General features: G+C 42.6%; 1 protein-coding gene and 1 long non-coding RNA gene across 2 annotated transcripts; one reads left to right on the plus strand and one right to left on the minus strand.

The window, feature by feature from the left end:
• Positions 1-24,017: 24,017 nt before the first annotated feature.
• On the plus strand, positions 24,018-159,538 carry ST6GAL1 (ST6 beta-galactoside alpha-2,6-sialyltransferase 1). The gene is made up of 10 exons (XM_059920747.1): positions 24,018-24,422; positions 47,323-47,432; positions 48,408-48,546; positions 116,909-117,158; positions 118,354-118,489; positions 128,722-129,343; positions 136,289-136,386; positions 154,909-155,007; positions 156,568-156,742; positions 159,193-159,538. The coding sequence occupies exons 6-10, from the start codon at positions 128,761-128,763 to the stop codon at positions 159,438-159,440; spliced, it is 1,203 nt and encodes a 400-aa protein (XP_059776730.1). The 5' UTR covers positions 24,018-24,422; positions 47,323-47,432; positions 48,408-48,546; positions 116,909-117,158; positions 118,354-118,489; positions 128,722-128,760; the 3' UTR covers positions 159,441-159,538.
• LOC132364711 (uncharacterized) lies at positions 157,784-207,818 on the minus strand. The gene is made up of 3 exons (XR_009502886.1): positions 207,765-207,818; positions 162,197-162,303; positions 157,784-160,274 (listed from the first exon to the last, which is right to left on the minus strand). It is a non-coding gene; the product is annotated as an uncharacterized LOC132364711 (long non-coding RNA).
• Positions 207,819-233,079: the final 25,261 nt, after the last annotated feature.

Here is a 233,079-nt window from a genome sequence, read left to right on the forward strand (position 1 = left end):
CAAAACGATGTTGAATAATAGTGGCGAGAGTGGACATCCTTGTCTTGTTCGTGATCTTAGAGAAAATGCTTTCAGTTTTTCACCATTGAGAACGATGTTTGCTGTGGGTTTGTCATATATGGCCTTTATTATGTTGAGGTAGGTTCTCTCTATGTCCGCTTTCTGGAGAGTTCTTATCATAAATGGGTGTTGAATTTTGTCAAAAGCTTTTCCTGTGTCTATTGAGATGATCATATGGTTTTTCTTCTTCAATTTGTTAATATGGTGTATCACATTGATTGATTTGCGTATACTGAAGAATCCTTGCATCCCTGGGATAAATCCCACATGATCATGGCGTATGATCCTTTTAATGTGTTGTTGGATTCTGTTTGTTAGTATTTTGTTGAGGATTTTTGCATCTATATTCATCAGTGATATTGGTCTGTAATTTTCTTTTTTGGTAGTCTCTATGTCTGGTTTTGGAATCAGCGTGATGGTGGCCTCATAGAATGAGTTTGGGAGTGTTCCTTCCTCCACAATTTTTTGGAAGAGTTTGAGAAAGATAGGTGTTAGCTCTTCTCTAAATGTTTGATAGAATTCACCTGTGAAGCCATCTGGTCCTGGACTTTTGTTTGTTGGAAGATTCTTAATCACAGTTTCAATTTTATTACTTGTAATTGGTCTGTTCATATTTTCTATTTCTTCCTGGTTCAGTCTTGGAAGGTTATACCTTTCTAAGAATTTGTCCATTTCTTCCAGGTTGTCCATTTTATTGGCATAGGGTTGCTTGTAGTAGTTTCTTAGGATGCTTTGTATTTCTGCAGTGTCTGTTGTAACTTCTCCTTTTTCATTTCTAATTTTATTGATTTGAGTCCTCTCCCTCTTTTTCTTGATGAGTCTGGCTAATGGTTTATCAATTTTGTTTATCTTCTCAAAGAACCAGCTTTTAGTGTTATTGATCTTTGCTACTGTTTTCTTTGTTTCTATTTCATTTTTTTCTGCTCTGATCTTTATGATTTCTTTCCTTCTGCTAACTTTGGGTTTTGTTTGTTCTTCTTTCTCTAGTTCCTTTAGGTGTAAGGTTAGATTGTTTATTTGAGATTTTTCTTGTTTCTTGAGGTAGGCTTGTATAGCTATAAACTTCCTGCTTAGAACTGCTTTTGCTGCATCCCATAGGTTTTGGATCCTCGTGTTTTCACTGTCATTTGTCTCTAGGTATTTTTTGATTTCCTCTTTGATTTCTTCAGTGATCTCTTGGTTATTTAGTAACGTATTGTTTAGCCTCCATGTGTTTGTCTTTTTATGTTTTTTTCCCTGTAATTGATTTCTAATCTCATAGCGTTGTGGTCAGAAAAGATGCTTGATATGATTTCAATTTTCTGAAATTTACTGAGGTTTGGTCTGTGACCCAAGATGTGATCTCTCCTGGAGAATGTTCCATGCACACTTGAGAAGAACGTGTAATCTGCGGTTTTTGGATGGAATGTCCTATGAATATCAATTAAATCTATCTGGTCTGTTGTGTCATTTAAAGCTTGTGTTTCCTTATTAATTTTCTGTTTGGATGATCTGTCCATTGGTGTACGTGAGGCGTTAAAGTCCCCCACTATTATTGTGTCACTGTAGATTTCCTCTTTTAGAGCTGTTAGCAGTTGCCTTATGTATTGAGGTGCTCCTATGTTGGGTGCATATATATTTATAATTGTTATATCTTCTTCTTGGATTGATCCCTTGATCATTATATAGTGTCCTTCCTTGTCTCTTGTAACATTCTTTATTTTAAAGTCTATTTTATCTGTTATGAGTATTGCTACTCCAGCTTTCTTTTGATTTCCATTTGCATGGAGTATCTTTTTCTATCCCCTCACTTTCAGTCTGTATGTGTCCCTAGGTCTGAAGTGGGTCTCTTCTAGACAGCATGTATATGGGTCTTGTTTTTGTATCTATTCAGCAAGCCTGTGTCTTTTGGTTGGAGCATTTAATCCATTCACGTTTAAGGTAATTATCGATATGTATGGTCCTATGACCATTTTCTTAATTGTTTTGGGTTTGTTTTTGCAGGTCCTTTTCTTCTCTTGTGTTTCCCACTTAGAGAAGGTCCTTTAGCATTTGCTGTAGAGCTGGTTTGGTGGTGCTGAATTCTCTTAGCTTTTGCTTGTCTGTAAAGCTTTTGATTTCTCCATCGAATCTGAATGAGATCCTTGCTGGGTAGAGTAATCTTTGTTGCAAGTTCTTCCCTTTCATCACTTTAAGTATATCATGGCACTCCCTTCTCGCTTGTAGAGTTTCTGCTGAGAAATCAACTGTTATCCTTATGGGAGTTCCTTCTATGTTATTTGTCATTTTTCCCTTGCTGCTTTCAATAATTTTTCTTTGTCTTTAATTTTTGCCAATTTGATTACTATGTGTCTCGGCGTGTTTCTCCTTGGGTTTATCCTGTATGGCATTCTCTGTGCTTCCTGGACTTGGGTGGCTCTTTCCTTTCCCATGTTAGGGAAGTTTTAGACTATAATCTCTTCAACTATTTTCTCTGGTCCTTTCTCTCTCTCTTCTCCTTCTGGGACCTCTTTAATGCGAATGTTGTTGCATTTAATGTTGTCCCAGAGGTCTCTTAGGCTGTCTTCATTTCCTTTCATTCTTTTTTGTTTATTCTGTTCCACAGCAGTGAATTCCACCATTCTGTCTTCCAGGTCACTTATCCGTTTTTCTGCCTCAGTTATTCTACTATTGATTCCTTCTAGTGTAGTTTTCATTTCAGTTATTGTGTTGTTCACCTCTGTTTGTTTGTTCTTTAATTCTTCTAGATCTTTGTTAAGCATTTCTTGCATCTTCTCGGTCTTTGCCTCCATTCTTTTTCTGAGGTCCTGGATCATCTACACTATCATTATTCTGAATTCTTTTTCTGGAAGGTTGCCTATCTCCACTTAATTAGTTGTTTTACTGGGGTTTTATCTTGTTCCTTCATCTGGTACATAACCCTCTGCCTTTTCATCTTGTCTATCTTTCTGTGAATGTGGTTTTTGTTCCACAGCCTGCAGGATTATAGTTCTTCTTGCTTCTGTTGTCTGCTCTCTGGTGAATGAAGCTATCTAAGAGGCTTGTGAGTTTCCTGCTGGCAGACGGCATTTTAAATTCTATATGTGAATTAGCTCATGTTGTCTTCATAAACAACTCTGTAAGGTACATGCGATTGCTCTCCATATTTTTGGAAGAAGAAGCTAGGACACAGAGTACTTCAGTAGCTTGTTAAGTCCCTTATCTAGTGCCTCAGTTAACTCCTGCTGCTATAACAAAATACCATAGATTGGGTGGCTTAAACAACAGATATTTATTTCTCATTTAGTTCTGAAGCTAGGACGTCCAAGATCGGGTGTTTGCAGATCTGGTGTCTGGTGAGGACCTGTTTCCTGGTTTGCAGACAGCTGTATTCTCCTTGTGTCTTTTCACATGAGAGAGGAAGGGAGGGAGGGAGAGGAGCAACCTCCCTGGTCTCTTCTTAAAAGGACACTAATCCCATCATAAAGGCTCTACCCTCATTCATGATCTAATTATCTCCCCAAAGCCCCACATCCAAATACCATCACATTGGGGATTAGAGGGGATTAGAGTTCCAAGATATAAATTTTGGGAGGACATGCACTTAGCAAATGGCAATAGCAAGACTGAAGCAGACAGTTTAATTCCAAACCCCTTACAGGCTTGCCTTCTATACTCACTGTCTCCTGAGCAAAATCCTACCCTCTGCGGGGGGGGGGGGTCTTGTTCTATGGTTTATACCCCACTTTTCTGGATTTTGAATTACCCCTTCTCCTCTGGCCTTCTTCCCACATAACATGACTCTTCTAACTTCTGCCTGACCTTAAGCTTGTTATTTAAAGAGCAGCCCATTCCTGCTGCCGCTATGGCTTCTCCTCTTTCTCTAGAACTGCTCCCACCCGGTCAGTAATGATCCAGTTGATATCTTTATAGATTTGCTGCTATTGACCACTCTCTTCTTGAAAATTCTGCCTTGCTTCCTTTCTCTGACATCTCTTCCTGTGAGGTTTGTCTTCCCCCTGGATACTCTATCTGACTCTGGTTGTTTTCTAGCCAGCTCTCTTGCTGTGCCTTAATATAGGTGTAACCCTGGATCCCATCCTGAGCATTCTTCTCAGGGCAATTCTCTCCATAGTCCTGTTCTTTCCTGGGCCTTCAATTACTGCAGCTATGGGGACTCTGTATTCAGACAGCTGCACTAAAACCTATAGATCTTTGCTTAATGGTCTGTTCCATCACGGCATCCCTCAGGCAACCTAAACTCAGCATTTCCAACACTGAACACATCATTTCTCCTTAAAAGCCTGTTCTTGACATAATCCCCATCAGGAGAAAACTGTTCTTTCTCTCAACCCCCATTAATCATTCCCCCAATCCTATTGTTTCTACCTCTTAAACTAGTGAAATTTTGGGGTCTCCAAATCTTTTTACACTCTTAAAAATCATTGAGGAGCTCCCAGAGTTGCTATGTATATGTGCTGTATTCAGAGGTATTTTCTGTATTAGAAATTAAAACTAAGACATTTCAAAATATTTATTTAAAATAACAGTAGACTCATCACATATTAACATGAATAAAATATTTTTATGAAAATAACTCAATTTTCCAAAACAAAAAAAAAATTAATGAGAAGAGTTACATTCTGTTAAATTTTTACAAAGCTCTTTAATGTCTGGTGTAATAGAAGACAGCTGGATTCTCATATATGCTTCTGTGTTCAGTCTCTTGCAATATATTATTTTGGTTGAAGTATATGGGAAAATATAGCTTCACACTGATAAGCAGTTGGAAAAGTGAGGGGTGTTTTAATAGCTTTTTCAGATAATTGTAAATAATTTTCTTTGATACTACACCTAAGCACAAGTAGTTTCTTAAAGGTTAGCTGCAATGTGGATTCTGAAACCTTATAGTGAACTTTTTGCTCTGTTTTATGAAAATCTATTGGTTATTTTACACTTTGGATGGCCCTTTCACCCATCCATCATTATGTGACATTATACACTGGGCTTTTGATAATATTGCTTCACTGAGTTATGCACATCTTTCAAATGTTGACACATTTCCTGCTACAATATCAAATAATCACATTTGATGTTATCATCGTTGTATTAGTTTCCTAGGACTGCTGTCACAAAGTACCGCAGACTGGCGGCTTAACAGACATTTCTTGGTTTTTTTGCTGCATTGCTTTAATCTCTGCCTCCGTCTTCACATGGCCTCCTTTCATGTATGTGTCTGTGTCTATTTATCCAAATCTCTTTTTACTTAAGGACACCAGTCATTAGATTTAGGGCTTATCTTTATCCACTATAACCTCCTCTTAACTTAATGACATCTGCAAAAGCTCTCTTTCCAATTAAGGTCACATTCACATGTACCAGGAGTTAGAACTTCAGCATGTCTTCTTGAGGGGACACAATTCAACCCAAAGCAACCACCTCATCAAAAAGATCTTTAAGAACTGGGAAGCTGTCACATTCACAGTCATGGAAACAAGCTTTCCAAAATTCTAATTTTTGCCTGAAAACTCAAATTTCACCATCAGCAACAATTACACCTAGGAACAAATACTACAATAGAAACAAGGAACAGTTGTTTTCTCTAAAGTGGCAGGTTCACATTGTTCATTTTCAAGAAAATGTCTCCCAAATATTCAAGTCTGAATAACCTGAGTTAGTCTTTTTTTTTTTTTTTTTTAGGTGAAAATGGTGTCCCACGAAAAAAGTGGTCAGTCTGACTCCCAACTCACTTGTGAAAGTATTTTTCTTCGAGACAACCATCATATTTCTCTCTTCAACTGAAGTGCTTTATGTATCTTTCCTTTTGCATCATACAGAGTATTAATTAAAAAAGGGTGTACTCAAAGATTAAGAGTTAATGAAATTGATAATTTTTATTGCTTCATCAAGGATATTTAAGAGAGAAATTGACTCGTTTTTCTCTGTGTGTGCATGGTGGTGAAGAATGCAGGACTCTTAGTGGAATTCAGTGCCTTCTTGATTGTGCTAAGACACCAGCAGTTTTACCCATCGTCGTGCTTTTGTATTATCAGTGCAAACGTCAACATAGTGAAAAAGCCAAATATTGCCTTAATATTACTGTGAAAACAGTTTTGACCTCACAGCCCCCCTGAAAGGGCTTTAAGGACCGCTACTGGTCTGCGGACCATACTCTGGACGCACAGTCCTGGACAGCTCTCCCCGAATCTGCCTCTGCCTTAGAGACCATCAGTTCTTAGGAGGACTATCACAGTACCCATAACCAGTGGCTGTCTCTAGAGCTGTCCTCCACATGGCAGCCAGTAAACTCTTAGAGAGGCATATGTCATTGGGACATTCTTCTGTTTCAAACCCTTCAGTGGTTCCCATGGATTTTAAGTTCAAATTCCTTAGCATACCATGGCATCGGAGGTCATCTCTGATCTAACAATGACTTACCTTTACCACCTCTTCTCCAGCCGCATTTCCACATGCTGTTCAATCCAGCCCCACTGGTTATTTTAATCCATCATGCTGTTTCCCTGCCTGGAATGCCCTGCTCTCCTCACCTCTTACCAGGCTAAGTCTTACTCCTTAAAAGTCATCTTCTGTCACCTTTTCCAGGAAGCTTTCCTTGACTACCTTTTTGGATTAGCAGGTTTTTCTCCTCTATGTTTCCATGCCATCATATACTTATTCCATCACAGCATTTCTAATAATGTACTATAGTAGTAGTGAATAATAATAATAATCATAGTTATCATTATTATAACCATGAACATTTATTTACTACTTATTATTTGCTGGACATGGTGTCAAGCTCTTCAAATGCCTCATCATTTGTAGCATATTTATCTATCACTTGCATTAAGACTTAACTCCAGGGTGCAGGAGGTAAGATAACAAAATGGTTAAGTGCGTGGTTCTTAAAGTCTAGGAGATAAGAGTTTACATCTTAGCTTCAAGTGATGTGAAGTTAAGTTTCTCATTTTCTTTTCTTAAAAATCTTTGTTTTTACCAAAGCATGTTCTGTAGAGAAGTACAAGGAAGAAAGCAAAAAAATGACCCCAAATCCCACCATTCAGAAAAGAAAATTACTTGTGAGCATGATTGTAGATATTTCCAAGTGGATCCGTATGTTAGAATGATACACAAATAAACAAAAAAAAGAAGCCATTGGATTGTATTCCATAATCTATTGCTTGAAAGTTAAAAAAATACAACAACAACAATAATAAAAAATGAGTGTAATTCAAAGGATGGCTGACTTTCAGAGAAAAGTTGCTTCACCACGAGGGATATTGGTACATTGGCAGCTCCTTTAAATCCCTCTAAAGCAGGGCCCAGCCTGGGCCCAGCAGGCTGCATATTGACCCACAGAAGGGCTTTACCTGGCTGTGTACAGTTTATTTAAAGAAATAGAAGCTCAGTGCCTTCGTGGGAGCAGGGGTGTACACACTCTCATTCGTGGGATTTCTGCTTATCCCTTGTTATCTCACCCTGGCCACCTCCCATGGTAATGAGCTATAGGAAAGGGTGGGGTGAAGTATATGAGCTGGGGACCCAGACTGTCTGGGTTTGAATTCTGCCTCCATGACTTGCTAGCTTTGGGGCTTTGGGTAGGTAAGTTAACTTCTTCGTGTTTCATTTCCTCTTTTGTAAAATGGGGCTCAAAATAGACTCTACTTTATGGGGTTATGGACAGTATTACATAAATTAATATGTGTAAAGAGCTTAGAGCAGTAAGCATATGGTAAACAGTGAATGTTTGCTATTATTACTTGCTATCTGGCTCTGTGCTAAGTGTAAGGAGAAAAAGGATTATAAAAACCATTAAAAGTTGGAGTTAATTTGCTTTCAAACATCGTATTTTAATTTTGGATATCACCAACTGATGGCCTACTAGAAAATATGAGACCAGCACTATTATACTTCTTCCCACCTCTTTCTCCCCTCCTACTGTTTTTCACTGGTCAGTATTATTTCTTTGCATAGGTTGTGACAGTTTCAATCCATTCTGTCCTGTAACGTCCCCTGTTACTCAACTTTGCTTTGATATTCACATGGGTTTTATGCTCACCACTAGGGTTTTTGCCCCAGCATTTCTATTTCTGAGTGTTTTATTCTGATTCAACTCTTGGTCAGGTAGAGCTTATGTTTTCAAGAAGGGCTCATGCATGCATGCTATATTCCTTGCATATTTGAGAACATCTGCCTTTTGCATTTATACTTGAATGGAATTTTGAAGGGATGTAATATTTTGGGGTCACTTTTTCTTTCCCTTGGAACTTTGTAGACATTGCTCCACTATCCTCTGCCACTGAACACTGCAATAGAAAATCTATTTTTTTCACCCTTATAGGTGATTGGACTTTTCTTCTTGAATACCTAAAGAAACCTTTTTTTTTTTTAAATTCCTTAACTTAAATTAACAAGCGCATGTCTAGATGTCTCTCTCTCTCTCTTTTTTTTAAACCAATATTATTGGAAAACAGCACATCTTTTGGATTAAAAGGTTGAATTCTTACATTTTGGAGAAATTTTCCTCTATTACATTTCTACACAGTTTCTCGACTTAATTATCGTAGCTCTTTACTCCCAGGACACCAAAAATTCTTGTGTTAGATAGTCTTTGTCATCTATTCTTTGTTTTAAATTTCATGTCCTTTCTTCAATATTCATCATGATTATCTCAAGTCTTCCCTCTATGAAAATAATTTGATGTTCAGCTGCATCTATTCTGTTACCTGTTTATTTTTCTAAGTTATTTGTCAGATCCGAAGTAAGATTTTGCTACACACCTTGTCTCTTTGACACTTTAATCTCCTTTGGTTTGATACAGAATCTGGGTGACTTCTCCTTGACACTTATCCTCTCTTATCTAAAACTCAGTTGTCTTCCCATCAGAACTATAGCTCAAGGTTGTGAGTTGCTTGCTGTAGTTTTAGGGCATGGGGAGGGGATAGGGCTGCATCCAGCTTTTGTTATAGGACCCGGAACCTGTGCTTTTCCGAGATCCCATTAAAATCTGTAGTTCCAGTACCCACACCACCCAGCTGGGTGTGTGTACCACTCTTGTGGGCTTGCCCCACCCAGCAGTGATCCGGAAACTGTCCAGCCTTGGGTGTCCTCCTTCACTCCACCACGGTCCCACGGTGTTCAGTGCTGCCTCTCCCAGATGCTTTCTCTTGACTTCTCTCCAACTTGCCTTTTCACCCTTTCAGTCATATTCTTTCCAAATTGGAATAGGGGATGTTGCAATTCCTGAAAATTATCAGGATTTTTCCATTTCATCTCTTTTCCTCCAGACTACTTCTTGGGAAGGTAAGTATGAGATTATGAAGCATGTGACACCACATCAGAACTCTCTTTTCCTTTCTTGGACAACTTCTTTTCAAGATTCATGGCCTAAGGTTGAACCTCTTTCCTTGTTACTGCTGGTGGATTAAAAAAAATGCCTTTACTTGGCCTTTATTTTGGAAGGATATTTTCAATGAACATAGAATTCTGGGTGTCCCCTGTCCCCTCCCCTAGCGCTTTAAAGATGTTCCACTGTCTTCTGGTCTCTATAGTTTCTAACAAGAATTCAGCAGTTATTCAAATGGCTTTTCCACTATGTCATGCATCATTTTTTTCTCTGGTTTCTTTCAAAAACTTCTCCTTATTTTAGTTTCCAAAAGTTTGACTATGATATACCAATGTGTGTCTTTATGTATACTTATGCTGCTCTGGGTTCATTGAAATTCTTGAATCTATAAATTTGTCTTTCAATAAATTGGGAAAAAATTAAGCCATTATTCATTCAAAAACAATTTTCTGGCCTCATTTTCTCTTTTTTCCACCTTGAGAATTCAAATTACATGTATGTAGACATTTTTTATTGCTCCACCAGGTCCCTTAGACTCTGTTTATATTTTTTGATGTCTCTTTTTCTTTCTGTTCTTCAGGTAGAAAATTTCTATTGATTTGTCTTCAAGTTTTTTGACTCTTTTTTTCTTTTTTTAAAAATAAATAAATTTATTTATTTATTTATTTTTGGCTGCGTTGGGTCTTTGTTGCTGTGCGCGGGCTTTCTCTAGTTGTGGCGAGCGGGGGCTACCCTTTGTTGTGGTGCGCGGGCTTCTCCTTGCGGTGGCTTCTCTTGTTGTGGAGCATGGGCTCTAGGCGCGTGGGCTTCAGTAGTTGCAGTGCACGGGCTTCCGTAGTTGTGGCGCACGGGCTTAGCTGCTCCGCAGCATGTGGGATCTTCCCAGACCAGGGCTCGAACCCATGTCCCCTGCATTGGCAGGCAGACTCTCAACCACTGCGCCACCAGGGAAGCCCCGGTAATTTTTTTTTTAATGTTTTGTTGTTTTTTTTCTTCTGCCATTCATTGTGTAAAATGTTGGGTGTTGGGTGAGGCAGATCCTCTAATCTAGAGGCATTTTGCCATTTTTACCCAGAAGTTCTCTTGTGAAAATGTCTTATCCTTCCTTAGCCTCAGCTTTATAATGTATAAAATGGAGGAAACAGTGTCTTCTTGGTAGAGTTATTGTAAGTGTTAAAGGGGACAGTGCAGAGAAAGTGTTTTAACACAGCGCTGGCAGTTAATAGATTATTACCACTATCTTTGGTGTCCATATCTCATCCCTACCATAGTGCCTGGGGAATGGTTAGAGGTTAACAATGATTGTTGAATAAATGAATTAGAATGTAAAAATAGAGAAGGAAGAGAATGGATATAAGAAATGGTGGAATCACAGGAAAACTGAAGAGACACTTCAAGGCTGGCATTTCCCCCTTGGCCCTGGGCACGTAGCAGACACACAGGCCTGTGGCCAGATGGCTCTTCCCTCTGGCCAGGCAGAAGTGTAACAGAAGTTACACAAGGTGTTCTCTCTAACTTGTGTGCTGATTCATCATGCAAGCTGCAGCATGAGGCCAAGCCTTCAGAACTAGGTGAAGAGTCTCCACATTCCTGCTTTTTACACTTTCCAGGAGGTACAAAGGAATTCTGGGGGGATTCTGGAGCCAGAGGGGGGACCCCCCCCCCCCCCAGATTTGTGAGCATGGGAGGCAATACCTGAAAACCGCATTTATGCGGAACAATATCAGAGACAAAATGAAGAGGCTTGGGGATGGAAGAGGCCCCTCATTACCCAGACATGAGAAGCCTGCTAACACTCTACTTTAGGGAGAAATCATTCCCCACACTGGAGGGCCGAAGTGCCAACTCTCAGCAGGCAGTTACATACTCCAGAATCATAATGGTGTTTAGTAGGGCAGAGGGGTGGGAGCGTTTGGGTACCAGCAGTGGCCATGCTTCCACTCAGAGCGCTGGTTGGGCCACCATGGCAGGATGGCAGCATCAGCAAGGTCCTGAGTCTGGGAACCTTCTTCACCTGAGAAAAACACAAGACTTTAAATAAAAAATATTATTAATTGAACTGTATACCTAAAGATGGTCAAAATGGCAGATTTTATGTTATATATTACCACAGTTAAAAACAAACAAAATTATTAAAATAATACATGCCCATTGTAGACAATTTGAAAAATAAAGATTGAAAGAAACAAAATGATCCCTATTCCTTCCTTCTAACATTTTGGTAATTTCCTTTCCTTCTTTTTACATACAAATTGTCTATAATGTGTGTGTTTCTTGGGTAATTTATTATAATCTGAGCATATTTGTTATTAAGTATTGTTTGAAAATATCATTTTAATGGATTCAAAGTGATTCATTGTATGAATTCATGAAATTGTATTTGATTGTCTCAGTGGCTATTTAGGCTATTTCCAATATTTGCAGAAAAAGAACACTACAATAATCATCTTTCAACATATGTCTTTGTTTAATAGATCCTTTGAAAGTGTAAAAATTTTTCGTTTCTTCCTCTCTCATGCTTCTCACATTCTACACTTCCTTAAATGCCGAGATCAGGTCTGACCTCTATGAGGAAAACTTCCCTGAGCACTTCAGCCTGCAAAACTCCCTTCCTTCTCTGACTCCAATTGCATTAATTTGTTCATTCGTTCATTCATCAAATATTATTTGATGGCATACCAAGTATGTATATGTAAATGTTCATCAAATATTAATTTTTTACTCTAATAATATGATTACTTATATAATAATTATGGCTAACGTCCATTGAGTATTTACTCTGTGCTGACTTTTTTTTTTTTGCAGTGGCTTCTCTTTTGCAGAGCACAGGCTCTAGGTGTGAGGGCTTCAGTAGTTGTGGCACGTGGGCTCCGTAGTTGTGGCGCACAGGCTTAGCTGTTCCATGGCATGTGGGATCTTCCCGGACCAGGGCTCGAACCCATGTCCCCTGCATTGGCAGGTGGATTCTTAACCACTGTGCCACCAGGGAAGCCCTGTGTTGACATATTATTTTATTTTATTATTTTATTTTATTTGTCTTAAGTCTTTATTGAATTTGTTACAATATTACTTCTGTTTTATGTTTTGGTTTTTTGGCAGCGAGGCATGTGGGATCCTAGCTCCCCGACCAGGGATCGAACCTGCACCCCCTGCATTGGAAGGTGAAGTCCTAACCACTGGACCACCAGGAAAGTCCTTGTGCTGACATTTAAAAAAATTACTTTATGTTGTATTATCTCATCTTTACAATACTATCTATGCTTTACCTATGGGAAAGTTAAGGCACAGAGAGATTAAGTAACTTGCCCAAGGTTGCTCAGCTATTCTTTGGGTGACCTAGGATTCAATTCCAGATAGTTTGGCACCAGAGTCTATTAACTATGTTAACAGTTATATATGCTGCCTCAGCTGGACTGTTCTAGGGACAAAGCAAGTATACGTCCTGTAGTGTGGAGCTTACTTAGGGCTTTGGTGCCCCACTGAGCTCTGAGTCATGAAGCTGTTCCTTCATGGCTGTCTGAGGGTAACTCTTGCTTCTGCATACTGTGAACTCCTACAGGGCTGGGGCCCTGTCTCCCCCTGCCTTCTACCCCCAAGAAGCACACAGCTAGTACCAAGGGCTGCTCAGTAATGCCTTTAAGCCAATGGATGGGGGTAGCCGACGGAGATCTGAGCACCTAGAGTGCAGGTTTTGCTTTGGGCTCCATCATTGTGCAGGTGGTGTTTCTCTATCACCCTGGAGTCCATTTCCTCATGAGGGACATGAGATAATCTTTGACATCCTATGAGTGTAGAAAAATCTCCCAGTAATACCTTGAGTTTTTCTCACATGGTGATGAGCAACCACTAGCACAAGACCCTACTGTGGCCTCCAGCTCTCTGATTTAGTCCAAGGCCTATAATTTCAGGGTTAAACATGAGAAAATTGTCTCCATGTTGCTTCTTTTTCAATATGCCCAGATGTGAGCAGGCATCTTCAGAAGCCAAAATGAAGTGCTAATTTTCTCACGGACATTTGTCTATTTCATGAAGTAGGTATCTTAGATGTTTGGGCTCCTGTAACAAAATACTATACATTGGGTGACTTATTAAGAACCAAAATTTATTTCTCATAGTTGTGGAGGCTGAGAAGTCCACAATCAAGGCACTGGCAGATTCAGTGTCTGGTGGAGGGTCTGCTTACTCTTCATAGATGCTCATCTTTTCTCTGTGTCCTCGTGTGGTAGAAAGAGGTAAGGGGACTTTCTCAGGCAGCTTTTATAAGGGTGCTAATCCCATTCATGAGGGCTCTACCCTCATGACCTAATCACCTCCCAAAGACCCCACTTCCTAATACCATTTTTTTTTTTTTTTTTTGGCCTCGCCGTGTGGCATGCGGGATCTTAGTTCCCCGACCAGGGATCAAACCTATGCCCCCTGCATTGGAAGCACGGAGTCCTAACCACTGGACTGCCAGGGAATTCCCTAGGTTTTTTTCTCAACGTATGAATTTTGGGGGGACATAAGCATTCAGTCTATAGCAGCAGATAATCATAATTACAATGTTTAATTTTTAATAGGATTAAAGGAAGAAAGAGAAGAAAAAGAAGCAGAGAAGAAGGAGGCTTCTTATGCAAGGTCGTAAGCATTTGTATGTGTGTGTGTGTTTTAATTGGCCCTAAGGTTAAAAAAAGTTAGTTTTTCTTCTTTTTTTGATAGGGTTCACATCTAATAATTACAATAGCTTCCACCTTTTGAGTTCTTATTAGATGCCTCGCACGGCACATAATCACTGATACTTACTGTGGTCCTTCAAGGACTATAGTACCTCCGTTTCATAGGCTCAGAGGGGTTAATGGCCTTTCTCAAAGCCACCTGCCCAGCAAAAAGCAAGGCAGCAATCAAACTCTGTTTTGCTCCATCCCAAAGCCTACTGATGTGCCACTACAACAGAGCTAGCTACCGCCTCATTAGTTATTTAGGGAACGAGCTGTGTCATCAACATGTTGGAGAGGCACACGGCAGAGGTATGACCTTTTTGGAATTTTATTAAAGACCTTGGAGGGGATCAGAGAGGCAAATGTCAGCTAAGAGGAGCAAGTCTGTTTCCTGGCCATGGATGGAGCCAAGAGGGACCCCTACTTCTTTACCCCTGTGATCCTGGATCAAAGTTTGGGGAATGGCTAAGTGAGGAGAAAAAATCCTGAACCAATTCAAATCACCTCTCTGAATGTGTTACGAAAAATGTATCCTGATTTGTAGATTTATTTGTTTAAGACAAAGAGTGCTTCTGTGAAATATCTAATGCATTTTATTTGAAAGAGCACTTAGTTATACATTTAATGAATGAAAAATAAATGACCCCAGGAAATTCTGCAGGTGTTAATAAGACTTTGGAGAAGGAATAGGTCATTTTGGACTCAGGGCTTCCTGGAGCAGCTTAGGGTTGAACTAGACCTTAGAGGACGGGTTGTGTTCGTGCAGGCGGAGGCGAGATGAAGGAGGTATTTCAGAGGAATGAAAAAGTATAAGCAAGTCCTAGGTGGAAAGATAATGGGGAGATGAGTCAAGTCATCCTCACATCACGTTGCCTTCAAGGAAAAACTGATGAGCGTAGTGGTTAAAGAGCGGCTTTGAAGTCATATACATGCTGGTTCAATCCCCAGCTCTGCCAATTACAAGGCATGCGGCCTTCCACCAATTACTTAAACTCCTGAAGCCTCAGTTATCTCGTTTCCAAATGCAGTTAATGATGCACCCTGCACAGGGGCTTTGTGAGGATTTACTACTGCATAGTTTAGTTCCTGGTTCAATAACTTGAGGAATTTATTATCTCTCAGATCATTCTGGAACATGCAGATCCTAATCTTAACATGCTCTATTTCACCTCAGTAATCAATAACTAAGAATTACGATTTCTTCTGCCTCCTGAGATCTAAGAAGCAGTAAAGCCACCTCCCCCTCTATGCCGAAACCCTGGGTGAAGGAAATGTATTATCAGAGGTTCAGCTTCACACAAAGCTATCTCGGATTAGGGACTTCCTTCTTCCCAGCAACAACAGTAACATTACACCAGTCTTCTGGTCATTTCCTACAATCTCTTCTTATCACTTTCTATGTTTTTCTTAGCCTCTTGAAGAGACAGGTTGCAAAGCCAGCCCTGACCACTAAGAAAAGTCAGAAGACAATGAGCAGGTACCGATTCCTCTCAGGGGCCTCGTTACGGGAGGCCCATAGCAATTTCTGCTTTTTCTCAAGTCTTTGGCTCTCTCTATACTCTCTGGGCTGCCCTGTGGCCCCTGATTAGCATCTACAACAGAGTCAGATGTGGACTTTAGTCCAAACTTTTATTAGCTAGGTGCTCTTTGATAGGTCATTTGAGTCTTGTGACCTCAGTTGATTTATCTGCAAAATAGAGATCAATTGAAAGATATGTTAGGCAAGTGCCTTGGACGTTCTCTAAATGAGTAACACATATTTAAGTGGGGAGATTAAAATCAAGCAGGTGCGCTGTGCCCCTTTCTCTTGAACTCAACCATCAGATGAGTCCCAGATTCCGCAAATAAAAATCCCTCCTGAATGTGGTCTTATGACCTTCACATCTTTCTTGGGCAAGGAAATGAGTTTCTTAGTATTCATCCTTCCTGTAAGTTTGAGAAAGACCTCACAGAGGAACTGCCAAAGATATACGAGAGATGATATCCCTTGCTCCCTGGAAATACAGCCTACTTGGTGGGATCCCGAGCTGAAGTTGATACAACCCTTTGAATACAAGTGACTGTAATCCTCATCCCCAAACAGTCACAAACACACACAAATCTTCGGCCTCAGTGGGCCTGCCCTGGTGTCCCTGCCTTCTGGATGGAGTCATTCTGAGGCCTTCAGTTCATGACCTTGCGATGCTCTGAGCCATTTAGGTTAGAGAGTGCAGGCTGTTATTAGCTTTATAGACCCCCCCTGCTTGCTAATTGAACTAGACAGTTGGTGCTTTATTATAGCACCATGTAGTGGATAATGCTTCTTCATTCAGGGGCTACTTCCTGCACTGAACTTTGTCAGTGCTCCCTGAATGCTCATCTAATTGCCCACACACTTAGGCCATAGCAGAGATAGTTACTGGCTAATTCAAATCACCAATCTCCCCACCAGCTCCTGGTAGGTGAACGCTACAGCTCTACACTCGGGTTTCTTGTGGGAAGTTACCAAAGATTTTGTGCTGTACGCTATACAAAGAGGGGTTGGAAAATTAATGTAGCTTTGCAGGAGGCATCTGTACGTTAGAAACTATCCCTGCAGTGGGGAAATACGACCTGGGCAAAGGTCGTTGTCCAGCTGGTTGTGATCAATTAACTATTGGTGATGATGGTTAATAAGATAGCGGTTGAAGCTGCAGCCACGTCTCAGCTGTCTAAAGTTCATAATCCCATGGCAAAGGGTCCCTTACTCGAGGCAGTGCCAGGACAGAAGGCTCCCCTGCTCATGGAGTACCACGTGGTCAGCCATGGTTGGTGGCCTTTTACCCTGTGGAGGAACTTCTCTGGGACAACCTAGAAAGCCTTAGAAGTAACCTAGTGATTTGTCCGCAAATGCTGCTGATCATCGGCATTGCCTGGGGAGAGTGTTAACAATTACAGACACCCAGAATCCGACCCCAGAACCACTGGGGGAGAGACTAAAACTTACATTTTACAGGATTTTTGTAGGTGATTCCAAATGTCAGCCAGGTTTGGAAACAACTTATTTAGTCCAACTGCCCTCGTTTCACAGAAGTAGTGCCTTGGCTGAGGTCTGCATGCTGAATCGTGGGAGCTGGGAGTAAAATGCAGTCTGTTGATTCTTACGTTGGTATCCTGTGTGTTGTGTGGCTTCTCTCAAAAAACATCAGCTGTCTTTGGGGAGAGATGTGTAAGATACATGTGGGTGAAACACAATAAACAATGGCATAATCCTCTGAGTGTCTAAGTCACCAGAAGCTAACACTGGCCATTAGCTCACTGCAAGAAATTAAAACTTGGTTAAGAATCCGGCTTCACCACTTACTGCTTGTGACCCTTGTTAAGTCACTTACCTCTCAGTTTCCTCATCTACAAAATATGAATAATAAAGTCAATAGTAGCTACCTAATAGGGTTGCTGCAAGGGTTCAATGAATGACAGAATGTCTGAAAAGTGCTTGACGGAGCACTTGGCATGTAGGAAGTGCTTAGTAACTGTTAGCTTTAATTTTCGAGCATTTACTATGTGCAAACACACACTAAGAGCTTGATGGCTGTCACTCCCAAGGTCCAGCCCTTCTGTGAAGCAGGCATTCTTGATCAAGCCTTCCCAATGGGCAGCTGGGGGAAGGACTGACTGGGCTTGTACCTTTGGCTGCACTGGTCTTTTGAAATTTGGCATTCTGTGATTGCTGTCCACATAGGTGATATGTAGAAATATGTCATGGTGAAAATATCCTCTTGGAGGTAACAGTTGTGGAATTTTTGTAAATCTGACTAAAGCTCCTTGAGGGTGGAGCCTGTCCCTTGATCATCTTGGTGTCTTCTATTCATCTCGGTGTTCCCTGATCTAGTCTAGACCCTTTCTTGGCCCATAGTGCTCAATAAATGTTTGTCAAGTAGAATTAAATATCATCTCTTCAAGTTAATTCGATGCCTCCTTCCAAGAAATACTCTTCTCGTGGGTCATTTATCTTAACTTGCTTAATTCTTCATGGCTTATCTTGGCATGCTTTCGCAATGGACTTTCAATCCACTTTTCCTCCTGTCATGCATGCTGTAAATGGTTTATTGCAGGACTATTTATAATAGTGGAAAAATTGAAAATGACCTTAATGTCCAGCTGTGGGAAAATGGTTGAATAATTTATGATGCACTCATATATTGCTAATAGCTATCACTTACCCATGCTTACTGTGCCATGTACAGTAATTACACTTTTCGTGTAATTAACTCGTTTAATCTTTAGAACCACTTTGTGAGGTAGATACTACTATTCTCATTTTACAGGTAAGGAAAGAGAGCCAGAGAGGTTAATTAATTTGTCCAATGTCACACAGCTAGGAGGTAGCAGAGTCAGGATTCAAACTCAGGCAGCCTGACTCCAGAGTCAGTATTCTCAGCCATTAAACTAAACCATCTCTCATACTGACAACAAACAGTGCAACAAACCGTTAATAAATTGCCTAAGAATATTTGCCTTGCATCTACTAAGGGCTGAAGTAAATGAATACATTTACTGTTCAATATACAAGGGAAAAGCTTATGATATACTCTAAGTGGGGTAGAAAAGCAGGATATCCTTTGTATACATTATGATCTCAACTATGGAAAGAAAACTGTACAGGAAATAACTGGAAGAAAATAGGCCAAAAGGTTGATTCTGCTTGCGGCTGATGGGATGACAATCTTCCCCACTTGATTCTTTACACTTGTCTGACTTTTCTATTTGTCAATTAAAAAAAATTTCTTTTTGATTTATTTTTGGCTGCGTTGGGTCTTTGTTGCTGCGTGCGGGCTTTCTCCAGCTGTGGAGGGCGGGGGCTATTCTTCGTTGTGGTGCAGTGTGCAGGCTTCTCATTATGGTGGCTTCTCTTGTTGCAGAGCACCAGCTCTAGGTGCATGGGCTTCAGTAGTTGCAGCACATGGGCTCAGTAGTTGTGCCGCACGGGCTTAGTTGCTCTGCGGCATGTGGGATCTTCTGGGACCAGGGATTGAACCCGTGTCCCTTGCATTGGCAGGCGGATTCTGAACCACTGCACCACCAGGGAAGTCCCTGTGTGACTCTTCTAAATTTCCTAAAGCAAACTTTATCTGTAAAACGAGAGGGAAAAAAAACCTGTTAGAAATCGATGTTTAAAAATGTGAGGCCGTACAGAGGCAGGTTTGGGACGAATCACCAATAGGTATCAAACACTTGTTTTCACCGCCCCCCCCACCCACCCCCACCCCGGGCCAAAACCCTTTGTTAATTTCAAAGACGTTTCATTGGCTCACCAGCCCTCTTGCGCCAAGCCTGACCATTCCCGCAGGTTATTCTGACGGTCATCCTCAGGTCATAAATACACAGGAGGCAGCTTCTACTTCGGGTCTGGTAGAAGTCCCTTGGGAAAAGCCAATTTCCTGGATCTTTTTGAGAGAATTTATTACAAGCATCTGCGATTCCTCAGAGCTCCTTTCCCCCTGTATTTCCTGCCATCGCTGGTGCATCTGGTCTCCTGGGCATAGTTTTTGAGTCTTGCCCCCAGGGTAGCAGGGCAGCAGTTTGGGCCGCTGCAGCCTGTGAAGTGTCAGCAACGGTTTGATGGGCTTGTCTGGTCTTTTGCAGCTCTGGGGACAGATGCAGTATGAAGGACAGAGGCCTTGGTTTCAAAGCACAGCTCAACACTCACTAGTGGGCTTTAAGCAACTCACTTTACCTCTGAGCCTCAGTGTTCTCATCTGTAAATGGGGATGATCAAGAGGCAAATCTACCTCACAGGTTATTGTGAGTCTGAAGAGGGCTCAAGTGGGAGAATGTATATGCAGGCCATCAGCAAATATAAAGGTCCATAGTTATGTGAAGTTTTCTTTTCTCCTCCCTCCTTTCCTTCCTTCCTTCCTTCCTTCCTTCCCTCCCTCCCTCCTTCCTTCCTTCCTCTCCCTCTCTCTCTCTTTCATTCTTCCTTTCTTTTTGTAGTTTCCCACTTTCTCATACCTTTTGGAGTCGCTGACAGAGGCTAATTAAAATGAATTAACATTAAAATTAAGGGAGCCTGCTAGAGGGAAGGACCTGGGAAGGGGAAGGGAGCTGGAAGAGCATCACAGCAGGGGGAGGGATGTTGAGGAGGGAGGTGTAAAAATGTGACAGGGTGAATGTCAGGAGTAGAACTCTGGGGAGAGGAATGTTGTAAGCGGATATCTAGGAAGTTTGCCTCAAGATGTTTGGTGTAACACCATTTTGTCTCCTTCAGAAAACTTCTGTAAAGACATCTCTCACTTTTTAATGTTCTTGAAGTGAGATTTTAGACATTCCCCCCCCCCCCCCAACCATGTATTATTCTCTTACTAAGATTGGCCTTAAGGCAAGAATAGGAAAAGGAGCTCAAGAAGACTTAGGCACACTAGGGTTCCAGAATGATTCCCCTCCCCCCAAGTGAGGATTAAATGAGCGCGTGCAACAGAGACTGGCTTGCACACAGGAGATGTTCAGTACATGGCAATTATTATTATTATGAATCAAGAGACATTTTGCTAAAATGTAAGTGACTTAGAAAAGAGACCTGGTTTCTCATTGTATCTTCTAGGCCAGAGCTGGACAGGAGCTGACTGGGTGAAGTGCAGTCCAGCCACACACGTGCCCCCATAGTGTGTCCGTTTCTCTGACCTATCCTGATCACACCGTGCCGATTCCCCACTCTGAGGTTGTGGAGCCATCAGGCCACTGATTGCTGCACCAGCCATTTCCCTGTCCTGCGGCTGCAGTCCTCCCATGAGGCCTATCTCTACTGTCCAGCCTCTGCCCTCTAGTGTTCTTCTCCCCTGGCCCACTCCATGCTCCACTGGACCATCCATGTAGGGACAGCAGGAGCAGTCCTCGGGTGCTTAGTTTACAGATGCTGTTACTCTATTTCTATTTTCTGACTTGGGTTTTAGAGACTTAGCTGTGTCTGGGTATCTTCATCCTTGAAGCTGGCAGCACTGAGGCCCAAGGTAGAGGGCTCAGACAGATCACAGAGCGGTTCTTTTAACCTGGAGCCTACCTTTATGTTGGACAATAGGTGCTGAAAGTGTTGCAGGAAGGGGGACCCCTTCCAGGGCCCGAGAGTGGGCTCTTGTCTAACATTTGGAAATGAATTGTTCGAGGAGACACACGTGCTGACAAAGCAAGAGACTTTATTGAGGAGCGCCTGGGTGGAGAGCAGGAGGGTAAGGGAACCCAGGAGAACTGCTATGCCACATGGCTCACAGTCTCGGGTTTTATGGTGATGGGGTTAGTTTCCGGGTTGTCTCTGGACAATCATTCTGACTCAGGGTCTTTCCTGGTGGTGCGTGCATCGCTCAGCCAAGATGGGTTCCAGCAAGAAGGATTCTGAGAGGTTGGTAGGACATATGGACTGGCGTCTCCTCTCTCCTTTTGACCTTTCCGAATTCTTCCAGTTGGTGGTAGCTTGTTAGTTCTGCGTTCCTTACCAGGACCTCCTGTTGTAAAGATAACGCATGCAAGTGCTTACTATCGGGCCTGACCAGGGTGGGCGGTCTTGGTCAGTGGTACCCCTAACAAAAGCATGCAGAGGAGGGAGAGCTATCTAAGGGCTTGATGAACATCTATAGTGGGGTGAGGAAGAAGAGTTTAGAAGGTTATTTTCAACTGCCTGCGTCTCCTTTCGCCCCCACCCAAGACTTTGTAATAACATTAACCTCCACTTCAAGAGTGCTATGAAAATATTGTTTGCCAGTGGATTGTTGTAAACGAATGTTAAAAAGCAGGGGGGCATTATTTGCATTAGCCAGTAAACTGCCTAAAATGATGACTGAGAAAGGCATGACCTAAAATATTATTCATGGGCAAAGGCTGAGATCAGTGGGGGGCAGGGAGATGAGATGGTGTCCAGAGGGAAAGTAGGTATCTATGCTTCTAAGGAAAACATGCTGTCAATGCAGGGGCTCCAGAGACAATGAGGAATGAAGCCTCATAAATAGGCTCGGGAGGACCGGACCATCCCCCATCCAATGGTCCAGCCTCTTGCTTCTCACTTATGGGTGAGAAGGCCCCAAAGGCTCTGAAGACACAGCAACCTTGAGGGAGCAGCCCCCAAAGGGAATAACCCAGAGCTGCTCCCAGCCTGGAAATTTGCCAGCGGCACTGCTACTTGCCTCCTCATCTGCCTTGGAGCCCCAGGATCTTCCTGGGCTTCTACTGTCATCTCTGGTCATCCTAGTCCTGCAAGCCAAGAATTCAGAGTGAGCCTGTCTCCTGTTTTCTCCATACCTTGGCTGGAGTTCTTCTGGTGATGAGAACCTTCTAGAGAAAACTCTCCCCTGTTTCTTGTTCTTGGTTCCTAAGTAGTGTTGACACAAAAGTGATGCTGAGGACGGAAATGATGAATGCTTTCAATTAATGTGGAGGAGGTTCAAATTCTGGCTCTTCCATTTCCCAGTGACTTGAGTTTCCTCATCCATAAGATAGGGCTAAGGCCACCACGTATCCTATGATGAGGAGAGAGCGCTTTTGCTCCCCAAATGGTAGCCATTGTTTGGATGTCCTTTTCTCATTCCCTCTGTCATTGCTACCACTCCTATTATATCTCCACTGATGTTAACTTCCAAGTTGGTCTCTGTGTTCCGTGCTTTCATCTCTGATCCTGCCATCCATTTTCCAGGAGGCTCACTGCCGGAGGAATCAGTGTAAAACACAAAGAGGTATGTCATGCCCCTGCACAAAGTCTTGTTTCCATTTTTTTCAGAATAAAGTCAATGTATCACCCTCACAGAAATAGTCTTAAGAGTTTGTCTGTTTCAACTCATTCATTTTACTGTGATGCGCACCTTCTCCACACCAGACATAAACAGACTGAGGAGCTTACATAAGAGTGCATAGCTAGTTGGTCATAGAGATTTGAATTCACTCTGCTTGTCACCCTCTCCAGCTGGAGCTCTTTGTACTGAGCAGTAGTGCATCCTCAGCAGCTGGGAAGGGCCAGCAGTGACAGCAGGAGGGGTCCAGGATCTGGGGTGGGGGGGAAGCAGTGTTTGGAAGAAGGATGTTGTTGATGAGATGAGGATGCCACCTCCCCTTTCCCAGGATGGTGGTGGGGAGAGGACAACTCGATTTGGAGACAAAGTTCTGGGCCTGGGCTTCACGCATTCTAGTGTGAACTGGACTCTTGTTCCCAGAGGACCCACACTACCTTCCACTCTCCTTGTCTCCTCTCCCCCACCACTCCTTCCCTCCAAGTACAGAGCCGGGTGCCAAGTGGGCCCTCGATAGACCTTTGGGAGATGATTATTGCCTCTGGTAGTCACGTCTTTTCTACGGGGACTGCATTGGTGGCCAAAGGTCGCTTCCGGCCCTCCTACAGGGTGGTTTTCTGTCTTAGGGAAGTGGTCCCCGGGGTCACCAGGGATGGTCAGTGTTTACTGATGACGCTTGCTCAACAAGTGGTTTCCTCTCACCTCCTCCCGGCAGCCCCAGCTCAGCCCCAGTGAAGGAAGGAGCCTCACTCCCTTTTCCACCCTCCCTGAGGCCTCCTGCCCACCAGCCTGCAGACAGCTTGGCGTGGAAATCTCCACGGGTAGGGACTCGCCGACCCTCCTTCCCTTCTGTATCTGCAGTGTGTGGGAGGTTCTTGTCACACCCTGTGAAATAGATTTTGTTGTTTCATATTCTACATAAGAAGAATTCGAGGCTTCAGAGAGGTTAAGGGACGTGCTCAGGGTCATGTAGCCAGTCAGTAGCAGAGGCAGGATTTATAGTCTCTGCTTGCTAGGAGAGTGCTGGATTCAACCCTCCGCCACCTGTGAGGCTAGGGTAGAGCCAGTATTTGGGAACCTTGCCCTTCCGCGTTGCCCCTCCCCCTCGGCCGTCGGCCCGCCCTCGGGGGAGGGGGGGCGGGCGGGGAAGCCGGATCCTAGCATCACTCGGGGGTTAAGTGCACCACCTAACCAGGCACCCCTAATCCCGAGGCCTGCTCGCTAGCGACCTCCGGAGGGCTGGGCCGGTTTGGGGCGCGGTGTGGCGAGGGGACCCACCCCGTTTTCCCGACTATTTGCATAACGGAGACGGCTAGTTTCCCCCGCCCCTTCGCCGCACTCTTCTTCCCTCCTTCCCGCGTCCGCGCCACCCCTCATCCCGTGTCCCCCCTGCTCCTCCCCAAAGACCCTCCTTCAGGGACTCTTGCATTGGGGCTCCCAGCGCCCGGGCTCTCTGGCCGCCGCCGGGCGAGGAGTCCGGAGGCATCCGGGGGAGGGGAGTCCCGCGCAGGGCCGGGCTGGGGAAGACGCCTGGGGCACTGCCCCGCGCTAACAAAGGGAACCCGCTGCCTGCCGGCTGGGGGCGTGGACCTGGCGGAGCTGCCGCAGCTTCGGCGGCCGAGAGCGCAGCGAGTGAGTAGGGCTGCGGTGGGCGGCGGCGCGGCCCGAGCCCCCCGGGAGGAGTGGAGCGAAGGGGCACAGGATGGGAGCGGAGCGGCGGGGTCCGGGGCGCGCCTAGGGCGCAGGGAATCGGTGTCCAGCACCCCTCAGACGCCTTGGCCGCGCTGACCGGCCACCCTTTGGCTGGGGGTGTCTGTGGATTAATCCGGGCGGAGGGGCCGCCCTGGCTTCTCCCAGGCTCCACTAGCCTGCTGACCCACAACAAACACACGTGCGCGCGGCCGCGGGGAACCCCGCTTTCTCCACTGCACAGTCAGCATGGGAGGGGAATGCCTTGCAGAGTCCAGATTCCTTCACATCTCGCCTGCCGGATTTACAGACGGAGAAACTGAGGCCCGCGGCGGGGGTGGGGGCACAGGTACCATAACAAATGCACGTGCGCCCAGTGCTGTGAGCTTGGCGCGCCGCAAGCCCTTAGGAGCCGCCCTGCGCAACCCGGCCATTGTCTCAGCTGCCGGGGAGGGAGCGGCGCTGGGGGCGTCACTTGCTGGAGGAAGACGACAGACCCGTTTAAAAGGTACCACTTGGGTATCAGACCAAATTGCCAGACTTAAAAAGGGAAACACGAAAAGAGAAGGAAGCTACAAAAGATTACCCCAGGCCGGGAGTGTGTCCCCGGCCGTGGTGCATGAGTTGAGATGACCCGGACCACCCCTCACTTCCACCTCACGGTGGTTTCTTAGGGACAGGGGTTGAATTAAAAGTCTGTGGGTCCCCCTCCAAAAAAAAAGACCATGCCCAGCGCACCACTGTCTCTGCACTGCCTCTGTTGGGGACGGCGAGTGCCTCCTTAGCCTGCAGAAAGAGCAGTTCGATTTAAACGGCGCCCAGCGCAGTCTTGGGTTTCGCTTGCGCTTTGCCTTAGTAGGTCCCTGCGTCTGGCCAGCCCCGGTGTCACTGGCCCCTTTTGGCTTGTTGTGTGTTTGTACAAACAAGGCCAGCCGAGCACTCTTGTTCTAGGTGGGGACGCTATTATTTTCAGTTCTCTCCGAGTTTATTTGAGGGAAATTCCGAGGTCCGGAAAGAGAGGCCTCTTGTTTGTTTTGCTTTTTCTTTGCCTACGTATGCTCAGCTCAGCTTTGCAGATTTTAGTTCATCAGACCTGTTCAGGCAGCAGTGAGGTGGTTGGGAGGCGGGGGAATGCATTGGCTCGGTAGGTGATGGTGTGGGTGCAGAAGGAAGCCCGTCAGGCTGTGGGAGTGGGTGGTGTGCGCGGGAACCTAGGCACCGCCCCCCTTGTGCTTGCGGAGCGGTCGGGCTGAGGCGTCACCTTGGCCAGCTGCGCAGGAGATTAACCTGTCCCTGGGGCGGGGGGGAGGGGGGCGGAACTGGAGGGCCTCCGGCGCTGCGCCCCGGTTTTTGGGAGTCTAGAGAGCATCCAGTGAACCCTCTTATTTTACAGGCCGGGAAACGGAGGCCGGGAGGGTTCAGCTCCTTGTCCAAGTTTAAACCGAGTGAAATCGGCCACCTAGAGAGGACTTGAGTCCGGGTCTGCCAACTCCCACCCTGAACACTGCCGTGCGGTCGACTAAAGGCAGAACCGGGATTCTGTGGTTGGCTGAAAAGGCAGTGGCCTTAGGCAGAATAGAGTTAAACAAAGAACGTAATTCAGATTGAAAGCTGCACCCTTCCATTATCCCTTTCAAGAGTTCTTTACCCATTTGAGAAAAGATAGATTTAGTAATTCCTTACTCTCCTAGCCTTTCATAAGTGTAGTTAGTTTTCTCTTCTGGCTGCCCTTTCCCCTCAAAGTTGGAGCCCGGCCGGCTGTGGAGACTTGGATGTTTTGCCTGTCATCCCTGTGCCAGGAGGCCTTTGTTTGGGCATAAGCACTCCAGGAAGAAAGTGTCTCCTAGGGCGCTACTCCTGAGTCACTTGTGGGAGAACAAAGCATTGTTTTCATTGATTTTATTTAATTAAATTTTTAAAAATGAGAGTCTCACGAAGTAGCTACTTATGTTTGCATTTGGCAGAGGAAAAGTTGGAAAACCAACGAAAACACGCTCAGTCTGGGTTTCCCCAAAGCGAACGTGCTGTTTCACCCTGTCCCTCTTATCTCCTGATTGCACCTGTTTCTTTTCTTAGGGTTTCCAGGCTGTTTCATTTTTGTGGTAATTCCACTTGGCACTTGATTAGAGATCTCATCAGGACTCTCACCCTGTCAGGAACTTACGGAATCACCTGGCCAGTTTTTCTAAACGGAAAAGCTGAAGCTCAGATAGGAGAGATTACACGCCTAAGGACACACAGCAAGATGTCTGCTTTTAGTGCCTCTTTTTACGTGAAAGGGAAACTGTTGCATCAAATGAGTTTTTGTTGGTACCCCAGAGTACAGTCAAAGTTATGATGGTTGTCATAACAACACCCTTTAAGTCACAGAATGAATTCCTTAAGGACTTAAATAGGTTTTGGTTATTAAACAAAGCCCTGGATCCCAATGGTAGATATGGTGAGGAGTATTATATTGGTAGTTATCATTGGGGATCGGTTTTCTTTAGTGTTTACTAACTGGTTCACTTTACTCTTGCCCTGGACTCCTCTGCCTTGTGCTTCCCCAGTAGGGAGCTGTTTTAAACTATGATTGTAAAACGAAAGGCAGCAAGAAGTCAGAAGAGAGACCCCACTTAGCTCTTCATGCTACTTAATTTCTTGGGCTCCGGTGTCCTTCTTTGTACAATGAAAGTCCCTCCTGCCCAGTCTCTGCACAGGCTGTTTGGGGGCAGTGGAAACTGCTTGGCCCTTAGAAGCAGAGGATCGGGTTTGGGTCAACCCTCCTCTCCTGTGTTCGTTGTGGACCAGGCAGTTGCATCTACACGGTATAATGTAAGGGGAAGAACATGTATGCATCTCCTGGGGCTGTGGTGGGTATTAAGTCACGTGACTTATGCTTACACCTTTTCCGACCTCTTGTCAGGGTTGGGTGCTCACCAGCTTTTTAGTGGTAGAGAATGATGGTTGGAGAATAACCCCATTGGGTAAGCCCTGTGCTTAAATGAGAGACCCAACCTAGTCAGTAACTGGGGTGAATGTCTGCCAGACGGTAAAAAGGGCCTTTGGGCGGTTGTGAAGTGTATGTGACTCTAAGGTAAATAAACCTAGTAAAAAACAAATAAAAAAACCGAACCCAGAACTTTCCCACCCAGGTAAGTGCAATCTAAAGTCTTTCTATTCATGCACTCCATATTTACTGACAAGCAGGCAGGTCAGTGTGGGGATGGTTCCTGTACTGGACCTGGAGTTACAAAGGGCCAGATCCACTCATTGGCCACCCACCCCTGCTTGGAACACATTTGGATCTCCCCTCAGAAATTGCCCTCAAACACAGATGTGGAGAACAAACGTATGGACACCAAGGGGGGAAAGCCGCAGGGGGTGTGTGTGTGTGATGAATTGGGCGATTGGGATTGACATGTATACACTGATGTGTATAAAATAGATAACTAATAAGAAGCTGCTGTATAAAAAAATAAATAAAATAAAATTCAAAAATTCAAAAAAAAATAAAAAGAAATTGCCCTAAAGAGCCCACAGAAAATAGATCTAATTTATCTCAAAATTGACCTCTGTGGTGGCGGGGTTGTCCCTTTTCTTCATAAGTTAAACCAAGAGCAGGTGGTCAGCGAGAGAGTGGAAGAGGGAAGGCTTCAAAGAGAATGTGGATCTCTACAAGTGTGAAGATGTGGTTGCATTAAAAAGTGACAGGAATAATTCATTAATGAAATTTGCAGTAATATTCTGGAACATTAGAGTCCTGAGAATTTGCTTAGACTTGGTATCAGTGACTTATTCAGTAAGAACTGAACTGGGGAAAAAAATACCTTTTTTCTTGCTTGTCTGCAGGTATACTGCATATATTCTGACTTGGACAGATGTACTTTTTATAGTTGTACATGTAACAGTAACATAGTAAGCCATGTGGTATCATCACATTAAAATACTGGAGTGACTTTCTAAGTCATTACTAGAAGGGTCAGGTTAGCCTTTAGAATCAACTTGGTGATTTAAATTTTGTTTGTCATTATGATTATAAAAATATAGCATGCCCAATGAGGACAATTTGGAAAGTACAAAAAAGTATAGAGAAACAGCAAAAAAAATTCCATCATTCAAAGGCAACCACTGTTAACAATTGGCAATTTTCCTTCTTGTCTTTTTTTTTTTTTTTTAGTGGATTTGTTTTTTCTAAATGGTAGAGAACATACTGCAAGTACAGTTACTCTTGGCTTTCTTACTTAACCTTTTCACATACCCATGTTACAGTTTATATCCTCATTAAAGCTGCACCTTTTCATTCATCACCATATCAGCATCTCCAAGGTCACATGGTCCCATGGGATCTGATCACTCCAGTGGGCATTTCAGTGAAGGCCTGTAGAGGAAGGAGTCTCCAGCTTCTTTCTCCTTTCCCAACCATGCCTCAAGCATCCAGATACCATTTAAAAAATATATATATTTTTCATGTTAGAAGAACCTAAAGTCTAATGGAAAGAGAAGGGCCCTGCCTGTGGCCTTGGGTTCTAGTCCTGCCCTTGTGACAATTTATTTTTGCACCCTGGTTTTCAGTTTCCATATGTGTTAAAATAAGCAACTCCAGGGTCGTTTATTAATTCATTCCTCCCATCTTCGAGTGCCCACTCTAAACCAAAACTGTATAAGAAGAGTTCATGGTCCAATGGAGAAGATGGGGTGACAAGAGACTAGTTCAGGGTATCCTGGGAATGCAGAGGAGGGGCAACCACCCCAGACTGGAGCGGTGCGGAAGGCTTCCTGGACGAGGGCCACTGTGGGCCTGTCAAACTACTTCTAATTCTTCTCTATTGTAATTGACACCATGATTAATGTTTGTGAATAAATCTCTGTCCATATTCCAGATAATTCCCATAGGATTGTGGGAACAGTAGGAATTAAGAGCGTAATTCAGGATTTGAATTCTTGTTCACCAATTACCACCAATATAGACGAGCTTCAATTTCCTTCTCTGTAAAATGGGCATAACAGCCCTTACCTCACTGGACCATTGTAAGGATTAAACAAAATCATAGTTAAAGGGTCCAGTACAGTGCCAGGTTTACAGGAAGTCCTCTGTAAGTGATAGCTATTAGTGTTATAATTGGGATTTTCACAAGCTGCAGAAACTTTTGGTCCTAATATTTTTTCTTACCATGATAGCAGGCAGAAAGTTAATTAAAGTGGTACCTCCTACCAGGTGACAAATTGAGAGAGAAATGATCACTTGCATGCTGCATTACAGAAGTCTTCTTATGGAAAATTTCCAACACATGAAAGTAAAAAGAATGGTGTAATTACCTCCTTCCCCCCATTTATAATCATTTACCTTCAACAATGATCAAAACTCATGGCTGGTCTATAACCCCACACTCTACCCCACATGACTTTGAAGTACATCCCAGACATCTTTTCAGCTTAGCCATAAATATTTCACTGAGTTGCATGATGCATATTTGAGGCAATGGGTCGTGCTGCTCTTGGAGCCCGTGTCTGCTGTCACTGTTACCTATGGAACCGTGTGTGTGTGTGTGTGTGTGTGTGTGTGTGTGTGTGTGTGTGTTTGTGTTTGTGTGTGTGTGTGAAAGAGACAGAGAGAGAGATAGAAAGTGCCAGTAAAACTTAAGTAGTCTTACTGCTCAAGTGAATTTTCCTGCTGTGTCCTGTGTCCCAAAGAGATGCGATAAAAGGAGCACTGAATTTAGAGTCAGGAGACCTGATTTTGCATAAAGGCCCCACCCTTTACCAGTTGTATGCTTTTAGCAAGTGACTTCTGAATTTCTTTAAACACATTTATAAAAAATTTGGTGAGTACTGAATGAAATAATCCATGTGACAGCCCAAGCAACTCAGCATTAGTTGGCCCTGAATCAGACTTGAACCCAGCCTTCCCTGCCCAGAGGCAGAGTTTCCGTATGGAATGAAGGTCAGAGGCTGACGGCCTGGTGGTACTAGGATGCCTTTAAGTAGAGTTGCTGCCTGTCTCGTTCTGAAGATGAGGTCTTCACTCAGATGAGTAGCTGGCACCCCATGCTTGCGACTCTCCTGTCTTTCACTCAACCCCTTCCCTCTGATTTATGAATGAGGGCAAGGAAGCCCAGAAAAGGTAAGACCCTGCCAGCTGTGCCTGAGAAACAGATCTTCTCTGATGCCTCTTTTCCTCCATGGGAAGACACCAGGCTCCCCTTTCTCCTCCAAGTTTGTTGTCTTGGTCTCTCCTAACTCACTGTTGCTCCCAAGTAGGAATTTTTGACTCAACTAAAAGGAGAAAATTGATTTGATTTAGTAATTAAATTAAAGTCCTCTCTTTAATCCACTGGGACTCCCATTATCTCCGGGCCTGCACCGTGACTTGCGGTCTCCTCCGGCTCTCTCGAGCTAGCTGTGTGGCCTTGGGCAGGACGCCTGCCACCACAGGGATTCGACTCGCAGCTCTCTAGGCCCCTTCCAGCTCTGAGATCATCAAATGGGGAACAAGTATAAAAAGAGGAAACGATACATAAGGTTAGGGACTTCTTCACACAAATAATAAATGTAATGTTTTCTTTTAGAATAGGGTAAAAAAATTAACCACCTTACCTTTTGTCATTTCCCCCAATCCCACTTCTCTGCCAAGTGACTACTGTTTGCAGTTTGTTGTGGGTCCTTCAGCCCCCTTTGGATGTACATATGTATGTATTCGTGGTTATATGCAGATACATTTAAAAAACTCAGTAAATGGATTACATTGTAACTGCAACTTTACGAACTTGCCCTTTTCACTTTACTATAGGTATTGGAGGTCTTTCCATATCAGTATATACAGATTATTTTCTCATAGCTGCATCACAGCCTGTATCATGGATGTGTTTATTTAACCAGTCTTCTGTTGATGGATATTTATCTATTTCCATAAAAATATATTTCTAAGTGTATTTAGACCTTGGACATATGGAACGCTGGTTGTAAATGTTATGGTTAAACGAAGTCAGTCCATCAAGCTCTGGAAAGGGTGGCGAGAGAATGGGTGCAGGAACACTGAGAACCATGCCCTGGAAAGCTGAAATGAAGGGCTCCCGGGAAGCTACTAAGAGCCGGCTGTTTGGATGGAAGGTTATTTTTGGAGTTGGCCTGCCTGATTGGGTGCCCTAGGCTGCAAGTGCAAGAAACTGAACTGCGTCATCACCTTCTCCTCATTCCCCCATCCCTGGCTCTTCCACATTTGTTTCTCTTCTCAGGGTCGGTGGCATCTGGTGGGAGGACTGGAACTTGAGTGATGGGAGGGAGGAGAGAGAAGCGAAGAAGAGGAGGAATTGATCTCAGGCTCTGGAGAAAGGAATGTGCCGGTTCTACTCTACCTTGTTGTTCAGACCCATCTGGAAAGTCATGTTTCGCCGGGTCCTGTACAGATCATGAGAAAATGAAGCACACCCAGAACTGGGCTTACTTGGAAGACAGAGGTTTAGGACACCATATTGGAGGTAGAATAAATGTGGAAACTGGAGTGTTCTAGCCTGCAGGAGATCAAATAAGAGGCAGTTTCTTCATGTGGAAGAATGATTAGAGTTACACTGTGTTGCTGCTGGGGGGAGGAAAACCAGTACAGAGTTGCAGAATGGCAGATAAGGAAGAACTTACTCAGCAGAACTGCCCAACCAGGGAACAGCCTAGGTTGCAAGACAGTGAACTCCCTGCCATGGGAGTATGTAAGCAGAAGTCTCAAGTGAACTTGTTTGCCATCAGAGGATCCCTGCTTTTCAGAGAGGTTGACCTAAATGCCTGGTAAGGCCCCTTCCAACTCTGAGAGTCTATGACTGTGGGGCAAGAAGCAGAGAGATGGAATATAGGACTGAGGGGGTGGGACGAGTTACGGACAACGTGACTGGAGCTTTTTTCACCTGCTCTAAAAAGGTGGAATAAAATGGAAGCCTTCAAAGGAGACTTAGACCATTGTTTCCCCTGGATCTTGGCAACCCTCCTCCTGTTTTGTCCTTGGCTTCAGCTCAACTTGACTTTATATTCATAAATTATTTCCACAGAAATAAATATATCACATACACTTTAGATGACCAGGAAATCTGGCAACCAGAAAAGAACTACATGTCCCAGGAGGATGATTGTAATATTTTTTTTTTATTTTTTTTATTACAGTCTTTCTAAATTTGCATCCATCTCCTGGTTTCCCTAGCACAGGACTGAGACGTCATTCAGCTTTAATTTTAGGAACACTCTCCCCTTTGCAACCTCTCAAAGGTCCTCTGAGCTGGAGTTGAAATGCTTGTCTCTTTCTTTCCTGTGGATGAGGAAGAACCTCTTGGACTTAAGTCTTAGCCAAGTCTTAGTGAGGGAAACATGGCAAGTTTACCATCTTCTAGGCTTTTGCTGTGCTCCTGACCCTGATAAGGCCCTGTTTGTTCCCTTATCCAGTCCTCATAGCCTTGGTGTTTTGGTATCATCAGCTCCATTTTGCAGATGAGAAAGCTGAGCTTCAGAGAGGGCTAGGGAACTACCCCAAGAGTCACTGCTGCTAAGTAGTGATGCTGGCACTGGGTGTAGCTCATTCCCTACATCATGTTACAGGTTTTTCCACTGCTAATCATTCCCAGTCCTTTGGGGCTGAGAAGCCCTTCGTCCTTGTGTTACACTGGGAGCTTGGTTGAATTTCTCCTTATGGGGCTGATGAAAGCTTTCTACCATTCCCCTAAGAACAGATGAATGAAAGAACTCATGGGACAGCCATGTGTGAATAGCTTGACATTCGGATTCAACATACATTTGCTTATTCCCCTTTTTCGTAAGAGTTATTTTCGTCAAGGCTGGTTTGCCTTTTTTTTTTTTTTTCCACCTGCCTTTTAAAGCACCTGTACTCATTATCTGGTTATAACCGGAATAAACACACCCACCGGTAGTGAGCGTGGCTGCAGAATAATGGGTACCATTGCTTGGCTACCTTTGATGCCTTTAGGTGGTAAATGGAACTCAATATTGGCATTGTTAAGGGCTTATCTGCAGCTGTGCTTGTAGGCGCTTGAACAATCTCTTCTCTTGTAAAGTTTATTCAACATTATGTTGTTCACTAAATGTTTATTGTGTGCTAGGCATTATGCTAGGCATTGGGAGCATCTACCCTAAGAACACACATTGTAGATATGCACACACGCATTCAGTGTAACTGGCGGGGCCTTAGAAGTTAGTGGCAGACAAACTTTCTGTATCGCCCTCTTCCTCCTTTCTCAGAGTCCTTGCTTTGTCCATTCGTTCAAGTAACACTAGGTGCCTGCTGTAGCCCGTGCACAATGCTCATTTTTAGAACATAGACCCAAATTGCCCCACAGTTCTCTTCCTTTAAGAGCTTAGTTGGAGGTGGGCATGCAGATGTTAATAACAATATAATGTGATAAATATTATGATTTGGATGTATACAGAGGTTGAGAAGATGGTACAGTGAGATTGGGTAAGCTCTCTGGAGGACCTATGACCTACCTAAGCTGGGTTGTAGAGGGTAGTAGCTGCTAGCCTCTGGGAAAAGAGCATTTGAAGGAGAAAAGGGAGTGCAGGAGTGAAGGGGTGGGGTAGAGAATCGCATGTGCGGGGGAGCCACTAGCAGGTTAGTGTTCCCAGAGGGGAACACATAAGGCAGGAAGTGCTGGGAGATGAAGCTGGAACCGTTATACCCATCATCAAATATAATTTTCTTAACCTCTCTATGGTGGCATATACTATTATCATTTCTGTTTAATAGGTGAGGAAACAAAGGCTGAAGGAGGTTTGGTGACTTGTTCAAAGTCAGACAGCGAGTGAGTTGAGGTGCTTGAACTTGAATGTAGGCCTGCTCAACCCTCACAGCGGTGCCTGCAGGGGCCGAGAAGGTCTGCCTTGAAGACTGAGGTGATCCTTCTGTCTCTGTTAATCTTTCAGAAGTCACACCCTTGCTGAATTCTCTTCCTCCACCTGCCTTATGGTGTTCTCACTAGTGAGTCTGATGTTGAAGGCCTCTTCTGAGTCTCGGTTCTAGTTTTCATCCTCCTTTTCATTCAGAGAATCAGCAGCCCAGAACTCTTCAAAGAAAACCTTTATTGCCCAACCAGGTGTAACAAGGGAGAAGGAGAAGATTCATCCCCTTTCTCAAAAGGTCCAAGTTCATTAAGTAGCCCAGGCATTACCTGTGGATCTTTTAGTTCAGAGAAGCCCTTTGGGGGCTGGAGAGGGAGCAATCTGGGTGGGCTGGAAGAGTCTGGAGCAGGTGGGCTTTGAGCTGTCCCTTGAAGGGTGGGTAGGATCAGGAAGGTGGAAGGCATGGCACGTAAGTAATATTATTCTGTCTCACTCAGTGATAAATGGCTTATTCTACCCATCCCCCAAGATAATTTCTGGGTTGGAGTTGGTTCTTGGGCTGAAGAGGCAGTAGGAAGATTCATTCATTTATTCATTCAAAATAAAGTTTACTGGGGCTTCCCTGGTGGCGCAGTGGTTGAGAGTCTGCCTGCCAATGCAGGGGACACGGGTTCGAGCCCTGGTCGGGGAGGATCCCACATGCCGCGGAGCAACTAGGCCCGTGAGCCACAATTACTGAGCCTGCGCGTCTGGAGAGGCCGCGATAATAAGAGGCCCCGCGCACCGCGATGAAGAGTGGCCCCCACTTGCCACAACTAGAGAAAGCCCTCGCACAGAAACGAAGACCCAACACAGCCATAAATAAATAAAAAATAGTGTTTAAATTAAAAAAAAAAAAATTAAAATAAAAAAGCCAGCTTGTATATCACCTGCTCTTTAAAAAAAAATAAAAAATAAAATAAAAATAAAGTTTACTGAAAACTAATCAATTGAGAGCTCAAAGATGAGATGATGAAACTACAGAATGAAATAAAAAGGGCAATTACAGAGCTAAGGAAAAAAATTGAGGATACAAACTACATCATTAGAGGAAAAGTTAATAAAGGAACAAAGTAGAATCCACTGAAAACTGAATTACTAACAGAGAGAGAAGGCGTGAGGAAAATCACAGTATATGCTGAGAAAAAGGATGAAGAAACTAATCAGAGAAAATCAGAGATCTAAAGGTTGTAAAAAGATTGTAAAAAGATCACTCAGAAGGGTAATTGGGCTATCTGTGGAGGCACAGGTCACTTCTCAGTGCTCCATTGACCAAAACATAATCACGCAGACAAGCCTGGCTGCAAAGGAGCCTGGGAAAACATCTCCAGCTGGGTGGCCATGTACCCTCTTAGAGCTCCGATTTGGAGAAGGCCTTTTATTACTGAAAGGAAGATGAGGAAAATGGATACTGGGAGCAATTCATTTCTGCCCCAGGGGAAAAGTCATGTTGGTCTCAGACTTGATTTGCAGCAGAAGCAAAACTTGAGAACATGGAGAGGAAATATTTACAGAGTTCCAAGGGAAAGGTCGTGTGACTGAAGACTTTTACACTCAATTACATAACTCTGCAAGGATAAGGCAGGTAGCCATTCTCATCTCTTCCTGTAACACATATGAGCCCTTCATGGGAAAACCTACTTGATGATGAAGAAGATTAGTCAAAAGCACCCTTTGGAAGGCATGGTGATAGGTCATTTGGAGAGCCCTTCTTCTACTCAAATAGAGAAAACCTTGGCATGGGTGGGCTGTAAGTCTAAGGAACAGAATGGGAGGAAGTGAAAAGAGTGTAATGGAAATGGAGAGCTGAGGGAGGGAGTGGGAGGACGTTAGGTGATAACTTTCCCTCTCTCACACTGCGTAAGTAGGGTGTTAGTATCATGGCTCCAACCTTTCAATTAATTTTTTAACCCTTTATTTTATTTTTAAAAATTTTATTGGAAAAAGAATCTAAAAAAGAATGAATATATGCACATGTATAACTGAATCACTTTGCTGTACACCTGAAACTAACACAACATTGTAAATCAGTTATTTTTTTTCTCTTAAACTTGGAGGAGTCTTTAAGGAAATTACATCTATTTTGATGTAGAAACATTTATTAAAAGTTCAGCTTTTCCTCTATTTTACTTTTCTGTTTAATTAAATTAAAAAATAAAAACCCCCCAGCTGTTTTATTAAGCAATCCCATCCATTCTTCTTTCATGCATTCTTCCATCCTCCACACTTCTGTCCAAATGTAAATGTAGAGACATGCAACGAAGGCTATTAATCCATTTTTTTTTTCCTGGATGCAGGGATCTTCGGTGATTTTTAGCTCTGTATAATTTTGTGCATTGATTGATTTGAAAAAGTAATGAGCTGGTCTTATTTGTTTTTGTCTTTTTTTTTCAGTTTTTTACTTCTTTAATCTTTTTTCTTCTTTTTTAAATTGAAGTGTAGTTGATTTACAATGTTTCAGGTATACAGCAAAGTGATTCAGTTATATATATATATGTGTATGTATATATATGTGTATATATATATATATATATATTCTTTTTCAGATTCTTTTCATTATAGGTTATCAAAAGATACTGAATATAGTTCCCTGTGCTGTACAGTAGGGCCTTGTTGTTTACCTATTTTATGTATAGTATTGTATATCTGTTAATTCCAAGTTCCTAATTTATCATTCCCCCCCACTGGTCTTATTTGAATCAAACTACTAAGGCTAATTTAAAAGGCATCATTAAACACTAATGCTCAGGGTGTGGGGAGTGAGGTGGGAGATACAAAGAGATGAACAAGGCCTTGTCTTTTCACAGAGAAGTTGGTGAGTCAGTTACGTGAACACTGGACTCTAGGCAGAACAAAATACTTTGTAAATTAGATGGACAGTTGGGGTGTTGGGGTCCCCAGGACAGTGGGGAAGTTTTCACGAAGGAGATAGTGTTTGAACTGGATGTTGAAGGATGAAGAGGGTCCCTATAGGTGGAGGATGGGAGGCAGGGCATTCCTGGCCTGGAGACAGCAGGAGCACCAGCAGGGAGGAGTGAAATTATGTGGTGTGTCTGGGTAACCCTGGGTAATCTATTGTGGTCAGAGAACAGAGGGTGAATGAAGGAATAGCTACTGTTCATTAAGTGCCCACAGCGTTCCAGGTGTGACACACAGATCTCTCTAGGCTGCCCAACAGCCCTACAGAATGGTGATAATTATCCCTACTGTGCCGACGAGGAAACTGAAGCTGAGAGAGACTTATCTGCCCAAAGTCGCTCAAGGGTAAGACTGTGATGGAACCCCCTGAGCTGTCTGTACTCCAAAGCCCATAGTCTCTCTCCTGTGCTGTGATTTGCAGGGCACAGAAGATCTGAACTAGCCACCTTTGTGAAACATAGCATATACAAATACAAATAAATATCAAAACATTTTTATAGGTAAATATGTTTTATGTATTTCCATACACGCAGACCTATGACATAGCCATATATTGGTTGGCCAAAAAGTTCGTTCGGGTTTTTCCGTACCATCTTACCGAAAAACCCAAACGAACTTTTTGGCCAGCCCAATATTTCGCATGTAAATTTTCTAGGTAAATTTTTAGGTAAATATGAATCCTAAATTGTGGTTCGGACTCTACTGTCCAGAAGCTGTGTGGTCGCACGCTACTCAATTCGAACTCCAGTTTCCTGATTCATAAAAGGGAATAATGATGCTGGTGCTGCCTCCCCTCAGATTTGTTTTTGTGTTCCAGTTAGATCATAGATGTGAAAAGATGAGAAAGGATAAAAGAGCCACCCAGAAAGGTTTGTTATTGCTGACACACCCCTCGCTCTTCTGAGAGCTTCCAGACATACTGTTCGAGCACCCACAGGTGTCTGTAAAAACTCTCACAGTCATGGACACGGTCCCTCAGGCTTGCAACAAACAATGTAGTCAGCCAGCCAGAAGCTGTGCTTTCCTGGTTCAGATAACCAGCTGGGGGCTGTGGAGGGAGCTGGGGCGGGCTGTTGGGGGGTGGGGTGGAGGGAGGGGAGCGAGGCAAGCGGTCTGTCTGGCTCTCCCCACTGCAGGGTCGGGGAAGGCTCCTGCCTCCCTTCCTGGTTGCTGGGTAAGTCTGGGCCAGAGTGGAGTCGGGATGGCTGTCAACAGCTTGGTGATTTATACCGGGCAGAGAAGGGTGTTTCAGACATGCCAGGCTGCGGGAAGGAACGTTGGAGCTGCCAGGCGAGCAGGCCCCTGCCACGTCTGTCTGGTAGAGGCTCCTGGTCTGGAAAAGGGACAGGAGGGACAGAGTCATCAGGGGACTCTGGAGCTGGCTTTAGGAGTACTAGGAGCGCTGATGAGGACAAGGCAGGGCCCTGGCCCCAGAGAAACTGGGCTCTGATGCAACACATCAGGGTGGACGGGCAGCCAGCCCTTGGCACTGGGCTAGAGTGGCTCAAGGCAACTTACTTGTGCTCCAGGAAGGATTGGGATTGTTCCAAGGTCTAGGTTGGGGCCTGCTGTGCTCCTGGGGGCCCAAAGCCCTGTTGTGTGTGTCGTGTGTGGGGCGGCAGTGATGGAGGTTTTAGAGAGAGCCAAGCTACGCCTTACTGGCGAAGAGATCACTTCCTTCCTCACCCCCCTGGTCTCTGCTCTGCCCAGACAGGCCTTTTAGCTCAGCCTCAGCTCAGGATGAGTCCCTCAAATTCATGGCACCCAAAGCAAAGAGAAGACCTTTCATCTCCTACACTGTACTTACTAGGTTCTACAAAGTTAGCTATGTTAGACAACGTCTCCCCGACGGCAGGGACGCTGAGGGGGTTCTCTGCACAGCGCCCCGCCCTTAGGAGGCCTGGTGGACTGAGCTCAGTCTTCCCAATGCTCCCCGCCCCCACCCGCCTGCTGAGACCAGGATGCGGTCTGCACGTGCAGGTGCTCTCTAGGTAAAGCCAAGGTGTGAGAGCACATGGCAGGAACACCCTGGGGCTCCCCTGGGCCCTTCTGCCCCACTGAATAGTCCTTTTTCTACCTGTCACTTCCGGCCTTGGGAGTGAGAGACAAGCAACAAGGTGAAGTAGGGAATGCTCTCTGGGCTGATCCGTGGAGCTGAGCCCTGGCCGGGGCAGTCAAGTTTGGGACCTTGCTCTTCCTTTTCTTATCCTGCTGGGAACCAGGGTCATAGGAGTGTGTCCTAGGGGTGAGAGGGAGGAAGGCGGTGAGGGAGCTCTGAAAAAAGTAGTTAGGCTGAATCATCTTGTATCTGAGCAGACTGCAGGATCGCCTTTGTCAATTGTATGCTGTTGGGAGGATGCTGGCCCAGGGCGAGAGTGGGGGTGGTTAATGATGACGGTGTTAGGAATAAATCCCCAGAAGATGTTTCCTGCTGGAGGGTTTGTGGCGGTTCCTTTTCTGCTCTACACAATGAACAGCTTATTCTGGCCTGTAGATTTGGAGGAGAGGAAATAACAGGTAGGGAGGAGACGGATGAAAGCTGCCTCTTAGGGAAATGCTTCTGGGCTCGGAGGGTCCCACCCTTGTCTCCCAGCCAGTCCAGGGGACTCACAGTGGGAGGGCTGGGAGGCAACTCCATCACCATCTGTAGGGTCACCTTTCTCAGAAAGCCCCGACGTTGAGAAAAAAATCATAGGCTTTGCAGCCAGACAGACTTGGGTTTAATTCCAGATGTGCCACTTCTCAGCTATGTGAATTTGGGAATTTAACTTCTCCGACCCTCAGTTTCTCTTCTGCAATCTGTGTTCATCATTCCTGCCTCATAGCATTGGTGTGAGTACGATGTAGTGATTAACCTAGGGCAGCATGTGACTAGTGATGAATAAATGGTCGCTCTTTTTAATATCGCCGCACTTCTTAATAGTTATTCTCAGTTATTGGTCACCAAGCGGGCCAGACACTCTGCTAAGCCCTGGGGATATGAGGATACACGAGACCCAGTCTCTCCCTGGAGGAGCCTCCATCTAGGAGGACAGACAGGCACGTGGGATCAGGGACCAGATGAACAGGAGCTGCACAAGGTGCTTCGGGAGCAGGAGGCAGGGGTGGGGTCAGGGAAGAAGAGGTGAGACCCCAGCAGGAGGCGTTTGCCAGGCAAGTAGAATGTTCTCCCCAGAACTGCAGCAGCAGATAGAAGGAGGTTCACAATTGGGACTTGTCAGTAGATCCACCCATAAGTGGGGGACAAGAGCCAATAGTAGGGGCTCCCCCAGCAGGCGAGCTCACAGGGCTTCTGCCCTCTGCTGGCATTCGAGCCTGGGCAGTCTGGCTCAAGATAGAGTCTGCAGTCTTTTTTTCCAGTGGTGGGGTGAACATGGACAGGGGCCCAGCCTGGCTGGACTGGGGCACTTATCACAGAGATCTCTCCAGGCTCAGGGCTAGGGTCAAGGGGGGACCTCCCTGGAGGGAGCAGAGATGATTACCAGACAAGAATTGCAAACATGGAACCTACTAAAATAGAGGCTCCAGATGGTGTGGACTGGAGGGGCTTCATGAAACGCTGGCACAGAACTGTTTTATTAACACTGGGACACTGGGAGGGTGGGTAGGAGGGGTGACCTGGGATTTCTGCAGTTGTTGGGAAGCCCAGCGACCCCATGTGCAGTGCTCAGTGTCGCATAAAAAGAACCAGAGGAGACCTCCTCGAGCTTCAAGGATATACATTTGTGGTTTGAGTTATTTGCAAATGACTTCAAAACCCTATGATGTACACTGATTGGGTGAATCATTTGGACGAGATAAAAGCAAAATTATGTTTGCTACAAGGATGGTTTATATCACTTAGCTGGTGATATAATAAACATAGCAGCTTTCATTTACTGAGCTCATACCACCATCCTGACTGGTCTCACTCTAATTCATGACCATGACCCTTAAGTGGACTTTGGTGTTGTCAGGTCATCTTACTCTGTTCCTTTGGTCCAGGGGTTCTCAACTCTGGCTTCCGTTGTCATTACCTGGGGAAGATTATAAAAAGTACTGCTGCCTGAATTCCACCCCAAACTAATGAAATCTAAATTCTTGTGGGGTGGATCTGGGCATGAGTATCCTTCTTTAAAGCTCTTCATTTATTCCAGTGGGCAGCCTTGGTTGAGAACCACTGCCATTCTCTCCAATCTCCATGACTGTTTCACACTTTTTTCTCTCTCTTTAAATTTTTAACACCTCCTCTCCCATCTCTATTCTCAGTCGAGAAACTGATTTCCCACTTACCTGAGAAAATAATGGCAAAGGATTGCTTTCATACCTTTCCACCATCAAATCTATGCCCATATATTCTACTTTCTGCCTGTTGCTACAGTTGATGCTCCTTTTTAAGACCACCCCCTCCACTTGTGTATTGCATCTTGTTCCCTTCCTTAGTTAAGGACTTGACTCCGCAGTTCTACCTTCTCTTTCCAATGTTCCTCTCTTTATGGACCACTCCCATCTGCCCCCCGACACCATCTGTCTATCTGTGGCAGTTGTTTCTCCCACTGACCCCACACATATGCACATACACATCTTCTCCTGACCGCATCTACTACCCCTCCAGCTACTGCTTCATTCCTCTGCTCCTTGAAAGAGTCATCTGCCCTTGATCCCTGCAGTTCTCTTTTCTCATTTTCATTCACACTCAGTCTAACCAGTGTTTTGCCTCCATCACTCCACAAAAACTACACCTGTCAGGTTTACCAGTGACCTCGGTGTTGCCAAATCTAATGGTTAAGTCTCAGTCCTTATCTTGATGTGTCAGTAGCATTTTATGTATTTGATCACTCTGTCCACCTTGAAAAAGTTTCTTCTTCTGGTTCTGGAACATCACCCTCTTTGGTTCTCCTCTTCTGTCACTGGCTTCTCCTTCTCAGTTTCTTGTGTTGGCTCATCTTTGCTTGTTCACTTTGGAGCGCTTCAGGGAGCAGCCCTTGGACTTGGCCTCTTCTCTGTCCCCTCACTCCCTGGAGATCTCCTACCATCTGAATGCTGACAACTCTCAATGTATAGCTCCATCCCAGACCTTTCCCCCGAACACCACACTCATGTTTAACCATCTACTCAACAAGCCTCCTTACGTGTCTAACAGACATCTCAGTGATGACAAGTCCATGGCTGAAATGCTGCCATTCTCTCTCAAACAGCCTTCCCCACTTCAGTAAATGACAGCTCCATCTTTGCAGTTGCTTGGGCTTAAAACTATGGAGGTGCCCTTGACTCCGATTCTCTCATGCTGCACCCAATCTGTCAGCAAACCACGCCAGCCATCCTTGCAAAATACACCAAGAAACTGACTGCTTATTTGATCCACCAAATTCACACTGGTCCAAGACAGATCAATCTCTACTTCTAATTTTTAGAATAGTTTCATACCTGGGCCTCCAGTGGTAGTGTGTCATTTTTCCACTTAAAACCAACAAAGGCTTCCTATTGCACTTTGCAAAGCCAGAGTTCCTAGAAGGGCCTCCACGGTTCTGCATGAGCCAGCCCGCAGGTCCTCCCAGGCTAAATTTCCTGCTCTTTTCCACCTCTTAATTCTGCTTCACTTTACTGACCTTACTCCTTAAACATAAAGCACATTTCTACCACAGAGCCTGTTCCCTCCACCTGGAACACCCTTCCTTCATATATTCCCATTGTTTTCTCCATCTCTTCCTTTAGGTTCTATTTCAATGTCACCTTATTAGAAAGGTCGTTCTGATCACCTTACATAAGATAGTAATCTGGTGCCTGTTTCTTCTCCCATCACACCTGGCTCTCTCTTTCCCTTTTATCCTGCTTTGTGTTTCTTCTATGGCACAGATGGTCATCTGACTTATTTATTCTGCCTCTCTTCTCACTAGGAAGTTGTTTTTGTGAGGGCAGGGACTTCATCTCTTTTGTTCATGATTGTTCTCCTAGGGCCCAGAGCAATGCCTTAGGAATAGTAGGCACAATACCTAATTGTTGACTAAATTCAGCTAAATCCACACAACGGCACTTCAAAATTAGTTGGAATAACCCACGATTTACAGATGAGGAAATTGTAGCTCAGAGAGGTTAAGTAACATTTTCAAGGTAACACAGCTTGCTAGCATATAGACTCAAACCTTCCAAGTGACTGTGTCATCAGACTGTCTCCCTGTTAAGCCTGGCCTTCCCCCAGCACCCACAGCTCAACTTACCTCATTTTTTCCACATCTCATTGCAAGCAGGCAGCCCCACAGAGTGACAAAATCCTTGTGAAAATGCCGCAAATGTGCCTGGAGGTGTAGGAGGTGTATAGGAAATGCATACACAATCCCTTATTTGCAATACCCAAATCCCCAAATCTGTGAAAAACTACGTTTTATTCTTAACCCATTTGGTGGCAAAACCTGATCTGGACTAATGTGAGGCTATTTATAAATCCTTGTTTAACGTACTTGGTTAAAATATTTATTGTTTTGTTGCAGAAATATTAATCCATATAATTATGGAGAGTTGCCGTGCCACTGCTGCAGGTCTTTAGGCAACATATTGCTTTTCTAAAATAGGAAGAATTGTGAATTCTGACACTTATCAGGCCCCAAAGATTCCTGATATGTGGTTGTGAACGTGTGTTAATGCTTTCCTAAATGTCTGGCATTTGAAACTATGCCTAAGAAAAAATTAAAAAAATTTTTTCCTGGTAACTACAATTTCTTTTAAGGACCTTTCCAGGAACAGACTCAATTTTACGATCTGATTAAGATCAAGCACAGCAGGCCAAGCTGAGGAGGGCATGCATGAGATGCCATTCTAAAACAGAGGGCATGAATAAAAGTCCACATACTGAACAGTGAGACCACCCCTTCCCCAACCTTCCTTTTTTGTTGTTTCCAACAGTGCTGGCAAGCTCGGGTTATGAGATTTCCCTAGTCATGAGATTAGTCTATGATTAAATTTAACAGCCTAAGAGGAAAGGCCTATAGATATTGATATTTACAGTTCTTCAGATAAAATGGAGAGATTATTTTCAATCCCCCCTGGTAAGACCCACCAGTCCAGCAGCCCTGCCCAAGCACACAGAGCTTCTGGTCAACTTTTTAGTGTATCACTTTTCTTCTTTTTTTTCTTCTCTCTTTTTTTTTTTTTTTGGCCGTGCGGCTTGTGGGATCTTAGTTCCCTGACTAGGGATTGAACCCGCGCCCTTCCCAGTGAAAGCGTGGAGTCCTAACCACTGGACCGCCAGGGAGTTCCCAGTGTCTCACTTTTAAATTTAAGGTAGAGATCAACCGATATCTGAGAAAGTTTGAAACATGAAAGACAGAAACCAAAAGAGACAAATAACAACAACAACAGCAACATAAAAGTATCATAGAGACAAGTGAAGATATTCCATTAATAAAATAAAGACTGTGCAATAAAAGGAGTATTCAGAGAATAAGAGAGAGCTCTTGGAAATTAAAAGTATGTTAGCAGAAATAAATGAATCGGGAGAGGGTTTGGAATATGAAGTTGAAGAAATCGTGTAGGAAGTCAAGTAAAAAAAGGCTATGAAGTAAAAAATAAGAAGGGATCATTCTAAGAAGTTCAACATCTGAATAGTAGGACTTACACGGAATGTACACAAAAGGAATTAATCAAAACACACCACGTGGCTCCATGGTTCAGCTGTGAACAACAATTTATCCGGTCATAATAATGTAACTTCTGATGCTGACTTAATAAAAAAAACAGTCTAAAGCTATTAGGAGAATGTGGGACGGAGAAGAGTTATGTGGGGTGTGGTAAAAGAGAACTAAATCCTCATTTTCTGTAATAGGAAGTCAGTGGATAATATATAACATTGAAAAAACAGAGCCATATAAGCATGCTATTTAGACGCACTGATGTAACCCCAGAAATAGATAAAAGAGTTGAAAGTTGTTGCATTTGAGCAGCAGAAATTAGGGGGGTGGAGGGGTGGGACAGGGCCTGAAATCATGTATGCAGAGGGCTTAGCGTCGCCCCACATATCCACACTGGCACCAGAAATAAGCACAGTCAAAATGGAGTGACTGTTTGCTGCAGACAATATAGTGACAACACAGTCAAAGTTCTCAGCAGGAGCACCGTCCTTTGGATGCTTTGCACATGGCAGTGGCAGAAGAACTTCCCCTTTCTGGTTCTCTGAAAATAACTTCCTACGCCATTTCTCTTTTTGTCAGAACCTGTGTATTCAGTGTTCAATTCAAATTTAATTTCAGCTCTTTTATTGAAAGAGCTGGGCCTAGCTCTCCCCTAACCCACGGAAATAATCCATGAAGTCTGCTGATTTTAGCAGAAGTTCTTACTGTATCTTGGGTGTAGCGTCTTCTGATTGGACTGCAGGGCTCAGCAAACTTGTAGTGACCCAGATCCTGGAATGTTTTAGGCCCAAGGACTGATAAAAGCTCTTAGCTCACTTAGCTTCCAAGTCCAAACACAATCAGAACAATTGCTCACATCTCAGATAATGTGGATTAATGGATCCAGGGTTAACAGGATTATCTTTTTTTTTTTTAAATTAATTAATTAATTTTTGGCTGTGTTGGGTCTTCGTTTCTGTGTGAGGGCTTTCTCTAGTTGTGGCAAGTGGGGGCCACTCTTCATCGCGGTGCACGGGCCTCTCACTATCGCGGCCTCTCTTGTTGCGGAGCACAGGCTCCAGACGCGCAGGCTCAGTAGTTGTGGCTCACGGGCCCAGTTGCTCCGCGGCATGTGGGATCCTCCCAGACCAGGGCTCGAACCCGTGTCCCCTGCATTAGCAGGCAGATTCTCAACCACTGCGCCACCAGGGAAGCCCAACAGGATTATCTTTTACCCCAAGGCTCCTGTGTGCTTGTGGTGATTGCCCATTTAAGCCAGGGACCTGGGGCCAGGGCCCTAACTCTGTGACAAGCTAACCCATTCTCTCACTCAAAACTGAGCCCTTTAGTAATGGTCTTGCCAGGAGGATACTTACCTGTGGGGATGCTAGGGTGTGAAGTTCTTAGTGTGTGTTCTTGGCTCATTTTATGAACTTCTTTGGTTCTGGGTGGGGTCTCTAAATCCTGGCTCTGGTCTGGGGTCAGGGCCTCACACAGTGTGCCTCTGAAGGAAATGCTTGCTGGGGGCATGAGGGAGTTCATGAGGACAAGGCAGCCTCTCATGTGTCTGCTCTCTTCCTTAGAGTCATGTTTGGGTGCTTCTGGGTCTGACTGAGCACAGAGGAGGAAGGGGATTAGCTGAGAAGCTGCCAGCGACTATAAGGTGTGAGGACCGTGTGGGCAGGAGTGATGGCAGGGAGAGATCAAGCAGAGAACACACCCTGAGTATGAGGAAGGAGGTGGGTGAAACTTCGGCTGAGGGAGAGTAGTGAAACTACATCTTGGTGTCAAGCCAGTGCAGGGTAGGAGGGAGGTCAGGGAGCAGAAGTGGTGTCCTGCATTAAATGGGTGCTGTGTTAAAACTACCAGGAAGCACATGAGTCTGTAGGGGGCTCAGGGACAAGGGGGATGCAAGAAGACCCTGGGATCGAATGTGTAACACTCGTAGGGTGATAGGAAGTGTTGGTATAAGCCACTTAATAGAAAATTCTTATAATACAATAGAAAAACCTGAAGTTTCTACAGCTCTGCTATTGTTTATTTCTCATGTTTCTGCAATGCACAAGATACACTTGCAATCCAGAACTGTCCTTTCCCGTTGCCTCATCTATCAAAAGCCCAGCCACAATGTTTGGAAGAACGTTAAAAAAAAAAAAAGGCTTTTGAGCAGCCACAATGGATGGCTAACGCCCTATCACCAAGCCACGCACTGATTCATGGGAGAGCCCCTCTGGTCTCACAGCCCCATACGGCTTTTAGTGAGTCAGAGGCAGCTGGGACCCTTGGGCGGGTCTAAACCAAGCTCTTCAGAGGTCTATTGAAGGGATTCAGGGAATGCTTACAGGAACAAAAATAGGAAGTACAGACGAGCCTCGAAGCCACTGGAAAGTTCCTAACCATCTGCCTTCTCTGGGCTGCACGGTTTCCTGTTTGCCTCTCCACGGGCCTCTGCCCTGTTCTCTGTGTAAGACCAGCTTCCTTTCCTTCTGCAGGGCCTCGCGACCCCATCACCTGATCTTGTGCATGGCATTTGCTTCTCACATTGTGCCCACTACCTTTCCTTCAAGGGAACTGGGTCTACCACCAGTTCCCTTATTTATGGGTGAGTTGCTTTTGTTTGTTTGCTTATTTATATTGACGTATAGTTGATTTACGATGTTGTGTTAGTTTCTGGTGTATAGCAGAGTGATTCATCTATATGTGTGTGTGTGTATATATATATATATATATATATATATATATCCTTTTTCATATTCCTTTCCATTATGGTTTCCTAGAGGATATTGAATATAGTTCCCTATGCTATACAGTAGGACCTTGTTATTTATCTATTTTATATATAGTAGTTTGTAACTGCTAATCCCAAACTCCTAATTTATCCCTCCCTCCCTCACCCCCCTTTCCTCTTTTAACCATAGGTTTGTTTTCTGTGTCTGTGAGTCTATTTCTATATTGTAAATAAGTTCATTTGTATCATTTTACAGATTCCACATACAAGTGATATCTTGATATTTGTCTTTCTCTGTCTGACTTCACTTAGTATGATAATCTCTAGGTCCATCCATGTTGCTGCAAATGGCATTATTTCATTCTTTTAATGGCTGAGTAATATTCCATTGTATATATATACCATCTCTTTAACCATTCATCTGTCGATGAACATTTAGGTCACTTCCATATCTTGGCTATTGTAAATAGTGTTGCCATGAACATTGGGGTGCATGTATCTTTTTGAATTAGAGTTTTCTCTGGGTATATGCCAGAACTGTTGCTTTCTTACCCTTGCTTTTCTTACCAATAATAGCAAGTAGCACAAGGATTAAGTGATTAGTAGAGTTTGCTTTGCTTCATCTGCAGCTCGCTCTGAAATTGCTCAGCCCCAGAGGGGTAGGTCTGGGTGAACAGATGGCCAGGTTGAGCCCTGGGAAGGAGGCTGGAGTTCTGGAAGGGGTTCTGAAGTGGCCGGAGTGACCAGGGGTGGGAGGAGCGAGGGTGTTTACCCTCCTGCGTGTATTAACATATGTGCCTCTGATGCTTAGCTGCCAACTTGGCTTTGTTTTTTTTTAACTTCCTGCAGGCAGAGTAGAGTGAATTGGGTAGAGATCTGCAAAGAGCATCTTAGAGAGAAGCAGTGAAGTCCTGCACCGCAGCTGAAATGAACTGGCCCACTTGAACCTGCCCAAGTCCTGGGGCAAGGCCTCTGTCCCAGCGCTGAGGTAAGAGCACTCGAATCCCAGCTTGGGGACAGAGAGGGCAGAATGCCTCCTGTTGTGGGGTGGTGAAAACCTCCTCTTCTCAGTCTCAGGAAAGAAGGGGCAGTTGTTTCTGGTTCAAACCATCAGCTTCCATCTCAGCCCAATTGGAGGCAAGGTCATTTGGTGGCTGAAGAGGTTTTGATTTTTCAGAGCAGGTCTTTTGGAATCTTAACAGGATGTTGTATTTTCTCAATTGCTGGTGAAATTTGAACTCCAAAGGGAATGAATTTATCCTCCAGGTAAGACTGCACCAGATTCAGGGGAATGCTTAACGTTGGTGCAGCTGCTCTGTTCTGCAAGGGAAGTCAAACTTTCAGGAAACACACACACACACTCTCTCTCTTTCTCTCTCTCCTACCCAAGGAAGACAGAGTGACAGAAATTATGTAGGGAGGTTATTGGAAATCATTCCATTAAGCTCACTAAAAAATGACTTTAAGGGACTTCCCTGGTGGCACAGTGGGTAAGAATCCACCTGCCAATGCAGGGGACATGGGTTTGATCCCTGGTCCGGGAAGATCCCACATGCTGCAGAGCAACTAAGCCCATGCGTCACAACTACTGAGCCTACGCTCTAGAGCCCGCGAGCCACAACTACTGAGCCCTCATGCCACAACTACTGAACCCTGCACGCCTAGAGTCCGTGTTCTGCATCAAGAGAAGCCACCGCAATGAGAAGCATGCGCACTGCAATGAAGAGTAGCCTCAGCTTGCAGCAACTAAAGAAACCCTGCACGCAGCAACGAAGACCCAACACAGCCAAAAATAAATAAATAAAATAGAGGATACAGGGCATGCAGGTCTTCAAGGGCCTGGCTCAGGTTCTTTTCCATGGCCATGGCAGGTTCCTTAACGTCCAGGGTTTTGCCCAGTGCATCTTGGGATGGCTTTTGCATGTCCTGAAAGAGGGCACCGCCACTGTGCTGGTTTTGCGTCTTCAAGAGATGCTGGGTGCCCTCAATCTTCTCCACAGTGGACTCATGGAAGAAGTGACCCACACCCTCCAGAGCTGCATCCCTGAGGGAATATAGAAGCCCAGAGAGAGATGGCAGAGGAGTAAGACATGGAGATCACCTTCCCCCCAACAAATACATCAAAACTACATCAACATATGGAACAACTCCTACAGAACACCTACTGAACCCTGGCAGTAGACCTCAGACTTCCCAAAAGAGCCGTGTGGCTGACAGGGTCTTGGTACTCCAGCCTGGTGTCAGGCCCGAGCCTCTGATGTGGGAGAGCCGAGTTCAGGACATTGGACTACCAGAGACATCCCGGCCCCATGTAATATCAATCAGCAAGAGCTCTCCCAGAGATCTCCGTCTCAATGCTAAGACCCAGCTCCACCTGATGGCCAGCAAGCTGCAGTGCTGGACACCTCATGCCAATCAACTAGGAAGACAGGGACACAACCCCACCCATTAAAAGAGAGGCTGCCTAAAATCATACAAAGTTCACAGACACCCCAAAACACACCACTGGACGCAGCCCTGCCCACTAGAAAGACAAGATCCAGCCCCATCCACCAGAACACAGGCACCAGTCCCCTCCACGAGGAAGCCTACACAACCCACTGAACCAACCGCACCCACTGGGGGCAGACACCAAAACCAATGGGAACTATGATCCTGCAGCCTGCGGAAAGGAGACCCCCAAGCACAGTAAGTTAAACAAAATGAGAAGACAGAGAAATACACAGCAGATGAAGGAGCAAGGTAAAAACCCACCAAACCAAACAAGTGAAGAGGAAATAGGCAGTCTATCTGAAAAAGAATTCAGAGTAATGACAGTATTTTGGATAGTAAATCCAAAATCTTGGAAATAGAATGGAGAAAATAAAAGAAACTTTTAACAAGGACCTAGAAGAACTAAAGAGCAAAGAAACAATGATGAACAACACAATAAATGAAATTAAAAATTCTCTGGATGGAATCAGTAGCAGAATAACTGAGGCAGAAGAACGGATAAGTGACCTGGAAGATAAAATAGTGGAAATAACTACTGCAGAGCAGAATAAAGAAAAAAGAATTAAAAGAATTGAGGACAGGCTCAGAGAGTTCTGGGACAACATTAAATGCACCAACATTCGAATTATAGGGGTCCCAGAAGAAGAAGAGAAAAAGAAAGGGTCTTAGAAAATATTTGAAGACAGTATAATTGAAAACTTCCCTAACATGGGAAAGGAAAGAGTCAATCAAATTCAGGATGCACAGAGAGTCTCATACAGGATAAATCCAAGGAGAAACACACCAAGACACATATTAATCAAACTATCAAAAATTAACTACAAAGAAAAAAATATTAAAAGTAGCAAGGGAAAAGCAACAAATAACATACAAGGGAATCCCTATAAGGTTAACAGGTGATCTTTCAGCAGAAGCTCTGCAGGCCAGAAGGGAGTGGCAGGACATATTTAAAGTGATGAAAGGGAAAAACTTACAACCAAGATTACTCTACACAGCAAGGATCTCATTCAGATTCGACGGAGAAATTAAAACCTTTACAGACAAGCAAAAGTTAAGAGAATTCAGCACCACTAAACCAGCTTTACAACAAATACTAAAGGAAATTCACTAGGCAGGAAACACAAGAGAAGGAAAAGACCTACAAAAACAAACCCAAAACAATTAAGAAAATGGTAATAGTAACACACCTATCGATAACTACCTTAAATGTAAATGGATTAAATGCTCCAACCAAAAGACATAGACTGGCTGAATGGATACAAAAACAAGACCCCTATATATGCTGTCTACAAGAGACCGAGTTCAGACCTAGGGACACGTACAGACTGAAAGTGATGGGATGGAAAAAGATATTCCATGCAAATGGAAATGAAAAGAAAGCTGGAGTAGCAATTCTTATATCAGACAAAATAGACTTTAAAGACTATTACAAGAGACAAAGAAGGACACTACATAATGATCAAGGGATCAATCCAAGAAGAAGATATAACAATTGTAAATATTTATGCACCCAACATAGGAGCACCTCAATACATAAGGCAAATGCTAACAGCCATAAAAGGGGAAATCAACAGTAACACAGTAATAGTAGGGGACTTTAACTCCCCACTTTCACCAATGGACAGATAATCCAAAATGAAGATAAATAAGGAAACAAGCTTTAAATGACACAGTTAAAGAAGATGGACTTAATTGATATTTATAGGACATTCCATCCAAAAACAACAGAATACACTTTCTTCTCAAGTGCTCTATTCTCCAGGATAGATCATATCTTGGGTCTCACATCACGCCTTGGTAAATTTAAGAAAATTGAAATCATATCAAGTATCTTTTCTGACCACAATGATATGAGACTAGATATCAATTACAGGAAAAAAAATGTAAAAGTTACAAACACATGTAGGCTAAACAGTACGCTACTAAATAACCAAGAGATCACTGAAGAAATCAAAGAGGAAATCAAAAAATACCTAGAAACAAATGACAATGAAGACACGAAGACCCAAAACCTATGGGATGCAGCAAAAGCAGTTCTAAGAGGGAAGTTTACAGCAATACAATCCTACCTCAAGAAACAAGAAACATCTCAAAAAAACAACCTAACCTTACACCTAAAGCAATTAGACAAAGAAGAACAAAAAAACCCCTGAAGTTAGCAGAAGGAAAGAAATCATAAAGATCAGATCAGAAATAAATGAAAAAGAAATGAAGGAAACAATAGCAAAGATCAATAAAACTAAAAGCTGGTTCTTTGAGAAGATAAACAAAATCGATAAACCATTAGCCAGACTCATCAAGAAAAAAAGGAAGACTCAAATCAATAGAATTAGAAATGAAAAAGGAGAAGTAACAACTGACACTGCAGAAATACAAAGGATCATGAGAGTTTACTACAAGCAACTATATGCCAATAAAATGGACAACCTGGAAGAAATGGACAAATTCTTAGAAAAGCACAACCTCCCGAGACTGAACCAGGAAGAAATAGAAAATATAAACAGACCAATCACAAGCACTGAAATTGAAACTGTGATTAAAAATCTTCCAACAAGCAAAAGCCCAGGACCAGATGGCTTCACAGGTGAATTCTATCAAACATTTAGAGAAGAGGTAACACCTATCCTTCTCAAACTCTTCCAAAATATAGCAGAGGGAGGAACACTCCCAAACTCATTCTATGAGGCCACCATCACCCTGATACCAAAACCAGACAAAGATATCACACAAAAAGAAAACTACAGGGCAATATCACTGATGAACATAGATGCAAAAATCCTCAACAGAATACTAGCAAACAGAATCCAACAGCACATTAAAAGGATCATACGCCATGATCAAGTGGGGTTTATCCCAGGAATGCAAGGGTTCTTCAATATACACAAATCAATCAATGTGATACACCATATTAAAAAACTGAAGGGTTAAAACCATATGATAATCTCAATAGATGCAGAAAAAGCTTTTGAAAAAATTCAACACCCATTTATGATAAAAACCCTCCAGAAAGTAGGCATAGAGGGAAACTCCCTCAACATAATAAAGGCCGTATATGACAAACCCACAGCCAACATCATTCTCAATGGTGAAAAACTGAAACCATTTTCTCTAAGATCAGGAACAAGACAAGGTTGCCCACTCTCACCACTATTATTCAACATCGTTTTGGAAGTTTTAGCCACAGCACTCAGGGAAGAAAAAGCAATAAAAGGAATTCAAATCTGAAAAGAAGAAGTCAAACTGTCACTGTTTACAGAGGACATGATACTTCACATAGAGAATCCTAAATATGCTACCAGAAAACTACTAGAGCTAATTAATGAATTTGGCAAAGTAGCAGGATACAAAATTAATGCACAGAAATCTCTTGCATTCTTATACACTAATGATGAAAATTCTGAAAGAGAAATTACGGAAACACTCCCATTTACCACTGCAACAGAAAGAATAAAATATCTAGGAATAAACCTACCTAAGGAGACAAAAGACCTGTATGCAGAAAACTATAAGACACTGATGAAAGAAATTAAAGACAATACAAACAAATGGAGAGATATACCATGTTCTTGGATTGGAAGAATCAACATTGTGAAAATGACTATACTACCCAAAGCAATCTACAGATTCAGTGCAGTCCCTATCAAACTACCAATGGCATTTTTCACAGAACTAGAACAAAACATTTCACAATTTGTATGGAGACACAAAAGACCCCGAATAGCCAAAGCATTCTTGAGAAGGAAAAATGGAGCCTGAGGACTCAGGCTCCCTGACTTCAGACTATACTACAAAGCTACAGTAATCAAGACAGTATGGTACTGGCACAAAATAGAAATATAGATCAATGGAACAGGATAGAAAGCCCAGAGATAAACCCATGCACATATGATCACGTTATCTTTGATAAAGGAGGCAAGAATATGCAATGGAGAAAAGACAGCCTCTTCAGTAAGTGGTGCTGGGAAAACTGGACAGCTACATGTAAAAGAATAAGATTAGAATACTCCCTAACACCGTATAAAAAATAAACTCAAAGCGATTAAAGACCTAAATGTAAGGCCAGACAGTATAAAACTCTTAGAGGAAAACGTACGCAGAACACTCTATGATATAAATCACAGCAAGATCCTTTTTGACCCACCTCCTAGAGAAATGGAAATGAAAACAAAAATAAACAAATGGGACCTAATGAAACTTAAAAGCTTTTGCACAGCAAAGGAAACCATAAACAAGACGAAAAGACAACCCTCAGAATGGGAGAAAATATTTGTAAATGAAGCAACTGACAAAGGATTAATCTCCAAAATGTACAAGGGGCTCATGCAGCTCAATATCAGGAAAACAAACAACCCAATCCTGAAATGGGCAGAAGACTTAAATAGATATTTCTCCAAAGAAGATATACAGATTGCCAACAAATGAAAGGATGCTCAACATCACTAATTATTAGAGAAATGCAAATCAAAACTACAATGAGGTATCACCTCACACCAGTTAGAATGGGCATCATCAGAAAATGTACAAACAACAAATGCTGGAGAGGGTGTGGAGAAAACGGAACCCTCTTGCACTGTTGGTGGGAATGTAAACTGATACAGCCACTATGGAGAACAGTATGGAGGTTCCTTAAAAAACTAAAAGTAGAACTACCATACGACCAGCAATCCCACTACTGGGCATATACCCTGAGAAAACCATAATTCAGAAATAGTCATGTACCTCAGTGTTCATTGCAGCACTATTTACAGTAGCCAGGACATGGAAGCAACCTAAGTGTCCATTGACAGATGAATGGGTAAAGAAGATGTGGCACATATATATAATGGAATATTACTTAGCCGTAAAAGAAACGAAATTGAGTTATTTGTAGTGAGGTGGATGGACATAGAGTCTCTCATACAGATTGAAGTAAGTCAGAAAGAGAAAAACAAATACTGTATGGTAACACATATATATGGAATCTAAAAAAAAAAAATGGTTCTGAAGAACCTAGGGGCAGGACAGGCATAACAACCCAGATGTAGAGAATGGACTTGAGGACATGGGGATTGGGAAGGGTAAGTTGGGACGAAGTGAGACAGTAGCATGGATATATATACACTACCAAATGTAAAATAGATAGCTAGTGGGAAGCAGCACAGGGAGATCAGCTTGATGCTTTGTGACCAGCTAGAGGGGTGGGATAGGGAGGGTGGGAGGGAGCCACAAGAGGGAGGAGATATGGGGATATATGTATACATATAGCTGATTCACTTTGTTATACAGCGGCAACTAACACAACAATGTAAAGCAATTATACTCCAATAAAGATGTTAAAAAAAAAATTGTTGGTGACCTGAAATCGGCTCTAGTGGGAAAATTGATACCACAGAAATTAGCCTTTGCTGCAAACCAGGGCTTTTTTGTTTTGGAGATTCAGATTACCAGCACACCTCTGGTTCCAGTGCTCGCTCTACCCCCGACAGGCTGGGAGGCATGGGACAAGTCCCTTCACCTGTGCATCCCTTGCTTTCTCTTCTATGAACAGTAGGTGCTCAATAAGCATTAGTTGAATAAATGAATAAGACTGAGGTTCTGTTCTTATTATCCCATAAGTTAAGGTCCCATAAGACAGTGAAAATGGAATGTTTTGCATATTGTGAATTTCCCTGCCTGTGGAGGGAGGGGGTTTAATTGATTGGTAAGCCTTTTGTTTATTGATGAAGTGAAGTTGGCTGGCATTTCCCTTTTTGGCTCTCGCCTCTTGGGAAATCTGTGAATTACTGACATCCTTTCATAAGGGCAGATGAAAACTCTCCATTTACTGACCGACATCTGGGGCAAATTTCCTTCCTGGAAAAATCAAGAAGTCAAGAGTAGCGTGAAAAGGAAGCCCTGGCCCTGCTGGGTATGAGAGCCAGGGCTGAAATCAGAGCTTTGGACTCACAAGCTTTGATGGTGGGTGGGGGTGGGGTGGGGGTGGGTGGGGGTGGGGTGGGGGTGGGTGGGGGGGGAGGGGCGGGGTTAGAGGAGCAGGGGCACTTCCTGCCAAATGTGAATTTTAAACAAAAGCCTCTTTCTTCAAGGCCCTGCTGTCAGCAGATTAGCGCTAATTAAATTAGCATAATGGAGCCCCAGCCTCTGCCCTCTCCCTCTGCTTTCTGAACCTTCTGGCTCCTTCTCCCAACCTCCTTTAAGTATCTTGAAAGAGGGGATGGGGAGAAGGCAGGGCATCAGTTAAGCACCAGTGTACTGTGTAGAAGTGTAGTTTGTAAAATTACAAAAGTGGAAAGGACTATAGGGGCCACCTGGTGCCACACTTTCATTTTAAGAAGCCAGTTCGCACAGCCATGGTTATCGGTGCCTGAGGTGAAGGTGTGTGCTCCGGGGGAGGGAGGGACATGGGCTGGTGAGACGGGCACTGCTCCTGAGGCCACTTGCTCACTGAACCTTTGCGTGTGCCTGGCAAGGAGACATGTGGGTGTTCTCCAGGTGCCAGCCCTGCGTCCCCCTCCTCAGCCCCTCCCCTGTGTCTGCTGCCCCAGCCCCAGTGCACTTCACGACGTGCCTCTCCAGTGCACTTGGAGTTAAGTCCTCTTCCTCATCAGAGGCTTGGCTTTCTAGGTCAGTGAAACCAGTTGAGAAGATGTTATCTGAGGACCTTTAAAGTATATATACACGAGGAAGGGTAGAGAAGGGCGTTGACTGAGCTCAGGGTGGTTCCAGGATCTGTGCTTGTGCTCTGGTCTCTAATTCCGTAATGACCTAACAAAGTGGGTATTTCTATCCCCATGTGGCAGATGTAGAAACTGAGTCTCAGAGGTGAAAGAGACGTACTTGCCCAAGATTTCACAATTCAAAAGTAACAGGGATGTAAACTAAGCCTGTCTGTGCCCTCTGCAGCTTCTCAAAGTTCGTGAGTGTTCTTTACAGTAAGTACTTGCCCCCCAGTACTTGTTCCCCCAGGCTCCTTTCCCTTGGGGAACATCATTTCATCTCTGAGGCTAGGGGAACAGCTGCAGCTGGAAGTGCTCGGAGCTTTATGAAAAGCTTCACTGTTCCTTTCTAACCCCAATGGCTGTTCCCTGTGCAGTAACACAGCATCAGAGTGAGGGCGCACCCATAGAGCGCTGAAGCCTAGTTCCCTCATCCATGGGATGCCCCAGGCCTCTCCGACAGTGAGAAGCAGGGGCCTTCTTGGCCTCTGTCCTCTCAGTGCTCTTTGCAGGGGGAATGTACCGAGTTAGGTCTGCTGGGTTTTCCTCCATGTTTAAGCAAGAGATTATTCCTCTGGCAACAGGGATTTAATTCAGTTTTATAGATATTTACTGAAAGCCTACTGTGTACCCAGCCAAATATCCTGGCCTGTTTGGGCAAGAGATTCTGGCCCAGCCTTGGGCACATGGATGTGACAAGGGACAGGGGAGGAGCTGCCTTCATCAAGACTGTATATGACGTACCTTAGCCAGTAACCACTCAGCTCCAATCTTTCCTGCAAGAATTCGAAAGGGAGAAATTATGTCTCAAATGGCTCTGTGTGTCCCAGGGTTCCCAGAACCCTGAAAACTGGGAACGAAGCAGCAAAGGGTGGGTCAGGGTCTATGGAAGGTCCTTGCAGAGGGGTCGGGGCAGGGGGAGGAGGTGGAGTGGCTGAGGGAGCGATTTGGGTAGCTGCTAAGTGGGCTGGGTATGTTTGTCTGTGGAGCTGGGGTCTATGGGGGAGCCGAGGGTACAGTTTTGTAGATAATCTAGAATCCTTTTCGTCTGTAGCACATGATCAGTACAGAAGGAGGAAAAGCTCACTTCAGCAGGGCCCTCAGAATATGAATTAGGGCTGAAAGAGTTCCTTGGAGAGCGAGTTGGTTGGCCTTCATGTCTTATATCTGAGGGAGGGGGGCCCAGAAAGGGAAAGGGCCTTGTCTGTGACACAAGTGGAGCTGGGGTCTGTTCTGAATGTCTGGTCAGGGTCTGTCACACCAAACCACTCTGGCTGCAGAGGGAAGAATGTTCTGGGGAGGAGGTACAGCCCACTCTCTGCCTTAGCCTGTCTGGCCCAGTACCTGTGATGGGCTGGTCTTGACCGTTAGAGGAATTTGTGGCAATGGCAACCCAGAAGGGAGAGGGTGTCATCTCAGTGATGCCGGACATCCCCTGGCATCCCAGTGATTCTTTCAGATTCCTCCTTGAGGCCTTTCTTAGGACAGGGGTCTTCACGCTGGAAAGTCACTATTGTGGGAAGGCATCACAATGCAGAGAAGAGTGCCCCAGCTTTGAAGACGTTTGATCTGGGTTTGAGCCTGGCTTGACCGTAGCTGCATGACTACCTCGCCTTTCTGACTCAGTTTCCTCATATGGAAAATGGGCTGAATAATACCTACTTTGAGTGAAGATTAAAAATTATTTTTATAATGTTCTTCCCATAAAGTAGATGCTTATTAAATGATACCCATTTTTTTTTCCATGCAGCTCTATTAAGGTATAATTGAGAGACAAAAACCTGCATATACTTAAATTGTACAATTTGGTGAGTTTCGACATATGTATACACTTATGAAGTTCTCCGCACAAGTCAGGTTAATGAGCATAACCATTAACCCCCCAAGTTTCTTCCTTCACCTAATCCCTCCCTTCTGCGCCTCTCCGTGTCCTGCCTCCCATCCCTAGGCAACCACTAATCTGCTTTATCGCTATAGATTGGTTTGCATTTTCTAGAACTTTACATAAATAGCACAATACAGATATGCTTTTCTTACACTCAGCATAATTATTTTGATATTCATCCGTGTTTGTGTATCAGTAGTTCATTCCTTTATTGCTGAATAGTGTCCCACCATATGGAAATACCAAGATTTGTTTATCCATTCATCTGTTGACAGAGTTTTGGGGTTGTTCCCAATTTTTGGCTGTTAAAATAAAGCCTATATATATATTTGCAGCAACATGGATGGACCTAGAGATTATCATACTAAGTGAAATAAGTCAGGCAGAGAAAGACAAATATCATTTGATATCACTTACATGTGGAATCCAAAAAAATGATACAAATGAACTAATTTACAAAACAGAAATAGACTCACAGGCATAGAAAACAAACTTATGGTTACCAAAGAGGAAAGTGCGTGGGGAGGGATAAATTAGGAGTTTGGGATTAGCAGATACAAACTACTATATATAAAATAGATAAACAACAAGGACCTACTGTATGGCACAGGGAACTATATTCAATATCTTGTAATAACCTATAATGGAAAAGAATCTGAAAAACAATATACATATATATATACATATACATATACATATAACTGAATCACTTTGCTGTACACCTGAAGCTAATACAACATTGTAAATCAACTATACTTCAATGAAAAGTTGTTCGGTTTGAAAAAAAGCCACTATAAGCATTTGTGAAAAATTTTTTGCGGGGGCATATGCATTCTTTTTGGGTGAATACCTAGGAGTAGAATGGCTGGGTCATATGGTAGGTGTATGTTTAGCTTCTTAAGAAGCTGCCAAGCTTTTTTCTAGAGCAGTTGTACTAGTTTATACTTCCACCAGCAGCATATGAGAGTTTCAGGTGCTCCACTTCCTTGTCAACACTTGGTTTGGTCAGTCTTTTTAATTTTAGCTATTCTAATAGGTGGGTAGTGATAGCTCATGGTTTTATTTGCATCTCTCTGAAGATTAATGATGTTGAGCATCTTGTCATGTGCTTATTTGACATCTGCATGTCTCCTTTGATGAAATGTCTGTTCAGATCTTTTGTTCGTTTAAGAAAATTGGATTGTCTTCTTATGATTGGATTGTAAGAGTTCTTTATATATTCTACAGACAAGTTTTTTTATTTGCAATATATTGCAAATATATTTTCCAGTTCTGTGGCTTCCACATGGTAGGAGACAGTAACACATAAACTAAGAATTACAATTCAGTTGACTAGTGCTGTGCTCAGGAAGTACAAAGGAAGATCAGTAATCTTAGTGTGGGAAGTCAGGGAAGCTTCCAGGATGTAAAGGTATGTGACTTGGGTCTTAAAGGAAATTATAAGTTAGCTAGGCAGGGGAAGGGCAGTCTAGGTAGAAGTTTGTATGTGCAAAGGCATGGAGATACAGAATGTCATGGTGCATACCAAATTGTAAGTCATTTGATTGGAGCCCTGGGATTTTTGGAGTAGAAGGATGTGGGCTGGAATCCCAGATGCCCTCTTACTGTTTGTGCCCCTCTTTTATTTATTTATTTTTAACTTTTAATTTGGAAACAATTATAGATTCAGGGGGAGTTGCCAAGATAGTACAGAGAGGTCTGGTGTATCCTTCATTTAGCTTCTTCCACTGGTTTCATCTTATACAATTATGGTACAATATCAAAACTAGGAATCTGAGGTTGGTACAACTGTGTGTAGAGCTCTGTGTCATTTTCTCACATGTTTAGATTAGTGGAACCACCACGGCAATCAAGGTACAGAACTATTCCTCCACACAAAGGTCTCTCTCATGCCACCCATTCATCATCACACCGGCCCGGCCCTTTCTCCCTTTTCTCATCCCTATAATTTTGTCATTTTGAGAGTGTTCTGTAAATAGAGTCATATGATATGCAACCTTCTGAGACTGGCTTGTTTTCACTCATCATAATGCACTCAGGTCCATCCGGGTTGTTGAGTGTACCAATAATTTGCTCTTTTTTACTGATGAGTGGTATTCCGTTGTATGGATGTATCACAGTTTCATTATTGACCTAATGAAGAACATTTTAGTTGTTTCTAGTTTTTGACTATAACAAATAAAGCTGCTATGAACAATTGTGTACAGGTTTTTATGTGAACATAAACTTTTAATTGATTTTTTAAAATAAATTTATTTTATCTATTTATTTTTGCCTGTGTTGGGTCTTCATTGCTGTGTGCAGGCCCTCTCCAGGTGCAGCAAGCGGGGGCCACTCCTTGTGGCAGCGTGCGGGCCTCTCACTGCGGTGGCCTCTCCTGTTGTGGAGCACGGGCTCTAGGCACGTGGGCCTCAGCAGCTGTGGCTCGCGGGCTCGAGCACAGGCCCAGAAGTTGCGGCACGTGGGGCCCAGTTGCTCCGCGGCACATGGGATCCTCCCGGACCAGGGCTCAAACCCGTGTCCCCTGCATTGGCTGGCGGATTCCCAGTTACTGTGCCACCGAGGAAGCCCATATAAATTTAATTTTCCCAAAAAAACAGAAGCCAAAACATTTTTTCTGTATTTTTCCAGGATAAATGCTCAGGAGTGCAATTGCTGAGTTGTATGGCAAGTGTATTTTTAATTTTTTAAGAAACTGCCAGATTGTTTTCTAGAGTGACTGTATAGTTTTCTGCTCCGACCAGCAATGTAGGAAAGATCCACTTTTTCCATCTCCTCAGCAGCATTTGGGGTGTCCTATTTTAATTTTAGCTGTTCTAATAGGTGTGCAGTGGTAGCTCATGGTGGTCTTCATTTCCATTTCTCTAGGGGCTAGTTGTGTGACTCTTACCCTTTCTGCTCTCAGGTCAGGTCTGCTGTATGAGTCTAGACCCCAGCCTGTACTTTTTAAGTGTGAGAAGCAAAAGGACCTACTGCTGATAGCCCCCTCCCACCATTTCTGGAGCTGCCCTGGAAGTCTGGCTTCCCTTGTTTTCTGATCCAGTTAGCCGGCTACAGGATCTTTCTTCATTGTCCTGGGTGGCTCCAGGAAAGTGATATTTTATAGAGCTGAGTATTTTTCCAGGGGAGGTTATTTTTGTTTGTTTCCCATAGATGAGCAAACAACCTGTAAGTGTTGATTTTTTACTGGGCTGTGGGTTAGGTTCTCCTCCACCCTTTCCCTCCCTGGTCCCCATGTGCCAGCATCTGTACTTACTGGCAGCTGAGCTGAAGAAACCTCTGGAGCTGACCCAGGATGACTTTTCTCAGTGTTTGGAGGTCTGAGGTGCCAAGGGAAGCTGCCATGGCCTCAGGCCCTCCCTGTGCTCGCGATCTTCTCTTCTTTTCACTTACAGATGGAGAGGCAACTTTAATGTGCTGGGGAAAATAATAATGGTAGCTGAGAATTATATAGCACTTATGATGTACCAGGTACTAAGTGCTTTATGTATATTTACTCATTTAATTCCCACAACAACCTGACAGATCTGGGTTCCAGGTGCAGAGCCTCAGTTTCCTCACTGTAAACAGGGCAGTAACAATACCTAGTGGATAGATTGGGAGGGCTAAGTAGGGGTGGTGTAGTGAGTTACCCCCCTGGAGAACGCTGGTTCCCTCTCCTCTCCAGGGGCCCTTAACAATCATGAACACCCAGCTGCACTGCCATGCTGCACTGAAAGAAAATGGGGTGTCTGTATCCCTTGTTCCACTTCAGTCAAAGATGAGTGTCCATTCACTCATTCAGCATCCAATCAACTTTAAGAGTGAGCACCTACTGTGTGTTTGCTTCCGTACTAGGCACTGTGAGCACCAGAGCTAGAGTCCTTGACCTCATGCAGCACGTGGTCTACAGAGAGAGACAAATATGAATTTAATAATAACACAACTGAGTGTAAACTCATGAATTGTGGGATTTCTGTAAAGGAAATTCTCTGGTGCTGTGTGAGTGAACCAGTCTGAGATCGGAGGATGCGTCCTCGGGGAAGTGATTCTGGCTTGGAGTCTGATTCCTTAGCCTTGATCTACTGCAGAGGCCCATGTGGAACGTTCTATAGGATCAGCTCACTTTAAGCTGCACCCTGACTGTAGACTGACCCAATGCCTGGCCATCTCAGTGCTCTCCCCACCCTAACAACCCAGACTATTCCGTGAGGTTACCCATCCCCAGCCATTCACAGCTGCCGCTGATCCCATGGGGACCGAGACTAAGCTCAGGGCCACACCTTACAGGGCTGGGTCATCCTTTTTTGTTGTTTCTTTGTTTTTGAATGTGCTCATGACTCAGTCAACTTATTACACAGTGAGCCACCGTGGTAGAGTTATTCATCATACAGATTTTTAAAAAACCATCTTTATTGAGGTATAATTTATATTCCATGAAATTAACTTGCTTTAAGTGTAAATTCAGTGATTTTTAGTAAATTTCCTGGGTTGTGCAACAATTACCAGAATCCAGTTTTAGAACATTTCCATCATTGGTTGGGTCATCTTCAAATGGAAAAGGCAAGGGATTATTTTTCATGGCAATAGCTCCGTAACTATTTTTTATGGAATTAGTTCTGTGCTCCCAGCAGGAGGATCTCATTAATTAATTCAATTAGTATTTACTGAGAGCCTGCTGGAGCCCACAGCTGGGCTAGGTGCAAAAGGCAATAAAGAGAGAAACAAGTGGAGATGGCAGCTTCCCTGTGGCTGACAAGCTTCCTATTGAAGATACATTGTTAAATGTAACCTACCTGCAGCTTACAGTTTACTTGTGGCCCACGCAGGGCAGGTGATTATTTTCTACCTTGTGGCTCGTAATTGATGAGGCAAGGGCCTTGCTTTCGCAATACCTGCTATTGTACTGAAATTATTGGCCAAGCAGAAGGAGGGAAGTGTACTCTCCAACATCTGCAAACCGCTGTAGGCTTTGGCAAGCCTGGATGCAGGATCTGGGAAGAGAGGGGATTGGGTGTGCTGTTTGCAGTGCGAAGATTCGACATGTGGACTTGGGGTGAGTGGTGAGGTGTACTGAAGGAGGAAGAGAGTGCGGGGAAAGTCAGGGAGTTGCGGCTCACCAGGTGGCCTACAGCTTAGGGGTGCCTCTGCATGCAGTGGGGTGTTGCTTGGAGGCGTGGCGGTAAGGCGGGAGTGCAGGCTTGGATGCTAGACTGAGGAATTTGGACTTGGTGGAGCAAACAGGGAAGGTGCTATTTTAAGTCTTGGAGGAGGGCTGTGACTATTCAGAGCTGGGCTTGGGAGAGTAATCTCGCGTGAGCTGAGCGATGGGAAGTGGGCATGGGTTAGGAGGCTATTGAGAGTGTCCTAACGTTAGGTGACGTGGACCTGATGCGAGCAGGGGAAGGGCGGCAAGGAAAAAAGAAGTGGGTGGGAGAGAAGAACCTGCCAGGTAGGGGAGAAAATCTCTCTGTCCCAACTCCTTCTCCCAGGTTCCATACCTGCCTTATGCAGCTGCCTTTTGCACTTCAACCAACCGCTCAGATTCAGCCTGTCCAAAGTCCCCTCCGCATCATGCTTTCCCCTTGCCTGGCGTACTTTTCTCTCCCTGTCCCATTCCTCTTGCCCAGGAGGAAGGAGAGGAGCCAGAAAGAAGCGGAACACTGTCCCTTTGGAAGGCAGCGCCATAGAAGGTAGTGGCGAGAGATTTCCAGGGAGGGCGGTGCCAGATGCAAAGGAGGTGAGTGAGTACCGGCACTGAAGATGGGCCGGGGACTCAGGTACTCGTGTGAGGCGAGTGAGGTGCCTCGGGTTCAAAATTTAAGGAGGCACTGGGTGCCAACCCGGCTTGCACAACCCTGAGAGTGAGGGTCCTGTACTAGGTTCCTGGAGAGAACCGGTAGTTGGGAGGATGCTGGTGACTTTGGAGAAAGCATTAGCTTTCAAAAAGTTAAGGACCAGGTGTGGAACTGTTTCTTCAGAAGAACACCTGCCATAGGAAGCTTCCTGAAGCTGCCTGGGGACCTGCCTGTCTGCTTTCTCCCCACCCCGAGACAGCCCCTCAGTGTCTCCACGGACTCTCTAGGCTTCCTGGAGCACAATGTGAAGACCACTGATTAAGTCTAGCCCCCCATCTTACCAGAGAATTCTGAGACCCAGAGAAGTGCGTGACTTTGTCCAAGGTTACACAGGGAGGGGTGACCTTAGGGGTCTTCTTTACTTTCCTTTGATTTATCACCTTCAGTTGCTTTACCTTCTCTTTTCATTGTTCCTCCCAATCTCCTCCTCCCTCTTCCAACTATGAGAATTGGCAACAGTTGATATTCAAGGACTCATCTATATTGGAGGACTGAGGGCTAATTCTGAGAAGCCTGTTTCTAGAGTGCCTGCTGCCTACCAAGCATTCTTGTAGGGGCTTTTCCATTCATTATTTTATTCTTATAAGAACTTTCAAAGTGCTTGTCATTGTCCCATTTTCCTGATGAGAAGACTGAGGCCCAGAGAGGACAAGGGGCTGGCTTAGATTTGCATGGTTACTAACTGGTGCTGCCGGACCCGGAGCCCGTGTTCTTCCTCCACCACGTATCTCTTTAGTTATTCATACACCTGAGTGCCTTGAGGCCAGGCACTAGTTTGGTGCTGATATGATACAAAGGAGACAAAAGTCCTGCTGAAACTTTCTCCACTTGTCCCACTGCTTGTGCAGGGGATTGACCTGCGCTTCTTAAGGTCCCCTGCCTCGGGGTCTCTGGGCTGCCTGTGGCGGCAGCTGTGTTTGGGGCTGTTGCTGAGATGCTATCCGCGGCCGAATTCATTCCTCAGCCATGTCTCACGGACTCCTTTCTCTGTGCCTCTGGGTCACTGAAACATTCCACTGAAATCACTCATAGGTGACATAGGCAGTTTATTCTGCAAGGAACACAGTTTCCCCTACATTTCTTAGCTTTTATCACCAACCATTTCCTTTGGCCACCACCCGTGAAAAGAGCTCTGACTCAATCCCATGATTTAGCCCTGATAAGGCAAGTTATTTTGGCCTCCTCTGCTCTCAGCCCCAGTGAGGATTTGGACTCAATGTTTTCACTTCTCACTTTAGACTGTTTGCCAGAGTTTGTGGAAAAAGCTATGTATTATTAATGCCTTGGCTGGGAATGGCTGTGCCCTGCCAGGTTGTCATGTGAGCCCTCTGAAAAGCCCTAGGCTGCAAGGCCCCAAGCTCTCCTGGGCCCAGGGGCTCTGGTGGGAAATGTGATCCTATCCTACAGAAACTGCAAACAGCCACCGAGGGCAGAGAGAAACTTGGAAGGGATGGATCAGGGTCTCACCTAGGAATTCGTAACTGCTTAGAGTGTATCTCATGGGGCTGATTCCATTCTGCTTCAGTGGGACCCATGGTTTTTTGAAGGTCTTTTAGTCTGATGTCCTCCTCCCCCATAAGACAAAAATGAGCTGATTTAAAATCAGCTAAGTAATATTAAATATTAAAATCAGTTAAGTAATATTTAGAGATCCATCTTACAGTGGATGATATGCTGGCCACTTGAAATAAGTGATGTAGTTTTAATCCTCAGAACAAGTCTTTGAGGTAGCGTTTGTTATCTCCATGTAATGGATGAGAAAACCGCCTCTGAGATGTCAAATGAATTACACAAGGTCATGCAGGTGGTAAGGAGTAGAGATGGCAGTCGAACCCTGGTCCATCTGGGCCAAAAAGCTCATGTTCCTTTCAGGACATCGTGAGCCAGCAGACATAAAATACTTCCCTGACCTCCTCTGGTTTATCCCTATCGTTGGTCCCAGCTCCTCTGTCTCTCATCTTTGTGGCTTCCCATCGCTCTGTAAAGATCTTCTGGAACTTGTATTCCAGTGGAGACTTGACTAGAGTTTAGTATTAGTTGGGTCAGGGTTTGGTGGGGTAGATGGTGAGGCTGCAGGCCAGCCCAGGGCTGAGGAGAAATGGTCTCTGGCACCTTCTCCTCTGTCAACTGAAATGGCTCCTCTTCATGCCCCATCAAAGCTCCTTTTTAGTGCTAGGTGCTCAACTCGGAGTTTAGAGAAAATAATCTAACAATATCACTTGCTTGCTTAGAAAACCTCCATCAGTCCTAGGTTTTTTTCCAGGATAAACTGGGACTAGATACACTTATGTCTGGAGGAGATAATCCTGTTGAACCCCATTTCCCATCCCTGAAGCTGTCATACCCTCACCCTTCACAGCTTCTCACCATTCCTTAAGTACAACAGGCCCACTTTCATGACTGAGCCTTTGCACTGTGGGTTTTTTAAATTTCTGTTGGGCATACCTTTTTCTGCCTGGTAAGCTCTTATTCATCCTTCAAAACCCAGGATGAACTTTACCTTTTCTGACTTCCTCTAGCAGAGTTGGCACCACCCCAGCTCTTAGTTCTTAATGCCTTACTTGGTCTTTCCACCTATCAGTTTATGGGTCTTCCCCTTTCTCTAAGGCCTCAGGAGTAGGAACTGGACCCTATTTATTTCTATATCACCTGTACTTGGGGCATATTTGTATGGACAAATGAATACGGGCTCCTTAATTAAACTGTTTAAGTATGAGTCACAGGTGACCCCACTTTAACTGAAATGCAAGGTCACGGGACTGTAGAGAAAGAGAAGCGATAGGCTAAGGCTGTGGTGCTATTAACTGATTGACAGGTGAGCCAGGCAGTGTGCTGGGAGCATTCCTGCAAATGGACCCCATTGCAGAGAGAGAGGGTCCCAGAGGAATGAAGCAATAATGCAAAGTCTCGCAGTTGAGGAGCGAAGCACGGCCTGCCCAGCTCCCCAGGACAGCCTCTTCAACTCTGTCCCCAGCCTGACTCCCAGGAGAGCTAGGTACAGACCTGGAGAAAAAGTGGGCATTCTGAATGGTCCCAAAAGGAAGGGGAGGGGGGTGGCATATAGGGGAGAAGCAGAAGCAGAGGCAGGAGGAAGTCCAGGGCAACCTTTCTTTCCTTACTGTGGCGCTGGGGGCGTCTTGCTGGCCAGAGCTCCTGCCCGATGTTGGCTCCTGAAGATGCAATCCGAGCTGAGTCCGAGAGTGAATTTGGAGCCAGGACCTGGTCATTCTGTGCCACTGGGCCTCTTGCCCATTTAACTCCTCCTTCCCCTGCTGCTGGGTGTAGGCACTTAGACTTTAGAGATGGTCAGACCTGAGTTTAAATCCTTGTCTCACCCATTTTAATTGCAAATTTTGTAGCACTCAACAAAAATAACAGGGTTGCTCTGGAGTCAATAGGATCAGTGACGATGACACTATTGGCAGGGTTTGTGCTAAGTGGTTTATGGCGTTTCATTTATTCCTCTGAATACCATAAAGGTAGATGCTGTTATCATTCTGAAGTCACAGATACAGGACTGAAGCTCAGAGAGGCTAAATAACTTGCCCAAGGTCACACAGTGAGTAAATGATGGAATCAGGTAGTGGACCCAGGTTTGCCACACCTGATCCACTAGGCCGCCAGTCTCCAATTTGCCTGATCTTAGTCACCTGGGGCTCTCTGATTTGGCCTGGGTTGGGCCTGGGGAGCAGTGGATATAATAGGTACCCAGGATGATATTAGGATCTGGCAAGTTCAGGAAACACTATATGGTACTTTGCTGCCTGTAAGGTGTGACTTACTGCTGGCCCACAATGAATATTGGCTGTAAGTATTATGACATGAATTGATTGAAAAAATATCATGCAAAGACTTTCATCTTTTAAAAATTCATTACTCTTAGAACTAGATCTTAAAGGTAGAAGTCAAGGGAAGTAGATTCTGGATCAGTGAATCTACAGTCTAAAACTATAAACTCAGAGCTATCTGCAGATGGAATGAGCTGCCTTCAAAGATCCCTGTTGCTCCTGTTCAAGCAATCTGTGATACCACATAGCGGGTGTGCTTTAAGGACTCGGGGCCAGGTGTGTGTCTGCCCTCTGCACGCATGTGCTGGGGAGGACTTGGGTGTGTGAAGGTTCCAGAGGAGGTTGAGTTTAGGAGCTATGCAAAGTCAGAAATGATCCCAACTCTGGGAGGGAAAGCAGAAGCCAAAGCAAGTATATATTTTGGGGCCATAGCTTCCTGTGTTGTGTCCTGGGCAACCTGCACTGGTCTCCTTAGCTTCTGAGCCTCTAGACCCACAGCCCTGCCATCAGGGCACTGAGCACTTCATGTTTCTCAGGGACTGCTGGTGGGCAGATGTCTTTCTATCTCTTCCCAGTATTCCCAGGTCTTCTTGTCTTTGTTTTTAAGTTCTCAAGGCCCATCCTGTGAGCACATACATTACAGTTCATAGTCAGGGAATGTTGTCCCATGAGAGCCTGGAGAAAGGCTTGACCCCTACCCTGGCCCATTGATCTTCTGTTTCCAACCTCAACCTTGATAAAACTCAGCATAAGCTTTCTTATAGACCAAGAGCAGTCGATAAGACCCTGCTAAAAGCTGAAGGAAACCTACTGAATGATTGCCCAGGATACTTCTGTTTCTAAGATCCATGATAATAGCTGCCACCTTGAACACTGATTGTGTGCTGGGTGTTTCTTTTCTCATTTAACTCTCCCCACAACCCTGTGATAGAGGTAACACTATCCCTGTGTACAGACGAATAAACTGAGGCCCAAGAATTCAGCTAAGTTGCCCTAGGTGACAGAGCCAGTAAGCAGTGGAGGTGGACTTCAAACCTAGCTCTATGTGACTCACAAGTTAAAACTTATTATGTATATATAATTTTGCCTTATTGGAATAATAGGAAGTTTTGCTTCTCTTGACGAGGAAACTTAGGGACTGGTTACCCTGACTGGTGACAGAGAGCAAAGCTCTATACAGAGCGTATCACAGGGATGGCAGATCCTTATATTCACATTTGCAATCATCCCTAACCTTTATTAATGTGGACAACCATGACCTTCCTCAAGGCATCTTTTGGTGATTGTGGCAGAGATAGATTTCTGTTACTAGTGACTCTCGGTGAGACTCCATTAATGCTAAGGATGGTGGCCGACTATGCTGGGGAACGCTTGTCTGCAAACGGTTGGGCTCTGCGGCAGGCAAGTACGTTGAGGTCCAGGAATTTGTTCATGAGGAGTGAAAACATGCGGGAAGATGAAGTGAGAAGGTGAGAGGAAGGGAGCGTGAGCTGTGCGTCATTTCATCAACCTTGAGCTTGAACTCAAAGGGAATCTGTGTGTATTAACTTTGATAAGGAGACCATCTGAGCCCCCATCTCTGTCGGCCAACACAAAGAGATTGTATCTTCTGATGTACAGATCTGTTGTGTAAGAAGAACAAAAATCATCCAAGAGTGGCAAAGGAATTTGAGGGCTTTCTCCAACTCAAGTTTTATTTTCTGTAACTGTGAACAGATCTTATTTTTGGTTTTACATCATTTGAGTACTCAAGATGGAGGGTCCTCACCACCCTCTCCTTTCTGATTGACTATCTGCCATTTTTTTCTTCCAACAGCTCCTTTGGGCTCCAGTTTGAGCTGGGCGCCCTTACACACTACCATTTCTCATCTGCTATCCCTGACCACTGATGAAGCCCCCAGGGGTCTGCCTCACTTCTCAATCTTCTATTCAAAAATCCTGCTCACATCTTTCTTCTTGAAGCCTTCTGGTTATAGCCAGCCATTTCAATAACAGCACCTGTCTTCATTTCTAACTCTAGCCAAGATGGTATCTTTTCTTGGGGCTCTTTGTGTAAATATGGTCAATATCATATATAGTTTGCTTTGTCATTAATCTCATTACATTTATTCAGCTATTTTGTTTTCTGCCTCAGGTGCACTAAGTTTGTCTCTCAACTCTTTGAGGGCAGGAAATGTAGTTTATGTGGAGGTGGTGATGACTGTATTTTAATTTCAGTGTCCAGCAGGTAGCCAAAAAAATTGTTTTTTCATCTGTGCAACTGATGTTTATTTGATGATTTCCACGGCCTGGGCATTGGACACAAAGGCACTGGGGCTATGGAGCTAATCATTACTTGATGGTTGAAATGCTTACAGTTTTAAGGGAAGCCAGACATGTAAGCAAATTAAAATTATATTTTAATTTTATTTGAGCTATAATTGAGGTTTAAATAGAATTTATTGGGAGCTCACATGAGAAATAATGAGACGAGAGATGGAGACAGATTTAAGAAATGTTTGAGAGTAGTAATAGTAGAACTTTGTTTCCTATAGAGTTTGACTTAATACCTTTACGGGCTTGTTCTAGGGGCAGTGAGGTACCAGGATGAACACGTGATCTAGGAGCACCCTGAGTAAAGGATGAGTTGAATAGGGGATAAGAAAGAGAGAAAAAAGCTTAGCAAGATAGTAAGTGATGGAGAGACTGAGGGAGAGGATTATAATTACTAACATATATTGAATGCTTATTATCATGTGCAAGGTAATTAATATGAATTGCCTCATTTTTCCCTCATTATAACCTTAAGAGGTAGGTACTGTTAATCTCCATTTTTACAGATGAGGAAACATCATCAGAGCAGTCGAGTAGCCTGTTAAGATCACACAGCTGAGAAGTGGTAGAGTCAAGTTTAAACCTGTGGACTCTTGTTCCAGAGTAAACACCCATATGCTTGGGTAGAGAAAAACTCAACCAGCTGATCAAGAACCTCCAAAGGGCCCTCAGTGCTGATAACTCCCACATTTATACCTCCAGCCTGGACCTTCCTCCTGACCTCTGTAATTTCCTATCAGGCTGCCTATTTACACTCCACTTGAGAGTCTAATCTCAAACTCAGGATGCCCAGAGCTGAACTCCTGATCTGCTCTTCCCACATCTTCTTCTCTTCTGTTGAAAGCAGCACCATCCTTCAGTTGCTTGGACCCCAAACTTTGGAATCATCCTTGCTGTTTTCCTCTCATGCCCACGTCCAATCCATTGGGCTTGATTTTTGAAGCACATCTGAATCATATCCACCTCTCACCACCTCCACTGCAGCCAAGCCACGGGCAGCTGTCACTGGGATCTGCCTGGTGGTCTGCCTGCTTCTGCCCTTGTCCCCTATCCTATCCCCACAGGCAATCCTGGCAACATTGAATCACATTAGGTTGCCCCTCTGATCAAACCCTTACAGTGGCTTCCAATTTTACTTGGAGTAAAACCCAAAGTCCTCACCCTTGTTGCCTCTGTTCCTCTAGGATGCCCTCTCCCTGTGCCCTCCCCTGCTCCTTTCCTTCCAGTCAATACACAACAGTGCATGCCTGCCTTGGGGCTTTGCATGGGTCTTACCCTTGCTTTAAATGGTCTTCCCGAGAGATTGCAGGGCTCACTCCTTTGCCACCTTTGATTCTTTGCTCAAATGTCCATTTCTCAATGAGGCTTACTCTGCCCTTTTAAAAATGGAAACCTGCCTCAATTCAGCACTTGTGGTCCTCCTCTTCCCATACTCTGCTCTGCTTTGTTTCCTATGGCACTTAGCATCTTCCCAGATACTAAATAATTCACTCATTACATTTATGGTTTTCTGTGTCTCACTCTGCTAGAATGTAAAGCTCTAAGGGTAGTGTTCTTCATCTGGTTAAGCATCTTAAGCACTAAGAATTATGCTGAACACATAGTTAGTGGTTAACACATTTTACAAAAATGAGTAAATGTGGGGTGTAAAGTTTCTGTACAGGTGTCTGGTTTAAATTTTGTTTTTAAATGTGGTCTAGAGTCTGGGGGAGGTGCCCATGGGTTTGCGTAAGGGGGTACAGAGTGAGGGGAGACCGTGAGGCTGAGGCTGGACTCCTGGGGATGTGGACACTTCAGGGCTGGCAGGAATCTGGTCACCAGAGGAGGCTGGGTTGGGGAGGGAGGAGGGAAGCTGGGAGGATGCCTGTTAGAGGGAGGGAGTTTGAAGAAAAAGAACCAAGGAGGCCTCACTGAAGTAGGTGCTGGAGAGGAGTCTTTAGATTTTGCAATTAGAAACGCAACTTCAATGGAATGGTGTGGGCTGATTCCAATGATCTGAGGAACAGGTGGAAAGTGGGGGAAATATAAGCATCTCAAGAGGCCCTGCTCTGAGGAAGAAGAGATTAGGTTGTTGCTTGAGGAATTGATTTGTTTGAGGGTGTTTTCTTAATCTGTAAAACAAACAAACAAACAAAAAAAAACACCAACATTTTGAGTGTGGGCCGGTGAGGAAAGGTGAGGAAGTGACACAGGAAGGAGTGGGGAAGTGAAAAGTAAGCTAGTAACATCCAGACTGGCAAATGGGACATCGAGCAAATTATATCTGGTCCTTGCCAAAGAGTTGCTACTGAGTCCAAGCCCCAAGCTCAGGGCCTGGCACATAGTGGGCCCACAATATTTATTATTATTATTTATGAACCACTGACTGTGGGCAAGTGGCATTTCTCTCCTCTTAGCAATGCTCTCCTTAGCGTTTTGAGCAGCTAGCTGTATGCGGTTATGTTTTCGTTTCCTCTTTTCTGCACCATGGTTATGCTTTTAGGAGATAAATCTGTAGGTGACTCACTTGGGTGACTAGAATGACATGTTACCCAAGAGTTCTGTGTGGTTGTAATGGTGACCAAGTCTGTTTGGGCTGCTTATAAACAACAGACATTTATTTCTCACAGTTTTGGGGGCTGGGAAGTCTGAGATCAAGGCGCCAGCATGCTGGCGTTCTGGTGACGGCCTACTTCCTGGTTCATAGCTGGCACCTTCTTGCTGTGTCCTCACATGGTAGAAGGGGTGATGGGGCTTTCCTGGGGCTTTTTTAAAATAAGAGCACTAATCCCATTCATGAGGATTCCACCTTCATGACCTAATCACATTCCAAAGGTTCCACTTCATACCTTCACATCTGGGGATTAGGATGTCAATATATGAATTTGCAGGGGACACAAACATTCAGACCATAGCAAATGGTAAGTCCAGGGAAACAAAGGCGTTGGCCAAGGGTGGCAGAAAGACCATTTGACTCTTGGTCAGTGCCTAGCATTGAACCAGCTCCACCTCACACCAAGTTGTACTACCCCTGGGAGCTGGATTTAAATGATCCAAGTTTGTTTCCTTTGGATTTTTTTAAAAAATAAATTTATTTATTTATTTGTTTTTATTTTTGGCTGTGCTGGGTCTTCGTTGCTGTGCGCGGGCTGTGTAGGGCAAAGGCTCAGTAGTTGTGGCACGTGGGCTTCAGTAGTTGTGGCTCGCAGGCTCTAGAGCGCAGGCTCAGTAGTTGTGGTGCACGGGCTTAGTTGCTCCGCGGCATGTGGGATCTTCCCAGACCAGGGATCGAACCCGTGTCCCCTGAATTGGCAGGCAGATTCTTAACCACTGTGCCACCAGGGAAGTCCTGGACTTCTAAAAAAAATTTAATTAATTAATCTCTTTATTCATTTTTGGCTGCATTGGGTCTTCGTTGCTGCACACAGGCTTTCTCTAGTTGTGGCGAGCGGGGGCTACTCTTCATTGCAGTGCGTGGGCTTCTCATTGCGGTGGCTTCTCTTGTTGTGGAGCATGGGCTCTAGGCACGCGGGCTTCAGTAGTTGTGGCTCGTGGGCTTCAGTAGTTGTGGCTCGTGGGCTCTAGAGCACAGGCTCAGTAGTTGTGGTGCACAGGCTTAGTCGCTCTGTGGCACGTGGGATCTTCCCGGACCAGGGCTTGAACCTGTGTCCCCTGCATTGGCAGGTGGATTCTTAACCACTGCGCCACCAGGGAAGCCCCACCTTTGGATTTTATAAATAGAATAGTGTCAGGAAAAGAAGAAATAAAGGGAAGTATGACTTACAAAATGTATCAAGAACTAAAGTCTTTCTTTTTCCTTCTTAAAAAAATGGTATGCAAAGAATGCAGGTTTAATTCCCTGATGGTGGCAAATGACATAAAGTTCACAGATGTCCAGGGAGAAAGCAGAACAATTAGATTCCTATTTTTGTAAAATATTTATTTATTTGGTTGTGCTGGGTCTTTGTTGTGGCACGTGGGCTCCTTAGTTGTGGCATGTGAACTCTTAGTTGCAGCATGCACGTGGGATCTGGTTCCCTGACCAGGGATCGAACCCAGGCCCCCTGCATTGGGAGCACGGACTCTTAACCACTGAGCCACCAGGGAAGAATTAGACTCCTATTTAATTCCTACTTTCTCTGAAAAGGCATTGGCAGACTGTGTAGGAAAGAATGAAAGAAAAAAATCCCTACTATTTACAAAATATCCTATGTGCCTGGAATTATGCTGGGCACACGTGCACATTACATTCATCCTCATTAGGGAAAGGGCATTATATCAGTGTTCAGTGTAACCTACCCAAGGCCACACAGCCAACAAAGGGAAGAGGGGATTGAAGCCCATGGCTAAAGAGGGATGAATCTAAGAAATGTAGCTACTTGAAGTTAGCCAGAGTCCCTAGTGCCCTGCACAGTGTCTTATTCTCAGGAAAATCTTGAGAAATATTTATCAAAGGATAGTTAGTTGGTTTAATGAATTACCAGAGCCCTGAGAAAACTTGCAAATAGTTTTGCTCAAGTGCTATTGGAAGTCTTCAACATCTTCTAGAGGGTGGGAGAAACCCAGGGAGAGAAAGACATTTGAACTTTCAAAAGGAATAATTACAAACCATCAGCATTAGGCGATCACTAAGATGACCTATGTAAAATGCCTGCACATGGTAGCACTCAATATGTAATAACTGATGCGTAAGGTAATTATTAAATCAGTACATCGCCGCTGCTTCTCCTTACCCCAGGACACAAGACATAGGGTTCCATGACCTGACACTTTCAATTTGGGGTTCATATTGGAAAGCACCATAGCTTTTCTCTGTCCTTAATGTCTTATTATATAAGATAATGTCTTCCCCAGTTGGCAGTCCCAGCATCTTGCCCCTCAGTTTAGCAGCTCTTTGTGGTGTCTGCACAAGGAAACTTGTGTATTGCCCCAGAACCTATATTTTAAAGACCATCCCAAGTACCCACTCAGTGGCCAATCATTTTTGTGTGATACCATAGAGAAACTTTATGTTGATTATGATGATAATTAACTTAGAACTCTTCTATCAGACAGTGAACATATTTGTATCCTTAATAACTGAGGATTTATATTCTCATAAACAAGATGGAAAATGTGGGCTAGATGGTGGTTCATTTGGCTTGAATGTACTGCTTTTATAATCATCACTTAAGATAGTTATAAAACGGACACAGACACAAATGCTAATTTGTGTCTGTTGGGAAGATAGTGCCTATCTAACCCGTGATTTAGAGCAGTACGTAGACAGGGCTTGCTGATCCCACTTATGGATAATTTAAAGCCAGGAGGGGTAGCAAATGTTGGGTGTGCCAGGCTCAAAGTTCTGTAAGCTTCACAGGCTAGAAGAGGGACTGAGTGTGGGAAGATAAAGTGGAGCACCAGGATAAATAGAGGATAAAACGTGAGCTCCAAATACCAATGGCGCACTAAGGCAGCCCAGCTGGGAGGTAGGGAGTAGGGCTTGTAAGAAAGTCTGGTGAGCTTGAGTTCAGTGGATGCTCAACTAACCGAGGGTCATTAGCATGAGGCTGCTAAGAACTAACCAGAAATCCTCCACATTTGCATGGTGGGGTATGGTCGGCCTCCTGTTCCATATTAGTCAGGCCACACCCGGACACTGTGCGGAGTTCAGAAAACGTGTTATTTAAGGAAGGAATGGTTCAAAGAATGAGAATGCTTAGCTCGAAAAAGAAAAGGTTTAGGCGGTGTAATAGTTTTAAAGCATTGTTTTATGGAAAAAAGAACAGACATTTGTTTTCCTCTTGGGAGGAGATGAGTCCAATGTAAGTAAAAAGCTTTTTATAACTAATATTTGGCTGTCTGCAGATGGGCTGCCTTGGAAGAAGAGCTGATCGCTATTACAGGTGTGAAAGCAGATGCTGGCAGGCTGGCCATTTTTTGGGTGCTCTTGAATAGGGAATTCATTCATCAGGTGGTGGGTTGACCACGTGACTGTTCACTAAGGTCATTTCAAACTCTGATGGGCTGCTACACCTCAGAGAGCACTCAGACGCCACACATCATGTACAAGGGAACCCAAATAAGCATGTACCTGATGCGAGGGGCTGGAGTGGAAGGCTTGGGCTCTGGGCAAAGAGCTAATGGAAACCTTCCTATAGTTGACTTTCTCGGCAATTAATGAAAAATTTGAATTCTAAAGTACCCACAGGTAGCATTTCCTATTTAAAAAATGGCGGCATAACTACAGGGCACTGGAATTTGAATCTACATCTGTCACTCTATTTCTGTATTGTAGATAAGTTCATTTGTATCCTTTTTTAGACTCCGCATATAAGCGATAACATATGACATTTGCCTTTCTCTGTCTAACTTCACTCAGCTGACTGATTCCTTTTTTTTCCTTTTGTGGGAAGGGACCTTTCCATTGAAGCTTTTAGTTTATAATATGGGAGAGGTAGGCAGGACCTAGCCAGTCGCCTTCTCGTGGACTTTTTCTGACTTGGCTTTTCAGTCAGGCCAGGCATTTTTTTGCTTTATTTGGGTGGAGTGTGATTCTGGTATAGGCACCTCATTCATGACTCATTCATTCAGGGCATGCAGAAGTCCTTGCTAAGGACCCAGTCTAGACCTAGCAGTGTGGTAGGTGCCCGGGCTTCAGAGAGGACTGGAATGCTTCCTGCACTCTGGAAGGTCACACCCTCTTAGAGAGACAGACGTAGAAACTGAGAGGGTGTTGGGATGGGGTCTTCACAGGGTGCTGTGGGAGCACAGAGGAGGGGCTCCTATCTCAGACTGGGGGTCAGGGAGACTTTGGCTCCTATACTAAATTACCTCATAGTCAGCACACTCTTAAGAACCAATCAGACCCATTGGTTCCTCCCACATGTTCAGTCAAAGGATGCCTGTGGCCCCTCCCTGAATGGCCCAATGTAGACCTTTCACAGTTGTCCCATGTGAGGACTGTCTTCTCTAGCCTCCCCAGGCCTCACCAGTGAAGTGTGTGCTCTTGTGACCTTGGTTCCTTGGAAGCATGAGTTAGTCGCCTGATGGTCTCATCCCATACTGGGCGGGGGTATGAGCTGCCATGGTGCCTTCTATGGTGATCCTTATTCATCTTGCTTCCTTTGCTACTATAGCTCCATTGCTGGGGATGGGGAGGGGGCGTTGAGCTCATGGGCAGAAGCGGGTTCCACTGAGTCACAGAGCTTGGCCTCTGCTCACCTTCCCACAATAGAAGCCAGCATGGACTTCCATTCCCCAGCCACCTCGCCTCCCTTCTGAGATGACAGAGGGTCACTGCCTATAATCTTTTGGGATATCAGTGGATCCCACTGTTTGAGAGGCCTTCTGGGTAGCACTCTACCATCTCCCTCATCTCCAGCTGACCTCCCATACGGCCAAATGGAGTCTGAGGACAGGAATCCAGTTCCTCAAACCAAGCCTTCAGATTCTGCTGTGCACCTGAGAACAGTTTCAGTATTCAACCATAAATATCTTTTAAAATTGTAAACATAGTGCGTGACCATGATCTAGAATATCCACAGCAAATATCTGAGGCCTACTTGTCTGGGAATACAAAAACAAATTAGACATGGTCTTTGCCCACAAGGCATTCACAGCCCACTATCCTATCCAGGTCAGATGGTTCCCATTGCTGGTCATCACTTACGAGGTGAACCTTTTACTAACCCCCTCCAACACCACCCATCTCCTCAAATCCTTCCGGGGATGGTAGAATTTGAGGAGATGGACTCGTGTGACAGAGGATGGCTGTGTTCCCCCCATGCCCACTCCCCATGATGCCTGGAGCTACCTATGGGCTGGGACTCTGACTTGAGTGTCCCTGTCCCCACAGCACCCAGCCTGGGTTGGGGCTTTCTTTGCAGGCATTTGATAAACACTTGAATGAGGAGTTGTTGTATCAAGTTGTATCAAGTAACGAGTTCATAAAGGAATCCATTCCAAGGTCAAACTCCCTGCGGGGTCCCTGTGTCACTGCTTGGCTGGCCCTCGGGCAGAGCACATCCTTTGTCAGTTCACTTTCATGAACAGCCAGTCTAATTCAATTATTAAGTTGCCATAAATAACCCAATGGACTTGAGATTTAAAGAAAAAAATTGTCTTACAGGGCCTGTTTTATGCTGGGGGGAGGGTTATGAGGTCACTGGGACTTCTGTCATTCCAAACAAAAAAGTCATTTCCTGTTTTGTTCTCTCAAGTATGTCACATGGAGCGAAGAGATGCTGGAATAGCAAAGGGAATGCCAGAGAAACTGGAAGTAAAGCTCAACAGGGCTGCAGACTTGCAGAAGTCATCCTGTGAGATCATGGAGTAGGGTTTTTGTCTGCTTTTCAGTTAGGCAACTCAACAGGTTTTGTTTTTTTTTTAATTATTTAAAAAATGTTTTAGAAGATCAAGGGTCCGTGTTAAATAACTGTGCCTTAAAGGCCTCATTTGTAGGCAGGGGTAGCAGCGTGGTAGAAAGGGCTAGACTTGGGGAGTGAGATCTGAATCTTGGTTCTGTCCTTTTCAAGCTGTGTGGCCTTTGGAAACTCACTCAATTGCTCTGAGCTTCAGCCTTCTCATCTGTAAAATAACCCACAGAGTTTTTCAGAAGACTTAAAATAGAGAGTGCCTAGGACATCATAGGGGCTCAGGAAGTGAAACTTACAATAATGGTGATGCATATGGGTAGACATAGCGATGCTTCCTCATCAAAGATGGTCTCTGTGACCTGAATCACTCTGCATGCTCCTTATCGTCCATATGTTCCCATGTGTTAAGATGGGATTATCTTCTTCTCCTAAATATCAACTCTAATACTAGAAGCTTGGTATAGCTTCCTCTCAGGCAGCATATGGGTACCCAGTGGCATGTCAGTTCTACTCAGCACATTTTTAAAAAGGGAGACATTGGGAAAGAGAGAGTAATAGCAATAGTGCCCACAGTTCTGACAGCCACTCAGTCAGCTTAATTTGAGGCTTGCACAAGTGCAGGTAGGGAGACATGAACCAGGGTTCCCTCAGTCTCTGTAGAGTGAGCATCTTGTGCTGGATATGATCCCAGTGTTGAAATAGTTGTCTTCTTCATGCACATGTTACTGAACTCAAGATAATTATTTCTTCTGGTCCCCAGAAAAAGAAATCATAATCTCCTCCAGGGCTGGAGAATAACCCAGTGTGTTGGATTCACTGAGTGAACTTTTATATGAGTGTTCCAGGGTTGTATAAACAGACTATGTATTCTATATTTTATGGGTGATTTAAGATAGGAGGACTTTTTGTCTGTTTCTTTCCTTTACTGCACATGAATGTCCTTACAAAATAAGGGCTTATTTTAATTGACTTCTAATTCAGATTTATTAATTCAAATTTATTTTTTCATTTTATCTATAAATATTTCAACATGTATTTTTAAAAGGGACTTTTTAAAAATAAAAGCAACTTAACTATAATAGACTATTATCACATTTAAATAATGACCAAGTCCTTTGTATCATCAGATATGGAGTCAATATTTAAACTTCCCCAGCTGTCATATGTATGTGGATGTGTGTGTGTACACAGATATGTATGCATATTTATGTGTGTATATATGTACATATATATAATTTTAAAAACAATGTGTTTATTCAAATCAGGATCCAAATAAAGTCACTACATTGCAGTAGGTTCATACGACTTTTAAAATTCTTAAAATGCTTTTAATCAATAGTTTCCCAAGAGAGGGGCATTCTCTAACCTAAGCACTGATTTTGTAACCAACCATTGGGTGACGTGTGGCTCCACCGTCTCTATACGCAGAGATGGATGTGAGGCCCACAGATGTGACCTCTGCTTAGGTGCCTATTTACTTCCATTGCTCAACTGTCCCTTTCAGAAACACCCACTTCCTGATCTTTTATTCATTCTTAAATGAAAAGATGAGCTTTTGCGATTCTTCTTTAAATATCTGAAAACCAATCTGAAGGATGAGTTCAGCTGCCGAAATCTCAACTTCAGATCTTCACCCAAGAAGCTTTTTGTATTTGCTTTTCCTGGGCCATGCAGGTAGAACACCGTGTTTTTGATGAACTGAGAGTTTGCAGTTTAGCTTAACTAGAAGTAATATGCATCTCACCTTGGAATTGGGAAGAAGCAATGCTGTGACGTAGAGAAGGCTGCCTGACCTCCCACACGATGGTGGAGCTTTGTGCTTTTCATGCTTGCTGGCCTCGGGAGGACGTAGATAGAGTGTAGACGGTAAGGAGGTATTTCTGGGTAAAAATAGTAACAGGATGTTTTGAAACAGGGCTCCTGTTCTCGCAAGCCTCTCTCTGCAAATAGCTGAGGTTTCTGCAGTTGCCACCGGTGGAACTTAAGTTCCTAAGAGCTCATTGCACACCTCCTTGAGTGGACCGTAGGGTGAGCTGGGCGAACCTGAAGTAGCCAAGTCAGGAGGGCAATGGTGTTTCCATCTGTAGAAAGGACCTCTCAGCCAGGGACCTCTCACGATCAGACTCATATTGTTAGATGGCCCATTGTACATCCTATGCTGATGTTCACCTTGGATTAAATGCCCTAGCATTCCATGCTCACTCATATCTTTATGCCCTCTTGTTTTGCAAATGCCTCCAAGAGTCCTTCCTGTTGGCCATTTCATACCTCTTCCCCACCTCCACCCTTCTCTGCTTCTCTGCAGAAGTAGCCCATTTCCAAACCACTGTTAAATTTGCTTCTGGAGGTAGCTGAGAGATTCTAGGGAAGTAAGGGGAACCATCGTCTTCAAATGCATATGCCAGAGTTAAGGGAGTCCTTTGAGTAGGTGGAGAGCCTCTCTTCCGGGACATGGGGTCATTAAGGACATTTTCCTTTTAGAAGTTATGTGAAGAGTCCGTTATAATACATAGAGAGAGCTCAGCTAGCCAGGGCTGGGTCATCAGGTACCCAGTACAGTAAGTCCCCTGCACACGAACGAGTTCTGTTCCGAGAGCATGTTCGTAAGTCCAGTTTGTTCCTAAGTCCAACAAAGTTAGCCTAGGTACCCAAGTAACACAATCAGCTATATAGTACTGTACTGTGATAGGTTTATAATAGTTTTAACACAAATAATACATAAAAAGCAAACAAACACAAAAAACAAAGAAACATTTTTAATCTTACAGTACAGTACCTTGAAAAGTACAGTAGTACAGTACAACAGCCGGTGCTTCTTAGCAGTAACAGCTACATCTCTGCTGCTTTTACACTTGCTTCCAGACATCCTGGACTTCAAATAAAGATACTGTACTACTGTACTGTATACAGTACTATACAGTAAAGTACACAAAAGCACAACCACTTGTAGAGGATGCACGCACGTGACAATGTACGCCAGACACGTGAACTAACGTACGTGACTGGACATGCAAACGCACGTTCGCATCACTGAAAGTTCGCATCTTGTAGGTTTGTATGTAGGGGCCTTACTGGAAATGTATTCGCCCTCCCCTGTGCTAAAGCAGAAGATCCTGTGGAGAAGGCCCAGTTTTATCTTTTTTCCAGGAAGACTACCATATCCTAATGCAGGAGAAACTGAATTGGGAGGGCCACGGGCTTCTCCTGTGGGCAACCAAGTTGGTTCTAAGTTTGTTTTTCTTGTTTTATTCATAAACATTACAACAGCAGTAAAGACACACTTTGAAAATCCTGGCATCCTGACACATTGCTATTCATTTTACAGTGTTCCCTTGCAATCATTGTCCTTTTGTGGAAAAAAATAAATTTTTAATATAATTTTAATGTGGACAAAGTTTATTTTATTTCTCCTGTTATCATAAACATTTTTCCATCTTTATAAGGCATGTAGTATGTTAATGGTTTCAGAGAATATGACTAAATTCTATATCACAGTTTGCTTATTCCTGTGGCTAGATATTTGGGTTGTTTCAAAATTTCTTGACATTGTATTTGATGCTACTGCCTGCAGCCTCATGCTTATTTTCTTTTATATCTTTTATAATTAGATTGTGAAATTATAAATTTATAGTTGTCACTATATCTTATTTATAAATATAGATATAATTACAAATTTAAAACTATTTCTTAATAAGAAATTATCCAGCCTTTGAATTCTAAGCCAGAAGGCTTACAAACATTTTAAAATGCATTGGTTCCTCTGGCATATTACTTCTGTTTTCTTGAGGTGTTGCTTCTGTTCCTCCTGCCCCCGCCCCCAGTTTTATTTGAAATGTAACCGACATACAGCATTGTGTAAGTTTAAGATGTACAGCATAAACTTCTGTTTTCTCAGCAACAAGTGACACGTGAGCTCACCAGTTTTGCCACAAAACCACCAGCACTGGGTATGAAAATTTACCTAAAGTTTTGCTAAATTTCGCAAAGGTCAAAATGTGTCAAGTGTTTGTGTGTTCCTCCCCACATGCTTCTTAGAACACCACTGATGTAACTGACCAGAGGAATAGGTGAGGCTACCATCCGTGCAGGGCGCTTCCTTGGAGGAAGGTTGGTTAAACAGTTTTTTTTTTGCGGACTGATGGTGAGGGCCAACCCCAGATACCCACAGCCTTTTTTTTTTTTTTTTAAATTTATTTATTTATGACTGTGTTGGGTCTTTGTTTCTGTGCGAGGGCTTTCTCTAGTTGTGGCAAGCGGGGGCCACTCTTCATCGCGGTGCGCGGGCCTCTCACTATCGCGGCCTCTCTTGTTGCGGAGCACAGGCTCCAGACGCGCAGGCTCAGTAATTGTGGCTCACGGGCCCAGTTGCTCCGCGGCATGTGGGATCTTCCCAGACCAGGGCTCGAACCCGTGTCCCCTGCATTGGCAGGCAGATTCTCAACCACTGCGCCACCAGGGAAGCCTCCCCCTACAACCTTTAAGTCCGGACATGGCACTTCCCCAAAGCTCAGCCTCAACCTCTCACAGCTGCACAAAAGCACAAAGCTCCAGTCCGAACCGCATAGAGCCTGTGGGAAAGGGATGACCTTCCTCTTTTCTTCCACACCCCGGATTGCACATGGATCTATCACAGGCTTTGGAGTCAGGAAGATGTGTGACACTGGGCACATTATTTAATCTCCCTCTCATCTAAAGGCGACAACAGTGGTAGTTCCCTATAAATTTTCTGGAAGGATTAAATGTGTCAGTACTTGAAAAGTACTAAGAACAGGGTCTGACATAATTAGTACTCAATAAAATGTTGTAAATGTGGGTTTGAATCTCAGTTTCAACACATCCTAGATGCCTTCTTCAGGCAAATTACTTAATCTTTCTGGCCTTGAGCTTCCTCATCTGTAAAATGGGATTATAACACCAGCCTCACAGAGATATCAGGGGATTTTAGTGAGATAATGTATAGAGAGCATTTAGCAGAGTCCTGCCCAAAAAGGCCCTCCATGAATGTAATGTTAAGAAAAACATTGCTTTTTAGTTTTATTTTCTGTCCTTACATTGGTCTAAGCAGCAGTTCTATTGTAATTAGCTCAGATTTTGACATATGTGTGGTTACAGTGTATTTTTATTGTCCACGTTGTAGGTTTGGGACCATCCTGAAACAAATGGGAGGCAAACATTTTCATGTCCCTGAAGCTTTTAACAGGTTTTAATGAAATCTTGTTTTTAAGGTTAGCGAGAGCATAATTTCACAGAGAGGGATGATATTTCATATGCTTATTAATTTTGTGGCTTTCCCCTACAGTTGGCATCAAAGGAAACTGTCAGGTTTATGGAAGATATCAAGTGTTTTTTATGCTCAGCAACACAAATCAAGTCTGTCTGAATGATAAGGTAAAAACCCAGCCTTAGGGAAATGCAAAAAATGACCAACGAGGTACTTGAACACAGCACATCCCATTCGCCTTCCTTTTGTCTGTCCCAACTCCTCCTCCTCTTCATGTCTGAGTTGAGATCAAACGTGGGAGGTGATCCCTGGGCTCCTCGAACCATCCAGACTGCGTGGCTGGCTTCTCCGTGTGGCACATGCTCTGCGGCTGTCATTGCTTCTTCCCTGTCTCTCTCCCTCCGGAGGCAGAGACCTCCGCAGTCACCCCTGCATTCTCATTGCCTAGTGCCGGGCCTGACCAGCATAGCACTCCATAAGTATATGTTGGCTAAGTGGAGAAACTGCAAAAATCTGCCTGTGAAGTTAGAAGGTGTGTGTAGAGTAATGACAGGTGCATCTGCGAAGTGAGGCAAGTGGGCTGAGGAAAAGGAACGCAGTAATATTTACGTTTGGAAAATGCAAAGGACTTTTCCCTTGCCTACACTTTCCTGTACCCTGTGAGGCATCAGTGTTCCCTCATCCCAGCTGTTTCTCGCTCCTAAGCAGCTTCTCTCTTTCAACATCTCGCCTACTCCCATCTGTTCCATCCACCCTTGCCAAGGATTTGGAGTGAGGCTGGTTCTGTGCTGTGTTCATGTCCAATTTATATCCTTCCGGTTTTTTGGGCAAAATCTGGACTCCAGGCACACCAGCAGAAAGGAGGAACGTTTCCTTCTTTAATCCTCATGCCCTGTGGGTTTGAGAAGGGCCAGGGCCTCCCTGGCTTTCCTTGGATGGTAGTATCTGGTGGCGTGGGGTGCTAGGCAGGTAGAGGAATAATCTTGGTATGAAACAAGCCTTTGCTATTCAAATGTTGTCTTCAGGGCCTTCTGCTTTGTCACTGCTCATCTGGGAAGTCAAATCTAACCTAGTAACAGTATTCTTTACTGAGCACCTACTATATGGTGGACAGTATACTGAGAGCTTCACAAATACTGGCTCAGGTACTCACATTTGTAAGACCAATGTGAGTCCCCTACAACTTCTGAGAAGCCTGGACAGACACTGAAGCCAGCAGCAAGACACAGACTCAGTGGTAGACGGAGAATTTGTCAGGAAGCCAAGAAATCTGAGTTCCACTTTGGCTCTGTCACAAACCAATACTCTGTAGCAGTGGGCCTCAGTTTTTCCAGCTATGAAAATAGGATGGGGAGGGTTTGATCAGATGTGTTTAAATTTCCTTCTGTTTCATGCCATCAGTGTGTCGACTCCAATCCAACCTGCTCTCTTCTTTGCCTGAGTGAATTTTGGATTGTGGGTTGGAATTATATAGTTTGGTAGTCTGAGTGAGTCTATCTCCTAGTGATACTCTGATCTCCCAGTGACAAAAACCTCGTTCTCGTAAATGCTTCCTAACCCTGGGCCTACCATATTGGTGAGATATGAAGCTTTTCCCCTTGTGTGAGGTCCCGAAACAACTTGGCTGCATGTATTTATCCTGGGACAGTTGTTTCCAGGCCTGGATCTTAAGTCTTTCTCACACTGAAAACTGAAATTAGTTGTCAGGGCCACTTTTAAATAACTTGGCCTTTAAATGTGTTGAAGTTCTTATTATTCTCCCTTTTATTATTAATGCTTTTGTGTCTGGTCTAAGAAATCTTTGCCTACCTCAAGATCATGAAGATATTCTCCTATATTTTCTTCTAGAAAGTTTATAGTTTGAATTTTCACATATATAGGTCTAGGATCCACTTCAGATTAATAGGGTGAAGGACAGTTCAAGATTCATTTTTTCCCCTATATAGATGTCTAGACACTCCAGAACAATTTATTAAGAAGACCTTTCTTTCCTCCATTGAATTTCACTGATACCACGTTAAAAAAATTAAGTTACTGTAAAAAATTAAGTTACTGGTTTTTCCAGATTCTGGTCTTTTTCATTGATCTATTTGTCCTTACATCATTGTCTGGATTACTGTGGTTTTATAACAAGTCTGGTAATTTAAGTTTTTTAACTTTGTTCTTCTCTTCTCAGATTGCCTTTGCTCTTCTAGGTCCTTTGAGTTTTCTTATAAATTTTATAGTTAGCTTGTTAATTTCTACAAAGTGCCTGTTGGGATTTTGACTGAAAATGCACTGAAGCTATAGGTCAATGTAATAGGGTTCTCCAGAGAAACAGAACTAATAGGATATGTGCGCGTTAATCTTATTAACACCCTTACAGACATACCTGGAATAATGTTTGACCAAATAAATATCTGGGCACCTGTGGCCCAGTTAACACATAAAATTAACCATCACAGTCTATTTGGGGGAAAATGAACATTTTAACAAAACGGAACCTTCCAATTCATAAACATGGTATATGTTCCCATTTCTTTAGGTCATCCTTAATTTCTGTCAGTAAAGTTTGTAGTTTTCAGTAAGAAGTCTTATCTATCTTTAATTTAATTTGCTTCTTGGCGTTCAATGTTTTGTTATTATAAATTGTATGTAGATATATTTTCCAATTTTTTGTGTACTCGTACTTTTAAATAATACAGAATTTTTGCAAGAAACATAATTCCCAATTTGTCAGACAGCAGTGATGTTTAGGAGCTATCATTCTGGATGTAACCATAAATCATCACTAAAATATCCTATTCATCTCTATGCTACTTTACCATTTCCAAAGCATTTCCTTCCTTTGGGCCTCACAAGGGCTCTCAGGAAGAGACAGGGGAGCTATTATTATTCCTATTTTCATATAAGAAAATTTGGCCTCAGGGATATTATCTAAAGGTCCTGTGACTGGCAAGTGACAGTGCCAGCCTCAGAACTCAGAACTTTCCTAAGAGAGAGGTCCTGCTCCTGATACTGAAGTCATTCTATATAAAGGTGACCTTTTATTGAGAACACACTGCAAATGCATCTGGCTTTATGGAGTATCTTCTGCCTATGGCCTCCGTGGACAGCGTAGAAGGCAGGGAAGAATTCAGCAGAGGGAGAAAAGCGGACCAAGGTAACTATAAGCCACCAGATCACGGAGGGAGGACAGGGTCACCGTCAGCCCATAGAGCACTTTTTTGTCTATTGGGAAAGATGCCCTTCTACCAGTGCAGCTAGAACGTGAGGGCTATATGCAGTGCACACCTTGCACAGATGTGTGGCATCCCAGAGAGAAAACAGCAAACACAGAAGCCTTAATTAGTCAGGAATTAATTAATGTTGAGGAACCTAATTTAGTGAGTATTTTGTTTTTTTTCTTTTGAGAAGTTCAGCAGAAGTTGATTCACTGAAAGGGAATTCGCTAAAAGGGAAGAGACTCTCTTCCTTTAATTTTCCTTTTACAACCTTTCCAGTTTCCTTCCTTTCTCCCTCCTCCTCTTTCCTCTGTAGTAAGCGCCAGGCCCTGTGAGTGCAGAGATAAATGAGGGGGCATTTCCCCCTGGGAACTTAAAGTCTTACAAACTTTCTGGACTGTCACCAACAATCAGGAACGTAGTTTATGTTATTAGAGTTATTTAAAAAAAAAACTTTATTTTTTTAAAAACGTTTATTTATTTATTTATTTTATTTATTCTTGGCTGCATCGGGTCTTAGTTGCAGCACGTGGGATCTTCGTTGAGGCACGCGGGATCTTTCGTTGCGGCACGTGGGCTCTTCATTGCGGCGCGTGGGCTCTTCGTTGTGGCGTGCAGGCTTCTCTCTAGTTGTGGCGTGCAGGCTCCAGGGCACGTGGGCTCTGTAGTTTGCGGCACATGGGCTCTCGAGTTGAGGCACGCGAGCTCAGTAGCTGTGGTGTGCGGGCTTAGTTGCCTGACAGCATGTGGGATCTTAGTTCCCTGACCAGGGACCAAACCCACGTCCCCTGCATTGGAAGGCGGATTCTTTACCACTGGACCACCAGGGAAGTCCCAAAAGTCTTTATCTTTTAGAAATATATACTGAAATATTTACAAATGAATGCCATGTTATTTGGGATTTGTTTAAAAATAATCTAGGAGGTAGGAATGGGTAGAAATATAAACAAAATAAGATTGGCCATAGTTGATAATTATTGAATCTGGGTCATGGGTCCATGGGAGTTCATTATATGTCATCCATCCATATCCGTCTTTCTAATGATCTATTTCAGACAAAAGTTTCATGAAGCACTGTTATTAACATGCAGTGAATTCAGATACTTTCAAATCTAGTTTACTCTATTTTTAAAAAGCTGGTAGTGATGTTTTAAATTGGTTTTGAGACTCATTAATGTAAAATAATATGTATTTTGAAAAACACTGCTATAGTGTGGGAGAGAAGGACTGTAAAATAAGTGACTACCATCCACCCCGAAGTGGTACTAGGGTGTTTATAGAGAACTATGGGACACAAAGGAGAGGGAGGGACTGACCAAACAGGGTCCTGGAGGGTCCAGGAGAGCCTCAGAGACGTCCTTGAGCAGTTTGCATGGAAGAGGAGGCATTTATGTGTTGACAAGATGGTAAGGAGAGATATTTGAGCTCAAGGATGAGGGCATCGGTGCAAGTGGGAATTGGTGAGGTGGGCTGGGTGAGTCTTAGGTCAGTGCAGCTAGAATGTGTGGGCTGTGGAGGAGTGGCCGGAGATGAGGTTACAGATAGCAGCAGAAAGCACTAAAGGTCTACGGGACAGCTTAAGGAATTTAGAATTTATTCTGTGTGTTTCAGGAAGACATTGGATGGTAAACTGAGAAATGACTCTATACCATTTGCCTTTTACGAAGATCGCTATCAGCTATGTGGAGGTAGACCAGCCTATCTTATACAGTCATGGTTTACAGTAGAAAACACAGACCCAAAGGAGACCCGGTCCTGGAAGCCAAATCTCCCAACGCATCTCATGCAGTTATCTTCCCACTCTACCACATGCTTCTCAGAAGATCCACACAGATACACAAATTGGGCTCTTACAAGTATTTACTAAAGCAAAAATTATAGTCACTTTCAGAACATAGTAAGAGTTGGGAATAGAGCAAGCTCTGTCTGCTCTTTCCTCTTCCCTCTGCAGGGTTCTCTCATCTGCAGAGTAAAGTTATGGTAACTGTGAGAGATTGATAATAATCACTTACACTTACAACATGGAACTTCTCTAGGTGCTTTACAACTATTAACTCAATGTTCATAACAATTCTATGTGGTAATTATTATTATTTCCATATCATAGATGAGGAAACTGAAGTACATAGAAGTAAGTGATGTGCTTATGGTCCCACATCCAGCAATTAGCAAAGCTGGAATTTAAGTGAAGTCCACTCTCTTAACCACCATGATGCTTCTTGGCTAGGTTTGATTTCATTCCTTCAACCCAGATGTTTGAACAAAGATAATCATGAAAAGATTTGGCTGTCAGCTTGATTCTCAATATTGCTAACTCTGAATCTTCCCTAATTCAGAGGAAGGAGAAAGTTTTTCTAGCTGGGAGAAGAAGGATGGCTTCTTGGAAAGAAGTGGTATTTTAATGGAGCTTTGAGAGATGCGTGAAATTTTGAGAAGTAAAAATTGCTGAGAACAAAGGACACAGTACCAGCCAAGGTGAAATAATCCAACTACCACCTCTGTCTACCACTGTTTATAACGAAAAACTGGACTGAATGCAAAAGTCAACTACATGAGAACTTGAAAAGTAATAGGCAGATAAGATACTGGAGTCAAAACTTGAACAGTGACCCATGATGGCCCTTGTCACGTGGAACTGCACAATTGTTTGGGAGGCTAAAACTCTGAGATAACCCCATCTTTCCAGTCAGAGGAACTAGGAAAATGAGCTGCTGGAAGCCAGAGAGTGTGAGGAAATTCCTGAGAGGAAAGAGCTGGAAAAGGGGACCCACTAATTCTGTGTATGGATTGGCACAAGTCCTGGGTGTACTACAAGGTGTGCATGTGTGGAACAGATCCCAGGAAGCACAGCAAAGGTTTTGAGAACCTATCTGTGTTATTAACCACTAGCCGAGTCCCAGATAAATCCTTGAGTTGCCTATGTGACCGGCATACCCAACTGGCTTAGCAAAGCCTTTGAAAACTGAACTGACATCAGAGCTACCAGTCACAAAAGGTAAGACAGAATTTTCTATCTGAACCTAAGTGGGCTACATGCCTGCTAAAACAAATAAACAAAAATATCAACATTTCAGAAGAATTTAACAGAATTCAGAGCCTCACTACATAATATCTAGAAGTCCAGGATGCAATTCAAATTTACTAAATCTAAAAAGTACCAGGAAAATCTGAACAATACTCAAGGGGAAAGACTATCACCAGGTGCTACCCCTGAGATGTCTCAGATGGTAGAACTCTCAGAGACTTAATGTAGCTCTTAGAACCATTCTCCACTCTTGAAAGACATGAAAAGATAGAGGTTTTCAGCAGAAAAATGGAAACGATACAAAATAACCAGATGGAAAATTTAGAATTGAGGAGACAACATCTGAAGAAATGAATTCACTGGATGGGCTCAGTGGCAGAATAGAAAAAAGTCAGTGAACTTGAAGAGGGAACAAAAGAAATAATACAATATTTTAAATATATTTGTAAATATATTTTTTATTGGAAAGAATGGATAGAATCTCAGGATCTGTGGACCAAGATCAAAAAGTTGAAAATTCATGTTATTGAGGTCCCATCCTAGAGGGTGAAAAGAAAGACTTTCATGCAGAAAAAGTATTTGAAGACAGGATGGCTGAAAGTGTCCCATATTTGGTAAAAGACATAGATTTACAAAGTATAGAATCTCTGTGTGAATCCCACACAGAATAAACCCAATGACAACTACTCAGCCGCATCATAATCAAACTGCTGAAAACCAAAAATAAAAAAATACTGAGAGCAGCCAGGGACAGATGATACATTATATAAAAGGAAACCTATTCAAATACTGTGGAACATCTTTAAAGTGGTAGAAAAACAGAACTGTCAACCCACAATTTTATGTGTAGAAAAAATATCCTCTGTGAGTGAAGGGAAAATAAAGATATTCTCAGATGAAGGAAATCCAGGAAACTCATTTCCAGCAGACCTGGTGTTAAACGCTGAAGGAAGTTTTCCTGGCTGAAGGGAAATGATACTGGAGGGAAACGTTGAACGTGAGGAATGAAAGAAGAGCAAGAGAAATAATAAATATCCAACACAGTAGGTACCCCATTAGTGAAAATACACTCAAAAATACAAAAGTGAGCAAAAATAATCTAATCCCATGCCACAGGGGTAACTATAGATTACTGGCAATATTTTGAATATATTTCCTTCAAGTCATTTTTCTTTGTGAATGAGTATTTCTTTCTTTTTTTCTCTCCTTCTTCTCCTCTTTTCCTCTAAGGTCATATAGTTTTATAATATTTTTTATCAATTCACATATATTATGAACACTTTCCTATTTTGTTGAGAAATCTTATTAAAAACTTTTTTTTTTTTTTGGTTTGATAATGGTATTTTGGTTATATTTTTAAAAGGAGTGCATTTTAGAGATCCATAGTGACATAATGGATGCAGTGATATGATGTCTGAGATTTGTTTAAAATACCCAAGATGAAGCACTGGGGTCTTGTGTCAAAGAAACAAAATTGGTCATAAATCAGTCATTGTTGATGCTGGGTAATGAGTACATGATGGTTCATTATACTACTGTCTATAGTTTTCTATACGTACATTTTAAATTAAAAAGCTTTTAAGAAGCCTTCACAAATGTGATTTTTAATTGTTTAATCACATCCTGTCCTGTGGACATTCCATAAAAATTGACTATCCTGCTATTGTTGTGAATTGAGGTTGTTACAGGTTATGAGTGGGCTGAGACTGAACTACAGTCTTTGACAGGTTCTCTGATTATTTCCCTTTTGAAGATGTAATTGCTAAGTTAAAAGAGAAAGGACATTTTTAATGCTTTGATACATTTTGCAAATTGCCCTTCATTTTTGTTCAAGAGATATATGGGAGTGCTGTTTTCAGCTCTAGATTATATGTATTTTTAGCTTCTATTAATTTGATAGAGGGGGAAGGTAGCATCTTGGTTTTTTCTTTTAACATCTTTATTGGAGTATAATTGCTTTACAATGGTGTGTTAGTTTCTGCTCTATAACAAAGTGAATCAGCTATACATAAACATATATCCCCATATCTCCTCCTTCTTGCGTCTCCCTTCCAACCTCCCTATCCCGCCCCTCTAGGTGGACACAAAACACCGAGCTGATCTCCCTGTGCTATGTGGCTGCTTCCCATTAGCTATCTATTTTACATTTGGTAGTGTATATATGTCCATGCCACTCTCTCACTTCGTCCCAACTTACCCTTCCCCCTCCCCGTGTCCTCAAGTCCATTCTCTATGTCTGCGTCTTTATTCCTGTCCTGCCCCTAGGTTCTTCAGAACAATTTTTTTTTTAGATGCCATATATATATGTGTTAGCATATGGTATTTGTTTTTCTCTTTCTGACTTGGTTCACTCTGTATGACAGACTCTAGGTCCATCTACCTCACTACAAATAACTCAATTTCATTTCTTTTTATGGTTGAGTAATCTTCCATTGTATATATGTGCCACATCTTCTTTATCTATTCACCTGTCGATGGACACTTAGGTTGCTTCCATGTCCTGGCTATTGTAAACAGAGCTGCAGTGAACATTGTGGTACATGACTCTTTTTGATTTATGGTTTTCTCAGGGTATATGCCCAGTAGTGGGATTGCTGGGTCGTATGGCAGTTCTATTTTTAGTTTTTTAAGGAACCTCCATACTGTTCTCCATAGTGGCTGTATCAATCTACATTCCCACCAACTGTGCAAGAGGGTTCCCTTTTCTCCACACCCTCTCCAACATTTATTGTTTGTCGATTTTTTGATGATGGCCATTCTGACTGGTGTGAGGTGATACCTCACTGTACTTTTGATTTGCATTTCTGTAATGATTAGTGATGGTGAGCATCCTTTCATGTGTTTGTTGGCAATCTGTATATCTACTTTGGAGACATGTCTATTTAGATCTTCTGCCCATCTTTTGATTGGGTTGTTTGTTTTTCTGATATTGAGCTGCATGAGCTACCTATATATTTTGGAGATTAATCCTGTGTCAGTTGCTTCGTTTGCAAATATTTTCTCCCATTCTGAGGGTTGTCTTTTCATCTTGTTTATGGTTTCCTTTGCTGTGCAAAAGCTTTTAGGTTTCATTAGGTCCCATTTGTTTATTTTTGTTTTTATTTCCATTTCTCTAGGAGGTGGGTCAAAAAGCATCTTGCTGTGAGGTCTGTCATAGAGTGTTCTGCCTATGTTTTCCTCTAAGAGTTTGATAGTGTCTGGCCTTACGTTTAGGTTTTTAATCATTTTGAGTTTATTTTTGTGTATGGTGTTAGGGAGTGTTCTAATTTCATTCTTTTCCATGTAGCTGTCCAGTTTTCCCAGCACCACTTATTGAAGAGGCTGTCTTTTCTCCATTGTATATTCTTGCCTCCTTTATCAAAGATAAGGTGGCCATATATGTGTGGGTTTATCTTTGGGCTTTCTATCCTGTTCCATTGATCTATATTTCTGTTTTTGTGCCAGTACCATACTGTCTTGATTACTGTAGCTTTGTAGTATAGTCTGAATTCAGGGAGCCTGATTCCTCCAGCTCCGTTTTTCTTTCTCAAGATTGCTTTGGCTATTTGGGGTCTTTTGTGTTTCCATACAAACTGTGAAATTTTTTGCTCTAGTTCTGTGAAAACTGCCATTGGTAGTTTGATAAGGATTGCATTGAATCTGTAGATTGATTTGGGTAGTATAGTCATTTTCACAATGTTGATTCTTTCAATCTAAGAACATGGTACATCTCTCCATCTCTTTGTATCGTCTTTAATTTCTCTCATCAGTGTCTTATAGTTTTCTGCATACAGGTCTTTTGTCTCCTTAGGTAGGTTTATTCCTAGGTATTTTATTCTTTTTGTTGCAATGGTAAATGAGAGTGTTTCCTTAATTTCTCATTCAGATTTTTCATCATTAGTGTATAGGAATGCAAGAGATTTCTGTGCATTAATTTTGTATCCTGCTACTTTACCAAATTCATTGATGAGCTCTAGATGCTTTCTGGTAGCATCTTTAGGATTCTCTATGTATAGTATCATGTCATCTGCAAAGAGTGACAGTTTTACTTCTTTTCCGATTTGGATTCGTTTTATTTCTCTCTGATTGCTGTGGCAAAAACTTCCAAAACTATGTTGAATAACAGTGGTGAGAGTGGGCAACCTTGTCATGTTCCTGATCTTAGAGAAAATGCTTTCAGTTTTTCACCATTGAGAACGATATTGGCTGTGGGTTTGTCATTTATGGTCTTTATTATGTTGAGGTAAGTTCCCTCTATGCCTACTTTCTGGAGCGTTTTTATCATAAATGGGTGTTGAATTTTTTCAAAAGCTTTTTCTGCATCTATTGAGATTAGCATATGGTTTTTAATCCTTCAGTTTGTTAATACGGTGTATCACATTGATTGATTTGTGTAGATTGAAGAGTCCTTGCATTCCTGGGATAAACCCCACTTGATCATGGCGTATGATCCTTTTAATGTGCAGTTGGATTCTGTTTGCTAGTATTTTGTCAAGGATTTTTGCATCTATGTTCATCAGTGATGTTGGCCTGTAGTTTTCTTTTTTTGTGCCACCTTTGTCTGGTTTTGGTATCGGGGTGATGGTGGCCTCGTAGAATGAGTTTGGGAGTGTTCCTCCCTCTGCTGTATGTTGGAAGAGTTTGAGAAGGATAGGTGTTAGCTCTTCTGTAAATGTTTGATAGAATTCGCCTATGAAGCCATTTGGTCCTGGGCTTTTGTTTGTTGGAAGATTTTTAACCACAGTGTCAATTTCAGTGCTTGTGACTGGTCTGTTTATATTTTCTATTTCTTCCTGGTTCAGTCTCGGGAGGTTGTGCTTTTCTAAGAATTTGTCCATTTCTTCCAGGTTGTCGATTTTATTGGCATATAGTTGCTTGTAGTAATCTCTCATGATCCTTTGTATTTCTGTAGTGTCAGTTGTTACTTCTCCTTTTTCATTTCTAATTCTATGGATTTGAGTCATCTCCCTTTTTTTCTTGATGAGTCTGGCTAGTGGTTTATCAATTTTGTTTATCTTCTCAAAGAACCAGCTTTTAGTTTTATTGATATTAGGTATTGTTTCCTTCATTTCTTTTTCATTTATTTCTGATCTGATCTTTATGATTTCTTTCCTTCTGCTAACTTTGGGGGTTTTTTTGTTCTTCTTTCTCTAATTGCTTTAGGCATAAGGTTAGGTTTTTTATTTGAGATGTTTCTTGTTTCTTGAGGTAGGATTGTATTGCTATAAACATCCCTCTTAGAACTGCTTTTTGCTGCATCCCATAGGTTTTGGGTCATCGTGTTTTCATTGTCATTTGTTTCCAGGTATTTTTTGATTTCCTCTTTGATTTTTTCTGTGATCTCCTGGTTATTTAGTAGTGTACTGTTTAGCCTCCATGTGTTTGTATTTTTTACAGATTTTTTCCTGTAATTGATATCTAGTCTCATTGCATTGTGGTCAGAAAAGGTACTTGATATGATTTCAATTTTCTTAAATTTACCAAGGCTTGATTTGTGACCCAAGATATGATCTATCCTGGAGAATGTTCCATGGCACTTGAGAAGAATGTGTATTCTGTTGTTTTTGAATGGAATGTCCTATAAATATCAATTAAGTCCATCTTGTTTAATGTATCATTTAAAGCTTGTGTTTCCTTATTTATTTTCATTTTGGATTATCTGTCCATTGGTGAAGGTGGGTTGTTAAAGTCCCTTACTATTATTGTGTTACTGTCTATTTCCCCTTTTATGGCTGTTAGCATTTGCCTTATGTATTGAGGTGCTCCTATGTTGGGTGCATAAATATTTACAATTGTTACATCTTCTTCCTGGATTGATCCCTTGATCATTACGTAGTGTCCTTCTTTGTCTCTTGTAATAGTGTTTATTTTAAAGTCTATTTTGTCTGATATGCAAATTGCTACTCCAGCTTTCTTTTGATTTCCATTTGCATGGAATATCTTTTTCCATCCCCTCACTTTCAGTCTGTATGTGTCCCTAGGTCTGAAGTGGGTCTCTTGTAGACAGCATATATATTGTTCTTGTTTTTGTATCCATTCAGCCAGTCTATGTCTTTTGGTTGGAGCATTTAATCCATTTACATTTAAGGTAGTTATCAATATGTGTGTTCCTATTACCATTTTCTTAATTGTTTTGGGTTTGTTTTTGTAGGTCTTTTCCTTCTCTTGTGTTTCCTGCCTAGAGGAGTTCCTTTAGCATTTGTTGTAAAGCTGCTTTGGTGGTTCTGAATTCTCTTAACTTTTGCTTGTCTGTAAAGGTTTTAATTTCTCCATCAAATCTGAATGAGATCCTTGCCGGGTAGAGTAATCTTGGTTGTAGGTTTTTCTCTTTCATCACTTTAAATATATCCTGCCACTCCCTTCTGGCTTGCAGAGTTTCTGCTGAAAGATCAGCCATTAACCTTATGGGGATTCCCTTGTATGTTATTTGTTGCTTTTCCCTTGCTGCTTTTAATATTTTTTCTTTGTATTTAATTTTTGATAGTTTGATTAATATGTGTCTTGACGTGTTTCTCCTTCGATTTATCCTGTATGAGACTCTTTGTGTATCCTGGACTTGATTGACTATTTCCTTTCCCATATTAGGGAAGTTTTCAACTGTAATCTCTTCAAATATTTTCTCAGTCCCTTTCTTTTGCTCTTTTTCTTCTGGGACCCCAAAATTTGAATGTTGGTGTGTCTAATGTTGTCCCAGGAGTCTCTGAGCCTGTCCTCAATTCTTTGCATTCTTTTTTCTTTATTCTGCTCTGAGGTAGTTATTTCGACTATTTTATCTTCCAGGTCACTTATCCGTTCTTCTGCCTCAGTTATTCTGCTATTGATTCCTTCCAGAGAATTTTAAATTTCATTTATTGTGTTGTTCATCATTGTTTGCTTGCTCTTTAGTTCTTCTCGGTCCTTGTTAAATGTTTCTTGTATTTTCTCCATTCTATTTCCAAGATTTTGCATCATCTTTACTATCATTACTCTATATTCTTTTTCAGGTAGACTGCCTATTTCCTCTTCTTTTGTTTGTTCTGGTGGGTTTTTCCCTTGCTCCTTCATCTGGTGTGTATTTCTCTGTCTTCTCATTTTGCTTAATTTACCGTGTTTGGGGTCTCCTTTTCACAGGCTGCAGGTTCGTAGTTCCCATTGCTTTTGGTGTCTGCCCCCAGTGGCAATGAGTTTGGTTCATTGGGTTGTGTAGGCTTCCTGGTGGAGCAGACTGGGGCCTGTGTTCTGGTGGATGAGGCTGGTCTTGTCTTTCTGGTGGGCAGAACCGCATCTGGTGGTGTGTTTTGGGGTGTCTGTGAACTGAGTATGATTTTAGGCAGCGTTTCTGCTAATGGGTGGGGTTGTGTTCCTGTCTTGCTAGTTGTTTGGCATACGGTGTCCAGCACTGTAGCTTGCTGGTTGTTGAGTGGAGCTGGGTCTTAGCGTTGAGATGGAGATCTCTGAGAGAGCTTTCGCCATTTGATATTATGTGGGGCCGGAGGTCTTTGGTGGACCAATGTCCTGAATTCAGCTCTCCCACCTCAGAGGCTCAGGCCTGACACCTGGCTGGAGCACCAAGACTCTGTCAGCCACCTGGCTGGTCTTCCTAAAGCTGGGCTGCCTGCAGCAGCCTGACCATTGGAATATTCAAATTGGAAATGTTGCCTTTGCACAGGGTGCTAGAGGAGATCTCCATCGCTCCATACCAGAAATAAAAAAGGATGGACAGCTCTTCTTATCCATGATGCGAAGTTAAATTCTGTTCCTCCAGGGAAAATTTCAGGGCACTGCCCCTGCCACCACCAGTGATAGAGACGGTTTGGGAAACATTAGAACCACCTCTAAGTTGGGGTTTTTATGAATCTGAAGTGGCTCCTCCACTGTCTCTTTCCCTTTCTGCCAACTGAAGCAGAAGACTCTGAGGCTTTAGAACAGGGCAGTATTCCTCAACATTGTCGAGGCCATCAGAAATGAGGAAAGTATGAGAAATTGTCACAGCCAAGAGGCGTCTATGGAGACATGAAGACTAAATGTAATGCTTGGTCACCCGCGGCTGCCCAGGTCTGCGTCCCTGGCAAGAATTGGCTCCCGGGCCCGAGCTTGTTATTTTATTTTAATGTGTATTTTTTTGATTTTCAATGACACTGAATCCCCAGCCTGCCACTGAGTTGGTCCCCACCCTTTTAGGGAGAAAGCAGGGGAGAAGAGTAGAAGAAAAGGGATTTATGGCCCCCTCCCCATTCATCGCTTTGAAGATGAGAAGCAAATGCAGACACAGAGAGCTCTGGGTTCAAATCCTATCTCTGCAACTTCCTAGCTACTGACTTTGTGCAACCTTCACCTCTCTGAGCCTCAGATTTTTTCACTGAAGGATAGAGCATTCATACTGTCCTCCATGAGGGTGAGGTAATAGAGATTTATAAAGAAAGAGTCTGGTGTGCAGTCTGGTCAATTTGAAGGTAGTAGCTTTTGTTGTCTGTGGAGAGCTGAAGCTCAGGCTATACAAGCACCTCCTGGTGCACAGAGGCAGCGAGGAACTCAGAGCTGGCTCTCCTGTCCAAGGACGGCCCATGCAGGGACTGCTGCTCGTGTTTAGGTCACCGCCTCTTCCCCTTCATTCTTCGCAACCTCCCTGTGGGGTGGTCTTCTAATCACCTCTGGGCAATGGAGGCAGCTATCCCAAGCCAGGAAATTAATCCTGGGGAATTGGGTGACCTTGGGGGAGTGAATTCTGACCGCTACTGTATTTATCTGGTTCTGCGGGAATCCACCTTTGAACTTGGCTCGGGATCAGGGTGGACTTCAGGTGGGTTTGTTTGGCAGTGTCTCCCCTTATTCTCTGGAGCAGAATTCAGAACAGGAGCATGCTCTTTCCAGGACAGCCCAGCCAAGCTGGGTCTCTGCCTCAATTCATTATCCTTCCCTGACCCCTCATCTAAATTGGACATGTTCTTTTTCTTTTTTTTTAATTTATTTATTTTTGGCTGCATCGGGTCTTCTTTGCTGCGCACGGGCTTTCTCTAGTTGCAGCGAGTGGGTCTACTCTTTGTTGCAGTGTGCAGGCTTCTCATTGCAGTGGCTTCTCTTGTTGCGGAGCACAGGCTCCAGACACGCAGGCTCAGTAGTTGTGGCGCACGGGCTTAGTTGCTCCGCAGCATGTGGGATCTTCCCAGACTAGGGCTTGAACCCGTGTCCCCTGCATTGGCAGGTGGATTCTTAACCACTGTGCCACCAAGGAAATCCTGGACATGTTCTTGTTACACACCTATAGAAGGTTAAGAGCAGCTGATACAGAAGAGGCGGCTGTGGCTAAGCTGTCCGCCCACAGCACAAGAGAGAACCCATGGCACTCTTCTACTACTGCTTTGATCGGTGGTGGGGGGCGCTACTCTTCAGGTTATTTGAACGCCAGATGAGTAGGCCATCTGGACCCAGGCTCACAGTGAGGCCAGAAAACCCTACCACACTCTCAGCTCAGAGCGTGGGTGCAGCTGACTGGGCTGAGAAGTATTTCTCCTGAAATCAAGGTTGGGTGCCTAGGCCCCGGTGCTATCAGCCTACCCTGGTTTTGCTCTGGAAATACCTCATCGATTTCCCGTTTTCTTACTTGGGCACATTCCACTTGCAAGAGACCTAAGGGTCGAGCTGGGAGGTGGAGTGAGTTTGGCTTATTTTCTAAGTTGAAGGAAAATTCAGAAAAAAAGTCAGCAGGCTTTCTTGTGAGAATATGGGTCTACTGACTTTTTCTGTGTCGGGCAGCAAGCCAGCCCTCTACTCTGTGGCTGTGAAAGCAGAACTTCTCCAGGCGTTGGTCTGCAGAAGGCTCTCAGGTGTATCCATGCTTGGAGAGAATTGAACAATTTTGTGTTTTCATTTTGATGATCATCGAGAAATGATTCTTATACCAGTTATAATTCACATCAATTCATAGTTGAATGACCCTTTAGTAGAAGAAACCATTGGTGTCTTAAGTAAAGGTTTGTCAAACAGCAAGCATTTCTTTTTCCTCTTTCAAATGGAAGGGTGCTTGATAAAGCACAAGCTTCATTTCCTATGGCTTTACAGAAGTGGTGAACTCATGCCACTGTCTTGGAGCTTTAAAGCTCCTTTTCATCTCTTATTTCCCTTGTGTTTCCACCACAACCCTGTGAAGTAAGGATTATTAAGCCCCTTTGATCATGAGGAAACAGTGGTTCAGAAAGGATGAGTGACTTCCAAGGATATGCAGTGATTTGGCTGGAGGGCTGGGGGACCTCACATCTGTGTTACGGTTTCGGGCTTTTCCATGAGTTCAGCCTTCCCAGTAACACCCCCTTGTCTCTGACTCCTTTGAGAGTCCCAGATTCTGGTTCCCATTGCTGTGGGGCAGTGTTTGAAATGGTTAATAGTGAAAGAGGCTGATACCAGTTTTGTTGAGATGGACATCAAGGTCCCATGCTTAACCAGACAAATATTGAGTCATGCACTCTCGGACAGTCCATCTCCTCTTCTCAGAAATGAAGACTTCCTCCATCCACAGCAGATAAGCCATGACCAGCCTCCAGTCCCTCCTCCTCGATTCCTGGCAGGTTCAGGTTTACCAGGCATCATTTAATAAGCACCTACTATGTTCTGGGCATGGCAGGATCCTTTTTTCTAACCCTTACAGCAATCCTGTGAGGTAGGTGGCCTTGCACACATTTTACAGATAAGGAAACTGACGCCCAGAGCACTCATGTTATTTGCCTAAGGTCATATGGTGATGACAAATGAAGCTGGGATCCAAATCTAGATTTGTCTGACTCCAAGGCTGGGTTCACAGGAAATTTAGCACCACTCTTCCAAATGGGGCCTTGTGTGGGGTCTTCCTCATCTCAGTCCTGGTCCTCATCTCATCAGTGCGTGGGGTGGAGGAGTAGAGGAGGGGGGCCGCACCTAGGTTTTCTTGGCCTCTGGGCCCTGAGTCATGTCTGAGTTGAGGTCCTGGCTCTGTCTCTTAACAGTGGGGTGATTGTGGGAAAATCCCACAACCTCTCTGAGCCTGTTTTCTCATTTGTAAAATAAGTTCGGCAATCATAGTGTTATTCTGAACACTAAACGGGTGCTTGGCACCGTGCCTGGCCCTAGTAGTTGTGTAAGAAGAAGTGGCTCTTATTTGTTTATTGGTCACGTACTTTCAGGGAGTGGAGAAGGGGGTTGCGGGAGGGCCAAGGCTGCTGAACTCACACAGCCCCCCACCGGCTCTGCAGCACCCTTCTCTGCTCTGGAGCTTTTGATCTGCTCTCCACTACACCCCTGGTGAAGGCCAGACTCTCCCACCTGATACTCACGGTGCCGCACAGTGAGGCCTGAGGCTCCCTCTCAGCTTCGCCTCCCGATGCTTGGCTTTGCGTACCTGCTTGGGCTGACTTGACCCTCTCTGTGCCCCAGTGCCCCACCCTTGCCCACCTCCAGACCATTTCCCTCCCATCTCACAGGTCTTTCCCATCTACTGAAGGCTTCTTTGATCCCAGACTGGATTCAGGCCCATCCTCCTGGGCTAAGATTCTTGAACAACTTCTTTTCAAGAACAAAACATTCACTTATTTGGCAAAGTAAGCGGAGCCACAGGCCCTGACTCAGGTCCTGGGAACACAGAGGTAACTACATGGTTCAGGTGCCCACTGTCTAGTGGGGGGAACAGACAAAGTAAGTAGTGCATTAGGTATTTGGTCCTTGTCTGATTTCTTGTGGTATTTAAGACGATTAGCATCTCGAGGGCAGGGGGAGTACCAGTTACCTCTGGGCCCGCTGTTCTGAGCTCACAGTTACCAATGTCTTGGTTGAATTGATTGATCTGAACAGATGTGGTCAAAGGTAAGCTCACAGTTCTGGCACGCCCAGGCCAGCACCGATGGGGGGCTTAGGGGAAGGTGGGGAGCCCAGGGACAGCCTTCTCCCATCTGTGGCCCTCCCTTCTCCCCCTCCATCCTCCTAAGTCACATTCTGTGATGGAGTCAGCATGCAGGGTTTGGCACGTTGTTTTGGACAATTTGCCATTGGCTTCTAAGGAGGGAAGCACACTGGCTTTAGAGCCAGACATTCCTGGGCAAGTCATATGACCTCCTCCAGCCTCAGTTTCCTCTTGTATAAGATGTTGAAACAACAGACTCGACATTCATATGTGAGTTCTCTGGAGATCTTTGAAAATTCTCCAAATCATCTTCATCATTCTTACCAAGTTCTCATTTATTGACAACGGCCCTAAGGTGAGGCATTTTGCTGTCATTTGACAGATGAAGACATGAGGCACATGCTACAAGAGCACCTAATTTCCCCCATTTATGCAGTCATGCACAATCGAGCTATGTTAAGTGACTTCTGTCCTGTATTGATTTCATGAATATGGAGCTGTAGGCGTTTTGTAAGTCTATTAAAATAAATTCATCACTGGGTATAAACTTTCCTGAACATAGACTAGCAGTCTGGTTTCTTTGGGAGCTGTAGCCCACAAGCAAGTGGTTATTTCTATCACGTCCTTATACATGAAGGGCATGGAACTCCCTGCGCCCTGGGTCATGGCCTGGGGGCGAGCTCTCTCGCAGACTAAGGGACGGGCCCCTGCCAACTTGCTATTGCACATACCTCACTCCTGAGCAAAATCAGGAGACCTTTGGTGTTGTTCTCAAATAGTCAAAATCCCAAATGTTGACTCTGTAAATGCCAAAGGTCAACTGTGAGGACAACAACCGTCCAGGGCTGCTGAAGGATTTGGTGAGATGATATGGCACGAGTCTAGCGCTCTAAGTGTGCCCTGGGCTTAGAACTGCAGCACTGTTGCTTTCCTTTTAACTGAAACCATTTGCTTCTAGCGGCGTTAGTGGGCTCTGCTGTGGCTGAGAGAGTCATAAGTCAAACAAGATGAACCTCTGAGCACAGGCATTAGGAGCACGGTCCTTATATTCAGACAGTTCTGGATTTAAGTCTTGCCGCTGCCACTCACTACCAGAAGCCCTTTAACCTCTTTAAGATTCAGCTTCCTTATCTATGAAATGGAAAGGATAGCAGTGCCAACCTCAGAGGACAGTGAAGGGAGGGAGGTTTAGGGGTGGGATCAAGCAGTGAGTGCTGAGATCTGGCCTCTAAAGAAAAAGATCCAAATTTTCCACCTGCCAACATAGGTGCACATATCAAGTGGTCTTTCTGTATGGGAGGTGGGCAGGGAGGTGGATGTGAAAAACCCCAGAAAACCAGCCCTTGTCTTCTAGAAGGGAATGACTGTGGGGCAAAAGCCGACTGGAGTGTATAATCTCTAGGTCCATCCATGTTGCTGCAAATGGTAATAGTTCATTCTTTTTTTATGGCTGAGTAATATTCCATTGTGTGTGTGTGTGTGTGTGTGTGTGTGTGTGTGTGTACACCACATCTTCTTTATCCATTCATCTGTTGATGGACACATAAGCTGCTTCCACGTTTTGGCTATTGTAAATAGTGCTGCTATGAACATTGGGGTGCATGTAGCTTTTTAAAAAAAATTTATTTATTTTTATACAACAGGTTCTTATTATCTATTTTATACATTAGTGTATATATGTCAATCCCAGTCTCCCAATTCATCGTCCCCTCCCCTCCCGGCTTTCCCCACCTTGGTGTCCATACGTTTGTTCTCTACATCTGTGTCTCTATTTCTGCCTTGCAAACCGGTTCATCTGTACCATTTTTCTAGATTCCACATATATGCATTAATATACGATATTTGTTTTTCTCTTTCTGACTTATTTCACTCTGTATGACAGTCTCTAGGTCCATCCACGTCTCTACAAATGACCCAATTTCCTTCCTTTTTATGGCTGAGTAATATTCCATTGTATATATGTACCACATCTTCTTTATCCATTCATCTGTTGATGGACACATAGGTTGCTTCCATGTCTTGGCTATTGTAAATAGTGCTGCTATGAACATGGGGGTGCATGTATCTTTTTGAATTATAGTTTTGTCTGGATATATGTCCAAGAGTAGGACATATGGTAACTCTATTTTTAGTTTTTACTATTTTCAGTAGTGGCTGCACCAATTTACATTCCTACCAACAGTGTAGGAGGGTTCCCTTTTCTCCACACCCTCTTCAGAATTTATTATTTGTTGACTTTTTGATGATGGCCATTCGAACTGGTATGAGGTGATACCTCATTGCAGTTTTGATTTGTGTTTCTCTAATAATTAACAACGTTGAGCATTTTTTCATGTGCCTGTTGGCCATCTGTATATCTTCTTTGCAGAAATGTCTATTTAGGTCTTCTGCCCATTTTTTGATTGGGTTGTTTGTTATTGAGTTGTATGAGTTGCTTCCATATTTTGGAAATTAAGCCCTTGTTGGTCGCATCATTTGCAAATATTCTCTCCCATTCTGTAGGTTGTCTTTTTGCTTTGTTTGTGGTTTCCTTTGCTGTGCAAAAGCTTATAAGCTTGATTAGGTCCCATTTGTTTATTTTTACTTTTATTTCTATTGCCTTGGGAGACTGACCTAAAAAAACAGTGCTAAGATTTATGTCAGAGAATGTTTTGCCTATGTTCTCTTCTAAAAGTTTTAAGGTGTTATGCCTTATATTTAGGTCTTTAAACCATTTTGAGTTTATTTTTGTGTACTGTATGAGGGTGTGTTCTAACTTCATTGATTTACATGAGGCTGTCCAGCTTTCCCAATACCACTTGCTGAAGAGACTGTCTTTGCCCCATTATATATTCTTGCCTTCTTTGTCAAAGATTAAATGACCCTAAGTGTGTGGGTTTATTTATGGGCTCTCTATTCTGTTCCATTGATCCATAGGTCTGTTTTCATGCCAGTACTGTGCTGTTTTTATTACTGTAGCTTTGTAGTATTGTCTGAAGTCTGGAAGGGTTGTGCCTACAACTCTGTTCTTTTTCCTCAGGATTGCTTTGGCAATTCTGGGTCTTTTGTGGTTCCATATAAGTTTTATGATTATTTATTCTAGTTGTGTGAAAAATATCATGGGTAAGGCATCTATATTTTTAAAATGCTTCCTAAGTGCTGTTAATGCTCAGTCAAGATGGAGAAGCACTGTTGTAAGTGGTTTCCTTCACCTACACTGAACTTCATGGCTATGGGACTAGGGGTGAGGAGCACCTCTGAGGACAGACTTGATCAAACTCTTTCTCTTCTATATTCTCTTCCCTTTTCTCTTTGCATGTGGCCTATTTGGCCTTGGACTGGTTCTAGGAAAGAGATCAGTTTGCTAAGGTGAGAGGGGTAAACAGTTGTCACCTTGGTGACCTTAAGGAGGGGCCAATCACTTCAATGATACTGGTATTTAGGAAGTGTTAAGGAACTCTGGCCCTGATTTCCTCCTGCCCAACAGGTAAAACTACATGGAAGGAAATAACAAACAGCCCCTGACACAATACCCAGCTGAGGAGTTTCTGGAGGAAAATATGTTTAAGACAACATTAGCAGACATCATTGTTCTCACTAAAGATAGTTAAACTGGGGTTTGAAGAGAGAGATGTAGGTCATCAGACTCTTGTTACCAAGATTTTAGAGAAAATTCAGTCTTTGGTCTTTCAATAGAACTCTTTTCCTTCCTGCGTTGTTGCCATTTGGTCCTCCTTTGCTCTTCAGCGCATGAGAATTCTGGGTAGCTAATTACCCTGCCCAGCTAACACAGTGCTGCTATTCTGTCCCCAGGGAGGATCTTTCTGATGTAACTGCTGCTTTGCATTCAACTGCTGAGAGCTGAGATGATGGGGAGGGAGGCTTGTGTCTGTTTGATTTGGCAGTCACTAAAATTCTGCTTTTACATTGCTGTTCTCCTGATTTTTAAGCACTTAGGAGCCAGATTTTTCCGGATAAACTTAAGAGTGCCTTAATTTTGCCTAGTTGGGTGCAGATGGGGGTAGGTTTTTTTTTTTTTTTTTTTTTTTGAAGCATCCTTCCATATCTAGCCAACCAGTAGAACCTGTTTTTTAGGAGGCCAGCTGGGATCAGAAAGTTCTAATTTTATTGGGGTAAGTTTCAGGCCATGGACAAACCAGAATTCCTTGCCCAGGGTTTCCAGAGACCCACCAGACACTTTCAGGATTTCAGAAAGCCAGACAGGAGAAGCACATTTATCCCAACAAACCTGCACAGGCCAAGGAAATCATCAAGTTTCTTTGCATTAAGGCTGAACTTGTATCACCTGATTGTGATAACAATGACAATCTCATGCTGGTCCGAACCTCTTATTGGCAGCAACATCCTTGTCCATTTGATAACAAACGAGAACTCAGATTATTAGTTAAATTTGGCTGACAACACTTTCAAAACTTGGGAATCATAACAGGGGGAAACAAATACAAGATGTACTAGATGTGGAAGAATTTAGGAACCGGTGGCTTTGGCTAAATTAAGGGGCGCTTCTGTTATTTCACTGTGCTAACGTCATGCTGGGATGAAGAGAGAACTGTGTGGATGGTGAAAAATCTATACTGAAAATTCTGATGAATTCTCAGAATCCTACTTAGACCAGTAGCAATAAATATAAAGTCTCTACTTAGTAGCTCATTTAGTTACTGTAAACAAATAGACTCACAACAAATAAACTCACTTCTTACCTTGCCCAGAAGTGACACATGTTACTTTTGCTCACATTTTATTGCTGATAACTAGTCAAACAGTCCCAGTTCCACTTAGATGCAGGGTGTGTGTGTATGCACACTTGCTGAAAAATATAATCCCTGGCTGAGCCACCACTTTAAGCAACAGCTCTATATGGCAGAGAGCGCATCTTCTGTCAGGTGGCCAGCTATCACTGACATGAGGAAACAGGAAGAGGAGTCATTGCAGAATTAAGTGGCAACTCAGGTGACGCAAATTAAGAGTTCATGATCATAAAGAAACAGGAACCCATTACAGGGAGGTTTTTGGAGGCCAGGACACACAGACTGCTTCTTGGAGGTATTATGCTTAGCCAAGGGCAATATGGTGTCAAGGTTTCTAGTCTAGGGACAGAAAGTGTGGGTCCTAAAGTACAGATGAGGGTGAAGTTTGCACACTGAGAGGTTAAGGAGGTGGGGATCGGGGCAAAGTATGGGTTGGCTAAAAAGTTTGGGTTTTTCCATAACATCTTATATATATAAAGCGATGTCACCAGAAGGTCCAAGATGGTCACTGGCAACTCTAGTTGACCTGGTAAAGCAGAGAGGCGCTCAGGGGCCATTTCAGGGGCCCTGAGTAGAGAGATATATGTTGGATAGCTGGACCAGGCTCGCAAGTTAGAACAGTCTGGCTTGCATCCCAGTTTTGACCATTTGTAATATCTTAAGCATATGGTTTAAACTCTCTGAGCCTCAGTTTCTTCACTCATAAAAGAGGATCATTAATACCCCACCCCACTGGGTGGTGGTAAGAATTAAATTTGGTAACATAAAATGCTAGCGCCCAGTAAGAGCTCAGTAAACGGGATCCTGGGCCTTCCTCACCTGAATTGTTGCAATAGTCTCTCGAAAGGTCTTTCTTTTTTAAACCTTCCCCAACCTGCCACCTACCACAGTTGATTCTCAGTGTAGCAGCCAGAATGATCCCTTTCAAACACAAGTCAGCCAAATCTTATTTAGAGTGAGAGATAGAGTTCTCACACCATTCGAAGACCCTCCATGATCTGTACTTACTACTTCCCTGCCCTCCTCTTATGCTGCTCTCCTCCTCACCCTGTCTCCTCCAGGCCCCCGTCTTGTTCTTCAAACAGGTCAGGCATGCCTCTGTCTAGGGATTTTGCTCTTCCCTCCACCTGGAACTCTCTTCCCTCAAAAATCTGCACGAGCCCTCCTTCACCTCCCTCTAATGTTTGCTCAGATGCCTTCTAAGTGAGGCTTTCTCTGAATATCTAATTTAAAATGGATACCCCCAGCCCCGCTGTCCCTCTCCATCCTCCCTGCTTTAAATTTCTGGGTAGCAATTATCCCCTTACAAACACCACATATGTGTTTATTTTGTTTTCCTCTTCACTTACGCTCTCACTGGAAGGCATATTCTGGGGGGGTTAGATTTCTGGCTGGTTTCTGCACTGTCGAAACTTTTTCTGCATCTCCACTTTGGCTCACCATAGAAAATAAGCATTTGCTGGATGAATGAACCTATTATGAGTATCGGAGTATGTTGTTCTTATAAGCTCTGGGGCCAGTGCAACACGGAGTCCTCCCTGTTCATTTCCCCACCCCAAACTTCCTTAGATGACCAAGGCTTAGCTCCTCTTAGATATAAAAACATTGGGAGAACCACTGAACTTGAAACCACTGAATCTCAAGAAGCCTTGAAATCAAACACTAAGTTCACAGGAAACAGAGCAAAGGGAAGTAAGTTAATACCATGAGGAAGTCGTCAGCCAGATTCAGTACATGGCACATTCCACAGGACAAATGACTTAGTTTTTTCAACAAATTTAATATCATGAAAAAGAAAAAATAAGGGAGTGGGGAATTGTTATAGATTAAAAGAGAGTTGAGAGTGGCATATCATCCAAACAAAATGTGCCTACCTTGTTTGGATCCTCATTCAAGAAATTTAGTGTAAAAGACATTTTTGAGAGAATTGGTAAAAATTTGAAAGTGGAGTGGATATTGGGTGATAGTGGCATCATGGTCATGTATGTGGGTGCGTGTGTTTGTGTGTATGTGTTCTCATGTATTCTCTGGCAGAACCCAACATGTGGGAGGTGGGGGGCAGTACTATTATAGAGAATTCAGCTCTGCAGAAAATGATTTTGAGGGCCTATGTTCTCAGTTTTCCCAAGGATGGTACATAGCTAATACTATTCTAGATGCCAGGGAGGTAAGTTAATTCATTACATAAATGGATGTCTTAGGACATTAAGGCTTAATTTTCTCATGGCACCCCAGTCGGGAAGAGCTGGTGGGGGGGAAACTGACATGAAGTCTGGTGTTTGCTTTAAATTATTCCAAGAAAGAAAGGGGGATGGGGGATCAATGAAACGAGATTGGCAAAATGTTGATAATATTTGGAGCTGGGTTATGGAAACATGGAGGTTCATCATGCTATTCTCTGTACCTTTTAATGTTTTTATTTTTTTATTTTTATTTTTTTTTTATAGCTACTTTATTTATTTATTTATTATTTATTTTTGGCTGTGTTGGGTATTCGGTTCGTGCGAGGGCTTTCTCCAGTTGCAGCAAGCGGGGGCCACTCTTCATCGCGGTGCGGGGACCGCTCTTCATCGCGGTGCGCGGGCCTTTCACTATCGCGGCCCCCCCCCCCCCCCCCGTCGCGGGGCACAGGCTCCAGACGCGCAGGCTCAGTAGCTGTGGCTCACGGGCCCAGCCACTCCACGGCATGTGGGATCCTCCCAGACCAGGGCTCGAACCCGTGTCCCCTGCATTGGCAGGCAGATTCTCAACCACTGCGCCACCAGGGAAGCCCCATTTTTTTATTTTTAAAAAAATTTTTGGCTGTGTTGGGTCTTCATTGCTGCACACGGGCTTTCTCTAGTTGCGGCGAGCAGGGGCTACTCTTTAGTTGCGGTGCGCGGGCTTCTCACCGTGGTGGCTTCTCTTGCTGCGGAGAACAGACTCTAAGAGTGCGGACTTCAGTAGTTGTGGCACGTGGGCTCAGTAATTGTGGCTCGCGGGCTCTAGAGCGCAGGCTCAGTAGTTGTGGCTCGTGAGCCTAGTTGCTCCATGGCATGTGGGATCTTCCCAGACCAGGGCTCAAACCTGTGTCCCCTGCGTTGGCAGGCGGATTCCCAACCATTGCGTCACCAGCGAAGCCCTCTGTACCTTTTTGTACGTGTAAAAACTTCCATAATACAAATGTCATTTTTTTCCCCAAGATTAGGAGGAGGTGAAACAGTTCTTTCTGAGGAGGAAAGAGGCCTATTTTCTTTTCTCTCTACGTCTCTGTGGGGTGTGGAGGAGAAAGGTGGGTAGGTCTGTTGCTTGGGAGGAGCATGGTGTTTATTCAGCTCTCCTTATCGGCCCTTTTTTTTCCTTCCTCCTCGGCTTACCCCTGACTGTTGGAGTGCAGCAGAGTGGTCTTAGTTGGTAAGACCGGGGGGATGCCTGCTGGGGCTGGGGCTTCTACTGCTTGTCCTGGGGAGTGGGCATCATACAGAAAGGGAGATGATGGGGTGTGAAGTGCCTGCTTTCCGCTGGGCACCTGTCAAATTGGAAGGCAAAAATCGCTACAAATACGTGTCTGCTAAAGGTGCAAGGTTGAAGACAAAGCACAAGCCAATGGCCTGTGGTTTTCCTTTGCCCTGGCTCCCTTAGTCCTGAGTCCGGAGCTCTCCCTACCTGTTCTGAGTGGCTGGCTCTGATCCAGGACCACGGAGCAGCTGCCCTGTCTGCGGTGGGGACTCAACATCCCACTCAGAAAAAGTTCTGTTCTCCATGTTTTTAGATAACCTCAGGGAAATGTACTCGGCCGTTTCAGTCTTCTCCGTCAGTGCCTGCCTGGCTGGGAAAAGATCTAATCTCTGTTAAGAGACCATTTTTTTTTTTTTTTTTTGCAGCCTGGGTCTGGAACAGCTCTGGCAGGCAGGAATGAAGGCCCCTTTATCTTCAGGGCTCTGATCCGGCAGGATTTCCCCCTCCCTCCCATTAGCCTGGCAGCGAGGCTGGTCCTCAGGTAAACACTTGTCAACGCAGCCACTTAGGCACCTGGCAAAGTCTCTCATGGTTTCCTTTCACTCCCTCCTCAGATTCACCAACTACAGATTGGTTTCCGTTGCTTATCTGACTTTTTCTGTCCTTTTGAGTAAAACTGGGACTTGTCAGAAATGTTTTGATACAACTACTAATGTTTTGACCTACACCGGCTGCCACTGGTAGGTGGCCAGGACCTGGGAGGCTGTTTCCGACAGCAGCCTGGACCAGCTCTGCCGGAGCCCCTGGGAGGTGAGCCAGCGGCACTCACCTCAAGCACTATTGTTGCCGCAGGGATTAAATGAGTTTTACCCAATTACAGGAACTTTACCGTTTGTAAAATACTTAGCACATGGTAAAAGTACAATAATCCTTAGCCAGAACAAAGTGATAAAGTCTATCAGTAAATTGTCAGCACAACCCTGCAGAGGCAAATTTTAAAGTATTATTATCCATACTTCACAGATGAAGACACAGGCTCACAGAAGTTGACCAAACGGGTCTAACATCATGCAACTGACAGATAGAAAAGCCAGGATTTGACTCTGGGCTTTTGAGATGCCAGAGCCTGAGGTCTTTCTCCAAAGCTTGAGCTTCTCAAACTATTGTTGGTAAAGGACTGGATTTCTTCCCCAACCTCTCACACATCAATAATTTTAAAAATACAATAAAAGGGAATTATTAGAATAATGAAATGAAAAAGACATTTAAAATACAAGCCATATTTTTAAAGTTATTAGACTCATCAGGCATAAAATTACTCTTTCAAATTACTATAAAAGTTGATTACACTCAATTTCTATACTTTTCCCATCCTGGATCTAGATAAAGCTTTCTCAGACTAGCACTTCTGATTGCGTCAGAATCACTTGGGGGTGCTTGCTAAATGCTGGTTTCTGAGCCCCATCCCAGACCACTCGGAACAGAATGACTGAGGTAGAATTCAGGAATCTGCATTTTAACAAGTAATTTTAATAATGTGCTCTACATCTGATCATCATTGTTCTCTGCAATGCTGCCTCCCCTCTACAGATTATAGAGGATAATCTAAATAGTGAAGTGAACACAATGTTTTATTCTACTGTCTCCCAACCCCAGCCCTACTATTTTGCTTTTGTTTTTAATTATTAGGGACTTCCTTTCTGTAGAAACTCAGCAACAGAAACTGCTTCCGAACTCATTTTAGTGCACGTCAACAAATGTGTTTTGATTGCAAACTACAGGCTGAGTAAAGGGGGAACAGATCACAAGGTGCCCACATCCAGTAGAAAGCAAGTGTCCCTAGAACGAAGTCCAGAACCTGGGGCACTTTGGTGTATAGAGGTAGGGGAGATGAGGAGGAACCAGCATCAGAGACAGCTGAGGGGGAGTGACCAGTGAGTGGAGAAAAACGAAAAGGGTGTGGGTTTTGGAAGCCAGAAGGGGCAAGTGACCAACTATGTAAATGACCAACTGTGTAAAGTACGGCTGATGGGCTGAATAAGATAAAGACTTAGCCCTGACCATTTGATTGGTAGCATGGAGGTCACGGAGGTCTTTGGGGACATGACAAGAGCAGTTTCATGGAGATGAGGGAGGCTTGATGGAGTTGGTTCAAGTGAGAATGGGAAGAGGGAAATTGGAAACAGTGAGTACAGATAGTTCTTTCAAGGAGTTTTACTGTAAAGGGAAGAAAAAGGGCAGGGGAAGTGAAATGAGGTCAAGAGGTTTTGTTGGAGGGACAGGGAAATGGAGTTTATTTAGACCCCATGCAATGGCTAAATATGTGACTTTTGTAATGTCATGTATCTTTTTCAGTTAATTCCTTCAGTAACACGGGAACATTGTCGACGTAAGTTTTTTCTTCACACTCTTTCAAATGCTCCCTAATCCCAAATGATATTGTCAAGAAGAGTCTGCAAATCACTCTCGTTCTTTACATAGCTTAATTTGAATGTATTTGACAAAAATGACGCTGCATTTTTTTCATATTTGCTTTATTTTTGGCTAAAGTATTTTTAAAGTAAATTTCATCTCTACTTCAAATGCGTAGGACTTTTTTTCTAACATAACCACATATATAATCGTAATATAATAATACTACTGTTAAACCTAACAAAATTAATAGTGATTTCTTAATATCATATATAATACCCAGTCTGTATTCAGATACCCCCATTTCTCCCCAGTGTTGTTCTGTTCAAACCAAAGGTCTGCAGACTGCATGTGATTGTTGTGTTTTTTTGTGGTTTTTAAGTCATTTGTTTTTTGTGCCCATTGACTTGTTGATGAAACTAGTTCAATTGTTCTATAGAATGTTCTGCTTTCTGGATATATCTGGTAAATTAGGGTGTCTTTTAACTTGTTCTTCTTTCTCTTGTATTTCCGAAAAACTGGAATTGCATATAAAGGCTTGATCACTTACAGATTAAACATTTCGGGCAAGAATTTTTCATTCGTGGTGCTATGTGCTTCATACTGTCTCACTTCAGAAGGCAAAAATTGTCTAGGTGTCCCATTGGTAGTGATGCTGAGACTGATCTGGGTCAGGTGGTGACTGCCTCAATCAGGAGAGTTTTTTTGTTTTTGTTTTTAAAGAAAGGAGAAATAATAGCATACCTATATGCTGATGAGCATGATCTTGGAGAGAAAGATACCTATTGATGCGGAAGAAAAAAGGGGGATTTTTAAGAATGTCCTTAAGTAGACAAGAGTGTGTAGGATTTATGGAAAAATGTTGGATATTGCAAGTGTTGGATGCAGCCAATTAATTCATAGTAATGAGATCATTTGGGCATAAGTGCAGGTAAGGTGAGTAGCGGTGGTACAAAAGCATGCGTGTGGAAGTTCTACTCTGGTAGCTTCCTTTTTTTCTATGAGTAAGTAGCAAGTTCATCAGGCGAGGGTGAGGATAAGAGGAGTTTTTAGTGGGGAGGAAGCCATACAGTCCTCTAGGACAGTGGCAGATGAATTGACTGGAAAAGTAGCATATCATTGCTGTGGAGCATTAAGGAGCTATTTGCAGTTAGTGATCATGAACTTGAAGTGACATCATTAAGCATCGTTGCATGATTTTCTCTAGCCATGTTCAGCTGCCTGCTTGCAGGTGTGGAGTAGGACAGAGAGTTGGATTTAACCAGGATTGGGGTTTATCCAAACATGTGTGATGAGAGAGGTCAACTGAATGACTGACCGTGGAATTTAAGCTGGATAGGAAGGGAAAGGATGGCAGGGAGGAAGTGAGAGACAGTGGGAAGGTAGTAGGATCAAACACAGAAGACTGTTAGAGTTGGGTACTGGTTGGACTAAGCTGCAGAGATAGGAGTGGTGATTAGAGAAGGATGCCTGAAATCGAGGCATCCCTTGATGAGTATATTGAAGGGAGTATCCCTTGAAGGGAGTATATTTTTTGGAAATGACAAGATCAAAGCTATGACCTTGGGGGTGAGTTGCTGAGGTCACAGTCATTGGAGTTGACTAGAATAATTCTATAAGTGATTGTTAATGCCACCAAGAGTTATGACAGAAATAGTGTTGGAGAGAATTCTAGGGAGCCGGGAGCTAACATATTCAAGGAATGAGGAAGATTGTCCTGGGTGGAGGAGAAGATACAGCAGCAAGGTGGTCTGCACAGGGTTGCCACAAGGATGAAATGAGTGGGTGCACGTGGAGTTCCCAGCACTGAGCATGGGCTGAGCACGGGCTCAGCAAGTGTTCCTGGTTTTCATTCTGAGTCTATATGGCTCCAGAGAGCTGAGCTTAAACTGCTGGGTTTATTTTTACAGGGAGGTTGATTTCTTTTCATTTTAAGACCTTTCTAAGAGGCAGAGCTGCTCACATAGCCATGTGCAACCTGGGGAGGTGGTGAATTTCCTGTCACTCAGTGTACTCACCAGACGGAATGAATACCTGCCACGGTAGTGCTGTAAAGGGGACTCCGGCAATTGAAGGTGATGGGTGGGTAGGTGGTGGGGGTGATTCTGACAACTGAAGGACATGGGGATGGGAAGGAGTGGTGTCCGAGCTAGCCTCATTCTTTCGTTCAAACATGACTGAGCACTTCCCAGTTATGGCGCAGAGCCTGGCTGGATGCAGGGGACCAGAGATCAATCTTAAAGGTTGGGACAGACCTGCAAACGAGTAAGTGTCATGTGGTCTGATGAGAGCCAGCACAGGCACAGCAGAGCTGTGACGATCTCCGTGGGGGTCAAGAAAGCCTTCAGAGTCCAGGGGCACTTGAACTGGTATAGGAGGCTGAGTGGTCATGGCCCCGTGTGAACAGGGCAGGAAAGGACATTTCAAGCAGAAGGGACTCTACGTGCAGGGCTACAAAGGCATGAAAGAGCATGGGACATTTGGAGTGTCATGAGTGAGTTACTCTGGGCAAATTACTCATCACACCTGTCTCAGTCTCCCATTTGTAAAAATGGGGATAGTAGTGGTATCCACACAGTACGGGATGGCGAGGGGTAAATGAAGTGACGTGGATAATTTTTGTCACAGTTCCTATTGCAATCCCTTTGGGTGTATTATCTAACTTGATTATTTAAATAATCCCATGAGATAGGCTCTGTTATTATTATTCCCATTTTACAGTTAAAGAAACTGAGTCCTAGGGGGTTGAGTAGCTTGTCCAAGGTCATGTAACTGGGGAAAGGCAGAGTTTGGACTCTTGCCCAGCTCAGTCTAATTCCAGAGTTCTTACTCTTAACCCCTAAGCTATAGTCAGTGCTTTGAACATAGCTAGTATTAAATACCTGGTAGCTGTTATTGTCGTGAGTGCTAAAGTTTCTCCCCCAGAGAGTTGAGGATTCTGTTACCACTTGTGTAGCTGGTTGAAGATCACCACTGCTACTATCTCATGAGCAGCAGTGACTATTTTTGGAAGGCCCTCATCATCTACAACAGATGTAGATCAACAGTTATACCACTTGTTTCAATTGGTTGATTTTTGGAAATCAACAGTGGGGAGTGATTTTTAATCTCCTTAGAGGGCAAGTTGTTCCGAGCAGATGTGATGTGTGGGAGGAAGATACGGGTTTGCTGCACTCCTCTGATGTCTGTGCACTGAACCCTAATAAAAGTCTCACGCCCCAGCAGCTCATGCATTGAGGGAATGGCAGTGAAGCAGCATTTACAGGCAAGAGGCGGCATCCAAAGTGCCGATGACTGCCCAAAGTGTTCTCAGTGAGGGTGCTGAGAAAGAACGCTGTCCATCGATGGTGCCTGAGATAAGCATAGACCTCTTAAGGGCTGGCAACACTTCCCTCATTCATTCATTCAACCAATAGCTATTGAGTACCTGCCATATGCCAGACATGCATCTAGCCGCTGAGGGTAGTAGTGAAGAAAGGCCAACACTTACAGAGTTTACATTTTTGGTAGGAGGAGACAAATAGTAATCCTGCTTGCATCATCACAAACCCCCCTGCCTCAAAGGAAAGTTACATGACATGAAAAGAGGGATAGCTTTCAGAGACATTTTTTTTTTTTTTGGACTCTACCAGGAAGCTTCTAGGGAGCCAGTAGAAATTAATTTAACTTTTTAGGAAAGTAATCATGCCATAGAATTAAGAGCTCATGACTATGAACCAAGTTATTGTACTTCCAGGAGATAAAACTGAATAAATAATTCAAAGGGAGAAAAGGTTAATAATTAAGCTTCCAGCAGTAGGGAAATAATATGCTACATCCACCAGATAGAATATATACACAATGGTGTGTGAATTTAAGTAGTGACATGAAATAAAATGCTTAAAATATTATAACAAAAAAGTGAAACACAGAATGTTACCTGTACATATTTAGTCACATTGTGACTAAAAGTTATGCATGTCCAAATATCTAGAAAAAATGTACATGGTTGAGACCTGAAAACAGGTGTTGAGCAAACTGAGAAGAGATAAATTCTCATCTTTCAGTTTGACTTTCTTTATGTTGAGTAATTTAGGCAAAACTGTTGGGGATATTGAATTGGTTATAATATTACTTCTGTTTTATGTTTTAGTGTTTTGGCCATGAGGCATGCGGGATCTCAGCTTCCTGACCAGGGATTGAACCTGCACCCCCCTGCATTGGAAGGCGAAGTTCTGTCTGACCACAGGATCGCCAGGGAAGTCCCTTAACCGTAGATTTTTCACCATTATAAATCATTTTGAAACTGAAAGCTATTTTTCTTTTTGCACATGCATATTGCTTTATAAAACTCATTCTTTACTTCATGAATCTTCTTCCATTTCTCACCACAGCCGTGTAAGGTAAGGAATTATTTTACATATGAGGAAACTGAAATATATAACCTTTTCTCCCTTTGAATTATTTATTCAGTTTTTTTTTTTTTTCCTGGAAGTACAATAACTTGGTTCATAGTCATGAGCTCTTAATTAATTCTATGGCATGATTACTTTCTAAAAAAGTTAAATTAATTTCTACTGCTCTCTTGAAATATACCAACTTTATTACAATCTACCTGGCAATGAGTATTAATCATTTTGAAAACTGCTGGTTAATGTTAATTTTACAAACTAGTATCTTAATGTTCAGTTGCCTCTTTTGAGTTTCTCTCAACAGTAGTCATAATTTCATATGCTCATTAATTGTATTTTCTGTTTTGTGATTTGTCTGTTCATGTTGATTGCCTGTTCATTTCTAGAGGCTTTTACTGTTTGAACCGTTTGCACACCTTGAGTTTATCTTCCTTTTTACTACAGTAATTTTATTGTATACAAGTTGGAATTTTCATGCAACTGACTATTAAACTTTTCCTTTGTTATTTTTCTACATTCCATCAGAAAGAAGAGAGCTAACAAATATAAAGTTCTAGTTTTAGCTTTTAAAAATTATATTTTAATAACTTTTTTCCAACTCTAAGAGTAACACGTGTACACTTTAGAAATTTTGGAATATACAAAAAAATTATAAAAAAATGAAAACTCTCATTACTCCTTATTCTACCATCCAGGGTGTATTTTTTTTTTTTTTTGTCCTTTCTCTTTCTCACATGTGAATTCTAAAAAATGTATTTTTTTCTGAATTTCAGTTAACATTATACTGATAGAACTTTCATGTATCATTAAATATTCTTTGAAAATAATTTTTTTAAAGTTTGTTTAGAGTTCATTTGGGGATGAACTGAATCCTCTCTTCCCCAAATTGCTGTTTATGTATGCCCAAACCAGTGACTAAACAATCCTTTCTTCCCAGATTGGTCTGTGGTGCTTGCTCACGTTCTTATCTAGTATCGGACTATTTCTAGGCTCTCTGTGCTGTTTATGGACCCAGAGCACTGCACCTGTAATTGGCTTTTGTCTCTCTTTTTCTGAGCCCTTGGGGCTTCCAGGGCCCGCACTGGAGTCTAGCAGACGTCCCTGTCTGTCTTGTTAATCTTTAACTCTGCCCCTGCTGGAAAACGGCACTTAACTCATCTTTTTTTTTTTTTTTTCTCCTTTGTAGATGCTTTTTCATCATCCTGAGAAAAATGAGCCTTGGCCTCCAGACCCAATAAAGCAAACATTCCTCCCATGGGGAATAGTGCTGGTTCCTGAGGACCTGGAGGGCCTGCAGCCCCAGGGGGATTAGCCAGAAGCAGGTAAGGAACACCTGGAGGCGTGGGATAGGGAGGCAGCCCTGGGGTCCATTTTCTATTCGGGATCGGCAGGCAGAGTGCGCTGGTGAGAGCCACAGAGGGGCTGAAGGTCTGGCTACAGCTTTGCTGTTTTCTTCTTCTTTCTTTTTTTAGTCCTTAGTCAGTGAGGTGTGGAGATAAGTGATTTGCCTATTTTGCCTATTTCTATAAACTATAAATATAAGATTTAAAGTTATTCTGTAATTCAGTTTACCTTTTTAAAGCACCTACTATGGTCAAGCCCTGCATTTGCTACTGGGCATCCAGTGATGAGTAGCCTAGGGCGGGAGCCCTACCTTGGCTGGGACTTTTCTTTCTATTGGTTCAGTGTTGGCTTGTTCTCTGTAGGTGATAATGCGAGTTGTTACTTATTCTTCTAGACGCCTGGTGGGCTCGTAAGTGTTCGTTGATACGGGCCCATCAATTCAAGACCCCTTTATTGAATACCCACTGTGTTCCAGGCATGGTGCCGGGCACTGGAGTGTCAGAAATGAGCCAGGAGGAGTTTCCCTCTAGCAGGGGGTCAGCATGAAAAGCAAGCATTACTAAACAGGAGGGGCAAGCAGCAGGGAGCAAGAACAGTGCTGCTGTTCTCGCTGGGAGAGCAAGAAGGGGAGGTGGGCTGCACAGGAGGCCAGAAGCAGGAAGGTGATGCTGTCTGGTTGCCAGGCAAATGGACAAGGGGAGAGATTACAGCAGTGCAGAGCCCTAGAGGCTTAAGAAGGCAATCTGGGATGTGATTGGGAAATTAAAAACTTGGACTGATTTCCCAAAGAATCTGGGGAGAAATATTTACTACTCCTTTCCTTCAGTTTGGGCTTCTTAGATGAAACTTCTTCAAGTCCTGTCTCTCTAGAGCAGCTTGAGAGATGAGAGTGAAGCTCTAAGTGCCTATGATCAGAAGCTCCAGCCAGCTGGTAGACTTGGAACCTCAACAGAGGGTGGTGGTCAAGAGAATTGGGAGCCCTGACATGAGGTTTCACATGAGTGCCCTGAGGCACTCACGACAGAGCACTGGCCTTGAAGGCTGAGGCTTTCTTAAAGTTGTAAGACTGTGTTATGGTTGAAGGTTTGGGGAATTCTTCTTTCCTGGGAAACTCAACCTTGGAGAGTAGGTGCTGGCAGGCAGTCGAACACAAACCCTTAGGCTCCACCTCCTTAACTCCTGTCTTATTTCACTCATACACATAAAAGTTAAGTCCCAACTCCATCATTTCCAAATCACTCATGCAGCTTTGAAATTTATTTGTATTTACAAAACCGTAGTTTCTTCAGTTGTAAATGGAACTAATAAAATTTGCTATGCTCATCTCACAGGGTTATACTGGGTCTCATAAACCTAATTGCTGTGAAAGGGTTGCCTGACTGGTAAAACAGTACACATGAGTAGTGTCAGTGCTGATAGTGAGGGTGTTTATTCTGTGACTTTCCAGCAGTTGTGTCACTAGAGATCCTGATTTCTGAGTCCTAGTTGGTCAACACTGACTATTCACTGTGCTTTTTCACAATGCCTGTTCTTTAGTCCAACGACCATGGACTTTTAGTCAGATAGACCTGGGTTGGAATCCTGGTTCTAGCACTGATTAGCTATTGACTTCGGAGAAGCCCTGTATCCTTGCTAAGCCTGTTTCCTCATTTTCTCAAGAGGGGTTGTTAATACCTATCCCATAGTGGTATAGTAAAAATTAAATGAGATAAAGCAGGTAAAGTGCCTACCATATAGTAGGTGCTTCTCCAATGCTACTTTCCCTTCTTTTCTAGTTTTTCCTCAGCTGTCTTAGTGTCCTATGATTAGCTGTGTTGGGTGTCTGGGGAAATTGAATTGCTTAGTTTTCTGATGATGCAACAAGCGCCTCCCCCATTTCACGATCTCATGTTTGAATTCTCCCTCTGTGTACATTTCATCACTTCCAAAACTTTGGCGGCCCAAGGTAAGCACCCATCCTCCCTAGAGTCACTGGTTCCTGAGGTCTGTGGTGGTAGGAAGCACTGTTTGGTGCTTAAATTAGAGTCTCAGTGAGGTGGGATCAAGATGGTGGAGTAGGAGGACCCTGAGCTCACCTCCTCCCACAGACACAGCAAAACTACAACTACATATAGAACAACTTTCTCTGAGAATGACCTGAAGACTAGCAGAATAGCTCTTATACGATTAAGGATATAAAGAAAAAAACACATCAAGGTGGGTAGGAGGGGGTAGAGACACGATCCAGTCAGGACCCACACCTCTGGCAAGTGACCCACAGAGGAAGAGGATATCACAAACTTGGAGGTCCTTCCTAAGAGCAAAGGGTTCAAGCCCCACATTGGGGGCCCCAGCCCTGGGGACCAGCATCAGGAAGATAAGTCCCCTTAACAGGTTTTCAAACTTATGACTGGGCGAGCTGGAGGGCTATAGGAAACTGAGACTATGCTCTTTTTTTTTTTTTTTAATGAAAGACCTGATTTCATAGTTTCTTTTTTTTAAAATTAATTAATTAATTAATTAATTAATTTTTGGCTGTGTTGGGTCTTCGTTTCTGTGCAAGGGCTTTCTCTAGTTGCGGCAAGCAGGGGCCACTCTTCATTGCAGTGCGCAGGCCTTTCACTGTTGCGGCCTCTCTTGTTGCGGGGCACAGGCTCCAGATGCGCAGGCTCAGTAGTTGTGGCTCATGGGCCTAGTTGCTCCGTGGCATGTGGGATCTTCCCAGACCAGGGCTCGAACCTGCGTCCCCTGCACAGGCAGGCAGACTCTCAACCACTGCACCACCAGGGAAGCCCGAGACTATGCTCTTAAAGAGCTTGTGCACAAACTTACTTGCTCCCAGTCCCAGTGCAGAGGCAGTGGATTGAAAAGCACTTGACATTCTAGCCAGCCAGCCAAGACCACACCAGCACACCCCAGCCTACCCTTCAGCCTGTACGTGGCTCCTCCAACTGTCCCCCATTTGCCGAGGTAGCAGCCCCTGGTGCACCCTGGGAGAAGTCCTGACCCACACCAGGCTGTAACTCTAGCCCCTGCAGTTCCAGCACTTCCCAAGATGGCGGCCGCTGGTGCATCCTGGGGACAGAGTAATATGTTCCAAATGAAAAACAAAATAAAACCCCAGAAAAACAAAACAAAACAATGAAACTGACATAAGTAATTGTAATTTACCTCATACACCATACAGAGTTCAAAGCAAGGGTCATAAATATGCTCACCAAACTCAGGAGAAGAATAGAGGAATATGAGAGCTTCAACAAAGAATTAGAAAATATAAAAAATAACCAGTCACAGATGAAGAATACAATAACTGAAATGAAAAAAATACACTAGAGGGAATCAGCAGCAGATTAGGTGATACAGAACACGTAAGTGACCTGGAAGACAGAAGAGTGGAAATCACCCAGTCAGAGCATCAAAAAGAAAAAAGAATTTAAAAAATTGAGAATTGTTTACTGTAGCTCCGGGACAACATCAAGCATACTAACATTTGCATTATAGGGGTCCCAGAAGGATAAGAGAGGTAGAAGGGGTAGAAAAAAAACCATATTTGATGAAATAATGGCTGAAAACTTTACTGACCTGGGGAAAGAAACAGATATCCAGGTCCAGGAAGCATAGAGTCCCAAACAAAATGAACCCAAAAAGATCCATATCACAACATATATTTTTTTCACACTGCAATAGAGATTTATTACTTTTTTAAATTTTTAATTGAAATATAGTTGAAACTAATACAATATTGTAAATCAAGTGTATAGCAAAGTGATTTAGTTAATTTTTTTCAGATTTTATTCCATTATAGGTTACATATCAAGAGGTCATAATTAAAAGGGAAAAATTAAAGACAAAGAGAGAATTTTGAAGGCAGCAAGAGGAAAACAAAGAGTAACATACAAGGGAACCCCCTTAATGCTATCAACTGATTTTTCAGCAGAAACTTTGCAGGCTAGAAGGGAGTGGCATGATATATGTAAAGTGCTGAAAGAAAAAACCCTACAACCAAAGATACTCTACCCAGCAAGGTTGTCATTCAGAATTGGAGAAGAGATAAAGAGTTTCCCAGACAAACAAAAATCTAAAAGGGGTCATCACCACTAAACTGGCCTTACAAGGTATGTTAAGTGAACACCTTCTTTAAGTGAAAAAGTAAGGTTATAGCAAGAAATAAAAAAATATATGAAGGAAGAAAATCTCACTGGTAAAGGCAATATATGGAAAAGGCAATGGATCAACTACTTGAAAATCTAGTATAAAAGTTAAAAGACAAAATTTGTAAAATCAACTGTAACTGCAATAATAGTTAAGGGATACACAAAAGATGTAAAATATGATGTCAAAAATATGAAATATTGGACCATAAAAAACATAGAGCTTTTAGAATATATTGAAAATTAAACGACTACCAGATTAAAACAAATCTATATCTATGTATCTATATGTATATAAATATATGTGAACTTCATGGTAACCATAAAACAAAACTTACAATAGATACACACACACACACACACCACACACACACATGAAAAAAAAAGAGAGAGGAAAAAAAAGAAACAGCACCAAAGAAAAGCATCAAACCACAAGAGAAGAGACTAAAAGAAGAAGAAAAGAACAGAGAAGAACTACAAAAACAACTTGGAACAATAACAATGGAACAGTAACAATGGAAATAAGTACACACCTATCAATAATCACTTTAAGTGTAAATGGACTAAATACCTCAATCAAAAGACATAGGGAAGCCAAATGGATTTTTAAAAAAAGCCCTATATATGCTGCCTACAAGAGACTCACTTCAGAACTAAAGACACACAGACCGAAAATGAAAGGATGGAAAACAATATTCCATGCAAAAGGAAATGGAAAGAAATCTGGGGTAGCAATACTCATATCAGACAAAATAGACTTTAAAACAAAAATTATAACAAAAGACAAAGAAAGGCATTACATAATGATAAAGGGGTCAGTCTAAGAAGAGGACATAACATTTGTAAAGATAAGAACACCTGTATTTTTAAAGCAAATATCAATAAGCATAAAGGGAGAAATTGACAGTAACACAATAATAGTAGGGGGCTTTAATACCCCACTTACATCAATGGATAGATTATCCAGATAGAGAATCAATAAAGAAACATTGGCCTTAAAACACATTAGACCAAACGGGCTTAATAGATATCAATAGAACATTCCATCCCAAAACAGCAGAATACACATTCTTTTAAAGTGCACATGGAACATTCTCCAGGATAGATTACATGCTAGTCCACAGAACAAATTTCAATGAATTTAAGAAGACTGAAATCATATCAAACATCTTTTCAAACAGTGGTATGAAACTGGAAATCAATTGCAGCAAGAAGACTGGAAAAACACAAATATGTAAAGACTGAACAAGATGCTACTAAAAACCAATGGGTCAATGAAGAAATCAAAGAAGAAATAAAAAGGTACCTTGAGATGAGTGTCAATAGAAACATAATAATCCAAAATCTATGGGATGCAGCAAAAGGAGTTCTAAGAGGGAAGTTTATAGTGATACAGGCATACCTCAAGAAATAAGAAACATCTCAAGTAAACAACCTAACTTTACACCCGGAGGAATTACAAAAAGAAGAAAAAACAAAGCTCAAGGTTAGTAGAAGGAAGGAAATAATAAAGATCAGAGGAAAAGTAAATGAAATAGAGACTCAAAAATCATAGAAATGATCAATGAAACTAAGAGCTGGTCCTTTGAAAAGATAAATATAATTGACAAAACTTGAGCTAGGCTTATTAAGAAAAAAGAGAGAGGGCCCAACTGAATAAAATCAGAAATGATAGACAAGTTACAACCAATATCACAAATACAAACAATCAGAATACTTTGAACAATTATATACCAACAAATTGGACAACCTATAGGAGATGTATAAATTCCTAGAAACATATAGTATTCCAAGACTGAATCACGAAGAAATAGAAAATCTGAACAGTTCAATTTCTAGCAAGGAAATTGAATCAGAAATCAATCAAACAAACAAAAAAACCCCCAAAAAACCCAACAAACAGAAGTTCAGGACCAGACAGCTTCACAGGGGAATTACCAAACATTTAAAGAAGAGTTAATACCTATCCTTCTCAAACTATGCAAAAAAAAAAAAAAAAAAAAATAGAAGAGGAGGGAACACTTCCAAATTCCTTCTATGAGGCCAACTTTACCCTGATACACAAACCAAAAAAGACACTACAAAAAAAGAAAAATACAGGCCAATATCCCTGATGCATAGATGCAAAAGTCTTCTTCAAAGTATTAGAAGCCAAATTTAACAATACATTAGAAGAATCATACATCATGATCTAGTGAGATTTATTCCAGGGATTCAAGTATGGTTCAATATCCACAAATCAATGTGATACACCACATGAACAAAATGAAGGCTAAAAATCACATGATTATCTCAATAGATGCAGAAAAAGCATTTGACAAAATTTAACATCCATTCATGATAAAAACTCTCAACAAAGTGGGTATAGAGGGAGCATACCATTTATAATAATAATTATTATTATGATAAAGGCCATTTATGACAAACCCACAGCTAATATCATACTCAACAGTGAAAAGCTGAAAGCATTTCCTCTGTGATCCCCACTCTCATCTCTTTTATTCAGCATAGTACTGGAAGTTTTAGCCACTGCAATCAGAAAAGGAAAAGAAATAAAAGGAATCTAAATTGGAGGGGAAGAAGTAAAACTATCACTATTGGCAGGTGACATGATTTTATGTATAGGAAACCCTAAAGATGCCACCAAAAAACTTAGAACTAATCAATGAGTTCAGTAAAGTTGCAGGCTACAAAATTAATATACAGAAATTTCTTGCATTTCTATACACTAATAATAAATTATCAGAAAGAGAAATCAAGAAAAGAATCCCACTTACAATCATATCACAAGAATAAAATACCTAGGAATAAATTTAACTAAAAGGGTGAAGACCTATACTCTGAAAACTATGACATTGATAAAAGAAATTGAAGACAGCACAAACAAATGGAAAGATATATTGTGCTTGCTCATGGATCAGAAGAATTAATATTGTTAAAATGTCCATGCTACCCAAAGCAATCTACAGATTCAATGTAATCCTTATCAGAATACCCATGACATTTTTCACATATCTAGGACAAGTAATCCTAAAATTTGTATTGAACCACAAAAGAACCCAAATAGCCAAAATAATTTTGAGAAAGAACATAGCTGGAGGTGGTAGGCTCCCTGACTTCAAACTATACTACAAAGCTGCAGTAATCAAAACAGTATGGTACTGGCAAAAAAAAAAAAATCAGACACATAGATCAATGGAACAGAATTGAGAGACTGAAATAAACCCACGCACATATGGTCAGTTAATCTCAGACAAAGAAGACAAGTGCTCACTATCACTAAACATCAGGGAAATGCAAATCAAAACCACAATGAGATAGCACCTCACACCTGTCAGAATGGCTATCATCAAAAGGACAGGAAATAAGTGTTGGCAAGGATGTGGAAAAAGGAAACCCTTGTACACTATTGGTGGGGATGTAAATTTGTGCATCCACTACAGAAAACAGTATGGAGTTTTCTTAAAAAATTAAAAATAGGGCCACCATACAGTCCAGCAATTCCACTCCTGGGTATTTATCCTAGAAGACAAAAACACTAATTCAAAAGATTTATGCACTCCAATGTTCACTGCAGAATTATTTATAATTTGCAATTGCCAAGATATGGAAGCATCCTGAGTGAATGGATAAAGAATATGTGATATATACATACATATATACACACAATGAATATTACTCAGCCATAAAAAAGAATGAAATCTTGCATTTTCAGATATGGATGGGCCTAAGGGATATTATGCTAAGTGAAATAAGTCAGACAGAGAAAGACAAATACTGTATGTTTTCACGTATATGTGGAATCTAAAAAACCAACCAAACAAAACAGAAACAGACTCACAGATACAGAGAACAATCTAGTGGTTGCCAGAGGGAAGGGCAATGGGGGGGATGGGAGAAATAGGTAAAGGATATTTGAGGTACAAATTACCAGTTATAAAATAAATAAGTCACAGGGATGTAATGTACTGCACAGAGATTATAGTCAATAATATTGTAATGGTGGTACATAATCTATAAAAATATTGAATCACTATGTTTCACACCTGTAACTAATATTATAACTGAACTATACTTCAATTATAATTATACTTTAGTTATACTTGATGAAAGACCTGATGTTCAGGTTGATGAGCCATGGCCAGTGCTCCACTCCGCCATCGTTTGCTGTCCCACATTGCCTCAATGTGGCCCTCATGCCTAGGGGCTGCTCTAACCTTCTGTGCCTTTACATTTACCTAGTTCAAAGCCCATGAACACCATTCTCGTTTGGTCTTCCCAGCACTCAGCGAATGAGACAGGGCAGAGATGGTTACTACACAGAAACTTAGGTACAGAGAGGTTAAGAGGCTTGCCTAGGGTCACCAAGAATGGGGACAAGAAGCCAGGTTTTGTGATACCCAGTTCAGTACTCCTACCACCTTATCCTTGATATGCTTAGGAGCAGGCTTCATTGAAATGGACTATAGATTCTTTCTTTTTCCTGAATTTTTTTTTAATTGAAGTATAGTTGATTTACAATGTTGTATTAATTACTGTTGTATAGATTCCTAATCAGTTAGCAAAACCCTGGGGGTGATTGCTTAGACTCATTACGGTAAATAAACCTAGATACTTGGGAAGAATTTAATGTTTTCCAGAAGATACAGACATTGTTTGAGTTCAGAGTACTTCCATTTTCCGTTCAGTTTCACAATAAATTCTGGGAAAACTAAGTAGGTCTTTACCCAGATACAAAGGGGCCTATTCAGGCTCTATTTGCTTAGTGAAATTTTCCAGAACTTCCAGCAGTTCTGTACATGATACAGTGAAAGGGTCATGGATTTAGGGAATCAAGTGCACTTGGATTTGAATCTCAATTCTACTGTTCACTCAGCTCTATGATCCTAGGCATTTCTCTTAATTTCTCAGAGCCTCAGGTGACTTATCTATAAAAATCGAGATTATAGCACCTTCATGGGTGGTAATGGTCAGGGCCTTTCTGCACAGCTCAGGAGATGCCCTTCATATTAGATTATTATAAACACAGTGCGAACTGAAGTTGTACATCACAGTGCCCCCGGTTTATGATGAAATTGAATGAAATAACCTCTTGTGTGCTTAATGCATTTTTGTTTTCATTTCCTTAATTGGTCACTTATCTGCTATTTTACCAGGAGTTCCCATCTTCCACCGTGAGGTGAGTCAGTTTTCTGCCACTTGCTAGTACTCATGCAGAACTCCATAAACCTGAATGTTATATTGTGAAGCTGAACCTTGGCTTTCTTCTCATGCAGGAGTCTAGCACCAGAGCCCTTAGAGCAGTGGTCCCTGACCTTTTTGGCACCAGGGACTGGTTTCGTGGAAGACAATTTTTCCATGGATGGGAGGGGGAGGGCGGGGTGTTGGGGGATGTTTGGTTCAGGCGGTAATGCGAGCCACGGGGAGCGATGGGGAGATGAAGTTTCGCTCGCTTGCCCGCCACTCACCTCCTGCTGTGTGGCCGGTTCCTAGTAGCGGTCCTCGGCCCGGGGGTTGGGGACCCCTGCCTTAGAGAGATGCATCACAAACCTATGACACTGTCTATGGCAAGAGGTCTCTTTCTGGCAATTTTAAAAGGAGGCTGGGCCTTTTCAGGGAGTTTGGCTTCTTGTGATGTAGACCCCTCAGCCTGCTCTGCCTTTTTCTTTTAGTTTTTCAAGCATGTATGCCTTCCTTGAACAAATAGTGTAAGGCCCTACAAACCGAATGTGTAAAATGTGATTCCTGACCTCAAGAAGCTCAGAGAGCAGTCGGGAAGCTAGACCAAGACAACAGGAAACTAAGATTCAGCAAGTACAAAGGAGTGGTGGGAGAGTCCATAACGTGCTCACGGCTCGGAGAGGAAGACAGGAGTGTCTGAGCACTACTTTCTACACTTCAAGCCCAAACTGAGGGTGATTTTTTTTTTTTTTTAAGACTTGCTGAAGGTTGCAGACCTGGTGGGAGATAGACCTGGGCTCGAATTCAATTCTTGTCACTCTAAAGCCATTGCTCAGCCCGTCATTACTTTTAGATATTCTTTACATCATTTTCTGCCTTTTCTCACTTTTTTTTTTTAGGCCTGTTTTCCTGCTCAGGACAGCGTGGCTTCCTTGAACATGTCTTTCATTATGATTCACACTAACTTGAAGAAAAAATTCAGCTGCTGTGTGCTGGTCTTTCTCCTGTTTGCAATCATCTGTGTATGGAAGGAAAAGAAGAAAGGGAGTTACTATGAGTCCCTTAAACTGCAAACCAAGGAATTCCAGGTGTTGAGGTCTGGTTCCCAATCTGTGTCTTCAAGTGGCACCCACAGCCCCCAGAGCGGCAGCCGGGCCCTCAGTGGTCCCAAGGCCAAGCCGGAGGCTACCTTCCAGGTGTGGAACAAGGACAGCTCCACCAAAAACCTTACCCCCAGGCTGCAGAAGATCTGGAAGAATTATCTGAGCATGAACAAGTACAAAGTGTCCTACAAGGGGCCAGGGCCTGGTGTTAAGTGTGGTGCAGAGGCCCTGCTTTGCCGCCTTCGGGACCACGTGAACGCTTCAATGGTAGAGGCCACAGATTTTCCCTTCAACACCTCTGAATGGGAGGGTTACCTGCCTCAGGAGAACATTAGGACCAAGGCTGGGCCGTGGGGCAGGTGTGCTGTCGTCTCATCAGCGGGATCTCTGAAGTCCTCCCAACTGGGTCAAGAAATAGGTGGGTTCTGGGCTGTTAAGACTGTTGTCTGAGCAGCCAGTGCTCACTCATTTGGAGCATCTGGGCATGTGGACAGTACTGGAGGCTAGGAGTCCCAGTATGGCTCCATGCGCTGGTGGAACGGGCCCAGATCAGTGTTTCTCAACCGTCCTTCATGAGTCAGAGGTGGCATGGGGGCAGTGGAGAGGGTGGGGATCCAGTCTTCCAGCACCTTTATCAACTAGAATGGCTTTATTTTGATCTGTCTTAAATATTGGTGTTCTACAGAAGATTTTGTTTGAAAAGAAAGTTCCACTGCTACCAATAAGCAAAACACTATATTGACATTTAAAAATATTTAAAGCATAGATCTCTACTTTTCCTTCAGGTCCTGAAATTCTGTAATTTACTGATTAATTAGCGACTAATTGTCTCTTTTGGCCTCAACTACCTGGGTAATTTTTAGTTTTTCTCTTTGAAAAGAATTAATTGGGGACTCTGGACCAACTTCAGGAGGTCCATGAATCCCTAAAATCATGTGCAAAAATATGTGCTGATTAGGAGTGTATAACATGTGTGTATATGTGTAAATCAGTCTGCATTTTTCCAAAGAGAGAGTCCATAGCTTTCAGTTGTGACCCCAAAAAAGGTTAAAAAATCACTGGTCAGGATATATCAATTTGCTTTTCTTGAAATTCTTCACAGTTAATAAAGATTTAGGGATAAATTAGGAGCTTGGGATTAACATATACACAGTATTATATATAAAACAGATAGCCAACAAGGACCTCCTGTATAGCACAGGGAACTATACTAAATATTTTGTAATAACCTCTAAGGGAAAAGAATATGAAAAAGATTCACTGAATCACTGTGAAATATGGATTTGCCTAAAGCTCCTTAGTTCCCTTATTTTGAGAGAATGTGTTTTCCATGATTGCGAAATGAATCAGGCTAAAGAAAGCAGAGCACAGGAAGCCTAGCTCTTCTGTCAGGCTCTGGAAGGTACTGGAGCAGGTGAGGTCATGTGTCTCCTTTTTTTATTTCCTTTATATGACTGCCAGGAAAAATGGTCTGAAACCAAGCACAGGCTCTCAAAAGAAGAAAAGGAGAAGCAAATTGGATTCTCTAGAGCAGAAAGAAGTGGTGAGGTCATATTTCATAACTCTCCAAATAGGCAGCACTTTGGAAGAAAAGCTGCCAAGATAATCAGTCCCACCCCAACTTCTGCTCCTGCTTTTGCTTTTTTTGGTTTCTTTTGGACTTTGTTTTCTAGAAACTAAATGTAATTGGTTTTTGTTCATCCATAATGGAACTACATTTCTTTCTTTCTTCCCAAGTCATTATAGTCTGCCTGGCTGGAATCATGTTGCAGTTTCAGGCAGAGCCTAATACTCCCATGAATTGGAACTATAATCTTTATTTTTATGGACTCCATAAAACGTTGGAGTTTTATGGATTTAACTAAACATTAATTAAAATAACCTTTTTCTATAGACTGGAGTTATAATTTCAAATATGTATTTCCATGGAAGGACTTTGATCCTGAGATCTAACAAAAATTGCGTGCTACACTTCAAATGTCCTGCCTTTTATAGGGTTATTTCCTTTGGGCATTTAGTCTAACAAATATTTTAAGGAATTCATTCATGTATTCTTTTATTCGGCCATGGACTCATCAACAATACCAAATAGGAACTTAGAATACAAAGAGGAGAGGGAAAGGAAAGGCCCTTTGTTAAAGGCCTCTGAGCTCGACAGGCCCCAGCCTTCCCACTACACCTGGAATTTGTCCAGCTTAGTCCCAACTGTTGAACATATCAAATGGTTTCAAACTGTTTGCTCTTATAAATAGTACTGCTAAAGAGGTTTTGGGGAAGACACCTTAAGTGACTACTGCTGCCCTCCAAAGGGGAAGTATCCTCAGGAGTGGCGGTAGAAGACCAAAGTAAGATATGTTTTATGGCTCTTTTTTTTTTGGTCCATTACAAAATCGTTTACCAGAGGGACTGTAACAATGTGTTGTGCCTCCGGCAGCCCCACAAACCAGCCAATGCTGGGCACAGTCATTTTCAATTGTTTTTGATACGCATACATGTAAAGTGTCTTAGATTTGTTTGAATATTCATTTCAAGCAATAGCACATTTAAAAAATATTAGAATTAATAGGAGTAACATGTATGGTGCACCTGCTGTGTGCATAACAAGCCTTGCTCTTTTAATCCTCCCAGTAATCCTACGCGGTAGGTACGATTATTGCTCCCATTTTACTCAGGAGCTAAGTTTGGACACTCAGAGAGTTTACACAGCTGGTTAACGGTAGACTGGGACTTGAAAATGGGGTGTTTGACTCCAAGGGGCCCACACGTAGCCTCATCTCTGCTCTTGCGCCTCATGGTGATTGTAGATTTATAACAATGAATGAATCCCTTTTCAGGTTAAAATAATCCCTTGATACTCTTCCTGACTTGCTCCCCTGGAAGAGAGGAGAAGAGCATTCTGAACTGAGGCAAAAGCAAGAAGCAAAGGCTGCATGGAAAAATGTGCAGAGTACTTTTAAGCATCACAGATAATCCTGTTTGCCTGGGACGTAGGGCCCCACAGGGTGAAGAGGGCTGAGCAATGAGGTCAGAAAGGTAGCCGGGGGTAAGTTCTTAGAGAATGTTGATGGTCTTAAGGACTTTGGATTTCATTCTTTAAGCCACGAAGAGCCCTAGAAGGTTCTTGAGCAAGCGAGTGATGGGATCATGTGGGTTTTGGAGAGATTTCTCATTTCTCTGAGTCCCCTTCTCCATAGGGACTGCTGTATAGCCTCTCTGCTGTTAGGGACTATCGTCTTATCCAAGTGAGAAGCGCCAGGCCTGTTGAACGGTGGTAGTGGAGGTGGGATGAAATGGTCTGACATGAGAGGCATCATGAGGTAGAAGAGACAGAACTTGGTTCTAACTAGAAATGACCTCGAGTGAGAGGCAGGAACCAGGGTCTCTGGCTTGGGAGCAGGCTATATCGTATCACAGGGGAGCATGCTTCTGGAGGAGGACAGGTTCCATCTTGGACGTGCTGAGTCTGAAGTGTTTGTGGATTTCCCTTCATAGATATCTATGCAGTTGGGTATTTTCTTCCAGGAAAGTGTCAAGGTGGGAGATGAGATTTAGGAGTCATTTGTATCAAGGTGATAGTGGTAGTCCAGGAAAGAGGACTGATGAGAAAACCTAGAAAAGAAGTTTACATTTGAAGGACAAGGAAAGAACAGGGACAAGATAGATAAATAAATAAATACATACATACATACATACAAATTCTGAAGGGCCAGTGAGAAGGGCTGGAAGAGAAGTAGGCAGGTACCATATGATGGAAGGCAAGGGTGGGGGATGGAATTTGGGCATATTTGGGGGCAGATGGAGTTCTTGGGCAGAGTGAAGACTGGGTTGAGCAGCTCAGAGAGCATGACTGTTTATATCAGGGGTGAGCAAACTTTTCCTATAAAGGGCCAGATAGTAAATATTTTTGCTTTTGAGGACATACAGTGTCTCTGACAATGACTCTGCTATTTCAGTGCAAAATCAACCATAGACAGTAATAAATGAATGTACCTGGCTAAGTTCCAATAGAACTTTATTTACAAAAACAAGGCAGGTCAGATTTGGCCTGTGGGCCATAGTTTGCCAAACCTGATCTGTATCATATCTAGTTTTCCTAACCAGAATCAGAATGTAGTCTTCCATAGATGGTTATATGATTCATTAAGCTGACTGGAAAATATAAGAAATGTTTGGTCCAAATAATGATAAAATTTCTTTCACCACAATTTCTAGCTATTTAGAGTTCTTATACCTGGACACAGTAGATTTTGATGTATTTATGAATTTACTAACAAGCTGATTCTATTGAATTTTCTAGGCATGCAGTTATATCACGTGCATATCGTGGTGCATTTATTTCTTCCTTTTCTAATTTGCATCTCTGCTCTCTAATTCTAAGTTACAGAGAAATGGAGGCCCCTGTTTTCTACAGCCTTCCCCCTTCAAGGCTTGTTTTCTGGGATCCCAGTAGCTGTGGATTTTTCCTAGACATTTCCTGGAGACCTATTTGGGGTTGAAAGTCTTTTAGTTTTCAATAGCAATAGCAAAGGACAGTTTGGCAAACAAGGATCTGATCCCTTTTTTTATGAGCTCAAATTTAGTGGTCTGTTTTAAAGTTCTCTTCTTTGATTGATTTTTTTAAAATCTTAGAATAAAATCCATACTTCATACCTGGCCTCCACAGCCTGCATGATCTGCTTCCTGCCAACCTCTTTCATTGCACTTTTTATTTTTTCTTTCCTTCACTCACTTGTCCCCAGCCAAGTCCTTACCCTCCTTGGGGTCTTGACACTGCTGTGTTCTTTGGCTGGAATTTACTTTCCTGGGCCCTTCTCATGCCCTGTGGGTCTCAGCTCAGGCGCAGTCCCTGAACAATCCCTCTATCTAAAGGAGATTCCCTCGGGGTCTCTGTTACACAGCTCAGTTTATTCGTGTCATAGTATTTTTTGTTAATTTTTATTTTTTTATGGAAGTATAGTTGATTTACAATGTTTCAGATGTACAGCAAAGTGATTCAGTTTTACGCGTGTGTGTATATATATATATATATGTGTGTGTGTGTATTCTTTTTCAGATTCTTTTCCATTATAGGTTATTATTTTGTGCCATAGTATTAATCACAATCTGTAATTATCTCGAATGTGGGTTGTTGTGCTTATCTATTGTCTGCCTCCTTGCAGTAGATTTCGAGGTCTCTAAGGGCAAGGACCCTGATTTCATGCTCACAACCATTGTCTCCAGCACCTAGAACTGCGTCTGGCAGAGAGTACGAGCTTAATCAGTATTTATTGAAGGAATAAAAGCATTCTCCTTTCTCATGGTCAACACCAAGGACCTATCTCAAGCCTCCTGTGCTGGGCGTTCTCCATCTGCCCCCCCAAATTCACTCTCCATGCTTTCCTATGACTCTGTGCCCAGGGAAATAGAAATTTGGACTGTGTCAACTGGGTGTCCTTGCTCTCTGGCTTTGATTTGGGACTGGACAGTAGTAATGCTGGTACAAAACTGAGAAGAAAAAGGAGAGTGAGGCCAGGGTGTCTGTCCCCCTCCTCCCCGCCCTCGCAGAAGAAACCTGTAACCACAGGCTCCTTCTCTCCCTTGACTATAAGTTTCAGCCCCTTTCAGGTGGCCCTGTGTCTCCCCTTTTCCCTCCAGGCCTGGAAGTCAGAGGGGAGGAGGAGAGGCTGGGGTAATGATTCCCTTCGCAGTTCCCACCAGGTGGGCTTCCTCAGATGGGGTCTCTGCTCCTCCTGCTGCCTTAGGTGTAGGGGTGGGATTGGTTCCCTGCTGTGGCCAACCCTGGGGTATGGTCCCTTTCCTTGTCCATCTCTACCTTGTTAAACTCGACCTACAACTTTGTAAATAGTCCTTTTATTCGACTCTCAATGACTCCATTTGAGCTTGTCATTCTTGTCTACTGGGACTCTCAGGTTTATTCACCTGTGAAATGGGAAAGTTGACCAAGTGGAGTTTCTGATAAGTCAACATTTCTAGTGTGGTTACTACTGGTCACTTTTGAAATCAGTGACTGATTCTGACAAAACCTGTTGCAATCTGACTTGTGTAAAGATAAACTTCCTGCTCGATTTGCAGTTCTGTGTGCCTGTCCTGTTATCTGATAATGTTTGGACTATGAGCATCTCAGGTAACTTTTAAACCATTTTGATAAAAATTTTGTCCTGGGATTGAGGATAGGGTTGTTTTTGTGAATGAGATGTCTAGATTCCTGAGGTTTGGTATATACGTTAGAATTGAAATAAAGAGGGAGGCTTTCTTCCCTTAATTCTGTGGGTATTTTCCATTAGATCCTCTTACATTGAGCCAAAATCCACTCCTACCCCTCTTCTCCTGATGCCACCTTTTTGCATGAAGAACCACCCAAAATAAACCTGCACAGAGAGAAACAGAACAACAGAGGTTTGGGCTGACCTCCAAATCTTGTGCAGATTTCAGTGGTGAACCGAAGCTTGTTTGATCAAATAAGCTTGAGATGAGCTCTCACAGGATCACAGAGGCTCAGGGTTAGGATGGATCTTAGAAGTCATCAGTTCCCTCCCCCATCAGATTGGTCATTGCCAGGCAGAGAATCTTCTCCAAGTCTTCCAAACCCTGCTTAAACAGCTAGAAGGACAGAGAACCAGAGCTGGGGAGTGCGTAGATCTTTAAAAAGATGGTCTGTTTGATCTTGGCTGGATTTAAGACGTTGTTTCTGACAAAGAGCTTTTTAAATTTTTAATAGAAAATATGGGGTTTAGTCTAGCTCTATGACCTCTTTTCCACCTCTGCCACCACCCAGGTTTGTGACCTTTCCTGGGGCTCGTGTTCCTAAATGGAACACTTCAGGAGCTGTCTTGGATGCCAGAGTGAATCTCTTTCATTTGCTGTGCAATGCAAGCTTTTCAGAATGCCATGGGGCACTTTGCACTTGTGGGTTAGACCCAGCTTATGGTAGGATCTTCATTTTTCTGACAGGAATAGAAGTATGACCTACTGGTAATACCAAGAGAATCTGATTTGCTCCTTTGGTAACTGGAATAGTGATTCCACTATGAGTAGTGCACTGGCCCTGTCCACATTGCCCCTGTGCCCGGGCACACTGGCATCATTGAGTGGATTTCGGGAACACCACCATATGGACCTCTTTAGCCTTCGCAGTGGCTGGGCAGAGAGTTGGTCACCTCTGTCTGGGAACTTTCCCTGATTGCACTATACAAATATGATCATTGTCTCCTGTGTACCAGCAGGAGATAAAGATTAGGATGTGTTATTCTCTTGCCCCTCCCCTTCCTCCTGCCCTCTCTCCCTCCAGACTGCTCTCTCTGCATATTGCTGATGCTCACATCATCATCACTGCTGACGTGTTCTGTTTCCTTGTGGTTTATAGATGATCACGATGCAGTCCTGAGGTTTAATGGGGCACCCACAGCCAACTTCCAACAAGATGTGGGCACGAAAACCACCATTCGCCTGATGAACTCTCAGGTAAAATTTCTTCTGTGCAGAAGTATAGTGAGAGAAGTTTCCTTCCTAACACAATCATGGACGGTGCTGAGTAGAGTGCAGTGGTCAGTACAGAGACTCTGCAGTTAGCTTGCCTGCCGTCTAAACCAGCTTTGCCTCTCTTAGCTAAAAGATCATGCCTAAGTTACTCATGCCTCTGTTTACTCATCTGTAAAGAGGGGAGAATAACAGTACCTTCCTCACAGGGTTGTTGTGAGGAATACACGAGAAAATCCATGGGCTCTGAAGTAGAATGTATTTTACTAGGAGCACATCAAAGCCGCTGGCTTAATTAAGTCCCTTGCCCTTCCTGCGTCCCGGATTCCTCATGGAGAAAGAGAAGACAGTGATTCCATGATGCAGCCTGGTACTGTGGTCATGGGAAAGCCCCTGTGGCATTAGTCTGCATTACTGGAGGTATCCAGTGTCCAGAGAAAGCCGAGTTCTGCTGTCCCTGTGGCCGCAGGTCACATCCAGAGTGTTGCCCGAGGGACAGCAGAGGATATCCAGGGAGAGAGAGGAGTGTCGTGAAAAGTAAATGAACAAATGCACGTGGGTGTGCTTTATATGCTGTAAAACCTTATCCAAGTATTATAAGACAGCATCACAGTGTAATTATGTGTAATACAGCATTACAATTCAGGTATTACCTCATGAATCCCCCTAGACTATTCATTTCCTGAAGTATTTCCAGGTAGCATATGCTGATTTCTCTATACTAATGGGAACTTGAGAAGTACTCTTGCCACAAAGTTCTGCTAATGGATTGAATTAGTGGAAAAAACTGGATTGCACATACATCAAAAATAGCATGATAGGGCTATAAACCCATTTACCTCACTCCCGACCACCAATGTTTGTCTTTTTTCTGAGTATACGTGTAAGCCTTGGGGGGTTTTATGTCAGTGTTTAGACTCTGTACACTTTCCTAGGGCTCGTGGGTGTGGATTGGGTCCTGGAAGTGACCCTAAGTGCTCTTTCAGCACCGTCCCAGCAGAATATGCATTTCTCCTCCCCTCTGCCAGGCCTCCACTTCCCTGTTTCTCTCAGCAATCTCTTCACTGCCTGACCTTCAGGAACTCACCATCTGGGCAGAAGCTGCTTCCTGCATGGCCTGCTTTCCATCTGAGGCCCACAGTCCTAGGAACCTTTTTATGATGGGACTTAACTCCTTTGCAAGAGGCCACCATCTTGTTTTCGATTCTTCTTCTAATACTTCTATTATTATTTGGATGATGATGATGGATGTTGTCACTTTTTAACACTGTAACATCCTCCAGCAGCCTCTCTGTGCTTCTAATACCTGTTTCTGTTCAACCTTGTGTTTGGGGTTTTTACATTACTTTTATGATAAGCTATAAGAGGGCAGGTTAAAAGAAATAGATTGGTCGGCAAGAAACTCTCTGGAGCAAGTGGCACTTGAGCTAGACTTTGAGAGATGGGCAGGATCTAGAGAAACAGTACTAGGAAGGCATCCAAACAGTGGGATTGGCAGGACAGAGCTGCACAGCAGACGAGGGGGCACTCAAACAGCCCTGGCAGGGTGGGGATGGGGTCTGGATTCGTGTTGCACCACAGAGGGAGGTGAGGCTGGAGCTTCATGGCTGCTCAGACTCTGGCAAGTCTAGAAAATCAGGCAGAGGGGTTGGGATGAGCTTTCCCTTCTTTCTCCTGTCCCTTCTTGTGCTGCAGTCACAGAAACCTGGAGCTGGAGGGCTCCCCAGGGAATGCTAATGCCTAACTTCCGCTTCTGTATAAGATGGAACCTAAATACCCAGGAGAAAGGTTTATTTACCCTTGCTTCCTAACACAAACAGGGACGGTGCTGCGTAGAGCGCAGTGGTCAGTACGGAGACTGCAGCCAGCCTGACCGCCGTGGAGACCAGCTCTGCCTCTCTTAGCTAAACGATCACGCCTAAGCTCCTTATGCCTCTGTAAAGAGGGGAGAATAACAGTACCTCCTCACAGGGTGGCGGTGAGGAAGAAGTGAGAAGATCCGCGCAAAGCATTTAGCGGCCGGCACTTACGCATACGCGTTACCTGCTCTGATATTTACGAGTGCGGAACTGAGGTGGGTGTGGAGGGTGCGCTGGTGAGCGAGACAGACCCAGCCCTGTTCTCGCGATACCATCCCACAGTCACACAGACAAATATAAAGTCACAACAGACAGCTACAAAGGAGAGGGTTAAGGTGCTCCCAGAGCCCATAGAGGGGAATCTTCCCTAGACAGGCAAGTCAGGAAGAAGTGAGGAGGTGAGTCTTCACTGCGCGCGAGAAGTAAGGGTAGACGGCGAGAAGTGCGGGAAGAGGCAGCAGCGTGGGTGAGGCCTGTGTGGAAGGGAGCTGGGACGCCCCGGGGCCCGGGAAGAGGTGAGTCTGGCTGGTGGGGATGTAGAGAGGGACAAGGCTGAGGGTGAGAAGGAGCCAGGCCACGGTGCTTGTTTTCTTCTCCGAGGCATGGCCAGACTTGCATTTTGTAAACCCCTCTGGCTTCCATGTGATCAGTGCAGTGGGGGCGGTGGATGGACAGACACACTTCGGGGGCTCTTGCACTCATCTGGACTAGCAATGCTGGCAGTTGCGCCATTGTGGAAACGAAGGTGACTGTGAGAAAAGAATGGATTTGAGAGCTACTCAGCGTGTGCAGTCATCAGGCTCTAGTGTGCGGTTGGGTGTGAGAGGTGAAGGGAGGGGTGGCCACAGGTGCGCCTGGGTTTCTGGCTTGTGTAACTGGCCAGCTAGTCACTGAGACTGAAAGGAGTACTGGGAGATGTTTTGGGTTGTGAGGGGTAGGGTCAGAGAGGGGCGGCAGGGATAAAAACTGTGGTTCTGCATATGGTCGGTCTGAGCTGCCTTTTACGTGTCTGTGAAGAGAGGTCCAGTAGGCAGTTATAGAGATGGGACTGGAGTTCGGTGGAAAGGTCTGGGCTGCAGATGAGGATTTGTGAATCGTCTCTATCTATGTGGCAGTGAAACAGTGGGACCAAATGAGGGCACTAGAGGGAGAGTAGAGAGAGGAAAAGTCCATGCAGGGGGTTTGGGTAATGAGAGCAGCGAGAAAGAGGTCAGAGCCATCAGACGCTGCTGAGAGGCCAATTTAGATGAAGATCGAAAAGCATCGTTCTCTCCTTAGCAAAATGGAGGCCACCGTTGGCCTCAGCGACAGCCGTTGGGGAGAGCGGTGAAGCCAGAAGCCAGATTGGAGAGTGTGGAGGAGTGGGGAGGGAGGAAAATGTGGAGAGTTCTTGCAAGAAGGCTGGCTCCGGCAGGCAGAGAGAAATAGGGCAATAGCTGTAGAGAGTTGAGGGTTCCAGGGCCAGTTTTTGTTCTTTTCATTTTTTAGATTGCAGAGAATTGAGTATGTTTAAAAGTCAATGGGAAGACAGTCACAAAAGGACAATCACTGTATGATTCCACTTATATGAGGTCCCTGGAGTGGTCAAGCTCCTAGAGACAGGAAGTAGAATGGTGGTTACCAGGGCCTGGGATGAAAGAGGAATAGTTGCTTAATGGATCTAGAGTTTCAGTTTCAGAAGATGAAAGAGTTCTAGAGATGGATGGTGGTGATGGTTGTATAACAGCATGAATGTACTTAATGCCACTGAACTGTACACTCAAAAATGGTTAAAAGAGTGCATTTTATGTTATACATATTTTGTCACACACACACACACACACAAATTTAATGAGGAGAAAACCAGTTGATAGAGAAATTGAATATACTAAAAAGAGGAGATAATTAAGTCAGTGGTGGGAGTGGTGGATCCAAAGCCTAGTGGAGGATTAACCCCAGCAGGAGGGGTCAGAAGGGAAGACGGATGCAGGGGGAATAGCTGGAGGCAGTCTCTAGTGGAAGGATGAAGGGGCTTCGATTTTCTCTGCAAAGTAGGGTACAGAGAAAAGGAGGCTTTTCGTAGGGAGGCTGAGAGGAAGAGAGGTTTCAGTAGAGGAGGTTTGAGCCAAGAAGGTTTGAAATTGTCATTGAGGAAAGAGTAAACCAGAGGAATGGAGTAGGGTCTCCAGGCCATGCTAGCCACTTTGAGGTTGGGGAGCATGGATTCAGAGAGAAATCCAGCTCTGTTTGCTCAGGGGTGGTATGATCTGCAGATCAGTAGGAAGCTGCAAGCAAGAGAGGGAGCACAGAGGAGGCCTGAAGATTCTCTCAGATTCGGGAGGCTACTCCCTTCTCGGGCATCTCTTCCAGGTGTTTAATGAAGAACTAACCCTCAGTCCTCAAAGATTCTGAAACTTTAATTTCTAGCAATTGCTCTCCTGGGTATATATCCAAAGAAAACAAAAACAATGCTGAGAAAAGATACATGCACCCCAATGTTCACTGCAGTACTATTTACAATAGCCAAGACATGGAAGAAACCTAAGTGTCCATCAACAGATGAATGGATAAAAAAGATGTGGTACATATATACAATGGAATATTACTCAGCCATAAAAAAGAATGAAATTTTGCCATTTGCAACAACATGGATGGACTTGGATGGTATTATGCTAAGTGAAATAAGTCAGAGAAAGATAAATGTTGTATGATATCACTTATATGTGGAATCTAAAAAATAAAACAAACTAGTGAATGTAACAACAACAACAAAAAAAAAACAGACTCACAGATACAAAGAACAAACTAGTGGTTACCAGTGGAGAGGGGCAAGATAGGGGTAGGGGATTAAGGGGTAGAAAACTACTAGGTACAAAATAAAAAGCTACAAGGATATATTGTACAGCACAGGGAATATATTTTATAATAACTTTAAATGGAGTATAACCTTTAAACATAGTCACTATATTGTGACTGAAACATATAATATTGTTCACCAACTGTATCTCAATAAAAGAAAATAAAGCCAAGGTAAGGTTGCCTGGGAATTAAGAGACAGACCTTGATCAAATTTCTCCCTCAGTACTTACTGCATGAGTGACTTGAGCAAGTTGCCTTATCTTTCTGAGCCTCAGTTCCCTTATTTGTAAAGGGAAATAAGAAAAGTTACCCTGCTGGGTCTTTGTAGGCTCCAGTGAGATTACTGAGCGTGGAGCATGTCACTCAGAGGCCCACATGCTGAAGCAAAGGCTCCGTAAAGGGTGGCCGTCGTCACTAGTGCAGCATGAAGGCCTGCCTGTGTCTGCTGGGCAGGCACCGTGCCCTCCCATTTCCCAGGCAAGTGGGCATCTTGGCTCCCAGCAGGGATGTCAGCCAGCTTGGGGCCTCTTCAGAGGTGCCCAGCAGAAGGGAGAAAATTAAAGGATAATTTTCAGGAAAATGTAAGCTCATGACTATCATACAGACAGTGTCTATTTTATTCATATGAGGAGGGAACCAGGCTGATGTTATAACCGGTTCAGAGGAAAAGTCAAAACAGTACAAAGTTTGAATAAAGGGATGCAACTGTCTTTTGTCACGAGGTGGGCAGGAGGAAGAGGGAATTTAGCTGAAACTCTACTGGGCAAGGTTGAATAAGCGTGTCTGTAGTTCGCTACAACTTACAAAGCGCTGCAAAACAGCTCTCATAGGATCAGAATCTGGTGAGGAGGACGGGACTGCTGCAGACAATGCACAGTTCTCCACTGAGGTACAGCGTTTTCCCTGCGCTTCTGGATGGCTGTGGTCCCTTTGCCAGGGCTGAGAGGGGGTGGCCGACTTCCCAGGGTGCCCAATCCACTCTCAGGAAAGCCCTTCCCATCCTCTTCAGGCACGCTGACCCTCCTTCCTCTCTTTCTGTAAGTGGCACTAAACATCAAGCCTGTAGCTTTAACACTGGTCACGGGCAGCCGCGTGACCTTGCTCCTTGTGATACTGACATGTGACTGATGCCCTTCTATTGTGGCCCTTTCTCATCTTGGTATCCTAGGAAGCTGGCAGTCTGTCTCCTCTATCTTTTGTCCCAGTTGGTTATCCCAGCTGTTTTGTGTCTGTTTCTGGGCAAACTGAGTCCCCACCATCGCACCCAGACAGCACCTGGCACCCCAAAGTTCCTGAGGGAATAGCTGTGGGTTTGGTAAATTGTGCCTTTGTGCATTTTCCTCCCAGAGGGAGAGCTCCTCTGGACGGCAGCTGGGGCCAGTTTTGTTTGTTCAGCTCCCAGCCTCCTCACATGCAGAGGACAGCCTTTTGTGCATCTGGCCTGTGACAAAGCCATGGAAAACAAAGAGGTGGTTTCTTATTGAGAAGATGGCTTTTTAAAGAAAACGGTGTCATACCGTGAAGTTTCAGCAGCTCTACGCAGGCACGTATGTGCCAGGTGTTGTTATGAGATTCAATAGGGAAACCACATATAGCTAAATGTGGGTCTTTAAACAAATTCAATTGTGACTCTAAGTGTAAAGTTTTCGTGAGACTCAGCTGAGCCCCTGCTGGGCCCAGTGGCTTCCTTAGAAGCTCCTGTACAGGTTTGGGAAGAGAAAACCTACACCCTGTGCATAGTGGTACATGCGCTGACTGGACTTCACCCAGGGCATGCCCAGATCACTCAATGGGGCTTATCTTGAGATATTAGCTGGTACCACTTACTAAATACTTCTGTTGTCTAAGGGCCATACCTGTCTTACAATATTTCATGACAACTCTATGAGGTGTGGTCACCAAACACCATTTTACATGGGGACACTAAGGTTCAAAGAGTTGAAGTGAGTTGCTCTGGGTAGCTCAGAAACTAAGCAATAGAGGTGGATTTGGATCTAGGTTTGTTTGCTGGCAGCACATTAACTCCCCTAAGCTTTCTTTAAGCTTTTCTAGGTCGCTGATATTTTTCAGAAACAGAGAAGGGGGCTCGACTTGATGATATTGGACACAGGATGCCTTCTTACTCCAAACCTCCGGGTCATAAGTGGTTTTCCACATGCCGGAGCTGCCCTTGGTCTTCTCTTCCTTGTGTAGCCCATCCATCTGGTGTGCAGCCAGCTACCTAGGTTCCATTCAGTCAATCGAATAAGCTCCCACAAGACCCTGCCTAGTATGGGGGAAGAGCAGGAGAATGCAATGCTCTCCTCCTCATAAGGGCTTCCATTTAGGTGAAGAGAAAAAGACACACCCCGCTCCCCAACATACACACACACAAAGCTAGTAAAGGTGCAGTGCAGAAGCATATTCTTTTTGCATGAGTTTGACTATCTTAGATACCTCACATGAGTGGAATCGTGCAGTATTTGTCCTTCTGTGTCTGGTTTACTTCACTCAGTATAATGTCCTCCAGGTTCATCCATATTGTCATATTTGGTAGAATTTCCTTCTTTTCTGATGCTGAGTAATACTCTATAGAAACAGATTGTTGAATGGTGGTTGCCAGGGGCTGGGGTGAGGGACAGATGGGGAGTTGCTATTCAATGGGTATAAAGTTTCAATTGTGCAAGATAAATAAGTTCTTAGAGATCTGCTCTACCTTGTGCCTATAGTTAACAATACTATATTTTGCACTTAAAAATTTGTTAAGAGGGTAGATCTCATGTTAAGTGTTCTTACTGCAATGAAAAAAAGCAGGGTGTACTCCAGTGTGGGGCTGGTACCCAAGGCCTGGAAGTTTAGACCAGGCAAATCTTTGGCATGGAGTTCTTTCTGTGAGGGCATTACTGAATCTTGAAGGGAACATTCAAAACCTATATGTAGTTTGTGGAAAATAGCTATCTTTAAAATAACCTGCTATCTGACCTCACACCGCATTTCAGCTCAGTCACCATGCACAACCAGTGCTTACGTCGGAATCTCACTCAATCATAAAATGTCTACACTTTGACGTCATTTGCTAGGAATTTTTGCATCTGTGTTCATGAGGGATATAGGTTTGTAATTTTCCTTTCTTGTTATGTCTGTCTGTATTTTTGATATCAGAGTAATGCTGTCATTGTAGAGTGAGCTGCGAATTGTTGTCTAAAATTTTCTGGAAGGGTTTGTGTAGAACTGGTGTTACTTTTTTCCTGAATGTTTGGTAGAGTTCACCAGTAAAGTCATCTGGGCCTAGAATTTACCTTGTGGGAAGGTTTTTAGCTACAAATTCATATTTCTTTAATAGATACAGGGTTATTCATGTTACTTGTTTCTTCTTGACTTCTTGAGCTTTGTTAGTCTATATCTTTCAAGAAATTTGTTCATTTCTTCTATGTTATTGACTTTGTTAGCATAAAGTTGTTCATAATATTTCCTCATTATCCTTCTAATATCTGTGGAATAAGATGTGATGTCTGACGTGACATGACATCCTTTAAGGTGATCCAAATGGTATTGGAAATCCCAGAGCCGAAAAGGACTTTGGAGATCAACTAGCCATTCATTCATTTCAGAATGAATTATCGATCACCTGCTGCATGCCAGACTTTGTGAACAGGGCTAGAACTCAGCTGCCAACAACCGCAGCGAAACAGAAACAGACGTGCTCCCTGCCCTTGTGAAGCCCAGGGTCTTGCCTGATTGTTTCATTTTACAAATGAGATAACTGAGGCCTGAGAGGAGAAGGTGAGCTGTACAATTGCACAGAGGACAATGGCAGGCCCATGAGGCTGAAGCCTTCCTAACGGCCTGTCCAGGGCTCTTTCCTGGCTCTCTGGTGACACGTTCTAAGTCCATGTTTTCTCACTCCCATCATATAATTTATCCATCTCATTTATCGCCTAGCTCTCCCACTATGAGAGGAGGCATTTTGGGCCTGTTTTGTTCATTGATGCCCAATGCCCAAGTGCCCGGGATAGTGCCCATTATGTAGTAGATGTGCAAGAAATATTTGTTGAATGAAGTATAGTCCAAAGAACCTCCTGCTCACTCAGTGGATTGCCTCCAAACTTCCTCGTTTTTTTTGTTTTTTGAACTTTTTATTTGAAAATACTTGAAAACTTCCAGAAAAGTTGCAATAATATGACAAATACAAAGAATGCCTATATACCATTTATCCAGATTCACTTATTATTTTTTCATTTTACCCCGTTGCTATATGATCTGGTCTATCCATCTTTCATAATATTTTTTTTTCATTTGAGAGTAAGTTGTATACATTACAGACATCAAGCCCTAAATATCTGTTACAGACTGAACGTTTACAGCTCTCCCACAAATTTGTATGTTGAAGCCCTAACTATCCAATATGATAGTATTTGGAGGGAGGTGGGGCTTTTGGGAGAGAAATATGTTTAGATGAGGTCCTGAGGGTGGGGCCCCATGACGAAGGGATTAGGATCCTTATAAGAAGAGGAAGAGAGACCAGAGCTCGCTTGCTCTCCGCCATGTAAGGACACAGTGAGAAGGTGGCCATCTGCAAGCCAGGATGAGGGCCCTCACCAGGAACCAAATCTGCTGGCACCTTGACCTTGGACTTCCCAGCCTCCAGAACTACGAGAAGTAAATATCTGTTGTTTAAGCTACCCAGTCTATGGTATTTTGTTATAGCAGCCTGAGCAGACTATGATTTTTTGGTACCGAGAAACAGAGTGCTGCTGTAACAAATACCTGGAAGCGTGCGAGTGGCTTTGGAACGGGGTAACTGGTAGAAGCTGGAGGAGTTCTGAAGGGCATGCTAGAAATACAGACAGAGGGAAGTCCTGGTGAGGACTCAGAAAGAAAAGAGGAGAGCTGGAGAGAACGCCTCTTTTTAGAGAAGACAAATAATCATGAACAGAACGCTGGCAGAAATATGGATGATAAAGGCCATTCTGGTGTGGGCTCTCAGATGGAAATAACATGAGGAACACGTTATTGACCAATGGAGAAAAAGTGATCCTTGTTATAAAGTGGCAAAGAACTTGGCTGAACTGTATTCTAACGTTTCGTGGAAGGTAGAACTTGTGAGTGAAGAAACTGGATATTTAGCTGAGGCAATTTTTAGAAATTGCCTTAGGGAAAGCATTGAAGGAGTGGCTTGGTTCCTCATGACTGCTTTTAGTAAAATGTGAGAGGAGAGAAATGAATTGAAGAAGGAGTTGTTTAGCAAAAAGGAAACAGAACTTAAAGATTTGGAAAATTCTCAGCTTATCTATATTGCAAAAAATGAGAAAGCTTGTTCTGAAAAAAACAGTAAGAGGATGGCCCAACAAGCATTTGATAAAAAGGTCAGTGTGGGAGTGAACCACAGACCTAATCAGCCACCCCAGCAGAAACACTGCTAGTGTGAACTGAATGAGCGTGGATACAGGACAAAATGAAGGCAGGCTGTCAGACTTACATTCTACAGGACCAAACTATAGAGCTCTTTGCCCGCAAACATATACCATTCTTCAAGACAAGGGAAGAATGAACCCAATGGTGATTCAGAGACCATCAGGGCTGCCTCCTTGGTTTCAAAGGGGGCAGGGCACTGCCTTGACCTCAGTAGGCCATATGGCAGCTGCCCAGGGCCTTGGGGGAGTGACTCCTGCCCGGCAGAGCCACGCAGGTGGGACTGATGCCCCACCACGTCCATAAGGCAGAGCATCAAACCAGAGAGGATTATTTTCAAGCCTTAAGATCTAATGGTATGTACTTTTCTAGGCTTAGACTTTCTTGGAACCTGTCACTTCTTTCTTCCTTCTAATTTCTCCCTTTTGGAATGAGAATCTCTACCCTATGCCTGTTCCACCACTGTATTTAGGAAGCACATAATTTATCCAGTTTCACAGGTTCACAGCAGAAGAGTTTTACTTCAGGTTGAATCGTTTCGCTCTCTTCTGGTTTAGATAATATTTAGATAAGACTTTGGACTTCAGCCTTTAGAGTTGATGCTGGAATGAGTTAAAACTTTTGGGGATGTTGGGATGGAATTAATGTGTTTTGTATGTGAGAAGGACATGATTTTGGGGGATGCAGGGGTAGAACGTTATGGACTGAATGGTTCTCCCCCAAATTCATATGTTGAAGTCCTAACCCCCAATGTGATGGTATTTGCAGACGGGGCATATGGGAAATAATTAGGTATAGAAGAGGTCTTGAGGGAGGGGCTTCCACGATGGGATTGCTGTCCTCATAAAAAAAAAGGAGAGAGACTATAGAGCTTGCTCTCTTTTTACCATGTGAGGACACAGGGAGAAAGCAGCCATCTGCAAGCCAGGAAGTGGGCCCTCACCTGGTAACTGAATCTGTTGGTACCTTGATCTTGGACTTCCCAGCCTCCAGAGCTGTGAGAAGTAAATGTCTGTTGTTTAAGGCATCCAGTCTGTGGTATTTTGTTATGGTAGCCTGAACTGACCAAGATAATACTTTAATGTGTACTTCCTAAGAATAAGAGTATTGTCTTATGTAACCAAAATATAGTTATCAACTTCATACATTTACACTGATACCATACTTTAATCTGGCTGCACTGCAGTTCTGTTAATTGACCCAATAATGTCTTTTATGGCATATTTTTTTCTTCTAGCACAAGATCCAGATTAGGGTCACGTGTTGCATCTAGTTGTTACGCCTCTTTAGTCTCCTTCAACCTAGAATATCTCCATATCCTTTGTCATTTAAGACACTGACATTTTTGAAGAATAAAGTCCTTCTTTAAAGTTTTTTAAAATTTAGGGTTTATCTGATGCTTTCTCAGTATTAAATTCAGTTTCTGCATTCCTGGCTGGAAAACTACACAAATGACACTGTATCCTCCTAAGAGCATCGCATCAGGAGGCATCCAGTGTCCATCTGCCCTTCAGCTTGGATATGGTGTTGTTTGATTTGGCCACTGTATAATTACATTTTTCCCTTGCGGTCTATGAGTGAACACTTTAAAACTGTGCCATTATTCTGCTCCAGATCAAAATTCCCTCCTATGTTTAACATTCATTGATCACTTTTGCCTGAGCCAGTCTTTACTATGATGGCTGAAAAATGATGGGTCTTTTAACTTCAGCTCTCCCTTCTCCATGTCATCCAGCTGGCACTCAGAATTTTATTATAAGCAAGAAGCCTCCCTTCTCCTCCTCCATTTATTTCCTTCTTCCCTCCCTCCCTCCTTTCCTCCCTCCCTTTCTTCCTTCTTTCTTTTCTTTTTGTATTTGTTATTGGTAAGAACTCAGAGATTCCTATATTTTCAATGGTTTCTAATTCATTACTGTTCTGAACTACTTAGGTGTTCAACTTGTCCCAGATCTGGCTAGTGGGAGTTCCTTCAAGCTGGCTCTTGTTTCCCCATGACATGCATGCCCTCATCATTTTTTAAAATACTTCTATACTTTCTGGCATAACAAGATGTTCCAGTTCATTTTGTAACCTATCATCTGTTGGGTTTTTAATATTTCATCTTTATTAATTTTATCCTGAATGCACACACCAAGTGTTCTGGATCAGAGACAGATTTCTTATTTAAATACCTTAGAGTAAGTAAGAAGTGCATTAGTCTCTGCTTAAGTTCTTATTCCTAGTGCAATGCAATAAGAGCCAGGCCGATTATCCTACATGAGTAGCCAGGTACCCTATAAGCAAGGGACAAAAAATAAGTGATTTTTTTCCCTCGCTTATAAAAGGCAGGAGGTAGCTGTCCTCTTCCCCTCCTGAAAAAGAGTCCCCTTCTTACTCCAGCCCCTTGGAATATAAATAAACTTACTTAGAGCTGTCCCTAAGTTCCTGGGCTCTTTCCTCCTGCTCCGGTCTTCCTGGTCTCTTAGAATATCTTTGTATTAACCTAGAGATATAGTCTGAGCTATAACCATTTAGCTTCTTGAGGAGACAAGCGAAGTTTTATTATGTTTTGAGTCAGAGAAGAGCAATTAACTAGACAAATAGCTATCGATTTTATTCTCATTGTTTATAAAGAGTCTCAGGAGTCTGGGGCTTTTTGCAGGAGTGCTGAGAGATCCTGGGAAGTTTTATTTCCCCATACTATCCTACCCTAGTTCTGGGATATGCCAGTGTTTCCCAAGGAGCCCTGGTTCCTTTAAGTGAAAAATGGTATTAGAAACCAAGATCTAGGTACTAGATATGTTCATGCCTAACGAGGTTGTCTTTGCTTCTTGGCCCTTTCAGCAGGTAGAGGAAATATATGCATGTACACACACAATACACATACATGTGTATTCATTTACATATATGCATACCTGTGTGTATGTATACACATCTACATAGGCACATGCATATACATGCAAAGATACCTATTTTAGAAATGACAGACTCAAATTGATACCTCAGTCTTTGCACATGAAGGTATTCCTTGCCTTCCCCATTGTGTATTTGTAACCCCCGCTTCTTTCAAAGTGAGAATCCCCCTTCTAACAACATCAGCACACTGATTTATTTGCTCATATCTATAGTACATCTAAAGTAATTTGAAAATTGTTTTGCATATCTCTACATAAAACAAACCTATCAAAGTTTAGGATTTGTTTGCAATTCTCTTTCACACCCCGCCCAAGACTGAGGGTATATGGCCAAATAATGAGGTAACCCTAAGTTACCTCGATTAGTCCTTCTGTTTCTCTTCACTTCGATTATGAATTCATTTGAAATTCAACTGTATTCATTTTGTTCCAGTTCTCTGTTTTTCTTTTCCTTACTTTAAAAAAAATACACAGAATATTAACATGCTTCCAAAATTCAAAACTATCCAAAAAGGTATACTCGGAAAAGTGTTACTCACTCCTGAATTCCTTCCACCCTGTTTCACCACCACCCTCTGTAGGTAACTGACTACTGTTGTGTGATTTATACTTCTATGTTTCTATTTGTAAAGACAAATATATATATAAATATATATATGTTTTAATTCACCTTACTCCTTACAAAAATGTAGTGGACTATATATGCTCTTTTACACTCTGCTTTTTCCCAGTACCTTCTGGAAACTGCTCCGTATCAGTTCTTAGAAATCTTCCTCATTCTTTGTTGCAGCTGCATAGTACTCCTTTGTGGGGGAGTTTCACAGCTTATTCTTTCAATCTCCTTTGCTTGAACATTTAAGTACTTTCCAACATTTACTTCCTCTAATATATTATGGTTCTTTGGATGACCTTTCCTGTGATTCCAGGTAGAATTACGGGCCCCTCTGATTTGGGGTTTGTGGTGGGTTTCAATTTGTGGTGCCCTTCTGTTTAGCACTTCCCTGTCCAGGTCCAGTTTACAATGGTCAGGCCTTCCCTTAAGGCCCAGAGCCTTCATATCATTTTTCAGGTCTACAGAAGACCTTGAAGACCTCTTTGTCTTCCTAGAGCACTAGCTAGCTTTGCAACTGTGGCAAATTTGCAAATCTGGCAGCCAGAACACGAACTTTATTTTATCATCCCTCAACATTTTTGAAAGATTGCCTAGGACAGTGGGAGGTCAGACATACCTTGATTTGCAACCCAGCTCCATCCCTTCCTAGCTGTGTGATCTTGGGCCAGTTTCATAACCTCTCAGAGCTTCCTTTTCAAGCCCTGTTTGGGGCTTGGAAATATTGTGAGGGGTAAACGAGAAGAAATCGAACTGGACTGTTGTCTGAGTTTAACAAAACCACTAAGTCTAAACTTCTACACATACACACACACACGGTGTATTAGTTTCCTAGGCCTGCCATGCCAAAACGCCACAGATGGGGTGGCTGAAACATAGAGATTTTCTCAGTTCTGGAGGCCAGAAGTACTAGATCAAGGTGTCATCAAGGTTGGTTTCTGACAAGGGCTCTTCCTGGCTTATGGATGGCCACCTTCTCTCTATGCCATCACATGTGCATGTGGGTTGGGGGGAGAGAGAGAGATCTCTGCTGTCTCTTCCCTTTCTTATAAGGACATCAGTTTTATTAGATTAGGGCCCCATCCTTATGACCTTGTTTAACCTTAATTACCTCCCCAAAGGCCCTATCTCCAATATAGTTACACTGGGGGTTAGGGCTTCAACATATGAATTTTGGGGGGGACATAATTCAGTTCATAACAGAGGGGAAGAAAGATCTGGTAAGAAAAAAGACTCACATAGTCACAGTGGGAATATCTGAAGAATGCAGTTATGCATGATAATTTTCTTCTATATGTATGTAGATAGATGTGTGTGTGTGTGCGTGTGTGCGTGTGTGTGTGCGTGGATTCCTGTATTTTCTAACTTTCTGCAGTGACTATTTCTTACTTTATGACTGGAAAGTTTACTTTAAACAGGTTTCTAAACAGCAACAGTCCATCTCCCAAGTGTAGTCTTTTCCTGGCATGTGCTCCTTGGGGGCTCCGTTGCTCTGGCAATGATTTGCTTTCCTCATCATGAGGCCCTGGGGATCCCTGAACTCAGGTCAGACTGTGCATGTGGGTGAGTACAGGAGCATTTGAGAAGAGCTTTATTTTTAAGTCACTTGTGCTGCAGTTGGACAAATGACTGAGATGTTGTCCAGATATGGCTGGTCACCCAGGCAGGGACTTACAGGGTGGTCATGTCCTATAAATAAGGCACCTGGGGCCCAGAGAAGGTAAGTGAGTAGGGATAAATCAACTCATGAGTAGGGATAAATCACCTGGTGTCAGGTCCTCTGCACAGAAAGAAGCATAGCTTAAGGCTTAGACTTTCAATATACCGGCAGATTTTTTTTTGAGTGGGGGGTGGAGTGGGATGGGACAGGGAGTGAAATTGTAGAGTTCAGTCTTGAAAGTCATGTATAAAATAGTGTGAGGGTGTCCCGCTTCCCCCTGGGGCCTCCCTGTCACCCGCTCAAACATGTCTACCTTGCAAAGCCCTGTCTGCCAGGATGCGCAGTCTGCCTTTGGACTGTAGCGCTGAATTCCGGTCCTGTGAGTTACCGTGTTCTCCACAGAAAGAGGACAGTGCTTAATGTTGCAAGGTGTGGGGCCCCTCCCAGTTCCTATGGCCTCTCACCTGTGGGACTCTAGGTCAGTTGCCTCATCCTTGAACTTCAAATCCCCACTCCACTCCCAAAGGCACATACCAGCTGCTCTTCTTTCCATGTTCTCATTTTAGGAAATGGCCTGAGGTCCAGGAGTCACCTTGACCCCTTTTTTCTTCACTTTCAACAACCAGTTAGTCTGCAAGTCTACAGCTGACAGTTGTAACTCTTTTTCTTCATTTCCCCATCATTTTTTACTTAGGCTATAGCAGCAGCTTCTATGTGATCTCCTTTTCTGTAAAAACTCTAGTCCAGAACACTGGTCTGTTTGGATTCTTCTCACTTACAAGCCTTCACTGGTCCTGTAATCTACTGAGGAAACCCTAAGCTCCCTGGTGTGGGAGCTTCTCTGACTCCTTCTGGCTCTCCTTTTGTATCTAAGCCACACTGGACAAACTGCAATTCCCAAAAAAGCTATTCACTCTGCTAATTAGAATTAGGTTTGGCTGCTAGTGACAGGAATACTCTGCCCACCTCTCAACACTAGCTTAACAAGATAAAAAAGTATTTTTCATGTAAAAGAAGTCTAGAGTTGGTATGGTGTTCCAGAGAGTCAGGAACGCAAGCTTCTACTCCCTTGTGCATCTGCCGTTCTAACACGTGACTTTCACTTCATGGTCCAATATGGCTGCTCAAGCTCCAGCCATCACATCCACTTTTTGCCAGCAGGAAGGAGGAATGAACAAGGAAGGGCATAACCCTGCCTCTAAGAACAGTTCCTGGAAGTCACACTTGCTTACACACCATTGGCCAACATTTTGTCACATGGCCATACTTAGCTGTAAGAGAGGCTGGGAAATTTCTATTTCAGGTAGTCTTTATTTTAGGTAGCCATGTGTTGAGGTATCTGTTACCAAGGAGGAAAGAGAGGATGGGTATGGGGTGACACCTAGCAGTCTGTGCCATGTATTCTCACATCTAGGGATTTGCACACATCGTTTCTTCTGTCCAGGTCCTCTTCCCTCTCCCTCCTCACTCCCTTGACTTGGCCTAGTCTGATTTGTCCCTTAACATTCACTTACCTCATGGCCATCCTCACTCTGGCACCCTGTGACTGCCTAGGGGCTCCTTAGCACCCATTGCAGCTGCACAATCTCTGGCCAGGGTGGGCCCACCACCCATAGTTCTTGTTTCAAAGATACACTGAGGAAATGAGATTATATTCTTCAGGCTCCCAGGACCTTCCTACATCTGGGGGAAGGTATGGGGACGGGGTAGCTGAATGACCTTAGAGGCTCTTGGCAAATTGCCATTCTTGGTTGTACAGACCACCCATCTTCCCACAGTCATTCTTCAGATACTGCAGGGACACTGATTAGGTCTCAGCCTTCGTGATGGTGAGTGATCGAGGTGGCGAGGGAATTTTTTTGGGGGGGAGCCATGCTGTGTGGCTTGCAGGATCTTAGTTCCCCAACCAGGGATTGAACCTGGGCCCCCAGGCAGTGAGTACGCCGAGTCCTAACCACTGGACCGCCAGGGAATTCCTGGGGAGGGATTATTGTTGTGATTCTTGCTTTCAATTCCAGTCCATTCTTGATTTGATTTCTGCCGTTTGTTCATTTTACACCTGGGCAACATCATCTCCCACCTGCTTTTTAAGGTGACTGACAGCTGATCACACGAAACAACTTTGTCCCTTAAGAGGGACACAGCTTCTTTCATTGCTAAGCCTTCGGGGCCCCTTCTGTCTCTTTCTCACTCACTCCTGTGCCGCATTTGATCCTCAAGACACCTCCTGTTTGAGAGAGCAGGGCAGCGTTACCTGCACTAGGCCTAGGACGACTGTCTGACTTGCTCACGGTCATCAGACAAGTGGCAAAGCCAAGAACTGAGCCAGGTCTTTCTGTAATAAGTCTAGTAGTTTTCACCTTCTGCTGCCACACTGTTCATATTTTGATAAGTACTTTAATTAACATTTCTGTTCATAATTTTTCCCCAAAGTTAGCTTCTCTTAGGATAAATGCCAAAATGTAAAATGACTGAGTCAAAGGGTATACGGTAAATACTTTTTTAAAAGGCTGTTAATGGATTTTGCAAAACCGATCCGTCCCATGGAGTCTTATCACAGTCACATCTTGCCCAGGCCAGCCTGAGAGCGGGGGAGCCCGGGAGCGTGGGGAGGAGGGGAGCAGTGGCTGGTTCCCCAGCAGGGTGCACGCGAGCATTGCCCCAGCCTGGTGAGAGTCTCATGTTTAAGCGTATGTTTTTGCATATGCCATGGTCCCTCCACACGAGCCGACTACTTCATTTGGTGCTCAACCACAGATACTGCCATCTGGTCCAGTGCTGCAGAAACCATGGCCTGTATTAGATTCTGAGATGTCCTGTGTCCGTCTCCATCATGCTTTGTAATAACTACGTGCTGGATTTTTATAGGTGACTGAAGGGCTTTTCAGAGATCATTTTGGTTACATGAGATTCTGACTTTAAACCTCACTCCCCTGACCCCCATATAAGGTATGACTGCAGGAGACTATACCCAGAGCCATATTCACCGTACCCTCGCTCCAACAACCTCAAAAGCCTGAGTGGAACCCTTTCTGCTCCATGGCCGATGAATTATGACAAAATGTCCTTTCAGGTCCACAAGGTTCTGGCTGGCATCTTTGCCTTCTTCTTACTCAAGTTAAGTGCTGCACCAAAACTCAGAAGCTTCATGGGGCTCTGGGGCCTCAGGTGGTACTTAGGATGTGTCAGGTATTCCTACAAGCCAACATTCACATGTAAATGTCCAGGTGACAGCTTGTCTGTTTCTTCCTGCAGTTGGTCACCACAGAAGGGCGCTTCCTCAAAGACAGTTTGTACAATGAAGGAATCCTAATTGTATGGGACCCGTCTGTTTACCATTCAGATATCCCAAAGGTAAGTGGGTGTCCGTGGGAAATTGGGATTGAGTCACCTGTTTGTCTACAGATTTCCCCGAGGTCCTGGGTTTTACAGTCACGGCTGACCTGGGCCACCCTGAGGGCTGGCTATTTCCACGTTAGGGCACCCCGCTTCTGGACTAGTGGTTCAGGAGGACCCCTGTCCTACACCAGTGCTCTCCATTGCCCACCCTGCATTGCCATGTATTCGTCTCCCAACTGTGGTCTGTACCAGGTGTAACAGTGGCTGCATTTCCCTCCGTCTGGGGTGGATTGTGTTCATGTAATACAGCTATTCCTGACGGGCACCAGCAGGAATAGACAGTGGTTACTATCACTTCTATACATAATATTACCACACGCGCCCCACACTTCCAATTTCCGGATGCTTCTCATTTCACTCTCATAGCTAAATAAAGAAGTAGATAGATAGATAGAAGCATGGTTATTCCCATTTTACAGAGGAGGAAAACAGAATATGTGTATGTGGGGGTGGGGGGGGGGTCACCTGCCCTGGGGCTTGATTTGCTAAGCAGAGGGCCCAGATCTGCAACATCAGCTTTTCCAGGGAAGGAGAAAGAGTCTCAGTCCTGCTGGAGTCTAGCTTCTCCAGAACGGCCCTCTCACTGTTACACACGTCATTTGGCCTCTCCCTGATATGGGCTGCAGTGGCCACAGGAGAGTGGCTTTAGGGAGGAGGGACAGAGAGCACTGTTCTTGGGACACTTCATTCTTTTTTTTTTTTTTTAATTAGTTAATTATTTATTTTTGGCTGTGTTGGGTCTTCATTTCTGTGCGAGGGCTTTCTCTAGTTGCGGCAAGCGGGGGCCACTCTTCATCGCGGTGCGCGGGCCTCTCACTATCGCGGCCTCTCTTGTTGCGGAGCACAGGCTCCAGACGCGCAGGCTCAGTAATTGTGGCTCACGGGACTAGATGCTCTGTGGCATGTGGGATCTTCCCAGACCAGGGCTCGAACCCGTGTCCCCTGCATTGGCAGGCAGATTCTCAACCACTGCGCCACCAGGGAAGCCCGGGACACTTCATTCTTATGCTGGACACACCAATAGCTGATGGGCTCTGGTGATCCCTGGCACCATCCCGTCCTCTCACTACCTCAGTTTCCAGTTTTGTACTGATCTCACTTAGAACTGAAATTTGCCTGGGTCAGGTCAAGGACTGTGAATCCACAGATGTGACAAGCTGTGCCCCAGTTTTCACCCCTTTAAAAAAGAGAGGTGGGGTTAGATAGGGCCAAGAGGCCTTCTCAGCTCTGATATCCTTCCCGGATCCTATGATCCTGAAGTCTGAAGCCGTTCCAGGGTCAACAAGCTCAAAGCTTGGTGAGCACAGGCTGTGTGCTGGGCCCCCCACTATCAAGTGAGAGCTGTGATGTGGAGGAGAAGTCCGGAATCTGTTCTGATGAAGGGGCTGTGCCTCAGGAGTCTGCCTTGGTCCTTCCCCACCTCCCCTCAAGTCCTCAGACGAGGATGACCCCCTGGGGGCAGCAGTGGCATTGGCACGTTGCTCTCCTTGAGAAGACCTCTTCCTTCTTTTTCAGTGGTACAAGAATCCCGACTACAGTTTCTTCGATAACTTCAAGAGTTATCGTAAGCTGCATCCTGATCAGCCCTTTTACATCCTCAAGCCCCAGATGCCTTGGGAGCTGTGGGACATCATTCAAGAAATCTCCCCGGAGCAGATTCAGCCAAACCCCCCCTCTTCTGGGATGCTTGGTGAGTCCATGTCTGGGGAAAGACCTCTTGTGCTTGTTTCTAGAATAGATTAGCCTTCTACTGGGGTCTCATTCGTTCATTCGTTTGTTCGTTCACCAAACAGTTGCTAGGTTTTTGCTGTGTTCGTACACAGAGGCAAGTTCCAGCTCAGACACAGAGATCAGTAAGATAGACTCCACCTCCTTAATTTCAGGGTGTCCAGTGGGAGAGTTCAGTCAGGTGTCTGCGGCAACATTCGATTTGTGCCGGGAAAGAGTGACCAGCCCGTTGCCATAGGAGAGAGGACCCCTTCTAGAGGGACAGTCTGAGAACTTTGAGAACTTGGCCCAGGCCTGGGAGAGGGGAGGATCTGGCAGGTGGAGATGGAGAAATGGGAAGCACAGACAAGAGGAGGCAAGAAAACAGGAGGAGCGGGGCTGAGACTCGGATGAGGCCAGCGAAGCACTTGCTTCAGGTGTACGATTTAAGAAGGTGCCAAGAAATTCAGAAACAAATGATATCTTAATACAGTATCTTTAAAAAAATCACAATTAATTCCAAATTTTAAGATAGACAAAATATCAAAATTTTAGATAAAGACAGGGTCAATAATAATGTCATTATTGTCCTGAGCCATATTAGAATCTGTGGAAAAAGGAAGAGTCAATAATATTTTATTCAGAATTTCAAAAATCTGTTCACCCTAGTGACCACCCTAGTCGTGGCCCTGAGAGAAGCCTGAGTGGTGAGGCTTAGCCGGGTTTGGGGGCCACGCATGGAGCTGTGGGTGCCGACACGGGGGTGGGCTGGGGTCAGAGTGCTGGGGGCCCTGCACGCTGGCTACAGACTTTCTTCTTGGACCTACTCCACACCTCTCCACCCTCACGGCCCATCTGCCCTTCCCTCCCTTTCACTTTGAGTTCAGCTGGACCAGGGGCGCTTTCCACGAGCCTCCAGGGCTGCCTACGGCTCCCCGCCCCCCCGCCCACCCCGCGGTCCCCGGCCCGCCCACCTTCCCTACTGGACTGGAAAGTCCCTCAGGGCGGGGACTGCGTTTGCCTCATCCTTGTGGGTCTGGCGCAGGATAGCCCTGAGCTAAATGTTCCTTGAGCAAATGAACAAATAGATGTTTACTATCAGAGGCATTTCCTGATAGAAAGAGATGGAGGCGCTTTCAGCATCCCACCGTCTTCATACCTTTCCCTTCCACTTTTGGATGGGTGCATTAGGGGGCTCTCCCTGGACGCCTTTTGAGCAGAAGTAGATGGAGAGCTTCCTGGGACACTTTCTCATCGCCCTACTGCCTGCCTTTGCCCATGCTATTCCCGCCACCACCAGGCTTTCCCCCTTGCCCACCCCTCATGGCCGGAGCCCCTGCCGGGCCCCATACCAGTGCTCCGGGAGGTGTACCAGAACCCTCTCTCATAGAGGGCTCCCTCCCATCATCTCCAGAAGCACTTCTGCTGTGCCTTCATCAGTTAGTTGCAGAGGTGTCTCTTCTCCCCCATTGAACCAGGAGGCAGCCAGAGGGCAGAGGTGGGGCTTTTCCCATGTCTGATTCTTCTAGAACAGAGTTGCTGCTAGCAGTTTACAGTTTTGCTGTTAGTGAGACCTGTTCATCATAAAGATTCCCTATATTTACGGTTGACAAAGGCAGTCTAGAGCCATGATGTTATTGCATCCTAACGATAGCCTATGTGGTAGGAAGAGTGGGTAGATCACCCCCTCGGGGCAGATGAAGAACCTGAGGCCCCAAGCAGGACGTGTCCGGCAGGAGATGACCAAGCCAGGTGGGGACAAGCGTGGGTGGTGGCAGGCGTCTCCCGCCTCTTGCTGGGTCTGCACCCCGAGTGTTCTGTACCCCTCCCTGAGAGCACAACCTGGCCACACCCTCTCGGCTCCTGTCTCCCGCCTGACTGAGCAGAGCGCATCAGTACAGACCATGGCATGCTCCCGTGCCAACTGTCCCTCCTCCCACCTGAGGCACGAAGCCTTCCCTCCCCACGCTGTTTCTCCAGGTACTGAGGTAAGAAACGCCTCCGAAATTACCATCTAAGAGGCTGATCCAAGATACAGAGATGCTAGAAAGTCACATCTGCAGGGAATGGTTCTGTCTCCTCAGTCACGCTGTCCTCTCTCTTCATATAGCTTTTGGACAGTGATCAGTTCACTGACTGATGATGGAGCCCTTCGACCCGTTAGCGTTTAGGGAGGACCTGCTGTGCACCAGGCCCTGACCTGGGCGCTAAGCAGGGCAGCACGAGCCCTACGAAGGTGCATAGGGCCCTGCGCCCAGAGGAACAGCCTGCTGGACTGGCTTCCCAGAACAACTCAGACTGGGAATCGCACTCAGCAACTCCAGACAGACACCTCCCCAGATCTGGGGGCGCAAGCTGCTGGGCTCCCTGGGCAGAACCCTGGGGAGCTGGGGTGGGTTGTCGGGCAGGACTCACCTCTGCTCGCCTCTCCAGGCATCGTCATCATGATGACACTGTGTGACCAGGTGGATATTTACGAGTTTCTCCCATCCAAGCGCAAGACTGACGTGTGCTACTACTACCAGAAGTTCTTCGACAGCGCCTGCACGATGGGCGCCTACCACCCACTCCTCTTTGAGAAGAACATGGTGAAGCACCTCAACCGGGGCACGGACGACGACATTTACCTGCTTGGAAAAGCCACGCTGCCTGGCTTCCGGAGCATTCGCTGCGGAGCGTAAGCTGCCTGGCCAGGCCCCCTCACCCTTCTCCATTGGGCATTTTACAGCTGGTCTCCTGGCCACCCTGGGCCCAGGAAGGCTGTTCCTGAATGATCACTGCCTGCACTCCAGGCAGCAAGAACCTTCAGGAACCCAAGGGCAGGGACCCAGGCCCAGCCTGCCCTTTTGTCATGGGGGTGTGTGAATCGAGAGCTTCCCGCCACACTCATGCACACACGCCCAGGATTCCTTCCAGAGTCCTCTCTGCCCCTCCCCTGCACAGGTAAATGCAAGATCCACCTTTGCCAGCAGGGCTGCCAAAGCTGGGCTGCTTTCCCCACTGGAATGATGTTATTCTTGCAAACCAGTGCTCTGTCACGCTTGAAATCTATACCTAGACACTGATTCCATGTTTTAAACAAACTCTCCCATATTATGATTGTGCCCATTACAAGGTGCCTCTGAGGGGCAAGTACGTGTCACAAGGCATAGGAAACACAGTCAGTTCCTCCAGAACTAAGCTGCTCCTAAGGTCCATGCCCTGGGAGAGGCAGTGTTCCTATCCTTCCGGCTGGTTTGGCGGCCCTTGGCCTTGGTGCTGGTGAGCAAAGGGTCTTGATGAACCCACAGCCCTCTCCATAAGTGAGGAGATGAGAGTACAGAAAAAAAGGTACTGTCTCCATCCTCAAGTTGCTTACAGCTCAGTGCGAGTGACAGAATGGATTCAGTGTGCCCGGTGCCCGGTGCCCTGTGGGCTTGTAGGGTGGTGGGCTTGCTGTGCTGCTATCTTTGCACCAGGAGGGGCCACACACTTCCTGTGTCAGTGGGTCGCAGAGGGCTTCACGGAGCTGGAGGCTGTGGAGTGGATTGTAGAAGAGGAAAAACATGTCAAGCAGATTCTGTCTGAGTCATCTGAGATGTGTTTGTTTTCCTTTCTGCCTTTATTACCCATATTTATTCGCTAAGATCTGCCTGAATTTACAGGTTCAAGTTATTTTTTGAGGAAGCCCCCTCCCTCATATCTGAGGCAGCAAGTGCAGCCCCATGACAGATGCCAGGCAAGCCAGATGCCAAAACCCTGATTTCCCCAGGCTCGCCTGGTCTGAGCCTAGCCTACCAGCTGGGTGTGCACACCAAATCCCAGTCTTCCTGTTTGATGCCTACCCCCAAACCTCCTCCCACAATCTTGTTTTTCCCTTTAGTCTTCCTCCTCCAAAATTACTTTTAAGCATTTTCCACTTTAAAATGTCCTCACCCATTTTTTTTGACCTTCATGGGCCTTTTGTGAAAGGTCTCTCAGGGACTGGGAATGTGGTTTCCTAGGACTTAAAGTAGCTCTCAGAGGTCAGAACCTTGGAGATCATGACTGATTCTCACCAGGTGTATCAGATTGCTGTACCCTCCACCCCTCCCTGCAAGGGAGCAACACCAGAGTCTCCAGGCAGAGGCCTACCCGCTGTGGTCTGTCTACACACTTCCTGGACCATTGTGCTAAGTCCCCTGCCCTGATGGGGAGCCACACTGGACTGGACCAGGCTTCTGGACTCCCAAAGCTAGCCCTGTGTGCTCAAGGGCCTCGAATGTTTGAGCTCCAGACCAGCTGTTTTGGAGCAGGAGTCCTCATTCGCTGCCAAACCATTGGCTTGAGTAGGCAGTAGAAAGAGCTCTGGAGTGAGAAGCCCTGGGTTTTCAAAGTGATGTTCCCCTATTACTCGCTATGCCACCATGGGCAAATTCTCCTCTCTGAGCCTCTGTTTCCACATCTGTAAAATGGGTGATAAGCCTGCCTCACAGGTGCTGTGAGGGTTACCTGGCATATTGCAGGTGCTCAGTACATGCTGGATTCCTCCCTTCCTTTACTAAGGACCTGCTCTGTGCTCACATCTGGGCAGGACCCTGCTTTGAAGGCCAGAGAGGGGGCCTTGTCCTGAGGGAAGTTAATGTCCTATTGGGAGGCTACACCTACCCTGCTTAGAACACCCTGGAAACCATCCGAGGGAATGGAGGGTGCAGAACGTGCCCCTTCTTCTCCCTGCCTGCAGCTTAGGCCTGATCTGCTCGGGGATGGGCAGAGCACTTGGGCCACTGGCTGCTGTGTAACATGAGTCTTTTCCATGTCTCTGGGCCCATGAATTCCTCACAATCTTTGAATCATGAGCACTGAGTGCAGAGGAAGGTGGCATTCCATCATCAGGAGAGAGATGGTGTGGACACTAAGACTACACTGGGTAGATGCTAGCTTTTAATTGTTATTATTAAGGGATCAAATTAATTTCATTCTGTGCTTTCTCTACATGGAAACTGGTAGAATGCAAATAAGATGTGGATATTATCATTAGTCTGATAAGATGTTTAATATTTGTGACAGGTAATTTAAAAATTATGACCGAGTCCTGTAGGAAAGCCACTGTCTCTAAGGTGTTCTGTCTTCTTCAGTAGCCATCTGTTCATTCTATATCATGAGGTCCTCAAATCCTTCTATCAATCAGATAAGCTATTGATATTGGTTTGGAGTTGGGACATCAATCTCAGAAACTTCTGAATCATGACTAAGCTAATTCTGAATTACCCAAAGATTATGTAAAATTTTAAAATAAATGTTTTTTAAAAAGCTTGTCCCTCTTTTCTTACTTGCTAAGGGAACAACTGCTCATTGTCAATTCTTGTCTCCAAAGAGGACACAACTGGAATTCCAAACCCCCAAATCCTCCCCCACAAGCTCCTCTGGCCTCTTAGCCTCTCTTTTCAACACTCCAGGAAAAGGAATGCTTACTTACATGGCAGGACAGCATCTTTGAGATAGTGACTGGTTTATTTTCTTCCTTTTGCTCTTGCCGGGATTCAAATGATGAAGCTGTCGTTCATCCAACACCTCAGGGAAGGGCTGCAGTAGGGCAGAAAGCGAATGAAAAGAAGGTTGGTTTCAAAAGCCTAAAACCCTTAAAGGAATGATGTCCCAAGGGAATAGCCAAATTGTTTACATACAAATCCTGAGGAGGAGCAGGAGTAAGTGGAGAAAAACATAATTCCTCTTCCCCATGAACTGCCCACCTCCTGTTATGGGCTGGATATGTCCTCCTAAAATTTGTATGTTGAAGTCTTAACCCCCAGTACCTCAGAATGTGACCTTATTTGGAAATAGACAATTGGTTAAGATGAGGTCATACTGGAGCTGGGTGAGCCTCTAATCCAGTATGATTGGTGTGCTTACAAAAGGGGAAATTTAGAGGTAGACATGCACACAGGGAGAACGCCACGTGAAGATAAAGGCAGAAATCAGGGTGATGCTTCTACAAGCCAAAGGTTGCCAGTGAACCACCAGAAACTAGAGGAGAGGCATGGAAGATTTTCCCTCACAGCCCTCAGAAAGAACCAACCCTGCTGACACCTTGATCTCGGACTTCCAGTCTCCAGGACTGTGAGACAAAAATCTCTACTGTTGAAATCACCCGGTTTGTGGTGCTTTGTTATGGCAGCCCTAGCAAACAAATATTTCCCCACCCCTGCTTATAACTCCTTACCTACAACAGAGTCCCCTGGAGTGGGGCTGGAAAGAACACTGAGAGGCACCAGGCTGTCTCAGGACCTGGAGAGAGGGCCCTGTGCCGTGTCCCCAGCCAAAGCTCTAGCAAGGACCAGCAAATCCTTGGAGAGTGAGGCTTTCACGGGTCTCTAGTCCAGGCAGATTGGACCTTAGGCAGCCTTGAAGAGCTCCCATGCCTGGAGAGGCGAAGAAGCAGCTGAGTGATGAGACCGTGAATGAGGGACCCCTGAGTAGTGTTGAGAGGTCAGATAACACGGAAGACTACTCCCCGACCCCTGCACCTAATGCCTTAGCGTTGCAAGTTCCCTGGAACTCAGATGTAACGCCATCTCGACTGAGATTGGGTTTCTGCCTTAATCTCAGGAGAATGGGAGCTCAAAAGAGGAGTGAAAGAAAAATAGATTTCAATTAGTTTGGAAATTGAGATTTGTGCTTGTCAAATTTACAGTGGCCTTAAATCTCTATAAGGTCCTTTCAACTGGTGAGCTGGGCCTTGGGGTGGCACTAGGCTTCTCCGTTTGGGTCTTGGGGGGAGCTTCTGCAACCTCCCCAGGCTGCCTTTCCCCTGGTTCCTACTTTGGTATCTGCTGGTTATTTTGAGGTGTGTATGTTAGGGGTGAAGGAGGAAAAATGGGACCCAGGCTTCTCTTTTCTTCACCAGCCACTTAAGGAGAAGAAAGACACAAGTCACAAAGAGAAAGACCAATAGAGAGATTCGTACCTGCATCCTCCATGCCCACCCCACCCATAGATCCCCTTACTGACTGAAGCCCGACTCCAGGCTCTTTGTTCTTGCAGAACGCTTCACACCTTGGCAAGTGTGCTTTACCCACACCAGTAATGGCTCCACAGCCATAAGCAGGAGGTGGAGAAGCAGTGCACTGGGATTCTGGGACTGCCACCCCCACCCTATTCCCAGCTCCCTGTGTGGCTTTGGTTTCTGCTTCGTCTGTGACTCTCACGGCAGCCTTCGAGGATGTTCTGTGATGTGATGGGGAGTGCATTATGGCCCCAGGGACACTTTCCACTCTAACTGGGGCAGGAACACCCTAACCCAGAATATTCATCCTTATGGGCTTGGGTAATGGCATCAGTTTCAGGAGAGAGGAAAAGGCCTCACCTGCACCCATGAAATCCCATCACCCAATGCATTTATGCTGCCATCCAGTCCTTCTCAGGATTGACTGGAAAACAAGTTTAAAATGGGGAGAGGAATTCTATTCAGTCCAGCAAGTGCACAGTGAGCACCCACTGTGGCTGGCATTGGGAGACAGTGACAAAGACTCCCAGCACCTGCCCTCCAAGAAATCAGAGCCTGGGAGACTAGACCTGCCCTGTCTGTGTGTAGTAGTATCAGGTTCAGGTGAGAGAAGAGAGCTGCCATTTTCTGAAAAGCTAAGCCTGGAAAGTATGGTTATTGTTGTTAGGCATGAATTTATAACTGCATAGAAGAAAAATACTATGCAAATGCCGAATATGAAGGAATATGATCATACAAGGTAAAAGCACAATAATGAAGTTATAGAAGAAAGATTCATTTTGGCTGGGATCTGGGGAGTCTTAGTGGGTGACAGTCTTGAGGGACAGGCAGGATTCCCCCTTTTCTCTTTAAGGAAAATGCTTTTCTTGATTATAAAAGTTACACATATTTACTGTCAAAACACAAAATCATGAAGAGGAAAAAGTCCATCTCCATCCAAAGATAATCCCTACTAGCAGTTCCCAAAGCTACAGTAGTCAAAACAGTATGGTACTGGCACAAAAACAGAAATACAGATCAATGGAACAGGATAGAAAGCCCAGAAATAAACCCACACACCTATGGTCAATTAATCTACAACAAAGGAGGCAAGAATACACAATGGAGAAAAGACAGTGTCTTCAATAAGTAGTGCTGGGAAAACTGGACAGCTACATGTAAAAGAATGAAATTAACCATATACAAAAATAACACCATATACAAAAATAAACTCAAAATGGATTAGAGACCTAAATGTAAGACCAGACACTATAAAACTCTCAGAGGAAAACATAGGAAGAACACTCTTTGACACAAATTGCAGCAATATTTTTTTGATCCACCTCCTAGAGTAATGAAAACAAAAATAAACAAATGGGACCTAATTAAACTTAAAAGCTTCTGCACAGCAAAGGAAACCATAAACAAAATGAAAGACAACCCACAGAATGGGAGAAAATATTTGCAAACGAAGTGACCAACAAGGGCTTAATCTCCCAGATATACAAACAGCTCATGCAGCTCTATGTCAAAAAAAACCCAATCAAAAAATGGGCAGAAGATCTAAATAGACATCTCTCCAAACAAGACATATAGATGGCCAAAAAGCACATGAAAAGAAGCTCAACATCACAAATTATCAGAGAAGTGCAAATCAGAACTACAATGAGGTATCACCTCACACTGGTCAGAATGATCATCATCAAAAAGTCCACAAACGATAAATGCTGGAGAGGGTGTGGAGAAAAGGGAACCCTCCTACACTGTTGGTGGGAATGTAAAATGGTACAACCATGATGGAGAACAGTATGGAGGTTCCTTAAAAAACTAAAAATAGAGCTACCATATGATCCAGCAATCCCACTCCTGGGCATATATCTGGAGAAAACCATAATCCAAAAAGATACATGCACCCCAATGTTCACTGAAGCACTATTTACAATAGCCAAGACAAGGAAGCAACCTAAATGTCCATCAACAGAGGAATGGATAAAGATGTGGTACATATAAACAATGGAATATTACTCAGCCACAAAAAGGAATGAAATAATGCCATTTGCAGCAACATGGATGGACCTAGAGATTATCTTACTAAGTGAAGTAAATCAGACAGAGAAAGAGAAATATCATATGATATCTCTCATATGTGCAATCTAATTTTAAAAAATGATACAAATGCACTTACTTACAATACTGAAATAGACTTGCAGATATCTAAAACAAACTTATGGTTACCAAAGGGGAAACATGGTGGGGAGGGATAAATCAGGAGCTTGGGATGAACATGCATACACTACTATATATAAGATAGATAACCAACAAGGACCTACTGTATGGAACAGAGAACTCTACTCAATATTCTGTGATAACCTATATGAGAAAAGAATCTAAAAAGGAGTTAATATATGTATATGTATAACTGAATCACTTTGTTGTGCATCTGAAACTAACAGCATTGTAAATCAACTATACTCCAGTAAAATTTAAAAATACACACACACACACATATATATGTAGAAAATGCAAAAAAAAGACCATATCCCACTTTTTTTTTTTAATTTAAAAATATATCATAAAAATGCCTCCAGATCATTTAGGCAGCCGGCTGTGCCAGGAATCAGCCCCATCCACCAGCAGATAAACACTAGATCCAGGACCCCCTGGCCCTGCAACCACCTACCCCAGAACCCGGCTCTGCCCACTAGTGGGCCAGCACTAGCCCTGGGACCCCCTGAGGTTCTGCAACCAGCCAGCTCATGACCTGGTCCCGCCTACCAGTGGCCGGCAGCCACGGCACAAGGTAGGGCCTGGCAACCAACTGGACCGGGGACCAGCCACACCTAACAGACTACCAACAGTAGTCAGGAGTTTTCTTTATGTTTCCTATGCTTGGGGTTATTTGAGCTTTTTGGATATGTAAGTTTATAGTTTTAATCAAATTTGGAAAATTTTTGGCCATTATTTCCTCAAACCTTTTTTCACTTCCTCTCTCTTTGTTCCTTTGGAAACTCTAATACAGTAACAGATCGCTTAATGCTCACTGATGCTCTTTCCATTTTTTATAATTCTAATTTTTTCTGTTTCATTTTGTATAGTTTCTGGTGTTACATCTTCAGGTTCACTAAACTTTTCTTCTGCAATGTCAAATCTGCCATTAATCCTATCCAGAGTATTTTTCATCTGAGATATTGCAGTTTTCATCTTTCTGCTACTTTCTTGAAAATATAAAATATACTTTTAGCAACTTTTAATGTTCTTATCTACTAATAATATCAACTTTTATTTCTGGGTCAGTTTTGATAGATTTTGCTCCTCATTATGGGTAGCTTTTTCCAGCTTTTTTGAATGTCCTGGTAATTTTAGACTGGATGCCAGATATAAATATTTTCTTTTTGGGTGTTAGATACTTCTGTAGTCTAATAAATATTCTTGAGTTTTGTTCTGGGGTGCAAGTAAGCTTCCTGGTAACCATTGGTTCTTTTTAGGTACTGCTCCTAAGCTCTGTTGTTTCTCATTTCTCAGGGATCACTGTTCTTTGTTACCTGATTTCCAATGTCTTCAAAACTGTATTTTACATTTTTTGTAGTTCTTTAGCTGTTTCATGCAGGAGGGTAAATCAAGTCTCTTTATCTTGGCCAGAAATTGAAACATCTCTTCATTAAAAGTTGAAGTGAATAAATGTTATAAGAGTTATACTTAAGCTGAATCTGGACTCATTCAACCATTTGGCTCTGTCTCAGAGACTGGAGTAGGGATACTATGGGCCTCTATTTTCCTCATTGGTAAAGAGCCTCCAGAAAAGGGCCTCATCCAAAGGGAAGGGGACGGAGCTGAGGTGAACCTGCCTGGCTTAAGGTCAAGGGGCCACAGTAGGAGGGGGTCGGATGCTGATTGTTCTATAGCCCTGTCCCATGGAATAGGAAGAGAGAACTGTAGTGAAAGTATGAGAAGACCTTATAAGTTCATACTCCCCAAAATATCTATGGGATACTGAAAACGCAGTGTGGCGTGAGCAAGTAAGGAGAAGCAGCCAGAATGGCTGGTGCCTGGCACTGGTGCTCACAGAAGAAAAAAGAAGAGGACAGTGATGGCTGTCATGAAGACATCCACTTCCTCTCAGCCCTGTTTCGGTAGAGATTTGTGGTAGCTGGAGCTTCTATTAAAGGGCCAAGGTCAAAGCATGAAGCGAGATTTTGGGAAGCAAAAATGGCCTCTGACAGAAAAGTTCCACATAAGTGTGTGTGTACATACTCAGGTCAACCAGGAGAGGGGTGGGGGGCAACATGATCGTGGGAACCGCAGAGTAGTGTGGTTGCTTTGAGTAAGTGCATTTTCAAAGACTTTAGCTACAAAAGTGACCCACTCTTTCCAGACATGAGATGTGGTCTATCTTTCTGTGGTGCTGAGGTCTGTGTTTGTCTCTAATGACTACATCTTTGCCCTGGGCAGCCTACAGGTGGGCCTCTCCAGCGGAATAAACAGGGTCAGGGCAGAAAGCCCAAAGCTCTCACTGTGCTTCCTCAGAGGTTTGTTTTTACCACTTGCCAAAAACGATTGAAGGAGTCTTAAAACAGGTGGAAAAAACGTACATTAAGTTCTTTATCGGGAAGCTCTGAAATCCACTTGTCAAAGGTCTATCCCAAGGCATAATTAAATAAATGGAAAAGGACCAGTCTTAGGCACAGCACAAAAATAGCTGAAAGTCTGTTAAATTCTGCAGCTTAGGTTGAGACAAAGGCTGTGAACCTTCTTGAATGTCTGTGGAAGTAGATCAAAAGGGAAATGTGTGCTAGGTCTTTACATGAATACCATTTTTCCAAATAGGAAATATCCCATTCTTGGAACATATTGCACAGCAAAAGTGGGTGGCCCTGAGCAGCACTGAGTAATAAAGTAGTATTCAACTGAGAGTTCTAGGTGAAAGTAAAAACTTAGAGAAACCCTGAGTAGCCACTTTTACAATAAAATAATCCAACTGTAGTAGACCATAATGCTCCAGGCAGCGCTTACCAAGAGAAGGGAGTTAGTGGTTTGGCCTGTGGTGACCATGCTGATCTCACTGTCTGCCATACTTGGCTAGCAGTTAGTAATCTCAGCTTTCTTCCCTTCAGTTTCACTCATGCGAGTTATTTCTCACCAGACCACGGTAAATTCCATCAGAAGCCACACAGCAGTATTTCATGTTTACCAGCTAGAAGAACACCAACAGTGCTAGCCCACTACTCAAGAGTGGTAACACTTTCTAAATTTACCCTTACACTGAAGTTTCTACTATGGCCTAACTCAGCAAGCTTCACTTAGGACACTCTCTAGTCCGGAGCTAAAGTTCACTTAAAACTCTTTGAGCCTAGGGCCTACCAATCCTGCCAGCTATCTCTTTGCACCCTCTTCTTCTAGAACTTAAAAAAACAGTAAATTTGTTCCTTCATTCATCTATCCATCCACCCATCCACTCATCCATTCAACTGATGAATATTGGTGCCTACAATGGGTCCAGTTCTGTGATGGAGTTACAAAGATAACATTGACGACAACAGTGACAAGGAGAGTGATTGGCACCAAAATGGCAATATAGGAGACCCCAAGCTCTATCCCTGCACAGAGACCAATAATTAGACAGCTAGTCATGAAGAAAAATAGCTCTGGGAGAGCTCTGGATTCCACTTAAGAAATTTTAGCACATAGTGGAACAAAAACCCTGAGAATAAGTGCACAAGAAGAGAAGAAAATTAGTTTCATCGTGCCTGCATCATCCCATCCCTCAAGCTGGCACTTCTTAGTGCCAAGAGGGAACTTCCCAGCTAGAAAGAATCCTCCTTTCTAGGAAAGAAACAGTTAGGTGAGCAGCTTCTCCAGCCTTTCTGGGTGCCACACAAAGGATCTGCTTAGGTTTCACCCCACAGACAGGAAAAGCTGAGATGTACAGAGATGGCTAGGAACAAAAAGAAAAGCGGTCACAGAGTGGGAGCCATCACAGTTCACAGTGACCTGCTCTATAGACAAACCCAGCAGCCTTTGCCACTGAAGAAGAATCAATGGCTAACACAGCTGCCACAGACCCCCTGCAGATTTCACCAGCTTTTGCCCTATAGGTACTTGTGCTCGCTGAGGCCAGCTGCCTGAGTCCCTCCCTGATCCATCACCTTCCCCACCCCCATATCCCGTCTCCCTCCAGAGCCTGGGAACTGCACTGGCAGCTAGCTCAGGCCTCTGAGGCTGCACCAGTGTGAAACACCAGCTTAGACCCCTGCGGATGACCCCTACTGCTGTGCGTGCACTCACAGCTAGCCCCTCCAGCTCACTTTTATGCTGCCAGCCTGACATCCATCACTAGCCTTCACCCAGCTGCACACCTGGGGGGAGATTGTACAGCCACTAGGAGAGCATGCTGACAGCCAGGGCTCCTATAGCTCCTTGTGGGCCCAGATCAGGCCCTGTGTTATGTCACTTGCCTGAACGACTGTACTTCCCTATAGCTAGAGTTCCTCCAGCTGTGCACCTGTGCACCTCCAGCCCAATCCCCCTCACCGTGAAGTTCACACAGCCAGGGGAGGACTGTACAGCCATGGGAGAGCATGCTGATAGCCGGGGCTCCAGTAGCGGCCAGTGAGCTTACAGTTGTCCCTGGCCCTTGCTGCCTACACTGGCCCCCAGCATGTTGTGTGTGCCTGCAACTGGCACCTGCCATGATACAGGCACCTGCAGCTGGCCCCTACAGCCAAGTGTGTGCATACTATCGCCACTGCCTGCCCTGGTCCCTAGCTGCTGGACCTGCAGACACCACTGAGGACCCCAGCAGCTCTTGCAACCACTGCAGACTCCCCACAGTCCTTGCCAAGGACATACAGTTGTTGACGCTGGGAACCCCAGTGGCCTGAGCTGAAGAGACATGATGCCCCTGATGGACCTCTGTGCTGCCACATGCCACCAAACTTGGCACCCTGCACCACTAGACCTGACATCACAGCATGCTCTAGTGTGCACCCACCCACAGGTGAAGGTCTTCCCTTACCAAAGTCAGTCCACAAAGTTTGGAAGAGGCAACTGCTTCTTTAAATGCACAGACACCTAAACAAGGCTACCAGAATTATGAAGACTCAGAAAAACATGACTCCATCAAAGGAATATAGTAAACCTACAGTAACTGGCCCCAAAGAGATGGAGTTCCAGGAATTGTCTGATGAAGAATTCAAAATAATATTTCTACAGATGCTCAACGAGTCAAAAGAGAACATGGATTAAAAATTTAATGATAGGGGAGGACCCTCAAGATGGCAGAGGAGTAAGACACGGAGATCACCTTCCTCCCCACAAATACATCAGAAATACATCTACATGTGGAACAACTCCTACAGAACACCTACTGAATGCTGGCAGAAGACTTCAGACTTCCCAAAAGGCAAGAAACTCCCCACGTACCTGGGTAGGGCAAAAGAAAAAAGAAAAAACAGAGACAAAAGAATAGGGACGGGACCTGCCCCTCTGGGAGGGAGCTGTGAAGGAGGAAAGGTTTCCACACACCAGGAAGCCCCTTCACGGGCGGAGACTGCGGGTGGCAGAGACGGGAAGCTTCGGAGCCACGGAGGAGAGCGCAGCAACAGGGGTGCGGAGGGCAAAGCGGAGAGATTCCCGCACAGAGGCTCGGCGCCGAGCAGCGCTCACCAGCCCGAGAGGCTTGTCTGCTCACCCGCCGGGGCGGGCGGGGGCTGGGAGCTGAGGCTCGGGCTTTGGAGGTCAGATCCCAGGGAGAGGACTGGGGTTGGTTGTGTGAGCACAGCCTGAAGGGGGCTAGTGTGCCACTGCTAGCCGGGAGGGATCCTGGGAAAAACTCTGGACCTGCCTAAGAGGCAAGAGACCATTGTTTAGGGGTGCACGAGCAGAGGGGATTCAGAGTACCGCCTAAACGAGCTCCAGAGTCGGGCGCGAGCCCCGGCTATCACCGTGCACACCAGAGATGGGCATGAGACGCTAAGACTGCTGCTGCAGCCACCAAGCAGCCTGTGTGCAAGCACAGGTCACTATCCACACCGCCCCTCCCGGGAGCCTGTGCAGCCCGCCACTGCCAGGATCCGGTGATCCAGGGACAACTTCCCTGGGAGAACACATGGCATGCCTCAGGCTGTTGCAATGTCACACCAGCCTCTGCCGCCACAGGCTCACCCTGCATTCTGTACCCCTCCCTCCCCCCCCCCCCTGGCCTGAAAAGAGCCCCCTAATCAGCTGCTCCTTTAACCCCATCCTGTCTGAGCGAAGAACAGACGCCCTCAGGTGACCTACATGCAGGGGTGGGTCCAAATCCAAAGCTGAACCCCAGAGCTGTGCAAACAAAGAAGAGAAAGGGAAATCTCTCCCAGCAGCCTCAGGAGCAGCGGATTAAATCTCCACAATCAACTTGATGTACCCTGCATCTGCGGAATACCTGAATAGACAATGAATCATCCCAAAATTGAGGCAGTGGACTTTGGGAGCAACTGTAGACTTGGGGTTTGCTGTATGCAACTGACTAGTTTCTGATTTATATGTTTATCTTAGTTTAGTTTTTAGCGCTTGTTATCATTGGTGGATTTGTTTATTGGTTCAGTTGCTCTGTTCTTTTTTTAAAATACTTTCTTATATTTTTATTTTAATAATTTTAAAATTTATTTTAATAACTTTACTTATTTATTCATTTATTTATTTATTCTTTCTTTCTTTTTCTCTCTTTTCTTCTGAGCCATGTGGCTGACAGGGTCTCGGTGTTCCAGCCAGGTGTCAGGTCTGAGCCTCTGAGGTGGGAGAGCTGAGTTCAGGACATTGGACCACCAGAGACCTCCCAGCCCCAAGTAATATCAGTTGACGAGAGCTCTCCCAGAGATATCCATCTCAATGCTAAGACCCAGCTCCACTCAACGACCAGCAAGCTCCAGTGCTGGACACCCCATGCCAAACAACTAGCAAGACAGGAACACAACCCCACCCATTAGCAGAGAGGCAGCCTAAAATCATAAGTTCACAGACACCCCAAAACACACCACCAGACTCAGTCCTGCCCACCAGAAAAACCAGATCCAGCCTCACCCACCAGAACACAGGCACAGTCCCTTCTTCCAGGAAGCCTACACAACCCACTGAACCAAACTTACGCACTGCGGGCAGACACCAAAAACAACGGGAACTATGAACACGCAGCCTGTGAAAAGGAGACCCCAAACACATTAAGTTAAGCAAAATGAGAAGACAGAGAAACACACAGCAGATGAAGGAGCAAGGTAAAAACCCACCAAACCAAACAAATGAAGAGGAAATAGGCAGTCTACCTGAAAAAGAATTCAGAGTAATGATAATAAAGTTGATCCAAAATCTTGGAAATAGAATGGAGAAAATACAAGAAATGTTTAACAAGGACCGAGAAGAACTAAACAGCATACAAACAATGAAGATGAACAACACAATAAATGAAATTAAAAATTCTCTAGAAGGAATCAATAGAAGAATAACTGAGGCAGAAGAACGGATAAGTGACCTGGAAGATAAAATAGTGGAAATAACTACTGCAGAGCAGAATAAAGAAAAAAGAATGAAAAGAATTGAGGACAGTCTCAGAGAGCTCTGGGACAACATTAAATGCACCAACATTCGAATTATAGGGGTCCCAGAAGGAGAGAAAAAGAAAGGGACTGAAAAAATATTTGAAGAGATTATAGTTGGAAACTTCCCTAATATGGAAAAGGAAATAGTCAATCAAGTCCAGGAAGTGCAGAGAGTCCCATACAGGATAAATCCAAGGAGAAACATGCCAAGACACATATTAATCAAACTATCAAAAATTAAATACAAAGAAAAAATAATAAAAGCAGCAAGGGAAAAGCAACAAATAACATACAAGGGAATCCCCATAAGGTTAATGGCTGATCTTTCAGCAGAAACTCTGCAAGCCAGAGGGAGTGGCAGGATATATTTAAAATGATGAAAGGGAAAAACCTATAACCAAGATTACTCTACCCAGCAAGGATCTCATTCAGATTCAACAGAGAATTTAAAACCTTTACAGACAAGCAAGAGCTAAGAGAATTCAGCACCACCAAGCCAGCTTTACAACAAATGCTAAAGGAACTTCTTTAGGCAGGAAACACAAGAGAAGGAAAAGACCTACAAAAACAAACCCAAAACAATTAAGAAAATGGGAACATACATATCGATAATTACCTTAAATGTAAATGGATTAAATGCTCCATCCAAAAGAAATAGACTGGCTGAATGGATACCAAAACAAGACCTGTATATATGCTGTCTACAAGAGACCCACTTCAGACCTAGGGACACATACAGACTGAAAGTGAGGGGATGGAAAAAGATATTCCATGCAAATGGAAATCAAAAGAAAGCTGAAGTGGCAATTCTCATATCAGACAAAATAGACTTTAAAATAAGGACTATTACAAGAGACAAAGAAGGACACTACATAATGATCAATATGGATTGATCATAGGGATCAATCCAAGAAGAAGATATAATAATTGTAAATATTTATGCACCCAACATAGGAGCACCTCAATACATAAGGCAAATGCTAACAGCCATAAAAGGGGAAATCGACAGTAACACAATAATAGTAGGGGACTTTAACACCCCACTTTCACCAATGGACAGATCAACCAAAATGAAAAAATAAGGAAACAAGCTTTAAATAATGCATTAAAGAAAATGGATTTAATTGATATTTATAGGACATTCCATCCAAAAACAACAGAATACACATTCTTCTCAGGTGCTCGTGGAACATTCTCCAGGATAGATCATATCTTGGGTCACAAATCAAGCCTTGGTAAATTTAAGAAAACTGAAATCATAACAAGCATCTTTTCCGACCACAACATTATGAGACTAGATATCAATTACAGGAAAAAAACCATAAAAAATACAAACACATGGAGGCTAAACAATATGCTACTAAATAACCAAGAGATCTCTGAAGAAATCAAAGAGGAAATAAAAAAATACCTAGAAACAAACGACAATGAAAACACGACAACCCAAAACCTATGGGATGCAGCAAAAGCAGTTCTAAGAGGGAAGTTTATAGCAGTACAATCCTACCTCAAGAAACAAACATCTCAAATAAACAACCTAACCTTACACCTAAAGCAATTAGACAAAGAAGAACAAAAAACCCACCAAAGTTAGCAGAAGGAAAGAAATCATAAAGATCAGATCAGAAATAAATGAAAAAGAAATGAAGGAAACAACAGCAAAGATCAATAAAACTAAAAGCTGGTTCTTTGAGAAGATAAACAAAATTGATAAACCATTAGCCAGACTCATCAAGAAAAAAAGGAAGACTCAAATCAACAGAATTAGAAATGTAAAAGGACACGTAACAACTGACACTGCAGAAACAGAAAGGATCATGAGAGATTACTACAAGCAACTCTATGCCAATAAAATGGACAACCTGGAAGAAATGGACAAATTCTTAGAAAAGCACAACCTCCCGAGACTGAACCAGGAAGAAATAGAAAATATAAACAGACCAATCACAAGCACTGAAATTGAAACTGTGACTTAAAATCTTCAAACAAACAAAAGCCCAGGACCAGATGGCTTCACAGGCAAATTCTATCAAACATTTACAGAAGAGCTAACACCTATCCTTCTCAAACTCTTCCAAAATATAGCAAAGGAGGAACACTCCCAAACTCATTCTACGAGGCCACCATCACCCTGATACCAAAACCAGACAAAGATGTGACAAAAAAAAAAACAACAAAAAACTACAGGCCAATATCACTGATGAACAGAGATGTAAAAATCCTCAACAAAATACCAGCAAACAGAATCCAACAGCACATTAAAAGGATCATACACCATGATCAAGTGGGTTTATCCCAGGAATACAAGGATTCTTCAATATATGCAAATCAATCAATGTGATACACCATATTAACAAACTGAAGGATAAAAACCAGATCATAATCTCAATAGATGCAGAAAAAGCTGTCGACAATATTCAAGTCCCATTTATGATAAAAACTCTCCAGAAAGCAGGCATAGAGGGAACTTACCTCAACATAATAAAGGCCATATATGACAAACCCACAGCCAACATCGTTCTCAATGGTGAAAAACTGAAACCATTTCCACTAAGATCCGGAAGAAGACAAGGTTGCCCAGTCTCACTGCTATTATTCAACATAGTTTTGGAAGTTTTAGCCATGGAAATCAGAGAAGAAAAAGCAATAAAAGGAATCCAAATCAGAAAAGAAGTGAAACTGTCACTGTTTGCAGATGACATGATACTATACATAGAGAATCCTAAAGATGCTACCAGAAAACTGCTAGCGCTAATTAATGAAGTTGGTAAAGTAGCAGGATACAAAATTAATGCACAGAAATCTCTTGCATCCCTGTACACTAATGACGAAAAATCTGAAAGAGAAATTAAGGAAACACTCCCATTTACCATTGCAACAAAAAGGATAAAATACCTAGGAATAAACCTACTTAGGGAGACAAAAGACCCATATGCAGAATACTATAAGACACTAATGAAAGAAATTAAAGATGATACCAACAGATGGAGAGATATTCCATGTTCTTGGATTGGAAGAATCAATATTGTGAAAATGGCTATACTACCCAAAGCAATCTACATATTCAATGCAATCCCTATCAAATTACCAACGGCATTTTTTACAGAACTAGAACAAATCATCTTAAAATTTGTATGGAGACACAAAAGACCCCAAATAGCCAAAGCAGTCTTGAGGGAAAAAAACGGAGCTGGAGGAATCAGACTCCCTGACTTCAGACTACACTACAAAGCTACAGTAATCAAGACAATATGGTACTGGCACAAAAACAGAAACATAGATCAATGGAACAATATAGAAAGCCCAGAGATAAACCCATGTACCTATGGTCAACTAATCTATGACAAAGGAGGCAAAGATATACAATGGAGGAAAGACAGTCTCTTCAATAAGTGGTGCTGGGAAAACTGGACAGCTACATGGAAAAGAATGAAATTAGAACACTCCCTAACACCATACACAAAAATAAACTCAAAATGGATTAGAGACCTAAATGTAAGACCGGACACTATAAAACTCTTAGAGGAAAACATAGGAAGAATACTGTTTGACATAAATCACAGCAAGATATTTTTTGATCCACCTCCTAGAGTAATGGAAGTGAAAACAAAAATAAACAAATGGGACCTAATTAAACTTAAAAGCTTTTGCAAAGCAAAGGAAACTACAAACAAGATGAAAAGACAACCCTCAGAATGGGAGAAAATATTTGCAAAAGAATCAACGGACAAAGGATTAATCTCCAAAATATATAAACAGCTCATGCAGCTCAACATTAAAAAAACAAACAACCCAATCAAAAGATGGGTAGAAGACCTAAATAGACATTTCTCCCAAGAAGACATACAGATGGCCAAGAAGCACATGAAAAGATGCTCAACATCACTAAGTATTAGAGAAATGCAAATCAAAACTACAGTGAGGTATCACCTCACACCAGTTAGAATGGGCATCATCAGAAAATCTACAAACAACAAATGCTGGAGAGGGTGTGGAGAAAAGGGAACCCTCTTGCACTGTTGGTGGGAATGTAAATTGATACAGCCACTATGGAGAACAATATGGAGGTTCCTTAAAAAACTAAAAATAAAACTACCATATGATCCAGCAGTCCCACTACTGGGCATATACCCAGAGAAAAGCATAATTCAGAGAGACACATGCACCCCAGTGTTCATTGCAGCACTATTTACAATAGCCAGGACATGGAAGCAACCTAAATGCCCATCGACAGAGGAATGGATAAAGAAGATGTGGTACATATATACAATGGAATATTACTCAGCCATAGAAAGGAATGAAATTGGGTCATTTGCAGGGATGTGGATGGATCTAGAGACTGTCATACAGAGTGAACTAAGTGAGAAAGAGAAAAACAAATATCATATATTAACACATATATGTGGAACCTAGAAAAATGGTACAGATGAACAGGTTTGCAGGGCAGAAATAGAGACACAGATGTAGAGAACAAACTATGGACACCAAGGGGGGAAAGTGGTGGGGTAGGGGTGGTGGTGTGATGAATTGGGAGATTGGGATTGACATGTATACACTAATATGTATAAAATGGATAACTAATAAGACCTTGCTCTATAAAAAAATAATAAAATTCAAAGAAAAAAAGAAACAAACCTATCCCCCTCCCAAGAGTTCATGATTACATTTTTGCTTGCTTAGTGGGGTTTTTTTTTTTTTTTTTGGTAGTATAACCAGTTTATCCCCAAATTCTGACAGAGCTGTAAAACTTTTCTCAGTATATTTATTTATAAATATTAGACATTCTATTACTTTCATTTTTTGAGGAGAGGTTGTGAGGGAGTCATCCCTCCTGAGCTGGTGATCTCTAATCCTACACTAAACAAGGTGTTGCCATAGAATTTCATTTCATCATCATCATCTCAGGAATTCCCTTTGCCTTTCTTCTCTGTTAATTCTGTCCCTTTTTTTCCCTATGAGTGCTTTATTGTTGGTTTAAGCCTCCTTGCTTTTGCGAGATATACCTAAACAGTGGTTTCCAGAGGCAGAGGGCACATGGAAGGAGAGAAGGAAGTAGGGAGTAAAGTTGGGGATGGCTTAGAGAAAGCATCCCCATAAGGAAATGTGAAGATAGCACCATGGGGTAATGCAAGAATACTGTGTGCTTCTGCTATTCCTGAGACAGCAATAAGCTTCAATCATACTGAACTGGAAAGGTGAGGGTCTTAAGATAAATCTTTACATTCTTCCATGCACATAATAGGCTTAGATCTCAAATATAGAACATACAAAAAACAAGCATTAAAGAAATTGTACTTTGCCATATTGACAGAAGAGGGCATCATTAAACTAAGAATCTTGTAAACTATCACAAATCTGCAAAAAGAATTGAAGAAAATGGAATAAATCTATGCGAAGCTACTTAGAAAGACAGAGAGAATCAAACATCTCAAGCGATGAAACTCCTCCACCATTCCAAGAAAGATAAAAAACAAAACAACACAAAAAACCCAAACAACCATGAAGTGAAAGAAAACTGCAACACCATGCAATTTTCTAAATAACCCCAAAACGAGTATTTGGAAATAAGAAAAGCTATCTTCAATCAGAAATTAAAAACATAAATGGATTTGGAAAAAAATAGGAAGATATTTTAAAAAGTTACTTGAACTCAAGGAATAAACAGAACAAGAAGAAAAATTATCTCAAAATTGAAAAGTAAATTTTAAGCATTTGTTTCCTAAGGCTGCCTTAACAAATTAGCACAAACTGGGTGACTTAAAACAATAGAAATTGGTTCTGTCACAGTTCTGGAGGCCAGAAGTCTGAAATCAAGGTGTCGGCAGGGCTGGTTTCTTCTGGAGGCGCTCTCCTAGCTTTCATCCCTCTCTCCTAGCTTCTGGTGACTGCCAGAAATCCTTGATGTTCTTTGTTTATATATGCATTATTCTAATCTCCACCTCCATCTTCATATTGCCCTCTTTTCTAAATGTCTTCGCCCCCTTCCCTTCTCTTCTTTTCTAGGGACAATTGCCATTGGAATTCGGGCCCACCCAGCTAAACTAGGATGATCTCATCTCAAGATCCTTAAGTTAATTACATTTGCAAAAAACCCCCTTTTCCAAATAAAGTCACATTAATGGGTTTGAAGTGGACATATCTTTTGGGAGGCCGACATTTAACTCACTACAGCACGCAAGGGAGAATGGACTCAAATGGAAATTTAATAAGCAGCACCGAAGAAAGACAATCAGCCAAGAAAAGGAAATAAGATAAAGTAAAAAGAGTCAGGAAGGAAATGATTGACACAGAAGACAGGCAATGCAATTTAGATATAACTGGAGCCCTTGAAGAGGAATTATAAAACAATGGAACTATTATTTAAAATTATAGTTGAAGAAAACGTCCCAGAAATAAAACATGAATCTACAAATTGAAAGGATTTGCTATATAGATAAGAAAGTTAATCTGAAATGGTCAACTCCAAGATAACCGAATAAAACGATCTCATTCCTTCATTGTACATGTCTATTCTTTCACCAAGCCCCCACTGGCTTGATTACTATAGCTTTATCATAAGTATCAAAATCAGGTAGTACAGAGTTCTTCAACATTGCTGTTTTTTCAAAGTTGTTTTAGGTATTCTAGGTCCTTTGTATTTCCATATAAATTTTAGAATCGACTTGTCTACTTCTACAAGAGAGCCTATTATGTTTCTGATTGGAATTGTGTTGAAATTATAGATCAATTTCAAAATGACAATTTAACAATATTGAATTTTCTAATCTATGAATACAGTGTATATCTCCATTTATTTAGGGCTTTGCTTTCTTTCATTGGTGTTTTGTAACTTTCAGCATACAATCCTGCACATATTTTGAGATTTATATGTAAATTTTTCATGTTTTGGTATAATTGGTACTATTTAAAAAATTTAATTTCTAATCATTTCTACAATATATATATTCAATTGTATCTTGTGGCTTGACAACTTCTCTTATTAGTTTCTAGTATCTGTTTTGTAGGATATTTCATAGAATCTTTGGGATTTTCTATATGGAAAATCATTTCATCCATGAATAGAAATGTTTTATTTCTTCTTTTCCAATATGTATGGAATTACTTTTTCTTGCCTTACTGAACTCTAGTTTGATGTTAAATAGGAGTTTTGGGAGTAGACATCCTTGCTTTGTTTCTGATCTTAGCAGCAAAGCAGTTGATCTTTCACCAGTTAAGTATAAGACTGTAGGGTTTTTGTAGACTTCTCTATCACAGAGGGAAGAGAAATATGCTGAGTATTTTTTTTATCACAAATGCATATAATATTTTCTCTGTTATCATGTTTTTATTTTTATCATTTTTGGCTCTTTTTTATAGTTTTCATTTTTATGCTGAAATTCTCCCTCTGTTCATACACGTTGTCCACCTTGTCTGCTAGACCCTTTAGTATATTATAGTTATTTAAGTCCAAGTTCCAAAATCTGAGTCATATATGAGTCCAGTTCTGTTGATTACTTTGTTTCTTGACTATGAATTATATGTTTGTTTCTTTTTGTTTTTGCTTTTTGTGTTTTATGTATTTTGGTTGAAAGCCATACATTGTGAGTAGGACAGTAAAGATTAAGGTAAGTGGTATTTATGCCTGGAATTGGGTGATCTTCTTCCACTAGGCCATACATATAGGAGGGGTCGAGTCAATGTAGTCAGGAATTGAGCTGGGTTTGGGTTTGGTTGTTCTATATTCACTTTCAGTTCACCACTGGCATCCAATTCTAGTGTAACTTTGTTCTTATGGATAGACAGGTTTACCTGAGAGTTTCCCTCAATGTTCCTGCTCCACTCTCAGCTTTAGGCCTTTACTGTTTGCCTTTGCCTGTATTTCAGAAAGGATGTCTCTCCACCCTCAGCAGTAGTTGCATCGCTTCTTACTTACTACCAGCGCTTGGTAGCCTGGTTGGGGCAGGACGATTTTCTCTTGTCTCGCTCCCACCTCAGTCTTAGGTAGGCCCTATGTCCCTGGGTTTTGGAGGTGAGACCTTCTCAGTGATCCTGCCCTCCCCCAGTGGTAGGAGACCTATAGTAGTCTGAGCCCAGGATTTTTTTTCTTTCCCTGCCTTCCAGCCACAGTTTTCCTGCCCTTAGCAGTTTAACTCTTTTGTTCTGAGGGGGATAAGTTTCCAGGCAGGGCTATCTGCCTTTCCTGTAGTAGTGACTGCTCCTTTCCTTCAGGCTTGTACCTCAAGGGATGCTGTCTCCTCTAATCTCCTGCCCTGCCAATCAGTCTTTTTTGTGAATAAATACCTTCTGGGAGTCCACTGAGAAAAGCTTCCAAGTAGGGACAAACTCACTTATTTCTATGGCTCCTAGGGATACTATTCTCTCAGATTATCCTACAGTCATATTCAGACTTTAGCAATTAGTTAAAAATGTTAGCTGAATTTTTCTTCTCTACTTATGATGTGGCCTCATTTTCTTCCTGTGCTTTGCCACAACTGAGTCAGTGTTTGTGTCTTTTGTCTCTTTAGAAACTCCTGTATTTCCTTAGAGTTAAGATAACCAGTCATTCTGTAACCTTGGTTATCTAATGAGTTCAAGAAAAGCTGCAATTTTGTACACTGTCCTGCGTTTTCTAACTGTAATAATGAAAGTGATTTTTATTTTCATATTTCTATATCCTAAGCAGATGTTGGTAAGCTTTTCGTTAGTTAACCTGGCTAAAGGCTTAACAATTCTATTGATCTTTCAAAAAACTAGTTTTTAACAGTATGGAGGGTTCCTTAAAAAGCTAAAAATAGAGTTGCCATATGATCTAGCAATTCCATTCCTGGGCATATATCTGCAGAACACTCTAATTTGAAAAGATACATGCACCCCAATGTTCATAGCAGTACTATTACAATAGTAATAGTTTCCAAGACTATTGTTCCAAGGCATGGAAACAACCTAAATGTCCATCGACAGATGAATGAGTAAAGAAGATGTGGGATACACACACACACAATGGAATATTAGCCATAAAAAAGAATGAAATAATGCCATTTACAGCAACATGGATGGACCTAGAGATTATCATACTAAGTGAAGTAAGTCAGACAGAGAAAGACAAATATTAAATGATATCTCTTCTATGTGGACTCTAAAAAAAGTGATACAAATGTACTTATTACAAAGCAGAAATAGACCCACAGACATAGAAAACAAACTTATGGTTACCAAAGGGGAAAGGGGTGGGAGGGATAAATTAGGAGTTTGGAATTAACATATACACACTACTGTATATGAAATAGATAACCAACAAGGATCTACTGTATAGCACAGGGAACTACACTCAATATTTTGTAATAATCTATAAGGGAAAAGAATCTGAAAAAGAAAAAAATATATACATATAGAACTGAATCACTTTGCTGTACACCTGAAACTAACACAACATTGTAAATCAACTATACTTCAATAAAAAAATTTTAAAAAGAAAAAGAAAACAAATTTATGGTTACCAAAGGGGAAAGGGGGTGTGGGAGGGATAAGTTAGGAGTCTGGGATTAGCAGATATGAACTACTATATATAAAATAGATAAACAACAAGGTCCTACTGTATAGCACAGGGAACTACATTCAATATCCTGTAATAAACCATAATGGAAAAGAATATGAAAAAGAATATATATATGCATAACTGAATCACTTTGCTGTACACCAGAAACTAACACAACATTGTAAATCAACTATACTTCAATAAAAATTTTTTTAAAAAAGCAAAAAAACAGTAAATAGTTAAAAACAAAACACCTAGTTTTTGGTTTTGTTGATTTTTTCTATTGATTTTCTGTTTTCAATTTCATTGATTTCTGCTCAAAATCTTATTCTTTCTTTTATTCTGCTTACTTTGGATTTAATTTGCTCTTCTTTTTCTAGTTTTCTAAGGTGGAAACTTAGATTATTGATTTTAGGTATTTCTTCCTTTTTAATATATGCATTCGATGCTATAAAACTTCCTCTAAGCACCGCTTTTGCTGAATCCGACCAATTTTGATAAATTGTGTTGTCATATTCATTTAGTTCCAAACATTTAAAATTTTTTCTTGTGACTTCTTTTTTAACCCATGTGTTATTTAGAAGTGTGTTGTTTAATCTCCATATATTTTGGGATATTCACTAATCTGTTACTGACTTTTAGTTTAATTCCATTGTAGTCTGAAAGCAGACATTGTATGATTTTTGTTATTTTAAATTTGTTAAAGTGTATTTTATGGCCCAGAATGTAGTTTATCTCGGTGAATGTTCCATATGAGCTTGAGATAAATGTGTATTCTGCTGTTGTTGGATGAAGTAGTCTATAGATGTCAATTATATCCAGTATGATGATGCTGTTGAATTCAACTATATTCTTACTGATTTTCTGCCTGCTGGATCTATCCATTTTTCATGGAGGAGTGTTAAAGTCTCCGACTATGATAGTTGATTCATCTATTTCTCATCTATCAGTTTTTGCCTTACATAGTTTGATGCTCTGTTGTTAGGTGCATATACATTAAGGACTGTTACGTCTTCTTGGAGAATTGACCCCTTTATCCATATGTATTGCCCTTCTCTATTTCTGATAGTTTTCTTTGCTTTGAAGTCTGTGTCTGAAATTAATATAGCTTCTCCTGCTTTCTTTTGATTAATGTTAGCATGTTATATTTTTTCCATCCATTTACTTTTAATCTATATGTGTCTTTATATTTAAAGTGGGTTTCTTGTAGAAAACATATAGTTCGGTCTTGTTTTTTAATAATATACTCTGGCAATCTCTGTCTTTTAATTGGTGCATTTAGACCATTGACATTCAGAGTGATTATTGATAATAGTTGGATTAATATGTACCATATTTGTTACTGTTTCCTATTTGTTGCCCTTGTTCTTTGTTCCTATTTTTGTCGTCCAGTTATACTTCTTTTTTAACTTTTTAAGAGGCTGCCTCAGAGTTTGCAATATACATTTACGACTAATGCAAATCTACTTTTGAATATCACTTAACAGTAGTGTCAGTACCTTATAGCAGCAGAATAATCCTAATTCCTCCCTCCGGTTGTTTGTATCATTGTTGTCATTCATTTCACTTATATATAAGCACAACTAAGCATATATGTGTGTGCATATATTATGTATGATATATCTGTAAGCATACATAATTTACTACATTGTTGCTATATTATTATTTTAAACAAACTGTTATCTGTAAGGTCAATTCAGAATAAGAAAAATGAAAGTTTTTCTTTTACCTCCACTTACTGCTTCTTCAGTGCTCTTCCTTTCTGTATATAGATCCAAGTTTCTGACCTACATTTTCCTTCTCACTAAAGAACTTCTTTTAACATTTCTTACAAGGCAGATGTACTGGAAACAAATTCCCTCAATTTTTGTTTGCTTGAGAAAGTCTTTGTTTCTCCTTTACTTTTCAAGAGTAATTCCACTGGGTCAGAATTCTAAGGTACAGAATTTTAGGGTGGTGGTTTTCTTCTCTCAACAATAAATATTTCACTCCATACTCTTGTTTGCATGGTTTCTGAGAACTTGAATGTAATTCTTATTTTTATTCCTCTATAAATAAAGTATTTTTGGGACTTCCCTGGCCGTCCAGTGGTTAAGACTCTATGCTTCCACTGCAGGGGGTGCAGGTTCGATCCCTGGTCAGGGATCCCACATGCCGCATGCTGTGGCCAAAATTTAAAAAAGTATTTTTTCCTCCGGCTTCTTTCAGGGTTTTTTCTTTATCTTTGATTTTGTATAGTTTGAAAATGATATGCCTAGGTATAGTATTTTTTGCATCTATCCTACTTGGTGGTATTCCCTAGGCTTCCTGGATCTGTGGTTTGGTGCCTGACATTAATTTGGGGGAAATTCTCAATCCTTATTATTTCATATATTTTTTTCTGTTCGTTTTTTCTTTTTCTTCTTCTGATATTCTCATTATATGTACAGCTTTTATAGTTGTCCCACAGTCCTTGGATATTCTGTTCTAGCTTTTTTTTTTGTCTTTTTGCTTTTCAGTTTTGGAGTTTTCTTTTGATATATGCTCAAGCTCAGAGATTCTTTCCTTAGCTGTGTCCAGTTTACTAATAAGCCCATCAAAAGCATTCTTCATTTCTGTCACAGTGTTTTTGATTGTTAGCATTTATTTCTTAGAGTTTCCATCTCTCTGCTACATTGCCCATCTCTTTTTTTTTTTTTTGTAAAAACATGATACAATTGTCTTCTAAATTACAGTGTTTATAAGATAGCTACCAAACTTGTTTCTGTTTTCTTTTAATAAATTTATTTATTTATTTTTGGCTGCATTGGGTCTTTGTTGCAGTGCGCAGACTTCTCATTGTGGTGGCTTCTCTTGTGGCAGAGCACGGGCTCTAGGTGCGTGGGCTCAGTAGTTGTGGCTCACGGGCTCTAGAGCACAGGCTCAGTAGTTGTGGCGCAGAGGCTTAGTTGCTCCGCGGCATGTGGGATCTTCCCAGACCAGGGCTTGAACCCGTGTACCCTGCATTGACAGACAGATTCTTAACCACTGTGCCACCAGGTAAGTCCCTGCCCATCTCTTCTTACATGCTGTCTACTTTATCCTTTAGAGCCTTTAGCATATTATTCATAATTATTTTAAATTCCCTGGGCTGATAATTCCAACATTCCTGCCATGACTGGGTCTGATGCTTGCTCTGTCTCTTTAAATTGTGTTTTTTGCATTTTAATATACCTTGTAATTTTTCTCAATAGCTGAATGTGATATACTGGTTAAAAGGAACTGCTATAAATAGGCCTTTAGAAATGTGGTGATAAGCTGTAGGGGAAGGGGAAGTATTTATAGTCCTATGATTAGGTCTCAGTTGTTTAGTGGGCCTATACCTCTGGACTGAGAACTTGGCAAGGTTTCTCAGTTTCTCTTCTCCCCCCCTTTAGGTGGAACAAGAAGGCTAGAGTGGGCTGGAATAGTACACTTCCCTTCCCCTGAGATAGTCAGGCTCTGATAAAACCCTAGCAGGCTAGGCTCTGGTTAACTAGTTTCTTCTGAGGGCAGGCCTTGTTACAAAGAACAGAGTGTTCTGGCATATTTTGAAATGATTTCTTTCCCCTTCTCCTGAGGGAAGTGTAAGGAGATTTTTCTCCAATATTTATTGTGAAAATCTGGTCAAGCTCCTAGATGTAAACTCACAAAATTGTGCCCACCCCTAACCATCCACCCTCCCCCAAGACTAGGTATCTCTGGTGTTTTTAACTCTCAGAGTTATCCACAATGAGCCTCTAGTAATTTGTCAAATTACAGTTCATATATTCCTACTCTTGTACTAGTTGCCATGGTGTTTTCCACTTGTGGGAGGTTTCTGCTTAGGCAAGTCATGACTCCCTGTATTCATCTGTCTGTCCAATCCTGGGAGCAACCATTTGCCCTGTGTCCACCCACCTCTTATAGATCCAAGAGGAGTTGTTAATTTTTCAGTATGTTAAGCTTTTTGCTTATTGTTGGGACAAAGTGGCTACTTCCAAGCTCATTATTACACAGCTGGGACCAGAATTCTGTGAGTTTTTAATATATTTAATTATAGATCTAGGATTTAAAGTTTGAGTTGGGAATAATAATATATGTTTTGACAAATTAGAAATAATGCATTTAAAAATGGAAGTTTCAAGAAGAGGTAAAGATCAAAGTAGATCCTACCTATTACACAGACACTGTGTAGGAGTTCAGAGGTACTACTGAAAAGGAACACTGGAAGGTAAAATGTTAAATAAAACCACAGCTAACAACATACTCAATAGTGAAAAGCTGAAAGCATTTCCTCTAGGATTGGGAACAGGACAAGGATGCCCACTCTTGCTACTTTTATTCAAAATAGTATTGGAAATCCTGGCCACAGTGGTTTGACAAGAAATAGAAAAGGAAGGAACCCAAATTGGAAGGGAGGAGGTAAGGCTGCCACTGTTTGCAGATGACATGATACTATACTTGGAAAATCCTAAAGACACCACCAGAAAGCTACTAGAGCTCATCAATGAACTCAGTAAGGTTGCAGGATACCAAATTAACATACAGAAATCTGTTTCATTTCTATGTACTTACAACAAACTAACAGAAAGAGAAATTAAGGAAAACAATTCCACTTACCATCAGGTCAAAACAATAAAATACCTAGGAATAAACCTACCTTAGGAGGTAAAAGGCCTGTACTTGGAAAACTCTAAGACACTGATGAAAGAAATGGAGGATGACACAAACAGATGGAAAGATATACCATGTTCTTGGACTGGAAGAATTAATATTGTTAAAATGACCATACTACCCAAGGCAATCTATAGATTCAATGTAATTTTTATCAAAATGCCAATGGCATTTTTCACAGAACTAGAACAAAAAATTTTAAAATTTGTATGGAAACACAAAAGACCCTGAATAGCCAAAACAATCTTGAGAAAGAACAGAGCTGTAGGAATCATGCTTCCTGACTTCAGATTATACTACAAAGCTACAGTAATCAAAACAATATGGTACTGTCACAAAAATGGACACATAGATCAATGGAACAGGATAGAAAGCCCAGAAATAAACACACACACTCATGGTCAATTAATCTACAACAAAGGAGGCAAGAATATACAATGGAGAAAACACAGTCTCTTCAATAAGTGGTGGTAGGAAAACTGGATAGCTACATGTAAAATAATGAAGTTAGAACATTCTCTTAACACTATACACAAAAATAAACTCAAAATGGATTAAAGACCTAAATGTGAGACCGGAAACCATAAAAATCCTAGAGGAAAACATAGGCAGGACACTCTTTGACAGAAATTGCAGCAATATTTTTTTTGGATTTGTCTCCTAAAGCAAAGGAACTAAAAGCAAAAATGAACAAATGGGACCTAATTAAACTTAAAAGCTTTTGCACAGCGGAAACCATTGAAGACAACCTACTGAATGTGAGAAAATATTTGCAAATGATATGACTGATAAGGAGTTAATATCCAAAATATATAAATAGCTCATACAACTCAACATAAAACAAACAACCTGATTAAAAAATGGACAGAAGAACTGAACAGACATTTTTTCTGAAGAGGAAATGCAGATGGCCGATAGGCACATGAAAAGATGCTCGACATCACTAATAATCAGGGAAATGCAAATCAAAACCACAATGAGATATTCACCTCACACCTGTCAGAATGGCTATCATCAGAAAGAACACAAATAATGAATATTGGAGAGGATGTGGAGAAAAGGGAACCCTCCTACACTGTTGTTGGGAATATAAATTGGTGCAGCCACTGTGGAAAACAGTATGGAGGTTTCTCAAAAAACTAAAAATACAACTACCATATGACCCAACAATTCCACTCCTGGGTATATATCCAGAAAAACAAGAACACTAATTCAAGAAGATACATGCACCCCAATGTTCATAGCAGCATTACATACAATAGTCAAGATGTGGAAGCATCCCAAGTATTCATCAACAGATGAATGGATAATATATATATATATATACACATACATATATATATATATATATATATATATATATATATATATATATGGGTATTACCCAGCTATAAAAAAGAATGAAATTTTGTCATTTGCATCAACATGGATGGACATGGATAATATTATGCAAAGTGAAATGTCAGAGAAAGACAAATACTGAATGATATCACATATGTAGAATCTAAAAAATAACCTAGTGAATAAAACAAAAAAGAAGCAGACTCACAGATACAGAGAAAAAACTAGTGGTTACCAGTAGGGGGAGGGGCAAGATAGGGGCAGCGGATTAAGAGGTAGAAATTACTATGTATAAAATAAAAAGCTTCCATGTTTTGGCTATTGTAAATAGTGTTGCTATGAACATTGGGGTGCATGTATCTTTTCAAATTAGAGTTTTCATTTTTATTTTCTTCAGATAAATATCCAGAAATTGCTGAAACATACGATAATTCTATTTTTAATTTTTTGAGGAAACTCCATACTGTTTTCCATAATGGCTGCACCAATTTTCATTCCCACCAACAGTGCATTAGCGTTCTCTTTTCTCCACATCTTCATCAACACTTATTTGTCTTTTTGATAATAGCCCTTCTTACAGATGTGATGTGATATCTCATTGGATTTTTTCTTTCTTCTGTTCAGCTTGGGTGATATCCACTACTCTGCCTTTCAGTTTGCCGATCCATTCCTCTGCATCATTTTATCTATTGTTGATTCCTTCTAGTGTATTTTTATTTATTTATTTATTTAAATAAACTAATATTTATTTATTTACTTATTTTTGGCTGCATTGGGTCTTCGTTGCTGTGTGCAGGCTTTCTCTAGCTGCGGTGAGCGGGGGCTACTCTTCATTGCAGTGTGCAAGCTTCTCGTTGCGGTGGCTTCTCTTGTTGTGGAGCACGAGCTCTAGGCACGTGGGCTTCAGTAGTTGTGGCACACAGGTTCAGTAGTTGTGGCGCACAGGCTCTAGAGTGCAGGCTCAGTACTTGTGGTTCATGGGCTCAGTTGCTCCGAGGCATGTGGGATCTTCCCAGACCAGGGCTCGAACCCATGTCCCCTGCATTGGTAGGTGGATTCTTAACCACTGCGCCACCAGGGAAGTCCCTCTAGTGTATTTTTAATTTCAGTTATTGTATTCTTCAGCTGTGTTTGGTTCTTATTTATATTTTCTAACTCTTTATTAAAATCCTGTGTCTATCTATTCTTCTCTTAAGTTTGGTGATTATCTTTATGATCATTACGTTGAACTCTTATTGGGTATCTTTACTTCACTTAATTCTTTTTCCAGGGTTTTATCTTGCTTGAAACATATTTCTCTATCTCCTCATTTTGCCTAATTCTCTATGTTTATTTCTATGTATTAGGTAGGTCAGTTACATTTCCTTGATCTTGGAGAAGTGGCCTTATGTAGGAGACATCCTATGGGGCCCTGCAGCATACTCCCCTCTGGTCACCAGAGCTAAATGCTCAAAGGGTATCATATTATCCAACTTTCCCTCATCTGATAGATGAGAAATAGTATTTCATTGTAATTTTACTTTGCATTTCTCTGAGTAAGGCTAGATATCTTTTTATATGTTTTAAGAGCCATTTTTTATAACTCTCTTGTGTATATATGTGGTCTGTTAAAACCTTTTGCCCATTTTTCTGTCATATGTGTGCTCTGGGCATCAGAACACTCCATGAAAATGACGAACTTGATCCGTTACAAGATCAGGGTCTCCAAAAATTAGACAAATCTGTCATTCATGAGAAGCAAAATTATTTTTAATGTGGAGATAAGGAAATCTCCCCATGGGTCTTCATAAAGATATTAGACATATGTTTATGAATATATACACATGAATATATATTTATATTTATGTACATAAATGAATTACATTAAACAAATCTATCTATTGATTGATATATATACATACACATACTAATTTTAGCATTTCTTAATGGAAGTTGTAGATAAGATTATTTTATTCCTGCATCACTTCAATTGTTTCTTCCTTACAGTTGTCCATTTACTTCCTTATTGGGTGACATTTGGCTTTATGTTCAAGGGTCTTTTTGCAGTTTTAGTTCAGTTTTGTCCTAGCGATAACCACTTTGCTGGGGTGAATACCCACACGGACATAAGCTTTCTCCTGCTGCACATGTTCAATGTGGATGACACATCTTCCTATCACCTGGACCACCTTGCCAATCTGCTGACCTTCTAGTGTCCAATCCAGTGTCCTCACACAAACTGAACTTCAACATCCTTTCAGATGGGCATGAATCGAACATTGTACTTCTGTCTCAGCAACTTAGAAATTGGGGAAGGCGATCTTCCTATAAATGTGGGAAGACACATTGAATTGCCTTTTATTTTTAGGGTTCTTGCTCTAGTCAGAAGTTACACAGGGATTAAACTTCATTTTGGCTACTATTGTTTTAGCAATGACCACAAGAGGAAAAAAAAAGCTGATAGATACTTTTACTTATCTTCCCACTCTTTTCTATGATCCTCACTAGCTCAAAATATCTGTCAAGAGAAAGAAGGCAAGTGAGGGACTGAGCCTGAGGAACAGTGGACCAGTCCTGTGCAGGCTGCAGATGTCCCACAAACCAGCAGCCGAGGGCGACGGAGCTCTCTAATGCTTCTGTTACGGTTGGTGCTGGTGCGTGACAGTTACCTTGATTTTATGGGCCTCATCAAAAGGAGAGAAGATCCTATTTGACCACAGATTCCATTAGAAGACATATGGCCTGTGCTCAAAACATAACCTGAGTTAGGAAACCTATTGTCTTGAATCTGTACGACTAAAATTTTTTTCAATTATCAGTGCTAGAGTGTAGTCAAAGCCCTTGGTGCTGCCAGAAGTCAGCCCAGACCTCCACTCAGAAAGAGACTGTTCCAAGGTACAGATTCTGCTGACCCAGCCAACTAAACCCACAGCAGAGTCAGGCCACTGAAACTCAGCATTTAATGAAAAACTTACCTTCTTATTGCCTCACAGTTTACAGAGTTTTTTTTCTCAATACCTTTCAAGATTCATAACCCACCAAGGAAAGTAGCCTCTAATTTTCAGATGAAATACTAAGGCTCAGAGAGATCTGCTCCAGTTGTCCAATATGATACAACTGTTGGGAAGAGCCATGACTTCAAGGTACCAGGCTCCTTGTTCTCTGCTTTTTGTTTCTGGATTTATTCTGACAAAATTCTTCCCAGAAGCAAGACCATTTCTACAAACAGAGTCCATGATTTCAGAACGAAGTCTGACATTTTAAAATTTGGGAGTAAAGATTTGTTCAATTAGCTAGGCTCAGGATACAGAAATACATAATTTTATACATGGATCCCTTTTTCCTCCACCACAGCTTTTCCCAACGTGATGCCTACAAATTCATTCAACCCAGTATAACCACTCCTATAATGCATAGTCCAGCTCTTTCCTCCACTGTCCCACCACTGGGTTGTCTTTATCTACTTTGTCTTAGGTCTTTAATATTGCTCTAATTCCTGCAGACGTAGGATCTATTTTTCAAAAATTTATGCCCTAAAAACATCAATGCCCTAGGCCTTTTCATTTTCCAGTTTTATTTTCCATTTTTTCTAAGTCTACAATTATACCCACTCATGTCTTTTACATTCACCTCAGATACATTTCTGTGCTCAAGTCAGCTACACATTTACAAGGTAGAGCCTCCCATTCAATTTTGCGAATAGGGAATTCCCTTCTAATATCAGAGGAAAAGATGCTACTGACACCTTAGTAAAAAGAAAAACATACCCTTCCTTTGTAAAGATGTAGCCTTGCACAAGGGCATGGCTTGGCAAGGGAAATTCTGACAGAGCTTTAGTCCCCACTAACTTCCTCGGCTAGGCATCTTTGTGTAACACCCCAACTGCACAATCATACCAGGTAGCCCTCGGTCTGGGATCCATGAAGAATATACCTTGAGATTTTGTTTAGTGGCTGACAAGCCAAGTAGACATGGTCATCTCACAGTCTGTAATTACATCTGCAAGATTTAATATTCTCCCCAGTCTATTTAATTAGTCCCATGAGGGTAGGAACTCTGTTTTTACTCACTCCATATGCCAGTGCCTGGTACAATACTAAGCACTCATTATTTCTTCAATCCTTTTTATAACTGTGGCTTCAATTCTTTGGGCAAAGCAGAAAGTTTACTTTATAACTCAGACATGGCCACTGCTCAAAAGTTTATCTATGGCAAACATGGGGACCATTACAGAGAAGAGTGAAGATGGGCAGCCAATTCAAAAGCAGAGACTGCTAACTGTAATAGCTAGCTAAGCTTACAAATTCTGGGCTAGCACCTACAATTGCTTCTGAATACTCTCTCATTTAACTAGAGTCGCAGTATAAATGACTGAATCTGTGACTGGCTCTTAATGGACCACTGTGATATTTACAATTTATCAGTTACCTCCTGTTTTTTTCTAATCCCATTCTTGTGTCTTCCTCCAATCCATTTGCCATACCACAGCCAGTATGAAACCTAACCTGATTAATGTATTTTTCAGTTCAAAATCTTTCAATGTCTTTCTTGCTTAGGAAAAAAGATAAAATTCTATCATGCTTTACAAAGCCCTATGTGATTTGGCCTCTACTTACCTCTGCACGCTCATCTCGAGTCATTCTCTTTATTTTCTATGCTCTGGCCACCATTCTTTCACTTCCTTAGGCCTACGAGGCTCACTGCTGCTCAGGGCGTTCACACGTGCTGTTTCCTCTGTCTAAAATTCTTCTTCCTCCCACCACAATCGCCACTTACCTGACTCTTGCCTCTCCTACAGTTCTTAGCTTAAATCGAGTTCTGATTGGCATACTGAGTGCATAATATAATGTAGGTCTCCCCTCTCGCCCACTAACTCTACTAGCAGCCAATTCTTTTCTTCCATAGTTCTTATCCCATTCTGTCCCAATCTATACATCTGTATGATCTGATTAGCATCTATCTCTACCTGTGGACAGTAACTCCACGAAGGTCTGTTTGGCTTGCTGGTATATCCTCAGCATTACTTAGGGGTTTGGCATATAACCTGGATTCTAGTGTTATATTGAATAAATGAAAGTACAGGTTTTAAGGATCACAGAGACATGTTAACATGGGATGGGGAAAGGTAACATGAGGAAGTAAGAAGTAAAAGCAGACAAGAAAGAGCATCCCTGGCATTACAGCCAGGGCTCATCTCATTGCCATTCAGATCCCACAGCAGCTCAGGATCAGTTCTTGAGCCGCAGTAATCTGAGTCATCCAGCAGCTATGACGGTGTCTCAGCAACAAAAGTAAGCGCCCCTTGGTCCCTGCAGTTCCTGACTTCTTCCTGCTATTCATTTCTCAGCAACACTCTTCTGTTTCTCTTGTTAACTATCCATCATGAGGAAGTTATTTTAATCTTAAAAAAATTGTTCTTATGAAAAAAGTTAACTCGTTAAAGAAAAATTAAAGAAAAAAAGAACACTAAAAAGCTATTATCCCATTTATCTAGAAAGAAAATAACAGCTTGATATAAAAGCCTTCTAGAGAATACATATGTACACACAGAAATTACCTTCCTATAAACTGAGACATTTACAGATACAATTTTGTAACTTCTATTCTTAATACACAAATTTTCTTGGAACTTCATAAGTTGTCACAATAACCCTTTATATTTGGAGATCTTAAATCTGTTCCAGTGTTACACTATTACAAATAATACAAAACAGAAATAGCTGGTTGAAAATAAATAGGAATCTAAAAAGAAAGTAATTCACTTCCACAAAACTTAAAATATGAACATATACATTTAAACTGGTAATGTGTTGTAAAACCACCTCATGGTATATTTATATTACTACTATTTTAAAAACCAGTACCTGTGGATATTAATTTTAAAAAAATCTAATTGTCAAAATTGTCTAACTTGCTGTCTTCTGAACTTCTTTCAAATTGTGTGCCACCACTCCACTGGAGGATCTTAGACCTCCCATTAATAAGAAATGTTAACTTCTGAACTTAGGGTTAAGAGGCCAAATAATTATTTTTAATGGATTTAGATGCAAAAAAAGTCTAGGTCTCAGATAGTGAGAGTAAATTATGGCAGCACACTCCTACTGTAAACAGTGCTAGAGATATGTGAGCAGTATGGATGTGTTGTGACACAGGAAATTTTTTTCCCCAACCCTAAGGTGGCAGGGGTAGTGGTAGTGTGGAAAAATTATGGAGTCTGTCTGAGTTCACACATAGGGCCTATCTGCCTGTTAACCCAGCCTTTTCACATGTGACCCAAGCTATTCTCTTGGCTTTCCTCCCATGGTCATCTTGTTGCTAGGTGTCTATTCTATGCCCACCATCTCCTCTAAGGTGCAGGTAGAAAGAAGGGGAAGAAACTAGGGCAAAAGGGCATATGCCCTGAGGCTATCCCCTTTTAAGGGGCTTTCCTAGAAACCCTTCCACACCTTTAATTACACCTCATTGATAAGAACCCTGTCGCACTGTCATCCTTATCAGTAGTGAAGGCTGGACAATGTAGTTTATTAGCTGAGAACATTGCCACCTCCATGCAAATCAGGATTCTGTTAATAAAGAAGAAGAAAAGAATAAAGAAGTAGTTAAGGGCTTCCCTGGTGGCGCAGTGGTTGAGAATCTGCCTGCCAATGTAGGGGACACAGGTTTGAGCCCTGGTCCGAGAAGATCCCATGTGCTGCGGAGCAACTGGGCCCGTGAGCCACAACTACTGAGCCTGCGTGTCTGGAGCCTGTGCTCCGCAACAAGAGAGGCCGCGATAGTGAGAGGCCCGCGCACCGCGATGAAGAGTGGCCCCCACTTGTCACAACTAGAGAAAGCCCTCGCACAGATATGAAGACCCAACACAGCCAAAAATAAATAAATAAATAAATAAATAAATAAATAAAATAAGTGATATATTTGTAGCTTTAAAAAAAAAAAAAAAAGAGGGGCTTCCCCGGTGGTGCAGTGGTTGAGAATCTGCCTGCCAATGCAGGGGACACGGGTTCGAGCCCTGGTCTGGGAACATCCCACATGCCACGGAGCAACTAGGCCCGTGAGCCACAACTACTGAGCCTGCGCGTCTGGAGCCTGTGCTCCGCAACAAGAGAGGCCGTGATAGTGAGAGGCCCGCGCACTGCAATGAAGAGTGGCCCCCGCTTGCCGCAACTGGAGAAAGCCCTCGCACATAAATGAAGACCCAACACAGCCAAAAATAAATAAATAAAATAAAATAAAATAAAATAAAATTTAAAAAAAGAGGTAGTTAACTAGCAGTCTCTCTTATACACAGTTTTGGAAAAGATGGCTTAAGGAGACTTCTGGGAATTTCAGTTCCCAAAATAACCAAAGCAAAATGGGGGGAAATGTAAAGAAGGTCTCAGTAGAAAGACCTACCGGTCTGGCCACTAAAAGATAGGGTACAAAAAGCCCAAATTGATGGGCAATCCATAAATGTTATAGTAAGGAAATACCAAGAAAACTAATAGCGATTGCCAACCTTACTGTCTGCTCTTCAACCCTAATACCCAAACTTCAGACAGTCCTGAAACAAATGCCCTAGTGGGGAGGCCAATGTCCTCAGACTAGGACACTTTCCTCATTGGGAACACTTGGGAACAGGAGGCTTTATGTACAGGTAACAAACTAGTAGGTACATAGCGTGGGGTACAGAGTGGGGTGTGGTTGAGACACAAATGTTCCATGGAAACCAAGCCACAGGGATCTCTGCAGGAGTCTATAGGCTAACAGACATAACAACGGACAGGTCTGGAAACACTGAATGGGTAATAAAGAAAGGAAAGACATAACTACTATCTCTGCCCCATCCTCTCCTCTTCTCCCCATATAAAAAAAGAACCTTTAGCTACCTATCAAGTTCACCCTAGGTTGACCAAATGATGACTTTGGACAGCTATAGAAAGCATCTAGCTGACTTGGATCTACTCTTCGTATGATTTTACCATTTCTTCTATAACAATTTCTACCATTTCTACTCAGAAAAAGCTTGGAAGGATGCAAGGGAAGAAATCGACTGGGCTGCCACCAAACCCAATGAGAGGACCATCCCCTCCCTCTGAGAACACTGGTTTTACTGGCTAGGGTTCTTGAAATCACTCTCATTTGAAAGTCTTCTCAATGAAGACTTCACTGTAGTAAGACAAAGATGTGCAGTAGGACAAAAATATTTACTGATTTATTGTACTATTCCAGGTATTAGTTCCCAGTAAAGTGAATGAGTACAGGGCTCTCCTCCAGGGGCTCTTGGGCTAGGAGCTCTTACCCAGTGTTGCCCAAAATTTCAATGCCAACACATACAGCTGTTAGCTGGAGCTAACTCTGCATGGAAACTTGGAAAGAAATTCAAAGAGATATCTGGTACCCACATTGAAGATAGTGAAGATAAATTCTAGAAGGTCTGGCTATAATACCAGTATAAATAAGGTTATAGCCAATAAGCTAGAGGTCCTCATTCTAGTATAATACAACAGCACTGGTTATAACAGCAGTTCTATCTTGAAGGAATGATCACACTAGACATTTCAGGTAATTCAGAACACCTGTAATAATTGGCTTTTCTCAAGAAAAGACTAAATTGCATATATTTGGCCATATGCCAAGTTATCTAATTAGTCTAGAGGCTGCATATATAGAATAATACACATCTCAACTGGGAAGATACATACTTCATTCCAGAACAATTGAAGGATGCGAAATCATGGTACCGAGTAAAAAACCAGGCAAATTTCAGAACCTGGATAGTTTATGCAAAGGCTAAATTTAAAAGTGATAATGGAGGTCCTGTTGCAGTTATAAGAAAAGATACATGTGGGGATGGGAGCACATTAAACTTATGAAATCTCTATCAGCTGGAACAGGGTTAACTGTAGCTGGCCATTTAACTGGAGCTGTCAGAGAAATGACCCATTCCCCAAACCCTGAGACACTTCCTGGACCCTGCTGTCCCTGTCCTAAGCACAGTCCCCAATCCTATCTGTATATGTTTCTCTTGAGTCTGAGCTGAAGGGAACAGGCACCAGTACTTGTAACATCAAGGATGCTCATAAAGATCTTATCCTATAACACCCATATTAAGTACCAAAAATTGGACTCTGGGTTTTGGCAAAAAGTGTACACCCACTCCTCATTCTCCTACCTATTGGATATGAGGACCAATTCAACGGCTGCATGAAAAATACAGTAGGTGCTGCTATTTGGGACTAACTAGACCAGCACTGGGAGTCACTAAATGGCTCCCTAAAATCCTTATTGGGATCTGGGACAGAATTTATAATTTCCATAGTTTAGATTGACAAAGCAACTCAGAGATCTGTGATACAGCTACTATATATATGCAACAGTAATGCTGAAGAAATGGTAGTCGTAAGATATACAGTGGTCTAAAACCACATGTCCTTAATATTATATTCTAGCTAGGAAGGAGGACCATGTGCTATTAAAAAGGAAAAATACCTATATCCCAGACAATTCCCAAAACACATGGGATTCAATAAGATATATCCATAAGGAAGTGGCTAGGCTGAGTGAATTTCATGTGGTCCTGGTTTTCCATACTTTGTGATAAAGTGGGAATTTATATTAAGGAAGTTTATTATTTGTGAACTAAATATTTCTATTTTTAAGTGATGAGATATATGAAAATAATGATGGCATCATGTTGGTCTGGAGTCATCATATTGGTCTAGATACAAGTTGTCAAATAAGGGGTGGACTGTGGTGGGTCATGACTTGTAATTTCAAAACTCCATGGCTGCAAAGGCCCTATGGAAAGGCCCCTTGTTATTTGCAGCTGTGAACTGGAGAGCTCCTACATTCTGTGTTTCAGTTTGAAGGTCTGTATTCAAACCATGAGCTTTAGGTCCAGTGACAAGATAGCTAGAGTTTAGATTTACTGGTTTACCTATCAATGACATCACCCTCTAAACTGATTAAAAAAACAGACTGAGGAGACTCAGTGCCCCTCTAATCTGGTGGAACTCCCATCCTGCATTAGTCCCATAAACCCACAGATTCAGGGCACATCTCAGGGAGAGAAAAGAAAGGCACTGGGAGCAGCACCTGTTGTACTACCTTAAGGCATACTCCGCTCTAACTAGCTGAGTTATAGCCTTCATCTGAGATAAGCTAATTCTTGCTACCACCAGGGTTAAATCCTGACCCACAAGCTTCCAGGGGTCATGGGCTCTTACCACAACCAACCCTTCTCCCTTTCAGGGAATCCTGATGTCATCAAGTGACTGTCAAACATCCTTAAAATTCTCTAGAAATAGCTGTCAGAGTGTGTTCATTCCTACCCCAAGCCTCGCCTACAGGGATTGTTATAAATCCCAATTGTTAAGCACTAATTAGAGTACTCAAGATGAAGCATCTCACCACATCCTAACAACCTCTGACCTCTAAAATGCCTACCAGTTTACCTTCCAAATGGTCAAGTGCAGGATTAGTGTATTTCTGTTTCCAATCCCCTTCACAAGACACCTGAAGATAAATATAACAGACTCATCCTTACCCAGAAACAATGTGTTCTGCCTTGTCAGGAACAAGCTGGGAAGGGGCATTTCCTCTTTGAGAATCTTGCCTACCTCAAGGGATCAACCTGACATAGGGAAAAAAGGGGATGTGATATACTTTGGGGGCGGGGGAGAGAGGTGGTTAAAATATCCATCAAATGCTTAGAACTTGACAGTAAATAAAGTTTGGGGCACTCCATGTGCTATCCCAGACAGAAACCTTAATAGGGATAAGAGTGTAAACCATTTATGCTTCCTAAATTTCATGTCTCCAGACTTGTGAAAGCTATGGAAAAACTAAACCTCATAGAAAGTGCCACAAACTGTGAAATGGATCCTGTACTAGGCACATCTCTGCATTTTGTGAGGCTTTCTGAAATTGTGGGAAGCATTCCTTGGAACCCACTAGTAAAAATCAGAGCATTTCGGAGTGATTAAATGTCATAAGTATGCAACCCTGGGAATCTTTTCACAAGGAGAGTTTTTGTATCAAAATCATCTTGTGTGTCTCATGTCTGGATAAAGGTATAAGCTAAAAACAGAAGGTGTTTTTTTTAAGGATATCAACATCCATGTATTTTTAATGTTTTGAAAAACCACAGTATTTTGAAAACCTGCTGTGCATTAATAATGTATTTTGCAGATTTCCCGTTTCTGCTAATGGTCGTTTAGGTTGTTCACATCAGGTCTACAGCTGAAAACAACTAAAAAACTGGATAAAATATATTTAAAATAATCTTTTTAAAAGCATCTAAGAGATTATAAAATAGTAAGAAATTATCAGCAAAAAGTAAAGAGAAGTCAAGAATCTAGAGAAGTAGACACGCCTGAAGCTAATCCCAGAAAATGAGAAACTCCATTCTGATGGCCTTTCAGGGTGCAGAAGGGGACAGAAAACAAAACTCTGGGTCCATGCACGTTGGGGAATCTGACAGGAGACCTTCCCCTACAACAATCTGGGTTCCAGGATCTCAGAGTGAAGGTGAATAGAATTGGAATAACCTGAGGAGAATTAAAACAGAATAACAATCCCTTGAGTATTCTAGGAAATAGCAAACTTTGAACAGGTGGTCCCAGACTGGTAGTGCCCGTGGGTGCCTGGCAGAAGTAAATGCAAATAGTCTTTGGAGCAAAGTATTTTCATTATAGGCCTCACAATTATTCCTACAAAATAACCTTTCAAGTGCAATGACTAGCACAGAGTCAAATATACCCAGGATATAGGAAAATTAAAATTAGTGAATCAAGCAGACAACAGAAAGAGATCATCAGAAACTCTAGATGTAGGGCTCAGGATCTGTGTCTTAATAGGCCACCCAGGTTTTTCTGATATATGCTAAAGTTTGAGAATCAATGCTTTATACTTTAATCATATAAATATGCATCCTACAAAAAAATGTATAAGTGTATTAGGTCTGGGGAAGGGCCCAAGAATTTGCATTTCTAACAAATTCCCAGATGATGCTGATGCCAGACCATACTATGAGAACCACTGGTATAGAAAAAAGGAATTATTACACAGGAATAGGTTTGGAAGCAACATGCAGAAATTTCCTGGAATGCCGGCAACTTTCTATTTCTTGATGTCAGTGGTGATTACACGGTGTAATCATTAAATTATATGTTTATAGTTGAATGCACAGTGAGATCACTGACTGTCCTTCTTCCATTCAGTCATATATGTCAAATGCCAATGCACTAATCTTACCCACCATCATCCTGCCACCCTCATTTAAAATCAATTTCTAAAGTAGAAAGTGTAAAAAGTTAATAAAGTTGTGAGATGTAGATTCCTCAACTTTAGTTCCTAGTGTAATTAGCTCACAAAATTAAATTCCTACAAAACTAAAAAAACAACTATCAAACTTTTAACAAGAAAAAGTGTACAATATAAGAAATTACTGCTTTTTTCCCTAAGTGAAAAGAAAGGGGGAACTTCCTACTTCAAAGAGGAAAAGATGCAAATACAATCACTTTTTGCCTTTGTGAGACTATCAGGTTCATATATAAATGAGTGCCACTTAAGAGCTATATAACGTCATCTAGCTCACCCCGTAGGTATAAAGAGGATATCAGTGATTACTGTCAGGCTAGGTTAAGACTTCATCCCATCCATAGTTTTAAACTATTCTTTGTTATAATAATCACTTGGTTTGAAAACCAATCATAAGTCCTCAAAACATCCTACTCTTGAAAGAAAGTCAGAGTCCCTGCTACAGACTCATCAAAAGCTGTGGATATACCTGTTGACTGTCCTACTATGTGCCCTCTGGATTACCAGAACTGGTTTGGAAGATTCCAAAGATTGCAGGATTTTCTAGTCATTTGTGAATCTTATTGTGTTTCTTGTGAGTTGATGATGTCCTTGTCACTTTCAAACCAAAGTTCTTTATACATACCATTCATTTGTTTTATTCTCACTTTATCATAAATGGTACTGATAAAATTTTTCAGCCTCAATTTTTTTCTATATGGCAAGTAGCTTCTGAGTAATCTTCAATTTTGAAACTGAAAGTATTCAAGTATTTTATACAGAAAATACTTGACACAGAAGTAGCAATCTCCCTGCAAGTTGTTTTTTCCACATTTCCACCATTACCAGGTTATCTGCAAAACAGGAAGTTTCCACCAAATATTTGATCACAGTGGTCTGTGTAACTCATATTCCACTGACTTGTAGTAAGTTCAAGGCACCATTGTAAAATTTGCTGAATCCTTTTCCTTACTTAGCATGTCCTCTTTTAGTTTTCTGCGCATCTTTGTTTGGTACGTAACCTAAAATCAAAATGTTATTTAAAAGCCTTTTCTCACATATACACAACTCCCACCCCCATACACCCTCCTGCAGGTTGAAATATTTACCTCTTCTGTGTCTTTTTAAAAAATAATTTAAAAAATTATTGAGGTAACATTGGTTTATAATACAGGTTTCATATGTACAAAATTACATGTCAACTTCTGTATATACTACAGCTTGCTCACCATCAAAAGTTCAGTTTCCATTTGCCACCATACAGTTGACCCCTTTTACCCATTTCACCCTTTCCCCCTTCCCCTTCCTTGTAAACACTACTCTGTTCTCTGTATCTGTGTTTGTTTTTCTTCAGTTTGGTTTATTTTATGGTTCTTTTATTTATTTGTTTGTTGCCTTGTTTGTTTTTATGTGTCTTTGATCACTGTCCTAGTGGTTAAAAGAACCCTGGAAACAGACTGCATGGGCTCAAGTCCCAATGCCACCACTTGCTATCAGCGTGATCTTGAACACACTATTAAACCCCTTTGTTTCTCATTTTACTAATCTGTAATATGTGGATAGTAATAGCTGGCATCATAATTATGAAGTTATCATTATGAATTTTTTCTGTGTGAGGATTCAATATGTTAATGAATGTAAAACTCTCAGAATAATGCCTGACATATAATAAACATTATGCAAGTCTTAGCTATTACTATTATAATAATAATTATATCTATAGCCATATAAACCACATAGTTGTTGATATTATATATGTTCCTAGTCTTATGATTTGTGTTTTTACTATACTAATCAAACTATCTTGACCATTTAATAGGAAGATATCACATACAGAGCTTACAAGCTCATCAAGAGGCCATAAGTATTTCTCCTGGATGCTCAAGGATACTCAAAAGATTAACTGAGAAAATGATAGAGCCTTCCTTATTACACAAAATACAGAGCATTGCCTTGAAGCTGTGTACCATATAACCATTAATGCTGGCTGTAGGGATCATAAACACTCCTGGCTCCCATGTTATCTGAAACAAAAACGCCAAACCCAGATGTACCACCCATAGCAATGTAAATCAAATATGTCCCCAGACATTTGATAGCAAAGTTCCACACGCATGTGCATGCACACATACACATTTACCCAGAGATGGTCAATATTCTTCTTGTAGAAAGCTTATTGTTATACTCAGCCTTCTTCCTCATCAACAAAAGACCATAAAGTTTTTTTTTTAAGTTTCACTCAAAAATCTACAGGAGATGTTTGCCTGAAGGGGAGTAAAGTCCAAATATGGTGCTAGCTAAATGATGAATAGAGTTTGTGGAAAGAACAGATGTGAATCTACCTCTTCAACTAGAGTTCATTTAAGTAATCAGATAAATCTGCTCCTGGCAAACAAAAGAATGGCAGAGACTAAACTTATTTTTCTTATTCTCTATTTTAGGGAAGATTTCACAAGAACCCCTCTGCCTTAGTAAGAAACAGATGTTTCCCCATATGGCTTCTTACTACCTCAAGAACCATTTTTGTTCAGATTCAACACGCATAAATATTTCAGTAATTTGGCTTCTGCCGAAGATGCAGAAATCTAGAAGGAACATCGGTCTCACCTTAACAACTAGAAATATTACAAAATAACTTTTCTTAAACCTATCAGAGATCTGAGGTTAGGGTGACCAAGTGGACTTTCCCGGGTTTAGTACTGAAAGTCTCCTGTCCTGGGAAACTTCTCAGTCCCAGGAAATCTGGGATGGTTGGTCACCCTAGCTAGGGTTGCAGACTAATCAAGTAGCCTGAAATTCAGGGAAAGACTGGCCCCACCACGGAGAGACAAGCTGTAGGCACAAAAGAAGAGACATCAAGTACAACACAAGGTGCTAAGAAGTCAGCTAAAATTGTTAATAAATTGCTAAAGGCCAAGTGTGGACTAGCATGAGAGTATAGAACCCCTGGGAGCCTCAGACAAAAAGTGAGTTTGCTCCCAATTTCAGTCTCTTCTCCATGCTCTCTACTGGGTACTGATGAGAAAGATTTAAGACAAAGCAAGAGAGCAGAGAGAGTCTCTCTCGGCGGTGAAGGCCTGTTGGAGGGCAGAAAGCTCCCACTGTAGAAAGATAAAAGTCCTGCCCAGACCCTTCCTTACCTATAAATAATAGCCACTGGGGTAGGGACAGCAAGGCCTATTGCCTCCAGGGACCTTTGATTCTGAGTAAGGGTAGGAGTAGGGGAGGACAAACAAACAACTCCTACTTCTGGGTAAGGAGGGGAAGGAAACGTCTTGGCCCAGGATCCCATACCATTACAGTTAGAGGGCTCCTACGCTGCAAGAGGGTCAGGAGACTCTCATCTTCTCAAGACTCACCAAAGATGCAAGGCAGAAATTTTGTCTGTCACAGGGAGACTGAAAGTCTGAGAAAGCCCCACTCTCAAGGCCTAAGAATACAAGGCTTGCCTAAGAGAGGCTGGGCCAGAATGACTAAGAGTCCTCTGGCCCCCACTCCCAAGCTAGCAAGCATCAGGCAACAAGCAAGAGGAAAGGCAAAAGCATGGAGCGAGATCTCTTCGAGATGCAGATTCAGAGGAAAGGCTGGAAGCTGCGAGTGAAACAGGAACATGGAGAAAATCCCTCTAACTCTGCAGCCCACACCCTAAGCATAAGGTAACACTAGAGGAAATCAAAACTAGTCATGTACTGAAGGTGGAACAATAAAAACCAAACCCACCTTAACTACTGGTTAGATTGATTCAACACACCACATTACTGACCTAGCAGAAGAAACATGCTTATTTTGAGGCATACATTCTCTTTACCATAATCTCTACTCTTCTACACAAGATGCCTGGTATATGAGACATATAAAAAGGAGGAAAAAAAAACCCCAAAAACCCAAGGGCAAGAGAGAAAGCAATTAACAGAACCAGATTCAGAGAGCACTTAAGTGTTGGAACTATGAGAGAGGAAATTTAAAATAACTTTAACACATTAATAATCACATATACTAAAGGTTCTAGTGGAAAACATGGCTGAACAGATAGGAAATTTCAGCAGAGATTTGGAATTCCAGAAGAAGAGAGAGAATAGCAGAAGTAATATCTGAAGAAAGAATGGCTGAATCTTCAATAAAAACAACAATATACACCAAACCACAGATCCAAGAAACCCAAATATTTTCAAGCATGATAAATATTAAAAAATACACACCCTGACACATCATACTCAAACTGCTGGAAAACCAAAGTTAAAAAGAAAATATTGAAGGTGGCCACAGAAAAAAGATACAATACACAGGAACAAAATTAAGAATTACAGTGGGGGGGACTTAGAGACCATGCAACCCAGAATACAATGGAGTGACATATTTAAAACAATGAAGGAAAAATACTGTTAACCCAGAATACCATGCCCAGGGAAAATGTCTTTCAGATATGAAGGAAAAATTGACCTTTTAAGACAGATCAAAAAAATAAAAGAATAAGACGACATCATCAACAATGCATGCTCATGCCAAATTCAAAAACTTGGATGAAACAAATTCCTTTCAAGGCAGAAGCTACCAAGGCTCACTTAAGCACATAACCTAAATAGTCCTATATCTATTGAAAACATTGAATTTGTAGTTAAAAATTTCTAACAAAGAAAACTATAAGCCAAGATAACTTCACTGCCAAAAGTCAAAGATCAGGACAAGACTAAGCTCTTCTTAGCACACAGCTATTTGATAGATATCTTACTTGGTACCAGGGGCAACACTCGGGCTTCAACCTCCTGGAAATTGTAAAAAGTCCAGAATTCCAAGTTATTCTCTCCAAGGCATCACTTCCAGGGATTCCCAAATATTTCACATTCTTTGATGAAGACACCTCAATCCTATCTTGGAGTGCTGACTTGATCATGGTTGAAAGGTGCACAGAAGTTTGGCCTTTGCAAGTTGGGTGAGATCATGGAAGCCTCAGAAGCTCAGGCAGTATTTTGAGCTAGATTCTCACCAACTCAATTTGCCAAGGCTTTTTCTGCTTAAAGCTTTATCTCTTGTCTAGACATGTCCATGTGATGGTAAGTCCTCCTGCACTGATGGGACAGAGTCTCATTTCAGTCATCCACAGGTGTCTAAGGTTGTGGAATCCAGGTTCTGGGCTTTGGTCAGATAGTGTAGCTCATGAGGCAAAGTACTTCAAGAGGACAGCTGAGAGTAAGGCTCATAGGTGAAGGGGTAAGCAGTGGGTGGGCAAAGCCAACTCTTGGGTCAAGTAGCTCACAGATGAAGCCAAATCATTCAGTGGAAGACACAAACCTAAAACTGAATCACTCTGGAAAATGTGGGCAATATGAAAACAAACTGAACCATGCCATGGAAGGCACACCAAAGGATGGGAGAATGTCAGCAAATGCTCTGCTACCACCACAGCTGTTGGGCAGACCCCTTTCACAGAAGATTGACGCAATCCAGTGATATTGAGAATCTCAATCTGAGCTGAGGCCTGGGCCTCAGCTCTCTTACGTACACATTTGGAGCTACTTTCCAGTGAACGAGAGGCTCTAGAAAGACTGGGTTAAGACCAGAATCTAATACACGTTGGTTCAGAGCTAACATCTTCACTCACCACACTGCTTTTAAGAGCCATTCAAAACAGTGGAGATTAAGATATTGGAGTCCACCCATTGTACATTTCCTAACTAAAGGGAGTTGCTCAAGTGAGAGCTTAAATTACAGATAACCTTCCATTCTTATCTATACTTCAGACCAGAGCACCAGGTAATTTCTTCACCAGAGCTAGTTGCTTTTTAAGGTGGTATGACAGACAAGAAGAAGTCAGGCCAAGACTGCTGTAATCCCGTAATTTGTAACAACATAATGACTTGGAGTGAAGGCTGGGGAGGTGACTACCTTCCCCCTCTTACTTCTTCCTTCCCTTCTCCACAGGTTTTCAATAATTTGCTTCTGCCAATCTGAACAGTTAAAGAGCCAAAGTAGCAGACATAGCTCTACAAGCACCTGAATTGATTCTAGTGGCAACAGCTGACAGAAGTTTGACCCTTTCTTTCCTGTAAAAGTGACTATAATTCTGAAATTCTAGATTACTTATGGTTAGGCGGTAGTTTTTTAAATGCTGAGGCCTTTAGTTCAAGGCTACTGGGTTAGTAAGGTTGCAGGTGATGTGGGTGACAGGGCAGTGGCAGGTAGGGGTACTTTCTGGGGGATGAAGGGAAATGTGAGTTTCTTGAGGAGAGGCAGCATTTTCTGAACTTTTAAAGTAAACAGTTTCCAATACTCCAAAACCTTTAGAAGAGAGCTCTCCAAAAGAAATGTAACGTGAGCACACATATAAAATTCTCCACTAGTCACGTTAAGAAGTAAAAATGAACAAGTGCAATTCATGTTAATGCTTAATATATCCAAAATATCAACATGCAATTTATTTTAAAAAATAGAATTTTTACTATAAAAAGTGAGACTTTGAAATCTGGAGTTCTTTGCACATTTAGAGCATATCGTATTTCAGACAGCCACACTTCAAGTGCTCAGGAGCCACCTGTAGTTTGTGGCTACAGAATTGGACGGCCCAGATTTAGAATCTCCTTCTCCGAGACTCTTACTTCCTCTGAACCATGTCAATGCCGCCTCTGCTCTCTGCATTCCCCCACACCCACCTGCACCTGCCCTTCCAGGGCACCTGTAAAAACAGTCCCAGAGCACCCACCCGTCGATACACGATTGGCTGATTCCTTACCTGTTTCTCTCCTTAGGCAAGGAGCCAAACGTTGTTGCCCTCAGAGGTGTTGCATTTCCACATTTTGCACATTCTTCAAAGACCCTAAAATATGAAGAGGAGTGGGGGGTGAGCACTGGATCACAAAGGTCTCAATATTTCAACAACTCTCAGTTTAGTCAGTATAATCATCCCTCCTCTGTCTCTGGATGTCTTAGTAGTTACTGAGAGGTCTAGAGAAGAACCCTTGTAATTATATTTTTGTATAATTGAATGTCACCAAAGAAAGCCTTTGGGAAAAGAGGAGAGTTGGTGCATATTTGGCTGGGCCCAGTGAAAAATGAAAATAGGGGGCCCTTTGTTCAAAAATGAAGAATTCTAAGATTTCGACTACAGAGCATTAAAGCAAGCACAGGGCCCTCTCATCACGGTGTCCTTCTGAGCCTGGAGCCCTGTGACTGCACAGGTTGACCCTTTACGAAGCTGGTCCTGGTTGAGGCTTATGTCTTTGGAGGAAGCAGGGAAGTGGTGAGATTCCCTGGACTGTCCTTGAGGAACTGGACCTTAAAAGAGACTCCAAAATCATTATCTACTGGAATTCACTGGGGAAGTTTTTTGTTTTTTTTTTTAATATCTTCATTGGCATATAATTGCTTTACAGTGTTGTGTTAGTTTTTGCTGTAAAACAAAGGGAATCGGCTATATGCATACGTATATCCCCATATCCCCTCCCTCTTGCGTCTCCCTCCCACCTACCTTCCTTATCCCACCTCTAGGTGGTCGCAAAGCATGGAGCTGATCTCCCTGTGGAAGAGTTTTTGAGCCCGTGAGAACCCCTTGGGAAGAGGTAGTGAAGGGATGAAGTAGGTAGGTAATACACGTGCCTTCGTTGATTAAACCATTGATTAATCAGTGTCACTCACATGCCGGATGTTCATAAGGTCAAGCTTCTGTGGACCCTAGTTGGGCAACAACAGACTGACATCTACAAAGGTGACCTGCGGGCCTGAGCAGGAATCCCTTCAAAGCTACGTCATAGTCAACTTTCCAACGCTCCAAGCCAGAAACAGGTGGTGACGATGAATGCCCTCCAGAAGCTACCACTAGTATGGGAGTTTGAGCTGTGGCGTGGTTTGTAGCCACCTACCCTACTTGGGCGGCCCAGGCCGAGGCCGAGGAGGGAACTTTCTTCCCCACGGCCAGCAGCGGCTCTTTCCGGCGTCCGCGCTTCTGCTTCTCCAGGCGAGGGGCACGCCGACTTCGAGACGTAGGAGATTAGGGCCGGGCCTGTTGGCCACCCTGACCGAGGCACCACCAGGTCTGGGCGAAACCAACCCAAACCACATCTATTGTTCCCGAAGCCCGCGGCGGCGTCGCAAAGGGCGGCTGGGGCCTCGGTGCACTTGAGCCTCGGAGACCCTTCTTCCCCCACTGGCGTCCGGGGGCAGCAACGGCCCAGGGCGTCCACCTGAAACAGTTCAACCGAAACTGTGGCCTGGAAGAGCAGAGAGGCTCTGCCCGTGGTTTCCCGGGCGACAGGCCCCGCCCCCTCCCGCGTTCGGCCACGCCCCTCTGAGGAGCAGCCGGAGGGCGGGGGGATTCCGGGGTGTCAGGTGCTTTGGGACGCCGCGGGGTTCCTATTCTCCGTTTGTTCTCAGTTTGGCCGTAGCGCCAGTCCGCCGCCCGGCCAGGGCGCTTGGCACACGACAGGGACTAGTACTCATGTGTTAGATAAACCAGTAAAAGATTCTCACACTTTGGCAGGTGAGGGCCAGAAGCCCCCAGCCAGCGAGAAGGCGCCCTCTCGTCCGCTGAGCAACCGCCCGGCTCTCATCAGCGATTCCTCTCGTCAGCCTCTTCCTCGATCACAATGCCGGGAGTCAAGATGATATGCTCACATCACAGATTTCTTAGGCAACTAAATTTTAAACGCACTTTATTTAAAAATAGTAGTGACAAAATTAATAAGATTCCTGCTAATGCAATATCTATGCTAATTTAGTTCTATTTAAAGGAACGTCAAATCTCCTCTGTTACATGTTAGCAGTTTACCTCTTGCTCATCTCTGCGGTAACTGCAGCGATACATCGAAACCTTTTCCAAACATATTTGTAGTTGAAGATGCTATTCTAAGAAGTGTATCTTCTTTCCAAACAAGTGGATATGAAAGTTTGAATTGTAGATATAAAACCCTTCCTAATTACACCGATTACATCATACAGCAGAACAGGTATCCTGCAAATGTTGTCTGATGTTTTTACATAATCACAAGTGGATTAATCACATAGATCTTTAAATCTAATCATCATACAAATCTGGAAATATCAGATGGAGCCAGGATAAATACCAACCATCCCAGGCACCAACCAAAGTGCTTAGTCGAATGAGTCCTGCTGCCACCTGTGTTCAGATACTGGCACAGAACAATTACAGTCATTATGGTGTTAATCTGTATAGAACATCTTTCAAGAGAAAGTACCAGGCAGCTTGCTCAAGTGAGGGTGTGGGTGTGGCTTGGTTCCCAGCAGAAGCCCAGACACTTGCGGCCTTGGACATGTCATTTCAAAGTCACTTTCCAGTACTGGCTCATCAGTTGTAACAAATGTACCACGTGAATGCAACATGTTAATAATAGAGGAAACTGGGATATAGGGACATTTTGCCCTCAATTTTTCTGTAAAGCTAGAACTGCTAAAAAAAAAAAGTCTATTAATTTTTTAAAAGTCACTTTCCTATTGATTAAGAAGATATGGTTAATAATTACATACCCCCAGCTTGACTCATAAAAGAATTGTGAGCCCAATCCAATACATAAGGGTTGAATTTTACTGAATTACATTTCTTTAAAAAGTTTACACCACTTAATCAAAATCCCCTAGGATAGTTGTTAAAAAGAAAAAAAGCAAACAAACCAAAAAACCCATGACTCTGAATCTCAGGGGCGGACTGGGTGCCTAAGAATCTGCATTTTAGTAATCATGCGAGTAGACAATTCTGAGTTTGAGGATCATCGTTTTAGGTTGTCAGAATTCATCAGATTAAAAAAAAAAAAAGCCTATCCTTTTAACTCACACGAAGATGGAAATTTTGAAAGGTGTTAGTAAATGAGATTAACATGATTTAACTTTGTTGTTAAATCTCACCATAATTTCCTTCATTTAACGAGATTGATCTTATTTTCTTGCAGTTTAAGGACTTTAACTTTTAAATGTATTTAAAAGATATGTCAATCTTCTACTTTTACTTTTTTTGATTGAAATAAAGCATTCCAGTCACTTCAAATAGTGAACAAAATATTTAAAAAAATTTTTTCTTTATAGACCTGATTTCCTTACGCAGGCTAAGACATTCAAACCCGTATTTGTTTCAAAAAGAGTCATGTACTACAATGTTCATTGCAGCTCTATTTACAATAGCCAGGACATGGAAGCAACCTAAGTGTCCATCGACAGATGAATGGATAAAGAAGATGTGGCACATATATACAGTGGAATATCACTCAGCCATAAAAAGAAATGAAATTGAGTTATTTGTAGTGAGGTGGATGGACCTAGAGTCTGTCATACAGAGTGAAGTAAGTCAGAAAGAGAAAAACAAATATCATATGCTAGGACATATATATGGAATCTTAAAAAAAAAAGTGGTCATGAAGAACCTAGTGGCAGGAAGGGAATAAAGACACAAACCTAGTAGAGAATGGCCTTGAGGACATGGGGAGGGGAAGGGTAAGCTGGGATGAAGTGAGAGAGTGGCATGGACATATATACACTACCAAATGTAAAATCGATAGCTAGTGGGAGGCAGCCACATAGCACAGGGAGATAAGCTTGGTGCTTTGTGACCACCTAGAGGTGTGGGACAGGGAAGGTGGGAGGGAAATGCAAGAGGGAGGAGATATGGGGATATATGTATATGTATAGCTGATTCACTTTGTTGTAAAGCAGAAACTAACACACCATTGGAAAGCAATTATACTCCAACAAAGATGTTAAAAAAAACCAAAACCTTATTTGTTGTTAATGTGAGATTTAAAAATACCATTCCAAGTAATTCTCTTAGTTTTAGTAATGAATTCTATAACGCTTATGGGTTGTGATTTTTTTTAAGAGTCTTGGTGACTTACTGTTGATAAATGATGCGACCAGTTGATGCTACATATTACTAACCAACTGCAGTTGATACTCAAATGATGCCATCAAAATGTGGTTTTATAAATTGTTCCCTTGAAATAACTTGTGTATCAAATGTTAACAACTCCATTGTATCCATTGTCAGTAATTCTGAAGGCAAAAAAATACCTTCTATCAGCTTTTTAACAATTAAATTTTATATTTTGACGTAATTGTACATACATTCATGTGCAGTTGTAAGAAATAATACACAGAGGTCCTCTGTGCTCTTTACCCAGTTTTTCCCAAAGGTAACATCTTACAAAAGTATACTATAATATCACAACCAGGATATTGAGATTGATGTAGTCAAGATACAGAACATTTCCATCACCAGAAGAATCCCTTCTGTTGCTCCTTAATGGTCACACCCACTTTCCACCTATCCCCACTCCATCTTTAATCCACGATAACTACTAATCTGTTCTCCATTTCTATATATAATCATGTAATTTCAGGATTGTAATATAAACGGAAACAGTATGTAACCTTTTGGGATTGGCATTTTTTTTACTCGACATAATTCTCTGGAGATTCATCCCCATTGTTTCCTGTATCAGTAGTTTGTGCCTTTTTGTTGCTGAGTAGTATTCCATGATGGATATACCACAATTTATTTAACTATTCACCAGCTGAAGGACATCTGGGCTGATTCCAGTTTTTGGCCTTTATGAATGAAATTGCTGTGTACATTTGTGTACAGGTTTCTGTGTGATTAATGCCCAGAAATGCAACTGCTGAATTGCATGGTAAACGCATGTTCAGTTTTTCAGAAACTGAAAAACTGCTTTCCAAGTGGTCATACCATTTTATATTCCCACCAGCAAGTTATGAGTCATCCAGTTTCTCTGCATTCTCACCAGCAGTTGGTGTTGTCACCAATTTTTAATTTTAGTTATTCTGATAGGTAAGAAATTGTAAGATATTTAAGGTGTACAACAAAATGGTTTAATATACATACACATTGTGAAAGTTTTCCTCTCATTGAATAATTAACACATCCATCACATATTTACCTTTTTTGGGGGGAGGGGGTGGGAATATTTAAGTTCTACTCTCTGAGCAAATTTCAATGATACAACACAGTGTTATCAACTATAGACACCATGTTATACATCAGATCCTCAGACCTTATTCATCTTATAACTGAAAGTTGGTTCCCTTTTACCAACCTGTCCTTATTTTACTGTTGCATTTTGAGAGTTTTTAAAATATATTCTAAATAGTAGCTCTTTGTCAGATACGTGTTTTGCAAATATTTTTCTCTCATTCTGTAGCTGTCTTTTCATCCTCTTACAGTCTTTCACAGAGCAAACGTTTTAGCTTAGTTCTGTCATATTATTTAATTTTGTGTTTTAGTATTTTAATTTCTACCATGCAATGTGTTTTGTAATTTTTTTGAATGTGTATGTTTATTCTAATACTTTGAAAATTATTTCTTTTTGATCTAAAGGTTATTGTTATAACTGTAACTTAAAACCTTTAATCCTATGTCTGTCTAGACAGAATCTAACTCCACACTGTGAGCAATCACAAATTAGTATTTTCCTTTTGCTTCCCTTTTACCCCTCCATTCAATTTTAGTTGCCATTTTTCTTAGCATTTACCTTTGTATTGCTAAATAAACTTCCATTATTTTTACTTGATTTATCAGCTTCCAATGATATCTTTTGACCTCTTGCTATAAAGTATGAGTGAATTCAGCAAATATTAGTACCTATTTATTCTCCCAAATCTTTTCTCAAATCTGTTATATATGTTGTTCCCATATAGTCAGGATTATTACATTTACATTTTGCGTTGTTACCATAATCCCTGCATTTGCTTTAATCTTTGTCCTACAGTAAAGTGGATCAGTCCCAATGCCAGTCTTATTGTTGTCTTTCTCATTTATCTGTTGGCTGACGGAAGTTCATCGTCTAGTATTTTCTACAAGAAGGGCTCATCAGATGTTCAAAATGTTTATTTTTTGCCTTTGCACTTGAGTGACATTTTGAGTGTTTTAAATATTCTTTGTTTACAATTTCTCTTGAGGATTTATAAGCATTGCTCCACTATTTTCTGTTGTGGAAAATTTGCTCTTTGGAAATCTGAGATCAGCCTTATATTTCTCTTTTGAAAATGATTTAGTATTTTTGCATAGTTCCCCAAAGAATTTTTTGTCTTTGAAGCTCAGTTGCATTGGTTTATAGTATGTCTCTGTGTTACTTTTTCCTGGGACATTGTGTGTCCTTGCAATTTTGCAATCAAATCTTTTTTTTTTTTTTAATTTCATGGTGAAATAGTCACAGTTTTCAAATTGTCCAAAGCAACTTTTTTCCCTGATAGATGTCTTTCACATCCTGTTTGTTTTTTTTTTCTTTTCCTCAATTGTTTTTTCTTTTCTTTTTAAAATAAATTTATTTATTTATTTATCTATTTCTTTGTTTTTGGCTGCACTGGGTCTTCGTTGCGATGCGCGGGCTTCATCAAACCTGTGTCCCTTGCATTGGCAGGCAGATTCTTTACCACTGCGCCACCAGGGAAGTCCCTTCCTTACTTGTTTTTAATATGATCTTTGTATAGGTCTTTGCAGTTCCTTTTGGTGACCTCATTTTTGACAGAGGTGAGTTTTTTCTGCATCAGATATTTATTTCCAGGAGATTTATATGCAGGTGGGTCCAGGCCTACATTTTAAGTGAGCAGAAGTTTTCTTTTGATTCTGGATTTTAAGGGGGTTTAATGAGTTTTTACAGCCTTTAGTTCTTCCCAATAACGGAAAAGGGCAGCTATGGGGGTTTTCACTTTGCAAGTCTCTCTTCTCCCTCAACCACATAGGTAGACTGATACCTGAAATTATGTCTTGCTAGTGTAATTCAACCTTGCCTTCTACACTTTTTACATCAAAACCAGGTCCAGGGAACCTGACATTGTCTGTATACTATATCCCTTCAGTTACAAAAAAAAATTAGATTTTGCAACTCAGAGTGTGCACCTGTCCTTAAAAAGTGTACTTTATGTACTTTATGATCTCTTTCTGAGATCTGTAGCTGTGGGCATCCTCTTCTCCTCTTTCTCATATACTCCTCATAGAATTCCAATGTTCTCCCTAACCCATCCTGTTTCCTCTAGTTTTGTGACTAGTGGTTTTAGCAACCTCCTAGTTTCTTTGAAGGAAGAGTTTGCATTTCTGCTTCTCATCCTACTGGTTGCTTTAGGTTGATTTCCAAGGAAAGGAAAAAATGGAAACCTTATGCCCCATCGTCAAACCAGAAGTCCTCAAACTAAATTCTTACTTTGCTGAAGTTCAGTCAATTGCAGTTTCCAACTTCCAGCCATGATAACTTGCTGGAGATTTTTTGGATGCATTAGAGACAGGAGTATGTGAGGGAGATGTGGCCAGTGAGAAATTTCCAATGGTGGATATTTATCTTACTGCCTATTTCCTTTTGAATATCTATATGGTGAATCTTCCCTGATCTTTGTCTTATCAATGAGCCTTTTTTAGCCAGAGAAATGGTCCTAGTTCATAGCCTACATACAGGATGATTTTTTAAGGTTCCCTGTTGCCTGTGTGATACATGTTATCTCAATCTTTGTTGTCTCCCTAGTTCCCATCTCATTTGTGAGCCACCTGAAAATACCCTGCCCTCAGAAATGAACTTGACGTACCTCATATCTTCTCCCAATAATGGACTTCAGTGTTTCCTACCTCCTGGAAACACCTGAAAGGAAACCACACAAGGACACTTTAGATTGTGACATTGGAAGCAAAGCCTTACAATCTGCTTGTCATGAAGGGATTGCTCCTCTTTGGAATCCTTCCTCGGTTGCTTTTTAGGGTAACAGATTTCCCCAAATCATCACACTAAAAATTCCCTTCCTCTTTCTCCTGAGTCAGATCCTCTGTTTCCTGTATGTTCAAATCTTCCCCTCTCTCTCTCTCTGTTTTTTTTTTTTTTTTTTTTCGGTTGTAACACCTCTTCTGATAGCTTGCTGAGAATGAGACCATGAGAGGAAAAGAATATTTTGAGACATCATATGTCTGAAAATATCTATTCCTCCCTCATTTTAATTAAAAAATTTGTTGGGTATAAACTTCTAGTTTGGAAATAATATTATCTTAGAATGTTGGAGGCCTTACTCCATTTGCTAGCTTCTAGGATTGTGGAAAAATCCAATGACTAACTGATTCTTGAACTTGTGTATGTAACCTCTTTTCCCCATCTCTGGAAAATTTTAGGATATTTTCTTTATTACTACTATTCTGAAATTTCATAATAATGTCTTATTGTGGTTCCTTTTGTAGTTAATGTGCCACACCCCTGTTGGTTCCCTTAAATCAAGAAATCTGTGTTTTTCAGTTTTGGAAAATTATTTCTTTCTATAATTTTCTTTTTCTGGAAATTTTACTATTTGAATGTTGAATCCTAGATTTAAAAAAAAAATACTTTACTGTGGTCAGGACACTTAACATGAGAGCTACCCTCTTAACAAATTGTTAAGAATATAATTCATGGTTGTTGACTACAGGTGCAATGTTGTACAGCAATCTCTAGAGCTTATTCATCTTGCTTAACTGAAACTTTATGCCCGTTGATTAGTAACTCCCCATTTCTCCCTCCTCTTAGTCCCTGGCAACCACCATTCTACTCTTTGACTTTATGAATTTGATTACTTTAGTTACCTCAAATAAGTGGAATCATGCACCATTTCCATGACTGGCTTATTTCCATTAGCATAATTTCCTCAAGGTTCTTCCATGTTGTCACACATTGCAGAATTCCCTTCTTTTTTTAAGGCTGAATGGTATTCCCTTGTATGTATATACCACATTTTCTTTATCCATTCATCAATGGACATTTGGGTTGTTTCTTCAACTTGGCTATTGTGAATAGTGTAGCAGTGAACATGAAAAAGCTAATATGTCTTTGAGATTCTGATTTCAATTCTTGAGGATAAATACCCAGAAGTAGGATTGGTGGATCACATAGTAGTTAAGGGGTTGATCTTCAAAATATATAAGGAATTCCTACAACTCAATTAGCAAAAAAAACTAATAACCCAATTAAAAAATGGGCTAATGACTTGAATATATATTTTGCCAAAGAAGACATACAATTGGCCAACAGATATACTTAAAAATGCTCAACATGATTAATCATCAGGGAAATGCAAATCAAAATGACAATGTGATATCATCTCATACCTGTCAGGATGGCTATTAGTGAAAAAACCCACAAGTGTTGATGAGGATGTAGAGAAACTGGAACCCTTGTACACTATTGGTGGGAATGCAAAATGGTGTAGCTGCTATGAAAAGTAGGATGGAGGTTTCTCAAAAATTTGAATCTCGTGGATTGATCCTCTAATTTCCTTATTTCTTCTCTCCTATGTTCTCTTTTTTGTTGTTGTTGTTCTGATTTCTTAGAAATCTACTCAACTTTACTTTCCAATTCTTTTCTTACAATTTTAATTTCTCCTAAAGGCTCTTAAAATTTCTAAGAACGATTTTTGATTTGAGTACTCTTTTTAGAGTTTTCTGTTCTTGTTTCATGTATGCAATATCTCTTTTCTTTTTCCAGAGGGCATTGATTATAGTTTTGAGTCATTTTTCTCTGCTTCTTGCATTGTCTTTCTTTCTTCAGTTCCATTTTTTTTTCCTTTGGTCTACTTCTGTGGCTTTCACATTATATTCTTTCTTCAAATGTCTTGTGACCTTTGGCTGCCTTTTCATATTTAAGAGAGGCGCTAAATGCTGATTGGAAGTGTATTGGTGGGGCTTGCAGGCTGGTGGGCCTCACTGTAGGGTAGCTGGATAGCAAAAGACCCAGCCTTTTTTGTGTGTGGCGGGGGATTACCCCATCATGTCAGTATTTGTAGGCTACTCAGTCTACCTACAGAGGAGTCCTCCCAAGTCATGCCTGGGGAAGGAGATAACAACACACTTGATTTTCAACATTTTGGAGGCCAAGAGAGAAAAGAAGGCACTTTAAACAAGCAGGTTTTTCTCTAATCTTCCTGTTTTGAGTGTGTTGACTCATTTTTACTCTTAGCCATTTCTGGTCCTTCTGCCTCAGTCTACCCACTTCATCATTTTCTGAAAGTAAACTTGTTTGTATGGTTATCTGGCTGCTTTAACTGAAAGAAGAAATCTGGGATTCTAACTACTCTTCAAACAAGCTTCCAGCCAGTTCTTTTGAGGTTTAGCCTCACTCAGAACCCGTGTCCTCAGAGATACCAGAGGCTTATAATTCCCCAAATTCTGGGTTTTGACACCTTATTTATTGCAGTGCTTTTCAAACTTAGCATGTATAAAAATCACCTGGAGAGGCGGTTGAACCACAGATATCTGGACACCCCCTCCCAGAGATTGTTATTCACTGGGTCTGTGGTGGGCCAGAGTATTTGCAGTACTAGTAAGCTTCCAGGTGATGTTGATGCCTCAGGTGAGTGATGCATTCTGCTTTTACCTGCAGGCACTTCACTTCCAGTTTTCTGGCTACTAATGATTTACTTTTTTAAAATACTCATACAACCAATTCTATTTTCCAAAATTGTTTTAAGTTCTCCTGATGTCTGTAGTCTCACTTTCCATTCTGTCTGTCCTAATAAATTTGAATTAAAAAATTCTTTAATCTTGTCTTTATGTGGTGTGGGAAGGGAGTGGAAATAAAGGCAAGCATTTAGGTTGCTGCCATTTCTAACCAGAAGTCTAATTTGATTAAATGTAAGTTTGGGGCAAATCCTGATAGTGACCTTATTTTTAAGGTTGGAAATAGTATAATTGTAATATAAACTTGTCCAGCACTGGCTTAAATAAAATGGAGTTTATTTTTCTCACATAAGTCAGAAATGTCAGTATAAGCAACCATCTAATGTTTTTGACCTTTTTCTCATGGTTGCAAGTTGGCTGCTAGTTCCTGACCAATACAGAGGGTGGATCTCAAGGAATGAGAACCAGAGACTGTTAGGTTCAACAGTGTCTCCCAAAGAGGAGACTCTTCCACCCCCGACAGTTTGGGGGACTGCAGTATCAGTTTAATAAAGGAACCACTTCCCCAACGATCATCTTTGGGAGTTATCAGGCAGCTGTGGTTTTCCTGCTTCCGTCCTGGCACTCTACTGTGGGGCATTGCTCTATCTGCCAACCACAGGCTCTGCTGAAACTTGTTCTGTTCATTTCACTGAATTCTGCTGTTCACGATTCCGCATTGTCACTTTTCAGCTGCATACCATCCTCATTGCTGGACCCTTTTGCTACTTGCTTTCTTTTGGACACTACTATCTTTCCTCAGGAACCACCATCTCCCATCAGGTACCACCTTGTCCCACTGGGCATTGCTGATACTCTCCTGGGTACCACAGCTTCCACTGGGATTGGTGATTATGATGCAGTGGTGCTATCATGTGCCAAAGCTCCATGGCATTCCATGGGGGAGAACACCCTTCTTCTTTGTGTTTTATATTTGGTCACTGGGCACTGCAACCATGATGCTGTGCCTCAGTGTTCAACACAATGATTAGTGAACTAGTGCTTTTACTTTCATTCCACCTTCCACTTCATCTCCATCCCCCAGAACATATGACAAACCACTCAGCAGTGAGTTATACTCGAAATGGTCCCTCTCCATCTGATATTACTGGGTAAGCAAGTCATTCTGTCCAAACTTTTCCCCCATTTTCCATGCTCACTGCTTTTAATGAGCTAGTTTAGCCAATTCACCATTTATCCAGATAGATTTTGATCTCAAACCCCCATTTTTAGTTCATCAAGGCAGTGGACTCCCGAGAGATCCCTTCTGAGGAAATAATGCTCAGGTGTGCAGCAGGACGGGCGTAAGGGAATTGGTTGGTTGATGCATTCATTTATCCATCCTACCTACTTCTACTGTACCTTGAGGCAAACTTCTTTATCTAATGTGATAAATACTGACCCCTCACTAACTTTTAAAATTTCAATCTGCTGAAGGTAGCCATGGGCTGAGATGGCTAGTGCCCCAGCAGTATAGTGGTATGGTTGTGACAACCAGTGTTTATTGCTTGGGAATAAGGTGCTGAAATTAGATGAAGCTTGAAGAAGTCAGGCTGGGCTCAAGAGGGTTTTCATTAAATCCTCAAAGATGACAGATGGTTGTGAGCTCTTCAACCCTCAGCACAGCCCTGTGATCCTCCTCCTGCTCCGTCACTCATTGCAGCTCCACATCTCACCCAGAAGTGTCAGTCTAGCAGCTCACCTCCTGTGAGGTCCATGGAATACAGGTCTCATTGCTGAGCAGAGGCTGTTCACCTGAGCTGCCAGGGTGTCACCAAGGGGAAGTTCTTTGCTCCTTCTTTCTCCTTCCTCTACATTGATCCATTTCCAATATTTTTTTGTCTCCTTAAACTTATTTCTTTGCTTCTTTGTCTCTCTCTTGCCTGCATTTCTCTTTCCTTATGTCTATCTTCTTTGCTGCTAAGAATTCTGTATCTTCCCTTCTCTGTCTTTGTTCACTTCATTTGAACACATTATAAGCATGCTATGTGCCAGGGCATGTGTTAGGTGGTGGGTATATAAAGGTGAGTAAAACAAGGTCCTTGTTTTCCTGAAACTTAGCTCATTGTTGGCATTGTAACTATAACCCACAAGATAAAAAGAATCATTAAGTGACTATGGTACTTCAGAAAACCACAAAGTGGCCCTTGGGGTCAGAGGAGAGAGAAATTGTGCCTAGGAGAATCAGGGAAAGTTTTGGCAAAGGTGGCATTTGAATTAGGCTCTAAAAAGTGGATTTGCTTTAACAGGAGGAGCTGGAGAGGAGCAATGAAATTCTTTTGGCGATTACTTTAAAGCTGATCTGTAGACCGTAGGCGTTGGATTTAAAATGTCTCAGTGAATAGAAAAAATTTAGATCTCTGAAATGGAATAGGTGGACAGAATGAGGTAGGGGTGAAGTACAAGGGGGTTCTCTGGGCTTATGACTGGAAGTAAGGAATCTGTAGGTGCTGGCTGCTTTCCTTGCTGGTGAGGTCATGGCTTGTCCATAAGCCATCTGAGCTTCCAGCTGCCTCCTAACCTTGAACACACAGCCCTGGGGCTGGCATGTGAATGGTGGGGCTAATCTGCAATGCTCCAAGGACCATGCGAGTCCTGGGGTGGACACCTTCCAAGGGCTTTGTCACTTGATTTGCATCACATCCCTCTGTATCTTCCCTTTAACTGAGATGCCAGGGAGATGCCACACGAGACGGTGGAGGTTTATCTGGAATTATTGGATGGGAGGGGGCAACAATTTTCAAGGGCACTTTTTCAACTGTACTTGCACCCTGACCCCAGAAAATACTAAGTGAGAATTAAATGTGGTTAGAAAAAAAAAAAAAAAGAAAAAGAAAAAAAAAAAATGTGGTTAGAACCTGATAGCACCTGTTCACCATCATCCATCAAGTGCAAACCTTTAAAACAACAACAAAACAATAGACCCTGGAAATATCATTCCTGAAAGAGTCTACTGGGGGTCAACTTCACAAACTATTTGAGCTGGGATGGATTTTAAAGAAGTGCTCTAATCACGTTACACTTTCATTTTTGTGTGGGGAAACTGAGAATAATATCACATGGTGTGTACAGTAGTTCTGAAAATACAAGTTTCCCAACAACTAATTCTCTGCTCATCTCATGAACCCCTTGGTTTTTGTTGGAATCACGTAAGAGGAAACATACTGTAATTACTAAAAGCCTGGGCTTCAGAGTCAGACCAACTTGGGTAACATTTTGGTGCTGTGTGGTTTTGGTCAAGTTCTCTTTGAGCCTAGGTTTCTTCATCCTTTAAGTGCATATAACTATGGGATCTACTACATTGGTATTATATCAGGATTAAATGAGATAATGCATGTGAAGAGTCTGCACATAGCTACTCAACAAAACTCATCTAGTATCATTAAGTTATACAGATTATTACATTTTTGCACTGTGTATCTTATCTCTCAAGAATGATTTTATACCTTTACATTGTTTCATAACTATGTTTACAGTGATTACCTCCACTGTTTACCACAACTTCCCTTCTATCCCATCTTTCCTTTCTCCTTTGCTGGATTCCAACCAACCCCTCCCCTCCCAGACCCTGCCAGGACCTGCCCTTATCCTTAGCATTCTTGCTCCATTTGGTGGATTTTTGCAGATTCTGGCAGGGCTCTTACACACTTTTCTCTCAGGCCCTCTTTTCATATACAACTAGTTGGGCAAGACGTTTCTCAATCTCACCCTTTCCTCATCATTCCCTGAAAAAATGTCTTCAAGTTTCTGGTTCACTGATGATACTTCCTTGTGGTCCAGGGCTGTTACAGATGATTACTCAATATTTATATTCTTTACTGTGTTTTTATGAAGTTTGGGTGGAAGGGGTACTAAGAGTATGGACTCCAGAAAGCATCTTGGCAAGGATACCTTGGCAGATCCCCAGCCCCTGTGTGCCAGCCCCAGGGGATGGAGGATGGGTTTGTTTCTCACAGTTCTGATTCCAACAGAAGCCCTACTCCCTGCTCAGGGAAGCATGTCCCCCTCACACAAAGGTCTGGATGGCCCTGGAGAGCACAGGGGCTGTATTCCTCTGGGAGCACCTATGCCGTCATTCCTTGGCCAATCTGCCCGTGATGACTCGGGCCAAAGTTTGAATTTTAGCTAGACTAATTATTAGATTCCTCTAGGAGAAAGGTCTCTCAAAACAAATCAAAGTTGGGATTCAGATCTCCAGAGTTGTGCCTTTAGATAAATATCTTATGTGGGGAAGGCACAATTTGGCCAGGAGAAAGAGGCAGAGTTAGAGAAGAAGTAAAAATGGCATTTTTTTAGACTCCAACTCCTGATAACACTTGGAATTTTTCCAAACGATAGCAACCTTTGTGGCTGAGAAAGCGAGCAGTGATAAGGTGCTGAGGAGGGTGTGAAAATTAATAATGAAGACCTTAACTAAAATTGGAGGCAGGAAGACCTGGAGAGGGAGCTCTCATGCCCTACCACTTGTCCTCAATTACAGACCCCAACAGGAAGTTACATCTTCAGCAGGAAGTGACATTACTTTACTACCCTGGCAGGAGGGAGGAAGATTTTCTTCTCACCTAGCAACAAGCCCAGCCAACGGAAAACACCAGAGCTCAGCCAATGAGGAGCCATCATTACCCTGAACTCTTCCTTCCTTCCAATGAACTTTCATTTTTCTCTTGCTGATAGTTCCTTGTCCCACCTTCCTTTCTATAAACAGTCTTTCATTTTGTATAACTCCTCAGAGTATCTCTCCACTTGCCGGATGAGATGCTGAGTCATTTAATAAGGCTCATTTAGATCTCCAAATTTAGATCTCCAAGTTTACTCAGTTGAATGTTTTTTTTTTTTTTTTTAACAAGGGTAACTAAAGTTTCTGCTTAACTGATCAACTGACCTGCTTATGGCATAATTTTTTTTAACATCTTTATTGGAGTATAATTGCTTTACAATGGTGTGTTAGTTTCTGCTTTACAACAAAGTGAATCAGCTGTACATATACATATATCCCCATATCTCTTCCCTCTTGCGTCTCCCTCCTCCGACCCTCTCTATCCCACCCCTCTAGGTGGTCACAAAGCACCAAGCTGATCTCCCTGTGCTATGCGGCTGCTTCCCACTAGCCATCTATTTTACATTTGGTAGTGTATATATGTCCATGCCACTCTCCCACCCTGTCCCAGCTTACCCTTCCCCCTCCCTGTGTCCTCAAGTCCATTCTCTAGTAGGTCTGCATCTCTATTCCTGTCCTGTCCCTAGGTTCTTCATGACTTTTTTTTTTTTTTTTAAGATTCCATATACATGTGTTAGCATACGGTATTTGTTTTTCTTTCTGACTTACTTCACTCTGGATGACAGACTCGAGGTCCATCCACCTCACTACACATAACTCAATTTCATTTCTTTTTATGGCTGAGTAATATTCCATTGTATATATGTGCCACATCTTCTTTATCCATTCATCTCTCGATGGACACTTAGGTTGCTTTTATGGCATAATTTTGAGTGAACATCTTTCTCTGAGTAACAGGGTAGATTGTGCCCTAGACTGTCCCACCTGTTTTCCCAACATGGAGACCATGGATGTCTCTAGGGCATTAGCAGTATGTCTGGAAGGTTCACTGAAGCCCAGGATTCTTGCCAAGTAACCAGGGGTGCAGGGATGGTGGGGGAGGAGAGGAATGGAAGTTAGAATAAATCTGAAAGTTGGCAAAGAGAGAGAATAGGGTTTACGTAAACGTCTCTAATAAGATGGGCAGTTGTGAAGTCTTGAGTCCATCCCTCTGATGGACGTTGAGGGTCATCATCCCTGCTTTGGCCCCAGCCCTGCCTTTCACAGCCCTGTCTGTCCACAGATCTACAGGTAAAAAATTCTCTCCTGACATCGAGTGTCTCTTGGTATCTTTCTTTTCCACCATTATATTCTAGTTGCAGCCCACTACAAGACTGAGCCCCCCTGAGGTCTCAGGGCTGACTGCCCAACCCCTCACCTGGCCAAGGGCAAGTCCCCTTGTTCTTCTGGATTCGCTATTTCTTCCCAGGAACTCTGTGTTTTCCTCTTTTACACTCTTTCTGTCTTCAACCCTCTTCACCTCTTTCTGTTTTCCCCTTCATCTTTTCTCCCTCCTTTCTTTTTTTTTTTCCCCCTCTCCTACTGACATTTGTTACTAACTCTCCCTCACACTACTTCCTTTAAAAATTTCTTTCTGGACTTTCCTGGTTCTTTTTCTCTTTCTCTCTTTTTATCCCCTCTCTCAGTGTCTGTCTTCTTCTATAACTTCAAGCTTTTCTTTGCTACTTTATTTCTTAATCTCTGTTTCTTTCTACCTGTCTCTGTGTTTCTCTCTTCTTGCTCACATTCTTAACCTCTTTCTTTCCTTTTCCTTTTGCTGAAAAAAAAAAACCCTTAATGTGAAATGTAAACATATGTACAAAGAAGGACACAAACCATTAGTGTAAAGTTTAGCAAGTAATTATAAATTGGGCACCTATGTAACTTCTGCAAAGGTGAAAAATAGATTAATTCTAGGATTCATAGCCTCCAGTATGTACCATCCTGACCATGAGCACCTCAGTCTTCACAAGCCTCACTTTTGTGACTATCATTTCCTTGCTTTTCTTTATAGTTTGACCACCTATGTATGCCTTCTAAACAATGTAGTTTTCGTTTTGCCTATTTTTGAATGTTATGCACATGGAATCATACCATATATATTCTTTCATGTCTTGCTTCTTTCACATTACGTTTGTAAGATTTATCAGTGTTGCTGCTTGTAGCTATAGTTCATTCATTTCATTGCTGCCTATTACTCATTGGATGGACATACTGAAATTTATCCAACTATCTGACATCAAATTGTAGTTATCAGGATACTTGTTTTGCCTTTAAAAATAAGAGCTGGGGGCTTCACTGGTGGCGCAGTGGTTGAGAGTCTGCCTGCCGATGCAGGGGACACGGGTTCGAGCCCTGGTCTGGGAAGATCCCACATGCTGCAGAGCAACTAGGCCCGTGAGCCACAACTACTGAGCCTGCGTGACTATAGCCTGTGCTCTGCAACAAGAGAGGCGGCGATAGTGAGAGGCCCACGCACCGCGATGAAGAGTGGCCCCCGCTTGCCACAACTAGAGAAAGCCCTCGCACAGAAACGAAGACCCAACACAGCCAAAAATAAATAAATAAATAAATAAAAATTAAAAAAAAAAAAAAAAAAGAGCTGGAATTGCTGCCCTCTGGTGTCTTTCAACAACTATAACAACAACATTGTATATATCCTTTCTTACTCCTTACAAGCAAACAAAGAGCTCCAAAAACCATAAAGAGTTTCACCAGGCCAGCTTGCTCAAATTACACCTGGGGGCTGAGGAGACCACACCTTTAAGCTGCAAAGAGATCCACCGAGGGAGAGGCTTTTATTACCACCAGCACCAAGCTCAGTGCTGACTCTATTGAGGTTTGAGTCACCAAGACTGAAAAGAATTTGGCATAAATAGATTTGCCAAATATAGTTGGGATGTGCTCAGGCGTCTAAAAGAATGTTTTTCAAAAAGATATCTTTTACAGTGTTATTAACTCAGATACCAAGTCTTACTCTGAAAGCAGGCTGGGGAAATTCATTTCAACAGATATTTTATTCTTTTATTTACCTGATGTTTACTGAGTGCCAGACATTGATCTAGGCTCTAGAATACAAAACTAAACAAAAACAGTAAACAAACAGGCATATAACTATGAAATAGTTATTTTATCACCAGTTAGTGACAAGTATTAAAAAGAAAACAAATTAATGGTAAGGAAATAGAGGGTAACGGGCTGATTCTTGGAAAGCCACTCAGAGAAGGTGACATGCAGAAATGTGAGTGATGTAACAGAGCAAGCCATGTGAGGGTCCAGGGGAAGAGTGTTAAGTAAAGGGAATTGTAAAGGCAAATGCGTTGAGGAGGGAAAGAACTAGTTATGCTTGCAGAATAGTGAGAAGGTCAGTTTGATGAAAGCAGAGGAGGGAAGTTGAGATTAGCAGGAGATGAGGTGGAGAGATAGGTAGGACATTGTAGGTGTAGTGGTAAGAAAATTGGATTTTACTCTGAGAGTGATGGAAATCCATTGGAGAGTTTAAGCAGGGAGTGATATCATTTAATTTACATTTTGAAATGATCACTCTGGCTGCTGGGCAGAAAATTGATTCTAAGGGGATAAAAGTGGAAGCAGGGTGGTAAAAAAGAAAACTATTACAAAAATCCTGGGCAGAAATGGGATAGCTTTGGACTGGGTGAAATGGTGGACATTGTGAGAAGGTGTATTTAGGGTGTATTTTGAACACAGACCCCACAGGACATGCTGATGAACTGGATGTGGGGAACGAGGGCAACAGGAGGTCAGGATGACTCCCAGTTTGGGCTCAGCTGGTAGTGGAGGGGTGGAGATCAGAGTGGTCATGGGGAGAGACACATCTAAAGTTCTACTGGGGTGCATTAACTTTGAGATGCTTACTACACATCCAAGGGGACATGTCCAGTAGACAGGTGGTACGTAAGTCTTGGATTGAGATTAGGGCCAGAGGTATACATGTGGGAGTCATCATTGGAATAAATGGGACTGAATGAGATTACATAAGGAGTGAGAGTAGAAGAAAAGAGCGCTGAGGACTAAACTCTGGGGCACTCAACATTTAGACAGCTGGAAGCGAGGTGAGGCCAGCAAAGGAAACTGAGCAGGAACGGGCAGTGAGGAAGAAGGGAAAGCAAGAGAGTTTAATATCCCAGAAGCCAATTTTTTAAATTATTTATTTATTTATTTATTTATTTATTTATTTATGGCTGTGTTGGATCTTTCTGTGCGAGGGCTTTCTCCAGTTGTGGCAAGCGGGGGCCACTCTTCATCGCGGTGCGCGGGCCTCTCACTATCGCGGCCTCTCTTGTTGCGGAGCACAGGCTCCAGACGCGCAGGCTCAGTAGTTGTGACTCACGGGCCCAGTTGCTCCGCGGTATGTGGGATCCTCCCAGACCAGGGCTCGAACCCGTGTCCCCTGCATTGGCAGGCAGACTCTCAGCCACTGTGCCACCAGGGAAGCCCTTCTTTCTTTTTTGAATTTTTGAATTCTATTTTATTTTTTTATACAGCAGGTTATTATTATTTATGCATTTTATACATATTAGTGTATATATGTCAATCCCAATCTCCCAATTCATACCACCACCACCACCCCGACACTTTCTGACATTTTTCTTTGACCACATTTTCTCACGTACTTAATGTAATTTTTTACTGCTTAATTGTTGCATTATTTATTTATTTATTTATTTATTTATTTATTATTTATTTATTTTTTTATGTATGTATGTATGTATGTATGTATGTATGTATGTATGGCTGTGTTGGGTCCTCGTTTCTGTGCGAGGGCTTTCTCTAGTTGCGGCAAGCGGGGGCCACTCTTCATCGCGGTGCGCAGGCCTCTCACTGTCGCGGCCTCTCTTGTTGCGGAGCACAGGCTCCAGACGCGCAGGCTCAGTAATTGTGGCGCACGGGCCGAGTTGCTCAGCGGCATGTGGGATCCTCCCAGACCAGGGCTCGAACCCACATCCCCCGCACTGGCAGGCAGATTCCCAACAACTGCGCCACCAGGGAAGCCCGCATTATTTATTTTTAAAAACTGCTTTAATAGTTTTTTGGAATAAGGGAAGTAATAATTTCTTAGCTGACCCATGTAGTTATTGAAATGTCTGTAACACTTCCCTAAGGAGGGAGCGAGTAACTTTGGAACACAAGGAGAGAGGAAGGCATAACAAACCCCCTACTGACCCCACCACTGAACTACAAACCTCAGCCCTGGGAGGAAATCCGTAGCCTGGAGAATTTTGGCCCTGCAGCCAGATGATATAAAGGCCCAACAGATATCTCTTGGGGTATATCAAAAGGAGAGGTTTTGTGGCTATGGAGTAAAGATTGGAGATAAAAGAGAAGGACTTGACTGTGGCCCAGCCAGTTGTGAAGACTGTTGTGTACATTGTCAGGTTCTTTCTAAGCATCCCTCCATTCCCACTTCGGTAGCAGTCGTGCTGTTTGAGCGGGATTGACATCTCTTATCTCCCACAGCTCCAGAGCTGGGCCATGATTGGGCCAAACAAAAGTTTACACCACTGAAATTCCCAGTGGTGTAATTTCAGCCCCTTTGCACAGTGATTGGACCATGTAGGTGATTGCCTTAGTTGGTCTAATCAAAGTGGGGGCCAGGACCATTATTCTAAGATGGGGGAAAGAAGCTTTTTTTCTTCCACTGGATGTGAAAAAAGAAACATACATTGTCTGGTTCATGCTGGCAGGCACCTTGCAACTACCAGGGCAGCCCGACTTAGTTTAAGTTCCTGCCCCAAAAGATAGAACAGAAAGATGAAAGGGAAAAAGCAAAATAAAATGGATTTCAGTGATTCTGTTGAGCCACGTGGTCAAGCCTTCTTGAAACTCAACCTACCCCTGGTTGAAGGTACCTAAAAGATTGACTTTTAAGTAAATTCCTTTAATTGCTTATACTATATTGAGTAATAGAATTTCTATTACTTGAAATAATGTAGAAGCCTCTATAAATTCCCCCCCCCGCCAACCTTGCCCTGCCTCCAAAAGAGCAAAAGATTGATTCTAGAAGCAGAGGCAGGGCTGAATGTCCAGTTGGTGGGTAATAGGGGCCCAGCTACAGGACACAGATTGAAAATTGCTGAGCAACTGAAGAGCAGAGGGGCCACGTCTGGAAACCATGAAAGAGGGAGTCCTCAGTGTTTGGAGGGGGAGGGAAGTTCTCAGAAAGCCTGGCTGACATCAGAAAGGGCCTGGCTGTAGTCTTTGGAAAGCAGACAGGGCAAATAGAGTCTACCCAGGCTTCTCGCTCCTGATTTCACCCTCCAGAGCCCCCACTCCACTACAGAGGATAGGAAAGCTCTGGGTCGATTCTATGCGGGCAGATATATCAGAGCTCCAACCCCTCAACGGCCAGTGACAGGTGGACTCCGGAACTGATATGGGAAAAAGTGGACAAGGGAGGCCACATCACTGGGTCCAACTTAGGGAGTTGGAGTAGGCTTGTGTTACTCTGCTCTCCAGCCCTCTTTCCTACTCCCTCAGGAAGCATCCCTGGTCCTGACTCATGGGGAATGCTGCTGAGGCTTTTTCATAACTTGGGACTTGGCAAAATATTGGATGCCCTTTGACTCTCTCTTCAGCCCCTTTTACCTTGTACAGCATTTCTCACCCTCCTGTCTTCATTCTCCCTCAAGCCCTCTCCTTCTAGAATTGTCTTGGTTTTGTGTAAAGAGTGCTGTGCTCAGAGTCAGGTGATCTAGGGTCTGAATCTTAGTTCTGCCTTGTAATAGCTCTGTGACCTTGGTTAGTTGCTTGGTGCCAGTTTCCTCATTTAAGGAAAAATGCCAGGATGCCAGTTTCCTCACCTAAGGAAAAACTGGGGGAAGGGAAGAGCACAGTCAAAGGCATGGTGTGGATTTAGAGGTCATATTCAGGAAGTGAAGAGTTTGGATCTGTCTGACCTGTCCAGCGTTTCTTGGAAACATCATCAATCATCCTTAAGTAAATGTACCTTTGCTTCCAAATTACTGTCATATTTCTGAGTGACACTAATGTTTTCTCTGAGTCGAGTCTTTGTATGCACGGTGTGCTTCTCCGGATTAGTGTTCATCATGACTTTTTATTATACTTCTGTTTCAGCCACCCTGAAGGATGACTGTTTCTTCCCTTTATCACTCAGGAAACTTTGTAACTTTTATATATACCACACAGCCTCTAATTTAGATCAGACTATTTCAAATATACTATCTAAGTTTGGTGAAAATTTGTCCACTTAGATTTGAATTCTGTAGTATCTCTTAAGAGACAGAATCTTAATTGTATTTTTAAAGACAGAAAATATGGCTGGACACATTACTCTGGGTATAGATCATGTTCAGCGTAAAACAGGGCTTAGTTTGGAAACCACTGAGAAATCAATAGCTCAGAGCATGTGAGCCCTTGAGGAGGCTTCTTAATAACCTGGTCCTCATTTTTTCATTCAGAGAGTATTACAAAGGGCCAACTCCCAGCTCTGCAGAGACTTCCCAAAGGGGAAGATCAGAGAGCCATCCTAGGTCCAGAACATTTCAGAGAAAGCAGAGTGCAAGCGTGGGTGATACGCCTACACTGCTTCTCTGGCCTGAGCTCTAGCTGTTTCTGAGAGTCACGGTCTAACAGAACTAAGAGAGCTCGATAGTGAAGGGAAGCGTGGCCCGGGAGGTCAGTCACAGCCCCAGGGAATCCTTCCTGGGTTTGTTTTGAATGTGTTGTTGAGGATGGTGCTTTTCATGGCACTTCTCAGTGGCTCTCTAATGAAGACCCATAGGAGAGGTTTTGCTTAGGACTCAGCAGCGTGGATGGTGCTCTACCGGAATATCTGGTTTGTTTTTGCTGTGTAGACACTGAGAACCTTCCCACTCTTCCTATTTCCTTTTTACAGTGTTGGCTACAAACATTGAGCCAGATTTGTGGCCACACCTGTAACACGTGTGTAGGAGTACATGGAATTCATCTGTGCACGAACTCCAGTCCTGGATCCTTCTTACAGCTTACTCTCTTTTACCCCCTGTTTTGTTTTTACTGATTTAAAAATGTTTTAGTATGAAATTTCCAAACACACTTAAGAGTAGAGAGAATAGTATAATAAGCTTCCACATGTCCATCCCCCAGACTAAAGTTATCAAGATTTTGCCACATTTGCATTATTGGTTCATGCCTGGAGAATTTTGAAGCAAGACCCAAGTACCTTGTCATTTCAAGCTTAAATACTTCAGTATGCATCTCTAAAAATTTTGGATTCAATCTATAATCAAATTTCTCATGTTATCTCAAATATGTTTAATAGTCTATTTAATTCAATCAGTATCCAAAGAAGGTCCACATATCACATTTGGTTGTACATCTCAATTCTCTTTTAATTTATAATAGTTACCCCTTCCTCACTTTTCCTTTGCCATTTATTTATTTGGGAAAAAAAATCATGTGTCTTGTAAGATTTCCCACATTTTGGACTTTGCTGATAGCATCTTTGTAGTAATGTTTGAGATATTCCCCCATACCTTACATTTCCTCTACACTATCTCGAGGCCTGATCAGATTCAGAATTAATTTTTTGACATGAGTATTTCATGATTAGTGTGGTACAATTCCTCTAGCATTATATCAAGAGGCACATAACACCTGGTTGTCTTTCTTTTTGTGACTGATTCGCCCTGTTCCCTTTTTCCCTGATAGGCAAGAACTTTCTTTGGTTGTTTATTATTCCATTTATTTTTAATATATGCAAATATTTATCTCTCATTCTTAGACCAAAGGTAGATCAAACTCTATATGTAGTTCTGCCCCTTGGTTTTTTCTTTTCTTCTTTTTTTAAGAGTATACCTGGAGATTATAACAGTCTATAGAGACAATCCTCATTCCTTTGTTCAGCTCCATAGTTCTCCATTGGGTGGATGTTCCTTATTTATTCATCTAGCACCCTACTAGTAAGCATTTAGGTTGTTTTCAATATTTGGCTACTAAAAATAATGTTGTGATGAAAAACTTTTTGTGTATACCATTTTCTATTTTTGCTATTATATTTTAGGCCTAGATTTCTAAACTTCCCATTGCTGGGTTGAAGGGAAATGCATATATTATTCTGTTATATATTTTTGGCTGTTTTAAAATATAGAAAATATTGTAATATTTTGTGCATCTTTGAATGCTATTTTAAACTTTTTTCAAGAACTTGGGGGCATAAATTAATTTTTATTTTCATTATTATGATAATAGTTTTTGAGGCAGTAAATTTATGATTGTATGTATATCTATCATTTATAGGCATAATTTTCTGTTGTGAAAATTGATATTAACCAGGAATTATCTATATACTTCCCTCTCCCCCCCAGTCCACCAAAGCCAACACCATAACTACCAGGTCAACCTTTCCCTACTCCCCCAGATTTCCCCATCCCTTGCACTCTAAACTTGGCATTGCCAGTCCAGTTTCTACACTTTTGTGAGGATGGGTCAAGAAGGATTTTATGGCAGAAAGAAATGACCTAGGGAGAAAAGTAGAGGGATGGGACATAAGAAAACTGAGGCTATAGAGGCTGGAGATGGGCAATGTGGTGGAACGATGGGGGTAGCAAATGAGAGGTGCTAGAGGACACAAAAGATTAAGTGGAAGGGACAAAATAGGAATATGAGAAGTGTTGCTAAAGTTTGTGAACCTGACCACTTTGTCTCCTTTTGGAAAAGCAAGTGAATAAAATTCTTCTATAATTTCTTGTTTGGCTCTCGTAATATGCATCTTGAACACAATGCCATGTAGAGATGGACCTTTATGGACTATAGCACCAAGTCTTCATAATGTAAACACCTAATGTGTTTACAGATTACACTAGATTGAGATTTAGGTTGGCTGTCAGTGTGAAATCAGTTATGTATGAATTAATATATATGGACCAGCTATGTACTAATTGAAACCCATCCACATACTTGCAATGTAGGTATGTCTCTTTCTAATTATGAGCAGACCTATAAAGCAAGGCTGAGTCCTACCAGACACCAGATGTCCACTTACATCCTAATGCTTGAATCCAGTTCTTCTGGAATGAAACTATATGAATCACTGGT

This window comes from Balaenoptera ricei, chromosome 4 (genome assembly GCF_028023285.1).
Source record: "Balaenoptera ricei isolate mBalRic1 chromosome 4, mBalRic1.hap2, whole genome shotgun sequence".
Classification (NCBI taxonomy): Eukaryota; Metazoa; Chordata; class Mammalia; order Artiodactyla; family Balaenopteridae; genus Balaenoptera; species Balaenoptera ricei.

Bases quoted from the DNA above. Each gene is read 5' to 3' on its own strand.
- ST6GAL1 (XM_059920747.1), top strand. From the start codon at position 128,761: ATGTCTTTCATTATGATTCACACTAACTTGAAGAAAAAATTCAGCTGC. The intron at 136,387-154,908 runs GTAAAATTTCTT...TTCTTCCTGCAG, and splicing joins TTCGCCTGATGAACTCTCAG to TTGGTCACCACAGAAGGGCG. The intron at 155,008-156,567 runs GTAAGTGGGTGT...CTTCTTTTTCAG, and splicing joins ACCATTCAGATATCCCAAAG to TGGTACAAGAATCCCGACTA.